The following is a 257,446-nucleotide window of genomic DNA, read 5'->3' as shown; positions in this document are numbered from 1 at the left end:
AGAGAGAGAGAGCATAAAATTATTACTACCTACCCCATTACCTTAAATGGCACAAAATGTATATATTACACCTACAGATTTATTTATTCCTGTTCAAGAATTCATCTATGATATAGAAGGAGTTCTCAAGGAGATATGATTTCAATTTATTTTTAAAAGTCTTACTGCTGTCTGTCAGATATTTTATTTCATCTGGTAATTAATCAAAAAGTTTTACAGCAGCATATTTTACCCCTTTCTGTGCCAAAGATAGGTTAAGTAGAGGATAGTGTAAGTCTTTCTTTCTTTTGGTATTATAATCAGGAATGTCCATGTTGTTTTTAAACTGGTCCATGTTGTTGAGAACAAATTTCATTACTGAGAAATGTACTGTGAGACTGCTGTAAGAATTCCTAACCTTTTAATGATATGCCTACAAGATGTGTGACTATGAGCCCCACACATTATTCTAACCACATTCTTTTGAGCAGTGAATATTTTTTGCCTAAGTGTTGAGTTACCCCAAAATATTATTCTGTATTACATCGGGGAGTGAAAGTATGCAAAGTATGTTAGCTTGCTAATTTCTACACTCCTGGAAATGGAAAAAAGAACACATTGACACCGGTGTGTCAGACCCACCATACTTGCTCCGGACACTGCGAGAGGGCTGTACAAGCAATGATCACACGCACGGCACAGCGGACACACCAGGAACCGCGGTGTTGGCCGTCGAATGGCGCTAGCTGCGCAGCATTTGTGCACCGCCGCCGTCAGTGTCAGCCAGTTTGCCGTGGCATACGGAGCTCCATCGCAGTCTTTAACACTGGTAGCATGCACGTCCACAGCGTGGACGTGAACCGTATGTGCAGTTGACGGACTTTGAGCGAGGGCGTATAGTGGGCATGCGGGAGGCCGGGTGGATGTACCGCCGAATTGCTCAACACGTGGGGCGTGAGGTCTCCACAGTACATCGATGTTGTCGCCAGTGGTCGGCGGAAGGTGCACGTGCCCGTCGACCTGGGACCAGACCACAGCGACGCACGGATGCACGCCAAGACCGTAGGATCCTACGCAGTGCCGTAGGGGACCGCACCGCCATTTCCCAGCAAATTAGGGACACTGTTGCTCCTGGGGTATCGGCGAGGACCATTCGCAACCGTCTCCATGAAGCTGGGCTACGGTCCCGCACGCCGTTAGGCCGTCTTCCGCTCACGCCCCAACATCGTGCAGCCCGCCTCCAGTGGTGTCGCGACAGGCGTGAATGGAGGGACGAATGGAGACGTGTCGTCTTCAGCGATGAGAGTCGCTTCTGCCTTGGTGCCAATGATGGTCGTATCCGTGTTTGGCGCCGTGCAGGTGAGCGCCACAATCAGGACTGCATACGACCGAGGCACACAGGGCCAACACCCGGCATCATGGTGTGGGGAGCGATCTCCTACACTGGCCGTACACCACTGGTGATCGTCGAGGGGACACTGAATAGTGCACGGTACATCCAAACCGTCATCGAACCCATCGTTCTACCATTCCTAGACCGGCAAGGGAACTTGCTGTTCCAACAGGACAATGCACGTCCGCATGTATCCCGTGCCACCGAACGTGCTCTAGAAGGTGTAAGTCAACTACCCTGGCCAGCAAGATCTCCGGATCTGTCCCCCATTGAGCATGTTTGGGACTGGATGAAGCGTCGTCTCACGCGGTCTGCACGTCCAGCACGAACGCTGGTCCAACTGAGGCGCCAGGTGGAAATGGCATGGCAAGCCGTTCCACAGGACTACATCCAGCGTCTCTACGATCGTCTCCATGGGAGAATAGCAGCCTGCATTGCTGCGAAAGGTGGATATACACTGTACTAGTGCCGACATTGTGCATGCTCTGTTGCCTGTGTCTATGTGCCTGTGGTTCTGTCAGTGTGATCATGTGATGTATCTGACCCCAGGAATGTGTCAATAAAGTTTCCCCTTCCTGGGACAATGAATTCACGGTGTTCTTATTTCAATTTCCAGGAGTGTATATCCCAAAATTAGCAATTATTCTGATTGCAAAAGTAGCTGAACTTAATCACTTTAGGAGGTCCAAAATATAAATTTTCCAATTAAGATTCTCATCTATATGTACACCCAAAAACTTAGTATGCTCTACCCTGGCTACTGACTTCATTCTTGAGTTATATTTACTGAAGGAACTGTACTCCTTGCAGTAGAAAAAAACGGGATGATTTTTTTTTTTTTTTTTTTTTTCCAAAGTTCAGAGCAAGCCCACTCACAGAAAACCGATCAATAACTTTTCCAAAGACATTATTTGTACTTATTGGAGTTTCTTTTACTGGATTAATAATGATGCTTGTATCATCAGCAAAGTGTCAGTTTAGATTCTTGTTTCAGATAAGAGAGGAGGTCATTCACAAATATCAAGAACAGATGGGGACCCATGATTGAACTCTCTGGAAAACCTAACTTAATTTCACCCCAGTTCGATGAAGTGAGAAACTTCCTTAAATCATTTAAACCATATAAAGAAACTTTTGGCTTCATGTTCTGTAGGTATGACTTAAACCACTCATATGCTGTTCCATTTATACCACATTGTTGTTGTGGTCTTGAGTCCAGATACTGGTTTGATGCAGCTCTCCATGCTACTCTCTCCTGTGCAAGCTTCTTCATCTCCAAGTACCTACTGCAACCTACATCCTTCTGAATCTGCTTAGTGTATTCATCTCTTGGTCTCCCTCTACGATTTTTACCCTCCATGCTGCCCTCCAATACTAAACTGATGATCCCTTGATGCCTCGGAAAATTTATACCATAGAATAATTTCTGTAACATAATGTTACAATTCACTCAATCAAAGTCTTTGGACAAGTCACAAAAAATCTCTGTTGGTGTCATTTTACTATTTAAAGACTGTTATGTGGCCAGTGAAATAGTATATTGCTGTCTCAGTGGAACAGCATTTTTGAAATCCAAAGTGTGATTTACTAAGTATCCCATTACTGCTGCCATGGCTATCCACTCTTGAGTACATTACTTGTTCAACAGTTTTTGAAAATGCTGTGAGCAAGGATACTGGCCAGTAATTATTGACATCTGTGGTGTCCCCTTTTTTGTAGAGGGGCTTGACAATGGCATATTTTAACCTGTCTTGGAAAATACCTTGTGTTAGTGATGCATTACAGATGTGACTCAGCACATCAGCCGTAACTGCTCCACATTGTTTTAATATCTTGTTAGAGATGCCATCTACTCCAACAGAACGTTTATTTTTTAAAGATTTCATGATTTTTCCTTATTTCATAATAGGTTCTTAGATGAAAATTAATCTGACTAGGATTTCTCAAAACTGACTCTTCCATGTACTGATTGGCTTTCACCTACACTTAAGAAATGGTTGTTAAATACATTAGCTACTTGTGTACTGCTGGTTAAGATAGTCTCATTCTCTTTAATAGTAATACTATCTACCCCAGTGGTTACTTTTCCTGTCTCTCTTCAAACGACATTCCATACTGGTTTGATTTTATTGCCTAGTTGTTAAGTTCATCTCTAATATACATATTTTTTGATTTTATGACTACTTTCTCAGTATGTTGCAATAACGTTTATAGTGTAAAATTACTTCTAGGTCTTTACTAATTCTTTCTGCCTCATACAATTTTCTTTTCCTTTCCTGTAGTGATCCAAGGTTTCTTTGAAAACTGTTTGGTGTTACATGTAGGGTGATTCATGAAGATATGCAAATATTGTAATATGTTATTCTACAAGTAAAACTAGACAAAAAAGTTCTTATAAACATAGGTCCACAAATGTTTAGATACACAGTTATGGCTAATAAAAGATTTTGCCTGAAATTTAGTAACTTCGCTGGTGTGAAGCCATCGCAAAACAGTACGAGGTTAAAGTAAAGCATTTATTTTGTGGTGAATCTAATAAAACATGTCCCAGATGTGTATCTACAGTAGTTTTCAGAACATCCAGAGAAGCAAAGACATACTTTCGTAAAATTTTTAATTTATTAACTACTTGGCCTGATTTGCTATTTAAATTCCAGACAGTTGCACAAAGTTTTCAACAGAATTTGAAATGCATCCCTATTTCATAAATAATCTACAAACTACAACAGTTACTATGTGGTTTCACTTAAATACACTGTTGTTACTATGTTCTTTCACTGAACAATTCAGAAAAATAACTCGTTTTAAGGTTAGGAAATGAAACAGCTCACTAACGATTGCCAATAATGACATAAACATTTCTACATTCTTAATGGAAAGTAAAAAAATTCAGTTGTATAATAATCTTTGTTTCTCTGAATGTTATGGAAAACTACTACAGATACACATCTGGGACATATTTTATTAGATTCACCAGACCAATAACAACAAAATAAATGGAAATAGTGCTTTAGATTAACCTCGTACAGTTTTGTGATGGATTCATATTAGTGAAGTTGCTGAATTTCAGGCAAAATCTTTTATTAGCTCTAACTCCATAATTAAACATTTGTGGACCTATGTTTATACGAATTTTTTTTTATAGTTTTACTTGTAGAATAACATATTAAAATATTTGCATATCTTCATGAATCACCCTGCAGATACCGGGTTGACCAGCCTTACACTTATACTTAATGGTTTCTGAACTGTACACCCTGCTCAGTTTGTAAGTTAATCAGTTGTGCATCATGGACTGATAATCCATTTATCACAGGGTAGGCATGTGTTAGTTGTACACCTTCTAGCCGCACAAATACATTATCTATTGGAGTGCTACTGTGCCAGCCTGAGTGGCTGTGCAGTTCTAGGCGCTACAGTCTGGAGCCGAGCGACCGCTATGGTCGCAGGTTCGAATCCTGCCTCAGGCATGGATGTGTGTGATGTCCTTAGGTTAGTTAGGTTCAATTAGTTCTAAGTTCTAAGCGACTGATGACTTCAGAAGCTAAGTCACATAGTGCTCAGAGCCATTTGAGTGCTACTGTCTTCAGCTATACATGGAGAGAAATTGATCACTGATACTAATTTATATGCCATTAATAACACCTCTAGTTCACTTTTCCTATATCATGATTGCTTAGAAAGTTTCCATTGAGATCACCACTTCTTCTTTTTGTTTGACAGACAGCATAATATGGAGTCAAATTTTTTTATGAATAGTTCCCAATTCCCTAATGGGGACCTGTACACTATTGCTAATATCAGCACTACGTTATCTAGCTGTAGTTCACATGCACAATCTTCAAAGTTCTGATTAATGCAAAATTTGCTTACTTCTACGGTTTTATATTTATACCATTGTTTTGTGTAAAGGGCAACTCCTTTATCCATACTAGATCTGCAAGTGTAAGATGCTACATTATACCCATGTATACTGACACTTCCCATCCCCACAGTTACATGGTGTTCAGACAGACAAAGAATATCAATCTCATTCTTATTTTTCAGTTCATCTACACAAACTAACAGCTCATCTACTTTTTTTATTCTCCTGATATTCTGACAAAGTAAATTGATACTACCCTTAGCTTTATCCATATTTACTCTACATGAAGCTTCCTTTATTCTATTTTTCTTGATTATTGTCTGTCTGGACTTAGGCTTTGACCTAAAAAAACCTCTCTGCCTGGTCCCATTAACCACAGGGGCCATCCCTTGTGTGACTGTGGCCCCCTGCTAATAGAGAAGCTAACTTATCTTTCCCTTTCCTATTTAGGTGCAGGCCATGAGTATTGTATCCCGCGTACCAGTAGCATCAACTGGAACAACACTCATGTGAGATTTTGCTGGTGTCTGCAGCATCCTGTTCAGCTCAGTGTTAACATGCCATTCCTGTCAATCGTTCCCTAATTCTCTCCCTGAAACTCTTTACAACCTCTGGTTCTTTAAGTTTATCCAGGTACCATCTCCTTAAATTCCCACCTTTTTGCAGTTTCTTCAGTTTTGATATACAATTCATAACCAATAGATTGTGGTCAGAGTCCACATCTGCCCCTGGAAATATCTTACAATTTAAAACCTGGTTCCAAATTTTCTGTCCTACCACTATATAATCTATCTGAAACCTTCCAGTATCTCCAGGTAACCGGCCGCAGTGGCCGAGCGGTTCTAGGTGCTTCAGTCCGGAACCGTGCGACTGCTACGGTCACAGGTTCGAATCCTGCCTCGGGCATGGATGTGAGTGATGTCCTTAGGTTAGTTAGGATTAAGTAGTTTTAAGTTCTAGGGGACTGATGACCTCAGATGTTAAGTCCCATAGTGCTCAGAGCCATTTGAACCATTTTTTGACCTCAGATGTTAAGTCCCATAGTGCTCAGAGCCATTTGAACAATTTATCTCCAGGTGTCTTCCATGTATACAACCTTTTCTCATAATTCTTGAACCAAGTGTTAGCTTTGATTAGGTTTTGTTCTGTGCAAAATTCTACCAGGGCTTCCTCTTTCATTTCTTACCATCATTCCATATTCACCTACTACGTTTCCTTCTCTTCCTTTTCCAAGTATCGAATTCCAGTCACCCATGACTATTAAATTTTCATCTCCCTTCACTATATGAATAATTTCTTTTATCTCATCATACATTTCATCAATCTCTTCGTCATCTGCGGAGCTAGTTGGCATATGAACTACAAGGGCGATGTACTTGAGGACAATATTAGGGAAATGGAAGAGGATGTAGATGAAGATGAATATGATACTGTGTGAAGAGTTTGACAGAGCACTGAAAGACCTAAGTCGAAACAAGGCCCCAGGAGTAGACAACATTCCATTAGAACTACGGACAGCCTTGGGAGAGCCAGTCCTGACAAAACTCTACCATCTGGTGAACAAGATGTATGAGGCAGGCGAAATACCCTCGGACTTCAAGAAGAATATAATAATTCCAATCACAAAGAAAGCAGGTGTTGACAGATGTGAAAATTACCGAACTATCAGTTTAATAAGTCACAGCTGCAAAATACTAACGCAAATTCTTTAGAGACGAATGGAAAAACTGGTAGAAGCCGACCTGGGGAAGATCAGTTTGGATTCCGTAGAAATGTTGGAACACGTGAGGCAATACTGACCTTACAACTTATCTTAGAAGCTAGATTAAGGAAAGGCAAACCTACGTTTCGAGGATTTGTAGACTTAGAGGAAGCTTTTGACAATGTTGACTGGAATACTCTCTTTCAAATTCTGAAGATGGCAGGGGTAAAATACAGGGAACAAAAGGCTATTTACAATTTGTACAGAAACCAGATGCAGGTAAAAGAGTCGAGGGACATGAAAGGGAAGCAGTGGTTGGAAATGGAGTGAGACAGGGTTGTAGCCTCTCCCTGATGTTATTCAATCTGTATATTGAGCAAGCAGTGAAGGAAACAAAGGAAAAGTTCGGAGTCGGTTTTAAAATCCATGGAGAAGAAATAAAAACTTTGAGGTTTGCCAATGACATTGTAATTCTGTCAGAGACAGCAAAGGACTTGGAAGAGCAGTTGAACGGAATGGATAGTGTCTTGAAAGGAGGATATAAGATGAACATCAACAAAAGCAAAACGAGGATAATGGAATGTAGCCGAATTAAGTCGGGTGATGCTGAGGGAATTAGATTAGGAAATAAGACACTTAAAGTAGTAAAGGAGTTTTGCTATTTGGGGAGAAAAATTACTGATGAAGGTCGAAGTAGAGAGGATATAAAATGTAGACTGGCAATGGCAAGGAAAGCGTTTCTGAAGAAGAGAAATTTGTTAGCATCAAGTATAGATTTAAGTGTCAGGAAGTCGTTTCTGAAAGTATTTGTATGAACTGTAGCCATGTATGGAAGTGAAACATGGACGATAAATAGTTTGGAGAAGAAGAGAATAGAATCTTTCGAAATGTGGTGCTACAGAAGAATGCTGAAGACTAGATGGGTAGATCACATAACTAATGAGGAGGTACTGAATAGAACTGGGGAGAAGAGGAGTTTGTGGCACAACTTGACTAGAAGAAGGGATCAGTTGGTAGGACATGTTCTGAGGCATCAAGGGATCACCAATTTAGTATTGGAGGGCAGCGTCGAGGGTAAAGATCGTAGAGGGAGACCAAGAGATGAATACACTAAGCATATTCAGAGGGATGTATGTTGCAGTAGGTACTGGGAGATGAAGAAGCTTGCACAGGATAGAGTAGCATGGAGAGCTGCATCAAACCAGTCTCAGGACTGAAGACCACAACAACAACAACATCTAACTATAACCTATCCATTCCCCTTTTTAAATTTTCTAACCTACCTGCCGGATTAATGGATCTGACATTCCACACTCCGATCTAAAGAATGCCAGTTTTCGTTCTCCTGATAACGACGTCCTCCTGAGTAGTCCCCTCCTGGAGATCCGAATGAGGGAATATCTTACCTTCGGAGTATTTTACCCAAGAGGTAATGCCCTTGGGAAAAATTGCGGCTGTAGTTTCCCCTTGCTTTCAGCCCTTCGCAGTACCAGCACAGCAAGGCCGTTTTGGTTGGTGTTACAAGGCCAGATCAGTCAATCATCCAGACTGTTGCCCCTGCAACTACTGAAAAGGCTGCTGCCCATCTTCAGGAACCACACGTTTGCCTGGCCTCTGAACAGATACCCCTCCATTGTGGTTTCACCTACGGTACGGCTATCTGTGTCGCTGAGGCACACAAGACTCCCCACCAACTGGAAGGCATATGGCATATGGCATATGGCATATGGAATTATTTTCTGGGGAAATCAACCTCTTGCAAAGAAAATATTCATTGCTCAGAAGCGTGTTGTAAGAGTGATGTCTGGTGTAGATCCTAGATGCAGCTGCAGAAGCCTATTCCGGAATCTGGGAATTCTTACAACTACTTCTCAATATATATACTCACTTATGTGTTTCATAAGTAAAAACACTGATTTATACAAATGTAACAGTGAATACCATCAGTATAACACAAGGAGGAAACATGATTTCCACACTGAAGGTAAAAATTTGAAGATTGTGCAGAAGGGTGTACAGTCCTCTGGTATAAAGATATTTAATGCTCTTCCTCCAGAAATCAAATGTGAAATTGCCAACAAATCTACATTTAAAGAGCTTCTGAGGCAATTTCTTTTAGCCATGTCATTTTACAGTTTGGAAGAGTTTATGAAACACAGTGAGAAACGGCCTTAAAATAAGATGTATTATCATATAAATTGAACATTAAGCTGAACATTCTTGTCACGTATGTAACTCTTTTAGTGTTAACTGCTTATATTTAACAGTCTGGGTTATATGACCTTTTCAGGTTTAATTTACTTTGTTTTATACCTGTAATCTGTAGGTCTAAGGATTCTCATTCCATTATATTGTGTTATGGATCATTGTAGTGGTTAAGTAACTTTATATTCTTTACCTGTAAACATAGTGTACAAGTACTTGTCATTGACAATGTAAAAATTGACACACACTACATCCATGTGAAATTGTCACAGTTGGATCCATGGTGTAAGAAATAAATAAATAAATAAATAAATATGGTTCATGGGGGGGGGGGGGAGGTCCATTTCATATCTTTACAAATCATTAGGTCCAGATATTCGTATGGTTGACTGGTTTCAGTTGGGACTCACTGGCATGTTGTCATAGGATACTACGTTTTTTTCGTTTTTTGAGGTGCAGAATTATACATTTCTGCACATTTATACCAAGTTGCTAGTCTTTGCACCACTTGAAATTTTTTCAAGACCTGACTGAATATTTGTGCAGTTTTTTTTCCAGATATTATTTCATTATACACTCCTGGAAATGGAAAAAAGAACACATTGACACCGGTGTGTCAGACCCACCATACTTGCTCCGGACACTGCGAGAGGGCTGTACAAGCAATGATCACACGCACGGCACAGCGGACACACCAGGAACCGCGGTGTTGGCCGTCGAATGGCGCTAGCTGCGCAGCATTTGTGCACCGCCGCCGTCAGTGTCAGCCAGTTTGCCGTGGCATACGGAGCTCCATCGCAGTCTTTAACACTGGTAGCATGCCGCGACAGCGTGGACGTGAACCGTATGTGCAGTTGACGGACTTTGAGCGAGGGCGTATAGTGGGCATGCGGGAGGCCGGGTGGACGTACCGCCGAATTGCTCAACACGTGGGGCGTGAGGTCTCCACAGTACATCGATGTTGTCGCCAGTGGTCGGCGGAAGGTGCACGTGCCCGTCGACCTGGGACCGGACCGCAGCGACGCACGGATGCACGCCAAGACCGTAGGATCCTACGCACTGCCGTAGGGGACCGCACCGCCACTTCCCAGCAAATTAGGGACACTGTTGCTCCTGGGGTATCGGCGAGGACCATTCGCAACCGTCTCCATGAAGCTGGGCTACGGTCCCGCACACCGTTAGGCCGTCTTCCGCTCACGCCCCAACATCGTGCAGCCCGCCTCCAGTGGTGTCGCGACAGGCGTGAATGGAGGGACGAATGGAGACGTGTCGTCTTCAGCGATGAGAGTCGCTTCTGCCTTGGTGCCAATGATGGTCGTATCCGTGTTTGGCGCCGTGCAGGTGAGCGCCACAATCAGGACTGCATACGACCGAGGCACACAGGGCCAACACCCGGCATCATGGTGTGGGGAGCGATCTCCTACACTGGCCGTACACCACTGGTGATCGTCGAGGGGACACTGAGTAGTGCACGGTACATCCAAACCGTCATCGAACCCATCGTTCTACCATTCCTAGACCGGCAAGGGAACTTGCTGTTCCAACAGGACAATGCACGTCCGCATGTATCCCGCACCACCCAACGTGCTCTAGAAGGTGTAAGTCAACTACCCTGGCCAGCAAGATCTCCGGATCTGTCCCCCATTGAGCATGTTTGGGACTGGATGAAGCGTCGTCTCACGCGGTCTGCACGTCCAGCACGAACGCTGGTCCAACTGAGGCGCCAGGTGGAAATGGCATGGCAAGCCGTTCCACAGGACTACATCCAGCATCTCTACGATCGTCTCCATGGGAGAATAGCAGCCTGCATTGCTGCGAAAGGTGGATATACACTGTACTAGTGCCGAAATTGTGCATGCTCTGTTGCCTGTGTCTATGTGCCTGTGGTTCTGTCAGTGTGATCATGTGATGTATCTGACCCCAGGAATGTGTCAATAAAGTTTCCCCTTCCTGGGACAATGAATTCACGGTGTTCTTATTTCAATTTCCAGGAGTGTAGATAACTTCGTCATCTGCAAAAAGTATGCGGTTACTATTAACATTGCCTCCAAGATCATTAATGTACAACATGAAAACCGAGGTGTAACATACCAGGCGTCAGTGTCGTGTCACGTTACAGCTTTGACAGCCACGACGCCGCGTCGTCTTATGTAATACTCCTAAAACAGATTGCCCGGCCATGCAGGTGAGCGCGGAGCGACAGGATGTTGCCGGGAATTTCCGACAAGGGGAGAGTGGTGGAACCAGTGAACTGCCAGCGCACACGGAAAAAAATCGCAAGTTGTCTGACAGAAACGAAAGTTGGTAGGCGCGTTTCTACATCTGCAAGATGGTGTACACTCAAGTTTAGAGCCAGTTGCGTAAGAGTAGCGCTATTAGCGCCACTACGAGGACGCAAATCAGGTTTGCTTTAAATACACGCTGTAACGGTCGCGAACGCTAGTTACCTTTGAGACTGGACGTGGTCGGTTGATGTTAAAGAATGCCTTTGGCGCAAAAAGATGCCATTATAAACAACGATGTCGTCTAATAGGGGTACGGATAGCCGGTTGTTCCTTCTGAGATGTCGCATAAAGTTTTAGTAGGAATGCCGCCACTGTACATGACTGCTGGGAACGACGGCCACGAGAATGTACGGCCGCAAGAGGACTGGGCTCCGGAGGGTGACGTGGCACTACCGAGAGGCAAGACCACCGTAGTCGGCATATGGCACTGGCGTATCGTTCTGCATCTGCAGCAGCAATCTGAGGAGCAATTGGCAGCACAAAAAAAAAAAAAAAAAAAAAAAAAAAAAAAAATAAAATAAAAAGTGGTTCAAATAGCTCTGAGCACTATGGGATTTAACTGCTGAGGTCATCAGTCCCCTAGAACTTAGAACTACTTAAACCTAACTAACCTAAGAACATCACACACATCCATGCCCGAGGCAGGATTCGAACCTGCGACCGCAGCGGTCCCGCCGTTCCAGACTGTAGTGCCTAGAACCGCTCGGCCACTCCAGCCACTCGGCCACTCCAGCCGGCTCAGTTGGCACCACGGTGACAAATCGGTTACTTGAAGGACAACTCCGAGTCAGACGTCCTGTAGCGTGCATCCGTTGACCCCAAACATCCGCCATTTGCGACTGCAGTGGTGCCACTCGTGAGCTCAGTGAAGGACAGGGTGGAGGTCTGACGTGTTTTATGATGAATGCTGGTTCTGCCTCGGTGCCAGTGCTGGCCGTGTTTTGGTTAGGAGCAGGCCACTTGAGGGTCTATTATCAACCTTTCTGCGTGCTGGATACACTGTAACCTAGACTTACAGTCTGGGGTGCGATTTCTTACTACAGCAGGACCACTCCCATTGTTATCCCATGTACACTGACTGCAAATTTCTACACCAGTCTGTTGTGCTGCCATTCATGAACAGCTTTCCGGGTGGTGTTTTCCGACAGCATAACGCTCGCTCACATACTGCTGGTGTAACCCAACATGCTCTACAGAACGTTGACCGGTTGCGTTGGCCTGTTCGATTACCAGATCTGTCTCCAGTGAGCACATGTGGGTCACGATAGGATTACAACTCCAGGGTCATCCACAACCAGCATTAATTTTCCGTCTATTGACTGACCAAGTGCAATAGGTGTGTAGCTGTGTCCCATGAACTGACATCCGGCACCTGAACAACACAATACATACACGTTTGCAAACCTGCATTCAACATTCTGGCGGTTACACCGTTTATTAGTGTACCTACCTGTCACATTTGGAATGGCTTATCTCTCGCGTACGTTACCTAGTGATCTTGCAAAGTTAACAACTTAAATATGTTACCTGGACGAGTGTTTTCCAGGTACTTCCTTACTCTTTTGCTGTCGCCATTTTTTCGTCAGTGTATTTATTGAAGGAGATTTGATTGAATTAGTAAGGCGCTAGGAATCTATGCAGTCTAACTGAATTTCTTTCCACTACACGACCCTTTTGATAAATGATAGGCATTCTGCAACTGCTCTCCTCCCTCTGATAGAACAATTATTTCTGATTTCATCTGTAATATTGTGGGTAGTAGTATCCTGTGTAGATAGGCGTCCACAAAAGCCGGGTCAGTGGGGGCACATGCAAGGGTGCCCTTGTGGTGGTTTGTAGCGGGGGTGGGGCTAGACTGGGGGATATTTTGGAAGACTTAGTATTTAGGAAGACTAATGGCAGCTTGTGATTGCGCCAATGGCATCTCAGATGCGTTGTTGCAATGTCACAATATCAGGAAATGCTGTTTTCTACACAGTATCTTTCACATATCCCAAAAGAAAGGGAGCCATGGAATTGGACCGTCTCTGCCAATCCACCTGTTGGGGAAGATTTCATTTAGAAAATCGCGGACTTATAGAGGCCTGTGAGGGAGAGCGCCGTCTTGCTGAAAGATGATAGTGTCTTGCATATCCTCTATCAGGAGAACGGCGTAATTCATCAAGGTAAACATACCCACTTACAATGCTTTCAAGGAAGAAAAATGGGCCAATCACTCGAACACACATTAATCCAAACCACACATTAACCTTGGGACTGTCCCAACGACATAAGGATTTTCTGATCCCCGGGATACAGATATTATAGCGGTTAACTGAGCTACAAACATGAAATGTAGCCTCATAGGAAGAACAAACACCCGTCAAGAAATCGTCCTCATCCAAAAGGCTCAGCATGCCCACTGCAAATTGTTCATGTTTCGGGTGATCTTCTGGTTGTAGTGCGTTAACAATTTGGACCTTTAAGGCGTACAATTTACGATATTCGCGAACCATTTTATGCACAGTACTTTTCGGAAATTGAAGCTCCCACATAGCTTGTCTAATCTATTTCTGTTTCGACCTCGTAAATGCGATTTGAGCTGTCTGCACAGTATCCTTCGAAGCCTGCTTATGTTCGTCCGTTTCTGAAGCGACCTAGTTCCTAAAAAAGTTTTCATTCATATTCTGATTAAATTGACATAAGATGCTTTCTTTCCATAATGGGACACAAACTTTCACTCCACAGTAATCAGTGATTTGGTTTCTAATAGCCACACAACACGCTGAGGTTTCTCTTGGGAGGAAGCCATTTTTACTAGTATATAGCTCACAGCGCTCCTTGTTATGAATGTATTGAATGAGAGACAGCTGTACAGAAACTTCATGGGTTCGCTTGTAGACCTGTAACAAAAAGCACTCATTACAATCATAGATAATTAATATTTAATCTTGAAATCAGGGTAAACTTTTACGGACACCCTGTGTTATAATTCTTTACTGAAATTTGCGCATTATTTGTGTCGTTGCTATCGTGGTATAGTTTCTTCGCGCTCCAGCATGTTCACACACTTAGAGCCAGTGAGCTACAATTTGCATACATGTATTATATACCTTAGGTATTATCGCAGGTATTATTGCATTGACTGAGTATTGGAAAATTCAGCATCTGCGAATGGAATATTTTTTATTCTATATGTTCATCACCCACCGTTAGGAACGGCCTGGCCCGAAACAAGAATAACGAATTAGCGGCCGCGCGGGGTAGCCGTGTAGTCTGGGGCGCCTTGAAACGGTTTGCGCGGATTCCCCCGTCGGAGGTTCGAGTGCTCCCTCGGGCATGGGTGTGTGTGTTGTTCTTGGTGTAAGTTTAAGTTAGATTAAGTAGTGTCTAAGCCCAGGGACCGATGACCTCAGCAGTGTAGTTCAAAATGGCTCTGAGCGCTATGGGACTTAACTTCTGAGGTCATCAGTCCCCTAGAACTTAAAACTACTTAAACCTAACTAACCTAAGACCATCACACACGTCAATGCCCGAGGCAGGATTCGAACCTGCGACCGTAGGGGTCGCGCGGCTCCAGACTGTAGCGCCTAGAACCGCTCGGACACTACGGCCGGCAGCAGTTTAGTCCCATAGGAACTTACCACATGTATAGCCAATAGCATTTCACGACATATGGGTCGGGTAAGTGACGTTCCTCGCTTGCTACTTTGGAGACTTCATATGGGATTACATTGCATTTGTTGTTTCTATAAGTTGGTTGTTATGACAGTAAGCTGTTTCATGCCAATGGTGCATTGAAGATTTATCACAAACGGCACTCATTGTACGATTAGTCACAATTAAATGTCAGTTAATAACACATCAGCGGTAAAAAGCCTTTAGGAAATCCTCGGATGAATGATACTACCGCAGGGAATTGTGGTTGGAGACAGGTAGTTACGGTGTAGGAGGAAGGACGTTTGCATCCTGCTACGTGCTAATATTTTTACCGATTTTCGCGTTTGTAACAGATTCTGCTTCATTCTTATAGAAGCATGTTCTGCAATATTCGGTGTTATTTACATGGAAGAGCGTGCTCTCTCAGGAATAAGTTTCTTCGATTTTGTGACTTCAGACTGATTAAAAAACGAAAGATGAAAGTCCTGCAAACGAAACTACCAGCAATGATATTTGTATTGTGGCCTGTTGCGAATACTTTGCTGTTCATTCCGAATAAGTCAAAATTTCCAAGGATAGGCATGAAACTGAGAGGACAGCTTAAATTGCTGCGAGTCAGATAAGCGGCAGTGACATTTATACTCTTCCTTGTCACAAATATTTAGCTGCGATAGAATTTTATCAGCAACAATTTCGTAAACTCTTCAGTGAAGACAAATATCGCACCACACAGTGTGTGGTAATGAACTTTGTGCAAAATAGAGAACGGACATTGTAGTTATCATGTCTGGTAGTGATTTGTGTCATAACTTTTATACTTCACATTTTACGTCTCGCTAAATGATCATTTAATGGCAAACAACACTATTCACCAAGACAACTATAAAACACACTGACTGCTAAAAATTACAAACAAAAGTTTTCGTTGAATACTTACAGTATGTGAACTTTCCAGAAGCACAACCCAGAAACACGAGCACTAAGATATTACAAATATGGTTCAAATTTTATTTCGCTACCTCTTTTCACAAAAATTTCTGCAGTGACAAAAATACCGTATTCCATGAATGATACGCTGACACATTGTTCCCGTAACGTTTCATAGAAAAACATTTTGCTTTTTTTAGTGTCCGCCAGAGCGCCCACAGGGCACCAAAGGTGGACCGCACACTCACTCATCTGAAACGAAGCAATGCTGTTGGCTGTCGCTACCCTCAAATGCTATTGGTTTGGGCTGAGCTGTGGCTAACGAAAAGTAGTTTTTTTCTGAAAAATGCTAGGAGGTAAAAATCATTACAACAGTGAAAATGTAACACAAACAAGGTGGAAGATGCTTCTGAGCACTGTAAAAGTACTTGCGAGAACTTCGTGCAATTACAAGTTCTTTGTAATGATTTAAACGCTGAGGAAGATCGTGGCATTTTCTGAAAGAATTGCAATTCAAGATTCCGAATATAACGCCCCCCCCACCCCCCACCCCCCCCACCCAAAAAAAACTAGAAATTTAATTATATTGCCATTTACTTAGTGGCCCGATTTAGGGGGATTTCAAATGCAACACAGGGGAAAATTGATATTTATGTATAAGTTAACGAAAGGTACTGTGGCTTCGCTCCTTTCAAAGATATATAGTATGGATTTCTCGTAGGCATTCGTATGTGTCTTTGTTGTCGAGGTATCGTCGCCATTCTTGCAGACGAATTAAAACAGCAGCCTATTATATTTTCAGCTGGTAGATTCGTTTCAGGTTCGAAAGTCATTACTTTCTTTTCATCATTTGACTGTGTATCCCTGAGAACTACGTGTTCGTTACTTGCATAACGGTTTGGAATACGTCTCCCAATACTAAATCAGTGTGCTGTTGGTGTGGTGCACTTGTCTGCTCTACTTTATACAAAAATTGAAATTCACTGATGTTTTTCCTTTGAACTCGAAAGTAACTGAAACATCGATAATAAAATCAGTAGCAACATTCCTGTAACAGTACCAAAATATATTTCATCTGCAGATCTATTTGAATTGGAGACGTTTTTGTTTGAAAAATAAGTCTCTTAAAATAGCTAACTTGTAATTTTCCTTTAATGCTTTAGAGCTGAGACGAAGTCATCTTTTAATGTCATGTATCAGTCTTTTCTATATTTTTATGCTGAGTTGTAGTTGATTTTTACCAAATAGTCAACGTGTTTTGAGTATTTCCTTGTTTCATACATAATGTGTTCATGATTGACAATGACGACTCACTTCTGGGAGAGAGAGAGAGAGAGAGAGCTCTGTTATGTGTACATAACATCGAATATTGGACAACATAATGCTGTTAAATTAATAAGGAAAATCCCACAATCTTTCAGAAACGCAAAGGCGAAAAAATAAAATTTTTGCTGATGGTAAGACGTGATCTAGAGTTTCCTAATTTGTAACTCCACGTCTATGCCAACTACTCCACTTTTTTCCAAGCTCTTATTTTCCTAAAATACAATGAATTAAAGTGATTAAAGGAACAAAGCAAATAAGGAACAATAACAATACTTTGAAAAAGAATGACTTTAACAGCAGCCACAGAATTCGTCACGTAATACACTTTTTAATGGTTGCTATTATCTTATACCCATTCATTCAAAACCAGTTTTAAGCTTGTTTCCAGACTTCCATTTGTGGTCTGAGTACTTGATAATTTTATGTAATTCACACTTGAGGTTACATGTGGAATGAACTTATGTCGTCATCTCCCAAATCGCTAATGGCTCACATTCTGTCCTATTAACCAATGAATGGCATTATTTTTTAGCCTGTGGCCTGCAGAGCAATGTTGGTACAAAACGGTTTGTCAAAGATCTTGTAAGAAAGCTAGCTGTTCTATATGACATTTCCAGTTATGTGTCTTGCCAGCACATGTAAATCTACGAGGGGCATTGATTAAATAATGCAAAACTTTTTTTTCTCGGCCAATTTCGGCTGAAAAAAAAAAACATGGAATTTGTTGTAGGAGGTCGTGGAATTCCCCGCGTTAGCCCGTATAGTTTCACGAAGAACCGACAGGAGCGGCGCTATACGTAGTCTTCAAAATGTCGTCTACAACGGGGGAGGTGCGTTCCAAGATGAGAGCTGTCATTCATTTTGTTTTGACGGAAAAGCACAGCATCGCAGATACAGATAAGTACTTGCAGAATGTCTTCCGATATTTGGCTGTGAACAAAAGCATGCCGAGTCGTTGGACGAGGTATCTGTCACCGTCGCAAGAAGGTCACTGAAACATGCCCGATATCCCACGTGCCGTCCGGTCGGACGTACCTGTGACTCCTTCAATGTTGAAACGAGCGGACACTCCCGTTCGAGGTGACCGACGGATCACAAACACCTAGCTGGACGTCTCTGTTCGTAGAGCTGACACACTCTTCCATCAGTTAAGGTACTCAGTGTTATGTGCCTGCTGGGTTCTTCGCAGCCTACAGAAGACCATTAAGAGCAACGAAGGACCATCTGTACGGAATTGCTTACGCATTACCAAGCTGTTCGTGAAGTCATTGATGCAACAAGACGTTGGTTCCGACGTCTATCAGTACAGTGGTACCATGTGAGCATACGGGCACTCCCAGTAAAGTAGTTGGTTCATATAATCTTCCGGACTATAACTTCGGGTAATGGTAACAGTTGCGCCGTGCAGGAAGCTCTCGAGAGAATACGGTTGATAATTAATGTAGTGGTTGAAAAATAAACCAACCTGTTGCAAAACAAAGATCTGTTAGCCCTTGACCTAGATAGATTTCGATATTTTTAAAAATATCTTCTCCAGGAGGAGTTGGCCTTGTTGCTTCACTGGATGGTACCTTAGATTACTTGAAGCCGAGCATGATGTACACGTGACTCCTGTAACAATTTTATGTTGATGAGAGCTTTTACCTGAGGGCATTTACTAGTGAGCACTCATTGTGAAGTACGATATGTGTAATCTGGGTGCTATGTAAAGCCATGGCTTGGGATAATGCTTGTTTTATCAATTCTTTATATATGACAAGAGCCGCTCGATTCTAATCTAAGGTGAAAAAGCCATGTAAAGGACTCTAGCTTTTGTACAACTGATGTCGAAAATACACTCCTGGAAATGGAAAAAAGAACACATTGACACCGGTGTGTCAGACCCACCATACTTGCTCCGGACACTGCGAGAGGGCTGTACAAGCAATGATCACACGCACGGCACAGCGGACACACCAGGAACCGCGGTGTTGGCCGTCGAATGGCGCTAGCTGCGCAGCATTTGTGCACCGCCGCCGTCAGTGTCAGCCAGTTTGCCGTGGCATACGGAGCTCCATCGCAGTCTTTAACACTGGTAGCATGCCGCGACAGCGTGGACGTGAACCGTATGTGCAGTTGACGGACTTTGAGCGAGGGCGTATAGTGGGCATGCGGGAGGCCGGGTGGACGTACCGCCGAATTGCTCAACACGTGGGGCGTGAGGTCTCCACAGTACATCGATGTTGTCGCCAGTGGTCGGCGGAAGGTGCACGTGCCCGTCGACCTGGGACCGGACCGCAGCGACGCACGGATGCACGCCAAGACCGTAGGATCCTACGCACTGCCGTAGGGGACCGCACCGCCACTTCCCAGCAAATTAGGGACACTGTTGCTCCTGGGGTATCGGCGAGGACCATTCGCAACCGTCTCCATGAAGCTGGGCTACGGTCCCGCACACCGTTAGGCCGTCTTCCGCTCACGCCCCAACATCGTGCAGCCCGCCTCCAGTGGTGTCGCGACAGGCGTGAATGGAGGGACGAATGGAGACGTGTCGTCTTCAGCGATGAGAGTCGCTTCTGCCTTGGTGCCAATGATGGTCGTATGCGTGTTTGGCGCCGTGCAGGTGAGCGCCACAATCAGGACTGCATACGACCGAGGCACACAGGGCCAACACCCGGCATCATGGTGTGGGGAGCGATCTCCTACACTGGCCGTACACCACTGGTGATCGTCGAGGGGACACTGAATAGTGCACGGTACATCCAAACCGTCATCGAACCCATCGTTCTACCATTCCTAGACCGGCAAGGGCACCTGCTGTTACAACAGGACAATGCACGTCCGCATGTATCCCGTGCCACCGAACGTGCTCTAGAAGGTGTAAGTCAACTACCCTGGCCAGCAAGATCTCCGGATCTGTCCCCCATTGAGCATGTTTGGGACTGGATGAAGCGTCGTCTCACGCGGTCTGCACGTCCAGCACGAACGCTGGTCCAACTGAGGCGCCAGGTGGAAATGGCATGGCAAGCCGTTCCACAGGACTACATCCAGCATCTCTACGATCGTCTCCATGGGAGAATAGCAGCCTGCATTGCTGCGAAAGGTGGATATACACTGTACTAGTGCCGACATTGTGCATGCTCTGTTGCCTGTGTCTATGTGCCTGTGGTTCTGTCAGTGTGATCATGTGATGTATCTGACCCCAGGAATGTGTCAATAAAGTTTCCCCTTCCTGGGACAATGAATTCACGGTGTTCTTATTTTAATTTCCAGGAGTGTATGTGATCAACTTTTGCATTCATTTAATTTCTGAGCAATTAGCATTATTAACTACGGTAAAACATTGTTACTGAAATAAAATCCCATATTTCGCCGAACTAGACAGTATAATTCAGTAATTATTGTTGTACTTAAAAGTCCTAGCTAAAACGACTATCCTTCCACTATTCCGCTAATCACTAATATAAATTTCTAATTGCAGTTTGTGAAAAGACAGTGAACAACAATAGCTACCTTGAGGTTTAATTATTGCAAACTTAGAGACTGCTGGAACTCATTTCAGTCAGTCTGCGGAAGTTTCTGATGCGACCAAGAGCTGTGCGCAAAATAACGGGACAATGTACAGAAGCGAGCTAGTACTAATTACAAATCGCAAAATGGACTGCGCTTTATCTAAATTTCACGTACGGGATTTTAATTAGTGATTCAGTGACTATTTGTTAATGAAGGACTATTAACTTTTAATTAACTTCATGAGCTGTGTTTATCTTTAATAATAGTCACTGTGATAACAGGGTCAAACTGTGTACTGTGTTATTTCCAACTTATACTGACTGTATACAGCCTGTTCGTTTTGATACGACTATCCGCTTGGAAGGACAGGGCAATTATTGAATGTGTTAATGATTTATATGCCACACGTGGACTTTTGTGTCATTTCTATGTTATGTTATTGCACTCGAACTGTAACGTTATAGGACATCAGCCGAGCGTAGTATGCGGCTGTGCAATAATTATGATTGAAAAGACACGATCTGACCATAAACCCTAGGTTATTTAACTCTAAAGTGCAATTACAGTATGTGAACTGTGTACTTGGTATGGACCACATCATTCAAAACAGCCTACTTTCAATTACGAACTTCTCAGCCAGTTCGACAGAGGTGCAGCTACCAAGGACATACTAGCGCGGGTAAATACGGTTACGTTACAAATCTAGTGGACGGTAAACGACAGCATCACGTGCTAACAATCAAAGAGGGCTGCTCACACAATCTCCTTAAACGTTTCTATAGGTTAGCAAATTTAAAAAGGGGAATGGGTAGGTTGAAGTTAGCTGTAATGGCGATTAGTGAAGTTCGGTGATAGAACTTATCGTCAGGTGAGTACAGGGTTATAAATACAAAAGAAAATACGGGCAATGCAGAAGTAGATCTAATAATGAATAAGGAAATAGGAATGCTGGTCAGCTTTTACGAACAGCATAGTTAATGCATTATCGCATCCGAGATAGATATAAAACCAACAACTAACACACTTGTACAATTTTATATGTCAACTAGCTCCATAGATAATGAAGAGATTGAAAGAATGTGTGATGAAATAAAGGAAATTATTGAGTCAGCTGTCAGCTAAGGGAGGGGAAAATTTAATTGTGATGAGCGGACTGGAATTCAATAATACGTAGGAAGAGGAAAGGGGGGGATGATAGGCGAATATGGACTGGGGGGAAGAAATGAAAGAGGAAGTCGACTGACAGAATTTTCCACAGAACATAATTTAATTAACGCTAACACTTGGTTTAATCTTCACGAAAGAAGACTGTATACGTGTAAGAGACCTGGAGGAATAAGGTTTCAGATCGATTATATAACGGCAAGACAGAGATTTCGGAACCAGATTTTAAACTTTAAGACGTTTGCAGGGGCAGATGCGGCATTGACACAATTCATTAGTTATGAACTGTAGACGACATCTGAAGAAATTAAAAACAAGGTGTGAAATTAAGAAGATAGGACGTGGGACGTGGATAAGCTGAGAGAAGCAGGAGTTGTTGAGATTTCAGAGGGAGCATTAGGCGGCGACTGATGTACACGGCAAAGGAATACAACTGAAGACGATTGAGTAGCTTGGAGAGAAGAGTCAAGGCAGCAGAGGTTCAAATACGTAAAGAGACAAGACAGGAGATTCTGAATTTAACTGATGAAAATTAAAATTAAAAATACAGCAAATGAAGCAGGCGAAAGGGAAAACAAAAGTAAAAAAAAAAAAAAATAATGAGATTGACTGGAAGTGAAAAATGGCTAAGTAGGTATGGCTTGAGGACAAATGCAAGGCTACTGAAGCGTCTAAGGGGAGGAGAGATACGTTTGGAGAAACGAAAAGCAGCTTTACGGATATCAAGAGTTCACATGGCAAACCAGTACTTTCTCTAGAGGGGAAAGGAGGCAATATTATAGAAAGGCAACAGGTCGTAGGTGAAGATGAGCTCACGATCCCCCACTAAACACGTTAAATCTCAGACCACAAAACTTGTGGATATACATATTCATCTTGTAGTAATGTGTCGTCCAAGGTCAGAGATCCACTACGTTTGAAAATTTTTTTTAACTTTACACGTAACAAACTAAGATCTTGCGTAATGTTTGCTTATTTCATTTTCATGGCTAAACAACAAAATAAATGAGATGCACCGAACTATCAAGCTGCATCAGTGTTGCCACCTTCACGCTAGGCAAAAGCAATACGTATACTCCATCTGAAAGTAGACACAACTGTAGCTGTCTTGGTGTCTGCTGGCTATACTCACAGCTCCAGCTGAGGTATCTGCTTCTGGCATGGTTGCTCGTGGCGTAATTGTCATGATGCCAAGTGAGTCATACGAGAGAGTCACAATGCCTCTCGATTCAGGTTATGTTTCATGTAATTTTAATTTATGAAAATGGGCAATTGTATGGATAATTCAGTGCATCCAAATGGCAATACGTGTCACCAACAAATTACATGCACATCGTGTTTGTATTATAGACCTATTTCTGAAATAAAATGTGTTTCTTAAAAGTCATTCCATGCGCGTCACTATTGTAGATGTCTTTGAACAAATAACGTATTACGTGCAAGAGTGCGTAGTAGTTATATCAAAGATATGTTACCACTTCACTATACAGAACCGTTATCAACTTTGGAATGTAATGATTGCACAAAATATGCTGTCACTTGAGCTACTCATTATATTATGAGTAAAAGTGTTGTTACAATGCATGTTTCACCATGATAACACACGTCACACGTGTAACAGAAATAGTTTTGCTCACTTGCTGAAAACCACCATAATTTTACGCTAAGTTGTGCAACTGCAGGTTCCATTGTTTCAAAACTTAGGCTGTTGTTCCTATCCTGGCTGCGTCACTGATGAGCTACCATTTACGATTGTCACCAGAAGTAGAATCCGGAAAGTTTTGAGACTAACAAACATTTTGCTGACGGGTTATGGATTGTCGATCACCCAACTTCATGGGTTCGCTAGTAGACCTATAACAAAACTCAAACATTACAATCATAGATACAATTAATATTTAATCTTGAAATCAAGGTAACCTTTTATGGACACCCTATGTTATATTTCTTTACTGAAATTTACGCATTATTTGTGTCGCTATCGTGGTATAGTTTCTTCGCGCTCCAACATGCATTATATACCTTAGGTATAATGACAGGTATTATTTCATTGACTAAATATTGGAAAATTCGGTGTAGTGCGCAACTGCTCAAGGGCACATGGTGGCTGCTGTACTGTTTACTACATTTTTTGCAGCACGTGCAAGATAAAGGGAAAAGCGCAGCTAAGAAATTTCTTACGTTCATAAAATTAAATTCATTATTGGTCCATACATGCTGCAGTGTACAAATAAACACTTGAAAAGTCTAAAACAAGTAATAAGTGAAATGTATGAAATTTTTGCTACCAGATTACTTCCGTAGCTTTTCAGATACATTTTTTCTCAGAAATAGAATGTGCAACAAGGCACATACTATGTCGCCTGTAAGAACAATATTTAAAAAGAATGGCTTTATAGTCAACACAATAGTAAATGGCAAACAAAGTACACTCCTGGAAATTGAAATAAGAACACCGTGAATTCTTTGTCCCAGGAAGGGGAAACTTTATTGACACATTCCTGGGGTCAGATACATCACATGATCACACTGACAGAACCACAGGCACATAGACACAGGCAACAGAGCATGCACAATTTCGGCACTAGTACAGTGTATATCCACCTTTCGCAGCAATGCAGGCTGCTATTCTCCCATGGAGACGATCGTAGAGATGCTGGATGTAGTCCTGTGGAACGGCTTGCCATGCCATTTCCACCTGGCGCCTCAGTTGGACCAGCGTTCGTGCCGGACGTGCAGACCGCGTGAGACGACGCTTCATCCAGTCCCAAACATGCTCAATGGGGGACAGATCCGGAGATCTTGCTGGCCAGGGTAGAGCACGTTGGGTGGCACGGGATACATGCGGACGTGCATTGTCCTGTTGTAACAGCAAGTTCCCTTGCCGGTCTAGGAATGGTAGAACGATGGGTTCGATGACGGTTTAGATGTACCTTGCACTATTCAGTGTCCCCTCGACGATCACCAGTGGTGTACGGCCAGTGTAGTAGATCGCTCCCCACACCATGATGCCGGGTGTTGGCCCTGTGTGCCTCGGTCGTATGCAGTCCTGATTGTGGCGCTCACCTGCACGGCGCCAAACACGCATACGACCATCATTGGCACCAAGGCAGAAGCGACTCTCATCGCTGAAGACGACACGTCTCCATTCGTCCCTCCATTCACGCCTGTCGCGACACCACTGGAGGCGGGCTGCACGATGTTGGGGCGTGAGCGGAAGACGGCCTAACGGTGTGCGGGACCGTAGCCCAGCTTCATGGAGACGGTTGCGAATGGTCCTCGCCGATACCCCAGGAGCAACAGTGTCCCTAATTTGCTGGGAAGTGGCGGTGCGGTCCCCTACGGCACTGCGTAGGAGCCTACTGTCTTGGCGTGCATCCGTGCGTCGCCGCGGTCCGGTCCCAGGTCGACGGGCACGTGCACCTTCCGCCGACCACTGGCGACAACATCGATGTACTGTGGAGACCTCACGCCCCACGTGTTGAGCAATTCGGCGGTACGTCCACCCAGCCTCCCGCATGCCCACTATACGCCCTCGCTCAAAGTCCGTCAACTGCACATACGGTTCACGTCCACGCTGTCGCGGCATGCTACCAGTGTTAAAGACTGCGATGGAGCTCCGTATGCCACGGCAAACTGGCTGACACTGACGGCGGCGGTGCACAAATGCTGCGCAGCTAGCGCCATTCGACGGCCAACACCGCGGTTCCTGGTGTGTCCGCTGTGCCGTGCGTGTGATCATTGCTTGTACAGCCCTCTCGCAGTGTCCGGAGCAAGTATGGTGGGTCTGACACACCGGTGTCAATGTGTTCTTTTTTCCATTTCCAGGAGTGTGTTTAACAGGACAAAATACCTGGATGAAAAGAAAAAAAATTAGGAAACTTGGACATTCATAAAACATAAAACATAATAGCCGGCTGCTGTGGCCGAGTCGTTCTAGGCGCTTCAGACCGGAACCGCCTGCTGCTACGGTCGCAGGTTCGAATCCTGCCTCGGGCATGGATGTGTGATGTTCTTAGGTTAGTTAGGTTTAAGTAGTTCTAAGTCCAGGGGACTGATGACCTCAGATGTTAAGTCCCATAGTGCTTAGATCTATTTGAACCTTTTTTTTTATGAAAACATGATAAACATGTTTTTGTCATATAATAAAGTACCGCAACAATTAAACATTGCTTAGAAGAGCGACATACTCATTAAATAATATTTTCATTTTATCATCTATGTATTTCTACTGTAAATTTGCCTTCAGATGTTCAACAGATAAAAATTGATTACCAATGTTCTCCACATTTTTCCTTAAACTAAAGCTTACAGATGATGTTCAAGTATAAATCAAGGTGGGTAATAACCCAGCTTGATTTCTACTTGGTTCGCAGTTCACCAGATGAATTAATTCAGTCGCTCGTGTCCAGGGTATATGTTTATTTTAGATACGTATTGCTTACATTGTTTCTAAAAATAATTTTTCAGGGAACTGCAGTTACACATTTAATTGTTTGAACGTAGGTTTGGTGCATGACCGTAATTATTAAAATAAATCATCTGCCTTTCTCTGAACTGGGAAAATTGTGTGGTCTGAGAGAAGTAATGAATGTGAAAATCTAATTAGTTACGTAATGTTATTTACAGAAAGCTGGTTGTTTTTTCTAAACGCTATTTCGTCACTTCTTCTCAAAAGCAAGTCAGAAAGTAAATTGTGGTAAATTTGGAAGTTTGTGGTAAGGTCGGATGGGACCAAACTGCTGAGGTCATCGGTTCCTAATCTTACGCTAAGGACAACACACACACCCATGCCCGAGGGAGGACTCGAACCTCCGACGGAAAGTAAATTCTTTTATGACAAACTAGTTAACTAAGAACTCTTTACAAACAGTTTGAGGATGTTCGGAAAGTATTTGACGAAATTTCTCAAAATAACAAGGCGTAAATTCGGCTATTTTTTCCGTTAGAAATTTAGTTGTTTTTGCCACTTTTACCCAAAGCAGTACTCTTTTCAGTGAGTGACATCGTTATGGGTTACAAGCATTCAGATCATCTTTGTACGGAGAATTTAGACATTTTGTGGGGTTAGATTCCTGAATAGGAAGTTAGTAAAAATCACAACAAAAGAAGCATAAAATATCATCTGTAACGTGATAGTCACAGCGGTTGAGTAACGTGCCAAAATATCCAGGAAAAAAATTGCAATTTGAGTGTGGCTTTTTCTGGTAACCATTTGAAAGTAACCAAAAAATGCCTGTTGAGCAGCTGTGACAGGTTAACAAGACTCATTTAGTGACACACTATCTGGTTGATCGATGGAGAAAAAACGTGTTGGACATCCGCGGCTGCTAAAGGAATATGATTCTTTAAGATATACGTTTATGATCGCACTTTATGTATACTGAACTTTATATTCCAATAAATTAAAGAACATAAGAGACAATAGGCAATTGATGTTTTTCAGATGCTAGTAACATCTCTCAAATAATGTTGCAGAATCTCAACGCTACAATGAAACATAAGATGCTACAACATCGACGAGAACCAAAATGAGACACATGGCCGTCTATATCCACGCCTGTACCCCGCAGCTAAATTAGAGCGTGTGGCGGAGGGCACCTTTGCCGGCAGCATTTTTTATTCCTTCTCCCTATTCCATCCACACACGGATGGCGGTTGGGAAGCATGAGTGTCGGGTGTCGCTAAGGTTTCGTATAGGATCTGATTTCATCTTCGTTATCATTTCCTGGAACGTATTTTGGAGGAAGTAATATGTTTCCCGGCTCCTCTTCTGATGCTCGGCGCCTCTCTTGTACTGTCTGCCACTAGTTTCCCCGAGTGAACGATCTCGTTACGAAATGCGCCGCTCTTCTTTGAATCATATCTGTTTGTCTCCTCTATTAATCATGTTTGGTAAAGGTTCCAGATTGATGAAGATTAGTCAAGAATCGGGAGAACTAGTGTTTTTAAGCCACTTTTTGACAGGTCAATTACATTTCCTTAAAATTCACTACGAATCTCAGTCTGGCACCTACTTTCCCTACTATTTGTTAAATGTGCTCATTCCCCTTTAGGCCACTGCGGACGGTTATTCATATAGGGGTTGGGAAAAGGTAAGGAAAAACAGGGAAATGAATGATTGAACATAAATGCAGGTGTTTGATAATCTTGCAGATATTGCTGTAGTATTTGACAACGTACGGCACCTGTTTAAAGTCCGCAATACGTTGCAAAGTGTCAGTTGTGGCCTGAAGAGTGTTCTGTGTTGTTGCGAGTGCGTCACGTCGGAGTTAAGTGAATTCGAAAGTGGACAGATCGTCGCAGCCCGTGTGGTGGACGCTTCCGTAACCAAGGCAGTCGAAGTGTTTGTGGTATAAACTTTCGATACGATGCCTCTTCAAAGAACATTTAGGGAAAGCGAGGGAAAACACCATCCGGCAAGTCACAACGCGGACGAAACTGCGTGTTGAGTGAGCGGGCGGGATGGTCGTCGAAGAGCATTGTGACGGGAAACAAGAAGACAACACCGTAAAAGTCACTGCAGAACTGAATGTTGCAACCGCAAACCCCTGTCAGTTGGCAGGGCGAGCTGGAACTGCAAAACATTTCACCGATGATGGAAATGCCCATACGGAAAACGTGGTGCCGAAGCCGTGAAATGAGGACTGTAGAGCGACGGAATGATTTCATCTGGCGCACGTCGACTCAAGCCTACAATGCAGACAGATTGCTGCGAAGAGTGGAATACGGTGGGAGTTCAGTGGTGATTTGGGCAGCTATACCGTGATATTGCACGGGCCATGGGTTACACTGCAAGGTCGCATTACAGCCAATGATTATATGACGATTTTGGCTGGTCAGGTCCACCCCGTGCCACCATGTTTGTCGCGCAGTGGTGATGCTGTGTTCCGAGACGACAGGGGCCCTGCACACACGGCTAGCGTCGTCGAGGACTGGTTTTGTAAGCACAACGATGAATTGTCTCATTTCCTCTGGGCACTACAGTCACCAGATCTCAATGTTATTGAGCCTTTTCGGTCTGCTTTGAGGAGAATGATGCGTGATTGCTGTTCACCATCATTGTTAACTGAATTTTCTACTATTTTGCAGGAAGAACAATGTAATATCTCCTTGAAATGCTTACAGGACCCATATTTATCCATTACCTGCTGTAAGCTGTTTTGAATGACAAAGTGTTTCTTACACCGTATTAAGTAACGTAATGTGTTGTGGTTTTGTCCATCCCCTCTAGATATTTTGCGATGGTTACGTTTCCAGTGATTCGTGATAATAAAATCGAGCAGTAGAAGATCTCTTTACCTGCTAACGCGGAATACATTTCACTTATTTAAATTATATGCCAACAGCCAGTCCCTGCAAAAATCTTAGATCCTGTGCAAGTCTTCTCTCATTTCGCTGCTGCCTTACGGCGTTGTCGTCCGCCAAGAATGTGACGCAGCTTTCAACCTTATCCACTGGGTCTGTTGCGACCAGACGAAACTACTTTCGCCCAACTACAACTGTGGAGTCTTTGATTGCTCTGGGAGAAGGCTCATCATACTACAGGGTGATTCAAAAAGAATACCACAACTTTAAAAATGTGTATTTAATGAAAGAAACATAATATAACCTTCTGTTGTACATCATTACAAAGAGTATTTAAAAAGGTTTTTTTTCACTCAAAACAAGTTCAGAGATGTTCAATATGGCCCCCTCCAGACACTCGAGCAATATCAACCCGATACTCCAACTCGTTCCACACTCTCTGTAGCATATCAGGCGTAACAGTTTGGATAGCTGCTGTTATTTCTCGTTTCAAATCACCAATGGTGGCTGGGAGAGGTGGCCGAAACACCATATCCTTAACATACCCCCATAAGAAAAAATCGCAGGGGGTAAGATCAGGGCTTCTTGGAGGCCAGTGATGAAGTGCTCTGTCACGGGCTGCCTGGCGGCCGATCCATCGCCTCGGGTAGTTGACGTTCAGGTAGTTACGGACAGATAAGTGCCAATGTGGTGGCGCTCCATCCTGCTGAAATATGAATTGTTGTGCTTCTTGTTCGAGCTGAGGGAACAGCCAATTCTCTAACATCTCCAGATACTGTAGTCCAGTTACAGTAGCATCTTCGAAGAAAAAGGAACCAAAAACTTTATTGGCTGAAATGGCACAGAAAACGTTCACCTTAGGCGAGTCACGTTCATACTGAGTTGTTTCCCGCGGATTCTCAGTGCCCCATATACAGACATTGCGACGGTTGACTTTCCCGTTAGTGTGGAAAGTTGCTTCATCACTAAACACAATCTTTGAAACGAAAGATTCATCTGTTTCCATTTGAGCCTAGTCAACAGCGCCTCAAGCGAACAAATGTACAACTAAATGAAACTTTATAGCTCCCTTAATTCGCCGACAGATAGTGCTTAGCTCTGCCTTTTGTCGTTGCAGAGTTTTAAATTCCTAATGTTGTGGTATTCTTTTTGAATCACCCTGTATAATACATTAAATATTAGTTCACTTTATTACATAAATAAATAAAAGATTAACTTACCTTCGACACACTTCTTTGCCATTGAACTTCTGCATAATTCACAACTGTCATGCACTAGCAAAGCGGCAGTTGATGCACTAATCAACAAACTGTTCTCTTGTGGTGCAATGTTCAGCATTAAAAGCACTGCAGATTCATCTGAAACTACTCCTTGGTCCTAGACGATGGTGTTAACTGCTGTAGCTGAGGTCTGTTAGTGGGGCAAAGCTTGTTAGCTCGGCACTATATTGAGCTCATCGTGGGGCGCTGCTATACTGAGAAGGGAGGCAAGGTGTTGAGGAGTGCCTCCCATACATCGCTCCTGGTTGCAGCGAGCCCCCTCTAATGTCTGTGTCTACATCCACATCTACATCTACATGGTGTCGCTTTGGATCTGAGGAAATTCTCTCTGGATTCCAGCGGCTATCTGATTGGTGAAGGCTGCCGGTCTTGCTTACGAGATGAAGGCAGAGCTCACCATCTGCAGCATCGTTGACAGAACCGACTGCGGACCTTTGGTGCAGAGCCGGGTGGAGGGTCTGAATCAGAGGCTCAGACGGTTTTGCGACCGTGTTGGCTGCAGATTCCTTGACTTGCGCCATAGGGTGGTGGGGTTTCGGGTTCCGCTGAATAGGTCAGGAGTTCACTACACTCAGCTGGCGGCTACACGGGTAGCGGAGGCTGTGTGGCGTGGACTGGGCAGTTTTTTAGGTTAGAAGGCCTCGGGAAAGTACGGGGTGGGCTGCAATCTCAAAGGGTGCATGGCAAATACAGGACGTGCTTGGATCAAGGAACAGTCGGAACTGTAGTTGTAAATTGTTGTAGTTGTGCTGGAAAAGTCCCTGAGCTTCAAGCGCTAATAGAAAGCACAGAAGCTGAAATCGTTATAGGTACGGAAAGCTGGCTAAAGCCTGAAATAAGCTCTGCAGAAATTTTTACGAAGTCTCAGACGGTGTTCAGGACAGATAGATTAGGCAGAATTGGTGGTGGAGTGTTTGTGTCTGTCAGTAGTGGTTCATCTTGTAGTGAAGTCGATGCAGATACTCCGTGCGAATTGGTATGTGTGGAGGTTATACTTAACAGCCGAACTAAATAATTGACTCCTTCTACCGACCCCCAAACTCCGATGATATAGTTGCTGAACAGTTCAGAGAAAATTTGAGTCTCGTAACAAATAAATACCCCACTCATACGATTGTAGTTGGTGGGGACTTAAACCTTCCCTCGATATGTTGGCAAAAATACTTGTTCAAAACCGGTGGTAGGCAGAAAACGTCTTCCGAGATTGTCCTAAATGCTTTCTCCGAAAATTATTTCGAGCAGTTCGTCCACGAGCCCACGCGAATTGTAAATGGTTGCGAAAACACACTTGGCCTCTTAGCCACAAACAATCCAGAGCTAATAGAGAGCATCATGACTGATACAGGGAGTAGAGATCACAAGGTCGTTGTAGCTAGGCTCAATACCGTTTCTTCCAAATCCACCAGAAACAAACGAAAAATAATTTTATTTAAAAAAGCGGATAAAGTGTCACTAGAAGCCTTCCTAAGAGACCATTCCTTCCGAACTGACTATGCAAATGTAGACGAGATGTGGCTCAAATTCAAAGATATAGTAGCAACAGCAATTGAGAGATTCATACCTCATAAATTGGTAAGAGATGGAACTGATCCCCCATGATACACAAAACAGGTCCGAACGCTGTTGCAGAGGCAACGGAAAAAGCATGCGAAGTTCAGAAGAACGCGAAATCCCGAAGATTGGCTAAAATTTACAGGCGCGCGAAATTTGGCACGGACTTCAATGCGAGATACCTTTAATAGGTTCCACAACGAAACATTGTCTCGAAATTTGGTAGAAAATCCGAAGAAATTCTGGTCGTATGTAAAGTACACAAGCGGCAAGACGCAGTCAATACCTTCGCTGCGCAGTGCCGATGGTACTGTTACCGACGTCTGTGCCGCTAAAGCGGAGTTATTGAACGCAGTTTTCCGAAATTCCTTCACCAGGGAAGACGAATGGAATACTCCAGAATTTGAAACACGAACACCTGCTAGCATGAGTTTCTTAGAAGTAGATACCTTAGGGGTTGCGAAGCAACTCAAATCGCTTGATATGGGCAAGTCTTCAGGTCCAGATTGTATACCGATTAGGTTCCTTTCAGATTACGCTCATACAATAGCTCCCTACTTAGCAATCATATACAACCGTTCGCTCACCGATAGATCTGTACCTACAGATTGGAAAATTACGCAGGTCGCACCAGTGTTTAAGAAGGGTAGTAGGAGTAATCCATCGAACTACAGACCTATATCATTGACGTCGGTTTGCAGTAGGGTTTTGGAGCATGTACTGTATTCAAACATTATGAATCACCTCGAAGGGAACGATCTATTGATACGTAATCAGCATGGTTTCAGAAAACATCTTTCTTGCGCAACGCAGCTAGCTGTTTATTCGCACGAAGTAATGGCCGCTATCGACAGGGGATCTCAAGTTGATTCCGTATTTCTAGATTTCCGGAAAGCTTTTGACACCGTTCCTCACAATGACTTCTAATCAAGTTGCGGGCCTATGGGGTATCGTCTCAGTTGTGTGACTGGATTCGTGATTTCCTGTCAGGAAGGTCGCAGTTCTTAGTAATAGACGGCAAATCATCGAGTAAAACTGAAGTGGTATCAGGTGTTACCCAGGGAAGCGTCCTGGGACCTCTGCTGTTCCTGATCTATATAAATGACCTGGGTGACAATCTGAGCAGTTCTCTTAAGTTGTTCGCAGATGATGCTGTAATTTACCGTCTAATAAGGTCATCCGAAGACCAGTATCAGTTGCAAAGCGATTTTGAAAAGATTGCTGTATGGTGTGGCAGTTGACGCTAAATAACGAAAAGTGTGAGGTGATCCACATGAGTTCCAAAACAAATCCGTTGGAATTCGATTATTCGATAAATAGTACAATTCTCAAGGCTGTCAATTCAACTAAGTACCTGGGTGTTAAAATAACGAACAACTTCAGTTGGAAAGACCACATAGATAATATTGTGGGGAAGGCGAGCCAAAGGTTGCGTTTCATTGGCAGGACACTTAGAAGATGCAACAAGTCCACTAAAGAGACAGCTTACACTACACTCGTTCGTCCTCTGTTAGAATATTGCTGCGCGGTGTGGGATTCTTACCAGTTGGGTTTGACGGAGAACATCGAAAGGATGCAAAAAAGGGCAGCTCGTTTTGTATTATCACGTAATAGGGGAGAAAGTGTGGCATATATGATACGCGAGTTGGGATGGAAGTCATTAAAGCAAAGACGTTTAACGTCGCGGCGAGATCTATTTACGAAATTTCAGTCACCAACTTTCTTTTCCGAATGCGAAAATATTTTGTTGAGCCCAACCTACATAGGTAGGAATGATCATCAAAATAAAATAAGAGAAATCAGAGCTCGAACAGAAAGGTTTAGGTGTTCGTTTTTCCCGCGCGCTGTTCAGGAGTGGAATGGTAGGGAGATAGTATGATTGTGGTTCGATGAACCCTCTGCCAAGCACTTAAATGTCAATTGCAGAGTAATCATGTAGGTGTAGATGAATTCACACTTAAGTGCCTGGCAGAGGTTTCATCGATTCGCGTTGCCAGCTCTACATTAACATGAATTTTCAATAGCGGTGGACCCTTGAACACTCCATTGGGTATTCCCAAAATCACATTTGTCGGTTTTATTCCTGTGTTTACGATGTGTTGTGTCCTTCCGCAAGGAAGTTCGCGTCACTTACCTGACCCGATACTCTGATACCTCGTATTTCGTCCTCTAAACAATAATATGGAACTTCATCGAATGCCATCCTGAAGTAAAGGAACGCGGCGCATCGATCTGAGAGCCTTTGAGTCGAAAACGAGGCTGTGCTTCTCTACTGATGACTGGGTCTTGTCCACTAGGACACAATGTGTTGTGCACACGTTGACGGGTAACGGGTAGTTTAAGACGCATTTTACCAGGAAATCTCAAATGGTTTAAAAGTAGATAGCACTAACCCAGAAAGAAACATTGGTCCACGTGGTGACCAAAATTTATTACCTAACGTGTGCACGATTGTGGGTCGACGACCGAAAAGAGTAAGCTTTTTCCGATCTCACAGCTCCGCCACCGAGAGAAACAGGAGTCATTTTGGAGGACCAAGTCTCATCAACTAGGCGAAACGCCAACAACCGAACCTCCTCGTAACCGCAACAAGTACTGATGTACTTGTAAACCTAAGAGCAACCCGAATCATAGACGGTTAAAGCAAAACAGACTTGACGCAGTGGGGCGCAGTGAGGGGCGCAGTGGTTATCACACAGGATTCGCATTCGGGAGGACTACGGTTCAAACTCGAGGTTCGGGCATCCTGATTTAGGTTTTCCATTATTTCCCTAAATCGCTTCAGGCAAATGCCAGAATGGTTCCTTTGAAAGGGCACGGCCGATTTTCTTCCCCATTCTTCCCTCATCCGATGGAACCAATGATCTCTCTGTTTGGTTCACTTCACCAAATCAAGCAACCAAAACAGAATTGCAAAACGACTGTAGTATTAACTCTCGTCTCATTAACCCCATTGCGAAAATTAGGTAAGCTGCGAGCGGGAGTGGAGTAGACACTGTGGTATGTGGACGTTTGAATCAGTCCTGGAAGCGTGCACATAGGTCCGAGTGGTTAGGGCGACCGCCCGTAATATGCAGAAAATCCGGATTCGAGACCCAGTCCAGCACAAATTTTCATGTTTCACCAATAGGTCTGAGTTACATACGTAATACAGCTAATAAAAGGTCCGCATTTCCGCAAAAAAAAAAAAAGAAATTCGGTAATAACCTTTTTTAATGGACTTTGTGAGTGCTCATATGGCTCAGCTGTATTATGGCCAGGGAAATGCAATTTAAACTTATGGTCTGGGACCTCCTTCACAGCAGCTGTACACAACAGAACCAAATTATTAAACTAATTAAATTATCAGTCGATACATTCCGTTTCTGGGTAGATGAATGTTTATAACAGCTGTAAACTTTTTTTATTTTCTCAGACGGACAGGTATTATAGGCTGAAAATGCGGTAAAGTAGGAGTCTCGCAACCAACTGTTGTCCAAAAGTTCGGAAACTAAGTACGGGAAAATCACGAGTTCCTCAACTGAAATACTTACGCGTAATCATTCAAGAGATTGGAGTGGAAAAGACTAACTTCGAAATTCGTTGCCAAAAAATGGAAAAAGTCTTCATTCTTACGGAATACAGTTGTAAAGAAATACATCTCGAAATACACTGAAGTGAGACAGTACAACCCAGTTAGCTAAGCAATGTGCCACTGCGCCGGCTGAAACACTCGTTTTAAATGGAAAGAGAGGGATTGAGGAAATCACAAAGAAAGAACGATAAGTGATAGGAAGAATATCAGGTCACTTTTATATTTAACAAGGAACAAACAAAGAACAAATAAAGACATTTAGAACTGTAACACCAATGTTTAAGATGCGAAAAAACGCAGACTATAATTTTGTGGATTTATTAAAAGAGTGGTTGTAAACAGATTAAGCGGTCAGTGTGTAGACTTCACCGAAAGGTTAAAACTGCGGTAATAAATAGGTGCAGAGAGAGACAAAATGAACGCAGAAGGAATAATATCAACGTCATACAGCGGACAGGTAAGTTTTAAGCCAGAAGATATGCGACTGCACATTTTCTAGGGGGAAAGCTCAAATGGGATTGACGAGCCGAAAGAACTCATTCTAGCGATGTGAGCACATCTGAGAGCTGAAAAACAACTCCGAAAAATGCCCTTTGTTGTACGTCGCGTGGTTTAGTAGGGTCCACATGTAAATTATAAATACAGGGCGTTTCAAAATGAATATACGGGCTTTAAGGCTCTGTAGCACGTATTACATTCACCTTAGAATTATAAATAACAGACCAAATGAAAGAGCAACACTAACAGTTTTTCTTACAATTACTCAATGTGAGCGCCGTTCGTCACACATCGAGCCGATAAGCGAGTTGTTCCGAACCCTTGATCCCTTTCTCAGGAGTAACTGTTGCAATAATACTGTTTCTAAAGTGGGATAGATCAGCTGGTAGCGGAGGCACATACACATGATCCTTTATGAAACCCCAAATGTAAAAATCACTTGGCATCAGATCGTGTGTGGAAGTGGATGTCATGAATAACACGTTCTGTCATGCAGCCCCTTGTGGCCAATCCACCGGTCGGGTACAACGTCGTTTAGCCGGTCACGTGCTGAGTTATGCCAGTGAGGCGTAGGCTCCATGTATTGTTCAGCTTCTTCGCATTGAAGCACGAGCAATAGTCACTGTACAGTCGGTTAGACCGTCAGCGAGACAAGCACCGCTAGTTCCTTCTACTAATAAGGCAAGTCCACCGTTCGTTTCTTGCATATTTTTACGAGCTTCAAACAGGAGCGAATGCAGTAATGGATAGGAACTGTGATTGTTGTGTACGGATGCGAGTTGAGCTGACGACCCTTCGCTCACAGCTTCAGGCTGCGTTGGCTTCCGTCACACAGCTCGAGGCTGCTGCCAAGGGGCGCCACTGTGGGGGATCGGACGCGGGGATGCGAGGGACGTCGAGCACGTCCCACGTGTCCTCCGATCTGTCCACCGCTGTGACCTCCCCGGGTACTGCCTGCACTGAGGTTGACACCTCACCCGTGGTCGAGTGGGAGATCATTCCAAAGTCTGACAGGCAGCGAAAAATTTTCCGAGGGGCCGATCGTAGGGCCTCCCGGTTCGTTGGACGAACAAGTTTCGGGCGTTATCTGTGGCTGACGATGTCTCTGAACCGGATGCAGTCGTCCACCCTGTTCCAGAGGAAGCTTCTCGGACCGCAAGATCTGGGCATTCACAGAGGGTGGGTTTGCTCTTAGTTGAGAGCTCCAACGTTAGGCGCGTAATGGGAGTCCTTAGGAACATCGCTGCCAAGGAGGGGAAGGAAGCCAGTGTGCACTCCGTGTGCATTCCGGGGAGAGTCATTCCGGATGTTGAAAGGGTGTTTCCGGATGCCATGAAGAGTACAGGGTGCAGCCAACTGCAGTTAGTGGTTCATGTCGATACCAATGACGTGTGTCGCTTTCGATCGGAGCAGATTCTGTCTGGTTTCGGGCGGCTAGCGGAAATGGTAAAGACTGCCAGTCTTGCTTCCGAGATTAAGGCGGAGCTCACCATCTGCAGCATCGTCGATAGAACCGACTGTGGTCCTTTGGTGCAGAGCCGGGTGGAGGGTCTGGATCAGAGGCTCAGGCGGTTCTGTGACCTTGTAGGCTGCAGATTCCTTGACTTGCGCCATCCGGTGGTGGGTTTCCGGGTTTCACTTAATAGGTCAGGACTCCACTACACACAGGAGGCGGCTACACGGGTAGCGGGGGCTGTGTGGAAGGGACAGAGAGGTTTTCTAGGTTAGAGCGTCTCAGGAAACCACACACAGGGCGTCAGTCTAAAATGGGGGCAGGTAAAACACACAAAGGTAGTTGAAGAAACGATCGTTATTGTAGTTGTAAATTGTCGTAGCTGTTTTGGGAAAGAACCAAGGCTCCAAGCCGTAATAGAAAGTACTGAAGCTCAAATAGTTGTAGATACAGAGAGCTGGCTAAAGCCGGAAATAAGTTCAGCCGAAATTTTTTCAAACGATCTAACAGTATTCAGAAAGGATAGATTAAATACAGTTGGTGGTGGAGTATTTATTGCTGTCAGAGATAGTTTGCCTTGTAGTGAATTTGAAGTAGATGGTCCGTGTGAAATAGTATGGGTAGAGGTTATACTTGACAATCGGACTAAACCATTAATTAGATCGTTTTACCCCCCCCCCCCCCCCCCCCCCAACTCAGAAGACATAGTTGCTCAACAGTTCAAAGAAAACTTGAGTCTCATTTCAAATAAGTACCCCGCTCATACAATTATAGTCGGTGGTGACTTCAGTCTACCCTCGATATGCAGGAAAAATTATACGTTTAAAGCCGGCGGCAGGCATGAAACATCATCCGAAATTGTACTGGATGCTTTCTCAGAAAATTATTTTGAACAATTAGTTCATGAGCCCACTTGAAGCGTAAATGGTTGCGAAAGCATACTTGACCTCTTAGCAGCAAATAATCCTGGACAAATAATGAGTGTTGTGACGAATACAGGGATTAGCGAAGACAAGGCAGTTGCTGGTAGGCTGAATACCGTAACACCTACAACCACCAAAAAGAAACGCAAAGTATATCTATTTAAAAAAAGCCGATAAAAATGCTCTTAACGCCTTTTTAAGAGACAGTCTTCACTCCTTCCGATCTGATCATGTAAGTGTAGAAAAGTTGTGGAATGATTTCAAAGAGATAGTATCAACAGCAGTTGAGAGATATACACCACATAAATTAATAAGTGATGGTACTGATCCCCCATGGTACACAAAACGGGTCAGATCGTTGTTGCAGTCGAGAAAAGCATGCCAAATTTAAAAGAACGCAAAATGGGTATTTACAGAAGTTCTAAATATAGCGCGTACTTCAATGCGAGATGCCTTTAACAATTTCCACAACGAAATTCTGTCTCTAAATCTGGCAGAAAACCCAACGAGTTTCTGGTCATATATAAAGCACACCAGTGACAAGACAATCAATAATACCTTCACTACGCGATAACAACGGTGAAGTCACTGATGACAGTGCCACTAAAGCAGAGTTGTTAAACACGGTTTTCCGAAAGTCCTTCACCAAAGAAGACGAAGTAAATATTCCTGAATTGCAATCAAGAACAACTGCCAAGATTATAAACATAGAAGTAGATATCATCAGTGTAACAAAGCAGATTAAATCACTTAATAAAGACAAGGCCTCCGGTCCAGATTGTATACCAGTCAGGTTCCTCTCAGAGCATGCTGATAAAATAGTTCCATATTTAGCAATTATATTTAACCGCTCGCTCACAGAAAGATACGTACCTAAAGACTGGAAAATTTCTCAAGTCACACAAATACCCAAAAAGGGAAGTAGGAGTAATACGCTGAATTACAGGCCTATATCACTAACGTCGATTTGCAGTATGGTTTTAGAACATATACTGTATTCGAACATTATGAAGTACCTCGATGAAAACGATTTATTGACATGTAGTCAGCACGGATTCAGAAAATGTCGTTCTTGTGAAACACAACTAGCTCATTATACTCATGAAGTAATAAGTGCTATCGACAGGGTATGTCAAATTGATTCCATATTTTTAGATTTCCAGAAGGCTTTCGACACCGTTCCTCACAAGCGTCTTCTAATAGAACTGCGTGCCTACGGAGTAACTAATCAGTTGTGCGACTGGATTCGTGATTTACTGTCAGAAACGTCACAGTTCGTAGTAATAGACGGAAAGTCATGGAGTAAAACAGAAGTAATATATGGCGTTCCCCAATGAAGTTTTATAGGCCGTCTATCGTTCCTGATCTATATTAACGACATAGGAGACAATCTGAGTAGCCGTCTTAGATTGTTTGCAGATGATGCTGTCATTTACTGTCCTGTAAAGTCATCAGATGATCAGAACGACTTGCAAAACGATTTAGATAAGATATCTGCGTGGTGCGAAAAGTGGCAATTATGAATAAAGAAAAGTGTGATGTTATTCACATGAGTAGAAAAGAAAGCAGCAAAATTTCCATTACGCGATAAGTCACACAAATCTGAGGGCTGTAAATTCAACTAAATACTTAGGGATTACAATTACAAATAATTAAACTGGAACGATCACATAGATAATATTGTGGGTAGAGCAAACCAAAGACTGCAATTCATTGGCAGAACACTTACAAGGGAACCTACCCATTGCACCCCCCTCAGATTTAGTTATAAATTGGTACAGTGGATAGGCCTTCAAAAACTGAACACAGATCAATCGAGAAAACAGGAAGAAGTTGTGTGGAACTATGAAAAAAATAAGCAAAATATACAAACTGAGTAGTCCATGTGCAAGATAGCCAACATCAAGGGCAACCTGAGCTCAGGAAAGCCGTGGTCCCGTGGTTAGCGTGAGTAGTTGTGGGACGAAAGGGCCTTGGTTCAAGTCTTCCCTCGACTGAAAATTTTACTTTCTTTATTTTCGCAAAGTTATGATCTGTCCGTTCGTTCATTGACGTCTCTGTTCACTGTAATAAGTTTAGTTTCTGTGTTTTGCGACCGCACCGCAAAACCGTGCGATTAGTAGACGAAAGGACGTGCCTCTCCAATGGGAACCGAAAACATTTGATCACAAGGTCATAGGTCAACCGATTCCTCCACAGGAAAACACGTCTGATATATTCTATACGACACTGGTGACGGCATGTGCGTCACATGACAGGAATATGTTGTCGACCCACCTAACTTGCACACTTAGCGAATGGGTAAAGAGATTCTTCTACCTTGCCCGATTTAGGTTTTCTTGTGGATGTAATAATCACTCCCAAAAAAGTGATGAAAACATAAGAGTTCGTCACATAAACTGAAAATAAAAAATTCAACTTTTCACTCGAGAGAAGAATTGAACCTATGACCTCTCGTTCTGTAGCTGCTCTCGCTAACGACGGGACCACAGTGCTCTTGAACTCTCATTGTCCTTGATGTTGCCTATCTTCGCATGGACTACTCAGTTTGTATATTTTACTTATTTTTTTCATAGTTCCACACAACTTCTTCCTGTTTTCTCGATTGATCTGTGTTAACTTTTTCAAGGCCTATCCACTGTGCCAACTTATAACTAAATCTGAGGGGGGTGCGATGGGGAGGTTTCCTTGTTAGAAGGTGCAACAGGTCTACCAAAGAGACTGCTTACACCATGCTTGTCCGCCCTATTCTGGAGTATTGCTGTGCGGTGTGGGATTCGCATCAGGTGGGATTAACGGATAACATCGAAAAAGTACAAAGAAGTGCAGCTCGTTTTGTATTATCGCGGAATAAGGGAGATAGTGTTACAGACATGATACGTGAATTGGAGGGGCAATCATGAAAACAAAGGCGTTTTTCGTTGCGACGGGATCGTCTCACGAAATTTCAATCACCATTTTTCTCCTCCGATTGCGAAAACATTCTGTTGGCACCCACCTGCATAGGGAGAATTGATCATCACGATAAAATAAAGTAAATCAGGGCTCGTACAGAAAAATTTAAGTGCTCGTTTTTCCCGTGTGCCGTTAGAGAGTGGAACGGTAGAGAGACAGCTTGAAGGTGGTTCATTGAACCCTCAGCCAGGCGCTTTATTGTGAATAGCAGAGTAACCACGAAGATGTAGATGTAGATGTAGATGTATACCAAAATAAGAAACACCAGTTACAGATGCTTCACCGAAAAAGAAGGCCCATAAATTTTCTACGGGGATATGGGACATTCAGTTTAGGGGAGTCTCGTTGCAACTGTATTATCTGGGCATTTGCTGATCTTCATATGCGCGCATTATGTGTGTTGACATTTCCACTGACTTGAAATGTCGATTCATCACTGAAGACGACACGATCGAGAAAAATCTAAGTTATCATGCAGCGACATTTTGTTAGCATGTTGGCACACATAAACCGTAGTCTTAGAACTTGTAACAACAGCGAACGATAAGGATGTAATTGGAAGTCTCCACACAGACGCCACTGGAATTGCTAATTCACGACTAGCCTTCCGAATTGGTTTCTTGGGGCTACGCGTGAAGTACTCTCACTCATTCAACACGTTCTCCAGTTAACCTTGGTCGTTCCATATTCTGCGCACAGGTATACAAACGAAACTTTTTGAGTTGTTCTTTCATTTGATTTCTTATTTATGACTGTACGTTGAACGTAATAAATGTCGCCGGCCGCGGTGGCCGTGCGGTTCTGGCGCTGCAGTCCGGAACCGCGGGACTGCTACGGTCGCAGGTTCGAATCCTGCCTCGGGCATGGGTATGTGTGATGTCCTTAGGTTAGTTAGGTTTAAGTAGTTCTTTCTAGGGGACTTATGCCCTAAGATGTTGAGTCCCATAGTGCTCAGAGCCACTTGCACCATTAATAAATGTCACAAAGCCTTAAAATCCATATATTCATTTTGAACACCCTGTATATTTCACGTGTCTATGCAGCGGCAGAGAATAAATACCACCAGGGTAAGCTAAACGTGGTGTCAAAGATCTGGCTCAAATAACAACAATGTAATTTCACACAGTAGCAGCGAACAGCTTAAATTCGTTGTTTGTCCCATGCCGTTGTAAATAAGAAAGTGCATTGAATGAAAGGTGGAGTAATGAGCTGAATAGGCTATACCAGCGATACAGATACATTCACTGACGGCAGTAAGCAATTCGAATAAAGTCAGAACAGAACTAGAGCTGTCACAGGGATTTTTCGAAAAATGGCAACAATGTCAATTTTTAGAAAGTAGATGCCAGAGGCCAACAAAAGGAATCAAGCCTTGGCTAATGGGCGCTTCTTAAGATTCGGGTGGTCTGTACTCAGCATTAGTTCAGCAACACGTTCTGATCAAGTTAATATGAGTCGCGTGATTAAGATCTTCACAATTTCTCCCTGCACTGAAAATGGTATCCTAGATTTACCGTCCCATTTATCTATAATGACATCTCTAAAGCAAAACTTTACATTTGGGCTTTAGGAGAATGACCATGCAAGAGTGTCAGCATCGTGAACACTTTTTCCTTCCATTCTACACAGAAGTGTTCACAATAACGCGAATCCAGGAAAAAAATCTAGAAAGAAATTCGTGATATGTCAGAAGTTGTGGTGTGTTTCTTCCTATCCTATAGATTTGAATTAAATATGCCGCTTCTTACACCGACATCTACGTTAACCTCTACATCCATCCTCTGCAAAACCTTGAAGTTCATGGCAGAGGGTTCTTCCTGCCAAGAGCGACAATACGACATTTTGTAGGGGCGATGGAGGGCTAGACCTAAGGGTATTCGGAAGACGAATGGCGACTTATAAGAAGCCATAAAAAGTTCCAGTTCCAACCCTGGTAAAAATCTACTTAATATCAACTTTAATTCCTTCAGGTATGGAGAGGGAGAGGAATGACTGCTTATACGTCCTCGTGTGTGTTGTAGTTAGTCTAATCTTGTCGTCGAGGTAAACGGAACCATGAACAATAGTGTATACTATAGTTACCATAGTTACAGTCATTTGAAATATTTTTCACTACCGTAACATAAACATACATTTTCTGATATTTTTTAGTATTAACAGATTTTACACAACCACTACCTTCTGTAGACTGAATATTCATTTATTTATTTATACTTCTAAATCAATCTGTTGCCAAGAAAAAAGCATGTCACGATATAGCTAATAAATATATGCTTTCCCTCTGTAGTACTTTCCACACTGAGACAAAACAGTGCTTCATAGAGAACTTGACCATCCAGCCTGTCTACTTTTCATTGGTATCTCGTCATGTTATCCACTTAAGCCAAACCCATAACAAGTTTTAGGTACCTTCTAGAGACTTTTACTTTTGCGCGCCTCTTTTCCACACGATTTCAGTGTACTCAGTACTACAATTTGTGTATGTTCTCTACTGTCTTTCTCTGTATACAGAGTACACCCAATTCGTCTCACACCCGACCAAAGCATCAGCTGAGATAGCAAAATAGTGAAATACTGGACATTATTTTGATAGCAGCTGCCTTCCAATGAAAAGATAACAAACCAGTTATAGGTTTTCTGTGATTTGTTCAAGTCACTTCAAACACACACCGACATTGTGTCTTCCAACAAACCTGTAGTCTGTCACCTAAGCAGTTATGATATTTCTAAAAGGAAAGAGTCTAGGAAGCTTATTACCATCGATTGTATTCTACAAAAACACGTGTCAATCCTTCAATGATTAATAAAAAGGACCTCAGCTGTATCGTTACACATTTCTTGAGTTAAGACCGTTTTCGTTCGTTGAATATTTTCAGGTTTTCGGGCTATACTTACGTCATGACAAATGGTTTGTGTGCCATACGTAATGTTGAAGATCAAATCTAGAAGCAATGGTGGCAGACATTCTGCCGACCGCCTACTACTACTATTCCAGTCGTAATACAAATGTGTAATAATACAACTTAGGTGGTTTTTATTGAAGTTAGTGTCAGCTGTGGTGCTCAATATGATCAAGATTATTTATGCATAAATCCGCCAACCATACACATAGTAAAATGAACATATACATACATTTTCCACAAACGTCTAGGGGGGATAGATCTCTTCATGCCTTGTGTTGGAGTTAAAACGATGACACTTCTCAATGACGCTAGGCCTCCTCTAGTATTCACCAGTCCTTGGACGACGGGATTTCATGGGACTAGCAGGGACTGCTAACAGGGTGTACAACCCAAGTAAACTGATAGAGAAGTAAACCATATGCTGTCTGAACGGAGAAAGGTATATGAAAAGTGAATCAGAAATTTTTCTGGGCATGCATGGCAGACAGGTCGATGATAGGCAACACACACTTCATATGAGCGCAGCAGAATGCCTACGCCCTGCTGCCTCTCAGGGGCCTAACCAGTCTCAAATGACATAGCATCGTCATGAACCATCAGTGAACATTTTGTCCCTAACAAAAGCTCTTCCCTATGACGTCATCTGTCACCCCTAGCCATTTGTTCTAAGGACTTTGAAACATCCTGTGTATATATGACCAACTACAATTTACAATGATTTGTCTGATCAGTAAACACACCACCCAAATCGTCATCATGTCAAGATTTATACTTGTTTTTCTCCATTTCAGTTTTTTTATACAAATCAATTCCTGTGGGGTAGTCATAACGTGACAGAGTAAATTATTTTTTTGGAGGTACATGCCTGAAGTTGTTGCACACACTGAAATGCCCTGCACTACACTACCACAGCACACCACTAGAAGTGCCAGGACAAAATGACTCATGTTATACCCCCTTCATCGGTGAACTGTGCCATCTTGTCTTCGTTGCTCTTCCGGAATGCTACGGTACCACTGTGTGGGCATTTCATTTTAAGTCGGGACTACAGAATTGGATGCGTGAACAAACAAAAAATATTTACATAACTTTATTTTCTCTCGATACAGTAATTAGCTGTTTTAGTCAGAACCACAAACAGCTCAAATGCAACTAACCTCCCACGTGTCAGGTCAGCACTTCTCACGAATAGGGAATGCCAGGTTAAACATACAAGATGATGGAAAGTAATTGTACGCACCTCGTCGGCGTAACGTATGCACCAAAATAAGAGTAAAATGTTAAATAATGTTTTCTCTGAAACTGCGTTATTTCCGAGTTATGACACATACTTCATTTATGGTAGGCATTACATCAGTCTTTCCCATCCTTTCTGAGGCCCTTAACCTGAATCCAATCACATATGACCTAGTACTAAGGATTATGCTTAGCTGGCGGCTGTGTCCGAGCGGTTCTAGGCGCTTCAGTCCGGAACCGCGTGACTGTTTCGGTTGCAGGTTCGAATCCTGCCTCGGGCATGGATTTGTGTAATGTCTTTAGGTTATTTAGGTTTAAGTAGTTCTAAGTCTATGAGACTAATGACCTCAGATGATAAGTCCCATAGTGCTTAGAGGCATTTGAACCATTTGATTATGGTTATTTCCAACAACTTTTCTTTATAGAATGATGAAATACTTCCTCAGAAAAGAAAGCTAACTATCCAGATTGAGGATAGACACTTCTTACAAAATGTGATTCCCCTGCACCACTCCTCTCCCTAGTGGCTCTTGCTTCACGCACACTCTGCATCTCCATTTAAAGGCAATCGAATTAAAATACGTGCGCTATACTCACTGTTTGCAAATTGCCTCATTGCTGGACTGCTTAATTCTTAACAGGTCGAAATTGGAAGTTCTTTGGCTGCCAAAACATTATATCTGACAATTACTACTAATAATAAATAACACTGTGAATGCCTTGCAGCGATTTAGTAACCTTTACGTAGTTACTGTCATGCTGTGCCGTCGCGGTGTTTCTGTTGCCAAATGATTAATGAATCAATTTGTGGTCCATTGCAGGATCTATTACTACTTAGAAAATGCATTTTGATCAGATATTAAAGCGTATGTGATGTATACATCTCAGTTTTACTGTCGTAGATGCATGGCACAGAGCAAAAAGTTTGGGTGTAAAAAGTGGACTGTGAGCAGATGATGTTCTTACATTCGTTTCATAAGTTTTAATCTCAACCAAATTGTGTCGCAGTTTAATGCTAGTGTTTGATCAAAAGATAATCGTTGGTAACTTAGTAATCAGTAGTACAGTCTTAGGAAATAGTGATAATAATAATGATCGTTAAAAAATAATTTATTTTCGTAACCGTAACACAACTGAATTCATTTGTTTTTCCTTCTTAAAAAATTTCGTTTCACCCGTCAGAAAGTAATTACCTCTAGCCTAGGAACCATTGCATTCCATCACGGGCCAGTACAGGCTTTCGGCGTGTCGTGTTTGCCTGCATATTGACTATCCTCTACACTGCCCATTTGAATCTGACTCAAAATGCGGTTGTCTACTTGACTTCTGTGCGGTCCGTTGTACTCAATGGCGCCGTTGTGGTGTAGCGACACCAGATGTACTACGTAAATTCACTCTGTCGGTAGTCCATAGAACGCAGTCATCGTGTACAGTATGATGACGTACTCAGACTGTGAACATGCAGATATGCACCTCCTCTACGGCGCAATAGAAGGCAATCTACCAGCAGTAAAACGACGAAATATGAAAATGTTTCCAAAAGTGAGAGTGCCAAACCATCAGGATTTCAGAGCTGTGGGCAGGCGGTTAAGGGAACATGATATTAGTGGTGCGTCTCAGATATGTAGGAATCAGCTGAATGGAGTCTGTGTTGAGAACATCCTGGAAATGGTAGATGAAGTCCGACCACAAGTATCAACCATATAAGTGCCACTGTAGGACTTAATCAACTGCATGGTGCCTGCTTCGGAGACAGCAATTCCACCCATTAGAGGAGCTGACATTTGTAGGCTACCCTAGCCATCAGAATTCTTGTCAGTGGTTACTGGAGCGCTATGCTGCTGATCCACTGTTCGGTTGAAATGGCTCCGAGCACTATGGGACTTAACTTCTGAGGTCATCAGTCTCCTAGAACTTAGAACTAATTAAACCTAACTAATCTAAGGACATCATTCACATCCATGCCCGAGGCAGGATTCGAACCTGCGACCGTAGCGGTCGCTCGGCTCCAGACTGTAACGCCTAGAACCGCACGGCCACTCCGGCCGGCCACTGTTCGGTAGATGGGTGTTGTTTACAGATGAGAGCCTCTTTGCCCGAGCGGGTATCGTAAACACTGATAATACGCACTCGCGTGCGTATGGGTACCCTAGCCAAACTACGATATGACGGTGTCAAGATCGATTTGCAGTAAGCGTCTGGTGTGGTAGAATGGAAAATCAGTTACTCTGACCGCATGTTGCTGCACAGCACCTGACTGGCAGAGGTTATCGACAACTTTTGGAATTGGGCGCTGTGCTTCATTTTGTCCCACTTGCTACACGAAACAACACGCTCATGCGCGACAGTGCCCCTGCACATTTCAATGGGGAGCCAAGACAGTATCTTATAGTTGCTTACCCTGATGAGCGGACGGTTTGTGTAGGAAATTTGGTTGGTCCAACATCTGGACGTCACCTCTGGGGCCGTCTCAAGAAGCTATTACAAGAAGGTGTTGCAGTGGAGAATGTAGCACGACTACAGCAGCGAAGTGAAAATGGCTGTGCAGCTTTCCAGAATGGGATGAATGGAGCCTGCAACATTGTGAGAGTGATAAAACGTCGAACACCCCACTGTCTTCACCTAAATGAAGATCATTTTCTGCATGTTCTGGGGTAAATGTACAGTATGTAGCTGTGTTAAAACTCGGATCTCTTCGTTACGTTGCTTTCTGAGAAGAATAAATTTTTTGTTGGAGTCATGATCCCCAATATACTGCGTGACTCTGAAAGAAAGCGATTTCACGCAAAACTTTATTTCACTTTTTACTCTTATATTGATGCATGCACCCAAGAAGTGTGTACAGTTACTTTTAAATTACGCTGTCTATTTCTCCCACGCTCTTCGTGCAGAACTTAAGTTTATATCGACCCACACCTTGAAGAGCAGCGGCTCGTCGGACCCACGCAGGAGCTCTCAGCAGATGAGGCGCAGCTGAGGGCAGCGGCGCCGGGAGCTCGGGTAGGCCAGGAGACTGCTGGCCAGGACCAGCTCCTCGAGGTCCGGCAGCGCGTCTGAGCGTCTGGCAGGTCGCTCGCGGTCACGGCGGCGCCGACCTCACGGTGTGAGCGGACGTCGATGTCGGCGGGCAGGCCCAGGTGCTTCAGCCACAGCTGCTGACCGGCTGGCGACACCGCCACCAAAGCGTCCAGCACGCAGTGGTGGTGACGCAGAGCTACCGCAGCTGGCCGCAGTGGCGCAGGAGGGACAGGTCCCGGTTGAAGTCACAGCAGGTCAGCTGCATTGACTCGACAGACCGCAGAGCCACGGCAGCCGTCACCAGGTGGCCTTCCACGAACCTGCTATTAGTCAGCCGATGCCTACGCAGGTTTCCCGCACTCCTCTGACGGGAGGCTGGCACAGCCTACCAGTTGCAGCTCCTCCAGCTTACCTGAGCGCTGCCTCTGAAACTGCAGTTCCTCCAAGTCGGGGCACTATTTCGAGCATTCGCAAACAAGCGATGCCCTCCAATGCGTCAAAGTAAGCCCAACGACAGGAATTCTGTGAGGTTTGGGGATAGCACCAGTGCCCTTGCCGCCGGTCCCAGACTTGACCTGGCGTGCTGCTGCGTGCAAGCAATGGCACGAAATTATCACAGGTTCACCCATCTGTGGAAGGGGGAAGAAGTACGTCAGCAACAGAAATCCGAGATGATCTGGTGAGACGCACGCCAACCTGCGCACCCTGCCACCGCTCCAGGAAGTAATCATCGAGGTGGCCGATGAGTTTTCAGTGGGCATCTTCTACCTGTTATTGCTTCCTTCGCACACTGTGTAGTTCTTTAGTGGATACTGGAGCGAAGAACGGATGCTGTCCATGAACAGAGAATTCAGATAGTAATTTATTCTACACCTCATATCAAATAGCAAAAATACTACACAACTTTATTGCTGCAGTTGCAGCGTCAGTTTCTGACGGTAGATCTGAATGCAGAAATATATGCAGATACAAAAGAACCATGGACCTTGCCGTTGTTGGGGAGCCTTGCGTGCCTCAGCGATACAGATGGCCGTACCGTACGTGCAACCACAACGGAGTGGTATCTGTTGACAGGCCAGACAAACGTGTGGTTCCTGAAGAGGGGCAGCAGCCTTTTCAGTAGTTGCAGGGGCAACAGTCTGGATCATTGACTGATCTGGCCTTGTAACACTAACAAAAACGGCCTTGCTGTGCTGGTACTGCGAAAGGCTGAAAGCAAGGGGGAACAACGGCCGTAATTTTTCCCAAGGGCATGCAGCTTTACTGTATGGTTAAATGATGATGGCGACCTCTTGGGTAAGATATTCCGGAGGTAAAATAGTCCCCCATTCGGATCTGCGGGAGGGAACTACTCAAGAGGACGTCGTTATCAGGAGAAAGAAAACTGGCGTTCTTCGGATCGGAGCGTGGAATATCAGATCCCTTAATCGGGCAGGTAAGTTAGAAAATTTAAAAAGGGGAATGGATAGGTTAAAGTTAGATATAGTGGGAATTAGTGAAGTTCGGTCGCACGAGGAACAAGACATCTGGTCAGCTGAATACAGGATTATATATACAAAATCAAATAGAGGTAATGCAGGAGTAGGTTTAATAATGAATAAAAAAATAGGAGTGCGGGTAAGCTACTACAAACAACATAGTGGACGCATTATTGTGGCCACGATAGACACGAAGCCCATGCCTACTACAGTAGTACAAGTTTATATGCCAACTAGCTCTGCAGATGATGAAGAAATTGATGAAATGTATGACGAGATAAAAGATATTATTTAGGTAGTGAAGGGAGACGAAAATTAAATAATCATGGGTGACTGGAATTCGAAAGTAGGAAAAGGGAGAGAAGGAAACATAGTAGGTGAATATGGATTGGGGCTAAGAAATGAAAGAGGAAGCCGCATGGTAGAATTTTGCGCAGAGCACAACTTAATCATAGCTAACACTTGGTCTAAAAATCATGAAAGAAGGTTGCATACATGGAAGAATCCTGGAGATACTAAAAGGCATCAGATAGATTATATAATGGTGAGGCAGAGATTTAGGAACCACGTTTTACATTGTAAGACATTTCCAGGGGCAGATATGGACTCTGACGACAATCTGTTGCTTATGAACTGTAGATTAAAACTGAAGAAACTGCAAAAATGTTGGAATTTAAAGCGATGGGACCCGGATAAACTGACTAAACCTGAGGTTGTACTGAGTTTCAGGGAGAGCATAAGGGAACAATTGACAGGAATAGGGGAAAGAAATACAGTAGAAGAAGAATGGGTAGCTCTGAGGGATGAAGTAGTGAAGGCAGCAGAGGATCAAGTAGGTAAAAAGACGAGGGCTAATAGAAATCCTTGGGTAACAGAAGAAATATTGAATTTAATTGATGAAAGGAGAAAATATAAAAACGCAGTAAATGAAGCAGGCAAAAAGGAATACAAACGTCTCAAAAATGAGATCGACAAGAAGTGCAAAATGGCTAAGCAGAGTTGGGTAGAGAACAAATGTAAGGATGTAGAGGCATGTATCGCTAGGGGTAAGATAGATATTGCTTGCAGGAAAATTAAAGGGACCTTTGAAGAGAAGAGAACCACTTGTCTGAATATCAAGAGCTCAGATGGAAACCCAATTCTAAGCAAAGAAGCGAAAGCGGAAAGGTGGAAGGAGTATATAGAGTGTCTATACAAGGGCGATGTACTTGAGGACAATATTATGGAAATGGAAGAGGATGTAGATGATGAAATGGGAGATACGATACTGCGTGAAGAGTTTGATGGAGGACTGAAAGACCTAAGTCGAAACAAGGCCCTGGAAGTAGACAACATTCCATTAGAACTACTGACGGCCTTGGGAGAGCCAGTCCTGACAAAACTCTACCATCTGGTGAGCAAGATGTATGAGACAGGCGAAATACCCTCAGACTTCAAGAAGAATATGATAATTCCAATCTCAAAGAAAGCAGGTGTTGACAGATGTGAAAATTTCCGAACTATTAGTTTAATAAGTCACAGCTGCAAAATACTAAAGCGTATTCTTTACAGACGAATGGAAAAACTGGTAGAAGCCGACCTGGGGAAGATCAGTTTGGATTCCGTAGAAATGTTGGAACACGTGAGGCAATACTGACATTACGACTTATCTTAGAAGAAAGATTAAGGAAAGGCAAACACGTTTCTAGCATTTGTAGACTTAGAGAAAGCGTTTGACAATGTTGATTGTAATACTCTCTTTCAAATTCTAAAGGTGGCAGGGGTAAAATACAAGGAGCGAAAGGGTATTTACAATTTGTACAGAAACCAGATGGCAGTTATAAGAGTCGAGGGACATGAAAGGGAAGCAGTGGTTGGGATGGGGGTGAGACGGGATTGTAGCCTATCCCCGATGTTATTCAATCTGTATATTGAGCAAGCAGTAAAGGAAACAAAAGAAAAGTTTGGAGTAGGTATTAAAATCAAGGCAGAAGAAATAAAAGCGTTGAGGTTCGCCGATGACATTGTAATTCTGTCAGAGACAGCAAAGGACTTGGAAGAGCAGTTGAACGGAATGGATAGTGTCTTGAAGGGAGGATATAAGATGAACATCAACAAAAGCAAAACGAGGATAATGGAATGTAGTCGAATTAAGTCGGGTGATGCTGAGGGAATTAGATTAGGAAATGAGACAATTAAAATAGTAAAGGAGTTTTGCTATTTGGGGAGCAAAATAACTGATGATAGTCGAAGTAGAGAGGATATAAAATGTAGACTGGCAATGGCAAGGAAAGCGTTTCTGAAGAAGAAAAATTTGTTAACATCGAGTATTGATTTAAATATCAGGAAGTCGTTTCTGAAAGTATTTGTATGGAGTGTAGCCATGTATGGAAGTGAAACATGGACGATAAATAGTTCGAACAAAAAGAGAATAGAGTCTTTCGATATACGGTGCTACAGAAGAATGCTCAAGATTAGGTGGGTAGATCACATAACTAATGAGGATTGGGGAGAAGAGGAGTTTGAGGCACAACTTGACTAGAAGAAGGGACCGATTGGTAGGACATGTTCTGAGGCATCAAGGGATGACAAATTTAGCATTGGAGGGCAGCGTGGAAGGTAAAAATTGTAGAGGGAGATCAAGAGATGAATACACTAAGCAGATTCACAAGGATGTAGGTTGCAGTAGGTACTGGGAGATGAAGAAGCTTGCACAGGATAGAGTAGCATGGAGAGCTGCATCAAACCAGTCTCAGGCTGAAGACCTCAACAACAACAACAAGAAAAGAGTTATAAATCTGTCACTGTTCAGTACAATGTCTATTCAGAAGATGTTGAGCCCTGGGCATTATGAAAGTCTGTAAATGTTACTCGACTGACAAGCATAAAAATGGCTCAGCGCATGAATTTTCGAACTTAAGTACACCCACCGCTAGAGCTTCGGAAAGGGGATGCTTGCATCTCATTGGCAGTGGCCTAATCGTTCGTGGCCTCGCCCCCGTGGCGCGGTGTCCGCTGTAGGAACCGCGGCGGCGTAAACTGACGGCGCACGTGTTTCAAGCAGCGACCGACAGGATAACAGCCGATATCGCTCTGCTCGTGCGTAGTTTTGTCAGTAATAGACGTAGGAGCCATGCAGAACTGTCCAAGATTGAGGTGCCAGTATTTGTCGACGATATCAACATCGCAGGGGACATGTTGCGCGCTCGACCTACTAACGATTATTCCATTCTCCAAAAACTATCGATCGTGAGGACACCATATGCTCACAATCCACATCTTCCAAAGGGCCGCGAAATCAATAGTCGATCGAGCAGACAGGTCTTGCCGACAAAAAATTCCACCTCGGCGACTGACTTTTCTGATGTTGAGAGCCCAAAAGGAACGATCTGTTTTATCTGATAAGAGCTTTCCAAAGCCAATAACGCATAATTTTTTTTAATTTACAACAATCAGTTTCGACAGACTTTGCTGTCATCTTCAGGTCTTCAAAAATTTCCACCTTAGTCACTGACGGTCCTGCACGGCTCCTATGTGAATCACTGACAGACACAGTCGTGTGTAGAGAATACCCACCGCAAACTCGTTTGTCGCTTTGATGGAAACTTCCTGGAACGGCGGCGGGTCGTGAAAGACAGCACGCGGCTCGGCAGATTCGTTCGGCCTTCTGTTACCGACGTACCTCTTCCCTTCCACAGATGGGTGAACCCTGTTTCAGTTTCGTACCACTGTTCGCACAGAACAGCACACAGGACCAAGTCTGGGACTAGCAGGAAGGCAAAGATGGGAAGTAGCACGTCGTTCTGTAGGTTATAGATCCCAGCCAGCGATCTAGATGCCATTTCTGTGATCAGAAGTAAATTTACTAGTTACACATCAGAAGAAGTTTCACTACAGATTTTAAGGGTGCCTGTTTAATTTATAGTATAGATGTGAATGTTGAGCAGTAGTACATTAAGGCTACACCGAAGATTAGTTTGCTTCATCTCTCATTACGTGTCTATCCAGCGAAAGTTATTTTTTTCTATGTTGCGACCTTAGAGCATTTTAGTATTTTAATTACATGTCAGATCATAAAGAAAAAAGGCTGAAAACCGCTCCATAAACGAGCCAGAAAGTTGTACATCCCAGGCTGAGAAGGCCGCCTGGATATTTAGAAAAGACGACGCGTCCCGATGCACGTGGAAACTAGCTATCGCTAAAACGTTGGTCAATATGGCAGCTTAAGCATAACACATGCCACTTCGCTAAAGGAGCCGAGGGTCGAGCTCAAACGCGTGATGGAAAGAAACCGGAATTGAATATGAAACGTTAATCTAAAGTTAGGGCGATCACATGTAGATGGAATGTTCCAGAAAGGTAATGAAGGAGGTCGTGTGCAATCAGAAACAATATAAAAGAATGACCCATCAACAGATTCGAGGGCGAACAGTCAATTGCAGGATTGAGTACCTCGTGGGCAGTGATGCCCGGCAATAGATACTGGAGGAGATATAGAAGCGTCAGTCACGGGAAGATGGCAATAGACTTCATTGGACACCACTGCACCAGTGAGATAACAAGCATTTTACAATTTCAGTGGTGTGGTGTTGAACAGAGACTGCCTATCTTTGCCTCAGTTACAACTGAGGATTTCAGTAAATGTCAGGAACAAGTCACGGCTTCATGCCTGTCTGCTTTTTTAAACCAAGCGACCAGTAGTTCACAGAACGAGAGGCAGTAACAGCATTTGTTTCTGATAGGAATTATAATAGTGGATGCTGACAGAATCCTGAGAAGGTATTCTGGTGAAGTACCCAATAAACCGTGTCATAACAAGGGGTAGGGGTCCGGCGCTTCATCTATCTGTGTGTTTAAGACACCACCATATTTGTATAAAGAATAAACAACAGCTACTTCGGCAGACCATTGCTGCCGATTTAGAAACTCCTTGTCATCATTATTCAAAGCAGTCCTCAGCAACCAGGGAAATTGCCTCTTCATGTCCGGTATAAAGGTTGATTAAAGTAATCGAAACAACACCTCAGACTGTCACAGCCGTCGACATTCCGTCTGCGCCACGTAGGCCGCACCACCTCTTTGTTGGTGGAGTGTACCCGTACCGTCCCACTGCCCCTCTCTAGCAGGGTGTCCGAGAAACCCTGCATCCCACTTCACTTTGTACAATTGTGGAAATGAATAGTTGTTTGATTCGTATCTCTGCTTTCAACCTGATGAAAAGTTTCATATTCTTTCATGTCAATGCTGCACTATACTAATTTCGAAGTCGTGGCTCTTCTGAGTGGACAAAGTTACAATATAGAGGGGCGATTAGTAGAGCATGCTTGAGCGCAGGGACGTCCACAGGCAGACGACACAGTGACAGAGAGATTGACAGCGTTTTCAGGCCGCTTTGACAGCCCTGCATTTGTACCAGGCAGTGACAAAGACACACTGTGCTCGTGAGGTTACGCAAGAGGAAACTCGTTCTGCCGTCGCCCAGTTGACTGAGCAGGCTGTAGTGAAATCCACTGGCAAGAGGTCACCTGAACCCGAGGTACCGCGGCCAACAATCCATGACCATATTAAAAAAGATTTTAAAATTAAGTTAAACATACTATTTAGGCAAATATCAGTGACTGAATTATTACCTGACAACGTGGAGCAGTGATTTTCTGTCTGCCGTTCTTTGTTGACAGTTATTAAATTAGTAAAAGTGTAACTTCAAAGGCAACGAGAAGTAGCCACATACACAAGATATTGAGCACTATGGCGGGGTTTCCTCCAACTAGAATGTGTTAGAATCTCAAACATAATTCGGCAGCCTGTCTGTCATTTGTGATTCTGTTGTATTTACAGGAAGAACTTTCAAACTTAATCTTCTGTATTTACAAGAAGACATTTCAAACTTAATCTTCTGTATAAGTACATGCCTCTAGCCTGGTTGAATACCTTTGAAAGTCTACCACATACAAATGACACTTTTAGCTATGTAATACGAGCACTTAATTTGTCTCTGTACTCCTCAGGTACACATATTATTCTTTTGTTTCCATACTTTTAAAAATGTAACTGTATCGGCTAGCAACAAGGTTTTAATTGCCTTAGGATTTCTGGTAGTCGTTAATCTTTACATAACAAGTTCTCGTTTTCCCGGAATAAATGATTTTAAGTTTTCTCACATGTTGTCCTTTCTTTCTGCATACATTTCTTATGTGCTCAATTACTGACAGAGAATGTACACTACTGGTCATTAAAATTGCTACACCACGAAGATGACGTGCTACAGACGCGAAATTTAACCGACAGGAAGAAGATGCTGTGATATGCAAATGATTAGCTTTTCAGAGCATTCACACAAGGCTGGCGCCGGTGGCGACACCTACAACGTGCTGACATGAGGAAAGTTTCCAACTGATTTCTCATACACAAACAGCAGTTGACCGGCGTTGTCTGGTGAAACGTTGTTGTGATGCCTCGTGTAAGGAGGAGAAATGCGTACCATCACGTTTCTGACTTTGATAAAGGTCGCATTGTAACCTATCGCGACTGCTGTTTATCGTATCGCGACATTGCTGCTCGCTTTGGTAGAGATCCAATGACTGTTAGCAGAATACAGAATCGGTGGGTTCAGGAGGGTAATACGGAACGCCGTGCTGGATTCCAACGGCCTCGTATCACTAGCAGTGGAGATGACAGGCATCTTATACGCATGGCTGTAACGGATCGTGCAGCCACGTCTCGATCCCTGAGCCAACAGATGGGACGTTTGCAAGACAACAACCATCTGCCGAACAGTTCGACGACGTTTGCAGGAGCATGGACCATCAGCTCGGAGACCATGGCTCTGGTTACCCTTGACGCTGCATCAGAGACAGGAGCGCCTGCGATGGTGTACTCAACGACGAACCTGGGTGCACGAATGGCAAAACGTCATTTATTCGGATGAATCCAGGTTCTGTTTACAGCATCATGATGGTCGCATCCATGTTTGGCGACATCACCGTGAACGCACATTGAAGCGTGTATTCGTCATCGCCATACTGGCGCATCACCCGGCGTGATGGTATGGGGTGCCATTGGTTACACGTGTCGATCACCTCTTGTTCGTATTGACGGCACTTTGAACAGTGGGCGTTACATTTCAGGTGTGTTACGACCCGTGGCTCTACCCTTCATTCGATCCCTGCGAAACCCTGCATTTCAGCAGGATAATGTACGACCGCCTGTTGCAGGTCTTGTACTAGCCTTTCTGGATACAGAAAATGTTCGACTGCTGGCCTGGACAGCACATTCTCCACATCTCTCACCAATTGAAAATGTCTGGTCAATGGAGGCGGAGCAACTGGTTCGTCACAATACGCCAGTTACTACTCTTGATGAACTGTGGTATCGTGTTGAAGCTGCATAGGCAGCTGTACCTATACACGCCATCCAAGCTCTGTTTGACTCAATTCCCAGGCGTATCAACGCCGTTATTACGTCCAGAGTTGGTTGTTCTGGGTACTGATTTCTCAGGATCTATGCACCCAAACTGCGTGAAAATGTAATCACATGTCAGTTCTAGTATAATATATTTGTCCAATGAATACCCGTTTATCATCTGCATATTTTCTGGGTGTAGCAATTTTAATGGCCAGTAGTGTAGTTACCCTGCATTATAATCCACCGATGTGGCTGTGTAACAAGATGGCACAACTTTGTCAATAACACATATTAATACATTTGTGGTCATATAAATTACTGTTATTCTCCAAATTATTATTTTTTTCCTCACGCAGTAATGATATAGACAATACAAAAATGTCACTACCAAACTGTGCAAAAAATAAAAATAATAAAACAAACAAGATACAACGCACAAAACCGTGAAATCCGCCACTAGGGAGCATTCCTAGCACCAGAACGCATTGCTAGCAGAAAAGGGTCATTTACTATTAGTCCTGCTATCAGGCCTCAGATGCTGTGGGTGAGAGAAGCCAACCTTTAAGGAGCATGTTTACACACAGCACGATTGCCATTCTGCAGTTATGCGTTCCAGTCCTATAGGGTTGGCTAACAAGCTGTTCATGGCTAGATACGAGGGGAAAAAGTAACAGTGACAATGAACGGGCATTGGCTGAAAGAGTAACGGAGTACTATATGTCCACACATGACAGACGAGGCTCAGTAACTGAAAATTCAAGATCAGAATCAGTAGCAGAATAGTCAATAATTCATGATAGTCTCACCAATGTAAGAATTCAGGAAACAGATGCAAACACCACGGAACTAGTAGAGTTATTGCCACAGGAGGAACAATAGGTACAACAGTTTCTGACAATTGTGTTTGCCACATTCAAGTGAAATCATACAGTTGGAATATAATTGCAAAGTGAAACCTCACATTTCTATACAAAGCTGTATCTGACCCCACTCGCAAAGGAAGCGGTAGTGGATACGAAAGACCAACGTGTGATGGATGGAGGCGTCACAGAGCTGGCAGTAAATCATTACAACAACATGATGGTGGCTATCTCCAAGGAAGATGTAATGGTGTGGTCAGTTCTTGATGATTGCAAGTTAAATCACATCCCGGCAGAGAGATCGGCTAGAATTAACTCTATGGGCTATGATCTTACATATAGTTACTAGCAGGTTCAATAAACACCAGGTTACTAATGTTGTTGTTGTTGTCCTGGTCTTCAGTCCTGAGACTGGTTTGACGCAGCTCTCCACGATACTCTATCCTGTGCAAGCTTCTTCATCTCCCAGTACCTACTGCTACCTACATCCTTCTGAATCTGCTTAGTGTATTCATCTTTTGGTCTCCCTCACCGATTTTTACCCTCCACGCTGCCCTCCAATACTAAAATGGTTATCCCTCGATGTCTCAGAACATGTCCTACCAACCGATCCCTTCTTCTAGTCAAGTTGTGCCACAAGCTCCTCTTCTCCCCAATTATATTCAACAGCTCCTCATTAGTTATGTGATCTACCCATCTAATCTTCAGCATTCTTCTGTAGCACCACATTTCGAAAGCTTCTTTTCTCTTCTTGTCTGAACTATTTATCGTCCAAGTTTCACTTCCATACATGGCTACACTCCATACAAATACTTTCAGAAACGACTTCCTGATATTTAAATCAATACTCGATGTTAACAAATTTTTCTTCTTCAGAAACGCTTTCCTTGCCATTGCCAGTCTACATTTTATATCCCCACTACTTCGACTATCATCAGTTATTTTGCTCCCCAAATAGCAAAACTCCTTTACTATTTTAATTGTCTCATTTCCCAATCTAATTCCCTCAGCATCACCCGACTTAATTCGACTACATTCCATTATCCTCGTTTTGCTTTTGTTGATGTTCATCTTATATCCTCCCTTCAAGACACTATCCATTCCGTTCAACTGCTCTTCCAAGTCCTTTGCTGTCTCTGACAGAATTACAATGTCTTCGGCGAACCTCAACGCTTTTATTTCTTCTCCCTTGATTTTAATACCTACTCCAAACTTTTCTTTTGTTTCCTTTACTGCTTGCTCAATATACAGATTGAATAACATCAGGGAGAGGCTACAACCCTGTCTCACTCCCTTCCCAACCACTGCTTCCCTTTCATGCCGCTCGACTCTTATAACTGCCATCTGGTTTCTGTACAAACTGTAAATAGTTTTTCGGTCCCTGTATTTTACCCCTGCCACCTTCAGAATTTGAAAGAGAGTATTCCAGTCAACATTGTCAAACGCTTTCTCTAAGTCTACAAATGCTAGAAACGTAGGTGTGCCTTTCCTTAATCTAGCTTCTAAGATAAGTCGTAGGGTCAGTATTGCCTCACGTGTTCCGATATTTCTACGGAATCCAAACTGATCTTCCCCGAGGTCGGCTTCTACTAGTTTTTCCATTCGTCTGTAAAGAATTCGCGTTAGTATTTTGCAGCCGTGACTTATTAAACTGATAGTTCGGTAATTTTCACATCTGTCAACACCTGCTTTCTTTGGGATTTGAATTATTATATTCTTCTTGAAGTCTGAGGGTATTTCGCCTGTCTCATACATCTTGCTCACCAGATGGTAGAGTTTTGTCAGGACTAGCTCTCCCAAGGCTGTCAGTAGTTCTAATGGAATGTTGTCTACTCCCGGAGCTTTGTTTCGACTCAGGTCTTTCAGTGCTCTGCCAAACTCTTCACGCAGTATCATATCTCCCATTTCATCTTCATCTACATCCTCTTCCATTTCCATAATATTGTCCTCAAGTACGTCGCCCTTGTATAGACACTCTATATACTCCTTCCACCTTTCTGCTTTCCCTTCTTTGCTTAGAACTGGGTTTCCATCTGAGCTCTTGATATTCATACAAGTGGTTCTCTTTTCTCCAAAGGTCTCTTTAATTTTCCTGTAGGCAGTATCTATCATACCCCTAGTGAGATAAGCCTCTACATCCTTACATTTGTCCTCTAGCCATCCCTGCTTAGCCATTTTGCACTTCCTGTCGATCTCACTTTTGAGATGTTTGTATTCCTTTTTGCATGCATCATTTACTGCATTTTTATATTTTCTCCTTTCATCAATTAAATTCAATATTTCTTCTGTTACCCGAGGATTTTACTAGCCCTCGTCTTTTTACTTACTTGATCTTCCGCTGCCTTCACTACTTCATCCCTCAAAGCTCCCCATTCTTCTTCTGCTGTATTTCTTTCCCCCATTCTTGTCAATTGTTCCCTTATGCTCTCCCTGAAACTCTGTACAACCTCTGGTTTAGTCAGTTTATCCAGGTTCCATCTCCTTAAATTCCCACCTTTTTGCAGTTTCTTCAGTTTTAATCTACAGTTCATAACCAATAGATTGTGGCCAGAGTCCATATCTGCCCCTGGGAATGTCTTACAATTTAAAACATGGTTCCTAAATCTCTGTCTTACCATTATATAATGTATCTGAAACCCGTCAGTATCTTCAGGCTTCTTCCATATATACAATCTTCTTTTATGATTCTTGAAGCAAGTGTTAGCTATGATTAAGTTGTGCTCTGTGCAAAATTCTACCAGGCAGCTTCCTCTTTCGTTTCTTACCCCCAATGCATGTTCACCTACTACGTTTCCTTCTCTCCCTTTTCCTACTGACGAATTCCATTCACCCATGACTATTAAATTTTCGTCTCCCTTCACTATCTGAATAATTTCTTTTATTTCATCATACATTTCTTGAATTTCTTCGTCATCTGCAGTGCTAGTAGGCATATAAACTTGTACTATTGTGGTAGGCATGGGCTTCGTATCTATCTTGGCCACAATAATGCGTTTACTATGCTGTTTGCAGTAGCTTACCCGTATTCCTATTTTCTTATTCATTATTAAACCTACTCCTGCATCACCCCTATTTGATTTTGTGTTTATAACCCTGCATTCACCTGATCACAAGTCTTGTTCCTCCTGCCACCGAACTTCACTAATTCCCACTATATCTAACTTTAACCTATCCATTTCCCTTTTTAAATTTTTTTGACCTACCTGCCCGATCAAGGGATCTGACATTCCACGCTCCGATCCGTAGAACGCCAGTTTTCTTTCTCTTCATAACGACATCCTCTTGAGTAGTCCCCGCCCGGAGATCCGAATGGGGGACTATTTTACCTCCGGAATGTTTTACCCAAGAGGACGCCATTATCATTTAACCATACAGGAAAGCTGCATGCCTTCGGGAATAATTACGGCCGTAGTTTCCCCTTGCTTTCAGCCGTTCGCAGTACCAGCACAGCAAGGCCGTTTTGGTTAGTGTTACAAGGCCAGATCAGTCAATCATCCAGACTGTTGCCTCTGCAACTACTGAAAAGGCTGCTGCCCCTCTTCAGGAACCACACGTTTGTCTGGCCGCTCAACAGATACCCCTCCACTGTGGTTGCACCTACGGTACGGCTATCTGTATCACTGAGTCACGCAAGCCTCCCCACCAACGGCAAGGTCCATGGTTCATGGGGGAGGGGGGGGGGGAGAGTTACTAATAATACAGAGATTTTCTGAAGGGGAGAAGTCTTATCAGTTAACGACGTTACCTTTTCGGCTTAAAGCGTCTGCTGCAGTGTTTCTAAAGGCTCTTTGTGACATGTTGGGTCACTCCTTAAAAATGAGGTCCCGAGCTACATAAAATAATTTCAGCCAAAATGCGTGGGAGCTTTACTAGGACAGGTATTGCAAGCTTTAGGAGAAAGAGGAACGACTGTGAACTTAATAGAGTTTGCATTTGGTTGAAGTCAAATTAATCAGTCAGGAGGGAATAATGTGCTCATTGCAAACTCATTGCAATACGAGATGTGCCTATTGAAACCAGCGCACGGCAAGTATGAGCTTCTACAACACTAGTGGGATTGTACAGGAAGTCAGTCAGCCACAAACCTGAAGTTTGCTGCATCTTGAACAGGAGTTCCATAGAATCAAGGAACTACTGGGCAATGCTAGGCTTTTAACTCATGCTAATCATACAGAGCCATCATCTTGTGATGGACAGTTGTTAACTGGGGAGTTAGTGTTGGCCGTAACATCGTAGTGAAAGATGCAAATGGACAGGAACACAGGACAACAGCATTCGTATATCCGAGCCTGAATAAGTGAAAGAAGAATTAGTCTGTAAAAGGTTTTGAAATATTCGTTGTCGTCTGGGCGTTTCTAAAGTTCTGGTTTTTCTTGATAGATCGGCACACAGGTCTGGACAGACACTAAGGCACTGGGATTCCTGATGGAGGCCAAGCTCATACATGGACACCTACTGCGATTCGTGCTGGCCTAGGAGCTTAACTTTTCGTTCTATTTACCAGACAAAGAGGATGTGCAAATAGAGTGAATATTTTGTCCTGTTTGGTTTGTCGTGAATCGGTAGATGAGGACAAGCCTTTCATACCGTATAGCAACGACTAGGAAGAAAGGAAGTACGCTGAAGAGACATACACTGAAACCAACGTTCTGACACCTCTCCAACATACGAAATGTTGAACCACGTTAAAGACAAAATCGAACTCTAGGCGCGTACTGTGTCTCCTGTGATTATGGTGGCATTTCCATAGGAAAAACTGTTTGCATTGTTGCTGAGCGATGTACGGGGCGTTCACGACATACTAAACAAGGGAAATTTGAGAAGTCGGTTGTGGATGAACATAGCCTAGAAAACGGACATAAAGTACAATTTGAAGAGACAAGTGTTTTGGCTCACAATACCATCATATTGATACTCTGCTACAGAAGAAGGGGCCGAAATCGGAATAAACAGCAACCATTTTAAAGGAGGCCAGGGGTACACACGTAGTAGGGGGCATGGAGGGGGCTTTGGGCACCGAGCGAAAGCAAAGACAGAGACTGGATGCTTATAGGGAGGCGGGAGCAGCAGTTTCAAACGTGGCGCTACCCCTTACGCCTCCTAACATCACTCTGTGATGGGACGGAGCTGCCACAGATGCATGTGTCAGTTGGGCCCTCTAGGTAGGTTCCAGACGCCGCTATTGCTTCTACACTACTGGCCATTAAAATTGCTACACCCAGAAGATATGCAGATGATAAACGGGTATTCACTGGACAAATATATTATACTAGAACTGACATGTGATTACATTTTCACGCAATTTGGGTGCTTAGATTCTGAGAAATCAGTACCCAGAATAACCAGCTCTGGACGTAATAACGGCCTTGATACGCCTGGGCATTAAGTCAAACAGAGCTTGGATGGCGTGTACAGGTACAGGTACAGCTGCCCACGCAGCTTCAACACGATACCACATTTCATCGAGAGTAGTGACTGGCGTATTGTGACGAGCCAGTTGCCCGGCCACCATTGACCAGACGTTTTCAGTTGGTGAGAGATGTGGATAATGTGCTGGCCAGGCCAGCAGTCGAACATTTTCTGTATCCAGAAAGGCCCGTACAGGACCTGCAACATGCGGTCGTGCATTATCCTGCTGAAATGTAAGGTTTCGCAGAGATCGAATGAAGGGTAGAGCCACGGATCGGAACACATCTGCAATGTAACGTCCACTGTTCAAAGTGCCGTCAATGCGAACGACAGGTGACCGAGACGTGTAACCAATGGCATCCCATACCATCACGCCGGGTGATGCGCCAGTAAGGCGATGACGAATACACGCTTCCAATGTGCGTTTACCGTGATGTCGCTAAACATGGATGCGACCATCATGATGCTGTAAACAGAACCTGGATTCATCCGAAAAAATGAAGTTTTGCCATTCGTGCACCCAGGTTCGTCGTTGAGTACACCATCGCAGGCGCTCCTGTCTCTGATGCAGCGTCAAGGGTAACCGGAGCCATGGTCTCCGAGCTGATGGTCCATGCTGCTGCAAACGTCGTCGAACTGTTCGTGCAGATGGTTGTTGTCTTGCAAACGTCCCCATCTGTTGACTCAGGGATCGAGACGGCTGCACGATCCGTTACAGCCATGCGGAGAGGATGCTTGTCATCTCGACTGCTAGTGATACGAGGCCGTTGGGATCCAGCACGGCGTTCCGTATTACCCTCCTGAACCAAGCGATTCCATATTCTGCTAACAGTCATTGGATCTCGACCAACGCGAGCAGCAATGTCGCGATACGATAAACCGCAACCGTGATAGGTTACAATCCGACCTTTATCAAAGTCAGAAACGTGATGGTACGCATTTCTCCTCCTTACACGAGGCATCACAACAACGTTTCACCAGGCAACGCCGGTCAACTGTTGTTTGTGTATGAGAAATCGGTTGGAAACTTTCCTCATATCAGTAGGTTGTAGGTTTCGCCACCGGCGCCAGCCTTGTGCGAATGCTCTGAAAAGCTAATCATTTGCATATCACAGCATCTTCTCCCTGTCGGTTAAATTTCGCGTCTGTAGCACGTCATCTTCGTGGTGTAGCAGTTTTAATGGCCAGTAGTGTACATTAGCAAAACACCATGCCAGCCCCGACAGTCAATGACTAAAGCCTAATGATGATGGTGAGAACAGCTATTGAAAGCTCAAAAGTTTTATTCGAAGTGAGGTTAAGTGTAATCCGAGAAGACTTGATCGAAGGGCAGTGTTATGTTCCTGCGAGACATATCAAGGAATTAAAGCTCGGATAGTGCCTATTAGATTGCGAATGTACACTCTTTGACATAAAACTTGACCGGCGGCCGGCCGCTTCAGAGGCTAAGTCCGCGCCGATCGCGACATGGGACAAAAAAACTGGCCAACTCGCTAATTCTCTAAGTCCGGTTATCTGCACAATCTGGCAACACTGTAGACTGCGGCACTTCCTGGAGGAAAACTTGTCCCATGATAGAGAAACTCTAGGCTGAATACGCCTGTGGTCTAGCGGTAGCGTGCGTGGTTTCTGTTCATAATGTAAGTGGATCGAGAGCAGCTGGCATAAAATATTTTTATAGCCTCTTCTGTCTGAATGCTGAAGACGTGAATGTAATGGTAGCGCAGATTCAATCTATTTCGCTTTGTGACACACCGATATCAAAATTTTATCCAGTAACGATTTTGCGGCAGCTTTCCTGCAGACTGTCCTCCTCTGGACGCCGTATGCGGCAAAGCTCCGGGATCCATTTGCTGGCTACTGGCAGCGGCCGTGGCGACAGCAGCGGCGCTGCACTCCCCCGTTCTTTATCGAAAGCGCCTGCTACCGCTCATCGCTTTTGATGATTTAAAACGCTTTATTATTAAATGTTGCTCCACAGAAAATTTCTACAATTTCCATTCACGCTCAAAAGCAACGGAGACAGACGCCCTGATTAGGAGGCGGGTATTATATTACATTAATCGGCAAGAGCTGAGTATGGCCCGAAATTAATTTTATAGACTGGGACGAAATTAAACCACCTCACTACATTCGATGAATTTATAAATGCTTCATACCTCGTTTCTTTTCCTTTCAAACTCAATTATTTGTGCAACTTTTGGTCAATGTTTGGATGTTTTCGTCAAGCCAGAGTGAGCGTCTGTGGTGTAAAGTGTATTACAGTTCTTGTTTCATTCCTTATGGTAAGTCTATGCGATAAACTGTGTGAATACCTTGCAATGCATGCTCTGTAGCAGTGCAGGAACATTGCACATTTGGAGTTCCATGTATGGATTCATGAAGTATTTATTGTTGATCGGAAGTGATAGTTAAGGTCATCAGATTTAAACCAGAAAAATTTGTCGTTTTGAAGGTTTCAGAGAACGGAAAGGAATTGCTAACACCGGTGTTAGAAAACGTCTACAGTTAAATGCTATTGCAAAAATTTAGAAGAAGGGAACTATATTAATGAACATGTGCACTTCATAAACAACTTTCTGACATGTTAGACCTATATGACGAACAAAGCTCAAATTTATATCGTTGACAGTCGGTTTGAATCTTTTCAGGGTCTATTTTACAGTGAAGCACCTTGGAATTTGCAAAGCAGAAATCCATGATATTAACTTAATTTACTAAGTCGAAATCGGACGAAGATTGATGTTTAAAAGGCATTCTTCAGATTTCGCATAAGAAATTTTTACTAGCAGTTTACAACTCCATTAATTAAAATGGAAAATAAAAGGTTGTAGTCAGCGGCTTCTACCGTGATTCGAACTGCTATGTCTTATAGTACAAGCACTGCAACGCACAAGGGAACCTCTGAGCTAACGACACACTGGCGGCCAGAGGCGGAATATAGTCACTGCGATGTTGCCTGAGCCTCAAAACGCAACCTTAAACACACGAACAGAGGAGGTGGAGATTACTGTTTTAACGTACCGTCGACAACGATGTCATTAGAGACGGAGCACAAGCTCGGATTAGGGAAGGATGGGGAAGGAAATCGGCCGTGCCCTTCCTAAGGAACCATCCCGGCATTTGCCTGAAGCGATTTAGGGAAATAATTGAAAACCTAAATCAGGATGGCCGGGCGCGGGATTGCACCGTCGTCCTCCCGAATGCACACACAAACAGGTGTTACTTATGTGAAGAACGCCGTTCTTGGAGTCCAGAAATTAAATATACTTTCTAATTGTGTCATCTTGCAGTGGATTATATCGTACGAGTCTTCGATGTGGAAAACGAATGTCAAGTGAATTTAGCGAGGTAACGCCGACCTACACCCGGAAGTAAATGCACTATCAGAGTGTTGACAAATACTTGCTACGACGCTGCCATTTCTAGGCTCTCTGACGAGGCAGCTCTTCAGCGAAATGCTTGCCGTGATTCTCCGATACGGTTCTTCAGAGTGGAGACGCGCGCGCACGTTTGGTTTTTATGCGGCGTTCTCCCCTGATGGTTTCTGACGTCGCCTTGTGGGCTATGTATACATATGAGACATTCAATTATCATTAATCCAGAATGATACAAGTTTCAGCTTCCGGCATGGAAGAAGGCTGTTGACGACGACATTATATCAATTCAACGTAGGGAAAGCAAAACGGATCATTCAATGTTTCTCATTCAACATAAAGCATGTGAGATAATTTTCCGTAACGTTCATAATCATCTAAAAATACAAACGAAGTAAAAATACACCGGAAGCTTATTCGAATTGAATATAACGCTTTGCACCTCGATGTCGAATTTGTCCACTTGCAATCTTTTGCAGCATACACATAGAATGTCATGATTACCACGAGAATGAAGAAATATGTTGGTAAGGATGGAAGCAAGAAGAGACGCAGTCAACAAATATTCTATTCCTCATGGCATTCATTTCATTTGACACGTAAGAAGAGGTAAAACGGGAGTTTACTTTCGTTAACACGAAAGATATGCCGCACATATTGATAACGAGGAAGTCTGCGTCTTCATACGTTTCCTCCTTGAAATCTGTATGCTCTATTATATACTAAGTAGCCCGATCATTGTTTCAGTAATGTTACCCTCTTGTTTGACCCCGTAACGATGAACAGATTCCAAATGCATGTCTCCCTTCCTGGGTTGTTTTTTGTGTTTTATTGCTTGGAATTCCTGAAGCAGACCACTGTGCCTTCCCCCCTCGTGGGTTAGGTCTCAAAACTAAACCGCTTTGTATCCAATGGCATAATTTATTCAGACAGCATCAGCATAAGACTATCAAACAAAGCCTTCCATTTACAGTTGCAGCACTCTAACCAGCACTGACCAAAGTGTAATCCACGGTCATGGTCCTAAATTACCAGCTGTCTGCTACTGTGGCAAAGTCCGTACTACACTTTCGATTCCGCAGCACCATTTTATCTGGTAACACTGTGTAGTTGCACAGTTGTGCTACCAGGTCTGTCCTCACACTGTCAACTTTATGTATCTCACTTCTCCTGTAGCGTAGATCACGAGGAGCCGAAGTAAATGAGTGTATTCTGCATGACGTAACATTCAGTATTCCCTTCTTTCATAGCCACTCTTCATGTGCATCGATACCAAATAGGAATGCGAAAACTCTTGCGAGTGAGAGAATGACAATAACAATCGTAACAAGAACAAGCAAATAATGAATGATGTTTATTCCAACGCAGAACGAGAATGGCTTTAAATATAAAAATCTGTATCTATATCTATATCCATATCTATTGATCTTTGAGTTGGCACAATGCAAATATATTCTTAGCATTTAGTTACTGAATTTAGTTCTGGATGTTTGCAGAGAAAAGGAAAAGTCGGTACTTCTCGCTAGTGTAATATAATGTGAACCAGCAACTACCCTTTCCTTAGAACACGACTCAAGCAGGTCCTCAAGTAGGTAGCAAGGCACTGCTGCATTCTGTGCCCTGACATTGCTCTGATGACGGTTAATGCAGATAGTTCCGATTATGAAATACAAAACGTATTGCAGGTTAGTTCCTAGGATAGTAACATTAAATTTGCGTTGTAGACGGCACATGAACGTGACGACTATCCATATTACTCATCAATATAAAAAGACAATATTTTGGGAATTTAGCAGGATTACTCAAAATGAATTCTGAAATTGGGTGACTGACTGCACAGGTGCTAAACGTCGTCAAGAGTATACAATGTCCTAATCGCATTAGGAATATGAAGATCGTCTTCGACAGCTCACAACTTTCACATTGCTATCTCCACCCTACTCCAGACAGCCCTCGGTGGAGTTGCACTACTTTGCCGATGTTATGGAAGGCCTTCAAACCGACAACAGACCACATATTGAAAAATACAAGCGAATTCTCTTGCAGCGTAAGCTTATTTGAACTAATCTAAAAATTATTGGAGAGGAACATTGTCCTATTCAAAAAAAGTAAAATGTTACACACTGTTGACGTCAAACGGACATTATCTATGTCCAGTCTTGTGTCCTACTCATCTATAATATCAAGTGTACAATGAAAATGATTATATATAATGGATGATAGGGTAATGCATTGATACCAGATGGTGGGGGCCGGCCGGTGTGGCCGTGCGGTTCTAGGCGCTTCAGTCTGGAACCGCGTGACCGCTACGGTCGCAGGTTCGAATCCTGCCTCGGGCATGGATGTGAGTGATGTCCTTAGGTTAGTTAGGTTTAAGTAGTTCTAAGTTCTAGGGGACTGATGACCTTAGAAGTTAAGTCCCATAGTGCTCAGAGCCATTTGAACCATTTGAACTATTTAACACAAAATGACATTAAAAATTAAAGTTATTCACGAGTAGCTAGTTGAGAATATGTATGAACATTAAATGACACGACGAACTGAAATAATATGACGAAGAGTTCAGCGCTCACTGGGAATAGAGCCCCACACATATCGTTGTTGACTACACACAAAGAGACGTCAGCTACCGAATTTTTCTCCACCAGCTGCTCAGAATAGCATCTTGAACTTACAGTCATCTCGCAAATAGTTCTGTGTCTCACTGGGAGTTAAAAACGTCAGATATCGTTAGTGTTGACAACGAATGAAAATACATTAAAAATCAAAATTATTATCCACCAGCGGATAGGTGTTCTCATGATAGAGCTTGATAATACATAATTAAATCTTTAGTGCCGGGCCAGGATTCGATCCCATTCACGCGTAATATGTCAAGGTGTTGAGGAATCTGCAGTTTTGAACAAACAACAAATTGTAGCCGAGCTGTATTGCCACGAAGGGATCAAATTCCGCGTTAAGGGCGGTCTGAGTTGCATTCCCAGTTTAGAACCAATTTTATCGACATACAGAAGCTCAAATAAAAGATGGAATAACTGTCCTGTGACCATACATAGCGTTTGTGTCGTCACTTGAAATAAATAACTGGTATAAGAAAGGTTACTGGTGATAGAGTTTCTACATGTCGCCACTCCAAACTTTATTGTGGTTCAACCTACCGCCTACTTGGTAAAGAAGGACTATCATCTTTAATGTGAATTTTCAGACCACGCAGCCATTATATCTCCTTCACTTGGTGTAGCCAGGAGAGAATGGAATCTGTCTCTCCCTATCTAAAATCATTGACGGAAGTGGGAATCGAACCCAGACCATAGGTATAACAACCTACATCCGTCCAACAGACCACGAAATCCTCTTCTCTGCGAGTCATTTTTCTATCGTAACGCAGTTGCGCCACACTGGATGAGAATTCTGACACGCAGGCTCCCTGTAGTAATTTGCAGCATGTTCAGTAAATTCATTTACTTGGTTGACCGAATCACCATGAACTAGCTGCCTCGGCTACCCAGTGCATACATTCGACTATTTTGTAATCACAGAAATAAAATCACGTAACTGCCACCTACACACAACTGCCAACAGTGTAGGATGCAGAAGTTTAAATAGGAAGTGTTCCTTTCCACTTGAGCTATTCTATTGCGCTATCTGTTACTAGAAAACGTCGTTCAGTCCAAAAGAAAAACTGTAACTGTTTGTCTCTCAGAAGTCAAGACCTGGCCATATGCATAATCTCACAGTGCTGTGGAATCCAAAAGTTCTGGAGGAATAGTTGCCGAGCTCTGGAGCTGCTGTAGCTACGTGTCAGCTTGTAGCATAGATAAGATGTCGCGAGTTCGAATACATTCAGTGCTACATTTTTTAAAACGCAATTCTGCTCTCTGCTGAAGGTATCAATCTAATGGAACTTTGAACATAATTCCCTTCACTTCTCAACCCAAAGTAGTCGCATGTGGAAAAAGGGCTAACTACTGTGACATTTTGTTCTATTCAGGTTTAATAGACAGCAGGCAGCAGATGCATCTCGAAGATGTGCAGGGAGAGCGCATCGTGCCATAATATGTCAGAAAAGTATTTTCTACATTAGCCGTCGTGTGGTGGTGATATTTTATTCTTCTTCAAACTTTGTTTGACAGCTTTAACTCAGAACAAGTTTTCTACATGCATGTAATCAATAAACTGCATGTGCATTGTCAGACTGTCATAGGTAACATCAGAGAATTCGCATATATCGTTGATGATTAATTTCTCTCTCATGTTTACTATTGTTTTAACAACACTAAAGGAAACCTTACGAAAATTGTGCACTGTATTATAAGAAATGAAATAAAACTAACCATGATAACCTTACGACGAAAGTATCTGTACACAAGCATGCCTCTATCGACACGAATTAGTAGATTTTGATTGGGTCTGTGTTTAATTGGTATGCTGTGTCATACTCAAGAGGTATGCAAATGTGGCATTTCATAAATATAGTTACGTATTCCTAGAAACCCAAAATTCGCTTGTCAGCAGCGGAAAGAGGCCTTATCTGTTGTGCAGCATTGTAAGTTTTTCAACATTGCACTATGAGCTGAAAGCATTTTCTTGCGATTTCCTTATTGATGTTTGATCTGACTGCTTGTAGCTCTTTCACAGAAGGGATAAAAACGTTACAGTCAGTGAGACTGGAACTGCGAACCGTAACAGACGCTTTTTCACAGGTCAGCACGTTACCACAGAGCTGGCGAGGAGGTATGGGTCTTAGCTTCCTATTACGAGGGCAATAGTAACTAGAACTCGTAAACCGCTATTTGAAGGTCGAGATTAGTTGCGGTTTCCACCTGCAACGACTTTCCTGGGCTGAAAACCGTAAATTTTCAATCTTTTGTTACCCTTCAAGCGATAATAACTCAGATTATTCAATGGAAATGACAGGTAAAATCAAGTGAACTTTGAGGCTTAATTCCGTGCACACCAGGAAGTAACTCGTCGATCACAGAGTTGCCAAACATACGTTGCCTTGTTGCCAAATCTCAGTTACAGTACCAGCAGGAAGAAGACGAACCGATGTGATCCTACAGCGGTCTGGGAAGTGACCATAGCTGGTGTCTCCAAGTCGCGGCTGCTACGGCCTGGAATACGTAATGCGTCTGATTCGCTTTCTGTAACTAGGTTTAGGGACTGGAGCGTAGTTACTAATAATACTCAGAACTGACTGCAAACTGAGCATCATAAATCAGTAACTCTCATTGTTGTTTTTATATTTCTTTCGTAAGTGTACTCAAAACTAAGAAAGTCATTCACAGGCGTTTTCGTGCCTCGCCGATAGTCGAGCACAACATACAAATAAAAATAAAAAAGAATGTGTGTGTGTGTGTGTGTGTGTTTGTGAGAGAGAGAGAGAGAGAGAGAGAGAGAGAGAGAGAGAGAGAGAGAGAGAGATAAATAAAAAGCAATGAGAGAGAGTGTAAAAAATTGTTGTAAAGAAATTGAATCATGGTATTTAAAGAAATCTTTCATTAAAATGACACGTTCCACATCATTACGAAATGTCGTATTCATGATCTATGGAACAAGAGTTAATCTAATGTAATCTAATCTAATCTAATCACATCATATTGATGATTAGCCATGAAGAGTCATGAATTACCGAAATTTTGGCCAATACCAGTAACCAAATCTAAACTTGAAAATAAAAGACGACAATTTTTGTAATAAACCGTGACTTCTATCAAGACCCTTTCGTCCCTGTTATCTAACCACGAAAGATGTCTGATATACCTCCATTCTGAAGTAACAAAGTGTGCATGCATTTAAAGATGAAGTGCATGATGTGAAGTTCTGTGACGGAGATACGAACCCAACACGTAATCCGATTGTTAACTAAGAAAAATCAAATGTTACGTATCGGTTTTTCTTACGAGCCGCTAGGTGTCTGAATCTAAAATAAGGATACAAACTTTTGTGCCTAAGCGACAATCGAACTGCACACCTACCGTGCATCCACGAATATAGCTTAAGTATCAGTTGCTTACTCATGAACAGTAAGATGTGTGAGTGTTTGACCAGAAATAACGACACCTGTTGCGATTGTTGGAAACACATGAACAGACATTGAAATTGCGCGTTAATTTTCACTAGCAGGTGGGTGTGCACTTGATAAAGCTAGAAATGAAATTATGAATATTTTTGTACTGGATCAGGTTTCAGACCCACATACTTACCTTTGGAGGAGACCTAGAGAAGACTGCAGTCTTGGGAAAAGGAACGAAATGACTGAACTATACTGTTCCGAGAGATTCAGATCCTCGAAAGAGGAGATACGAATTCGAATCACAGTCCAGCACCAAATTTTTAAACGTCTCTAGTTCAATCAAGTACAAGTAAAATAAGAGCCCTGTCCCTTTAAATGGCTATCGGTTCATCAAATAAAATAAAATTTTCTAATGTAAGTAAGCTTACTGGCGACTGTATTTCTGTTTACCATGACTTCCGCTGTGTCATTTCCCAACGTAAACCGGCTCTGCCCAGTTGGTAATGAAGGAACGTGATGTTTAATGCGGATTCTGGATTATAACGTCTTTCTCTTGAGGTTACCAGAGGTAAAATAAATCTGTTTGTGCCTCTTAAAAGTAAATGCCTGAACCCACGCATTGCACCTGTGATAGCTCGTTCCACCATACCATTGTGGCCACATTACCCAGCCCCAAGAGTGTGCTGTAACGGATGATGTGCTTAGCTTACAAAATTAGTCACGGTGGAAAAAATGCGAGTCTATTAAATGGTCAAGTAGAAGCAAGCTTCTGACGCAGAGATTATGCTGTTCTCATGTCAGCAGGATGTAAAGACTCTTCTAGGCATCATAGGCTGGATGTGAAGCCATTTTGATTTTTCACAAATTCAGCAAATTTCTTAGTTCGAGAAAATCCACTGTGAAGTGTGAAGTTGCCTGATAATTCGATTATTACTGTTATTATTAATATCATTTTATTCATACCGCTGCTGGAACACAACCGTAGTCTTCAGGTAAAACGCGAGACCAGCTAATATAACGTCTGGCGACCGAAAGCACATATCGACAAAATTTTTATCGCCCCTTTCCTCTCGGTGCTGAAGCTATGAGTGTAATTCAAGCGAATCTACAATATCATATTAGCTGGTCTCGCGTTTTACCTCAAGACTACGGTCGTAGTCAAGAGTAATGTACTAAGACTGGAGTCAAGACTTCCTCTGGGAAGTGCCGCAGTCTACATGTTGCTAGATCGAGCATATTGCCAGACATAGAATTCTGAGAGGAGCACGACTGTATTGTCCACCTTACGTGAACGACTCGGTGGTCAATTTTTTGGTCTGAGACTGTATCTACAACACATATTGCACGCTGAAGACCCAGAAGAATTTTTAAAAAAAAGTAGTTTATGAGAGCAACGTTAACCATAGCGTTCGAAGTATTCATAGTATTGTATACGTGTGTGTAAACGCCTTCCAATGACCACTCAAGAAAGACAAGAATACACAGTCTAGCTCCAATATTATAAATACGCCTCAGTTTGTGGATGAACTCAGACTTAGGTTGATAATAATTGTGAAAATTTAGCAGCACTGTACCCATTGGTGTTAAACTCGTTTTCAACCAATGATTCCCACAGCTACAGGGATACTACTTGTGATACCTCTTAGACAAAATGCTTAAGCAGTGTTATCAGACGAAAAGATCAACCTGACACAAACTGTGGGAAGTTTGTTTTACAACCTTCTTAGCTGGATATTCAGCTTTTTCCTATTTGAGATATCTGTGAACGTTGCTGCTTAAGACGATTTAAGCAGAAACTAAATTCCCTCAGCTTCGACAATGTTTAAAGAAATCGTCTTTTTGGCACTAAATCGTGGTTTGTGAATTGTTTACCGGCCGTACTCTGCCGTATTTTGCCGGTTGGAAGGCAAAAGCTTACTGACAAATTTCACACAGAAATTACTGTTACAGTGTACTTATGGAGCCAAATGAGTGAATTGCGTATTTTCCGGTGAGAAAGAGCACTGGCAAACAGTCTTCGCTACATTAGGTTATTTAAACTGGTGTCACTCGGAGCTAGAATTTATGGTCAGCGACTAAGTGTAAGGTCAACGTTTCGGATGCGAGTTTTGCGACTGTGAAATACTTTCCTACATTATAGAAGCGAATATTAAATTTGAACTAATATTGCGAAAATTTTGTACTTGGACAGCTTAGAATGAAAATACTTCTGCTTATTTCAAAGGGAAACAATAGATTTTCTAAAACACTGTCTGTCATACACAACTTGAAACAGGTCATGTCGACCAAATCATGTGGAAGAACTAACACCAACGTATATCGGAAGGCAGTAAGATCTCTTGCCTTTTGGTTTGTCAGTACTCGATAGCCATTTCTAGGCGAAAGTAAATGAAGAAAGGCAGTGCGTTTTTGTTACCAAGTAACGTCTTCGTCAATTACTTTAGTTTTAAAGTAATCTACGAGTAATTGCTGGTGTTTGATAGTAACATGAAAAGGATTCCGTAGACAGGGAAAGAACCTGTTCTTGGGAAACTACATCTATAGTGACCAAAAGGCATTAAATGACGTTCAAGCACTTGTGTTACAGCAGCGGTATGAATAAAATGATATTAATAATAACAGTAATAATCGAATTATCCGGCAACTTCACACTTCACAGTGGATTTTCTCGAACTAAGAAATTTGCTGAATTTGTGAAAAATCAAAATGGCTTCACATCCAGCCTATGATGCCTAGAAGAGTCTTTACATCCTGCTGACATGAGAATAGCATAATCTCTGCGTCAGAAGCTTGCTTCTACTTGACCATTTAATAGACTCGCATTTTTTCCACCGTGACTAATTTTGTAAGCTAAGCACATCATCCGTTACAGCACACTCTTGGGGCTGGGTAATGTGGCCACAATGGTATGGTGGAACGAGCTATCACAGGTGCAATGCGTGGGTTCAGGCATTTACTTTTAAGAGGCACAAACAGATTTATTTTACCTCTGGTAACCTCAAGAGAAAGACGTTATAATCCAGAATCCGCATTAAACATCACGTTCCTTCATTACCAACTGGGCAGAGCCGGTTTACGTTGGGAAATGACACAGCGGAAGTCATGGTAAACAGAAATACAGTCGCCAGTAAGCTTACTTACATTAGAAAATTTTATTTTATTTGATGAACCGATAGCCATTTAAAGGGACAGGGCTCTTATTTTACTTGTACTTGATTGAACTAGAGACGTTTAAAAATTTGGTGCTGGACTGTGATTCGAATTCGTATCTCCTCTTTCGAGGATCTGAATCTCTCGGAACAGTATAGTTCAGTCATTTCGTTCCTTTTCCCAAGACTGCAGTCTTCTCTAGGTCTCCTCCAAAGGTAAGTATGTGGGTCTGAAACCTGATCCAGTACAAAAATATTCATAATTTCATTTCTAGCTTTATCAAGTGCACACCCACCTGCTAGTGAAAATTAACGCGCAATTTCAATGTCTGTTCATGTGTTTCCAACAATCGCAACAGGTGTCGTTATTTCTGGTCAAACACTCACACATCTTACTGTTCATGAGTAAGCAACTGATACTTAAGCTATATTCGTGGATGCACGGTAGGTGTGCAGTTCGATTGTCGCTTAGGCACAAAAGTTTGTATCCTTATTTTAGATTCAGACACCTAGCGGCTCGTAAGAAAAACCGATACGTAACATTTGATTTTTCTTAGTTAACAATCGGATTACGTGTTGGGTTCGTATCTCCGTCACAGAACTTCACATCATGCACTTCATCTTTAAATGCATGCACACTTTGTTACTTCAGAATGGAGGTATATCAGACATCTTTCGTGGTTAGATAACAGGGACGAAAGGGTCTTGATAGAAGTCACGGTTTATTACAAAAATTGTCGTCTTTTATTTTCAAGTTTAGATTTGGTTACTGGTATTGGCCAAAATTTCGGTAATTCATGACTCTTCATGGCTAATCATCAATATGATGTGATTAGATTAGATTAGATTACATTAGATTAACTCTTGTTCCATAGATCATGAATACGACATTTCGTAATGATGTGGAACGTGTCATTTTAATGAAAGATTTCTTTAAATACCATGATTCAATTTCTTTACAACAATTTTTTACACTCTCTCTCATTGCTTTTTATTTATCTCTCTCTCTCTCTCTCTCTCTCTCTCTCTCTCTCTCTCTCTCTCTCTCACAAACACACACACACACACACACACATTCTTTTTTATTTTTATTTGTATGTTGTGCTCGACTATCGGCGAGGCACGAAAACGCCTGTGAATGACTTTCTTAGTTTTGAGTACACTTACGAAAGAAATATAAAAACAACAATGAGAGTTACTGATTTATGATGCTCAGTTTGCAGTCAGTTCTGAGTATTATTAGTAACTACGCTCCAGTCCCTAAACCTAGTTACAGAAAGCGAATCAGACGCATTACGTATTCCAGGCCGTAGCAGCCGCGACTTGGAGACACCAGCTATGGTCACTTCCCAGACCGCTGTAGGATCACATCGGTTCGTCTTCTTCCTGCTGGTACTGTAACTGAGATTTGGCAACAAGGCAACGTATGTTTGGCAACTCTGTGATCGACGAGTTACTTCCTGGTGTGCACGGAATTAAGCCTCAAAGTTCACTTGATTTTACCTGTCATTTCCATTGAATAATCTGAGTTATTATCGCTTGAAGGGTAACAAAAGATTGAAAATTTACGGTTTTCAGCCCAGGAAAGTCGTTGCAGGTGGAAACCGCAACTAATCTCGACCTTCAAATAGCGGTTTACGAGTTCTAGTTACTATTGCCCTCGTAATAGGAAGCTAAGACCCATACCTCCTCGCCAGCTCTGTGGTAACGTGCTGACCTGTGAAAAAGCGTCTGTTACGGTTCGCAGTTCCAGTCTCACTGACTGTAACGTTTTTATCCCTTCTGTGAAAGAGCTACAAGCAGTCAGATCAAACATCAATAAGGAAATCGCAAGAAAATGCTTTCAGCTCATAGTGCAATGTTGAAAAACTTACAATGCTGCACAACAGATAAGGCCTCTTTCCGCTGCTGACAAGCGAATTTTGGGTTTCTAGGAATACGTAACTATATTTATGAAATGCCACATTTGCATACCTCTTGAGTATGACACAGCATACCAATTAAACACAGACCCAATCAAAATCTACTAATTCGTGTCGATAGAGGCATGCTTGTGTACAGATACTTTCGTCGTAAGGTTATCATGGTTAGTTTTATTTCATTTCTTATAATACAGTGCACAATTTTCGTAAGGTTTCCTTTAGTGTTGTTAAAACAATAGTAAACATGAGAGAGAAATTAATCATCAACGATATATGCGAATTCTCTGATGTTACCTATGACAGTCTGACAATGCACATGCAGTTTATTGATTACATGCATGTAGAAAACTTGTTCTGAGTTAAAGCTGTCAAACAAAGTTTGAAGAAGAATAAAATATCACCACCACACGACGGCTAATGTAGAAAATACTTTTCTGACATATTATGGCACGATGCGCTCTCCCTGCACATCTTCGAGATGCATCTGCTGCCTGCTGTCTATTAAACCTGAATAGAACAAAATGTCACAGTAGTTAGCCCTTTTTCCACATGCGACTACTTTGGGTTGAGAAGTGAAGGGAATTATGTTCAAAGTTCCATTAGATTGATACCTTCAGCAGAGAGCAGAATTGCGTTTTAAAAAATGTAGCACTGAATGTATTCGAACTCGCGACATCTTATCTATGCTACAAGCTGACACGTAGCTACAGCAGCTCCAGAGCTCGGCAACTATTCCTCCAGAACTTTTGGATTCCACAGCACTGTGAGATTATGCATATGGCCAGGTCTTGACTTCTGAGAGACAAACAGTTACAGTTTTTCTTTTGGACTGAACGACGTTTTCTAGTAACAGATAGCGCAATAGAATAGCTCAAGTGGAAAGGAACACTTCCTATTTAAACTTCTGCATCCTACACTGTTGGCAGTTGTGTGTAGGTGGCAGTTACGTGATTTTATTTCTGTGATTACAAAATAGTCGAATGTATGCACTGGGTAGCCGAGGCAGCTAGTTCATGGTGATTCGGTCAACCAAGTAAATGAATTTACTGAACATGCTGCAAATTACTACAGGGAGCCTGTGTGTCAGAATTCTCATCCAGTGTGGCGCAACTGCGTTACGATAGAAAAATGACTCGCAGAGAAGAGGATTTCGTGGTCTGTTGGACGGATGTAGGTTGTTATACCTATGGTCTGGGTTCGATTCCCACTTCCGTCAATGATTTTAGATAGGGAGAGACAGATTCCATTCTCTCCTGGCTACACCAAGTGAAGGAGATATAATGGCTGCGTGGTCTGAAAATTCACATTAAAGATGATAGTCCTTCGTTACCAAGTAGACGGTAGGTTGAACCACAATAAAGTTTGGAGTGGCGACATGTAGAAACTCTATCACCAGTAACCTTTCTTATACTAGTTATTTATTTCAAGTGACGACACAAACGCTATGTATGGTCACAGGACAGTTATTCCATCTTTTATTTGAGCTTCTGTATGTCGATAAAATTGGTTCTAAACTGGGAATGCAACTCAGACCGCCCTTAACGCGGAATTTGATCCCTTCGTGGCAATACAGCTCGGCTACAATTTGTTGTTTGTTCAAAACTGCAGATTCCTCAACACCTTGACATATTACGCGTGAATGGGATCGAATCCTGGCCCGGCACTAAAGATTTAATTATGTATTATCAAGCTCTATCATGAGAACACCTATCCGCTGGTGGATAATAATTTTGATTTTTAATGTATTTTCATTCGTTGTCAACACTAACGATATCTGACGTTTTTAACTCCCAGTGAGACACAGAACTATTTGCGAGATGACTGTAAGTTCAAGATGCTATTCTGAGCAGCTGGTGGAGAAAAATTCGGTAGCTGACGTCTCTTTGTGTGTAGTCAACAACGATATGTGTGGGGCTCTATTCCCAGTGAGCGCTGAACTCTTCGTCATATTATTTCAGTTCGTCGTGTCATTTAATGTTCATACATATTCTCAACTAGCTACTCGTGAATAACTTTAATTTTTAATGTCATTTTGTGTTAAATAGTTCAAATGGTTCAAATGGCTCTGAGCACTATGGGACTTAACTTCTAAGGTCATCAGTCCCCTAGAACTTAGAACTACTTAAACCTAACTAACCTAAGGACATCACTCACATCCATGCCCGAGGCAGGATTCGAACCTGCGACCGTAGCGGTCACGCGGTTCCAGACTGAAGCGCCTAGAACCGCACGGCCACACCGGCCGGCCCCCACCATCTGGTATCAATGCATTACCCTATCATCCATTATATATAATCATTTTCATTGTACACTTGATATTATAGATGAGTAGGACACAAGACTGGACATAGATAATGTCCGTTTGACGTCAACAGTGTGTAACATTTTACTTTTTTTGAATAGGACAATGTTCCTCTCCAATAATTTTTAGATTAGTTCAAATAAGCTTACGCTGCAAGAGAATTCGCTTGTATTTTTCAATATGTGGTCTGTTGTCGGTTTGAAGGCCTTCCATAACATCGGCAAAGTAGTGCAACTCCACCGAGGGCTGTCTGGAGTAGGGTGGAGATAGCAATGTGAAAGTTGTGAGCTGTCGAAGACGATCTTCATATTCCTAATGCGATTAGGACATTGTATACTCTTGACGACGTTTAGCACCTGTGCAGTCAGTCACCCAATTTCAGAATTCATTTTGAGTAATCCTGCTAAATTCCCAAAATATTGTCTTTTTATATTGATGAGTAATATGGATAGTCGTCACGTTCATGTGCCGTCTACAACGCAAATTTAATGTTACTATCCTAGGAACTAACCTGCAATACGTTTTGTATTTCATAATCGGAACTATCTGCATTAACCGTCATCAGAGCAATGTCAGGGCACAGAATGCAGCAGTGCCTTGCTACCTACTTGAGGACCTGCTTGAGTCGTGTTCTAAGGAAAGGGTAGTTGCTGGTTCACATTATATTACACTAGCGAGAAGTACCGACTTTTCCTTTTCTCTGCAAACATCCAGAACTAAATTCAGTAACTAAATGCTAAGAATATATTTGCATTGTGCCAACTCAAAGATCAATAGATATGGATATAGATATAGATACAGATTTTTATATTTAAAGCCATTCTCGTTCTGCGTTGGAATAAACATCATTCATTATTTGCTTGTTCTTGTTACGATTGTTATTGTCATTCTCTCACTCGCAAGAGTTTTCGCATTCCTATTTGGTATCGATGCACATGAAGAGTGGCTATGAAAGAAGGGAATACTGAATGTTACGTCATGCAGAATACACTCATTTACTTCGGCTCCTCGTGATCTACGCTACAGGAGAAGTGAGATACATAAAGTTGACAGTGTGAGGACAGACCTGGTAGCACAACTGTGCAACTACACAGTGTTACCAGATAAAATGGTGCTGCGGAATCGAAAGTGTAGTACGGACTTTGCCACAGTAGCAGACAGCTGGTAATTTAGGACCATGACCGTGGATTACACTTTGGTCAGTGCTGGTTAGAGTGCTGCAACTGTAAATGGAAGGCTTTGTTTGATAGTCTTATGCTGATGCTGTCTGAATAAATTATGCCATTGGATACAAAGCGGTTTAGTTTTGAGACCTAACCCACGAGGGGGGAAGGCACAGTGGTCTGCTTCAGGAATTCCAAGCAATAAAACACAAAAAACAACCCAGGAAGGGAGACATGCATTTGGAATCTGTTCATCGTTACGGGGTCAAACAAGAGGGTAACATTACTGAAACAATGATCGGGCTACTTAGTATATAATAGAGCATACAGATTTCAAGGAGGAAACGTATGAAGACGCAGACTTCCTCGTTATCAATATGTGCGGCATATCTTTCGTGTTAACGAAAGTAAACTCCCGTTTTACCTCTTCTTACGTGTCAAATGAAATGAATGCCATGAGGAATAGAATATTTGTTGACTGCGTCTCTTCTTGCTTCCATCCTTACCAACATATTTCTTCATTCTCGTGGTAATCATGACATTCTATGTGTATGCTGCAAAAGATTGCAAGTGGACAAATTCGACATCGAGGTGCAAAGCGTTATATTCAATTCGAATAAGCTTCCGGTGTATTTTTACTTCGTTTGTATTTTTAGATGATTATGAACGTTACGGAAAATTATCTCACATGCTTTATGTTGAATGAGAAACATTGAATGATCCGTTTTGCTTTCCCTACGTTGAATTGATATAATGTCGTCGTCAACAGCCTTCTTCCATGCCGGAAGCTGAAACTTGTATCATTCTGGATTAATGATAATTGAATGTCTCATATGTATACATAGCCCACAAGGCGACGTCAGAAACCATCAGGGGAGAACGCCGCATAAAAACCAAACGTGCGCGCGCGTCTCCACTCTGAAGAACCGTATCGGAGAATCACGGCAAGCATTTCGCTGAAGAGCTGCCTCGTCAGAGAGCCTAGAAATGGCAGCGTCGTAGCAAGTATTTGTCAACACTCTGATAGTGCATTTACTTCCGGGTGTAGGTCGGCGTTACCTCGCTAAATTCACTTGACATTCGTTTTCCACATCGAAGACTCGTACGATATAATCCACTGCAAGATGACACAATTAGAAAGTATATTTAATTTCTGGACTCCAAGAACGGCGTTCTTCACATAAGTAACACCTGTTTGTGTGTGCATTCGGGAGGACGACGGTGCAATCCCGCGCCCGGCCATCCTGATTTAGGTTTTCAATTATTTCCCTAAATCGCTTCAGGCAAATGCCGGGATGGTTCCTTAGGAAGGGCACGGCCGATTTCCTTCCCCATCCTTCCCTAATCCGAGCTTGTGCTCCGTCTCTAATGACATCGTTGTCGACGGTACGTTAAAACAGTAATCTCCACCTCCTCTGTTCGTGTGTTTAAGGTTGCGTTTTGAGGCTCAGGCAACATCGCAGTGACTATATTCCGCCTCTGGCCGCCAGTGTGTCGTTAGCTCAGAGGTTCCCTTGTGCGTTGCAGTGCTTGTACTATAAGACATAGCAGTTCGAATCACGGTAGAAGCCGCTGACTACAACCTTTTATTTTCCATTTTAATTAATGGAGTTGTAAACTGCTAGTAAAAATTTCTTATGCGAAATCTGAAGAATGCCTTTTAAACATCAATCTTCGTCCGATTTCGACTTAGTAAATTAAGTTAATATCATGGATTTCTGCTTTGCAAATTCCAAGGTGCTTCACTGTAAAATAGACCCTGAAAAGATTCAAACCGACTGTCAACGATATAAATTTGAGCTTTGTTCGTCATATAGGTCTAACATGTCAGAAAGTTGTTTATGAAGTGCACATGTTCATTAATATAGTTCCCTTCTTCTAAATTTTTGCAATAGCATTTAACTGTAGACGTTTTCTAACACCGGCGTTAGCAATTCCTTTCCGTTCTCTGAAACCTTCAAAACGACAAATTTTTCTGGTTTAAATCTGATGACCTTAACTATCACTTCCGATCAACAATAAATACTTCATGAATCCATACATGGAACTCCAAATGTGCAATGTTCCTGCACTGCTACAGAGCATGCATTGCAAGGTATTCACACAGTTTATCGCATAGACTTACCATAAGGAATGAAACAAGAACTGTAATACACTTTACACCACAGACGCTCACTCTGGCTTGACGAAAACATCCAAACATTGACCAAAAGTTGCACAAATAATTGAGTTTGAAAGGAAAAGAAACGAGGTATGAAGCATTTATAAATTCATCGAATGTAGTGAGGTGGTTTAATTTCGTCCCAGTCTATAAAATTAATTTCGGGCCATACTCAGCTCTTGCCGATTAATGTAATATAATACCCGCCTCCTAATCAGGGCGTCTGTCTCCGTTGCTTTTGAGCGTGAATGGAAATTGTAGAAATTTTCTGTGGAGCAACATTTAATAATAAAGCGTTTTAAATCATCAAAAGCGATGAGCGGTAGCAGGCGCTTTCGATAAAGAACGGGGGAGTGCAGCGCCGCTGCTGTCGCCACGGCCGCTGCCAGTAGCCAGCAAATGGATCCCGGAGCTTTGCCGCATACGGCGTCCAGAGGACAGTCTGCAGGAAAGCTGCCGCAAAATCGTTACTGGATAAAATTTTGATATCGGTGTGTCACAAAGCGAAATAGATTGAATCTGCGCTACCATTACATTCACGTCTTCAGCATTCAGACAGAAGAGGCTATAAAAATATTTTATGCCAGCTGCTCTCGATCCACTGACATTATGAACAGAAACCACGCACGCTACCGCTAGACCACAGGCGTAATCAGCCTAGAGTTTCTCTATCATGGGACAAGTTTTCCTCCAGGAAGTGCCGCAGTCTACAGTGTTGCCAGATTGTGCAGATAACCGGACTTAGAGAATTAGCGAGTTGGCCAGTTTTTTTGTCCCATGTCGCGATCGGCGCGGACTTAGCCCCTGAAGCGGCCGGCCGCCGGTCAAGTTTTATGTCAAAGAGTGTACATTCAGACATAAAACCTGGGCGCCATCTATGATGTGAAAGTGTGTGGAGGAAGTTCTCATGTTATTACAGTGCAGTGATCTACAAACGTTACGCATTGAAGACACAAAGTCACGAGATGGAGTCCACTCCTTCACGTATTTTTTAAACCGCTAAACTGATCGGTCCTATGGAACAGCGAAGAAAAACTTCAAGAATCATTTATAATTCTATTAAATAAATGTCTCTAGGAAGGGGAGAGACCAGAGTGAAAGAAAAATGCAGAAGTCATCGGGTTCTTCAAAAAAAGTGACTACAAGAACATCGAGCAGTACCGATCTATTAGTCTTTTTACCCATTTACAAGCTGGTAAGAAATATCATTATGTACCGCCTGAGAAAGAAATTATAATTTCACCAGCCAGTCGAACATCAGGGAAACAGAAACAGGATCAGAACTACTGACCTCCTCGAAGCAGTAGCCATACTGACAGAGAAATGTTCGGATTATAGTGAAAAAGGTCTTGCAGCCGTCGTGGTCTGTCAGAATGCATTCTACACGGTCTAAACCTGGGCATCAATGAGGACGATGGACAGAGCCCGCGTAGAATATAGGTATACTAAACTGATCCGACACATTTTCGTCAATTTCACTCTGCATGTGAAAATAAAGGACGACTAAATCATTCGAAAGTCTGCCATGAGAAGAGGAGTCAGACAAGAAGACACAAGGCTTACGCAAGTCATTCATGTTGGCTTTGGAGGATGCGTTAAAGTGTCTAGGCTGGGGTCAGAGGTATCAACATGTAACACTTCTCAACCGTCTTTGTTTTGCAGAAGATATCATCCCTTTCAGCTGCAATACAAACTGACAACAATGATCAGAATACTGAAAGATGTTTCCCACGCTGTATACCTCAAAGTTAACCTTCAAAAAACGATAATCATAAGCCCTGTCGATATTATGGTATCCATAAAATATTATGCTCTGATTATATTAATTGAATACATTTATTTGGAGTGTAAAATCCAGCTTGGGAAAGATGATCAACCAGCATAGACCACACAACGGATTGACGTCACCTGCAGCCGGCCGCGGTGGTCTAGCGGTTCTGGCGCTGCAGTCCGGAACCGTGGGACTGCTACGGTCGCAGGTTCGAATCCTGCCTCGGGCATGGGTGTGTGTGATGTCCTTAGGTTAGTTAGGTTTAAGTAGTTCTAAGTTCTAGGGGACTTATGACCTAAGATGTTGAGTCCCATAGTGCTCAGAGCCATTTGAACCATTTGACGTCACCTGCACGACATTCAGGAAACTTTGTTACCTTCTCCGTAAACAGACTAACCCTAGAAATTTGTAAAGGAAGGTTTATGACGCATGCACCCTGCCAGTAATAACATATGGGCTGGAAAGCAACACAAATCGACTCTGCATCTGTAGAAGGACAATGGAGAGAGCGTTACTTGGAGTGAGTCAGAAGAAATGGCTCTGAGCACTATGGGACAACTTCTGAGGTCATCAGTCCCCTAGAACTACGTAAACCTAACTAACATAAGGACATCACACACAACCATGCCCGAGGCCGGATTCGAACCTGCGACCGTAGCGGTCGCGCGGCTCCAGACTGTAGCGCCTAGAACCGCTCGGCCACAAAGGCCGGCGGAGTCAGTCAGAGACAGAATGAAGAACGAAGAGGTAAAGAGCAGAACGGGCGTCTATGACAGTGGAAAGCAGATACCGAGGCTTAAGTGGCGTTAGACAGGCCGCGTGGCCAGGAACAAATTCAAATTGACTGAAATAATGAAGCGGTCGTATCGCAGAATCACGGTGGACAAGGTCCATAGATTACTGGGTATTGGCGTGGGCACCGCCCACACCATAATGTGATAACAAGTGAACTTTCGAAACATCTGTGCGCATTGGGTTCCCCACTCACTGACCGCCGAACAGCGCAATACACGAATGGCGCTGTCCCTGAGGAATACGGCTTTCTGTCGCCTACTGTCACAGGTGACGAAACATGGTGTCACCATTTTGAACCGGAAAGCAGGCGTCAGAGCAAGCAGTGGAAACATGCGACTTCACAACCTCCAAATAAATCAAAGGCCGTGCACACCAGTTCTGGTAAGGTCATTATGTCCTTATTTGACCACAAAAGCCCGCTGCTTGTCGAGTTCCTGAAACGGGGAACCGCCATCAATGCCCTGCGTTATCAAGCCACTTTAGAGAACCTTAGACGAGCCATCAAGTCGAAACGCCGAGCCATGTTGTCCAGTGGCGTTACCCTGCCCGCCCACACACGGCCAATGCGGTGAAGACGACATGGCATCATTGTGGGTGGGAAACGCTGGAACTCCCACCGTACAGTCCTGATCTTTCACCGTGTGATTTTCATGTCGTTGGACCTCTAAAACAAGCTATTCGCGGACATCGATTGGCAACGGACGACGAAGTGTGTGATTGGGTCCAGGCCTGGATCCGACAGCAGCCTACTAGCTTCTTCAAAGATGGAATCGACCGGCTAGTGTCACAATGGCATAAATGTGCCACCGTGTAAACGTAGGCTTCCGCGGCCGTTATCACAATTAAAATTCCGACGTTTCGGTGACTGTTGCAAGGCGCCTTCCTCAGGATGTATTACTAACTGCACAATACACCCTGAGGAAGGCGCCTTGCAACGTCGGAATTTTACGGATGACAATGCGGCCTCAAACCCAGAAGAATTTTACTAAATGTGCCAACAGTTTTGGAGACTATTTTGAGTATGTGTACTGTGTATAACTACATTTTTGAGTTAGTAAAACCGTTATCGTTACTTTACAATAGTGACGGAGTTTCGTTCGAAAGCCTCATAGATACGCAGACAGTAGTATAGTATCTAAAAAAGGCACACCAAACTAAACGTGGAGAGGAGCATGTAGAGGAACTGTGGCTCAGATTTAAAAGAAAAACTTATCATGCATTTGATCTATCGGAAAAGTTCACGACGGGAGGAGCCCTCCATGTCTTTCTAAAGCAACTTCTAAAGACAGACAGACTACTGCATAATATGTGTAAAAGAAAGCATGGGGGCTACAAGCATGGAGACGCTGAATGAAACGCGTTTGGTTGTCAAGAGAGTAGCGCATGAAGCCTTCAACGACTATCGTAGTGGAATATTACTGACATATGTCTCATAAAACCCAGAGAAAGATTGTATGTAAAGGCTGTTCGTCGTACCAAAATTAGTTCCCAGACACTAATGAACGCGACAGGGACTGAACTGAGGGAAACAACGTAATAGCAGATAGGCTGATCTCTGTTTTCAAATGTTCCTTTATAAATGTAAAATATTAATATTGCTTCAATTTAATTATGTTACCACTTGTAACAACACCAGGGAAATTTTCGCTCTTCCAAAACGACTCCCGATGCCAATCTCTCTGCTAATGAAACGCTCGGCACCACTTGTTATTTGCGTAACTCTCGCTCTTTTTGTGGGATGCTACCATTTATTGTATTAATTCAGTATTTCAGTTTCTTTATGCTATTGGATAGTTATCAAAATAGTCAGTGTGTGCATTCTCAAAAATTAATCATCCAGGTAATTTTTCGTTCAGCTTGAATAAAATCAGATAAAAACGTTTATTAATGTCAATATTTTACAATAATATATGAAACTTTTCTTCTAATGTACAAAATTAATATCACGAAATCGATCAATATATATTCTTTGCAAGAATCATCTCCTATGTAGGTCTGTCTTTGGTTGTAACCATGCAGTTAGCTTATGTGTTTTGATTATGCTGCAACCCTGTTTAGCTTCCTCTCTCTTGAGAAGTAATATTGGATCTTAAACATATGAATCTGATTTCCATTAACTATTTGAAGAAAATTTTAACAACTCTTATGTTTGGGTTCTAGAAAGCTGCAGAAGCAAATCAGACACAGTGAAAGAAAATTAGTGTTTCAGTCATTTTGTAAAAAACCCGAACGTCTTTTACGGAATATCTCAATGGAATTTAGCTGCCTGTAGACACAAAAGTCAAAGCAAGATAGAATCAATTAATCTTCTGTTTCTACCACCACTACTGTTCTAATTTTCAGGCCATTGCAAGAAATGATGCTTCATCTTTATTTAAGTACAGATATATTTTCGACAATTGGTTCCTTGCCACCTACAATTGTCCGACTTGTATCTGTTTAGTCACCAGCAAATAATTTTTTTTGTATTTATACAGTGATCTCCAGCAATATAAAGATGTACATGAATGTATAAACACCTGAGGATGGGCGCAAGCCCGAAACCGGTCCTGTGACAAATAAATAACCTTTTATTGTGACTGGTAGCGAAAATTTTTCGACACCCTTTAAAGGAACAGTCAAGGACTTCAACAGCATCCATTATGGATAAAATTCATTCAATAAATGTGTCTTACATATAATACGAAATGCTGTTAACAATTGGTTACAGTTTTTTATTAGTAGTTACTCTACAGTAGTGTCAGCTGAAGACACCACAAAGAGAGCTACAAACAATATGAGAGAGAATTCCGACAAACTTTCAGAGTTTGCTCAGGGATACCTTTTGAGTATTTTGGTTCAAGAGATCCATCCTCTGTCTCCGGTGGCTCTTTACAGAGTAATAATGTGGTTATGATTTGTATTGCATTGTACTGAGCTGGGGACCTAGAAACGATGGAGAGGCTTCGTCCCCGCCGTAGCCCCCCTCAGTGGTTCGCAACCCCACAACAGGCTGCAGCAGTCCACGTACACCACTGCCGCCCCACACCGAACCCAGGGCTATTGTGCGGTTCGGCCCCCAGTGGACCACCCTGGAAACGTCTCACACCAGACGAGTGTAACACCAACGTTTACGTGGTACAGTAATTATGGTGTACGCGTACCTGGAGACAGTGTTTGCGCAGCAATCGCCGACATAGTGTAACTGAGGCGGAATAAGAGGAAACAGCCCGCATTCGCCGAGGCCGATGGAAAACCCCTTTAAAAACCATCCACAGACTGGTCGACACACCGGACCTCGACACTAATCCACCGGGCGGATGCGTGCCGGGGACCGGCACGTTTTCCCATCCGGAAAGCAGTGCGTTAGACGGCAGGGCTAACCGGGCGGGCTTCATTATGATTTACTCGATTTGCTATGGGAAACGCGCTTGTTTCTATGAAAATACTTCCACCACAGTCAAGCAGCCTGTAATTTACAATAAGCACAAAGTACGACACAGAAAAGTAATGCAACAGCCCTCAAACAAAACATGCACACTTATCTCAGTGCGTACAGTCTGTTCTGTCAGTCTATAGCAGAGGACCACAAATGCACAACTGTTGCCTTGCAGATATTGTTCAAAATTTCGACTACCATGTTCACAGCATTATGCACAGCGACGCACCATCAGCTGTCTTACGGGCTACAAAATTCCTAGAGTTTGGCGTACTACTTCGGCTGCTGCTATAATGCTAGCTACAACGTTTGTGCTAATATTGACAGAAGTCTCTTGAATTAGACTCTTCATATCCTCCACCAAAGTACTAGTGCATTAGTCTGGTGTCTAATGATAAAGCTATTTTCTGCACATTACAGACAGAAGGCTCATAGGGCCAAGGAAACAAATGAAATGCAATAACTCTATATCGAGTCGTCAGTGATCGGGGGCCCCGTATGCCAAAGTACTCAGAAGGTATCCCTGAAGAATCTCTGAAAGTTTGGGGCTCTGGTTCACCGTGTAGGTATTACTGTCACTTTTGTTGGGAAACGTCTGAAGTCGCTGAAATAAAACAAAGCTCCAGGATCTGATGGATTCCTTATCAGATTCTGTATTGAAAATCCTTAGAAGAAAATCCCTGTCCAGTAGCTGGAAGAAAGCACAGGTGACATCTGTCTACAAGAAGGGTAGGTACTAAAACTATCGTCCAATATAAGGGAAATGAGATATCTCCACCAGAATGACATACGCTTTTGTATACAGCATGGATCCAAAATTATCTATCACGTGAAACCCAACTCGTGCTATTCTCACACGACATCCTGAAATCCATGCATCAGGACAGTCAGGTAGATGCCGTTTTTCTGGACTTCCTAAAAGCGTTTGACTCAGTGCAACACTTGCCTTTCTTATCAACAGTACTGTTACACTGAAGAATAACAATTAAGTGAGAAATAAAGTTTTGTTGAAACTGACTGCTGCGATGTTGAGTGGAGCATGGCTATCGAATATGTAATGATGACACAACCAACATCAACATTTGGAACAGCCAAAGCACAAACACGTAGGGAGATCATTGTCTCAGACTGTGGGAGAGGGCGTCACCAACACCTGATTTAACACTTTGACAACAGTGCAATGCAGACAACGCTATTTTGTCAACAGAGCTGCGTGTAGTAACTGCACCTATGGACGCCGCAGCAACGCCTTTCAGGCTGCAAACTTTGCACAAAAGAATGCTCTGAAGCTCTGAAACTAAGTATTAGGCCTGACATGTAGACACGCTTACGAAATGGGAGCACATTCGGTTACCAGTACAAGGACATCGTGTCAATGATAGCTATAAAACCCTCGCCTTCCTTCCACTCACTCTCAGTGTCTGGTCACTCCATCTGCATCACCGATACCGATGAAAGACCTGCACTATTAGTTGCAGGATGACCCAATGAATACTACGAAATGTTAGCAGCCACTGCCAAGTTCGAGTCTACTCCTGAAAGTCTTCAACGGACTGGCAGTGGAGGGAACTTTAACTTCGCAAGTTGAATTTCTAACAGTCAACCCATTACCACTCGAAGATGAGGACTGGGCTTATCTTCCATCAAACAAGAACTGTTCTGCCCATCTATGAGCTGCTAAACTTGGCTTCAGGGACTGTGTCACCACTCCTGGTAAATACAAGTATTGCCTTGATGGCTGGAGGCTCCTCTGCGTCACTATCACGACAATCGACAACAGGGATATCTGGGGACACGCCTAAGTGCAGTTACACTCAACGAGAGCGCTGAGGCTTTGACAGACATCCACAGCCATACCAGGCTGCACAACCGCACCTACCTGTGACACGGCCATGACACTGTCTACACCAGGGGCTGCGTCTGCTGATTCCTCGTCGGGGACTGACGCGCTACCCTGCACCTTTGGTCGACACTGGCACAGCACGTCCGCTGCTGGGCTGCACTGGGAAGAAAAGAGAGTAACTGTAAAATTCTCGGAAATAAATGACTGCCGCCGTCAAGGAGCCAAACTTGCCGACCGACAGCCATTGGCATCTATCGTTAAGCAGTGTAGTGAGTAACCAATTTTTGTTGGCTTGTTTTCTTGTGTGAATGTCCGAAGGAACAGTGCATCGACCATTACATACACTGTCAAATACAGGCACTACACTAACCTGACAAGAAAACGAAATAAAACACAAATCAATTAGAGACATAGGGTGAGTGTGGACATTGACGTAAATCAACGTGGAAAGCTGAAGATTTGTAACAGACTGGGCTTCGAACCTGAGTCTCCTGCTTACTAGGCAGAGGTTCTGACCCCTACGACATTCCATTAGAGTTCGTCCAGTGGCCTCTTCAGTATTGTCTCTTCAGTGAAGATGCACACCGGGTTCGAAATCTTGCAGGAATTGTCGAAATTCTGCAAATAATGAGGATGTTGGGCAAGGAGCACTACATTTGTGTGGGGATAAGTTGAGAAATTGGGTCTGACGGGAGGCGTGCTAGGGTAGTCCATGCAGTTGCGACGACCCTTGTGCCCTTGTGTCCACATAGCTTTCTGGTCACAGCAACTGTCTAGTACACAGGAAACCACGTTCGAATACTGATCCAGCACAAATTTTCAACTTTCCCCGTTCTTTTACATCAATGGCCACTTGCAGCCAATGTCTGTAATTCAGTTGTTTCTTAATTCATAGTGGCTGCTGGATCAAAAATGGTGTCAGTTCTGTCGGAAAGAACAGACACAGCGTGTATAAAACTAAACAACTCCCTCTCTATGCAGAATTCACATCTTTGTGCGAGTACTACAGGAAGAAGGCAATGGGACGTACGGGAGTTTAGATCTCTCTGTGAAGCAAGCTCGGATAGCATAAGTACCTACACGACTGCTTGCACAAAGCAGAAAATTCTGGTTCGAGTACATGTCGTTTGTTTTCAGTAAATTTCATAGCTGTGTTTTTTTAACCCATTAAAGAAACACAGGATGTTATAAAGGAAAACTTCACAACTAAAATTGTAAAAGGTCTGTCTTGGAAGGGTACATGAAACTGATAGAGCTGTTTGAATTTAACTTTTTTATTCAATGATAAATTTGATAAAGAGAAGGCCGTTATAGTGATTTGAAAGAGTGTTTTATGGTTATTAACTGAAAATCTTATCACAGAATTCGAAAGCAAACTCTTTGCTAATTATTCTCGTATCACATGGAGAAACATATTATAAAATGTAAATCAATGACTCGATCATCCACTTAAATAATGGAAGCAAGACATTGAGCACCTAGCAACCAAATTAAACGAACGTCCAAAAATTACCTTCGCAGGTCAACGTTAGCAAAATAAAGCTATAAATTATTCTAAAAATAATGGGCTGGAGTGTGGTACCGTACCCACCTACTCCATCGTTCCCTCTGACAGACTAATCTGTAGAGTTGTTCAAGGTCTAGAGTAGGTACAAGGTTGAGAGTTCGCGAAGCTATCGAATGCCAAAGCCAAATAAAAGTTGTGATGAAAGACTCACCTGTAGCGTAGCCTATTGTTAACGTTTGTGGCGTATTTAACCCTCGAACACTTAAGGTGAGTCTGAAACTCATTACGTTACATTTTATTTTTTATTAATTTTTTTTTAATTTTTGAAGAAAGTATTAAAATATTCTAAAAAACCTTTTTGCTAGCCGCATTAACTGATAAGTTCCTTTATTACAGGATCACACGTAACCGGCTTCGTGATAATTTAATCGCATCGTCAGGTGTATACATATAACTGATTTAACGTTGATTCGTTAAAATACGCGGTCTCCCAACGATCGGATGGCGTTCAAATGGCCAGAACGGCCTAAATTGGATGGCTGCAACAAGTCGAAACAACAATAATTTCAGTGGGTAACTGGCGAAGGCGGTGTACGTGAGCACTGCGAGCTCATGTACACATGTTTCATCTTGTAACCACCCAATTTAGGCGGTTTTCACCCTTCGGATGCCATCCGAACGTTGGGAGACAGTGAATTTTTACGAACCAACGGTATATCAGTTATATGAATTCACGTGAAGATCGATTAAATTATCGCGAAACCCGTTGTGTGTGCTCCTGTAATAAAGGAAATGCTAACAGCTACTCCGGTTATCAAAAAGTTTTTGTAGAAGGTTTTAATGCTTTTTAAAAAATCTTAAAAAATATTTTATCATGTTCCTAAGCTGTGGACGCCCAAATCGAAAATCGTATGTTCTTTTTCGAGAAATGGGAATTTGTGGTAAGTTCTATGGGACCAAACTGCTGAGGTCATCGGTCCCTAGGCTTACACACTACTTAATCTAACATGCTAGGACAACACACACACACACACACACACACACATGCCCAAGGGAGGACTCGAACCTCTGACGCGGGCAGCCGCGCCAACCGTGGCAAGGCGCCTCGAACCGCACGGCTGCCCACGTGGCTATGTTCTTTTTATTACGCTTAAATGTTTGTACAGGAATATCATTTACCTCTTCTCCTAGCATCGTGTTTCACTCTTATAACTGATAAGCACTAATATTTTGTATTGTTTTTATACCTAAAACTATTCATGCATTAATACATGAACCGAGCCTCTAAGATTCCTTTCTTACTTTTTTTTATTTCCTTGCTTGACTTATAGTTCACTGTTGACTACATTTCCGCAATGTATGCTCCAATGTTGAATTATATCTGGTAGCTGCAAAACGTATTAGCTGTTAGTCTTACATGTCTAAGAGAAAATTGACAGATGAAGAAATTCTTCAAGTACTGGAAGAAGCTGATGATATCAGCGATTATCAGTGATGAATTGTCTGAAGAGAGAAAGATTACGACATTCAGAGACATTTGGCAGGACATTGTCGTAACCTTGAGAAATGTTATCTACCAAACGAAATCTGAGGATCGATAAACAGTCACTTCCATTCAATGGACGGTGTGTGTTTAGGCGGTATATGAGTTCGAAACCTGATAAGGGGCCACCCATAAATTATGTCGTGCGTTAAGGAGGAGGGAAGGTGTAAGTAAGTGTGACATCGTGTGACAAGGGGAGGGGGCGGTAGGGGGCGAGGGTCGACTCATAAACTTCGTGAGGTTGCATGTATAAATCTGAGGCACCAGACAGAAAAGCGTTCCTTTAATAGCCCAAAAAAGGCGATCATAGCTTGCGCAGAGTTAGTGACATAAAAGAAGGGGACTTGCTTTTCAACTTATCTCCAGCTCCAAAGACATTTAAATCAGAACATCCTGACTTTTTGTGCTCTTTATTTGTTTGTATTAGTATCCATATCATGTAGTACAATACAATGCACCCTGTCAAGTACACGATAAAGGCCATGATGTTATCCAACATGACATTTGTCACGTTGGGCAATGGATACATAAAATTTTCCTCTTCAGCCATATGATATTATTTACTACAGCTGGCAAATTACCTGGATTTTGAGCACAGGATTGAGGGTTTTGGCCTATAAATTGCAATATGCGGATATGCCAACACCTTGCAGCTAAGAGACACAAAACTTTGAACATAGCTGCTAAGGTTCAGTGACCGTGTCAGAATTATATTAGAACAAATAAGTCCTCGGTCACAAATATTAAGTCAAAATTGACCAGGTTTCGACACAGAATTATATTAGAACAAATAAGTCCTCGGTCACAAATATTAAGTCAAAATTGACCAGGTTTCGACGCTACTATGAGCGTCGTCTTCAGAATTAGACTAACTGTTCTAAAACATATTAGGTATATAATACATTAATAAAATTAAAGTTTGAACTGACTGGAAAAGATGCAGTACTTACAAGTCACATATTAAAAAAGATCTAAGCCGGAAAGGCGACGTCATGAATAGTTGTGAGATGGCGAGCCGCTAAGGCGTGCTCGTACTGTGAACAAGGGTGACTTGTAAGTACTGAATCTTTTCCAGTCAGTACAAACTTTAATTTTATTAATGTATTATGTTCATGGAGCCTTTCTGTAACAATTCTGAGCGTGTGAGGTGTCTCATTGTCCTGCTGGAGTTACCCAAGTTCGTCGGAAAGCACAATGGAGATGGGTGGATGCAGATGATCAGATAGGATGCTTACGTACGTTTCACCTGTCAGAGTCGTATCTAGACGTATCAGGGGTGCCATATCACTCCAACTGTACACGCCCCACACCATTGCAGAGCCTCCAGCTTAAACAGTCCCCTGTTGACATGCAGGATCCATGGATTCATGAGGTTGTCTCCATACCCGTACACGTCCATGCGCTAGATTCAGTTTGAAACGAGACTCGTCCGACCAGGCAAAATGTTTCGAGTCATCAACAGTCGAATGTTGGTGTTGACGCGCACAGGCGAGGCCTAAAGCTTTGTGTCGTGCAGTCATCAAGGGTAAATGAGCGGGCCATCGCCTCCGAAAGCCCCGATCGATGACGTTTCGTTGAATGGTTCGCAAGCTCACACTTACTGATGGCCCAGCACTGAAATCTACAGCAATTTGCGGAAGGGTTGCACTTCTGTCACGCTGAACGATCCTCTTCAGCTGTCGTTGGTCTCGTTCTTGCAGAATCCTTTTCCGGCCGCAACGATGTCGGAGATTTGAGGTTTTACCGGATTCCTGATATACACAGTACACTCATGAAAGGGCCGTACGGTATAATCTCCACGTCATCGCTACCCCGGAGATGGTATGCCCCATCGCTTGTGAGCCGGCTGTAACACCACGTTCAAACTCACTTAAATCTTGACAGCCTGCTACTGTAGCGGCAGTGACCGATCTAGCAACTGCGCCAGACACTTGGTGCATTATATAGGCGTTGTCGACCGCAGCGTCGTATCCTCTCTTTTTACATAATTCTGTATTTGAATACGCATGCCTATACTAGCTTCTTTCGCGCTTCAGTGTAATTGCAGGAAGAAATCAGACACGACACTCCAGAAGACACTGAAGATATTAATATGCAATCAAGTGGAAAAAAAATGGTTCTGAGCACTATGGGACTTAACATCTGTGGTCATCAGTCCCCTAGAACTTAGAACTACTTAAACCTAGCTAACCTAAGGACATCACACACATCCATGCCCGAGGCAGGATTCGAACCTGCGACCGTAGCAATCAAGTGGAATCCACTTACGTGAAACAGTACCTAAAACAAAGCCTAGTCTCAGCACTTCTACAAATAAAATTGTAGTACTAGAATATGAGCCGAAGGCTTGCAGCTTGCAGCGAGCCAGTAATTTTATCCTTTCGACGTCCTCTATGGAGTGACACGGCGTTAATCATCGGAAGAGCAGACAGTTGCCAGCGACTGTCTTTTTTATCGTTACAACAGTCAGCTACAGTTTATCGGTCACATCCCATGGGAAGGGAAAAAACGTCAACGACTTCACGATGTGTTTTGTGTTATGGCGTATGTTTACACGTTGGGCGACGCCGAGGGCAGAAAGCTAGTCTAAAAAGGAACTAATTTTGTGAACGGAAAGAAAAGTTTCGGAGAACCAGACTCCTATACATTGCTCGTGATTCTACGTATGTGAAACATGACTTTGAATCGTACTGAACTGTTTGTATGTTTATGTGCGACATTTACCATTTTATTTTATTTGTGTTACATACTTGATATTTGACGTGTTCTCAATTCACAACTTTTATGTAGTTCTTTAGGCTCTCAGCGCGTGTTTGCTGATCGAACAGTGCACAGGTGTAGCGCCGGTTCGTTGAGTCCAATAATGGTCACAATGTTTCGGAGATCAGAAACGGTACCATCCTCAGTTCCGACGATTTAACTGACCTCCTGGAGGGCGCACGGCCGTCTTACATCCCCTCTCACCCCCCCCCCTTCCACCGCTGTTATTGCGCTCCCTCCCCCCCCCCCCCTTTCGCCCACGAGTCGCTCTTGTTGCCTGCAAATTTCACGCTTTTAGTCATTCGATGACTAGTCTCGTTCCGGTACGCATTTTCGAACCATGATTTTTGAATTTTCCCGAAACACCATTTTTGAATACGTTACGATGATTTGAAACGGTTCCGGTCCGAAACCAGTCATCGAGTGAATAAAAAAAGTGAAATTTGCAAGTTTGGTTGGTTTTTCACTGTACTGATAAAGATTAGTTGCTAACCTACAGCTATTCCACCAAGCTGGAAGTTCGGAAGTGCGTATTGCACCGCATGAGTCTTAGTTAAATGGTTCAAATGGCTCTAAGCACTATGGGACTTAACATCTGCAGCCACGTGGTGCCGAACTGAAAGTCGAGTGTGTCACTTGTGTACTAGCGCGGACTGTATTCTTCTGCGTTTGCTGGAGTTTCATTAGATTCCGCTTTCATTAGATTCCGCTTCACGCGAAACGGAAGCGAAGTTTTCTCGAATACAGTCAAGTACGATAGTATAGTTAAGACGTAAAAAGAGACAAGAATAGAAACAATAAAGCTTAGAACGTTATTTGACTTCCACACGGAGGACAAGACGGGAAATAACATAGTCTCATTTTTAGCTAACATATTATTGTAATTAAAGACAAGAGTGACGAAAATTAGTACCTGAAACACAAGGTAGTTTTCCTACCCAAGCTATGTATGATGTTCCAGGGTACGCAGGGTACTGTGTAGTAAAATACCGAAGCCGCTGAAGGTATAACTTACAGTTAGTCGTCCGGTAATTTCTGAACTCCTTCCACATCAGAATCCGAGGAATACATTTCATCTCTGTAAGTCTCATCTGCTATTTTGATAACGAATTGATGAACGACAGAAGTCATTCAAGCGCCATATTTTCTCTTCTTTGTCCTTGACGTGGTGTTCTGCATCCCGCCAGCGTTCGGTTCAAATGGCTCTGAGCACTATGGGACTCAAGTGCTGTGGTCATAAGTCCCCTAGAACTTAGAACTACTTAAACCTAACTAACCTAATGACAGCACACAACACCCAGCCATCACGAGGCAGAGAAAATCCCTGACCCCGCCGGGAATCGAACCCGGGAACCCGGGCGTGGGAAGCGAGAACGCTACCGCACAACCACGAGATGCGGGCCCAGCGTTCGGCAGAGACGGCCGGGTGACAAAGCTTCGTGCATTGATTCCGGGACGTCTGGCCGCTTGTATGACTTGTAATTTCTCGTGATAGAACCCTTAAATTGGCTCCAGATCAGTTCTGTCGGGTTCATATTGTAGTGGAACGGTGGTAACCTAACGACAATATAACCTGCAGACTTAGCAGCTTCATCAATAATGTACTGATCTACAGTACAACGTTCAGCTTGTTGCAGCAATTCAACCTTACATATGGTAGGATCAATAGTGGCTTCATTTTCTACTAGCCGGTTTACAGTGTCTTGCTTTTTCCAAGAACTTTTACGATGTAAGAAACGAACTGTCCATTACACTGATGCCGTAGAGTCCCAGTTTATGCATCATTTCTCTGAACCACATAACAAACACTACACCATTCTTCGTGACAATCTCCATTGCTCTTTGCTTCAGAAACTAGATTACCACCTTGCACAAAATAACATTTGTTACGTATGTGCACAATAATTAACCCTTTTCTCTCCCCATCGGGTTTTTTATCACCTGGATAGACGTGCAACAAAGCTTACTTCCTATCAGCAACTGTTGTGTCAGCCGATACTTTTTGTGTGACATGCCCCGCTTCATCCAAGGCTTGTCAAAGCAATAAATACTACGTTGCTCTTGCCTAAATTCACGAATCTGATGAAAATAATACCTCCTGCACAAAGAAAAGGGTCATCTCTGTCTGTTATTATACTATTTCGCGTCCTGGAAACTAATGTCTCTCATTAGCTTGTAAAATGTTTTCCTTGTAATAGCGGGCAAGTGAACATCGTCGTTTCCAATTTTAAGTGCCTTACATATTGTGAACATTGTTCTCGGACACACGATTGATGTTTTTGCGTCTTTCCTTGGTGGAAAGTTTGCGGCATTCTGTTTCTCTCTTTGCGCGCACCCCATATACTCGACACACAAATACAGTAAACTCAGTTGTCATTTCTGCAGTATGCGGTATCGCTAATGAAGAATATTTCTCTGTGAACTTGTGACAAAGAACAACCTGTTTCTCACCATTTTTAAAGATGTTCCTCCCGCGTGTTTTATTACGGACAAAAAAGCAGCGTCAGACATTTTCACAGTACGTTATTCACAGTGAGATGATTCGATCATTTTTGAAATAAAAACTACGTATTTAAATTATGATTAAAAGATTGTTAGCTGTTAAGGGGACGTATGTTGATATTTCAACCAGCACACTAAAAATTCGCAGGTGGCTGATAATTTGTTTCATGACATACATTTGTAAGTAGGCTGTTTATGTTTTCTTATGGGCAACGTTACATAGCGCTCTGTATGAAAATCACTGGCTGTGCTGTGTGCAGTCTGTGGCCAGTTTGCATTGTTGTCTGCCATTGTAGTGTTGGGCAGTTGGTTGTTAACAGCGCGTAGCGCTGTGCAGTTGGAGGTGAGCCGCCAGCAGTGGTGGATGTGGGGAGAGAGATGGCGGAGTTTTGAAATTTGTAATACTGGATATCATGAACTGCTATGTATATTATGATTTTTCAACACTATTAAGGGGCTCCGGAAAGGCTCAAAATCATGAAAAGTTCAATTTTTACTTTTTTGCGTTTTCTGAATCTGCAGACTAGTACCTTTTAATAGATATATAATTTATTCAATTCTGAAGACTACAACTATTTTTAAATTTTTTTTGAAATGCGTTCTACATGGGCATGACCCACTGTGGCGCTGTTAAACTGCTGTCAAATGGTGTTATTATTAACGTCCGTGTTCATCAGGCACATTTTAGTGATGTGAGATAAAGTATGTGTTGTGGCTAACCTGTGATGGTTCAATATATATCGCTGGTGTGATTGTCGATTGTTTCATGTTTATTTACTCTGTCGTTATCTCGAAAATATTCGTAATTAATTCTGTTTCTTGAGTTTCTGTTTTGTTGAAGTATAACAATGAGTAAAAGTAAAGTTATTAGAAATCCTCTGAAGGCTTTTAAGAAAAGGAGAAATGTTGGAAAGCCAAAGGTATGTGTTATTACTCTAAACAATAAAGACGATAACCAAGTGAGTGAACCTAACCTCTCAAGTACACCTGCCCATAGCAGTCAAAGTGGGAAAGAAAATACTTCACAGAAGAAGCTTGGTTCAATGAGTGAAAACTATGAATGTTTTATGGGCGAATCGGATGTGAATGAAATATTTGATATGTCGGTTCTCAAAGGAATTTTTTCAAACTGTGTAAGATGTATTCATTGTAGTGAAGTTGGTCTGGAACTCTCCATAATAAAGCACGTAGGACATGCTAGTGAAATACAACTGAAATGTGATAAGTGTTCATACATGACCACCTTTTGGAACAGTGTTGCAGTAACTGCAACTGAAGAAAATGGTAGCAGAATCTACGAACACAACATTAGATTTGTTTATTCCTTGCGTTCAGTTGGTAAGGGTGCTACTGCAGGTGCAATTTTCTGTGGCATCATGAATCTTCCAAATCCCCCAACCAAGTTTACGACCTAAATAAATTAATAGGGTCTAAAGTAGAAGATGTCTCTATAAAATCTATGAAGAACGCTGTGGAAGAGGCAGTAATGGAAAACAATGGTAACAGAGATTTGACTGCAGCGTTCGATGGTACCTGGCATAAACGGGGACACACATCTCTTCATGGTGTGGTATCTGCCACCAGTATGTATACAGGGAAAGTTTTAGATGTAGCAGTAATATCAAAGTATTGTAGATGTCCACAAAAATATAAAGGTACACATGAAAATAATTGCAAAGCTAACTATAGTGGCAGTAGTGGAGGAATGGAAGTGGCTGGTGTTGCCAGTATATTCCAGCGTTCTGAGGCGTGTGATAAAGTGCGATATGTTAATTACCTTGGTGACGGTGATTCTAAAAGTTTCAAACATGTTCAAGGACTGAAGCCCTATGGTGATGATGTTGTAGTGCAGAAACTTGAGTGTATTGGACACGTACATAAGCGAATGGGAACAAGACATCGGCGACTGAAAGCTTCGTACAAAAAACAAAAACTCAGTGATGGTAAAGGGTTGGATGGGAAGGGAAGGTTAACTGACAGTGTAATTGACAAAATACAGAACTATTATGGAATGGCTATTAGGCAAAATACTCAAAGTGTCGACGAAATGAAGAAGGCTGTTTGGGCTCTTTTTTTTCATACTTCTTCAACCGATGAAAATCCCCAACATAGCTTGTGTCCCAAAGAAGAAGACAGTTGGTGTAAATATAACAAAGGATTGCTAACTGGTGAAGTGTACACTCATAAGCATAGTCTGCCTCATGCAATAATGGAGGTGATAAAACCTATTTTCAGAGACTTAGCAGCACCTGAACTGTTGAAAAAGTGTATTCACGGAAAAACTCAAAACCCCAATGAAAGTGTAAGTAGTGTTATATGGTCGAGAATCCCCAAGACTGTATTTGTTGGAATAGAAACACTTCACTTTGGTGTGAATGATGCTGTTGCGACTTTCAATGATGGCAACATTGTAAGGTGCAAGGTATTTAGAAATATGGGAATGAAGATAGGTTCTAACATGGTACGAGCGATGCTTGCTTTAGACAAGGAACACCTTCGGGCTGCAGACAGGGCTGTAAAGAGTCTAGAAATACAAGCAAGAGTAAACAGGAGGAGGAACAAGAGGAAGCTGGAGGAGGAGTTTGCAGAGGATGAAGATAATTCATCCTATGGACCTGGAATGCACTAAAAAGTTAATCCAATCTTTGTCGCTCGATTCCCAAAACTTTTATTTTCTCATACTAATTACATGTTTTCTAAGGATCTTCCAAACATATTTGTTTCAAACTTTCAGTAAATGTTACACAGTACCTTCTTCATAATTTAACACAGCCTTTTTCCAAAAAACTGTATATTTTTGAATATATAAATAAAAAATTGCAAAAAATGTTGTGAATTTTCATTACAATTGAAAAAAAATCATCTTTAATAACTGAACTAAAATTTTGTAAAATCCCTGTGTCAAGTTGTAGCCCATATTCCAATAAATAACCTGTAAAAAGTTTAACTTCCTACCTCAAATACTTTGTGAGGAAAGATGTAATTTATAAGCGTTATTTTAACATTGCAAGTATAGGGCGTTCCGGAGCCCCTTAAGGTAAATACAGTGTTTGTTCTCTATCAAAATCTTTAATTTGCTAACTATGCCTATCAGTAGTTAGTGCCTTCAGTAGTTTGAATCTTTTATTTAGCTGGCAGTAGTGGCGCTCGCTGTATTGCAGTAGTTCGAGTAGTGAAGATTTTTGTGAGGTAAGTGATTTGTGAAAGGTATAGGTTAATGTTAGTCAGGGCCATTCTTTTGTAGGGATTATTGAAAGTCAGATTGCGTTGCGCTAAAAATATTGTGTGTCAGTTTAAACACTGTCATGTATAATTTTTCTAAGGGGACGTTTCATATGCCGACCCTTAGCCGAGGATACCTCACTGGAATCTTCTGATTTTTTCTTGTAGTTTGTGTAATTAGTGCAGCCTTTGTTTATTGCTAGCGCGTAATTGTAGAGAGAATTTACTTTGTACTTGTAGTTTTTCATTCTTGTACAGTAAAACAGTTGTGGCATGCATTTAGATTTGCACCAAGTATTTCGCAGCTGCGCTTGGAATTAACGAGATATTATTTTCAATGCTATGTTAATGTGTTTTCTTATTTTGCTCTTCAAATTGTGCTTTTCTGTGTTGTTGTGTGAAATATTGTGACAATAATGGCATGTGAAAAACGTAACACTAGGCTCCAAAGTAAACTGAAAAATGACAGTGAAGACGAAAGCAGTGTGTTAGCGCCGCCGAGTAATGAATTACTATTTGGTAATTGTGCATAGGGAAATGGAGCGGGCTGCAAATAATGGTGTAGGTAGTGAAACAATTAGTGAACAGGGAAGCATTATCAATCGATCGGTCGGCAACAGTTTGCCTCAGGAATCCGAAATGACAGGACACAATCTTGCAAATACTGTAGATTCAGGTTTCGCGTCCTCACCGTTTTCTCAAATAAGTCAAGACAAATTTTCCGCTTGTCAAAATATGAATGTTGTCGGTGCAAATGCACTGCCAAAAAGAATAGAGGATCAGATTCCAGACACTAATACATTATTATTGCAATTAATGCAACAAATGAAACAAAATCAGAGACAAACACAATAACAGTTAGACACAATGGAAAAAAATGAGAGACAAACACAGCAAAAGCTTCAAAAGTTAGACACAATGGAACAAAATCAGAGACAAACACAGCAAAAGCTTCAAAAGTTAGACACAGTGGAACAAAATCTTCGGAAGTTAGACACCACCTTGAACAAACACGTGAAGATTTAACTACTGAGTTACATAACATTGAATCGAAATGTCAAAAAGTCTGTAATGTAAAAACACAAATTTGTGAGCATTTTCTACCTATTTTTTCGCGGCATGAAAATGCATTACAGAATCACGAAGCAGCCACAAAAGAACTGCAAATTATTGTTCATGAAAATCATGAGACCTTTCAAGCTAAAATTGACATAGTTGCATCTACCGATTCGGTTACGCAACTTGCAAAACTCAGGAAAACTTAAAGGACACAGTAGAAAGACACATGGAGGAAATTAGTTCATTATCAGAGAAAGTAGTTGAACTTTCGGATCAGCTAAATAATTTATCTACAAAGGTAGATGATAATCTGAATGACACAAAACCGGTAGTCTTTAATGACACAGAAGAGTGCAAACAAATTAGGAAATTCAAACAAAATCAGAATCAAATTAATACGCAACACCAAAGAGAAATCCGTGAAGTACAAGATCAGCTGACACAGGTAATACAAGAATTACTTATTTCAGAGGACACTCGCGGCACAATACGGGAAGAGGGACTTAGAAATACGGAACAACCACAAAATAATAACACAGGACACTTCGGAAATTATGAAAGAAATTGGCAAGGCACACCGAATTTTGAGATGGAACCGCCGAAACGACGTAACAATGACCGACATGTGACTCGCCGACATGATGATTTTGACTATAAGCTGTTCATTACTACACGTAAATTCAAAACATTTAAGAATTCTGGCAACAGCATTCATCCACAAGCATGGCTCCATCAATTCTCTCATTGTTTTCCTCCCAACTGGTCATTAGAGCACAGATTAGAATTTATGTGTGGCTACTTAGAGAATGAACCAGCTGTAAGAATGTGATCGGTCATTCACGATTGTCACAGTGAAGGAGAATTTTACCATGCCTTCCTCTCAGCATATTGGTCTCAAGCTACGCAAGACCGAGTAAAACATAGCATCATGATGATGAAACACTTTGAACAATCTGAGTTTTCCAGTCTTGTCATATATTTTGAAGACATGTTGCATAAGAATCAATATCTTTCAAACCCATACAGCCCTTCAGAACTCATCCGCATTTGCTTAATGAAATTGCCTGAACATTTAAGAAATATTATTTTGGCAGGACGTTGCAAAGACGACATTGGAGCTTTTCAGGGACTCTTACAAGAATTAGAAATTGACACAGACAGTCGCGAGATGCGAAAACGGGATAACAATCACTACAGGTCACATCCGTCACAATTCCGTGACGACAGAAACAATAACTGGACGCGACAAGTCTATTCTTACTACGCAAATCGTGACCAAAACAGACACCACCCATATGACAACCACTGGCAGAGTAATAATAGTTACAGAGAAAGCTCGCATTTCCGTAGTAATGAATATGACAGAGATTACCATAGAAACAGACAATATGGGAACAAAAACGATTATTATCAAGGGAGACAGAATAACTTCAGACGCAACAGTTCAGTGCGCAGTTACGATTCCGGGAGAAATTCTCCACCACAAGAAACTATGTAAACTACCGACAAAACGACAGACCTGAATTCCATCAGAACTGGCGGGATTCAAACAGAGCAGGGCACTCTCGACAAGGTGAATTTGTAGAAGTTAGGTCTCCTAATCCCAATAACGATGCGCGCCAACAAAGAGACAGACAATGAGTCACACCGCAGGCAGCCACGTGCGCTGGCTGGCTCAGAGAAAAATAACATAGACGCTAACCTTGAGAAAAATTCCAGTATTCTTTACTGACGTATACCGCATGATAATTGCATTCAAATCAAACTGTGAGTACTATGAAGAGTAAAGGATTGCACCACATTTCACATGTAAAACCGTTTATTGAAAGATAATCTGCTTTTTAACTTAGTCTTTGCCATAAAATTTTTCACTTCACATTTATAGTATGCTTTGTCAGACTTAAGAAACTGTTAACATGCAACAATGTTTGAAGTTAAATATCCAGTCAAGAACAAAGAGAACTGATTTAAACAGAAAATTACGAATGCTTTGTTATAGTGAACAGACGTCACAGTGTTATTGTGTGTGTACATTCTTGCTTGTTAGCTGCACGATTAAGTAACGACTATAAGGCTTACATACTTAGAACATATACTGGTACTGCTAATGAGATTTTAATGCAACATTTTGGTTTACTTGAAAATACATTCTGGATTTAAAGTACTTTCTGTGAGATACCAGATGACGCAGTGGTTAGTTTATGTGACAGCTACACGATTTTATCATGACTCAACTAATGAGTGACAATTTACAATGTCGCTTTTGCGGTGTTTCTGTTTTATGTCTGCACAGTTTTATGTATTATTCTGGAAAGTAAAACATGTTTTATTAGTAACTTTTGTGGTATAGCTACAATGAGACAGCCTTTTTCGTAGCACAACAATAAGTTACATTATAGTACTTTCTTGATCACGGTAAGGTACGTAATAACTACGGTATCTATACGCAAAGCATTTCACTTTCGTTTATGATGAGGTAAGTACATTGACTTCAGCATAACATTGCTTACAGAGGACGATAACTACGACAGTTTGTAGGGAAGCAGCCTACTCACGCTGCAGTAAATTCACATCAGTTTCCATTGTGTGCCAGCCAGTCTGCTGTAACTAGCTCTGACGTCATAAATGTTGCGCAATACCTTAAAAATCAAGCAAATAACCTAAAACTTTTCTGGCATGTCAGAAGTAACAATAAATTAATATGTGTTAAATATCAGTTCGATAACTTCAGCCATTTCCGAAATTTGGACGTTTTTCTGTAAAAATCATTGGCGCAACAGAAAAGAGCTAGAGACTTCAAAATTTATATTTAGATTCATCTTTCATAATGATTTAATAAAAACAGTACTTTGGATTTCTCAAATTAAGATTTTAGTGGAAATTCATGATTTTGTGGTTTTCGTCTCAAAACTGAAGGAAGCAAGATAGATTAAGTAGGCTAATAAATAAGGCTAGGATGTTTAGATTTAAATAGGTTGGAGGTCCGCTATGACTATGAAGATGTGAAAAGTTCCTTTTGAATACCTATAAAATTATAGTGATAGTGGATCTCAAAAGGGCCAGTTCAGAGCTGATCTACTGCGTGCAGGGCAATTAAATTAATTCTCTCGCCCAAAATACTTAACTTAGCCACGTCAAAATTTTATTATCAATACTTACCTGCGTGCTGAATGCACATTTAAATTAAGAGCTTCATCGGCCATCAGCAAAAGAAGCTATAATTTATTATGTAACTTGAAATGGTGCGTTACTAGCCCAGCGGCTAGTCGGGAGAGCCGATTTGATCAGGCGTTCCCTTAGCCGTCCGCACCGCGGCTTTATATATAAGAACGCTGCGCGAGGAAACAAGGCCCCAGTTCCCTCCAGATGCTGAATAACACGCCATCTGTGTCGGGAGTCGCGTCGCATCGGTATCACTGCGACAAACAGCCTCGGGTGCCGCATTAAGTTATTAGAGATACGCGTAACCATGAAATCATTTTCGAGTGAAGTGTTAATTCTGGGATGATTTTCACTATTTAGTCTCAGTGTGCGTATTGTCGTATTTTCACGTGCCGTCGCGGGACAGACATTATACCAAATATTTAGCGTGGCGTTTGATGAAATATTTTCATCAAATTATGGCGAGCATTCTTTTTAACATTTAATTCGGACATTTATAGTTGCATCAGCGCATTAGACTCTCTGCTCTGTTAGTTAGGTTGTAGGGATACTTGTGGTTTTTATCAGTGACTTTCAGAATATACTCAACTATTTTGGAATATCGTTTTTGATTATAAATCCCGGACAATCTCCTAATTCATCAGAGCTATAAGCTGCAGCTATAAGTGTATTCTCAGATAAAGTGGGCACTAGGAACTCTTAATTACAGGCTTCACGTTTTGTTAAATCACTTTCTGGGGGCTAAAAAAGTAAATAGAGCGCCAGTGTTGAGAACGGCGAAAGACAGCATTAACAACATTCTAAAAGCCAGAAACTGAATCAACATTCAAACAATTGTACAGCAAACGATTACTTTTCAATTCAAACTCGCCGCCCCACATATGGTGCATCGGCCGGGAAATACTGAAGTGAAAGTGATTTTTAACTATTCGGATTCGCGAGTGGAATGCGACACGCAGCTGAGTAATAGAACAGTGAAAGTGTTACGTGTGCATGTGGACGACGCAATTGGATTAACAACGCATCTGGATTGACGGAGCTGGCACTGAGTCTAGCGGTGCTGCCGGCATCGCGAGAAGCCAGTTTTGCCGTACCGCAGTCATCCGCTGCAGCAGCCAGAGCCGCGCCTGCAGCTACGGGCCACGCAAACACACAACAGCCGTCGGAGTGCCGTCTGCAGTTCAACGTGCCACGTCGCCTCAGTAATCCTGGTACGCCGCGCCGACAACGTCGTGCAGAAGGAACTAAGTTAAGTGAAAAGCTGTTAAAAATTTTACGAACCTGCACTAAAAGACTGTCGGCGATGGAACCGCCAAAAGAAACTGAGTTTAAACTTAAATTAGAACCTATGTCTGTTGAGGGAACTGTAAATTCAGACAACGTTTCAAGTATAAACATGCATGAAAGTAGTAATGTTAAAGTGAAATATGAAGTATTGTCTCCTGACAGTAGTGTGCAAAGGGGCAATGATTCAATAATAGAGACCCCTGTAGTAAAGCAGAAAGCAGAAATTGTAAATTTATTGGATGATAGTTTCTCTGATGAATTAAAAATGAAACAGTCATCAGAGATGGTAGAGTTTAAGAAGGATAAGTTAGATATGACTAATCAATCAGAAGTTTCATTTAGTTTTGATGATTCTGGTGTTGGAGCTAGTTTTTCGTCACCTGAGTGTGATAAAAAGCCAGCTAGTGAGCAACCCAAAGATGCTGGGGCTGTTGATTTAAATGTTATATTACAAGCAATAGCTGCCAGTCAAACAAATTTTAATATGAGGTTTGAGGCAATGGGCAATAAATTAGAATCCAATAAAGCTGAATTAGAAAATTCTTTCAAGGCTAGTTGCAATAAGTTGAAAGAGGATCTAGACAGTTTGAATTGTAAAATTGATTACAATCATGAGGATATTAAGAAAAAGGTTCCTCAACAGTTATCTGAAATGTATAAAACAGTTAAATCCGAAGTTGCTGAGGTTCGCAAAGACTTCCAAATGGAAGATGCGAAGCTGGAGCGCAAGTTAACAGAAAAGATCGAGGCGGAATCTGAACTGTGCTCAGATAGATTTAAAGATGTTAATATAAAAGTAAATATATGTCAAGCAGACATATATGCAATCAAAACTGATACTACTCATATTGTACAAAGAGTAGATAATGTTGAAATGAAAGTAGAAAATATCAGTACTAACATTGCTAACATTGAGAGTAAAGTAGCTTCAGTAACTTCTGGTAATGGTAGTATACAACAAGTTGTAGCTGCAAACGCCGCTTTTATCGGGTGTCGGCAGTTCTTGCGGTTCGATCCAGATAAAAATATCCACCCGCTAGATTTCTGGAACGATTTTGAAGATGTAATTCCACCAACTTGGTCTGAACGAGAGAAAATCTCATTTATTAGAAGCCATTTAGCAGGTGACGCCATGCGTTGGTCAGCTGATGTTATGTTAAAATGTAAAACATTAGCAGAGTTTAAAACAGCTTTTATTAATGAGTATTGGTCTAGTAATAAGCAGAATGAAGTGTTGAGAGAATTCTGGAGTGGAAAACGCTTCAATGCAGGCAAGGAATCCATTAAAGAGTTTGCTAGGTCATGGATCTCACGTTTGTAACATTTGGACGAAAAGCTGAAACCGGAAATGATTATACTAGGTCTGGAAGCCAAACTGCCATGATATTGGCAAACTAGAATTATATCTGCCCCTAGAGACAATCTGGATCGTTTCATTGAATATTTGGAACGTGTAGAACGTGTTGCTGCCAATGAGGAGCAAGCACGTAATAACAGAAATGCTAATAACAATAATAGTAATTTTAGGAACGAGCAAAATGGCAATGTAAACATCAGAACAGTAGGTGTTCGCCATCCTAGGAGAGGTAGGAATTGGGGAAATAATTATCAGAACCAACAATGGCATCCAAATGACAGTAATGTTGTTCCAAACAAAATTATGCACGTAAACAACAGTGCGGAAGGCAATGCTGTGCCAGTTAATTATAATGGAAATAGAGTAAACTGTAGTAGGCCGAGGCAGGAAAACTAGTTCCCGTCTATGAGGACACTGGCGCTCACCAGGCGGTTACTCTTCCTAAGCCAGTAGTTAAGGGAATTGGTAAGACAGATCAGAATATTCAAACTGAACATGTGGATGAAGAGTCGGTAGCACCTAAGGATACAACAGAAATATTAGATCACTCACAGTATGTGATAGATACCGTGTGAGAGACGCTTTCTAAGTGGTAAGAGAAAGAGAAGGCGCAGCAGTGTAATGGTAGGGAAGAGCTACAAAATACTGAATTGTCAGGTGAAGAAGCAGAAGAAATTCATGCTTATATTTACGATGAAGATGATGTGCTCTTACCTAAAGTGCCTGTGCAGGATGTTGATACTGTACTAATAGATTTAGGACAGGAGATAAGTGAGAATGTAGAGGGTAAGCTGTTGGGGGTCGATGAACCCAGTAGCTGTGACCAGTTGTCACTTGAGAAGGAAACTGACGATAATGGTGAAAGTGGTTTAGCTGTAACTAGTGTTATGCCCGGTCTGGAGGCGCAGAATCGCTCAGACTGCAGTAATTTGGGTCATGTTCAGCAAACTAAATGTAATGAAGTCGTGCGGTGTTTCGATTTAAAATTAATAGACCGACTGGAAAAGGCAGCTAAAAATGTAATTCAGGAAACCCCTACACACTGTGACCTAAACGTAATGAAGACAGATGTCGATCACTTTAGTTGGAGACAAATCCAAAAGGAACTATTAGATGAATTTGAGGAACCACCTGTACAACCTAGAATAAGCCACCCTATAATAATAGTGAATATATTGGGTACCAATGTACGTTGTCTCTTAGACAGTGGAAGTGAGGTGAGTGCGATATCACAGTCCTTCTTTGATGCATTACCAGGTAAAGACAAGCTTACAGTAATGAGGGTATCAGGACTAAGAATAATTGGTGCAACTGGCAAGGTGTCAAAAACAGTAAAGCAAGAAGCTTTACTGCCCTTTAACATTAATGGTAATTTAATTGATCATCCATGTTTAATTGTAAACAATCTCAGTATTGAGGTTTTAATTGGCATAGATTTCTTGTCAAAATATCAGAGTGTTGTTGACTTTGAAAGAAGCCAGTTAAAAATGGTCTTGCCAATAACCGGAGTAATTACAGTACCTTTTAGTGATAACCATGTAGTAACTAATGATGAAACTTGGGAGCTGCCTATACGAGTTCTGAAAAATAGGAGGTATTGGGACGAAGGTGTTAATCTTAGTACAAGTAAGCTAAACACAGAAAAAGAAGAAGAAGCAATTATTTTAGACAAGATAGAAGCTAAATTGCAGGAAATCGATAAGATTTCAGACAATCAAAAGAAAGAACTGAGACAGGTTCTAAAAAGGCATCATAAGGTATTTTCAGATCGACCTGGCATAGTAAAAGGATATGAATGTCAATTAAAGGTGAAACCCGGCCAAGTGTTTTTCAGGAAGCCATACCAAATACATGTAGCTAGGAAGGAGGCGGTTCGAAAGGAGATACAGAGAATGCTGGAGTGGGGTGTGATTGAAAAAGCGGTCAGTGAGTACAATAGTCCTCTTGTAGTTGTACCAAAAAGAGACGGGAGTGTCAGATTGGTCTTGGACGCTCGTTGGTTGAACGAAATAGTGGTTAGGGAAAGTGATAGACCGCAGAACATGGACGAGTTATTGCAAAAATTCCGGGGAGTAAAATTCTTAACTTCTATGGGCATCACGTGTGGATATTGGAATTTGACACTGGCGGAAAGTTCAAGGAAGTACACAGCTTTCTTGTACGAAGGAGTTTGTTACCAATACCGTGTGGTACCTTTAGGACTTAATATCTCTGTTTGTGCCTTCGTATGTGTGATGTGCCATGTTCTAGGACCAGCCTTAAGTAATAAAATAACAGTCTACGTAGATGATCTGTTAATAGCAACTCCTACCTGGGGAAAACACATAGCTTTATTAGAGGAAGTGTTAGAGGCTATTGAGAGAGGTGGCATGAAACTAAAGATTGAAAAGACAGAGTGCGTTAAAGAGGAAATAGGTTTCTTGGGATATAGGATAAGTGGAAAAGGTATTCTGCCTGACCCAGGCAAGCTAGCAGTCATTGAAAAATTTGAGGCTCCCAGAAACAAGAAGCAGTTGAGATCGATGTTCGGTCTTTTCGGCTTCTATAGGCGTTTTGTTAGTGATCAGGCTTTTAATGCGCCCTGTCTTCACCTCCTACTGAAAAAGAATACCCCTTGGGTTTGGACAGCAGAATGTCAGCAGGCGTTTGAGGTGCTTAAATATTCTTTAATTAATAGTCCTATTTTGCATCATCCTGATTTTGAAAAACCATTCTGCATGTCTGTTGATGCTAGTGGCTATGGTATAGCTATGGAGATATTCCAAGTAGAAATAAAGAACGAACAAGAAGTGCAAAAGACTATAGCTTTCGCAAGTCGATCCTTACAGGCAGCAGAGAGAAATTATGGCATCTCAGAACTAGAAGCATTGGCAATTGTATTTGGGGTACAGAAGTTTGAGCAGTATCTATTAGGTCACAAGATAATTGTTTACAGTGACCATAAGGCGTTGACCTTTTTAAAGACCTGTAAGTTGAGGAATTCCCGTTTGGTAAGATGGTCATTGTATCTCCAGCAGTTTGACCTTGAGGTTAGATATATTCAAGGGAAAGACAATCTGGTAGCTGATGGGTTATCTAGAAGTGCGGAGCTCTGTGATGACGCAGGAATTACAGCAACAGACCTAAACGAAGTTCGAATGTTTGAATTGCACGAAGTAAAGGAAGAAAGTGCATTAAAGAGAGTGATTAAGAACTTGAGACGTGAGCAGAATGCAGATGACCAACTGAAATTAGTAAAGAGCTGTTTAGGAAATGCGAACTATCCTAAGGTTTCGCAATACTATTGTTTGCATAAAGGTATTCTGTTTAGGAGGAAAAAGGTAGGTGTTTCTGAATGGAAGCTGTGCTTTCCCTCACAACATGTAGACTTACTAATCGACTATGTACACCTGAGGTATGGGCACTACGGTGCAAAGAAGTGCATTGCAAAATTAAAAGAGAAGGTTGTGTTTGACAACATGTACCGCCGGGTGGCTAAGCGTCTAGCATCTTGTGTAGTGTGCCAGAAAGTCCGTGCTGCTAACACCAGAATACAAGGGGATATGCATTCAGTAGAGCCAACTGAAACCCTAGAATTACTGGCTTGTGATTTGTTTGGCCCTCTTCCTGTTTCGAGAGGTGGTTGCACCCATGTTTTTGTTGTTGTGGATGGATTCAGTAAATATGTTAAGCTATACCCAATTAAAAGAGCAAATGCAAAAACATTGGTTGAAAAGTTGGAAAAAGATTTCTTCGTGAACGTTGGCGTTCCGAAGAATTTGCTGTCAGACAATGGGCCTCAATTTACTTCTGATAGATTTAAGGAATGTCTAGATAAGGCCGGCGTGAAACATCTGAAAATATCTGCGTATTTCCCCCAAGGAAATATGAGTGAACGTATTATGAGAGAATTGAATACGCTTTGCAGAACTTATTGTGCTCGGAAACATTCGAGTTGGGCAGAGCACATTAAGTATTTTGAGAATGTAATTAACAACTTAAGACATGATGCAACTGGTTTTCCACCTTGCAAATTGATGTTTGGCCAAGAACCGCACAATGTGATTGCAGATGTGGTAGAATTCCCTATTCTAACGCAAATATCCACAGACGAGAAGAAACTAAAGGCTAGGGCAAATATAAGAAAAAGAGCGTTAGAAAGGAAGAAGCGTCATGACGCAAAAGCTGTGCCTACTAGCTTTGAAATAGGTCAGTTAGTCCTTGTCAAAACCAAGGAAAAATCAAAGAAAGTAAATGCAGAAACAAAGAAATTCATGTTCGTATACCAAGGACCTTTCAGGATTATAGGAAAACCACATGCCAATGCATATAGGCTAGAGTATCCTAAAAGTAAAAAGCTATTAGGTCTCAGGAACGTGATAGACCTAAAGAAATTCATAGGTAGTGAATGAATGCTGTAGGGAGGAGGTTGTTCTGTAACCTCTACACAGTGTGGCAGCTGTGCAGTCCCAGCTGTGTGAGATCTTCTTTCCCATTTCAGATCTCACTCATTCTTCATCTTTCCTATCCACAAAAATTTCGACCTCTTCTTTCCAACACAAAAATTTTCCGTCATGGCTATCCAGCCATGTGTTCTGTAACTATTCTATCCACCGATAAGTGAAGAAAAATACCTGATGTGACAAACCTAGTAGTGACAAACAATAGAGAAGTATGACGTAATTAAGATAAAATGTATTTGAGTAACAAGTATGTATAGAACCTTGGTAATATTATAAGTACAAAGTGTTGTTTTATTGGAAATGGTCCCACAATAATATTTTAAAAAGATGTACAAATTCATGTACAATCAGGATCTGAAGTGGTAGTGAAACCTAGTGTATGCATTAGAGCTAACTAAGAAATAGTAAGAGAGAGTGCTTAGTGTTATGAAAAATATGCAGACAAATTGTAAGAATAAACTCACCTTGTGTAGCAAGGAATGGCAGTGAAATAGAATTGAGCAGTGTTTGTGGTTGAGACGTGAAGGACACGTCCCTGAAGTATTTATAAGGTTGGAGCTGGCTATTATTTTGGTGTAGTGTGTGAAAGGATACACCTACACGTATTGAGGTTATGAGTTGGAGGCGTGAATGCGACCATAGGTACCCTTATGTTAGATGAGACAGAGCAGCTCATGGTGTCCTATAGGTTTAAGGAAATTAGCATTACGCTCGTCCATAATTACTTGATGCACTTTAGTGGTAGGTCTGAGAGAGACTACCTGTGGTTTCAGCGTCCGATCGAGTGGAAATGGATTGCCACGTGAGCAAACTGATCAGCTGCAATACACTAAAGATATGAAATAAATGTGCTATCCTATGCTTTAAATATTAATAGAGTGAGTGTTAAATAAGTACATACACTAGCAAAGTAAATAAATAACATACTGACAGACGTGAAACATTATTTTAGCTCAGCATAAATACACTTCAAAGTAAGTAAGTACCTAATTGCAGATGTGGAACTGACAACAGCAGAGGACCAATAAGTGGATTTAGTAGTCAACTAAACGTAGTGTGTTTTGAACACTCACAACTGTACTATTACCAAAAGTTACTCACAGGTACAAAGAAGCTGAGAAAACAACCACTGATCATACTCATACTATCTCTAAGAATAAGGTAATCAAAGATGAGTCAGTTAAGTGCTTAAAATACAAATGTATCAGGAATGTACCGAGCATTGGTTCAGTGTTCCGGCCCAGAAATAATAAATTCAGATTAAATATGATTTATGACTGTATGCCTTAGGAGCATAAATTTTCTCTAGTACGTGACTAACGACGTTTTGAGCCATTTGTTTAACGATTTTATGACAATTAAGTAACCGCGAGAGTAACACTGAAAAAGTTCTGTTAACTTTGTTCCAGCAACATATTAAAGGATAAAATGTATATATCCCCATTTCATTGTGACCCACCCATAGATATTAAGTGAACAGAGTCTGAGGCACTCTTTTTGTTTGTTCTACAGGACAAACCAGATAATGGTAGCCTGGTAGCTGCGTGAAAGCGTGGAGTGACTTGGACACAACTCACAGTGACCCCTCCCCTTTCCCCATGTAATTTAGAGAGAACGTGAAGGACGCACACCATAGCAACTTCCCTCCTGTACCCTTGTGAATGGAAGTGTAGAACGCCAGCCAAAGCGGCTACAACCACGTGTGTAAAAATTATTTGTGAACTTTTCTTTCAGGTTTAGAAAAGACTGCTAAGAGATAATCATCTGTTTATGTATCATGTTATTTTCTTTGAATTTGTGTATGTAAAAATGTATTTAATGTATTTCATGGATCTAAGATTTTCATAATTTTTCAATTTGTATGTGTTTGTTTGTCTAAGGCAATATGTATGCCAAAATATTTCATTGACTTTGCTTAAAATTTGAGTAATGTGGTTTAAGAGGCAGTGAAATGCCCACAATTTAAATAATTAATGTAGGTAATCAGTTTTCTTTTAATGTTTCTACATGTTTACGTTTCAATTTTGATTTTTCATAGGGAGTTAAACTGTACTCTTGCTTCCCTTTTGTAATAAAATTTTTTTAAATTCATTAACATTCATAAACGAAAAATTTAAGTAGAGGGTGATGTAGGAAAGCAGCCTACTCACGCTGTAGTAAATTCACATCAGTTTCCATTGTGTGCCAGCCAGTCTGCTGTAACTAGCTCTGACGTCATAAATGTTGCGCAATACCTTAAAAATCAAGCAAATAACCTAAAACTTTTCTGGCATGTCAGAAGTAATAATAAATTAATATGTGTTAAATATCAGTTCGATAACTTCAGCCATTTCCGAAATTTGGACGTTTTTCTGTAAAAATCATTGGCGCAACAGAAAAGAGCTAGAGACTTCAAAATTTATATTTAGATTCATCTTTCATAATGATTTAATAAAAACAGTACTTTGGATTTCTCAAATTAAGATTTTAGTGGAAATTCATGATTTTGTGGTTTTTGTCTCAAAACTGAAGGAAGCAAGATAGATTAAGTAGGCTAATAAATAAGGCTAGGATGTTTAGATTTAAATATGTCGGAGGTCCGCTATGACTATGAAGATGTGAAAAGTTTCTTTTGAATACCTATAAAATTATAGCGATAGCGGATCTCAAAAGGGCCAGTTCAGAGCTGATCTACTGCGTGCAGGGCAATTAAATTAATTCTCTCGCCCAAAATACTTAACTTAGCCACGTCAAAATTTTATTATCAATACTTACCTGCGTGCTGAATGCACATTTAAATTAAGAGCTTCATCGGCCATCAGCAAAAGAAGCTATAATTTATTATGTAACTTGAAGTGGTGCGTTACCAGCCCAGCGGCTAGTCGGGAGAGCCGATTTGATCAGGCGTTCCCTTATCCGTCCGCACCGCGGCTTTATATATAAGAACGCTGCGCAAGGAAGCAAGGCCCCAGTTCCCTCCAGACGCTGAATAACACGCCATCTGTGTCGGGAGTCGCGTCGCATCGGTATCACTGCGACAAACAGCCTCGGGTGCCGCATTAAGTTACTAGAGATACGCGTAACCATGAAATCATTTCAAGTGAAGTGTTAATTCTGGGATGATTTTCACTATCTAGCCTCAGTGTGCTTATTGTCGTATTTTCACGTGCCGTCGCGGGACAGACATTCTACCAAATATTTAGCGTGGCGTTTGATGAAATATTTTCATCAAATTATGGCGAGCATTCTTTTTAACATTTAATTCAGACATTTATAGTTGCATCAGCGCATTAGACTCTGAACTGCTCTGTTAGTTAGGTTGTAGGGATACTTGTGGTTTTTATCAGTGACTTTCAGAATATACTCAACTATTTTGGAATATCGTTTTTGATTATAAATCCCGGAAAATCTCCTAATTCATCAGAGCTATAAGCTGCAGCTATAATTGTATTCTCAGATAAAGTGGGCACTAGGAACTCTAATTACAGGCTTCACGTTTTGTTAAATCACTTTCTGGGGGCTAAAAAAGTAAATAGAGCGCCAGTGTTGAGAACGGCGAAAGACAGCATTAACAACATTCTAAAAGCCAGAAACTGAATCAACATTCAAACAATTGTACAGCAAACGATTACTTTTCAATTCAAACTCGCCGCCCCACAAGTTCCACAGAATTATCTTACAGCAAGACGCACAATTAGCGCTACAGGACACGCATTTGAGTGATTAATTTTATACTTATAACATTTATTTTTAAAGATTTTTGAATTACAAAGAAAGTTTTCCGTGATACATTTCATTCCATTGCTGTAATCTGTAAGACCTGAGGGTATTATACATTAATCCTCAGGGGGGTACATGCCTACTTTGTGTATCACGTGTTTGGCAAGCACAAGAAGCCCTAGCTAATATGATATTTGCTTATACAACTTTACACATCGGTACCATATTCCTCTAACACATAAATTACACAGCTATCTGATCATTTAACTGAGAGGAAAGCTTTTTTTACTACATCAGTGACACATGTTTACACAATTACACAGTTGGATAACTTCACACTTATGAAACTGTATTTTGTCTGTACTGTGTGAACTGTTCATATTTTTTCGGAACCATTGTGATACTATGAGAGCTTTGAATGATGTATTTGGTATGAGATCATGATTTTTAAAGTACATTTGAGGTAGATGACACTATTGAAATGAGCAGAGAATTTTCTTTAGCAGAAAGCTACGACGTTTTTGAGATTTGACTGAGGTGTTATGATGTTATTATTACGACGACGACGATGTATTATGCTGCTGAGGTATGTTTACGATTAATAAGCTGATGCTATATGAGTTATTTGATTATGCTACGTATCTGTTATGTGGAAATATTGAAGAAGTGTCGACGAATATGTATATGTGTAAAAAGGTAAGGAATAATGAGTAGTGGTTAGGCACTCTTTTTTGTGAAAAAGGTTGTTGGAAACCAAGAATCGTACTTTAAGAGTTATGAAATGTATGTAAATGCGTGAATGTATTACAATGCCGACGAAAATTTTGGATACTGTTATATCAATAGGATTTTGTTTCTACACATTTGTAACGCAAATTCTCAACCTGTGGAATTTTTTTATATGAGACTGCCACTGTAGCAGAAACTGCTGTCATAAATATTTCCGTAAGAAAGTTAAGTGACCACCTGCATGTAATGCGTCGTGGGCACCCAGCTGTGTCAGACGCCTGGAGAAAAAGCCATTAGTGTGTGCCTTTTCAGAGGCACAGGTAGAAAAAAAAAGAGAGGCCATTATCCTCGCTATTGACATTCCTTTGTAGAAAGCATCGCAAATACTTGAAATACTTGAAAACATACGATTATACTGTGGAGCTCTTAATTTATGATATTTACTAAAATGCCTAATGAAACGATGAGAAACATTTCACGGCTATTGTCTTGCTAGTTGAGAGAAATGCCATATGGCTTGCTTTATTTACTCATTTTGTTTAATATCTAGTTTCTAGCTGCACTGCAGCATTGGTTATTATAAAATTTAATAGATGTACTAATATCACTATTTTCTGTCAACAGACCCAGGAAAGAATACATTTATGATGTACTTTCTTAGAAAAGAGAGCACAAATAGACATTTCCCTTCACAGGAACTGCATAAATAATTTTTTAAACGATTTGGTAACTTGTCTGCTACAGTAACTTATCGTGATGCATCACTTTAGTATTAAGATGTGACATAGGTATTAGACATGGCCATCTTTAGTGTAATATTTTTTCTGCTTGAGCTTTGTCATGTTTAGATATAAGTTATTGTATTTGCTGCTGCTGTTTGCCAGGCATACTGCTACTAAATTTCACTTTGTATTACTCTGTTAAGCCAGTTTACTACTGATTTATTTTTCTTGTTTGCTGCTCATTGCCTTATATTAGTTGTAATATTGTTGCTTACTTTGCCAATTTGTATTTTTTTGTCCTTGCTGTTTGTGTTAATTTGTTATGTGGTGCTGCATTCCCTCGTCCCTTGCTATATATATCTGAGCTCAGTAGATTTAAGTTAGCTTAAGAGGAGGTAGACTATATAAGAAACTAACTATGATGAATTGGAAGAAATGCATTGAGAAGCTATAAGAAAATGGTTTGGCCAAAAAAGTAGTTCACAGTGGAGAAAAACTATTTTTGAAAGAGGATGTGAACAGAATGCAGAAAGCATGCTTGGATAGGATTCTTTTTTTGGCTGGAGCAAATGTTGAAATAAGAGGGACGATATATGGAATGAAGTTTTGGGTTGGACTGCAGTACCAAATGTTATACTGAAAACGAACCCGGTCCTTTCCATTGTGTTATTCCCCTATGTGTTTGTGTACTCTTGTATATTTGTGTTTTTCCTGTCTTTATGTGTTTAGCTAATAAGAGTTATGTTGTAGAATTTTTCTGATAATATGTTATTTTCTTTGTAAAAATGTTTAGACATTATGTATTCTGTTCTGTTTTAATGCTCATGTGTGAAGTTGATGTTTTGAAAGTTATTCTGATCTTTTATGTATGTACGCATGTCATAATTCCTGTAACACTGATGTATATGTTATTTCGATTCTTTTGTAAAGCCGGTACTACAAATGTTATCTGTATTGTTATGTTCTTTAATGATGTATTTTGTACCTTTGTAATTGTATTCTTATGTTATAAAATTGTAATTGACACCAGTTCATCAAATTAAGTAATTTGTAAGTTACATTTCACTGCACACGTTTCTGTTGGTTATAGTATATGGACAATATGTGAGAAGTACGGACTCTTAGTGTTTGAACGTGTGTTAATAATTCACCAAGGGACTGGATAACAGCATTGCTGGTTCTAATGACAATTACAAAACCTTTGTGAGTGCACAGTGGTGGTTGATGGACTTGCTATATTCTCCGCAAGACTCTTCGGTGGTGATTGTGCACCTGCACAGTCGCAACAGATGGCTGCTGGCCGTCTCTACAAGGACTACAGTGGGTCTGCACCTTTGATGACCTACCAGTACCATTATTTCTATAAGGACTGCAGTGGGTCTGCACCTCTGGTGGCCCACCAATACCATGCTCTCTACCAGGACTACAGTGGGTCTACTCTGTGATGACCTACCTACCAATAGTCTTCAAAACTTCGAATGACTCTGTTGTGGGTTTGCTCTGTTGTGGACCATTACCTGCCTGCATGTCAAGAGTCAGCACTGTCTTTTCGTTGGAAGGACAACACTACTTCTTCAAGACTGCATGGAAATCCACTACTTCCGTGTGCATTTTCTTCTACTGCTCAGACTTTGAGAAAAACACTGCTATTTTACTGTGATGAACGATCAGGACTGTCTTTATGGACTGTGAGAACATTTTAGTTTTTGACCAACATTGTATTGATAAGTGTGTGCATTTGATTTCTTTGTTATTGTAATTATGAAAAATTTTATCATATCACTATTGGCCACTGCCCAAAACAATTTGTAAATTTTTTTGTGGGGAGCATGGGGGCTATGTAACTAGGCTGTTTATGTTTTCTTATTGGCAACGTTACATAGCGCTCTGTATGAAAATCACTGGCTGTGCTGTGTGCAGTCTGTGGCCAGTTTGCGTTGTTGTCTGCCATTGTAGTGTTGGGCAGTTGGTTGTTAACAGCGCGTAGCGCTGTGCAGTTGGAGGTGAGCCGCCAGCAGTGGTGGATGTGGGGAGAGAGATGGCGGAGTTTTGAAATTTGTAATACTGGATATCATGAACTGCTCTGTATATTATGATTTTTCAACACTATTAAGGTAAATACATTGTTTGTTCTCTATCAAAATCTTTAATTTGCTAACAAGCCTATCAGTAGTTAGTGCCTTCAGTAGTTTGAATCTTTTATTTAGCTGGCAGTAGTGGCGCTCGCTGTATTGCAGTAGTTCGAGTAATGAAGATTTTTGTGAGGTAAGTGATTTGTGAAAGGTATAGGTTAATGTTAGTCAGGGCCATTCTTTTGTAGGGATTATTGAAAGTCAGATTGCGTTGCGCTAAAAATATTGTGTGTCAGTTTAAGCCCAGTCACGTGTATAATTTTTCAAAAGGGGACGTTTCACATTATGTGATCAAAAGTATCCGGACGCCCCCAAAAACATACGTTTTGCATATTAGGTGCATTGTGCTGCCACCTATTGCCAGGTACTCCATATCAGCGACCTCAGTAGTTAATAGACATCGTGAGAGAGCTGAATGGGGTGCTCTGCGGAACTCACGGACTTCGAACGCGGTCAGGTGATTGGGTGTCACTTGTGTCATACGTCTGTACACAAGATTACCACACTCCTAAACATCTCTAGGTCCGCTGTTTATGATGTGATATTTTTTAAGGATGGGGACCCTCCACGCCCACACCAACGTGGTGACCAAACCAAAAGTTCTACTGTCACCTCCGTAAACATGTTAGTTTTTGAATCAGGCGTCACAGGATGCAGGCTGTGATGTTATCCATGCGTCTGGGTAAGACTACTCATTAACATGGTCCATGAGGAGATAGAAGTGGTCGTAAACGTTCGAAGGGTAGCGGTTGTAAGGGCAGAGGATAAAAAGTGCCAAGGCCAGCGCCAAGGGAAAAAAACCTCTGCGACAGTAGGACGGGTAGTAAGGGCAGTAGCGGCTTGCTAGCTGCGACAGAGCATGCAAGATGAGGGAAGGTTAGCGTGAGGTATCGTGCATCGTTACCTATGTGCTGCGTGGTCGTTAGCTGGGTCAGTCCGGTGCTGCGGCTGGGCTCGCCTGTAGTCTCCTGGGCCGGCCGCAGTGGCTTCCTCCCTGTAACATAAGAGTTCGGCGCGGCAACTCATGCGTTGCTGTTAGGCCCTCTGCTACGCCTTGTCGTCGGTGACTTGGTGCAGCTTCATCAGGCTGGTGCAGAACGGCAGCGATCGGCTACCGTTCAGCGTCCTCCTCTACTGCACGCCGCAGCCCTTCCGTAATGTAGCTTCCATGAGCTCCGGAGAGCTGCGCCAGTTCAGCGTCGGAGGAAGTATTAGCGTTCGCTCGCGCTTGTGCAATAAAGGCTGCCCTTTTGGCTTCTCGATCCCTTGCGGGGCCCGCTCCCGCAGCAGTCGGCGTTGCCACCGGTTCAGCTGGGGCGGCGGTTTTCCTCTTTGCACCTTTCACCTGCGGTGCTGCTGGGGCAACCGCTGGGACAGGCGCGCGAACGTCCTTCTGCGAGGTCGCAGGAGTGTTCGCAGGTACTACTGCGCTGGCGCCTTGGGCGAAGACTGCTCGCAGTTGCCTCAAGGCCTCTTGCTTCTCTGCAGCCACGGCGGCTGCGAAGGCAGCCCTCTCTGCCGCAATGACGGCTTTGAGGGCTGCAGTGGCCTCCATCACGGCGATGCCGAGTTCGAGGTCACATCTCGAGAGCGCGGGCTGCGTCCTGGCTGCCCGTTTCCGAGCGGTCGTCCCTGCCCCTGGAAGGTGGAGCTGCTGCTGCGCCGTCCCTCTGCTGCGCCGGGCTGTTCTGCGCCCTACGCCGTTTCCGACGTCGTCTTCGCTTCTGCCGCTGCGTCGGTACGGCCGCGGCCGCCTCGCCGCCCCCGGCACGGCTGCGGCTTGAGAAAGCTGCACAACCGCGCTAACTGGCGACGTTTGGGCCGACACACCGGACACGTCGGCAGAGCGTTGCTGCCGCGGTCGCAGGCGCGGCTGTCGTGCTCCCCTGAGCACTTGACGCACCGCGCCGCGTTGCGGCAATACTTCGCAACGTGGCCCTCGCCCTGGCACCTGAAGCGCTGGGGCTGGGGGTCCATGGCGCTCGGGAGAGCCTCTGTCGTCACCGGGAAGCCCAGCAGCTTCCGCAATTCGAAGATGTCGCTCCCGCCGTCGACCGTTTGCACGGTCACGGCATATTGAAGTGGAAACGTGAAGGGATATGTACAACACAAAAGCACACAGACTGACTTCGTATGTTGACTGACAGAGACCGCCGGCAGTCGAAGAGTGTCGTAATGTGTAATAGGATACATCTATCCAGACCATCACAAAGGAATTCCAAACTGCATCAGGATCCACTGCAAGTACTGTGACAGTTAGGTGGGAGGTAAGAAAACTTGGTTTTCATGGTCGAGCGGCTGCTCATAAGCCGCACATTACGCTGATAAATGCCAAACGACACCTCACTTGGTGCAATGAGCGTAAACAATGGACGATTGAACAGTGGAAAAACGTTGTATGGAGTGACGAATCACGGTACACAATGTGGCGATCCGATGGCAGGATGTGGGTATGGCAAATGCCCAATGAATGTCATCTGCCAGTGTGTGTAGTGCCAACAGTAAAATTTGGAGGAGGTGGTGTCATGGTGTGGTCGTGTTTTTCATGGATGGGGCTTGCACCCCTTGTTGTTTTGCGTGGCACTATCATAGCATCGGTCTAAATTGATGTTTTAAGCACCTTCTTGCTTCCCACTGTTGAAGAGCAATTCGGGGATGGCAACTGCATCTTTCAACACGATTGAGCACCTGTTCACAATGGGCAGTCTGTGGCGGAGTTGTTACACGGCCATAATATCCTTGTAATGGACTGTCCTGCACAGAGTCTTGGCCTAAATCCTGTAGAACATCTTTGGGATGTTTTGGGACGCCGACTTCGTGCCAGGCCTCACCGACCGACATCGATACCTCTTCTCAGTGCAGCACTCCGTGAAGAGTGGGCTGCCATTCCCAAAGAAACCTTCCACGACCTGACTGAACGTATGCCTGCGAAAGTGGGAACTTTCATCAAGGCGCCAGCATTACGGATGCAGGGCGCCACGAAATTGTAAGTCGTATTCAACCAAGTGTCCGGATACTTATGATCACATAGTGTATCTTGGTATGCTGAATTCAGTGGATAAATCCCAATTGCTTGATAATTTTTTCCATTACTTTTGATTTTTTGTGTTTTGAAAAATTGTTATTTTATTAAAGCCATACGTGTAGTTGCGATTGTAATGGAATACATTCACAAAAAAGTGAGTCAAAAATGTTTAAAATTGATGGAGGAACAGCATTTTTTAATTGTGGCTATTTTGATTTTTTCATAGAGATTGAAGTGTAGTTAGCTTTATATCAAATGGTTCAAATGGCTCTAAGCACGATGGGACTTAACATTTGAGGTCATAAGTCCCGTAGACTTAGAACCACATAAACCTATCTAACCTAAGGACATCACACGCATTCATGTCCGAGGCAGGATTCGAACTTGTGACCATAGCACAGGGCGATTCCGGACTGAAGCGCCTAGAATCGCTCTGTCATATCGGCCGGCTAGCTTTATATCACTAGACAGATGTGTACAGCGGATAAATTTAATGGAAACAGTAATTTTTTATATGAATATGTGCGTATATGTGCACAAACTGTACTTACACCCGTAATCGTTTATGTATAGGTGCCTAATCTATATATACATCCGAAAGCAACGTAAATAAATAAGTGTAACTATAATAAAAACTATTTTTGCTGCTGTTCCAGACATGTGGATCTACGTTTACGGTGGACTCAGTTGTGAACTGGAAAAAGTAAATATTTATAAAGATGTCTGGTCCCGGATGAGTGGCTGCTTGTAGTGAGGTTCTTAGGGCGAACAGGTGATTAGCATTCGAACACAGTCCACTTACTTTACATAATGTTATTCATTCCACGATACACACATAGACTCCAGCGGCCTCCAGACTTTCCCGTGACGAGGACACCCAATGAGGGAATGGCAATTGAATCTCAATGTAGACAAGTGTAATGTGCTGCGAATACATAGTTCCCTTATCATTTAGCTACAAAATAGCAGGTCAGCAACTGGAAGCAGTTAATTCCATAAATTATCTGGGAGTACGCATTAGGAGTGATTTAAAATGGAATGATCATATAAAGTTGATCGTCGGTAAAGCAGATGCCAGACTGAGATTCATTGGAAGAATCCTAAGGAAATGCAATCCGAAAACAAAGGAAGTAGGTTACAGTATGCTTGTTCGCCCACTGCTTGAATACTGCTCAGGGGTGTGGGATCCGTACCAGATAGGGTTGATAGAAGAGATAGAGAAGATCCAACGGAGAGCACTGCGCTTCGTTACAGGATCATTTAGTAATCGCGAAAGCGTTACGGAGATGATAGATAAACTCCAGTGGAAGACTCTGCAGGAGAGACGCTCAGTAACTCGGTACGGGCTTTTCTTAAAGTTTCGAGAACATACCTTCACCGAAGAGTCAAGCAGTATATTGCTCCCTCCTACGTATATCTCGCGAAGAGACCATGAGGATAAAATCAGAGAGATTAGAGCCCACACGGAAGCATACAGACAATCCTTCTTTCCACGAACAATACGAGACTGGAATAGAAGGGAGAACCGATAGAGGTACTCAGGGTACCCTCCGCCACACACCGTCAGGTGGCTTGCGGAGTATGGATGTAGATGTAGAATGAGTGGTGGCAGCATGACGCCTGGCGGCCAGAAAAGACCCACTTTTATTCCTCGAGGCCAGTTATACCTGCGACCGACGATGCGTCCATGCTGACGCAGCGGAGAGAGTAATCGTTATGTAATATGTAAACTGAAAATAAAGAGCACAAGCTTATTAAGACGTCTTTTATTTATTTGTCCCTGATACTGGGCAAACATTATACAATGTCGTAGTAATTCTATTTTAAGCTAAAGTCTTGGCACCCATGTAAAGAAATAACTTTTTTAATTGATTTGCACTTTTCGCATGTATATAACGTTGAAAAGGAAACTATAGTTTAATTTCTTTGAAAAATCAAAATAGCCAAAACAAAAATTACTACTTCTCTGTCAATTTTAAAAACTTTAGCCTCAGAACATTTTCGTGAATACATTTCGTGATAACCAACAACTCCACCTATGGGATTGAAAAAATAACGTTTTTTTTAAATTAAAAAATTCTAAAGCGTTGAAAAGATTTTTGTTTAGCAGACTGGATTTACCCCTGTATTAAGCATACCAAGATATGTTATGAAACAAATTTTCAGCCTCCACCGGCACCTCCCCTTAATGGAGTAGACTGTCTTAAAGTTTCATTTACAGTAACATAGTAATAAGATATCCAACACATGAGTGGGACCTATTTCCAAGAGGATAACACCAGCGTACATGTGCGATGGGTGCTGATCAATCATCCCGTCTGTGTTTGTTTCTTCTTTCAGTAAATCCGTCCTCAGATAGGCATCAGCTGGACGTCCTCCTTACCTCTCTGTTCTTAGAATCCTCCTTCATTTTCTTGTAGCTTCTTCCTCTCTCCGCATCTGTTATGTTTCCAAACACTCTTTTTCCTCTCCCCTTTATTTCCCTCCACTTTGTCATCCATGATAGTCTGTAGAAGACAGTTGCTACGCAGCATATGTCCCACCCACGATAATCTACTACTCTGTATCATTCTTATGACATTCCTCTCCTCTCCTCTCCTATCCTGCTCAGCATCTCCACATTTCTCATTCCGTCAATCCATTTCACTCTCACCATTATTCTTCATAATCACATTTTGAAACTTTGTAAATATATTTGTTCTTTCTGTCTGACTGTCCATGTTTCAGAACCATTAAACACCACGTTCCAAAGAGTTGGAGAACCTCGTCCTAAGTGTGATGGGGATGCACTTTCCCAACAGCTCTCTTCCCCGTGGAGACTCTCGGACTCACTTCTTCTGTATAATTTCCACTGGAAGTTATCAAGCATGCCAAATATTGGAATGAATGAACGAACTTCTTCTACGCCATTCCATGCAGTGATATATTAATCGTGTTTGATTTTTCGGTTTTCATTACTTTGGTCTTGCCAATGTATCGTTCGAAACCCTTTTCACACATGTACAACCTGGAGCTCTTCTTCTATTTCTGCTAGCGTAGTCATATCATCAGTATACGTGATAGTTTTTATTTTTTCTCCTCCCACTGTAAATCCTTTTGATTTTTCCAAAGCCTTATTGATTAGCTTTTCAGCATACAAATTGAAAAGTGCAGATGACGTACAGCAACCCAGTCTTACAACTCTTCTAATACCCACCTCCCCAGTTTCATCGTTTTGTACTCGGGCTACCACTCTCTATCCCATATATAGTTACTTTATCAACCTTCTATTCGTTCAGTGTACACCAGTGTTTTCCAGAACCTTCAACAGCATGTACCAGTCAGTTCTATCAAATGGTTTTTCCCATTCGACAAAAAATAGATTTCTCTATTCACTCTCAAAACTTTTTCTGCTATCATCCTTAAACCTCCGATTCCATCACTGGTCTTTCTTCCTTTTCTAAATCCGAACTCATCTCCTCCTACATTATCTTTATTTTCTACTCTGTTCTTCTCAGCACTATTCTGATCACGGCCTTGGCAACATCGCATTTAACACTAACTGTCCTATAATGTTTAGATTGATTGTCATTGGATTTCTTTAGTAAAGGAACCACAGTGGTCTCAAGCAGATCTTCAAGCCAAATAACTGTGTCTTATATTTTGTAGGTCAGATTTGTAATTATAGCCATAGCATAATGCCATAAGGCGTTCATTGTCTCTGGCGGTATTTGATAAACGAAATGTAGCGTTTTTAGTACCCCATTCCTAAGTGCAGGGTGGTGGCAGCTGTCTGCGTGCAAGTACAGCTCAGTGTGCGTTTTGTTCCGATACAGACCGTGGCCCAAGGTGCCATCAGCTCTTCCCTTGAGCACAACGTCACGCATTTGTAGTCTTCTTTCTGCCTCGGTCTCCACAGTGATTTTGATGATGTGATGAATATAGTTCAGTAGTGCGAGGAAGCCTCGTAGTTTGTCTCTTCCATGAGCCGACATGACGAGCTTGTTGTCCACAAAACGGAAGCAGCAAGTGGGTTTTCATTTGGATGACTTCAGGACGTCTTTCTCGAAGTGTTCCATATACAAATTTGGATCCGTAGCGAGAGTAGGTTCCCCGCTACGACTCCCTCCCTTTGTTCGGTGTATTCTCCATTAAACAGATAATATTTGGAGGTCACGTCAGTGGTCTTGCTGCCATATTTATGACTTACGAATTCATGTGGCTGTCGTAGGGGCACGGTGGTGAGAAGCTTATCAGGATGTCTGAGCCCTTCAGCCTGACATTGCTGCAGTGTTTAAAAAAATCCACAGAATTGGTGCCTGCGTGAGACGTCCAAGGAAGAGTGTCATGTTTGGCAATGCGTGTTTGCTGCTGGCTTTTTACTTTTGACACTGCCTAATGGTATAGTAATTTTAAGCACTTGATGACAGAATTACTTAGGTCCTGAAACAGCTTGTGGTAAATATATCGCACTCTCGACTATTGGTACATAGCATTCTCGGTACGGAAACGTTCGCTACAATAAGTATTTTAGTAGCTGGGAAGTGCACTAAGGCTTAGCAATGTGGTGACATTGACAAAGCATTGTGGGTGACCTCGTCCTGCGCTATCTTATCACAGAGCGGAGCGTTGGGCAGTCGTCTAATGAGCAGGTACGGGCAGGTGAGTGTCTGTAAGTATGTGTCTACATGTGGGCAGTCTGCCGTCGTGTTACTGGAAGCCTGGCACTCACGTACTAGCGGCAGACAGTCTGCCAAGGAGCGTGCGAGCGCCAGCATGAGTGGCGCCATGCTCTTCTTCATCGTCGTTATCGGCTGGGTCGTGCTGCTCTTCATGATGTTCAGTTCAGGTGTTTCCTTCATTCGGATCACCACCTACGTACGTAAGAGAAATTACAAACACCTTGCATGAGAAACAGTAGTTTGGTAGTAGTTTATTTCTAAGATTAACTCTTTCATGGCTATAATTCCTGTTTCACATACACTGCCTGGCAAGAAAACTGAAGCACCAAGAAGGGAAAGAGTAACAGAAATAAAACTTCACAGATTCAGAGGGTATCTGATGTTATTTCAGTGATTACTAATTCGAGTGAAATGTAATAATAACGTAGCAGCATGAGCCAGCTTGTCAGTAGTTGCACTCCCTCTGGCCTGGATGCACGTACTGATTCGATTGCATAGGGTCTCATAAAGCCTTTATATCCACTGCTGAAGCAAGGTGGCCCATAACTGTTGTAAATGGTTCGTGATATTTTGGATACTATCACAGGAACAGAGCAGACGTCCGAGCTGGTGCGACACATGTTGTATTGGAGACAGAACTGAGAATCTTGCTGGCCGCTGCAGTACCTCAACACATCACACGCAGTTCATAGAGAAACGGGCCATTTGTTGACGTGCATTGTCCTGTTGAAAAAGGCACCAACGCTTTGTTGCATGAGGCATTTGAGGAGTCAGGATGTCAGTGACGCACCGTTGTGCCATCAACGTTCCCTCAGGCGCTACCGGCCGTGACCTGACGTCATATGAGATGCCTGCCCCCCCCCCCCCCCACCACGACGCCAGGAATAACACCGCTGTGCCTCTCCAAAACATTGAAAGAATGGGACCTGTCTTCATGTCGCCACCATACTTGAAGACAATGTTCATCCAGCTGTGCAGTTCTTCGGTTCAACGCTGAACACAGTGCGACGCTGTTGATCAGCACTCCATGCTTCCCAGTCACGGCACTATTCCAAAAGCAGTCGTTGTGACCTTGGCGGCAGTCTACGCATGGTACAATAATTACCTATTCCATCTAGCTACTACTAGTCTCCTGCCATTGGTGTAGAATGACACATAATGTGTCAGAGAGCCTATCACTTGTTCTCTGATGGCAGGTGCAGATGTGAATGCAGAGATGCCACCACGTGGTGGTGAGTCGTGGTAGATTGGAATGCCTGCGCTCACGTTCCCATTCAGTCCAACATCGGGCCACTGTCACATCCGAATGGCCCACCAATCTGGATCTTGCACTATTACATCAGCCGGCCGAATGGAGATCCCCTGTGACGCCCCTTTCAAACTGTCAGGTTGTATATGCGAGAACGCTACATCTCCGTTTCCTCCACAGTGACCACTCAGCATCTGACGCTATTCACGCCCACTCACATACCCTACCATGCGTAGTAACAACACTGGATGCGAACAACATTAATGCACTCCGGTGACCATTGTACCTGTCACAGAGCACTGCATCTCTAATGGTTCCCGCCACGTAACCACCAACGTTGTGTACGTATACGAAATTACATCGACATCCGACATTATCTTCTGGGTGCTTTTTTCAAAGAAGTTCTTCGTAACGACACTGTAAATGTAGTGTGCAGACAGGCAATAGTATGCAGACCTTTTACAATTCTGCCAACCCTTGAAAGATGCAAAATAACCTCCACTGCCCTTGATCTACGATTGTGAAAAGACGTCTGCACTCTTCACCAACATCAGCCATGTAAATAAACAGTTCGTAGTGAGAGATTGTCTGGACTACGAGGTTACTCGCAGAGTTACTATTGGATATCACAGACTCAAGCTCAATGTTATCGGGATTCTAATTTTGTTCGTAACTATCCGAATTGCAACACAAATCCATTTTGTGATGAGATGATTTTCTACGTAGGGACTGATAATTTTATTTGGAACTATTATGACGACAGGTGGACAGAGACAGCCACTACTTAGAGTAAATGTTCAACGAATGACCACTGGGATTAGCTTTGGGGGAAAGAGTCATCGTAGTTAGAGGCCAACTACTGAGAAGATCTAGCTTTGTGACATCATTGATTAATGTTAGGGCATAAAATGGCTTTGGTGACTTAGTGATGTCTTTTTCTTTTTTTTAACTGAAAATAATTAAACTTTTGTTTAGCTGCATATCGTTGACTATAACTATGAAGAATCAATAAATCGCTGCAAAGGCGGATGTGTCAAAACTGAATTCCTGTTAAGACATTCATTTGGTAGTTGCGCAGTAAGTGAGAGAAGGATATAGCGTCGACAGTATTACTATTAGAGAAAGTACAAGTAAAGAGAATACGACAATATTTTAGGTATAAATAAAGAAGCTGTAGCTAGAGTGAAAAGTGAGGATATTAAAGACAACGATCACAAGTTAGTAATCATGAACTTGGTATGACTTTTGTGGAGAATAAAATTTAGTAGCGAAAAAAAGGAGGCAGAGTAGCTACAATTTACAGCTCTATCAAAGACCATTAATTGTGGAGAAACTTTTTGCAATATAAACATTACTTTATTAGCGAGAAGTGCAGTACCTTGTAAAAATTCATATAGATACTGTCATTATTTTGACAACTGGTATAATATCGCTGATAGTTGTCAGCAGTGGTCTATGATCAAACGTAACTTTATAAATGAGACAACAGAACAAAGCTTGTGCACGCATTTCGCAGCGTAAAATTTTGAAAGAACTCGAAAGTAAATATTGATGAAACGGTTTTGCAAGATCCTCTGAGACCTGAATGACGAATTAGGGTAAGATAAAGGTTTGCTTCTTTGAAATTTACTGTGAGGAATATACGAAACTACTGTCGACTGTTAAGCTGTGTTTTTTTGTCCTGTAAAATAACAATATTTACCTTGATTGATTATCCTAATTTATCATTTATAAGTCCATGTGTGTCAAATTTAGAAAAAAAAGATGTTATAGAAGCCACTGTGTGTATAATTCATGTTGGAGTGACATACTGAACCATACGTCTTGCTAGTGTTGATGACTTTGTGGTATCTTAAAATAAATAAAAATAAAAAAATAAAAATAAATAAAATATAGTAATTCCACAAAAAATAATCCCACCCACCAGTATCATAATAAGGATTTTTTCCCCTGACGAGTAAATGATGAGTAACTTCAGTACTGTTTCCGAACCTTTCACCTTAGAAAGAACTAATTCTTTGTGGCCAGATTACGTTTAATGACTGTGCTCTAGTCACGTTTTCTTTCGTTTGTAATGAATTGTTATCTGACTTGCAATATTACTAGCGTTTACATCAATGTAACCTGTGGTCTGTCAGTAACATGCACCTACCAGTTGCATACTGGAAGGGAAGTAATAATGCCTATCTGCCTAATCCGCACTGATGTCTAGTGAAACATCGAACGAACGCTTGGTGAGTGATGATTGATATCATTAACTGATCTTAATCTGTGCAAGTCGTCCTAATCGGATTCAGATTCTCAAGTGATTTCAGTTAGTTAGGTAACTCTTTAACCTTTGGTTTTGGTACCGATCCGAATACATACGTTGCTCACTTGATACAAAAGTCGTCCTGTGTATCTAACCAGGTTTGGATTCTCAAGTGATGTCAGTTAGTTAACCCATAAACCTTTGGTATTGGTACCGATCGGAGTACATAAGTTGTTCACTTCATATAATAGTCACGACTTACTCAGTGAATTGGTTGTCTGACGAACCGTGGGTCACCCGTCAGTTAGTGTCACCCACCCTGGCACAGTACTACTGGCAGGCGTTGACCTGTTAGCTTCATGGTGTGCCGTGTTCATCCCAAAGCTCAGCCATGGTATCGATCGTGCCCACTGAGACTGTGCACTGGAATGGAACATAATCAATGTTGACTCCAAGTTATTATTCACGCTTTCTGCAAATGACGGCTGGGGATGATATGGTACCTTAATGGCGGATGGCACTGCCGAAGCAGAAGTTCTGGAATGTCCTGGATGAAGTGGTGGGGACGTACTAGAAGCAGCAAAGAATGAGAAAACACGTGATAAATGGTGGATAGTAATCTTCGTAGTACCTGATATATTGGAAACTAGCCACATGAATCTGGATAACACAGGCCGGCCGGAGTGGACGAGCGGTTCTAGGCGCTACAGTCTGGAACCGCGCCACCGCTACGGTCGCAGGTTCGAATCCTGCCTCGGGCATGGATGTGTGTGATGTCCTTAGGTTAGTTAGGTTTAAGTACTAATTTCTAGGGGAGTGATGACCTCAGAAATTAAGTCCCGTAGTGCTCAGAGCCATTTGAACCATTTTTCTTTTTTGATACCACATCCAAAACAACCAAAAGTGCCTGTTCTCTTTGTTATTACGCAGAAGAGGGCCTAAGTAAGCAATTAAGATCTTTTCCGTGATGTGTGCTCTGACCAATCCGAATTTACTTCCACCCTCTTACAAGGGTACTCCTCATCGCCACATCGTCGACGTACCGCTCTTCTCTAAGCGTGGGTGCCGTGGATGACACCCAAAGGTGCCCTGCTATGAAATGAAAGAGCACACCAGACCATCACTCCTGGGTGTTGGGCCGTATGGCGGGGGAGAGTCACGTTGATATCTCACAGCTGTTCGGGGCATCTCCAGACACGTGTTCCGCCTGAAATCTCATTGACTGAAGTCTAATTGTCTTCAGTGATGAGTCACGCTTCGAATAGCACCGATGACCAGCGAAGATGTGTCTGGAGCCGTCCCGGATACCAACCTGACTGGCGTCTCCCATACGGCCAGACAGGCAGGAGTGATGGTCTGGAGTACTGAATTTTTTTTCAAAGCAGGATCCATTTGGTTACCACCCGTGGCAACCTTGCATCACAGCGTATGTCGACGATATTCTACCCTCCAGTTTGTTGTCCTCCATGGCAAGCCGTCCTGGGCTTACATTTCAGCAAGATAGTGCCCACCCACACACGGCGAGAGTTTCTACTGCTTGTCTTCGAGGTTGCCAATTCCTACGTTGGCCAGCTAGGTCGCCGTATATCTCCCCAACTGAGAACGTTCGGAGCATAATGGGCTCGGCCCTCTAGCCGTCTCCGGATTTTGACGATCTAACGCGCCATTTGGACAGAATTTGGCACGATATCGTTCAGGAGGATATTCAGCAACTCTGTCAGTCAATGCCAAGCCGTATAACTGCCTGCATAAAGGCCAGAGGTGGGCCAACACGTTATTGACTTGCTCTATTTGTGAAGCTTTTTCTATCGAATAAATCATGCTGTTTTTTCTGGAATTGTAATCATTTGTTTCTCTGTAGATGTACATCAAATCTACACATTTCAGTCCCATGCTGATAATTTCTTCGTGGTGCGGAGTTTTATTTTTTTGTCAGAGCAGTGTATTTGTCACATCAGCTACAGAGAACTCTAAACTCAGTGCCGTTATTGTTACGTGTTCATTTCCAGTACACTGGGCTAATTTCTCAGAAACACCCTGGATACGATAAACGTAGCTGTTTACAAGTCCATACCGACATCGCTCTGACAAATGTCTTTTCAACAACCTTTCCTGACAGTAGCTCGAAGATAACCTTCGTGATTTTTCTTCTGAATTCCAAATGGTTCAACTGGCTCTGAGCATTATGGGACTTAATGATGTGTTGGTGAATGTGCCAACACCTTGTAGATAGAGGAGGCCGAAATGCACGCTATCTAACGCAGACGGGCGTGAATTCTGGAACAGGATAAGTAGTGAATTCTAATAAGAAAAGTATGCAGCTCCTCTAATACTTAACTTTTATTTATCCTTGTTGTGAATACAGCATTCTTGATGAGACATTTCATACGATAACTATCAAACTATGTAAGGCTAATGGCGCCTTGCTAAGTCGTAGCCATTAACTTAGCTGAAGGCTATTCTGTCTCTCGGCAAATGAGAGCAAAGGCTTCGTCCGTATAGTTGCTAGCAACGTCGTCGTACAACTGGGGCGAGTTCTCGTACGTCTCTCGAGACCTGCCGTGTGGTGGCGCTAGGTCTACGATCACACAGTGGCGACACGCGGGTCCGACATGTACTAATGGACCGCGGCCGATTTAAGCTACCACCTAGCAAGTGTGGTGTCTGGCAGTGACACCACACTTAACATCTCAGGTCATCAGTCCCCTAGAACTTAGAACTACTTAATCATAACTAACTTAAGAACATCACACACATCCATGCCCGAGGCAGGATTGGAACCTGCGGCCATAGCAGCAGCGCGGTTCAGGACTGAAGCGCCTAGAACCGCTCGGCCACCGCGGCCGGCTCTTCTGAATTTCCCGACGGCGGGGGGCATTTAAATACACCCACGTCCAAAAATCCAAAAAACCACACCCATAATTTTCAACTGCTCTGTGAACCACTTTTTCATTGGAATCTATCGCTAAGCTAGAAACACTCAGCAACACTGACACAACCTACTGCACAACTGCTACAACACTCTGCCTATTCAGACTTTCATCAGTCTGCTCAGGGACCTCAGACCCATCACAACATACGCTAACCTAACAACTTAGTAAATACATTTCTAATGCAAGTTCCTTATTTTATCCCGCTAGTGGTGAATGACACATTTCTGCTTGGGGTGCGTACTTCGTACATCTCAGTCTTGAATCCGGTTGACTGAATGATTCTCTTGAAACGCATTCACTCGGCTGAACATGCTTCCTCGCAATAACACTGTACTAGCCTGCACACTATCAACAAGGTCGCTCCAACAGTAACAGCCACCACTCACCTTGCCTACGGTTTCCTCGTTGATAACAAGGCTGCCGCCCAGCACTCCGCGCATCCGCTGTCCTAGTTGCTCAATGCAGGTTTCAAGTCGTTCACCGCGTATAGAAAGCTCATAACAAGCAAATCCTTGTTTAAATCAAGATAACCACATAACATTGCTTGTTTCTGTGACACATCCTGGTATTGACCTGCAATCAGTACAACCATGCACCAATCAGTACACAAGTTATTTACACATCCTAACCTAGCCCTACCACCGCATGGGATCAGAACCTTACCACTCTCTCGTAACTATGCTCTGCTACCATTGCAGTGGCAGGGAGCGGACAAGCAGTGGTGACGTGTTGGGCTCAAATTAAATGGTTCATTTTGACAACCCAATAAAGAAATTATGAAAACTGGTCAGATGATAGCTTTAAACATATGCCTAAAACAATTAAAGACTCTGTTCAAACCACTGACCGGAATATTCAAGTTATTTTCTTTACAAAGTAAAAAAAAAAATGGCTCTGAGCACTATGGGACTCAACTGCTGTGGTCATAAGTCCCCTAGAACTTAGAACTACTTAAACCTAACTAACCTAAGAACAGCACACAACACCCAGCCATCACGAGGCAGAGAAAATCCCTGACCCCGCCGGGAATCGAACCCGGGAACCCGGGCGTGGGAAGCGAGAACGCTACCGCACGACCACGAGATGCGGGCTACAAAGTAAAAGTTCGATACTCTATTATGAAGTAAGTTAACTTTTAAGAACGTAAATTAAAAATGTCAATTTAATGAGGCCAGTCACAAAGTGGTACCAGAGACCACAACACGGAAAACTAATGAAGCATAAAAAATATTTTTCGTACAGCTGTTAACAGCATTGATATATATGAACTACTTGCAACCTGCGTCCTCATTATTTGCTGGATTATTCCAGCTTCTGTCTTCCTCTACAATTTGTATCTCTACAACTCCCTCTAGTTTCGTAGAAGCTATTTTCGGATGTCGTAACTGATGTCCTGTAGTCCTGTCCCTTCTTCTTGTCTGTGTTTCCCACATATTCCTTTCCTCTCCGATTCTCCGCAGAACCTTCTCATTCCTTATATTATCAGTCCTCCTAATTTTCAACATTCGTCTGTAGCACCTCATCTCAAATGCTTTGACTCTCTTCTTTTCCGGTTTTCCCATAGTCCATGTTTCGCTACCATTCAATGCTGCGCTCCAAATGTACTTTCTCAGAAACGTTTTCCTCAAATATATATATTTTTGATAATATTATACTTGTATTGGCCAGGAATGCCAATTTTACAAGTGCTTGTCTGCTTTTTATGTCCTACTCGCTCTGTCCACCATGGGTTATTCTGATGCCGAGGTAGTAGAATTCCTTAACTTCATCAACTTTCGGATCACCAAACCTAACGTTTACTTTTTCACTGTTCTCATTTCTGCTACTTGTCATCACTTTCGCCTTTCTTCGATTTACACTCACTTCATATTTCGTACTCATTGGATTTCTGCTACTTATCATCACTTTCACCTTTCTTCGATTTACATTCATTTCATATTTTGTACTCATTGGACTGTTCATTCCATTCAGCAGAAGCTGTAACTCTTTTTCATTTTCACTGAGGATAGCCATGTCATCAGCAAATGTTATCATTGATATCCTTTCACACTGAATTTTAATTCCTCTCTTGAACCTTTCTATTATTTCTGTCATTGCTTCTCCGATGTATAACGTTGGACTATAGGGGTGAAAGACTACATCTCTGTCTTACACTCTTATTTCTCCCTTTGGTTCTTGTACATATTGTATTTTACCCGTCTTTCCGTACAGCTTACCCCTGTTTTTCTCAGAATTTCGAACATCTTGTTCTATTTGACTTTCCAGGTCGATAAACCCTATGAACGTGTTTCGATTTTTTCCTTAGTCTTGCTTCCATTATCATCCGCAACGTCAGAATTGCCCCTATTGTGTGTATTTTTTTTTTTTTTTGTCTTTACCTTTCCTAAAGAGAAACTGATCGTTCTGTAACACATCCTAAATTCTTCTGTATATTATTCTCGTCAGCAACTTGAATGCTGTCTTTCAGTATATTTACCCACTACTGGTTTCGATCATGGATCGTCTTGGTAGTGGAATAATATGTGTTGCGGCATGTATGGCATGTGAAATTGTTACAATAGATGTTTAGATGTTGCTCCACTGTGAAGATGGAGTAGGACCGAAACCGGTAGTGAATACATGTATTTTAAGACGGAAAACAGTGATAATCATATAGTTTTCCAAGTGATGAAGCATCAATACCATCATAAATTCAATTAAAACAGAAATATGTTTCAATGAAACCAATTTTAGTTAACGTTAACTGTAGTTACGTGAAATTTCTAGATTTTACAATTTTTAAGAAAAGCCTGAACAAGTAATAACACAAGAACGTGCTGTTCAACTGTAGCAAATTTTAAATTTCCGCCCTTGGCTTAAACCTCAGTAACATATTCTGATAGTAACACACAGCAACTTATAGAGCCTGTAACAAATGTGTGCTTTCCGAAGCCTATTCTTAATGCTTAAAGATAATATCGAGACTCAAGCTCACAGCAGACAGAAAATAGTTACTGACCAGAATTACGTAATTATAAGTGAGACAAATCGGAAGAGAGGAACTGAAGTTAACAACAAATCACTCAGTTTACGCAGATGGTGTCACATTCTGCCATCAGTAGTACGAGAATCACTCTCAGTCAAAGCGACCACCATAACTTGAGTCCTCCACTTGCTGTAGCTCAGGCTGAATTTGCAAAATGTTGCACAGATCGCAGCATGTATATAACAGATTCCTGTAACATGAACCGATTACTACAACCAGCTAACCATACACAAAAACACCCAAGGTAGTTTAAAACGGACTCTTTAGTTATCTGTAGTTCTGCATTCACAACAAATCAAATGGTTCAAATGGCTCTGAGCACTATGCGACTTAACTGCTGAGGTCATCAGTCCCCTAGAACTTAGGACTACTTAAACCTAACTAAGGACATCACACACATCCATGCCCGAGGCAGGATTCGAACCTGCGACCGTAGCATTCACAACAGTTCAGTTTATACTAGAGGACCAAATAACGTGCCCGGCAGTCGGGTCACTGTAAAGTTAAGCACTACTTAGAATACTGCAAGCTTCGTATGTATTTAATGAACCTTTCTGAGGTTTCACATAAATAAACACTCTTTAACCAGGGCAGTAAGAACTAGTCTATCGTCACAGAACAATTCCTCGCCACTTTTTGGTAGATTCGAATATTGCGGAAGACGGTTAGAATGTTTCAGTTTGCTTTGACAGTGACTATAGCAGCATTGTGGCGACAGACTACCGTAGCCATGAAGTACGACCTCGACTCCCGCGTTTACCCTATCACATTGTGTCACAGCACAGGCGAGAATTCAGCTCTGACGTACATTCCAGTTGGATGGCTGGTCCGCACATATGCACCTCCCTGCACTGACAGGACACCACCAAGATACACCCCCCTACTTTCACGAGAGGAGACTGCCCCGCTATCACAACAACTTACACCCACAGGCACCGCCCTTTACTTGACACACACACGGCGGCCGACAGTAAAAGCACCTGTAGCCAACTTGAGGCTGTACGTGAATAAGTGTAAAAAAATCGACTTTTTAAATTTTTTCTTTTGTGGACTGGCAAGTCAGCCAATCCAGTAGGACGGGAGGCCAAAGGGCACGCGTTTAAACTCACGCAGGCTGGCGTGAGGTCTGGAACAGTTAAAGGAGTTGAGTCTAGTAAAAAAAGTACGTAGCTTCTTGAATACTTAACTTTAATCCATAATTGGTGAACATCGGTCTGACGGTAAATGCATCACAAGATAAATAGCAACTGATAATGGCGCCTTGCTAGGTCGTAGCAAATGACGTAGCTGAAGGCTGTGCTAAACTATCGTCTCGGCAAATGAGAGCGTAATTTGTCAGTGAACCATCGCTAGCAAAGTCTGCTGTACAACTGGCTACCACCTAGCAAGTGTGGTGTCTGGCGGTGACACCACATTTTCCTCAAAAAATTCTCTGTAGTTCGACGAAATTGCACTAAAAAACCTCCAAAATCAGAGGAATTGAGAAGTGCCGGCACACATGACGACGCGCCCCACGTCGGGTAGATAGCTGTGTCAAAAACAGAATTTTCTTGTCGCTTGTTTCTTTCTTTAGATATTTTCAGTCTCTAAAGTGTTACTGACACAAGATTATTAGCGACGTAATTAGATGGCGGGACACATAACCGAAACAGAGTTCTAGCAACTTTATATGGAAGTGGATGCCAAAAACTGTTCTGGTTGGACTAATATACTTTGAAAACAGGTGTGCTGAATGCTGTACTGTGTTTCATTGATGGTCCAGCGTCAAGGCTTAAGGTTTTGGATCTGATGGGAATGCCTGGTTGACTAAATAGGCAAATAAATTTAATTGTCACTGACCGCAGAAAACTCTTTGAAGCAGAGAAATTAGTGTTGGAACCCACCAGAGAAGCAACAACAAGAAGAAGAACTCTGAAGAAGAAAAGCGAGGGAGAATAGCACCAGAAACGAGATGAATATGGACGTGGGATGGATTAATTTTAGGGAGGGTACGTAGAGAAACTTTAACTTGAATTTCCCGGAACTTAAATTTTCCTGATTTCCTGGTACACATTAGTTAAAATTTTGTATACTGAAATTTTGTATACTGTCTTAAAACAAAATTAAATAAAAAGTAAACTAGTTTTATGCTTTAAATTTTCGAAATTAAAGACATTTTTAAAGTAAAGTCAAGTACCGAAGTTTTGTTAATAGTTATTTATATTTTTTTACCATGATTTATAACATCAACGTCTTTATAAAAGATTATTTTAAACATTTTCGTGTAAAGAACTTCCAGGAAACATGCCTAATAATTTGTTGCTCTTTCGCGATATGTGTACCCACACTATAAATAAATAATTCTTCTTATTGTTGTAGTCTTCGGTCCAAAGAATAGTTTGATGCAGCTCTATATGCTACTGTATTGTGTGCAAGCCTTCTTATCTCTGAATAACTACTGCAATCATGCTACTCTATACCGTGCAAGCCGTCGTCAGTTATTTTGCTGCTTAAATACCAAAACCTATCTGCCACTTTAAATGTCTCGTTTCCTGATCTAATTCATCATCTGATTTAATTTATTTTCCCGGAACATTAATTCCTACTCCAAATTTTTCTTTGGTTTCCTTTGCTGTTTGCCCAGTTTACAGATTGAATAACATCGGGGATAGGCTGCAACCTTGTCTCACTCCCTCCTCAACCACTGCTTGCCTTTCATTCCCCTTGACTCTTATAGCTGCCGTCTGGTTTCTCCACAAGTTGTAAATAGCCTATCGTTTCCTATTTTTTACCCCATATCTTCAGAATTTGGAGAGTATTCCAGTGAATATTGTCAAAAGCTTTCTCTAAGTCTACAAATACTATAAACGTAGGTTTTCCTTTCCTTAGTATGTCTTAATCTATCTATCCGTCTAAAACTGGGCAGGTAAAACACAGTAAGGTAGTTGTAGAAACGATTGGTATTGTAGTTGTCAATTGTCGTAGCTGTGTTGGGAAAGAAACAGAGCTCCAAGCCCTAATAGAAAGCACTGAAGCTGAAGTAGTTGTAGGTACAGGGTGCTGGCCAAACCCGGAAATAAGTTCAGCCGAAATTATTTCAAACGATCTAACAGTGTTCAGAAAGGATAGATTAAATACAATTGGTGGTGGAGTATTTATTGCTGTCAGAGGTAGTTTGCCTTGTAGCGAAATTGAAGTTGATAGTTGGTGTGAAATAGTATGGGTAGAGATTATACCTTACAATCGGAGTAAACTATTAATTGGATCGTTTTAACGATCCCCCGACTCAGAAGATGTGGTTGCTGAACAGTTCAAACAAAACTTGAGTCTCATTTCAAGTAAGTACCACGTTCACACAATTATAATCGGTGGTGACTTCAATCTACCCTCGGTATGCTGGAAAAATTATACGTTTAAAGCCGGCGGCAGGCAAAAAACGTCATGCGAAATTGTACGGAATGCTTTCTCAGAAAATTATTTTGAACAATTAGTTCATGAGGCCACTCGAAGCGTAAATGGTTGCGAAAGCATACTTGACCTTTTAGCAAGAAATAATCCTGGACAAATATTGAGTATTGTGACGAATACAGGGATCAGCGACGACAAGGCAGTTGCTGCTAGGCTGAATACCGTAACGCCTACAACTATCAAAAAGTTGATAAAAATGCTCTTAACGCCTTCTTAAGAGACAGTCTTCACTCTTCCCGATCTCATCACGTATGTGTAGAAAAGTTGTGGAGTTTTCAATGAGATAGTATCGACAGCAATTGAGAGTCATATAGCACATAAATTAATAAGTGATAGCACTGATACCCCATGGTACACAAAACGGGTCAGATTGTTGTTGCAGAAGCAACGAAAAAAGCATGCCAAATTCAAAAGAACGCAAAATCCCCAAGATTGGGAAAGTTGTACGGAAGTTCGAAATATGGCGCGTACTTCAATGCGAGATGCTTTCAATAATTTCCACAACGAAATTCTGTCTCGAAATCTGGCAGGAAACCAAATTAGATTCTGGTCATACATAAAGCACACCAGTGGCAAGGCACAATCAATACATTCACTGCGCGATAACAATGGTGAAGTCACTGATGACAGTGCCACTAAAGCAGAGTTATTAAACACGGTTTTCCGGTAGTTCCTCACCAAAGAAGACGAAGTAAATATTCCTGAATTCCAATCAAGAACAACTACCAAGATGAGAAACATAGAAGTAGATATACTCGGTGTAACAAAGCAGCTTAAATCACTTAATAAAGGCAAGGCCTCCGGTCTCAGAGTATTCTGATAAAACAGCTCCATATTTAGCAATTATATACAACCACTCGCTCACAGAATGCTATCGAGAGAGTGCTATCTACAGGCGCTTCTAACCAAACTGTGAGCCTACAGAGTATCGCCTCAGTTGTGCGTCTGGATTCGTGATTTACTGTCAGAAAGGCAGAGTCCGTAGTAATAGACGGAAAGTGATCGAGTAAAACAGAAGTAATATCCGGCGTTCCCCAAGGAAGTGTTATAGACCCTCTATTGTTCCTGATCTATATTAACGACTTAGGAGACAATCTGAGTAGCCGTCTTAGATTGTTTGCAGATGATGCTGTCATTTACCGTCTTGTAAAGTCACCAGATGATCAAAACGACTTGCAAAATGATTTATATATCTGTATGGTGCGAAAAGTGGCAATTGATCCTGAGTAAAGAAAAGTGTGAAGTTATCCACATGAGTACTAAAAGAAATCAGCTAAATTTCGATTACGCTATAAGTCACACAAATCTGAAGGGTTACAACTGCAAATAACCTAAATTGGAACGATCACATATATAATACTGTGGGTAGATGTAAGGGGTCCGCAGGCCCTTACTACTAAGTTTGCATCGTCGCAGGTCGACAGGGCAACTATCGATTAGTGTGTCGGGTCGTGAGAGCGAGAGTAGAGTTCAGTGTGTGTTGTAGGTTCCCGCGAGGCGGGCAGAGCTGTGCAGAAGCCAGCAGTAGTTGATTCATGAATTACCGACAAAGGGAGTGGCCATCGCCGCGGTTTAACCTCTTTGTGTTAGTATTATACGGGAAAGTGAAGAAGTTTAATTACAAGTGTGATCAGTGATATATGTGTGCCGTTATTGAGATTCCGCGTCTACCGCGCCGGCATTATTTGGATTACAGTGTTGGATTACAGTGATTGGATTTTGCGTGTGACGATTATGAATAACGAAGAAACCTGTGCTGAGATTAGCCGTTATTAACAGTGTATGACGAAGGCAGTGGCTGTCTCCCTATTTTTGTGTTTTTGATAAGAATATAGGTCTTGATTAGTGAAGCTGCGTTTGTTGTTCTTCTTGCCACCAGACGGTTCATTATTACAGCATTTGAGAGAGACAGAATGGAATGTAACAACTCCGTAGCAGTCCAATCCGATTGCCAGCCCCATTAGGTACACGGTCATATTAATTAATTATTTATTTGGGCTGCTATTCAGATCCCGAACGAACGGGCTATAATAGAAATATAAGGGAGTGTTACACCCTTGGCTTACCATGAAAGGACAAGTGCAGTTTTCGGACGAATCGTAATGAACAATAGGTAATTTTACCTTGCTTAACGCGAGAAAATATTTTTCAACGTTGGATCGGGACAGTGCATGAACTTTAAAATCGCGACAAGGAACAGTGCATTTTGAACAATACGAAGTAATAATATCTTACGATTGTGACTAAACTTTTTTCTTGCCATATTAAATAAGAACAATAGTGTCAATAAACTGTGTTATAATGTGCAAATGCGTAAATCCGCGCGAAAAGCTGTGAAAAGTGGACACTAAAGAAAGACACGTGTGAACAGTAAAATAGCAAAACGAGCCAAGAATTCGTTAAGAAAGTTTCTTAAGAAGTGTTTAGTGGTAGTATTTTGACTGAAATTGCCTTTTGAACAGTGAAAATCGGACCGTTTTATGTGGACCTATAAACTGTTATGCGGACGACAATGTATTGTGGCGACGCAATTATTGAGTGACGTTACACAGACCCGTGTAGCAGTTGCACCAAAGAGCTTCAATCCGCGAGGTGATGTCACACGACATCCCACTACGGCGAGTGACGCGACTTCGAGACACCGAGCGCAGTCCCGGCATCTAGCAGCCGAACTACAAACTACGCCCGCCTGCAGCGCCACGGAGCGGCCGAACTACAAACTACGCCCGCCTGCAGCGCCACGGAGCGGCCGACGGAGAACTACGACGACTCGGCAGCGCAACTTCACGCAGCTCCAGCGGCAGTACTGCGCCACGCCCACTTCAAACGTCAAAACATCGCGACTCGTGGTAACGTCAGTTGGTGAGTGAAGACGACTGGTTGACATAACATTGAATTGCAGTGTGCAGTCTTCACGATAAATAAACAGTTTTTAACTGAATTTCACATTAGGAAAAGTGCCCAATTACAGTAATTTCAGAAAAGTTTGCGAAACATACTTTGAAATATTGCATACTTATTTATGCACACTGCACTGTCTAAATGGTAATTATACAGATATGCTTATTGTTTTTGGGGATTTTACAGTTATAGATTTTATGAGTGTTGTGATTTATCTTGTTTAGAACATTTTACATAAACTGTGTATGTGGAAGTTGTTATTTGAAATTATTAGGTTTTGAGGGTTGTTATGCAGTACTCATGCATGTTGTATCAATTTTGGGATTAACTGAAAAGACTGCAGGTACTGTTTGAATAGTTTCATGGTAATTAGGAGTGTTTTGGGTTACTAGAGGTTATTTTGTATTACTTGCCTGTGCATTAAAAATAAACCAAACATGTCTACTGAAGATAAGCAGGTTTGTGAGGCAGTAATTGAAGGGAAAGGGATAGGACAGGAAGACAGAAACGATTCAGGAACCAGTGATTATGGATTGTCATTAGGAAGCCCATCAGCACATTCAACTAATTATCCCGAGACACCGGGACAAACGACGAGAGCTAGGCTAGTTTCAGAGGATGCTGATAGGTGGTCGATGTTGATAGACTTGATAAAGAAGACTAACGAATCAGTAGAGAAGCGTTTACAAGAAACTAACGCGTCGTTAGAGAAGAATTCACAAGAAACAAGAGAATCATTAGAGAAGCGTTTACAAGAAACTATCGCATCGTTAGAGAAGAATTCAAAAGAAACAAGAGAATCGTTAGAGAAGAGTTCACAAGAAGCTAGGGAAAGGGAAGAAATATTCCGCAAATCATTAAAGGAAGATTTACAAGAAACCAAAGAAAGCCTGGAGTCATTTAAGGAAACTATAGCACAAGAGATCCAAACATCGCAAATGAAAATAGAATATAATCTGAAGAAGGAGATGCAGGAGTTACAAGAACGACTGAAGATGGACATCGACGAGAGAGAGAGGAAGCTACAGAAGAACGTAGACCAAATCCAGGGAGAAATGGAGAAGATGGAAGGAAAGTTGACAAAAAAGATAGAAGACGATATTGAAGAAACGAAAGCCGATTTGGGAGAAAGAATCAACGAAGTGGAAACAAGTTGCAATCATCGAATTGCCGAGGTGACGCAGATGCAGAAACAATGCAATGATGCGGTTAAGGGGATAGGAGATAGGCAAACCCAACTGGCTGTCAATCTGAAAAATGCTATAGCCGTGCAACGAGAAGAAGATAACAAGAGGGTTGAAATGGAGGTCAGGCAATTACAACAGGGAGTGCAGCAATTAGAGAGCAAGACAGAAGAAATTGATAAACGAATTAACAATGCCACTTTAACCGTTGGGGGAGGTAAGGTCGTTACCTTGATGAGCACTGATAATCGGTACGTCCAAAATAATACAGGGCAGAAATTTAGACCGAAAGGAGGGTTGCACCCAATGATATTTATGAAATGGCTAAAAGGAGTTTTCCCAGCACATCTTAAGGACTCAGACAAGATTCAATTTGCAATAGATAGAATGGAAGGTGAGGCCTTCACTTGGGGAGTCAGGAAGAAGGAAGGGACTACTAGTTTTGACCAGTTTGAAGAGGAATTCTTGAAGAAATACTGGTCCAAAAGTCATCAGTGTGCAGCAATTGAGGACCTACTCCACCGCAAGTCACTTAGTACATGGAGAGGAACGTTTGAGAGAGTTTGCCGAACATTGTGGGAATTGAACGAGACCTTGGAACAACCCCTGAGTGATGACATAATGATATCTGCGATAAAAAGAAGACTGAATCAGAAAATGCAAGAAACTGTATCTGGGAGCCTAATTAAAAATAGGGAGGCCTTGATGGAAATACTGGAACAGTTGGAATCTGTTCGATCACAGGGACACAATAAAGCTAACGATCAAAACCGAGGGGGAGGTAATGACCCAAGGAATCATTTTGGTAATTCGTCTAATTATAGAGGAAGAGGTGGTGGTCATAGGTACAGGAACCATGGTGGTGAACGTCAATGGAGAAATGATTGGAGAAGGAGTGAAGAACCAAGAGATCATGAGAGAAGATGGGATAGGCGAATGAATGACACGGTGCATATAGAAGAGGTGGAGAGACCGGAAAACTGAATGACACTCCAGATGAGGTCCGATCGGGAGTAAGAGCTACGAGGACCAGGGTAAACCTACTAAGACACGACAATGGTGGAGACCTAAGAGAAGATCTACTGGAGGAAAGAAGTGGGATTCCCAAAGAACCCATGCTACCCATGATAGGGATCAAGTTATGTGGACTGAATATCGAGGCATTAGTCGATACAGGAAGTGAAGCATGTGCAGTATCCAAAAGGTTATATGAACAGATACTAAAAGCAAATATTAGCTTGCCTAGTTTCCCAGTGAGTGGAGTGAGAATTGTGAACGTGTTGGGTGCAAGGAGTAAACCTATTAAAGAACAAGTGTTGATTACCTTCGAGATAGAGGGAGAAGAATACGAAGCAACATTTTTGGTGGTGGCCGGATTAAACACATCAATTATTTTAGGGATAGATTGGTTGAATGAAGTTGATGCAGTAGTGAGTTTTGATGAAGGTACTATCAAGGTCAAAGGAAGAAAGGGAGAAGAGAAGAGGTTAAAGTTTGCTGAGGGGAGTGTAATCGAAGAAGAAGAAGAATTCAGAAGAATAAATTTGTGTCATGAAGAGGAACCCACCATGGGATACGGGGAAGAGGAACTAGGAGAAGAAGTGTTGATATACCCTGAGGGACTAGCACGAGAGGATAGACATAAAGAGGATAAGATCAGGAAAAAGTTGGAGGAGATGACACACCTAGATGAGAGGACTAAGAAGAAATTAGCCACAGTATTATACAGGCGTTGTAAAGTATTTTCTCTGCGGCCAGGTATCATGAAAGGGGTGGAGTGTAAGCTAAAGATAAAGAACCATAAACCGTTCAATATAAAACAGTATTCCATTCCCCAGGCGAAACGAAGAGCAGTAGATGAAGAAATACAGAGGATGATGGACCTTGGTGTTATAGAAAGGGCCAACAGTCAATATAACAACCCCCTATTTGTTGTTGATAAGAAGGATGGAAAGGTGAGGATAGTTTTGGATGCACGAACAGTGAACAAAATCATCGAACCGGAGCGGGACAAACCAGAGACTATAGAAGAACTGATTCAAAAATTCCGAGGAGCAAAGGTGCTTAGTAGTCTCGACTTAACTGCTGGTTACTGCCAAATACCATTAGCCACAGAGTCCCGCCAGTATACAGCATTTACTTATGGAGGAAGGTGCTATCAATTTAGAGTGCTGCCATTTGGGCTTAATGTGTCAGTGTCTGAATTTATAAGAGCGATGGATAAGATACTAGGCGAGAAGTTACTTAACAAGGTCACCGTCTACGTGGATGACCTCTTGATAGCAAGCGAATCATGGGAAGAACATTTGAATAGATTGGATGCAATCTTGACAGCTTTTGAAACCGCAGGGGTAACTGTAAACCTGGACAAGTCGGAATTTGGCAAATCAAAGATAAAATTTCTGGGCCATATAATATCCGAGGAGGGTATCTATCCTGATCCTAGTAAAATGGAGGCGATTAGAAATTTTCCGACTCCCCATAGTAAGAAGCAGTTACGAGCATTCTTTGGGGTTTGTGAGTTTTATAGAAAATTTGTCAAAGGATTTGTACTTAATGCTCCGAGTATGAGGGAACTGACCAAGGCGAGGATGCCGTGGCATTGGAGTGCAGAGTGCCAAACCGAGTTTGAGAATATCAAGGAAGCACTATACAATGCAGATATATTGTACCACCCGGATTTTTCCAAGGATTTTTATTTAGGAGCAGACAGCTCTGACTATGGACTAGGAATTCATTTGTACCAAATAGAGAGGAGCGGAAGTGGTGAGAGTATAAGAACAATAGCGTTCGGTAGCAGAAGTTTAAATGCTTGGGAGAGGAAATATTCGATTACTGAAAGGGAAGCATTGGCAATTGTGTGGGGGTTTAAGCGTTTCCGGTATTATTTGGCCGGGAGGCATGTGAAAGTCGTGACTGACCATAAGGCCCTTACATTTCTGACTACAAGCAAGTTGAGGCATAGCAGACTAACGCGATGGGCCCTGGCATTACAGGACTATGACTTCGAGATAATTTATGAACCAGGAGCAACACACATAATACCTGATGCTTTGTCAAGATTACCAGCTGACTCAAGAGGAATGTTGGTGGACAGACCGGAAGGAGAAGGAGTTAGAATTAACCTGATGAGGGGAGTACAGTATGAGGAATTCATAAGGAAGTTCCTAAAGAATGTGCGCAGGGAACAGAACGAGGACGAGAAATTAAAGACAATTAAAAACAAATACAGGTGTGCGGAAGAGGAAAGAATTCGCACATTTTATTATATTCACAATGGGATACTTTATAAAAGGAACAAGGAGAGTGAGGAGAACTGGAAACTCTGTGTGCCTGAGCATGTAGTAGAAAAATTAATTTGGTATACGCACTATAGTAATGCGCATTATGGACCGAAGAAGTGTCTGGAGAAGTTGAAGTTAGATTGTGCATTCAACAACATGGGAAGGCGTATACGTTAAGTACTGAGTACATGTGACACCTGTCAAAAATCTAAAACGACTACGGTACAGCACAAAGGATATATGCATCCAATTGTACCAACAGCAATTAAGGACATAGTGGCAGTGGATCTTTTTGGACCACTTCCTGCCTCACGAGGGAATTACACACAAATCTTAGTAGTGGAAGAACTGGTTTCCAAGTACATAAAATTTTACCCATTGAAGAAAGCTACTAGTAGAGCCATCATTAACCATTTTGAGAAAGACTATTTTCAAACGGTGTGTATTCCTAAGCGAATTTTGAGTGATAATGGGTCACAATTCAGGTCCAAGGAGTGGACAGAGATGCTAAATGAGCACAGTATAGAGCAAATTGCCATTTCTAGGTATAGGCCAGCTTCTAACCCAGCAGAACGAACAATGAAGGAATTGAACCGTTTGTGCCGAACCTACTGTCATAGGAAGCATGGTTCATGGAAAGAATATCTGGAAGAATTTGAGCGGGTTAGGAATCACCTCCCACATGATTCTACAGGGTTTGCACCATGTGAAGTATTGCTCAATCAAGAACCCGATAGTATTTTTCGTGAGTTGGTAGTCTACCCACCAGGAAGTTCAGTGACCTGGGAAAGGAAATTGGAGCTAGTGGAATTAAGTATGAAGGAGAAGGCTAGGAAAAGACAGGAAAGACACGACAAGCTAGTGAAACCGATAACTTACCGAGTGGGAGACCTGGTATTAGTAAAGGTTCATGCTAAATCAAAGAAAATAAACTCTGAAATACATAAGTTTAACCACGTTTATAAGGGACCGTACAGGATTATAAAAATTGGTCATCCTAACACTGTGGAGTTGGAATATGCTCGGACAAAGAGAGTGCATGGTAAGGAACATGTGGAAAACATAAAAAGGTACTACTCACACGAGAGCGGGGATAACCCAGATGAGGAAGAGAAACTTGATTAGGGTAAATGTCTGAACTGAGAGTGTCCAAGCTCCTTGATGTAGTTGGGTAAGATATATTTAGGACATTTAGTTATTAAAAGGACATTTGAAAAAGGGAAAGGTTTATTTACATTGTGTTTTGTGATGTATTACAATTAGAATTGCATATTTCATATCGATAATTGTCTGAGAATGGGTATAAAATCTGTAACAACTATTTTGTAGTGTAGTGATCCATATGTCATGTGTTTAAGTAATAATTTTTGAGTGTATATGTTGTGTGTTTCATTCAATATTGGACTAGAGAGGACTATTGCTGCTTGATAAAAAATTGTAATTTGGACCATGCCATGTTTATGAGATGTATAACCTTTTGTAGAAATTATTGTGGAGGCAGCCCACTACCGGAGTCGAGGGATTATTTTGATGAATTGTAATTTCATTAATTATTTACACTGTGTGTTTTGTTCAAATGTAGTAATGTTTAATTTCCCTTGCCGATTCTTTTTCGCCTGCGGCTCTAAAGAAGTTTTCGAGGGCGGGGATGTAAGGGGTCCGCAGGCCCTTACTACTAAGTTTGCATCGGCACAGGTCGACAGGGCAACTATCGATTAGTGTGTCGGGTCGCGAGAGCGAGAGTAGAGTTCAGTGTGTGTTGTAGGTTCCCGCGAGGCGGGCAGAGCTGTGCAAATGTTAATGCTAAATGTCTTGTTCTAGTAAAGATGTAAGGGAATAATCCTATGAAATTGTTAAATAATATTATAATAAAGATTGAAATGAAGATGCCAAGCCAGCAGTAGTTGATTCATGAATTACCGACAAAGGGAGTGGCCATCGCCGCGGTTTAACCCCTTTGTGTTAGTATTATACGGGAAAGTGAAGAAGTTTAATTACAAGTGTGATCAGTGATATATGTGTGCCGTTATTAAGATTCCGCGTCTACCACGCCGGCATTATTTGGATTACAGTGTTGGATTACAGTGATTGGATTTTGCGTGTGACGATTATGAATAACGAAGAAACCTGTGCTGAGATTAGCCGTTATTAACAGTGTATGACGAAGGCAATGGCTGTCTCCCTATTTTTGTGTTTTTGATAAGAATATAGGTCTTGATTAGTGAAGCTGCGTTTGTTGTTCTTCTTGCCACCAGACGGTTCATTATTACAGCATTTGGGAATGAAAGAATGGAATGTAACAACTCCGTAGCAGTCCAATCCGATTGCCAGCCCCATTAGGTACACGGTCATATTAATTAATTATTTATTTGGGCTGCTATTCAGATCCCGAACGAACGGGCTATAATAGAAATATAAGGGAGTGTTACATAGAGCAAACCAAAGACTGCAATTCATTGGCAGAACACTTAGAAAGTGCAACAGATCTACTAAAGAGACTGCTTACACCACACTTGTGCGCCCTACTCTGGAGTATTGCTGTGCGGCATGGGATCCACATCAAGTGGGAGTGACGGATGACATTGATAAAGTACAAAGAAGGGCAGCTCGTTTTGTATTATTGCGAAATAGGGGAGATAGTGTCACCGACATGATACGTGAATTGGAGTGACAATCATTAAAACAATGGCGTTCTTCGTTGCGACGGGATCTTCTCATGAAATTTCAATCACCAGTTTTCTCCTCCGATTGCGAAAACATTCTGTTGGCACCCACCTACATAGGGAGAAATGATCATCACGATAAAATAAGAGAAATCAGGGCTCGCACAGAAAATTTAAGTGTTCGTTTTTCCTACGTGCCGTTCGAGAGTGGAACGGTAGAGAGACAGCTTGAAGGTGGTTCATTGAACCCTCAGCCAGGCACTTTATTGTGAAGAGCAGAGTAATCACGTAGATGTAGATGTAGATCTTCCAACATAAGTCGTATGATCATTACTGCCTCGCGTGTCCCTACATTTCCCGAAATATAAACAGATCTTCCCCGTCTTCTTTTCCATTCTTCTGTAAAGAATTCGCGTTAGTATTTTGCAACCATGACAAATTAAGCTGTTAGTTCGGTAATTTTCACGCCTGACACAAATTACTTTCTTTGGAATTTGGAATTATTGCCTTCTTCTTTAAGTGTGAAGGTATTTCTCTTGTCTCATACATCTCGAACACCAAATGCAAGAGATTCGTCATGACTGGCTCTTCCAAGTAGTTTTGACGGAATGTACTTTATTCCAGTGGCCGTGTTTCTAATTAGGTCTTTCAGCGCTCAGTCAAATTCTTCTAGCAGTATCGTATCTCCCATTTCATCTTCATCTGTGTCCTGTTCTATTTCCATAATATTCTATGCCGACGACCTCCAGCTCTACCTAAGCGTCAGACCTGAAGATGTAAACACTGCAATCGCTCAGATGAATGATGATCTGTCTTCAGTAGTGACATGGGCGAAAAACATGGGGCTTAAACTAAATGCAAAAAAGACGCAAGTAATCTTAATAGCCCATCAGAAATTAATAAGTTCAGATTTCCGCGAACGGCTACCTCCTATTCTGCTCGACGGTACTCCAATACCATATCAGAAAACAGTGAAGAATTTGGGTGTAACTTTGGATGAGCATCTCAACTGGGCGGAGAATACAGTCGCAGTGTGCCGAAAGACGTCTGCTTGTATCTATGCTCTCAAAAAGTTTCGGAACATATTTCCACAGGACTTGAAACGCCAGCTCGTGCAAGCACTCGTTCTACCGAACCTCCACTATTGTGATGTGATTCAACAAGGCATGAGTAGTGAAAACAAAAGACGGCTAGAGCTAACCATGAATGCCTGTGTGCGTTACACCTGCAACATTCGCCGATATGATCATGTTAGTGCTTCATACTCCGAGCTAGGGTGGCTGCGGCCGGACAAATTGCGTGACTACCACACACTATGTGTACTCCACCGACTCCTCGTCGCGCAAGCACCCCAGTACCTTGCTTCAGAGATTAAAAACCTGTCATGTCATCATAATCGAAACACGAGGTCACTCTTATTTGGTATCCTAACTGTGCCCACTCACAAAACAAAAACTTTTGCAAACTCCTTCTCAGTTGCCGCTGTCCGCCTCTGGAACAAACTGCCCCTTACCTTGCGCAAAATTCAATCTCCTGCTGCTTTTAAGAAGAAGTTGAAGCATTTCCTACTATCATCCTCATAAAGTTCTCCACAAAATTAATGTACAAGGACAATCCCCTCATCTGTCAAATAGCAAAGCTAGCGTCTCCTATGTTGCTCCTGAGATGCCTTCCTCTTCATCTATCTCTATTAGCCACACAATCTTCTTTTCCTTTATATTTCCTTAATTATGTTTCATCATGTCTCTATTCCTCTCCTCCCTTCACCATGAGTCTCCCTCATACTCCCTGCTGCCAGCACTCCTATCTAAAATCTGTCTCTTCAATAACGTCTAATTGTAGCAGTACTTATGATCTACGAATATAAACTCTATATGTATGTATTTTTCCAGGTGTACCTTTCTAATTGTTTATTTCACTTTTTGTACTAGATGTAGTTTAACATGCCTACTAAAACATATGAATGTAAAATAAGTAGAATGCCTGGTTAGATGTAAGAGACGGCCTGATGGCCCTAATCTTGCCAGGTTAAATAAATAAAAAAAATAAATAAAAAAATAATATTGCCTTCAAGTTATCTCGCCTGTATAGGCCGTCTATATACTCCTTCCGTCTTTCATCTTTCCGTTCTTTGCTTAGGACTTGTTTTCATCTGATCTCTTGATATTCACACAGCTGTTTCTCTTTTCTCCAGTGGTCTCTTTCATTTTCCTGTAGGCGATATATATCTTTCCGCTAATGAAATATGCTTCTAAATCCTTTCATTTGTGCTCGAGCCATTCCTGATTAGCCATTTTGCACTTCTTGACAATCTCATATTTTAGACTTTTGGATTCCCTTCCTCCTGCTTCATTTGCTGCATTTTTATATTTTCACCTTTCATCAATTAAATCAATATCTGCTATCTTACCCAAGGGTTTCTACTAGGACCTGTGTTTTTACCTTAAAGGTATCCATTCGTCTTCTACTGCATTCCATTTCCCTGTTCTAGTCAGTCGTTGCCATTGCTCCCTATGAAACTTGTAACTAACTCTGGTTCTTGCAACTTATCCAGGACCCATCTCCTTAATTTCTTATCTTTTTCAGTTTCTTTGGTTTTAATATGAAGTTCATAAGCAATTAATCGTGGCCAGAATCCACATCTGCCCTTGGAAATGTCTTAATTTAAAAAGTCTTAATTTAAAATCCGGTTTTATAATCTCTGTCTTACCACTATATATTCCAGTTATATAACATTCTTTCATGATTCTTAAACCACGTGCTAGCGATGACACTCTATGCAGAATTCTCGCAGGCGGCTTCCTCTTTCTTTCCTTTCCCACAGCCCATATTCACCTACAATTTTGCTTCTCTTGCTTTTCCTATTTCGAATTCCAGTTTCCTCTCACAATTAAATTTTTGTCACACTTATCTACCTGAATAATTTGTTTTGTCTCTTCATACATTTCTTCATTCTCTTCATCGTCTGTGGAGCTAGTTGGGATATAAACTTCTAGTACCGTGGTAGGTGTGGCTTTCGTGTGTCTCTTGGACATAATAATCCTTTCACTATACTGTTCATAGTAGCTTACCGCATTCGTATTTTTCTTACTCATTATTAAACTCACTCCTTCATTACCTCTTTGTGACTTTGTATTTATAACACTGTATTCACCTGACCAGAAGTTCTGTTCCTCCTACCACCGAACTTCACTAACCCTCACTATGTCTAACTTCAAGCCATCGATTTCTCTTTTTAAACTTTCTAAACTACCTGCCTAACATGCTCTATTTAGCTTGAAGCACAAAATACTATTTAGAAAAAAGTGTGAGACGGAAAGATGTGGTTCATACTTCAAAATTTTCCCAAAAGATCTGTTGAAAGGTGCTAAGCATCACATGGGCTTACAACCCTTATTCTTTGAACTGCACTGTTTGGAAAACTGACAAATGTTTCAAGATTTCGCCTTTGTGTACACGACCTAGTCCCGTTAAGCGCCAGAAGCAGCCCGCAGCCCCACTGGTTAACTGACTCTTTAACAATCCACTCGATCTCCGGCCTCACGACGCACACGCCTGAATAGCACCTCTCTGTCCTCACTACACTCTGGAGAGAAAACTGCTGGCCACAGTCGATCAAACCAAAGAGGCAGCAAGGCGATGCACTATCGACAAGGATCACTGGAGGCAAAGATTGCTTATTCATTGCTGAACCACCTTGTAGAGCACGGCAGAGGATATTTCCCCTGGTGCCACTTATTGGAGTTTTTTCCCATTCTATTCGCGTTTGGAGTGGAGATAGAGTGAAATTTAAATACTCTGTGCGCGTATTAATTAGTCCGATCTTGTCTTCGCGGCCCCTACGTGACTGATACGCAGGGAGCCGTAGTACATTTCTAGATCCCTCACTTGATGCTGGTCCTTGGACGAAAATAAACGGAGGTTCGAGGAACAGTTAATATCTGCTTTCAAGTGTCCTGCTATTTCAGATTTTTTTTCTGCATGTCCGTGACTTTCATCCTTGGATCAAACAAATCCGTGACCATACGTGATGCCTGTCTTCAATATTATCTATCAGTTCTGTTTTGAATGGGTCCTAAACACTTGGGCAGTATTCTAGGATGGGTTGGTTGTACAAAATTTTCTGAAAGCACCCGTTGTAGACTTAGTGCATTTTCCCATCACGTTATCAATGAAATGAAGTCTGCCACCGGCTTTACCTTTGAATGAGCCTATGAGGTGATTGCATTTCATTTCATATCCCTACAATTTTTTTACACCTAAGTATTTGTATAAGTTGACTTACTATATTTCTGGTTCAATGAAAATGAGTGGGAAACTACCGTTTCTACGTTTTGATCAGTGCACAGTTTTACAGTTCCGTGGTTGTTTATCAAGTGATTACCTTTTTCTTTTCGCTACAGCACTTTAACTTTATTATAAAAAGAAAACATACGGAGTAAATGCATGAATCATAAAAATGGAGAGTCAGGTACGGTATGTCTTTAAATATCAATTACAAGGTCGATGTTACAACCAGCATCCTCAACGTTAGATTTATAAATGGCTTCAGTCTCCGTTCTGAGATACACTATGTGATCAAAAGTATCCGGACACCTGGCTGAACATGACTTACAAGTTCGTGGCGCCCTCCATCGGTTATACTGGAATTCAATATGGTGTTGGCCCACCCTAAGAATTGATGATAACTTCCAATCTCACAGGCATACGTTCAGTCAGCTGCTGGAAGGTTTTATGGGGAATGGCAGCCCGTTATTCACGGAGTGCTACACTGGGGAGAGGTATCAATGTCGCTCGGTGAGGCGTGGCATGAAGTCGGCTTTCCAAAACATCCCAAAGGTGTTTTACAGGATTCAGGTCAGGACTCTGCGCAGGCCAGTCAATTACAGGGACGTTATTGTCGTGTAATCACTGCGCCACAGGCCGTGCATTATGGTGCTCGATCGTGTTGAAAGATACATTCGCCATCCCCAAATTGCTCTTCAACAGTGGTAAGCAAAAAGGTGCTTAAAACATCAATGTAGGTCTGTGTCGTGATAGTGCCGTGCAAAACAACAAGGGATGCAAGCCCCCTCCATAATAAACATGACCACACCATAACACCACCGCCCCGAATTTTACTGTTGGCACTACACGCGTTGGCAGATGATGTTCACCGGGCATTCGCCATACCCACAACCTGCCATCGAATCACCACATTGTGTACCGTGATTCGTGACTCCACACAACGCTTTTCTACCGTTCAGTCGCCCAATGTTTACGCTCCTTACACCAAGCGAGGCGTCGTTTGGCATTTAGCGGCGTGATATATGGCTTGTGAGCAGCCGCTCGACTATGAAATCCAAATTTTCTCACATCCCGCCTAACTGTCATAGTGCTTGCAGTGGATCCTGATGCAGCTTGGAATTTCTGTGCGATGGTCTGGATAATGTCTGCCTATTACATATGATGACTCTCTTTAACTGTCAGCGGTCTCTTTCAGTCAACACACGGCCTGTACATTTTTGTGCTGTACGTGTCCCTTCATGTTTCCACTTCACTATCACATCGGAAACAGTGGACCTAGGGATGTTTAAGAGTATGGAAATCTCGCGTACAGACTAGGACACAAGTGACAGCCAATCACCTGACCACGTTCGAAGTCCATGAGTAACGCAGAGCGCCCCATTCTGCTCTCTCACTATGTCTAAAGACTGGGTCGCTGATATGGAGAACCTGGCAGTAGGTGGCAGCACAATGCACCTAGTATGAAAAACGTATGTTTCTGGGGGTGTCTGGATACGTTAGATCACATACTGTATCTACAGACCATGTGATTCACAAGATGTTCAAAATTTTACTACAAACATAAGATCAACGTATCTGAGTTTTTAATTGATGTGCCATAAAGACTACATCCCGCAGAACCAAGAATTCTGCTTTCCCCTTTTCCGGCCTAATTTTTCTTCTGTAGCTATTTCAGTGAAAGAATATTTCACATGCATTCTATACTCAAGATTGTAAAATGAGAATTCTGTAATGCATACTTTTCAAGAGCCAGAACCTTTACACTGTTGCGCAAAGTTTTATTGTTTACCTTCTTTCATTCATAATCATTTATTTCTTCTGTCTTTGCTCTTCTTCCGTTATCAAAATCAGTATGTACGTCAACTCTAACATTCGGTAAATAAGTCTTACGGTTCCAGTAGCAAAACAACAGAAATTACAAGAATGAAAGTACGTAGTCTGTGTTTGTATCGGCTCTTCTTTTACTCAAATGATGACAGATTAGAATCTGCATTCTAGCAGAGAAAAACAAAAACACAATGGTCTGTAAGCTCACCGCAGATGGAGCGAGCGTACACCGTCCGTCCAAAAACGTTCTGAGACTGATTTCGCTCCTGGTGTACAAGTGACGTCGCACCAGTACCTATGGAGCGGCTTTAACAAACAACTGTAAACAACGGCCAGTTATGTGCAGGTAGTGTTACGTAGTTGACGTGCTGCCGTAGTGTGTCAACGTTCTTGTGTCACGAATCACCGTGGAGTGTCATCTCTAAGCCAAAATTTTTCTGAAGAGAAAAAAGTTTGTGTACACTTTGTCCTCCATGCCCTGTATGCCGAACAAAAAACACCGACGTAAATGCCATCCGCGACTTGACTCAAACACAAAACGCGGGCAATCTTTCCTGGAAAAAATCACCGCGGTGACTTGGTGTTCTCAATACAAACACAGCAAAAAGAAAAAGGCAAAGTGCAGATATTAACATGAACGGTCAATGCTTTGAGGACCTAACCGACATCCAAGCCAATGTGACCTACGAGTTTAACGACATCCTAAAGAAGGACTTCTGTGACAGCTTCACGTGGTTATAGCAACGTTCTGTGCGTTGTACGCAAATGAGATGATACTATGAAGAGCACTTGGAAAGCTGAAGCCACCTTTACATTTACCCATTTTTAAGTCCGGAAATTTTTTGGAAACATGGGGTAGATGCTGTATATGACGTGTGTGCGTGTGCGTTGTGTGTGTGTGTAACTCATTTTCGACCCACGATTGGGATGACTTCTTCTTCCAATAAGACACAAATTTACTATTAGCTTTTGTTCCCCTGGTACGCCAAATCATATGCTTGCCAAAGGAGCACTCCGAGTAACTTTTAATTTACCAATATCTGAAAGCATCGTGCTCTGTAGAGGTGTGTAATCCTGGAAGATCCTTTAGATCGCATCTCATCTGCACGTTAGTATTGAGGAATTGACGACCATGCCAACCTTGGACCCTGCGGCATCTGCAATGGCTTGTGACTGGGAAGAAGTCCTGTGATGTAATCGTCCAATGATGTGCTTGCATTCTCCCCTACCTTTTCATACAGACATTCTACAGTGACTAGTAAGATCTCTTCTTATAAACTGACTGTTCAAAAAAGTTCATGGATTTAATATTTCTTTTGTAATATGTAAACAGGCAAAATAATTGTGCATTTTTCTCTCTGGCATCTGATTTGACCAGCGCAAATGGACGAACTCAGAAGAGACACCTCACAATCAAATGTTCCACTTGATGGAAATACATTTCCCAGAAACACTGATAAGCCTTCCGGCGATGAAATACGAGGGCTGGTGTGCCAGCTAGCCTGGATGTGGTTTTTAGGCGGTTTCCCACATCCGACTAGTGAATACTGAGCTGGTACCCATTCCGAAGCCTCAGTTACACGATGTACAACAAGTTGTCACACTTTCACATGGGACAACACTGCATGTAAACAGATGGGTTAAAAAATTCTATCCAGCAAATTCTATCCAGGACTAGCAGGACGTGGGGGGGGGGGGGGTTAGGGGGGGGGGGGGTGACGACAGGGAGGGCATTTGGCGACCCTGCACCATTAATACTGACAAATCCAGACGAACATGACGACCCCATGTAGATATGGGATAAAGGGCAGGGGAAAAGAAAAAGAATGCAATACCTTTCGGCGGTTTTAAGATGTCTTTTCTGATGCATTGGTGTCAGTTTTCTTAGAAACTGGCCTGTCGTAATAAAAAAAGTACTTGTCCCAGAGATAAAATTATGATTTACATTTCAGGAATCAAGAAGTGTACCTGAAGAGAAGAAGCGGGAGGTGATTCCTGTAGATGTGGCTGTCTACTACGAAACGCTGTGCCCTTATTCCAGGGAATTCATAACCAGCAAGCTGCTGCCGGCCTACCTCAGAGCCCCGGAGCTGATGAACCTTTCGCTAGTACCGTACGGTAATGCAGAGGTGAGTCATTGCTTACTTCGCAAGTGAGAATGGATTATAAAGAAATTCAGGTCATGTACTCTCAGTTCTGCTAGTGGCTGGTTGACATTGCAAAGGAAGTATTGTATTGATACTATAGTATTTACCACCCAACACTGGTCTGCTGCAGCTGTATACGCTAGTCTGTCTTGTTGAAACATTTTCATATCTATGTAACTATTGCACCACACATCCATTATAACATCATTGTTGTTTGTTATGATCTTCAGTCTGTAGGCAGTTTGTAATATTTCTACAAGAATTTGCTATATTGAAAATATTGTTAAGACGAGACGTTATAATCACACAAGCATTCGCATTTAAGATTGATCTTAGAGTTACTGACCAACACGTGGTTCCACTTTACTCACAAAGTAGTAACAAAGCAACTCCCGGAAAATAATATGAACTTCACACGAGAATTACACTACGCTGCAATTTAAAATAACCTTAGATATTTTAGAGCTAACCCGAAATAAACGAGATTAAATTCTCAGTTAGGCTGAACTTAACAAATCCATTGTCCTACGGACTTAGCAGACACGTGCTTAGCCGGAGATCTTACCATTTCAGACGCTCGCACCGCCAGACTGCAACTGCCTACTGCTAGACTGCAACTGCCACTACCCAGCGTGCTCCCGAGAGTCGCTCACAAAGACAAAACGGAAGGGGCCAGAGGGGCAGCTTCCTATACCAACATGACAAGGGACGGACCGGACCATACTAAGAATAGAAACCTCTCTGCTTTTAGGAACCGTAGCTACCTGTTCCGACGTTGGTCCTACTGTTCTCTAGCAGACAGCCTTGTCTGCTACCCTCAAGCATGCAACTACAAACACATTTGATCATTCATCCTCTCACACAGAAGGGAAGGGGGATGACAGTATCTTATCATATACAGTATATAACAGAAAGCGGATGTAGGTTCCGTATGAGACTGTGTGACATGAATTACATATGAGAATTACATATAAACTTTGTTTTAAAGTGTAGTAGTGTGACAGATCGTTCTTGTTTGTGTGTAAAAGTAACACGTTCCATTACTCAGTCTCCTCCCAGATAGAAACGCCACAGTAAATTTAGAAGAGGAATTTATTCCATAAATGACATCAGATTTAAGAAATTAAACATGAAAGGAATCCAACAGAGACCTTTCATAACCCCAACGCTCCGGCAAAAGACTGTGCAGGGAATTTTCTGGCCATGCTAGGACATTCCCAAGCAGGCTTCTCACACCCTACTTAAACCAAAAGTGTAAAGAAAAGGCAAAAGGTCACCAGCTACTTGCTAAAACACAATAATTTCAAACATCTTTACAATCTACCAATTTCAAAGAGAGAGAGAAAAAAAACACACAATCTGTGACACCTACTTAAAAGATCGTGTAGACCTAAATCGGTCAGCAAGTAAAAACAATGGTTCCTGTGTCATTAATATGAAAACAATTTCTGGTTGTTACCCTTATGGAGTTCACCAGTATTTGCTCATTGCAAGAGCCAACTGATCACAGGCAAATTTATGACTGTTTATTAACCAGCAAAATTTATGAAAATAGCAAAGGTGCCACAGCAATTAAAAAAGAACATGAAATAACATCAGTATTATAAAGCAGGACTTAACAATGCACAGTTCGCAAAAGCAAAAAATTGACAAAAAAAACATGTTTTACAAAGTGGTTATCGCAAAAAAATTCTATATCTTATAAAACTAATAATTTGTAGAATTAAAATAACTATGTGGCACTAATTTAATCACTCTACTATATTTCAATTAGCTAGCAAACAATGAGCACTGTGTCATTATACTGAGACTACAATAATTATGTGATTGTTACCCTTATGGGGTTCCTCACTATAAATATGCCCCATGCAAAGGCTAATCGATCACAGTCCAATGAGAATGAAAAGCTATCTGACTGATAAAGGAAGCAGTGCCACAGCAATGAATTTACGAAACAAAATATCACAAATCTAATACATCACACAAGAACAAACATTGATCAATAAAACAGTACAATAGTCAACATCTAAAACAAAACACCAATAAATAAAACACCTGCAAAATACAAGAGTCAAAGTTTCAAAACAAATATAGAACACCTGCAAAATACAAGAGTCAAGAGTTTAATACACACCAATAAATCGAATCCCTGCAAAACACACGAGTCAAAGTTTCTGTGACAGAAACACACGTATATGCATTGAACTAAGAACCGTATAATCACTGTTCACTGATACACTCACTAGTTCCACTGTTCCGTGGCACAATATAAGGTGAGGGGGAGGGGGTTCGTCGCCGCAGCTGTCAGTAGGGATTTTTGTCCATCTGTTGCGTGCGATCCCGCCGTCTCTGCCCTCTCATGAAGTTTCTCTTGGTGGTCTGTGTCACGTACATCTCGATTTGGTTCCATGTTTGTGTTGTCAAATTCGTGCGGTATCCTCGATTGACACGCCAGGTTGATATTCTTGGGCAAGGATGACACTTAATGGCTCTTCTTTGTGTCACCCTTAGCGACCAGAGAACATCGAACCATGATTTACTGTCGCTTGACAGTAGGCATCCGTCAGGAAATGTCGATAGGCGTCGTTGACGTCTGCAAGTTTCTTTGGACAGTACCTGTCAAAAGGCTCCACGCCCTTTCATCCCCTGTCTTTTGTCGTTTCACCGCGGCCGTCTCGTCACGGTCGCGTGCGTGTGGTGCGTTGCCAGGAGATGGATTTCCGCGCGGTGGACCGCTCGCCCATCTCAGGTCAACGTCTTCACGAAGGGTCCCGCGGGGCGGCCGCCCATTAGCAGCAGGTACAAGGGAAAGTGTTTGCGGCCACCCTTCTTTTGTGGTTGACCGCGCTCCCGAAGTGGCCCGGTTGACAGCGTCCCGCTGGGAAACCCGCCAGTTTACAACTAGTCTGGCTGCTCCCGCTGTCTCTTACGAGTTTTGCCGGTTCGCTTTCATGTTCTCAACTGCATTCACAGAAATTTTTTATCATCCTTATGTGATTACACAGTGTTATACATAATACCACTTAGTATTGTCTTTCACCATTTTTAAGAACAAAGTGAAACTTAATTAATTATTTTTTTTAAATAAAAGAATTAGATGAATCGACAATATAAAATAAAATTTAAATGACTTGACAATGTAAAAAAATAAAAGTGAAATGACTTTACAATGTAAAAAAAAAATTAAATGAACTGACAACATAATATTTAAATCCACATCACTAATGTGGTTCACTTACGTTTTAATAAATCAAGTGCTACTTATTAATTCACTAAAATGAATAGGATTATCCTTGTGCAAGTATAGGTCAGTACAGCATAGGGTTCACATGTTATTTACACACACATACATACACACCTGTTGTCTATTCTACAAACTAACTACCCATAAACATGCATTACTCAAAATTCTACTTCTATCCACTACTAATTAATCCCACAAGCCACTTCAATGCTACTTCAACAAAGTGTTTACACCACTACAGCAATGTTCTAATTCGCCCTCTTCTTGACGCTCGCGGCATACGTTTTGTCACATGATAAATGGAGAAACTTTCCTTAAACATACACAGTAAAAAGAACAATGGTTATTTACACGCAAAAACATTTATACCAGTTCACACGCCTGAAAAGAGACTCGCAATTATACATTTATCATACTCATATATTCACACATAAAACAGTAAGAAAATTTCATCTAAAATTACGTTATTACAAGAATTAATCACACAGATGGCTCTGAGAAGGTAAAGATGTCTGCACTATACAGGTTATACTACATTTTCTTACCCATTTTGCTGCGATTTCGTTCCTTCTTTAAGTTACCTTTCGCTTCCAAATCAGTTATTTCGCCTGTGGTGGTTATTCTGGATTCATTTCTCATGAATGGCAAAATTGTGGTCACCTCTATTCTGTAAAACAGTATCATCTAAACATATTGAACTTACAACAGACACAAAATATTCGAATCCTCCTGTAGTTTAAATGACAAATGTTTTGCTTCATCCTCATTACCTTAAACCAAGCTTTCCTTCGTTCCCATAAACAAAATTATTTAATCATCCTCTACCTTCAAGAGGGAAATTTCCTCAGTACAAATCCTATAGGCTGCAGTGCATCCCGCACCAGCGAAAACAGTAGGCTGTAATGCTCACAGCATCAGCAAAACACATAAACGTCGCTTTTCTAGGACAAGTATTAACGCAGAATAAGTTTTCCAGGCTTTGGCTCAACATCAATCAAGACTACAAAAAGGATCCATATTTCCGTTCCATTCTCCATTTGCTGAAAAACTGCTCGTATTTGACTACCACAATAATATTTCAGAACCACGTAAATTACACAAACCACAATTCTTCTTTCACCTTGAAGGGAATCAATCTACTTACGCAATCCACAGGCAGCACTTTACGTACTCAGCTATAAAGAACAAAAAAAAAAAACATATATCATCAATATTAACATATCATCGCATATTGGGAAGCCATTGGTTAAACAATCGTATTATCGCATCCTGTTTTCAAGATTCCAAACTTACTCATTCCTTTCTCAGAGTTCTCCTATATTAAAATATTCATACAGCACGCATACTATAGTAAGAGATTCTCATTTATACCGACAGATATAGAATAGTAATAGATAGATAGTAGCACTGAAAGCAGAAAATCGGAAACAAGGCTACTAACAGCTAGGGACCTGGGTTTGCCAGACCCATAATACCCACAGATCGGATATTCCCCTGAGTTCTTGCACTAATTCAGCAACGATCTTGCTTTCCTCAGGAGCGACTCTTTTCAATTTACACACAAAAAAACAGCATTTCACTCGTTCACAAAGAAACCTTTTATCTTCACATTTGGAACCAACCTAAATCCTAATTGCACAAGGAGAAAAAAAATTAAAACATCACTTCAATCAATCACATAAAAACATCTTTATCATTAATTTTTACCAACATATTATTCAAAATGCATGTCACAAATTTAAACTAATCAATTGTTTCTCTTCACTGTCCTCTCTATTCCTCACTGTCCTTTCTACTCATTTGCCATGTCGCTCTCATTTGTTCCGATTGGGCGCCTTCTGGGCTGATCATTTGTCATTGCCAGTTTCGTTCATTTCCATTTACTGGATTATGTCTAGGGTTGGCCGGCCGAATTTCAACATCATGTGGTGCTCCGCCTACAATCCTATTTCCACCGTGTTCATCGTAGTAACGATTCTGGTTGCCGTACCTGTAGCGTTCACGATTCTGTCCACGTCCTCGATCATTTCTGTTGTTCCACCTGTGCTCGCGAGTGTTACCCCTGTTTCTATACGGCCGGTCCCGCTTATTGTTCCGTTCGCGTCGCAACGACCAGTCACGCCGTTGATTAGTACTACGGCCACGACTGCGATCACGCTGCTGTGCCCCGTAATAACTTTGTGCCTGATTAGGCAGGCATTCTGCTGTATTGTATTCCAACTCTTGGAGAAGTGTTTTAAACGTTTCCACGTCCTCTTTGCATCGTCCCGCAAGAATGACGTGCCGCAAGTGCATCGGCAATTTGGTGATGCATATCCTAATTAGTTCCGCAGGCCCCTATGGGTCGTATAAAAATTGATTTGCCTGCAGCATGTGGTCGAATAGGCGTGCAGGGCTGCCGAAACCAGGCTGGTTCAGCTCGTGAATCGCTAAACTGTTGTCCGCTATTGTGTTGCTAACGGACGTGGGACAATGCGTTTCCGCCTCCTGGACCCTCTGCTGGTGTTCTCTTTGGCATTCTTCTCTCAGCGGTTGGAAATTCCTAAGTAGCCGTTCTTCGCTTTCTTTAGATTCGGCCTCGCGACTCAGCTTGCTCTGTTCTACGGCTTGCAGACGGTCATCGATTTGTTCAAATGTACGGCCTAATTCTTGGATCGATTTTTCTGATTTCTGCATCATTTGTTCGCCTGGCTCTCGGATCGATTTTTCAAATGTATGCGTCATTTGTTCGCCTAGCTCGCGGATCGATTTTTCAAATGATTCTTCTTGTTCTCGGAACGATTTTTCTAATTTTTGCGTCATTTGTTCGCCTAGCTCGCGGATCGATTTTTCAAATTTCTGTGCGTTTTCTTTACTTTGTTGCATAAAGGCTTTCATGAATTCTGCCAAATCAATTTGGTTAGTTGGGGGCAAACTAATTTCTGGCTCTGATGTGAGCCCGTTCATGCTGTTTTGCATTTCGTCTGAAGTATTTCCCATTGTATTTCCGGAACTGTCCGACGCATTAACATTCGAAATCAAATTATCCCCTTGGTCCATGTTGCTTAAGTTGTCGGAACGCTTACTTTTAGCTTGGTTATGTGTCAGCATTAGTGCAATTTACACCCAGTACGCAACACACTAATCACAATAAATGTGTCCCCCAAAAATTACGACAGTCACACGAAAGATACCCAACCTAGTACGCACTTTTTCACATGCAAAACAAATTTTTATCTTTGATCGAAACAGTGCAATGTACAAGCGGAAACAAAAAACACACACACATATAAAACACACAAATATAGAAAACAAAACAACAAGACAAACAACACAACGCCGCTCAACAACGCCGTGAATCTTTTGAACGTCTGCTCGGAAACAACGCAAAAGTTGTTTGAGCGCTGTAGGGAAAAAAAATTAAGATTATAACACGCTCGCAATCTAACGTATCAGAGATTCCAGAGTCTAGCGGAATCACAGAACAGGGTCGCCATGTGTAACGTTTTTACATGAATTTGCTATGCTGGATAACGGTACTGATGGTCAATGAAAGCTGGTTAAAAGCCGTGAGCTGTCTGGGGAAGTTAATCTTGCATTACTAAGCAACTGTTTCACGACTGGGTATCTAGTCTAGGTTTACCACATTACCAATCAGACTAACATTGATTATAATCTTTTACAGTCATACAACAACCGGTAATATATATATTTATAAAAGGGAGAATTTAAATAAAAAGAAAGAATTCAGTTTATATTTGCAAATTTATTTTAAAGATTGTTCATTGAAATTTCAGCATATTATACGTGAGTTATAACTGAGCTGGTGCCTTATTTACGATTGTGAAAATGTGAGATTGGAATCTTACTGAACACATAAAATATGGAGTCAAGATTGGGAGACTGGATACAACACTGCATTCATAAAACAACACACAAAGAACATTGAAACACATGCAAGAGAAAGTTAATCACTACAAACAGATTCAAATTTTTACCCAAAGAATTTACGTTCGTAGCATAATCCTGTCCGTCATGTAATTACCACACACTGGTATACTAAATTCATATTAACTCTTTGTGAAATCTTCCCAAGAAGAATAGCTGAGGGCTACTTTGATGATTACCACATGCTTCACGTGGTCAACTTGGTTTACACAAAGCGTATAACTCCACAATAATTTAGATAATAAAAATAAATTAGATCCAAAAGCAATTGACAAAAGAAAAACCTTGAACTGGTTACTAACGTCTTACTATTAACCTGATGGGTCAAACAGTTATATAACCACGTGGTACTGGTCTCACAAAGTACACCCCACGTGGGTTGAACATAAAGAAAAGTTGCTATATTGAAAATATTGTTAAGACGAGACGTTATAATCACACAAGCATTCGCATTTAAGATTGATCTTAGTTAGAGTTACTGACCAACACGTGGTTCCACTTTACTCACAAAGTAGTAACAAAGCAACTCCCGGAAAATAATATGAACTTCACACGAGAATTACACTACGCTGCAATTTAAAATAACCTTAGATATTTTAGAGCTAACCCGAAATAAACGAGATTAAATTCTCAGTTAGGCTGAACTTAACAAATCCATTGTCCTACGGACTTAGCAGACACGTGCTTAGCCGGAGATCTTACCATTTCAGACGCTCGCACCGCCAGACTGCAACTGCCTACTGCTAGACTGCAACTGCCACTACCCAGCGTGCTCCCGAGAGTCGCTCACAAAGACAAAACGGAAGGGGCCAGAGGGGCAGCTTCCTATACCAACATGACAAGGGACGGACCGGACCATACTAAGAATAGAAACCTCTCTGCTTTTAGGAACCGTAGCTACCTGTTCCGACGTTGGTCCTACTGTTCTCTAGCAGACAGCCTTGTCTGCTACCCTCAAGCATGCAACTACAAACACATTTGATCATTCATCCTCTCACACAGAAGGGAAGGGGGATGACAGTATCTTATCATATACAGTATATAACAGAAAGCGGATGTAGGTTCCGTATGAGACTGTGTGACATGAATTACATATAAGAATTACATATAAACTTTGTTTCAAAGTGTAGTAGTGTGACAGATCGTTCTTGTTTGTGTGTAAAAGTAACACGTTCCATTACTCAGTCTCCTCCCAGATAGTCAGAAACGCCACAGTAGATTTAGACGAGGAATTTATTCCATAAATGACATCAGATTTAAGAAATTAAACATGAAAGGAATCCAACAGAGACCTTTCAAGTTTCGATGCAGCTTCTCCACGCTAGTCTATCCCTACAAGTCTATTCATATTTAGATAATTAGTTTGAATGTTTTGGTTCTGATCTATTTCCATATCTGCCCTGGGCAGGTAACCTGAAACCTTAGCAATTAATTCATTCAACGTACGCAAACGTTTTATTCTCTCTGATGAAGACTGTGTTTGTTCTGCTGCTGTATCTCCTTTATTTCTAAGCCAAGAACGTTTTAAGATAGGTCATTGCTTTATGGAATTACTATAAAAAGTTTGCGTTGTTGTACGTCTGTAATTGCTTTGTACAGATAACATACGCATTTTGTAATTAATTCTTTCGGCTTGCTAAGGATTTTATTTTCTTTGATGAAGTTTATGTTTTATTCTGTTGAATGTTCACTTGTTATTCCAGTTGCCCTCACTGATTTGTTCTGTTGGGTAGTTTTATGCATGCAGCATAGCTTGTTACTATGTTGTTATTGTTGTGGTTTTCAGTCCTCAGACTGGTTTGATGCAGCTCTCTATGCTACTCTATCCTGTGCAAGCTTCTTCATCTCCCAGTACCTACTGCAACCTACATCCTTCTGAATCCGCTTAGTGCATTCATCTCTTGGTCTCCCTCTACGATTTTTACCCTCCACGCTGCCCTCCAATACTAAAATGGTGATCCATTGATGCCTCCGAACATGTCCTACCAACCGATCCCTTCTTCTAGTCAAGTTGTGCCACAAACTTCTCTTCTCCCCAATCCTATTCAATACTTCCTCATTAGTTATGTGATGTACCCATCTAATTTTCAGCATTCTTCTGTAGCACCACATTTCAAAAGCTTCTATTCTCGTCTTGTCCAAACTATTTATCGTCCATGTTTCACTTCCATACATGGCTACACTCCATACAAATACTTTCAAAAATGACTTCCTGACGCTTAAATCTATACTCGATGTTAACAAATTTCTCTTCTTCAGAAACGCTTTCCTTGCCATTGCCAGTCTACATTTTATATCCTCTTTACTTCGACTGTCGTCAGTTATTTTGCTCCCCAAATAGCAAAACTACGAAGAAGAAATGATGGTGGATCTCTGAGTGTTCGCTAAAACTCGAATTTCTACGTTTTCACTCTTTACTATATTTGGATTGGCTGGGCTAAGGATCTTCAGAGTATCAACCAGTAAAAATGTTCCTCAGAAAATGCTGCTTCCCTTCTCTGAGCTATTCTTTAGGCAGTTAACCAATAACGCATGTCCTACCACTTAACACCAAAAACGGCGTCTCACTCTCTTTCTGTCTGTCTCCGTGACCAATGAGGTGGGTCCTCAGCACTATAGCCAAGTTTCTGCGTCTAACCTTCAATTAGTCAATGTTGGCAGTTCTTATGTTGCGTAAACATTTGATTTTTGTGAATTCAGTGTTCAGCGGCATCTCAGACATTCAAAGCATCCAAAAACTGTGGGTCCCGACTCAATTTTTGCGAGGGTATGAATAGCATGTGGCACTTTCCAGAAAACACGTGACTTTCTATGAATTGTGCACAATAGTGCCTTCTTGGGCTTCACTAAAACAGCGTTCCATCTCATTCCACTTGTGGCTGTAAACAAGGTCGTGGCTGGGGGCGTTAAGCCACCGGAGAACCGATCTGTGTTCGTCAGTGGGGCTTCAGTCGCCCAACAGCGGCACTACAGTACATTATCTGTTGTTCTGTGAGCTATTGACCTACAAGCCCCCCCCCCCCCCCCCCAGCAGTTATTGGACTACCCATCCAATGTTTAACATTCTTCCCTGTTGCACCAGATTTCAAAAGCTTCTATTCTCTTCTTGTATGAACTTTTTATCGTCTATATTCCTGAAAAATATCTTCAGAAAATACTGCCTAATTCTTATATTTATATTACAAACCAATTAGAAATTCTTTTCTTCCCACAGCAAAACTCATCCACTACTTCTACTGTCTCCATTTCCTAAACCACTTTCTTCAGCTTCACCTGACTTAATTAAACTGTAGTAAATTACAATTTTTTCACTGTTCTTAATGGTCATTTTATAACCTATTTTCATGATACTATCCTTATTGATTTCTAATATTTAATTCCCTCTACAATTTTTACCTGACATACTTCACTCCACAACAAACTGACAGTCCGTTGATGCTTCAGGTTGTGTCCGATCAACCGATCCCTTCTTTTAATCAAATAGTGCAATAAATTCCTCTCTCTATTTCTATTCATCACCTCTTTAATCGGTTATTTGATCTACTCACCTAATTTGAAGTATTTATATTAAAAAAAAATGGTTCAAATGGCTCTGAGCACTATGGGACTTAACTGCTGTGGTCATCAGTCCTCTAGAACTTAGAACTACTTAAACCTAACTAACCTAAGGACATCACACACACCCATGCCCGAGGCAGGACTCGAACCTGCGACTGTACCTGTCACGCGGTTCCAGACTGTAGCGCCTAGAACCGCACGGCCACTCCGGCCGGAATTTATATTTCGAAAGCTAGTAAAATATATATTTCAAAAGCTTCTATTCACTTCTTGTATACATTTTTCATCATCCAATTTTCACATTCATACAGTCATACAATATAAACAAATATTGACATAAACATTTTATAACACATATCTCTATGAGGGCGTGCTGAAAGAAATCCCCCTGAATTTTTTATCTGAAATTTCTTAAAGGTTTTTAAATAAAACAAACGTTGGTAACATTCATGTCTACATATTTTCTGCACCCTGTGTTAGAGGACTCCAAATTACAGCATGTAAGATGGTTGTGCGTGACGTAATTATGTCGGTGCGCGAGAAACAGCGTGCTGTAATCGAGTTTGGAATTTGAAGAGTTTGTCCACACATGGAGCACCGTCTCTTTCAGCATGACAATGGCATATCACACATGAGGACTGCAACACCTGCAACCATCTAACGCCTTGGCTTCACTGTAATCGATCATCTGCCATACAGTGCCTGACTTGTCCGATTTTCATTTGTTTCCAATACAACTTTCACGTTGATAGTGACGAAGTGGTGCAACGAGAGGTAAGGTTATGGCTCCATCAACAAAGTCAAACATTCTGCCGTAAAGATATCAACAAACCGACTTCCCACTAGGAGAAATATGTTTGACTCCAGTGTGAGTACACTGAGTAATAAATATGTAGTCATGAAGAATAAACGTGTAGAATGTTATTACCAGTGGTGCTTTTGGTGATACGTTCCTATGGCGCCAAACTGTTGAGGTCATCCGTCCGTAGGCTTACACACTACTTAATCTAACTTACGCTAAGGACAACACACATACGCATGCCCGATGGAGGGCTCAAAGCTCTCACGGGGCGAGCCAAGCGAACCGTGGCAAGGCACCTGAGACCGCGCGACTACCCCGCGCGGCTGCTGTATAACGTGATTAACGTTAGGTTTCTTTAAGGAGCATTTAGAAATCTTGCTTGAAAATTTTTGTAATATTACCTTTCAGCTCACCTTCGTATATCATATAATGTAGGCTATCACTGCCAGTGTTTTTTTCGGTGAGAACTTTCAGACTTAAATGTGGCGATCCAGTTAGAAATCCATTCCCTGACGTTTTGTTTCTGACTGTGAGGCACAGGTTTGGACATGTTGCCATTGCGTTTTCACTCCAAACATGTCGCCTACATTCGCTGATAAGATATCAGCGAATAAACTGGAGATTTATCTTACAAGGGAACCTCCCCATCGCACCCCCCTCAGATTTAGTTATAAGTTGGCACAGTGGATAGGCCTTTAAAAACTGAACACAGATCAATCGAGAAAACAGGAAGAAGTTGAATGGAACTATGAAAAAAATAAGCAAAATATAAAAACTGAGTAGTCCATGTGGAAGATAGGCAACATCAAGGATAGTGTGAGCTCCGGAGCGCCGTATTCCCGTGGCTAGCGTGAGCAAGTGTGGAACGACAGGTCCTTGGTTCAAGTCTTCCCTCGAGTGAGAAGTTTACGTTCTTTATTTTCGCAAAGTTATGATCTGTCCATTCGTTCATTGACGTCTCTGTTCACTGTAATATGTTTAGTGTCTATGTTTTGCGACCGCACCGCAAAACCGTGCGATTAGTAGACGAAAGGACGTGCCTTTCCAATGGGAACCGAAAACATTTGATCGCAAGGCCATAAGTCAACCGATTCCTCCACAGGAAAACACGTCCGATATATTCTATACGACACTGGTGACGGCATGTGCGTCCTATGACAAAAATATGTTGTCGACCCACCTAACTTGTATACTTGGCGAATGGATAAAAAGATTATTCTGTCTTGCCCGATTTAGGTTTTCTTGTGGATGTGATAATCACTCCCAAAAAAGTGATGAAAACACAAGAGTTTGTCACATAAACTGCAACAAATGAATACAACAGTTTCACAGTCGCACAGTTTTCCCTGTGCTCTGTCAAAACATGTTTTTAACGTTTTCAAATTTTTCCGTGTGTAGACCGTCAAATCCTGCATATGTCCAAGCAAATCTGAACATGTCCTGGAATTTTGGAGAGCGAAGTTGATTATGTGTGAGTGCCTGAACTTTGGTACTTGTCTGAAAATAAAAAAAAAATTAAGCTTTTCACTCGAAGTAAGACTTGAACCAAGGACCTCTCGTTTCGCAATTGCTCACGCTAGCCACGGGACTACGGCGCTCCTCAGCTCATACTATCCTTGATGTTGCCTATCTTCCGCGTGGACTACTCAGTTTGTATATTTTGCTTATTTTTTTCATAGTTCCATTCAACTTCTTTCTGTTTTCTCGATTGATCTGTGTTCAGTTTTTAAAGGCCTATCCACTGTGCCAACTTATAACTAAATCTGAGGGGGGGGGGGGGGGGTGCGATGGGGAGGTTCCCTTGTAACCAACAGTCTTCTGGCTGTACGTGGACGATACCTTTGTAGTGTGGCCTCACGGTGAAGAAGAGCTTTCACGGTTTTTACAACATCTGAATTCCATCCACACAAACATTCAGTTTACGATGGAAGTTGAAAAGGATGGTTCCCTACCATTTCTGGACGTCATGGTTAAACGCAGGGTGGATGGGTCATTGGGGCATTCTGTCTATCGAAAACCCACGCATACAGATCTGTACCTACAGGCGTCAAGCTGTCATCACCCGTCACAAACTATGGGTGTTCTTCGAACGTTGGTGCATAGGGCACATGTCGTGTCTGATAAAGACAGCCTTGCAGACGAATTAGAGCACTTGAAATCGGTATTTCAACATAATGGATATTCTGCACATCAGGTCAGTACTGCTTTAAGGAGGAAAAATCGTGACCACTCACAAGATCAAGAGGATAAGGAGGTGTTTAAGTCCAGAGCATTTCTCCCATATGTCGGGAACATTTCATCGAAAGTAGGCAGAATTTTAAAGAAACATCGTGTGAAAGCAATCTTCCGGCCACCTACAAAGACTCGTGCTCTTCTGGGCTCAGCCAAGGATGATCTGGGATTACGGAAGGCTGGAATTTATAAAATACCTTGCGAGTGTGGGAAAGCCTACATTGGTCAAACCACACGCACAGTACACGACCGCTGCGTTGAACATGAGCGCCACACTCGCCTTTTACAGCCCAGTAAGTCGACCATAGCCGAACATTGTATATCCACAGGACATACTATGGAGTATTCGGCCACGAAAATCTTGGCCCCATCGAGATCCTTCTGGGATTCAGTTGTGAAGGAATCCGTCGAAATACGTTTAGCGGAAAATCTCATTAATCGTGATGGCGGCTTTTTATTGAATAAGGCCTGGGACCCGTTGATTTCTTTAATTTCAACCAAAAGAAAACTTTTTATGGCTTCTGACATGTCGAGCGACAAGTAATTTTAAATTTAATATTGAAATTTTCCTTTTAATGTTTTGGACACATCTGTGTGCATGTTTTAATTTTTTCATGCATTCGTTGGCGCTCCATAGATGCAGTAATATTGTTGAGGGCCTTGGAATCGACAGGTGGCGCGCATGCTACGGTAACTTGCGCATGCGCGCCTGCGGCATTTTTAAGTATAAATAGAGCGACTTGCACTAGCAATCTCCAGTGTCAAACACTCGCCTGAAGATGGCTGTAAGGTTGGCAGCCGAAATATCGTGGAAAGAAGTCGATGAGATCCGGCTGCAATCCCGAAATCTTATGGAATAGAGGAAATGTATTTGCAATTCTGAATACGGTGAAACTCCTGCTGAACAATCTGTTAGTGACAAACTTTGTGCCAGACTGGGACTCGGAACCAGATCTCCCGCTTTACAAGAGTGGTCACCTTATCTGCCTCGGCCATCCTAACATGCCTCCAGGACCAATCAAAAGTTCCATAAGTTATTGAGCCTCTACGTCCCATGCTCACATAAATTCTGTGATTCACGCCCAGGAAGAGACGTATCTATTGAGGTCTTTGTTTCAGGCAAGGAACGACATACTACTGTGCCTGTGTTGATCCGATGTACGATGCAGTGTTCTACAGACATGCATGCACGGCTATGATTTACAGCTGCATGATACAGAATATACGTATTCGCACCAACTGTATACAGTGTATTGGTAACAATGAAAATTTGTGTGCCAGATCGGAACTCAAACTCAGATTTTCCACTTTAGGTAAACAGTCACTTTAACCCCTTTTATTTTCGTCGAAGTATCTACTTGTCTAACTAAATTTAATCTTAATAAAAAAATGAAACATAAATCATAGCTACCCCTTCTTGGCACTGTCACTTTTACCCTACCAAAAGATGAACTATTCCTCTTCAGGTTTTGCCTCTAATTTTTCCCGAAAATTCTCCCAAGATGATAGGATCCACGTTTCCATACTAGTAAATCTATAAAATGAAAATGCTGTAAAGCATAATGTTACCAAAAAAAATTATTCAAAGGATAAATAAAAATAAAATTTTGTATATTACTTGTGCAATTTCCCCGTGTGGAGTTGATAGTCTCCCATCGGGCGCCTCCCCAGGTGGCGGATAGGGGAATGCTCTCCAGATATGGAGGGTACCGGGGAAATAAAATACCCGGGGTGGACCAAAACTATCAACCGAAATCCACTAACGTCTGCCTGGTATCCAGCGGTTAGGGGTCAGCGTCTGTTCGCCTAGATGGTGCGGCTGCAGCAACCTTCTTGATCTCAACAATCAAGTCGTATTCCTCGTGATCTTTCCTCGGAAGGACCACCACCAAGTTAGTTTTCAACTTGAAAACCAAACATGATGATAACACAAGGAATGAATCCACTACCCCGGGCACCAGTCGCAAGGCTGGCTTTACCTGGTCATCGGATTCCGGGGGACCAGGAGCATCATGTTACGCCTAAGGTTGAGAACCAGACGACGTCCAAATTATTACACACAAAACAAAGACACTTCATCGGTACACTTAATACTAATACTCTCTTCAAACTGGGCAAGATCAAACAACTTACAGACGTGCTGCAAAAATTCCAGATCAAAATCCTTGCAATCCAGGAAACACGATTTACGGATGAAAACCATTTTGATACGGACAACTACAGGATCTACAAAGGAAAACCAGCAGTTAAAACTAATGAGAAAGGACTCAAACAGTTTGGCACAGCATTTGCAGTCCACAAATCTATCAGAGACTCTGTCATTGACTTCCAGTCTGCCTCAGAACGTATATCAACGCTCTCCGTCAAATCGGCCAACAAAGCATATACCTTGATCAACGCACACGCACCCACAAATAACTATAACAAGAAGAACCGCCAGAAAGTGGATGACTTCTGGAATGACCTTGAAGAGACGACAAACAAAATTGCCAAACACCATGTAATAATCTTGTTAGGCGACTTTAACGCACAATTAGGTAAAGAGAAAAAATACAGGAAAATCACCGGAATCCATACAGCTCACAAGAGAACTAACAAGAATGGGGAAAGATTGATAAACTTTTGCGAAAATTTCGGCCTCATAATTATGTCAACACAATTCAAAAAACCCAACAAGAAACTGTATACTTGGAAGTCGCCCAACACAATGTTGGGTGAATTCCAGATAGATCATGTGGCCATCTCCAAGAGTAACACAGCAGAAATTCTGAATGTGAAAACGAGAAGAGGATTTTTTGACTCAGACCACCATCTCCTACAGATAAAGACCAGATTACAACCCAATAGAAAAAAGCCAAAACTAAACAAAGTGCTGAGACCAGACCCCGAATACATAAAACTCAACAAGGAAAACATCTTACAGGAAATTAGTCAGACAAACACCACAAACTGGACAGAACTTGTGGACGTCCTCAAATCCACGATGAAATTGGGTCAACCCCCGAGAAGGAGAAAACACAGGTGGTGGAATTTAATATGTGACCAAGCAATAGAAGAAAGGACCAATGCCTGGAAAAACTTCAATAGTCACAAAACATCAGAAAAATGGCAACAATTTCTAGTAATCCGAAAACAAACATCGAAAACTATTCGGAGGGAAAAAAGAAATTATGACAAACGGCGACTAGATGAGATAGAACAAGATTTTAAGAAGAACAACACCAGGAATTTTTATAAGACGTTTAAAGAACATATTGCAGGATACCAGCCACCCAATCTTTGTTTCAAGAAACCGGATGGTTCACTAGAAACTAACACAAAGAATAACTGCCAAATCCTCGCAGACTATTTCAACAAACTTCTCAACTGCGAAAGACCTACAGAGGAAATTCACTACGAGACGTCTACGCCAAATCCTGACGCTAAACCGCCAACCATCAACGAAATAGTAGAAATTATCAAGACCCTGAAAAACAATAGAGCCCCAGGAGAAGATGGAATTATTGCAGAACTATGGAAACTAAATGACGAAAGATTAACAGGAAAAATTCACAAAATCATATTAAACATTTGGGAAACAGAACAGATCCCTTCTGAATGGAAATGCGCACTCATCCATCCACTCCACAAAAAAGGGGACAAAACTGAACCAAATAATTACAGGGGTATCTCACTCGTACCGGTCACATATAAAATCCTATCAAAAGTTCTCATGAATAGATTAGAAGAACAAGCTGACCCACAAATAGGAGAATACCAGGCTGGTTTTCGCAAGGGACGATCATGCATAGAGCAGATCTGGAATCTGAAAATGATTCTCCAGATGAGAAACACCCGAAACACAGTGGTTACTTTTGTAGATTTTAAAAAGGCCTACGACTCAATAGACAGAGTAGCGCTCTGCAAGACGCTGGAGGAATTCAGCATTGACAGAAAGACAAGAGCAATCATTCGGGAAACATTAACTGACACAATCTCCAAGGTTAAATTTATGGGGGATATCTCGGAACCATTTGAAATCCAAACTGGAGTGCGACAGGGTGACGGACTTTCACCATTACTCTTTAATATCATTCTTGAAAAAATTATCAGGACATGGGAAAAAGAAGTCAAAGGAATCCAAATTGGCATTAGAAAAGATAATAGATTCAATGTGAAGTGTTTAGCTTTTGCAGATGACCTTGCAATCCTCACAAATAATAGAAAAGAAGCTACTAACGCCATAGAGAAATTACACGAAATTGCACAAAGAACCGGCCTGCAAATCTCATATGAGAAAACCCAGTACATAGAAAGAGTGCCACAAGACAAATTGCCTATTGTGACAACCCATGGGAAAATTTTACAAGTACCACATTTTAAGTACCTGGGAGAAATCATCCAGCCATCAGGGATCAACCTAAAGGCCAATGAGGAAAGAATAAAAAAACTACAGAAAGCATATAAACTCACGTGGAACTATTATAACAAAAAGTCCATATCCATTAACGCAAAATTGAGGCACTACAACACCGTCGTACTTCCGGAGGCACTGTATGCATCTGAAACAACACAAATAGGTGGGCAAACTAAAATCAAAGAAATAGAGAAACAAGAAAGGAAAATTCTCAGGAAAATTTTTGGCCCGATACAAGAGCAAGGAATCTGGAAGAAGAGACCAACATCAGAATTATATAAATACACAGACAAGATTACAGATACAATAAGGAAAAGAAGAATGCAGTTCTACGGACATATCCACAGGATGAAGGAAAACAGAATTTCAAAGCGAATTCTTAAAGTCATCAACTCAGGCAGGGGAAAAACAAAATGGATAAAAGAAGTTGAAGAGGACCTCAGACAAGCACACATAACAGTAAATTATGCAGAAAATAGAACTGAATTCAGGAACATCATCAAAAAACATAAATTTGACACCACAACACAGAAGAGAACAGGATGCAAATGGACAGCGGAGCGAAAGAAACAACACAGTGAACACATGAAGAAAATTTGGGCTCAGAAAAAACATAAACAATCATCATAAAGGAATTCAAGTTCAAACGCTCTCTTAAATGGGAATAATCGAAAATAATAAATAACTTGTGCAATTTCAGCTAAAAAGATCGTCCTTCAAGAAATGGTGCAACTGGATTTCTTTTTGTCCTCTGCCATTGGCGTTTTCTACCTCCAAAAATGTATTATAAAAATATCTACATCAGACTCATTCTGCTTTGCTCGTGTTTCATTGAATGTAATCTCTTTCCTTCCTCACTTTTTGCAGTTCAGGACTTTCTGTCTTCAATGTGATTTCGTATACAACGTCGAACTGATCTGGCACTGCCCAGCTACGTCGGGTGTTAACGAAAATACTGCATAAATAACTTGTGAAGGGCATATGGTACCTTAGTGTGCATTTGAGGTCTTTGCAGGCATTTTGCAGGTACCACCAGTAATCAAGTTCCCCTTTCTGCCTTCGTCAAAGATATTCTCTTGAACCATTTAAGCGCATGATATTTTGCAAGGAGAAAGTAATACTAATTTCGACAGAGACGGGCTTAATGTTCAATCATGTAGCTGTGACACACAGGTAACAAGCTGAGATCTTTTGTGTCATTCGTCAAAAGCTGGATGGTGAGACACACGTGAAGCAATGTTTATTAGGGTCCAGAAGGTGATAGTCAGGACATAGGAGATAGTCCATTAATCTGTGAACGTGTCTTGTCACACATTTTTTGTTGGTGACTTGATACCTGTCATGCACATGTGGTGGTCAGAAAGTGGTGGCGTATCATTTTCCATGCTCGTGGCCAATGGACAGTGGGGTACTTGGTTTCTAGCATGTTACACAAAACTGCCTAGAGAAGGATGTTGTATAAATCCTTTGTCTTCAGCGGGTGTGTTGTAGGGAGATCTGAGGTCGCATAGCTGTATTCAAGAATGAATATCGATACATGGGAGAGAGATGTCGCAACATGTACCACCGACACCAGTGGGATGTGAGAGACCAACCTCCAACAGATGACCTGTGAGAGAGGCGTGTTGACTGGTCCATTGTTTCCATATATTGTTCATACAGAGGGCAGCTGCCCATTCCCAGATGATAACCAGTCCCAGCCATCCGTCACGAGAGGGAGGAGGGGTGAGATTTCCATAATGAACTTTGAATACGTGTCCTGTGGACAGGTAATAACCAGTGGTTGAAGTCTGCATCCTATCACCGCTGATGGGAGGGGGACCTGTGCCACATGATTGAAACACCACATAGAGGTTCAGGTGTTCCACATATTTCAGCTGCTTCAAGACCCAGAGCAGGTTCCGGTGCACCATCACACATAAGATCCATACCAACTGTCAATAGTTTGTTGTGGCTGTTCTGTGTACATTCTTCGTAAATGTGACTCCCAGATATCTCAGGTCAGTAACTGGTGGGAGGAGGTGGCAGTACATGGTCCAAGACCGCGCCTGATATCCAAGGCCACCAATTGTTGATGTTCAGAAGACTGGCCATGGCTTTTCTGTGTCACCCGATCCAGTTTATACGCTGTGGATTTCATTGGTGGAATGAACCAGCAGCAGCAGGCCATCAGCGTACAGTCTATACTGGAATGTGATGTCCCGCTTGGTGAGGCCAGATAGTGTGCAATTGAGATCCATGAGGAGTGGCTCAAGTATAACTGCGTAAAGGTAGGTTAGAATTGGGGCAACCTTGTGTTAGAGATCTCTCAATGGGTACTGGACCCATTACCTATCCGTTGACTAGGTCTGAGAGCTGGCTGCCGCCAAAAGGTGCTGCAGGGTACGTTGAGGCTCAGGGGAAATCCCATATGGTCCATTACATGTAGGAGGCAGTTACGGTGCACTCTATCAAGCACCCAATGAAATCGACGGAGACGATTACCACCTTCAGGCGACACACGAAGGGATAGCTATTAAGTCCATGCAGTTGCCAGTGGGTATTTTCATATTGGATCCTCCCAATTGATGTCTCTTCTGGGATGAGAATCATTGGAAATATCGTCTTATTGCGGCCTGCCAAACGCCTGGCGAAGATCTTGAAGACAGTATTAAACACTGTAAGTGGGTGATAGTCATTGACTGGTCGCCCTCCTGCTGGCTTGTGTACCACTTTAAGAAGTTCTTCGACAACGGTAGGTTGTATAGCGTACTCTGGGGACATTAGATTGTGGAACATTGTAACCGAGTGGGGCATCATGAAGTCACGGAAGTTCATTACTCCCTGGAGATTTATTGACCACAGCCTTGTCAAAGATGTCCCTCACCTCTTCACGTGAGACTTCCTCCATTAATGCCATCACCGCTGCCATACAGATAATGTTCATCACCTGCTGTGCAGTTCTGCAGTGGCCTTGTTATCTACAGTTCTTTCCTGGTAAAGATGACGAAAATGGTTCTCTATCGCTTTAGCTATGGTTGCCTGGGATGTGCAGGAGTGCCTGTCTCATGTCGTAGGGCATATGGGTAACTGTTGGCAACGTCGGCGCGTGTCAGCCACGATGTGATGCATGGTGGGTACCTCTGTGGCCATTCATTTGCGCCATCGTGTGCGTAATACTGTGCTTTCTAATCACCGCTTCGTCGATGACAGTAGGTGAGCCATGATTTGGTACATTTTAGTTGTTTGTACCTTGAAGGGGGTAGAACATAAGGGTCCCTGAGCGCCAAATAGTAAAAATCCAGATCTGCCAGTGCCACACAGAAGTGTCTAGTGCATTTCTGGTTAGGCGTAAAGGAGCCACCATTCCGAAGTCGGGCAGCATAGCATACGCAGGTATAGGCACAGTGATCGATGAAGGCAAGAATCTATTGTTCGGTGGTCGCCACTCCCTGTGTAAGACCTCATGACACATATATATATATATATAATATACAGTCAGATCACTGAATAACTGGTAAGATGCATGTATCTACAGCTGTCACCGTATACTTTTCCCCATGTGTCGCACATGTAAAGATTCTGAGTAACCATACCAAGTTCAGGACAATGTGTGCAGTGCAGGATTTGATTCTTAAGGATGAAGAACGTAATTACAACCACTGGCAAAGTCGCTCAGTTTATACCTTCCTAAGAGAAAAGGTTCAGTTTCCATGGTGTAGAACCCTCCACATTCACAGTGTGTGATGGTGCCTAACAGTACATAAACATTAATGAAGTGGGTGTTGAGTGCTGCGACCACTGAGCGTCGAGTGGAGGCGAGATATATGATATCAGTGCCTTCGATACCATCACACTCTAAAGTCGTCACGCCTGAGATTCTGGGCCACCAGAAATCATCTGTACTGCGTAACCATAAAGGTCTGGGAGAGCGTTCATTCACACCCCTTGCGAGAATGTGAAGTCGACTCCTGTTGCTCATACTGTTTCTCTCAGGAGTTGGATCTGACAGGGGAGGTAACCATGTTGATATCCATAATGGCCAAGCAGTAGGCCTGACGATGTAGTGGTTCGACAAGATAATCAATGGTGACAGTGGAGAGAAGCAGAGGCTACAAGTGACGTCTCACCCCACCTACTGTGGCACTCACTGTGTTGTACAGGCTGGATAGTCTGACGACACCGCAGCGGGGCTCCCCATCAGAGTCTTGCCTGGTCTCAATGCCATAACATGTTACATGAAGTCTGTTCATGAACCATAAGGTCATAGAGGTTGATAGGAGGGGCTTTGCATCCTGCAGTGGAGCCTTCCTGCTGATCACTGTTCACTGCAGCAGTCTGGTGTCTCACGGTGTCCAGCTGTCTGTCCCACAGGGGCAGAGTCAGTGGAAATGGTGTCAGCCTCGTGGTTGGCATCCTGCGGGGTCAGTTCTTCTTTCACCACTGAGTGAAGGCTGCCGTGTTCCAGCACTAATGCTTTGGTTGGTACGATTAGCTAATCGATTGCCACCCCACTATTGGTGGTGCCTGCAATGTTCAGTGATATCGATGGCATCATACATACAGCCAATGGCCATGCTGACTAACCGGCCAGGCATTGGTTCATGGAGGGCGGTTATGGTGCAGCAACATTGGTTCATTGTTTCTGGACAGGCAGAGATGTTATGAGCGCCATGTGTACATCATTGGGAGCATCATCAGCGTCGGAATTGTCTGGAAGACTTCATCTCAATTTCCCTGTTTTCTCATTTCTGCAGTGTCAAAATTGCGTTGTGAAACTAAACGTAGTAGATTGTGTTGGAAACGCCGAGCGCCGATTGCTTCAGCATTTCCTCTCACACGTCTCCGTCCACCACAAACCACTCTTGTCATACAGAATTTTGCTCGTCATTTTCAGCAACTGTTTTTCAAGAATGCCGGTATGAAGAAGTGCCACTCTGGTTCTGTTAACAACTGTTTTTAACGCACCTACTGTGTTATTTCCTCACATCGATATTTTTGTTATTCCATTCACAAACAGTGAAAAAAAAGTAATATAAAATAAAAATATCGGCACGTGATATTGCCAATTTGATATCGATATATTGTCTAGAAAAACATCGCCCACATGCATCGACGTTCTTTGATTGAGCATCGATATACTGATGTTTTATCAGCAGACCTAGTTCTTGGTGGAGACACCTGAAATACGCTGGTCGTGGATTCGTCAGCCTCAGGATCTGGAAGAATGGCTGCTAAGGTGTACAGTGATGTCAAGTCCTGCAGCAGTTAGTGACCGAATAATAGCGCGCAAGTTTTATTTAAGGGGTTTCATTTTTGTTTGTGGCAGAAATTTTAGCCTCAAGTCTGACTTACAGCAAATGCTACATAGTAGCTATGAGCATTCTTGAAATAATTCTTTGATTTCTCTTTAATTGTTCTATCATTTAAAGTCAGTCTTTGATGCAGTACGTTCAAAAATAAACTTTGTTTTAACTTCGGCAAACTAACTTTTCCTTTATGGCAACACGTGTGAATATAGTTATATTGCAGTAAAGTAACTCAGATCTGAAATGATTAGCTTTACGAAATATGCAGTGTAAATTCATCAGACTGCAATTATAACTCTTAAAACTATTTAGAATTACGTTCAGTGCGTATTTAAATATATTTTTCAAAACAACAATAGAATTATCATTATCAATGAGAACATTACTCCTATTTCTCTATGCAAAAACTGGGTCTCTCTAGCTCTTCGCCTTTCAGTCCGACCCGTTAGCATTCTTCTTCAACACATAACCTCAAACAAATACAGTTTCCATATAATAAGGGAAGACATAGCTGTGGTGGTCACTTCACCCTAATCAGCCAATTGCTGTAGAACGTGAGGGCCGGGCCACATAAGCAACGTTCCCAGTTTATAACAACACTTTTATCAAACTTTTCTTGGCAAAATAAAATTTTATGTTTAAAATTTTTGTGGTAAGGTAAGTTAGCAAAAAATCCTTACAAGCACGGGCAACCGCCTTATTCAAACAACAACATTAATCTTTAAGCAAGCATTAAGTGACTCGCAAGTTAATTAAATACTTTATACAGGTAAGCTCCCAAAAGGAGACTACAATTATGAGATAAACTTTAACCAATAATGAATATCACAATTTTTTTAACAGAAAATAAAATACAAACAGATATGCCCCTGCGTGACACATTTTCAAAACAGGTGACGTCACACAGGCACGGGATAATTCAAGTACCAGAAGGGGGGGCCCACTGGACCCAGACCAGAGGCGGCTGGACCAAGACAGAACCCACAGCAAGCGGGCGAGCTGGACAGGGTGCCGGACACAATACACTATAACACACAGATCTTTTATTAAATCCTTTACAGATCCAAATCAGGGCCGCAAGACTCGATTCGGGTAATGTGGCAGAGTCCAGTTCCCACACTACAAGTCAGGTTCGGTCTTGCAAACGTGTCAAACACACCACAACCTCTGCGTCGTGCCCCGGCCTGCTCAGCCACGCCCCCCTTGATTCCCTAGCGCCGCGCGGCTCTCCGGCTGTCCCTCTGTAGCGCCACACGCCCGTCGCGGCCAAAAACCACGTCAAAGGGTCGAGCCCAAAGATCACAACATGCCGACCCGATCGATCAATCGATACGAACCGGCACGGCTCAATAGCCATCAAAATGAAGAAACTGAAAATTAGGAACACTTCAAAGTTTGTGGTGATGGCGACTAAACAACACAAACTTAGTTCCGTTTACTCTTAGACAAAAATAAGTGAAAAAGACGTAATAAACAACGTTTGTTGCTCCCGACCGCTTCGCTGTTATGTTTCGTTTTCCACGCTCATATCAGCGACGTAACAGTTGTGGTATCGTAGCTGCCCGGTCAGCTTATGTTACTGCAAATGAACTAACTGCATCATTTAACCATGAGCGTTCATAGAAAACTTATTCACGAAACGTTGCTACTTCACGTGTCATTTCTACCGTGGCACCTGATCAGTACATAGGGCGGAAACTGCTAGCACTTCAATTTTCGTTGTTCATGTATTGGAGACTTTAATGCATGACAGAGAAGGTGTCGTCAGAGTTATGAATATGAAGGCATTTGCGTATTTTGGAACTCTTAGCGGCTACGTACACACATGATTTTTTTCCTTGTGCACATCTATGGCAAAGTAGCTTTCAAATTATATAAGTCTCATTGATCTCCGTGTGTAATTAATATTGAAAATCGGTACTTCAATTTTCGTGTTCACGTATTAATATTATGATGGCTATCTGAGCATGCCTCCAGGACCAGTCCAAACAGCGATACGTCGCACTGTGTCTACGTCCTGTTCTCGCACAAAATCTACGATTCCCGCCCAGAGAGAGAGAGGTATTTAATAAAGTCGTGACCTTTGTTTTAGACATGAAATAGTATACAGCAGAGCTTCTTGTGTTGGGCCTTTGTACGATTTAATGTCCTTCAGAAGGAAATATGCTAGAAATGAAAGCTGTTCCGGAAAATATTTACAACAAGACTGACGCCAAACTGACCCTTGTTTACGAACGTGACAGATTTTATTCACTACAGATCCCCTTTTGTGCTAGTTTGGCACTAACTTTTGCATTCCAGACTTTCTTGGAGGTTTTGCCAAAACATGTCCAGTGTTAAACTCTTGCGCAGACAATTCCGCACACGTTTTGTTCGAAATCTGCGCCGCATAATACTCGACAATAAACTCACTGTGTTTTATCGTGGACGCAATTTTGTGGTGCGTGTATGAGACGCGATTGTGCGTATATGTCACAGAAACGGGTTGGTGCATCGAAATTACGGCTCCCGGCGTTTTAGAATTGTCAGCTCCGCGTCAGTCTTACAAGTATTTTACGGACCATTTTTGTTTTGCTCAGATCGTACACTGAGCAGCACCTTTCAACGTGGATTTTATAAATGAAGTGAAATTTCGATTTATGTGTTACATTACCATTCTTTTGCGTATAAACTTTTCTTTCTACTGTCGGTCAGAATTTAGTACCTTGCCTTCCTCAGGCACAGTTATTATGCTGCCAAACGGCCACACTCGTCAACTACCTTCAGCAATAAATATCAGACCATAAGAATACAAGAACAATGACTGCACAGAGGTGCACAGGTACGTGCACCTACACTGAAGAATGTCATTGGTTTATCCAGAATGAGATTTTCACTCTGCAGCGGAGTGTGCGCTGATATGAAACTTCCTGGCAGATTAAAACTGTGTGCCGGACCGAGACTCGAACTCGGGACCTTTGCCTTTCGCGGGCAAGTGCTCTACCAACTGAGCTACCCAAGCACGACTCTCGTCCCGTCCTCACAGCTTTACTTCTGCCAGTATCTCGTGTCCTACCTTCCAAACTTTACAGAAGCTCTCCTGCGAACCTTGCAGAACTAGCACTCCTGAAAGAAAGGATATTGCGGAGACATGACTTAGCAACAGCCTGGGGGATGTTTCCAGAATGCGATTTTCACTCTGCAGCGGAGTGTGCGCTGATATGTAACTTCCTGGCAGATTAAAACTGTGTGCCGGACCGAGACTCGGGACCTTTGCCTTTCGCGGGCAAGTGCTTGGGTAGCTCAGTTGGTAGAGTACTAGAGCCCGCGAAAGGCAAAGGTCCCGAGTCCGAGTCTCGGGCCGGCACACAGTTTTAATCTGCCAGGAAGTTTCATTGGTTTATACTCGTACGTATGGAACACTTCGTTCTGACCTGATTTTGTATGTTACTTTCCGAGAGCTGAGTTTTCTGATAACAGTCACCTCATGGAAATCCAGATCACAGCATTTTTCAGCTTTAATTATTATAATAAATAGGGAACAGAGGCAGGACCTGACGATACCATTTTAAGTGAAATGAGCTAAGGATAGCTCATTTGAAATAGGTATAAGCCAAACACCAGTGGCCAGATCAAAACCATAATCACTAACGTAACAAGAGAAAATGAAAAAGCTAAGTAACTTAACCCTTTCTCATATGATAACATTCCTCTTACGTGCAGCGTTTCAACCAACCTGAAATCCTGAGAAGTATTGAATCAGTCGATAATGCAATCAGTGAAAGAGAGGAATAGAAACCGACTGGGAAGTACAAATCTCAATACGCTGAGGATACTTACGCGTTGAATAGACAGGAGGGGGATTTCACATGAAGCTTCACGAGGGCATCGCGCTATTCTGACTTAACAAATGTAAGCTTGTAGAAGCAGCTCATCCCTACGAAACTGGGATTATACACTGACGAAAAAAAGATCACACCACGTACGAGGGGTTGTGCGACATAAACGAAAGTTGGTAGGCGTATTTCTACATACGAAAGATGTTGTTTATTCAAATTTCGCGCCAGTGTGGTGATAGTAGCGCCACTATGGGGATGCAAGTCACGTTTGCTTTAAATACACCACTATAACGGTTGTGAGCGTTATTACCTTCTATATTGGACGTGGTGAATTGATGCTAGGCACGAATGCCTTTAAGGCAAGAAATACGCCGTTGTCAACACCTCACTGAGCTTGAATGTGGTGGTGTAATACCGTTACTAGAGGCTGGGTGTTTCTTCAGCGATATTGAAGAAAGACTTGACAGGAATGTAGTCACTGTACATGATTGCTGGCAGCAGTGGTCACGGGAATGTAGGGTCGCAAGAAGTCCGGGCTCCCGACGGCCACGTGGTGCTACCGAGAGAGAATAGCTCTGGCACACTGTACTGCACCTGCAGCAGCTAGCTGAGCAGCGGTTCGCACCTCAGCGACACGACGAACTGCCTAAAATCGGTTATTCCAAGGACAACTCCGACGCAGACGCCCTGTAGCGTGCATTCCGTGGCGGACAGGGTGGAAGTCTATTGTGCTTTCTGATGAAAGCTGGTCCTACCTCAGTGCCAATGATGGCTGCGTGTTCGTTAGAAGGAGGCGAGTTGAGTGCCTGCAACCAGCGTGCCTGCGTGCTAAACGCAATGGACCTATACCTGGAGTCATCGTCTGGAGTGCTATGTCGTATGACACCACGAGCACTCTTGTGCTTATCCCAAGAAGCCTGATTGAAAATTTGTACGCCAGTCTGGTGATTCGAACTGCTGTGCTGCCATTCATGAACAGTGTTCCACGGTGTGTTTTCCAGCAGGATAACGCTGGCACGCATGCCGCTGTTGTAACCCAACATGTTCTACAGAATATCGACATGTTCCCTTGACCTGCTCGATCACCAGATCTGTCTCCAATCGAAGACATATGGCACATCGTCGGACTGTTACCAGCGTCATCTACAAACAGCATTAACCGTCCCTGTACTGACCGACCAAGTGCAACATGCAACTAATTATCTTGGTTAAATTACTGTTTAATTAATTTTGATCTACTGATTATTATTTATTATCTATGCCTGTTTCTTCATTTATTTATACTTCTCACGTTTGAGTTCTCAGCGGCCTGCGTTAGACGAATTCCGGGTATTAAGAAATACCATTCACTTTTGTTAAAAACTTGAATACAATAATACGAGGGTTGGAACTTAAACAGTGGCAACCATTTATTCACAACTGATACAAAAGAGTTACGTGTTTGCACCTGTTCATGTTCAAAGCAGTTACCAGCGTTGTGTAGAATTTGTTTCAAGTGATATGGAAGGCTTAGTATACCGTTAGCAGAGCGTGTTCTGTTGATGGTGCGAATGGAGCGGTCTACTGCCTGTCGAATCTCTGGAACAATTCTGAAGTGAGTGCCACGAAGTGGTTCCTTCATCTTCGGAATCAAATCAAAGTCACAAGGACTTAAGACTGGGGAGTATGGTGGATGGTACAGTACTTCCCAGTCCAATCGACCGAACAGAGCAGTCACAGCTTGTGCTGCATGCGCCCGCGCATTGTCTTCGAAAATGATGGGTGGGTCTGCACAGAAAGTGTCGCCGCTTCTTTCGCAAAGCTGGTCGCAGGCGATGCTCCAAAAACGAGCAGTAATACTGTGCATTGACGCTCTGCCGTGGAGGAACGTAATGCGTTACGATAACACCATCACAGTCGTACACGAGAATCGGCATAACTTTCACCATACTGAGGCTCTGACGCAGATTCGACTTTCGCGGCGACCCAAAATGACGCCATTTGTTGGATTGGCGTTTCAGTTTTGGCTTCGCGGCATTCTGTTCAGAACTGTTCCAGCAGACCGCTCCATTCGCACCGTCAACGGAACAGGCTCTGCTAACGGTATACTACGTCTTCCACATCCCTGGCAACCCACTGTACAGAACGCTGGTGACTACTTTGAACATGAACAGGTGCAAACATGTAGGGGGGGCTTACGGGCAAACATGTAACTCTTTTTTATCGGTTGTGAATAAACAGTTGCCACCGCTTAAGTTCCAACCCTCGTATTACTGTGGAACATCAATACCGTGTATTCAGGTTTTTAATATGCCTATGTTTCTCCAAATACCGACGGAATACTCCATAATTATCCGTACATATTTACTTTTGTAGCTGTATCTCCAAACTGAATTCATTCTTAGCTCTCAGACACACTTTATCATAAGCTTTAATTACTTGGCAGTAGGTGTCTGTAGTTCTGTAAATATAATTTAAGTAACTTATTATCGGAAAAAAAGTTTAAAAAGAAGTTGTACTTGGAAATTAATGTAGAAGAGTCGGGAAAAATGGAATATTATTGTAAAAATGCAGATAACCATATACAAGCATACGGACTATGTCTCAGGTATGGAGTGGCTAGCAGACTACTTAAATAACGAAACTCAATATGTTATCCCCGAGCCGGCATTTGGGGCCGAGCGGTTCTAGGCGCTTCAGTCTGGAACCGCGCGACCGCTACGGTCGCAGGTTTGAATCCTGCCTCGGGCATGGATGTGTGTGACGTCCTTAGGTTAGTTAGGTTTAAGTAGTTCTAAGTTCTAGGGGACTGATGTCCTCAGATGTTAAGTCCCATAGAGCTCAGAGCCATTTGAACCATTTGTTATCCCCGACGGCGAGTGTTCATCAGAGACAAGGGTATCGGCAGGATTGCCCCAGGAAGTGTGATAAGACCGCTATTATTCTCCATACACGCAAATGATACGGCGGATGTGGTTGGCAGCAGTTTGCAGCCGTTTGTTGATGATGCATGCTGCGGTGTATGGGAAGGTGTCGTCGCCGAGTGACTGTAGATACGTATAAGACGACGTGGACAAAGGTTCTGGTTGGTGTGATGAGTGACAGTAAGCTCTAAATGTAGAAAAATGTGAGTTAAGGCAGGTAATTGGGAAAAAAAAAACCATAACGTTCGAATGCAGTATTAGCAGTGCGCTGCTTGACTCACGTCTGTTAGATATCTGCGCGTAATGTTGCAAGGCAGTATGAAGTGGAATGAGCACCTAAAGGACTGTACTGGGGAAGGCGAACGGTCGACTTCAGTTTACTGGCAGAATCTTGGGAAAGCGTGGTTCATCGGTAAAGGCGACCGCGTACAGGGCACTAGTGCGACCCTTTGTTGAGTACTGTTGGCGTGTTTGGGATCCGCACCAGCTCAGATTAAGGGAAGACACTGAGGCAGTTCAGATGCGACGTGCTAGATCTGTTACCGGTAGGTTCGAACAACAGACAAGTATTATGGAGATGCTTCGGAAACTCAGAATCACAATCACTGGAGGGAAGGCGAAAGTCTTTTCGAGGAGCCCCACTGAGAAAACTTAGAGATCTGGCATTTGAGGCTGATTGCAAAACTGTTCTTCTGCCGCCAAAGCACGTTTCGCGTACAGATCATGGAGATAAGATTAGAGAGATTACGGCTCGTACGGAGGCATATAAAGTCGTTTCTCCCTCGATCTACACGCGTGTGGAAAAGAGGAAGAAATGACGGGTAGTGGTACAAATGATTCAAATGGCTCTGAGCACTATGGGACTTAGCATCTGAGGTCATCAGTCCCCTAGAACTTAGAACTACTTTAACCTAACTGACCGAAGGACATCACACACATTCACGCCCGAGGCAGGATTCGAACCTGCGACCGTAGCGGTCGCGCGGTGCCAGACTGAAGCGCCTAGAACCGCTCGGCCACACCGGCCGGCAGTAGTGGTGCAGCGTGCCCTCGTCAACGCACCATACAATTGCTTGACTAGCATGTGTATAGATGTATACGTAAATTTGGCAAAAAATATACCTTATGTACATAAAATACATTCTACGGGCCCGGGTTCGATTCCCGGCTGGGTCGGAGATTTTTCTCCGCTCAGGGACTGGGTATTGTGTTGCCTTCATCATCATTTCATCCCCAACCGGCGTCCAATGTGGCGTCGAATGTAATAAGACCTGCACCAAGGCGGCCGGACCTGCCCCGTAAGGGGCCTTCCGGCCAATGACGCCAAACGCTCGTTTCATTTCCATTACTAAATCTTACGTTTATTAACTTCAAGACAAAATTCTGAAGCGTTACGGGTGATCCGATTTCTATTTACTTATTTGTATAAATCACAAATCTAATCTTCGTTTCAGCATCTGCACGATGTAGGAGTGTCTTATGATATAGCTAGTATGACGTATTGCCCGACATGCCATCTTGGAGTTCGCAACCATACCGACAGAGCTGATTGTATCCATACCGAAAAAGGGAGCAGTACATAACGATTTACTGCTAATTTACTTAATAAGTAGCACAGTTTTAGTCGTTAATCTTCATTTTCGGTAATTATTACATGTTTGTGAAAAGTTACTTCCAAAAATTTTGTCGAACTACGAAAACAGTTTTTCTGCGACGAAACACACACGATAACTGGAGACGAAGTGGGCTCGTTGCAGTGCATCACGAGATCATTATGCTCGGGGGAATCACTCGACCAGTGAGAAATCACGGTTGTCCATATCGCCAGACTGTTTCATTACACCCGAAGTTCATCCACATTTCACAAAGTACGATTTGGCTATAATTTTTTTCTTCTTTGTATCCCTACTCTTGATATCTACTGGCTGCTCTTTGCTAGAGGCCATTTTGTCCGACAACGTGAGCCACAGATTCTTTGACTGTTTCTACTAGTCTGCTTTTAAGTACACTTTACACAAGAGCGTAAAATCCATTATCTATTTGACTTAGACGAAGGTGACTGCCGAGGGGTACGAATTTAGTTGCCAGCATGGACCGGGGGAGTGCCAGGGGAACAAGATTCACTCGTGTGCCGTGGAGCTGCTGGAGGACCCGACGTCGCAGCTGCAGTACGTGGCCTGCACGATGCGCGGGCAGGACGATCCGGTGGAGAGCGGCGGCGAGGTGAGTCAAGTCAGCGGTCGTACTGCTGCACCATCTGCTTCGAAAAATTCTGTAAAATGTTCTGTGAAATGATTGGAAGTAAGAAAAAAAGTAGGTTACAGACCCACTTGATGTGAATGTTTTTCTTCAATTTTTTTCTTATTTTCTTAAGCTCTTCAGTCCATGTGATAAAATAAGTATAGAGAAATGTCTTCATCGTTGTTACACATATTTATATTCTAAATCACATTGTCTTAATTTTTTATCTATTCTAAAATGTTTGAGGTACAGATATGTGTTCTTACGCCTAAACCAGTAGAAAAATTTTAAAAAGCAGTTTTTTTAAGTACACAAAAATACATATTTCATATCTTGTCCACGGTTTTTGTACGTTCACAGGTACATTTAGAGGTATTTTTCGCCATTCTGCTGTCATGTCTTTAAAAATCGTAAGTGGAACCGCAAGCGGAGTACGGTGCGACCTGGCGACAAAAGTGAAACTACGCGATCTACAGGAGCATCTGATACAGCTCTTGCGTTGATAAAAACGTATATTGTTAATTTTACGACGTGAATTGTCGGAGACCATATATGTGTACCCACGGACTGAAGAAGTAAAATATAACATATTTAAATATCGATTTGTATTCTATATATTGCTAAGAGTATATAGATCCAGAGAAAGCACCGTAATTTCTATTTATGCTGTAACTTTATTTAATTTTTTCAACATGAAAGGAAGTATTCCACAAGTTTTACATCAATGCAACGTTTTACGCGCAAAGTAGGCCTTTAAGAAATCGACCTTCCTATACTTCATATACATATGTATGCCGTATGTGAAATATGCTTTCTCTGAAATGACTAATTAAAATTTTCTTAATTAATCTGGCAACTTTCAAATAATTAAAAATTATTTTGCAAAATTTTACCCCACTCTGGTAATTTTAATACACCAATCTTTCATTTTGCATTCTTTGTTTCACTGTGAAACTTCAGAAAAGAAACCATTGTGCAACTTTCCATCGGTTCACTAAGCTTTTCTTAACTGCCGTGATTATGTTCAAGTAATTGACTTTTTTTCCAGAACTAGACCTCATACTCGTCAGTTTCTCCATTTTCCGCTCTTCGTTTGGTTGTGAAAACGTGGTCAAAAATTTTCCCTCGAAGCACAGGAGATTAAATCTTATGCTGCAAAACTTGACCTACCGTTTGTCTGCTTCATACCCATAAATCCGTTTCTCCCTCTTCATTTGGCTGCGAACGTTTGGATGAAAATGCGTTGTGTAATTTCGACTGTGTAATTACATTTAACCAGAAAGTGTTAGTGTTGTGTCAAATGAAGGACCACACACTCAGAAACAGTCCATTCTCTTGATTATGTTATCGCGTCTCAGTCGGGCAGGGTTAGTAAGATTTAAGCTGACGGGAGCGGGGGAGTACTAATGCATATCGGGCACTGTGGTTGCTCAGCTAGATGACGACAGTCCCATATTGTACAGGATGATTAATCCTTTACGGAACTAGTGGTGAGTGTATTTCAACACCGCAATGAGGTCTTTGTTCGTGAGTGCTTTTCCTTACACAAGCAGCACTTGCTTGTTAGGCGACGCGGCACGGCGTAGTGAGCGAAAGTGTTTCAAGTGAAATGGCGACACACATGTATTCTATTCGCCAAAGACTATTCATGTATGAGGGTTGCCCAGAAAGTAATGCACCGCATGTTTTTTTTTTTTTTTTTTTTTTGGTCAGCAGAAAACAATTCTACGAATGTGAAATGTTACGTACGTATTATTTTAACTCTCCTAAGTGAGCGCGCCAAGTTTCTGTCACTTAGGACAGACAGCCCAGCTGCCAGGACAGTTTCAAAATGGCGTCTGTAGGTGTTGTACGTTACAAGCAACGTACTGTCATTGAATTTCTCACTACAGAGAAACTAACTGTGGGGAATATTCACAAATGCTTGTCCAAAGTCTATGGAGCATCTGTTGTCGACAGAAGCAGATTTAGTCGCTAGGCACAGAGAGTGAGGTCATCAGAATGCGGTTCGGCGGAGCTCCACGATTTGCAGCGGCTGGAGAGACCATCCACGGCTGACACACCTGACACACTTGACCTAGCCCCCTCATACTTCAACTTGCTTGGGCCATTAAAGGAGGCCATTCGTGGAAGACATTTTGAGGACGATGAGGTGATTTACACAGTGAAGCACTGGCTTCACCTCCAGGACAATAGGGCATACACAACCTCGTTTTGCACTAGACGAAGGCCACAGAACGGGATGGAGAGTACATGCAAATATAGGGTGTGTAGATAAAACACAGTTCTTTCGTGTGTGTAATTCTCATTATGTTCAATAAAGAACTGTTGAAGAGAAAGAATACATTGCTTTACTTTCTGGCCAACCCTCGTATGGTTGATACGAGGGCATAGAACCAGCACATGCAGTAAGTAGATTATTTCAAGAATAACTTCCTGATGTTCAGGTTCCTAATTGGAGTACGATTCGTCGATTAATAAATACATTCCGTGAAACGGGAAGTGTTCTTGTCAGGAAACATAGGCAAGCACATACAGTACTCACAGGAAAAACTCTGGATGACATTGGGCATGCTCTGGAAGGTTTCCTAGAAAATCAATTCAACCGTTTTCAAAAGGAAATTTCCTGTGCCTGTGTTCGAAAGGCTACAATGTTACTGAAGTTAGAGCCTTATAAAAGAACTGCAGGGCAAGAAGATAAACAAGGTGACACTGGAGAAAGGTCCAGGTTTTGTGAATGGATTTTGAATAGGGTACATTGTAAGGTGTCAGGCAAATCCAACACCTTCCATGAAAACCCTGACATGATAAGCAAATCCAGTAGTATGTCACATAGCTCCGAATAAATCGTGACATTAAATTAACCATAGCAATACGAGTAACGAGTGAGCAAATGGAATACCACAGACTAACACAAGAATGCCTAAATGCATATCATACCTTCCCACCGTAAGACAGACGCAGTTCCGAGGGGAGAAACGAGAACAGAAGCTGAGAGCAGAACCGTGTTAAGCTGAAGGCCCTACGATAAGGGACGGACACCCACGTAGCCAGCTAATCGCTAGGACCACACCCCAGCCGCAAGTTTTAGTGTGAGACTTTTTCGCGTCTCTATTACGTCAGGACCACCCCCCAGCCCATGTTAAAGGGTAGAGCCCTCCAGATGAACACTATAGATCTTACGATAACATTAAAAGGACCACACCAGCTGCAAGTTTTAGCGTGAGACTTTTTCGCGTCTCTGTTACGTTGCAAACTTTAAAAACATTGCCCCACCAGGAAAAGTATAACGTTTCTCATTGCTAGACAGAATTTTTGGTAGGCGGAGCTTAAGGTTACCATTGAGACCCTGATTGGTCAGATGTAAACACAGCCAGATAGTTTTTTTAAACCAACTTCGGTAAACTGTAGTAAGGAGAAGTTAAAGATAGTTGCTTCCGAGACAGCGAGGTGAGTGGAGCTGTGCTCGCGCCGCCCCCTGACGAACACCGACAAGGTAATGAACACACGCGATGCCGCATAACAGCGCATAAAGCTTCACTCAGAACTGCAGAAGTCTCATCTGTTACACCCCCTTTTTGCGTAATACTAGTGTCGATCATCAATTAAAGCTCATGGTGTTCACATTTGCCACTTGAAGTAAAAATCTGAAACGCGATGTTTCTTCTGTTATATAGTTATTGAGAAGCCACATCAGCCACTGTAATTTACGACAAGTTAGATAATTAAAGATAATTGAGGGTCACTGTAGACCATTTTGATAGTTTTCTCTCTTGTGAAACTTAATTTAAACCTAGATTATAGATGTGATATGGCATAGGTCATCCTTCGATCCATTGTAGAACTTGGAAACCCACTCAGGGAATATTCGTTCACATTTTTGTTGAACGCAGTTGGTTTTTACCATCCTGTATTAAAACATTTCCTTTTATCAATAGTGCAATTTATAAACAATGTTTTGTGACCAGAATAAAATTTCCAATGGTAAACTTAACTGCTTTTTCGACGTTATTTTACCAGCTAACTAAAAATAGGAAAGCCTTGAACCCCTTCCTCTAAATTTAGTTAGTATTGAGATTCTTCTACAGGGAGTTCAGTGGAGCTGACGCTGAAATCATTAAGTATTTGGTTGTATCATCGCTAGTCTCACTGAACTCGTCTGAATTCTACATGTCATGTGTGGTCTGGCGTCTCCTTACCAGCAACAGGTCCCAGGTTCAAACTAGTCAATTCCCTAAAAAAAAAACACGCTCAGAGCGTCGTTGCGCGAAAGTGGTAGGGAGACACGATATAGAACAAACAGACACCACGCAGAATGTTAGAACATGACGGAGAAATTTCTTTCCGCACGTTTCTAGTTCCACCCAAGTGGATGCGTTAATTCACAGAATAACCGAGACTGGAGTTTTGAACGGCTTAACGTAATACACGACGAACTCCTGCATAATCAGAAAAAAAACAGGAGTGTTAGTGCTATTGGCGGTGAGCGAATAACAGGCCCTATTTTTTCCCAGGTAACAATTAACAATTAGAAATACAGGATGACAATTATTGAACTATATGAAATAAAATAGTCATCACTTCTGAACTGTTTGTGTTGGGACGTTCAAACTGCACGGTTGGCTGCGGGGCATCATGGGAATTAGTATGTGCATTGTTATTTGGTTTAGCGACGAAACCCACTTTCATTTGGATGGCAGTGTCAGTGAGGAAAATTGGCGCTTTTGGGGACTGAGAATCCGCATTTCGTGATCGGGAAGTCTCTTGACCCTCAAAGGCTGACTGTATGGAGTGCAATGTCCAGTCACGGAATAATCCGTGCGATATTCCTTGATGTGACTACCGAACGGTACGTGAAGGTTTTGAAAGATGATTCCATGACCACTGGCCAAAGTGACTCGGATTTCAAGATGTGACTCATGCAAGACGGAGTTCGACTCCATCGAAGCAGAAGAGTGTTTGATGTCCTGGAGAGCATTCTGGCTCTGGGGCACCCAGAGACCACTGACATAGCCCTCGACTGGCCGCCACATTCTCATGACGTGAACACATGCGACTCTTTTTTGTGGGGCTATGTTAAAAACAAGGTGTACAGCAATAACCCCAAAACCACTGCTGAGCCAAAAACAGCCATTCAGCAGGTCATCGACAGCATCGATGTTACGACAGTTCAGCGGGTTGTAGCGATACAAGGGGTACCAAATTTGTCATAAAAGTCCGCACATTACTCAACTGATAGTATTTTGCGGTACAGGTAGTTAGTTCATTCCAAGCAAGTATCAATTCGTGACGTCATCGGCCAGACGTGAGTTGACAGTAATCTCAATCCATTTTAACAGACTAATAGTTTCTTTCACGGAATAAAATTTTATAGATTATGAAATACAAGTTGTTGAAGTTTATTTAGAATAGGAAATGTTTAATTAGTAATTGTATGCCATAATTTATCCGTTTAATATAAAGGTTTTTGATTTTTGTATGCATGTTAAAAGTGTGAATTTATGTGCGGCTTTTACTCTTAGACGAGTTACCACTTGGAGTGCTAAAAGTGTGCGTGTACAGTTCGCTGACCTGTGCGGTGAATTTCATTTGGTTATTTTGAGCCGAACAGAGACAAATCCAATTTCATTTACACTTTACGTGAGATAGACACATCACGTTATTGCAAAAAGTCATTTAGCCCATCAGGGAAAATTGAAACCTGCGCGCTCGATTTGAAACACGTTACACGCCAATGCGTGATTGAGCTTTCCATTAAATCGCGTATAATATTTGCAAACGTGCTTGAATTTAATCCACGAAGTTTGAAATTACTTTTCGAGACAAATACTGATTTTCGATAAAAACGATCCGAAAATTTATTCAAAATGTCGAGGTTCTGTTTTAATTAGGACATCTGTCACCTTGTTGATCACGTTGCTTAGCAACACTGTAATGCGAATCAATTCATTCATTAGAACGACTTACGACGTAATAAGTCCCATTACAAATACAAACTGTTACACGGAATTTGCTGATCGAATGAGAGTATAAGAGTGTTCTTTTCCAGAAATGCCAATAAACCAACGGATTCAAAAGTTAAACCACCAAATGTTGTGAAACTTCATTGATATTGCATTTCACTGACGAACACTATTCTTATTGATAAATTAACATTAATTTCAAGTAGATTTTGAATACTCACCAACACTGCCAAGCAGCAGTTCACATCACAACCAGTAATAAATGCCAATATATCTGGCCGGGCATTACTTCATTAAAACAGAGCAATCACTTTCCAGTTCTAGGATGAACTGTACCAGGTGGAATTATTAAAATCTGGTGGAAGTGTAATAAGGTTTATCTGAACACTTCTATCATACATCATTATTTTAAAAAAAAAAGTGGTTCAAAAGGGCCTCAGCACTATGGGACTTAACTTCTGAGGTCATCAGTCCCCTAGAACCTAGAACTACTTAAACCTAACTAACCTAAGGACAACACAAACGTCCATGCCCGAGGCAGGATTCGAACCTGCCACCGTAGTGGTCGCACGGTGCCAGACTGTAGTGCCTAGAACCGCTCGGCAACCCCGGCCGGCCATTATTTCACATTAACTGGACAGATTATTAGTCGGAAACGAATTCACCCACAACAGATTGTCCCACGCCACTACGAAACTTTTATCGTGACTCTTCACAAGAGATCCCAAGAAACCGGGATCAAGAAACAAGAAAAGAAGAGACACCGGTTTAGGGTCATGCAAAATTTCGCTATTCGTCTGCGCCGCATCATAGCCAATGATGACAGGCATATCGAACATGTCATAGCCTAAATCCGAATGTCTGTAGTGACGTTTACCTGTTGAATAAAGTGTTTGCACGCCGTAGTTTGTAACTAATTTGCGTTTTTTTGATGTAATTCAATAACTGTCACACTGTATGTCGAAAAAAGTTTGCGACCTTTTTGGCGTATTGACTAAGAGAGAACGTGCTTTCGCGACCTTTCGGCAGGATTCTGAGACGTTACGTACAGCTAACATTAAAGGAAATTAATCACGCGTTTGAAGATAACTCTATCACTAACAACATATGGCCTCCATATTCTTCCACTTAACCCCCCCCCCCCCGACTTTTTACGGGTATCTACGGGGGAAATTAAAAGAGAAAGTGTACAAATCTAATCAATACACTCTAAATGAGCTTAGAACTAACATTTGTTAAGAAATTGCTGCCATTTCTGAGAGAAAACTACAGTGTGTAACGAGCAGTTTCCTAAGCAGGTGTCAGGAATGTCTGAACAACGGAGGGAGGCAGTTAGAGCATTCCCTCGTTTAATATACGTGAGTAATTTACTTTTCTTTTTACATGTTTTATGTTATGTGTGTCATAAATAACTTACATGACAAACTATGGTGTATTTACTGCGGACCTCCTGTGGTCCATACCACAGCTTCGGCCGCCAGCCATGGCCGCGTTAACTATTGGTCACTTTGTATACGCTCTTCTTTTATTCTCCTTTGCTGGAATCGTTCAGTAACGATTACGGGTGTGCCGATATTTTCTCTCAATAAACAACATACCAGCCCTAAAAGGTAGTCAACTAATTAAAACATTGTTACAACATGATCACGAACAGATGTGTGTCTGTACGCAACTCGCCAGGACTGGAAGTCCTTTACAATTTCGGTCTATTAGCCGTGGAGAATCCGTTTGCTTTGTTGTTCTGGTTGACCACTAGCTGCCTCAATATTGTCTAGAACTTTCAATATATTTGCAAGAGAGGTTGATGTAACCACGTGATAACGTCTTAAATAACGCCTGCGGAGGCTGAAGTCCACTCAGTTTACATTTGTAAATTTCACAGTTAATTGCCACACATTCTGCACTAGCGACAATCTTCTGGCAGCCCCACAGAATCTGTTTTACTGCTGTACGAATTACAGCTAATGTGAAGATCACAGCTCCGCCAAAGATGGTGGTTGAACCAAAGCATGCGGCTAGTACGTCACTGTGAATCAAGTAGCAACTTGTAACCTTTTCCTCTTCAGTTGTCTACGCAAACGACCGTGATTGCGAGAACATAAACTTAATCGTCTCCGAAGTTATAACTGATTAATGAAGTAAGTGTACAAGAAATTATTTAACTAATAACTTACACGACGCTTTTCTCACATAACTGGTGAATTATCATTAAAAAGTAATGCAAACCACACACAGTAGAGACGGCGTAAAGTATCACGAGAATTTGAGTAACACACACAGAAAATCAGTGGAAGTACTTCTAAATTCGGTCACCAGTCCAGTTGGACAAACTCTGTTCGAAAATCCTTTGATTATCAGAACAGTAATTGAGCCGTGCGTGGCTCGGGTTCCCTCCATCATGTATTTTACACCCTGTTTTTAACGCACTTCCACCTCACTACGTTAATTTAAATTACTACTGTCACTGAGTTGCTGCTTTTCCTGATTGTGAGTATCTTTGCTTGACTGCTATTACTTCCCGGTCGTTGTCTGCCGTAAGCGGTGAGTTCGGGTTGCGAGTTTGGGTCGGGAGTTCGGATCTGCCTGTCACTCGGAACGTGCGAGGAGGAGAGTTCATGGGGCCTGGAAGTCAGTGGCAACGCGTCTGGAGCGCAGCCCGGGCCAGCCAGTCGCCGACTTGCAGCAGCAGTGAGCCCTTCGTGGACATCGCCCGCCCGACCATTGCCGCCACGCATCACTTAAGCCGGGCCTGACCTTTGGTGGGTTGTCGGTCGGTCGGTCGGTCCGAGGACATCTCCGAGCGGCGTGGTGTACTGGGCCGCTGGCGGTCTCTGCACAGTGTCGGGGTCTGTCTGGAGCTGGCCGATCGGTACGAGCATCGGCGCTCGCCGACCCAGGACGTGAATGTTAAGTGGTCTTGAGCATTACGTTGTTGGTTCCGGCGTTGCTGTTGTGGAGGCTTTCCTGTAAGCAACGACGAGTGAAGTGTTCGACATAGCCGCCGTCAGGTGGAACTGATCAAATTACTTTTTTTTTTTTTTTTTGGTCATCAGTCTACTGACTGGTTTGATGCGGCCCGCCACGAATTCCTTTCCTGTGCTAACCTCTTCATCTCAGAGTAGCACTTGCAACCTACGTCCTCAATTATTTGCTTGACGTATTCCAATCTCTGTCTTCCTCTACAGTTTTTGCCCTCCACAGCTCCCTCTAGTACCATGGAAGTCATTCCCTCATGTGTTAGCAGATGTCCTATCATCCTGTCCCTTCTCCTTATCAGTGTTTTCCACATATTCCTTTCCTCTCCGATTCTGCGTAGAACCTCCTCATTCCTTACCTTATCAGTCCACCTAATTTTCAACATTCGTCTATAGCACCACATCTCAAATGCTTCGATTCTCTTCTGTTCCGGTTTTCCCACAGTCCATGTTTCACTACCATACAATGCTGTACTCCAGACGGACATCCTCAGAAATTTCTTCCTCAAATTAAGGCCGGTATTTCATATTAGTAGACTTCTCTTGGCCAGAAATGCCTTTTTTTGCCATAGCGAGTCTGCTTTTGATGTCCTCCTTGCTCCGTCCGTCATTGGTTATTTGACTGCCTAGGTAGCAGAATTCCTTAACTTCATTGACTTCGTGACCATCAATCCTGATGTCAAGTTTCTCGCTGTTCTCATTTCTACTACTTCTCATTACCTTCGTCTTTCTCCGATTTACTCTCAAACCATACTGTGTACTCATTAGACTGTTCATTCCGCTCAGCAGATCATTTAACTCTTCTTCACTTTCACTCAGGATAGCAATGTCATCAGCGAATCGTATCATTGATATCCTTTCACCTTGTATTTTAATTCCACTCCTGAACCTTTCTTTTATTTCCATCATTTCTTCCTCGATGTACAGACTGAAGAGTAGGGGCGAAAGGCTACAGCCTTGTCTTACACCCTTCTTAATACGAGCACTTCGTGCTTGATTGTCCACTCTTATTATTCCCTCTTGGTTGTTGTACATATTGTGTATGACCCGTCTCTCCCTATAGCTTACCCCTACTTTTTTCAGAATCTCGAACAGCTTGCACCATTTTATATTGTCGAACGCTTTTTCCAGGTCGACAAATCCTATGAAAGTGTCTTGATTTTTCTTTAGCCTTGCTTCCATTATTAGCCGTAACGTCAGAATTGCCTCTCTCGTCCCTTTACTTTTCCTAAAGCCAAACTGATTGTCACCTCAATTCTCTTTTCCATTCTTCCGTATATTATTCTTGTAAGCAGCTTCGATGCATGAGCTGTTAAGCTGATTGTGCGATAATTCTCGCACTTGTCAGCTCTTACCGTCTTCGGAATTGTGTGGATGATGCTTTTCCGAAAGTCAGATGGTATGACGCCAGACTCATGTATTCTACACACCAACGTGAATAGTCGTTTTGCTGCCACTTCCCCCAATGATTTTAGAAATTCTGATGGAATGTTATCTACCGCTTCTGCCTTATTTGACCGTAAGTCCTCCAAAGCTGTTTTAAATTCCGATTCTAATACTGGATCCCCTATCTCTTCTAAATCGACTCCTGTTTGTAACACCATAGCTCTAATGATCTACTGATTTATTTTGCTTTTATTTATTTAATGTTACTTCTGTAAATGTGTGTGATTGAATGGGTAACACATAACTGTATATTTCTTTAATATGTGTAAATGTTCTGTGTTATCCAATGCGTTTGTTTGTTGTTATGTAAACTGCTGATCCTCACTTAGGAATCTTAGCAATTATTGCACCATAAGGTGTAGTGGTTCCCCACGGGAACGGTATTGCATCAGAATGCGCAAATTGTGTTTGGCCTTGCGGAAAAAGGTGGGACTGGTAGCCACCGGTCGGAGACGGACACGGAAGTAGACGAGGAAGTCAGTCGGAAAGCACACGGAGACGGAGACGGAAGCCGTCGGAGACGAGCCACCAGACGGACACGAGTTACGAGTCCGTGCTATTCCATGGGAAAGACGCATATTGTGCTGATTTCCAAGAGAGGATTTTCATGCTTCTCTCCAAGGGCTCGAATAGTTGGAAATATTCTGGAATTTGTCTCTATCATCGCCATCAAGAAATCGGCCTGCAATTCCACCTACCTGCATGCAGTTGCCACCACATTGCGCAATCATTGCTTCATAATGACATTATGATGTACGGTGAAGGATCAGCTTAAAGGATGTGCTAATGTGCTGAAATATAAGGTAATTTAAATCTGAATTTGTGTATCTACCTTGACTTTTCTCCTCATCATAACCTCTTAGGATCCTCACCGTTTGGACTATACTGATTACCGAGTGTCCTTACTGAAAGTACATTGGAGCCTAGAGTGATTTTATTAATTAAAGCCTCTTGAACTGAAAAATAATTTTCCTAGTGAAAACTGCTTATTAACGTGTTGTTGCCAACTTCAAGTAAAAGTTCTTAAGACTGAGGCTTATAATGTTTCTTGCTTAGTAAATGATTACATTACTGCTTATTATTGCAAATCGCAGAAGGTGAGTCAGTGTCTTGCATATATGTTAATTTTGTGTCTCACTGCAGTAAAAGTGGAAAACTGCAATAGTAGGAAATTATATATTCAGGTTTACTCTCTCTCTCTCTCTTGTGTATTAGAAGTGCATATTAATAATAACGTTATAAAGACAAGTCACTTTGTGTAAAGTAATAGTGTGTTTTGGTAGCTGTTATAATTTTGCAAATTGCTTCTGCTGCTCTAGTTGTTGGTTTCAACCTTATCATATGTATATATATGTATCAGAGTTAATTGCACTCGCTTGTGGTCAAGTATAGGTTGTGTTTATCTGTTAAAATTATTAATTACTATTTTCTTCAACGAGAATGTTGATCATTCTTTTGCCTAGTTAGGCTGGCGGCCGTTTTACCATTATCAGTTTAACAGTGCAGGAAGGCAATTTCTTCGTTAGTCACTGTTTAATTAGTTACGTAATTCTGACTTTCATTTCCGATAAGCCACTTCCGTTAGGTACAACAGGGTCAAACAACAAAATTCCTCTCAGAGGGTAACACTGTTCTGATTGCGTAATACCATATTTATTATAACAAAATAATTTTGTTTTGTAAACTGACTCCTACTTTGGGGTTATGGTGTAATAGTAGCAGAGTGTAGTGTTATATGTGGCTTTTCTTTGACAGGATTACTTGTTCTGTTGGGACATAATAAGTAATATACCAAACTTGGTATTTGATTACGCAAGCTACGTAAACATTGCGCCACCACGCAGTCCTAGTAGTGATATATGTGGCGCCGCGTGACAGGACGTTGTTCAGTCTGCACCTACAGACGAAAAAAATTATAAGTAGTTAGCCTTTTACAAACATAGAGTGAACATAAAACGTCCAGCGGCACGAACCTGTGCATTATTTGAGAGACCGGATAGTGAAAGTTCAGTTTAAATCGAAAATAAAAGGTATCAGTACTGAACAGTAATTAAAATGGACAGGAAACTAGAAATGAATCTAGATACGCGAGATCAGAATGTAACCGAAAGCAGTTCAGGCAGCACACCAACAGATGCCACTACACGCGAGTTAAATTACGTACGTTCTCACGCAGACGTCAATAAACAGATCGAAGCTATGTGTGTCGCGCGTTCTAAGCAAGACAGTATGAGCGACGTTGTGGAAGACAGTGGCTATGCTAATGAATCGCGGGATATGTTTGAATCACCAAAAGCTGAAAGGAAAGTAGATCTTGAACACGAAAATGTAGCAGAACCTAAAAGTGAAAAGAATTCAGATATGATAGAATTGTTAAAAATGTTGTCTGCACAAATGGCAGAACAAAGACAACTAATGGCAACACAGGGACAGCTAATTGCAGCACAGGGACAGCAAAATGCTGCGCAAAATGACAATATTAGTAAACAAATGCAAGAGCAAGGAAAGAATCTTAGTAAACAGATTGAGAAGGTTGATGTAAAGGTAGACATTGTGAGTAATGAAATTAAAAACCTTAAAAGCGAAATTACTGTCATCAATGGCAATATTGCCAATGTACAAGGACAAATTGATGACATTAACGAAACATTTGACACTGAAGTAATTAAAATACAAGATCAAATAGAACCCTTAGTCATCACTAAAGTGGACGAAAAGGTATTCGGTATTAAATCCGAAATACAAACTGAATGTAACGTGGAATTTGCGCAGATTAAACAGTCTGTAACAGAAACAAGTAGAGAATTAACCAAACAGGTTGTTACTTGCGAAAAGAAGTGTGAACATAACACTTCACAAATCCAAGGCAAAATGCATGACTTGGAAATAAAAATACAAACAGGACCTACACATTTTACTGAAAAAATGCCTTTCAGTAAAATATTAGAGGGCGAGGAAAAATTCGACCCTGCAAAGAGATATATCGGTTGGCACCCTCTTGATTTTGTAAAGAATTGCGAAAGAAATTTTCCTGAATATTTGACTGACCAGGAAAAAATTAATGTTGTAATCAGTGCATTAACAGGAGAAGCAAAATGGTGGGGGTTGAATCTGGATACAAACCAGATGTCTTTTGAAAGCTTTAAACAAAAATTTATTGACGAGTACTGGTCAGAACGAAAACAAGACCAGTTGTGGCGTGAGTTCCTAATGGCCAGGGTGTATGATACCAGGGGTAGACAAACTATGAAAGAGTTTTGCGAATCGTGGTACAGAAAACTGATACATTTGAAAGCAAGAAGGACTGAAGCCGAGATCGTTTGGGTTCTTTGGCAGAAACTACCTGAGGATTCTAAACGGTATGTTGGGAGTACCCACAGTAGTTTTTCTGTATTTCTGGAAAGGGTAGAAGATGAAGATCACTGGCGAAGAAATCGCGATTCCCGTCCACGTAATAACAACAATTATTCGCGAGAAAGTAATGACCAAGCTGAACGACACGAAAATGATAAATTTCGTGTAAATACGGTTCAAAGAGGTCGCGCGAGAGGTAGAGGAAATTATACGATGCGTGGCAGAGGGTACATGACGCGGAATTTCCAAACTAGAGACGAAATGGAAAACTGAAAACCGCGTGTGTTACGGGTCGGATTCACGCGGAAACCGGTTTTGGACCCAAAGAAAAGATGTCAAATATTAGATTCGAGAAGGAAAGATGTAAACTACGGGGCAGGAAGTTTAAGGGCGCGCCTATAGCAGACGGGCGCGGAGTGTTACGTAGTGGCATTCCCAGTGCGCAGTTGCGTGACCGTTCGTCCTCGGGCCAGCGGTTGCCGGAGCAGCGTACATTGTATTTGGCAGCAGACACAAACAGCAGACGTCAGAACAAGATGCCTGCCGTAGAGAGAAACAGGAGAGGCGGGATCGGACACTTCCGATGGCCGGTTTCAGTAGTAGATGAGTGTAAAAATGAAAATAAAGTTAATATGTCATATAATAAGGATAACTTAGTATCGGAATCGTGCGAAAAGACTTTATTAAAGAATGAAAGGGAGGTAGAAAAGGCGAGTAAAAAGGGAAATATTGGCACTGCTATTGATGTGTGTGAGGTAAAAGACGTAGATATGAGGGAAGTTATGATGAATAAAGAGGCAAGGGAGGTAGAATATGCCACGCAAAAGACGTGTGCACAACGAAAAATAGGTGAAAATGATGTAAAGGAGGACGTTAGTGAACATGACATTATAAGCAGTGCAGACGAAATTGTTGTTGATGGAAAGGTATTTTGTGATTCTGAGGTAGAAGGGTGTGGTAATTTCGCACGATTGCCTGAAACTGATAGCATGGAAGAAAATGAAATGAAAGTTATCGAAATATATGACGATTATACTAAATATGAAGTTAAGGCTGAAATCGTTCAAAGTGATATAACCGAAGTGTCTGACTGTCCAAATGATGTCCATTATGTAGAAAATGAGTCGAAAAACGAAGTGGTTGAAACATCTAGTGATAATCTGCCTCACTGTTTAAAAGTTGCTTTCCTACTAGAATCTGATAACGAAAATGAAATCAGTGATAGTTCAGATGATAAAGGGTATATGAATATAGATCAAAATGAATATACTAACTTTCTCTATTGTTCAAAAGTTGGGTACTTAAGTGAATCTGATGGTGAGGAAGGGAGTAGTGATGACTCCAGTGAAGATGAATTTTCAGGTGTAAATGAAAGTGAATATACTTTTACTGAAAGAGGGTATGAGAAAATTAGTGACATTTTTCCAAAGCAAGATATAGAAAGTAGAACTGGGTCAAAACCGAATGAATTATTCAATAATGTAACACAGGGGCATAATTTACAGGAACCCCCAGATGATACTATACTGGGGCAAGCTTTAATAAATGTTTTAACTGAGTGTGAATTACAGGAACAAAAAGGACCACCTGATAAAATAATAGCAGAGCAGGAGATGTTGTACCTTGCTAAAGACTTTGAAATTCCAAAACCCAAAAAGCCACCTGATATACAACTGAAATCAGTAGGTAATATTTCCTGGAAAGACATTATGGTTGAGCAGGATTTGTTATGGGAAGAACAGGAGGAAAAGGAACAGAGGATGATTAAACAAACTATAATACCTGTAAATGTTTGTAACACTGAACTGCAAGTACTTTTAGACACAGGATCCCAAATCAGTGCCATATCAGAATCATTCTTTGATCATATTTCATGTAAACCAGGGTTAGTAATAATGTCTGTTAGTGGAGTGAAAATTATAGGAGCTACTGGTAGGTCCAGCAAACCTATTCAAAAACAAGTATTGATGGACTTTGAAATAGGAAGCCAAAACTTTGAACATGATTTTTTAGTGATCCCTGAATTAAGTGCTGAAATGATTCTAGGTATTGATTGGCTAGACAAGGAGAACGTAATTTTAGATTGCGGTAGTGGAACTGTTAAGATAAATAGGGAAACCAAAACAATAGAAATTAAATTTGAAGGTGACAACCAGGTCCAAGCTGTGAATGTAGAACCCATTTTGTTAAAAATAGAATCTGAAAATGATGGTTTATCCCAACTATATGAAATATACCATGTGAGAGGATTATTGCAGGATGATCAAAAAACTGACAGCTTTAGGGAAATTGTTGATGTTATCCAAGGAATATCATGTGAACAGAAAGGTGATTTATTTAATATCTTGAATAATAATAAGAAAGTTTTCTCTGATAAACCAGGTGTCGTAACTAACTTTGAATACCGTATGGATATCCTAGAACATGAACCATTCTTTGTCAGACCATATCCAATACCTATAGCTAAGAAAGAAGCAGTACAAGCTGAGATTGATAAAATGTTGGAATGGGGGGTAATAGAAAGAAGCAATAGCGAATACAATAGTCCACTTATAATAGTCAATAAAAAGGATGGAGGTGTAAGAGTAGTTGTTGATGCACGAACTTTGAATAAAATTGTCAGGAAGGAAGTAGACAGGCCTGAAAATTTAGATGATTTATTACAAAAGTTCCATAATGTAAAATATCTAACCAGTTTAGACCTTACTGCTGGATATTGGCAGATCCCATTACACAAAGATTCTAGGAAATATACAGCTTTTTTGTTTGCAGGAAAATGTTACCAATACAAAGTTGTACCCTTTGGTTTGAATACTTCTGTTTCTGTTTTCATTAGGGCTTTGGATTCTGTATTAGGAAAAGAACTTTGTGCCAGATTGACTGTATATGTAGATGACCTATTGATTGCTACTGATAACTGGGAGGAGCATTGTGACCTGTTAAACAAAACCCTTATTGCTCTTCAAGCAGGGGGCATGACTTTAAAGTTTAAAAAGTGTGAATTTGTGAGACAAGAAATTAAGTTTTTAGGGCACATAGTAACCACATCTGGGATTACCAAGGAGCCAGAAAAGCTTAATGCTATTGAAAAGTGCCCTCCTCCAAAGAATAAGAAACAGTTGAAAGCGTTTTTAGGTCTTTGTGGGTTTTACCGCAAATTTGCGAAGGGGCAAGCTTTCAACAGCCCACATTTGAATAGCTTGTTGAAGAAAAATAGTGTATATATTTGGACATCTGAATGTCAGAAAGATTTTGAAAATTTGAAAACTGAGTTAGTAAGGGAAAACATTTTATATCACCCAGTTTTAAGTGAGCCATTCCACATCATTACAGACAGTAGTGCTTATGGTATTGGTGTTGAATTATTTCAGGAAAACACAGAAACTGGGGAAACAGAACATAAGACTATTGCTTTTGCTAGTAGGACTTTAACTAAATATGAGAAAAACTATACTATTTCAGAGAAAGAGGCCTTAGCAATCATTTGGGGATTAAAGAAATTTAGGATTTATTTATGGGGGCATAAAACCATAATTCATACAGACCACAAGGCATTAACCTTTTTAAAAAACTGTCGACTGTTTACCGGCAGGTTGAGTCGATGGGCCCTGTACTTACAACAGTTTGATTATGAGATATTATACATTAAAGGTAGTCACAATTATGTAGCTGATGCTCTATCACGATTGCCTGAGGGTATGAACAACTTACCAAGGGAATGTAATGAAGATGGCAAATTTTATATAAGATATATTAAGGAGGTCCCAGGTAGGAAAAGAATTGAGCAAATTTGTAAAAGTATGAGGTTCCACCAGAATGAAGATGAAATTTGGAAATCAGTGAAAGTTAATTTTAGTAACCCTAAATTCCCACAAATAAATAAATTTTACAAGATATTTAATGGAGTTTTGTACAGGAGAAAGAATACCAGTACAGAAGAATGGAAAGTGTGTTGGCCTAGGCAATTTGAGACTGAAGTGATTGATTATTTTCATCTTGCCTTAGGGCATTGTGGTCCCAAGAAGTGTATTGAAAAGTTGACTGATGTGGTTATAATTAATGTAGGTGCTACTAAGAAAATTACTGAGAGAATAAGATCTTGTGATGTATGTCAGAGGGCAAAAGTGACAAATAAAGTAAATCAAGGTTTCATGCAGAATACAGTACCAGAGGACACATTAGAATTGCTGTCAGTGGATTTGTATGGTCCTTTACCTAAAACGTCAGGTAATTGGTCTTACATTGTTGTAGTGTTGGAAGTTTTCTCCAAATTTGTTAAATTATATCCAATTAGGAAAGCCACTGCTAAAGCAGTCTTTGGCAAAATGATTGAGTATTTTAACACCATTGGTAAACCTAAAGCTGTTTTGTCTGATAATGGACCACAGTTTATTTCAAAAATCTGGAAAGAAGGCATGAAGCAACATGATGTTCAAGTTAAATATATTTCAGCTTACCACCCGGCTAGTAACCCTGTCGAAAGGTATATGCGTGAATTAGGAAGGTTAGGTAGAACCTACTGTCACCATAACCATAAGGCTTGGGGCAGATTTGTAAATGACTTTGAAAAGACCATGAACACCTTATACCATGAAACCACCGGTTTTACCCCTGAAGAAGTTCTGTTGGACCGTAAAAGTAAAAGTATTATTGAAGAGATCTTGCAATTCCCACCTATTGTAGGAATTAACCTGCATGATAAAAAAGAGTTAGTTAAGAAAAGAATGAAAGATAAAGCGACCGCTAGATCTAAAAGGCATGATAATAATCTCAAAACAACTAAATTTAAGCTTGGAGATTATGTTTTAGTGAAGACACATGAAAAATCTAGCGAAATTAATAATGAAATTTCTAAATTCAAATACGTTTACAACGGGCCTTTTGAAGTGCAAGGAACTCCACATGCAAATGCTTATTTTCTTGTGTACCCTAGGTCAAGGAAGCCTTTAGGAGTTAGAAATATAGTCGACCTGAAATTGTATGTACACAGAAACCAATGATGAATAAAATGTAGTAACCCTCAGGGGACATGCATTCTTTGCATTGTCAGGTGCCTGACGAGCACCAGGGACCCGAGTTATTGCCAGCACTACTTCCGTTTCTTTTCGTGCTGCCAATCTTCCTCTTCATCATTCAGAACTTTTACTATCTTCTTTCCTTCTTCTCTATCAGAGTAAAATGAAAAGTGTAGAAATAATGTAACATACTGTGTATTGTTTTGTGAACAAATAGAAATGGATAAATAATATGGGTACACTAGAAAATGACCAAGAATAATGAAAGTATAGTGAGTATTGTAAAAGAAAAAAAATGTAATGGAAAAGTAATTAAAAGGAAAAATATGGATGAGAAATGGTAAGAATACTGAAAACAAGGTAAATAAATGCCACAATATGACTAAATGCAAATGTTTTGAAAAATGTTGTGTCAAAATTGAGGAGAGAAACCTGATTAATTTGTGTAAAGCAGATATGAGATATATGTGTCTAGTGCCACAAAGAGTAGGCAGAAGTCACTTACAGAAGGACGTAAAGTTACTGTTCTGATCTTGACATATTTGATAACCTAAATGTGTAATTATACTGAGTACTGACTTTGGAAGAAATATTGATGAGTAAGAAAGAGGGGAGAAAAACTATAAATCAGGGACTTAAATAACCCCTGAACATTGTCATTATGTCAAAAATGTCATTTAAAATTTTCTTGACCAATGTATATATTTTCTGAAGTTGTCATTTGAAAAGAAATGGTTTTGTTGCCAGTGTCTAATAACTGTTTCAAAGTTGCAGGTATCATGTTTTATACCATTAATGCAATTTGTACCAAAAGTGTGACAGAATGATGAAAAACATGAAGATGATGATAATGAACTGCTCAAAAATATGTTGTTGAGCAATGAAACAAGATAAATGAATAAAAATGCTGTGGTCCTGAAATTAAGGACTACCAAATATGCTGTGTTGAGCAGTAGCCAAAGGACTTGCCATTGTGGGGCAAGGAGCTGATACGTGGGCATGAACTGCCAAACCTAAAGTGTGTTTTTGTGCCTAAATGTTTATAAAGACTGCCAAAACAATAATGGGCAGAATGTGTATAACTTGGACTGCTAGTGCTGAGGCAAGCAGTGAAGTAAGTTAGGTTTTTTGCTCAATGAGCTATGAACTGACTATTCTTTCTGCAGTCAGTGAGAACTTATTATAAAATAAAAATGGATTATAATTCAAATGGACGTAGATGTTTGTTTTGGACTGCCTTGTTTTAAAATTACAGCAGTGATGATTAAAGATAGGATCTGAATAGGTTAATGTGTTTATGTGCAACAAACATTTTGGACTGCTATTAATGAAGAGCAGCTTTAAAGTTAACTATTTTGAGAAAACCTTGAAAAAGTACTATAATCATTAACATGCTTGTGTGTTTGAATATTTACATTCCTTTAAAAATATTGAATGATGAATTTCTGCTTTGTTAAGTAAAAATGTTCTGTGCTATTGTATGTGTGTTTATTTTTTTTGAAAGCTATACCTATTCTACTAATGTATAGATTATTTTGTGTACTGTTTGTTTTTTATTTAAACTATATGTGTGTGAAATGAACATGCTTAAAGGTATCCTGTGTGATGATGAAAATTAATTTCCTTAAACCAGTCTGTGGATGAAAATTAGTGTAAATGTCTCAATTTTTCTTAATGTATATGCTGTATGTCTGTAATATGTATTTTTTTTTCTTCCCAACTGAAGTTGGATGATATAATTTCTTTTCTGTAGCCACCACCACTTAGGTGTTATGGATGTTTCCTTGAAGTGTCCCTTACAGGAAACTTCAACGAAACATGGGGCATGTGTAACACCATAGCTCTAATGATCTACTGATTTATTTTGCTTTTATTTATTTAATGTTACTTCTGTAAATGTGTGTGATTGAATGGGTAACACATAACTGTATATTTCTTTAATATGTGTAAATGTTCTGTGTTATCCAATGCGTTTGTTTGTTGTTATGTAAACTGCTGATCCTCACTTAGGAATCTTAGCAATTATTGCACCATAAGGTGTAGTGGTTCCCCACGGGAACGGTATTGCATCAGAATGCGCAAATTGTGTTTGGCCTTGCGGAAAAAGGTGGGACTGGTAGCCACCGGTCGGAGACGGACACGGAAGTAGACGAGGAAGTCAGTCGGAAAGCACACGGAGACGGAGACGGAAGCCGTCGGAGACGAGCCACCAGACGGACACGAGTTACGAGTCCGTGCTATTCCATGGGAAAGACGCATATTGTGCTGATTTCCAAGAGAGGATTTTCATGCTTCTCTCCAAGGGCTCGAATAGTTGGAAATATTCTGGAATTTGTCTCTATCATCGCCATCAAGAAATCGGCCTGCAATTCCACCTACCTGCATGCAGTTGCCACCACATTGCGCAATCATTGCTTCATAATGACATTATGATGTACGGTGAAGGATCAGCTTAAAGGATGTGCTAATGTGCTGAAATATAAGGTAATTTAAATCTGAATTTGTGTATCTACCTTGACTTTTCTCCTCATCATAACCTCTTAGGATCCTCACCGTTTGGACTATACTGATTACCGAGTGTCCTTACTGAAAGTACATTGGAGCCTAGAGTGATTTTATTAATTAAAGCCTCTTGAACTGAAAAATAATTTTCCTAGTGAAAACTGCTTATTAACGTGTTGTTGCCAACTTCAAGTAAAAGTTCTTAAGACTGAGGCTTATAATGTTTCTTGCTTAGTAAATGATTACATTACTGCTTATTATTGCAAATCGCAGAAGGTGAGTCAGTGTCTTGCATATATGTTAATTTTGTGTCTCACTGCAGTAAAAGTGGAAAACTGCAATAGTAGGAAATTATATATTCAGGTTTACTCTCTCTCTCTCTCTTGTGTATTAGAAGTGCATATTAATAATAACGTTATAAAGACAAGTCACTTTGTGTAAAGTAATAGTGTGTTTTGGTAGCTGTTATAATTTTGCAAATTGCTTCTGCTGCTCTAGTTGTTGGTTTCAACCTTATCATATGTATATATATGTATCAGAGTTAATTGCACTCGCTTGTGGTCAAGTATAGGTTGTGTTTATCTGTTAAAATTATTAATTACTATTTTCTTCAACGAGAATGTTGATCATTCTTTTGCCTAGTTAGGCTGGCGGCCGTTTTACCATTATCAGTTTAACAGTGCAGGAAGGCAATTTCTTCGTTAGTCACTGTTTAATTAGTTACGTAATTCTGACTTTCATTTCCGATAAGCCACTTCCGTTAGGTACAACATGGTCAAACAACAAAATTCCTCTCAGAGGGTAACACTGTTCTGATTGCGTAATACCTTATTTATTATAACAAAATAATTTTGTTTTGTAAACTGACTCCTACTTTGGGGTTATGGTGTAATAGTAGCAGAGTGTAGTGTTATATGTGGCTTTTCTTTGACAGGATTACTTGTTCTGTTGGGACATAATAAGTAATATACCAAACTTGGTATTTGATTACGCAAGCTACGTAAACATTGCGCCACCACGCAGTCCTAGTAGTGTTATATGTTTCTTCTTCTATCACATCAGACAAATCTTCACCCTCATAGAGGCTTTCAATGTATTCTTTCCACCTATCTGCTCTCTCCTCTGCATTTAACAGTGGAATTCCCGTTGCACTCTTAATGTTACCACCGTAGCTTTTAATGTCACCAGAGGTTGTTTTGACCTTCCTGTATGCTGAGTCTGTCCTTCCGACAATCATATCTTTTTCGATGTCTTCACATTTTTCCTGCAGCCATTTCGTCTTAGCTTCCTTGCACTTCCTATTTATTTCATTCCTCAGCGACTTGTACTTCTGTATTCCTGATTTTCCCGGAACATGTTTGTACTTCCTCCTTTCATCAATCAGCTGAAGTATTTCTTCTGTTACCCATGGTTTCTTCGCCGCTACATTCTTTGTACCTATGCTTTCCTTCCGAACTTCTGTGATGGCCCTTTTTAGAGATGTCCATTCCTCTTCAACTGTACTGCCTACTGCGCTATTCCTTATTGCTGTATCTATAGCGTTAGAGAACTTCAAACGTATCTCGTCATTCCTTAGTACTTTCGTATCCCACTTCTTTGCATAATGATTCTTCCTGACTATTGTCTTGAACTTCAGCCTACTCTTCATCACTACTGTATTGTGATCTGAGTCTATATCTGCTCCTGGGTACGCCTTACAATCCAGTATCTGATTTCGGAATCTCTGTCTGACCATGATGTAATCTAATTGAAATCTTCCCTTATCTCCCGGCCTTTTCCAAGTATACCTCCTCCTCTTGTGATTCTTGAACAGGGTATTCGCTATTACTAGCTGAAACTTGTTACAGAACTCAATTAGTCTTTCTCCTCTTTCATTCGTTGTCCCAAGTCCATATTCTCCTGTAACCTTTTCTTCCACTCCTTCCCCTACAACTGCATTCCAGTCGCCCATGACTATTAGATTTTCGTCCCCCTTTACATACTGCATTACCCTTTCAATATCCTCATACACTCTCTCTATCTGTTCATCTTCAGCTTGCGACGTTGGCGTGTATACCTGAACTATCGTTGTCGGTGTTGGTCTGCTGTCGATTCTGATTAGAACAACCCGGTCACTGAACTGTTCACAGTAACACACCCTCTGCCCTACCTTCCTATTCATAACGAATCCTACACCTGTTATACCATTTTCTGCTGCTGTTGATATTACCCGATACTCATCCAGCAATCCTTGTCTTCCTTCCACTTCACTTCACTGACCCCTACTATATCTAGATTGAGCCTTTGCATTTCCCTTTTCATATTTTCTAGTTCAAGTTCAAGCTTCTGATATTCCACGCCCCGACTCGTAGAATGTTATCCTTTCGTAGATTATTCAATATTTTTCTCATGGTAACCTCCCCCTTGGCAGTCCCCTCCCGGAGATCCGAATGGGGGACTATTCCGGAATCTTTTGCCAATGGAGAGATCATCATGACACTTCTTCAATTACAGGCCACATGTCCTGTGGATACACGTTACGTGTCTTTAATGCAGTGGTTTCTATTGCCTTCTGCATCCTCATGTCGTTGATCATTGCTGATTCTTCCGCCTTTAGGGGCAATTTCCCACCTCTAGGACAAGAGAGTGCTCTAAACCTCTATCCGCTCCTCCGCCCTCTTTGACAAGGCCGTTGGCAGAATGAGGCTGACTTCTTATGCCGGAAGGCTTCGGCCGCCTATGCTGATTATTCATCAAAATTTAGGCAGTGGCGTGGATCGAACCCGGGACCGAAGACGTTTTGATTATGAATCAAAGACGCTACCCCCCCCCTTTTTTTTTTAAATTCATTTTGTTCGTTAGTGTTCGTTTCAATTGTTCGTGGCGGACGTCACCTGATGCCCGTTAAAATTCGTTATTGATCCATTCACTCAGTTTTTTTATTACAGAGGGCAGCTAACCCTTTGACCAAACACGCTGAGCTACCGTGCCGGCCGACCCGGCATCTTATAAGTGCTCTGCTAATAAAAGGAGTCTTTGTTTCGCCTTCCCATGATATTTTGTTGCCGGGCGTGCTGTCCGAGCGGTTCTAGGCGCTTTAGTCCGAAACCGCGCGACTGCTACGATCGCAGGTTCGAATCCTGCCTCGGGCATGGATGTGTGTGATGTTCTTAGGTTAGTTAGGTTTAAGTAGTTCTAAGTTCTATGGGACTGATGACCTGAGCTGTTAAGTCCCATAGTGCTAAGAGCCATTGAACCATTTGATATTTTGTTGTAAGTGATGCTTCTAATTTAAATGTTCGTACATGTAATCCCTGGGTGTTTAGTTTAGTCGACAGCCGTAATCTTTCTGTTACTTATCGTGTAACCGGAATTTGATGGTTTCCTCTTAGTACTTTTGTTCCCACACCAGCATCGGCCCAATGTCACATCCAGATGTCCCTCGAATTTGACTAGTGCTTGATACGACCAGCCCCTGGCCAAATTGGGCCGCAAAACGAGATCGTTTTAAACTACGTCAGTTGCTGGTAATGCTATCTTTCGTCTCTGTGTTCTTCAGTGTTCTTCACAGTGAAACGCTCAACATTCGTCATTTTTTCCTGCATCCTTAAGGGATTGAGAAAAATGCTTGAGAGCTTGTAGATACTCTATTCAGCCAATTGGAGTATTAGTGTACAGTTTTATTCTTTTCGCCCTTTGTGGGGCTTACAAGTGTTGGTGGACTTTCTCTCAATTGGAAATACTGAACGATTTCAGGACAACTCTGACATTCATCTTATGGTCAAGGGAAATCCCTGAAAACCCTGGCGGGAGTTGCTCGTTTTTACCACCTATTACGTCGTCTTTCTACGTTGGCGTTTTTCGTCTTCTGATCCCAATGGGTCTTCTCCTACGACCTTTGTCGTCTGTAACGCTCTGTTGACGACCATTTTTGGGCAGAGCTTCGGCTTATACACCCGGATCGTCTACGTCTACGATCACAGTTGCCACGTTGTGCTAATATCCGTTTGTGAAGATGTTGTCACGTTCCTGTATGCACTGGTGTGTACCGCCCATGGTTCACTCTGTAACCACCTATGATTGACCTGCAACGGCTGGTGGCAGGCAGCTTTCATCTCGATATGGAGCGACATCCTGAACCTGGTCTCTGCCTCTTCCAAGGCGGCATCAAACATGATGTGCGAGTCGTCTGCTGCTAAGCAGGATTGTTTCCGCTTTGTCTCCTGCCATTCACGACGGGCCAGCGCTGGCTGCCTCTGCTCTGCGACACACAGCCAGTCTCCCTCCTCGCCTGAAATACTCGTGGGGCAGGGTAGCCAGCCGTACGGGAGGTGAGGACGTTGCCGTCTAGCTTGCGATCTGATCCGGCGGCGAGGCTGTGGTGTTACCATTGACGTCTCCCCTCGGCTTTCCTGGCTGCTGCCAAGCTCGTCCGGTTCGTCGTCTTTTTTTGATTTGTTCCTGTAGCATTCCAGTGACCTCTTAATGCTGAGTAGCCGCGCCAGTTTGCGAAGTGTGGCCCACCAGAGCAAGCACGCATCGACACTTCTGTTCTGCCCCTGCCACAGGTGCCAATGTTCGTCAGAGCATTTCACACAGTTAATAACTTAATGCTTCGCCACGTGGTCTTCACATTGGCACCAGAAGCACTGAGGCCTACAGTCGAGTCTGGGCGGCAGCCACTGTGATGGGAAAGCCTAAGAGCTTCTGCACGATATGCCACGATATGCAAACTCACCTGCCATTTGGATGGCAAAGATGGTCGTCACCTACATCGTACTCCCTGTCCCTATCAAGACTATTCACAGCTCCACCCACAGTCTTTATCTGATCCTCTTTCATAAACATGGTGTAACGTCAGCGTGGCGCCCGCCCATGTCCTGCAAGTCCAGCCGGCTCAGCAGACTCCTGCTATGCCGACGCCGCTGCTGCCGTCATCGAGGCCGCCCGCCGATGGAAGTCGGCCGCCGCTCTCCCGGTCGCCGCCAGCCGGTGCGTTGCGACTTGCCGCTGCCCGCGATTCCGGAGGCTGCTGCAGCCAGTTCCTGGTCCTCGCCACTCTCCGCCCCGTGTGGCCTGCTCTGTCCGACTGTGGGACCAAGGTGGACGTACTGGTCAAGGGCCGTCGCTGCTCCCAGGACAGGACCGGAATCGAGCCCGCGCCCTCCTCGACGCTGTGCCGCAACTTGCCGCTAGTGGTGCTTGCCGGATGGCAACACCCGCCACCATCTATGGTGCTGTGGCAGTGCTGCTGCTCCTGTCGCAGCGTACGCCTCGCCCGGACCCCGATACGCCATGTGGGAAGCGAACGTGGCCCATAGACTGGGGTGGAACCGAGCCCCTCCTGGACCCACTGCAGATCGCTGTAACTGCCCTCTTTCAGGCAGACTGTGCGATCTCCAAGTTCCAGGCTGCCGTTCTGTCCCGCCCCGGTGTTGTGTCCCCTGAGTTCGAATACACTCCGAACAAGTACATACAAATAAAGTACAGGTTTATGATGATTACTTATAACATTGCTGCCAGACTGGCCCCTATAAGCGTAGACCAGCGCCGGTCCATCCCGACGCTCGACTGACCTGGCACCCCCTGTCGAACTAAAATTGCCCGTCTACTTACATTGGTTTCTCCTTCGCTTCTGATGTAGTGTCATGGAGAGACAGAAACTATTGCAGGCATCAATTCACACACATCAGCCATTTACAAATCGCCACTCCAGGCTCTGGCCGAATGCCCCGCCTCATACATTGCAATAATTTAAAGCAACGCTGCAGTTTCCTGCCTCGTTGTTTCTCCACTGAAAACAAATCGTGCATGCAATACCCCCGTCACAGCTCCACTCCCGCGAGTGCCATGTTTACCTTGTTAGCCCTGCTGGCTGTCGTCTGTTACCACACTCTGCCAGCGGCCCCAGATTTTATCGCCCAACAGTGCCTTCATTGAATGTTGATAAAGTTTCCCTTTCCCTCGATTAGGACTGACACCAGCGCGGCAGAGCCACGTGGCCGTGCAGACCGAGTGGACTTCATGTGATAGTACATTATCGTGACCACCGCTGCCAACAGTCGTAAACAGTGGTTACATTCCTGCCACAGTTTCGCAGAAGGAACATCCAGCTTCTCGCAGACCTGTTACACGACCTCATTCAAACTCAATGAGGTGTTGATATCGGCGTCTTTGTCGCCTTAAAGGCATTCTTGGCTGACATCAACTCACCACGTCCAATCTCAAAGGTAACTAATGCTCACAGCCGCTATAGCGTGCATTTATAGCAAACATGATTTTCATCCTCATACTATCGCTACTAGCGCCATTCTTACGCCACTGGTGCGAAATCTGAATAGACTTCATCTTTCAGATGTAGAAACACGCCTAACAACTTTCGTTTACGAGATTTGTTAAAAAAATTCCGGAACTTTGTCCATAAATTTTTTCTGCCGTCACCTTTTACTTTTTTGTATGGTCTCCTTCGAAATAGTTTCCTTCACTATTGATACATCGCTCCCAACGCCATTTCCAGTTCCAGAAGAAGTCTTGATACGCTTCTTGATGGATCATGCGAAGCACCGTCTTCTAATTTTCTTTTATATCGTCTTTCGTTGCAAATTTCGTACTTTCAGCGGGGTTTTCAACGTTGGAAATAAAAAAAAATGTCCGCCGGGGCCTGGTCTCAAGAGTACGGAGGGAGAGGCAGTACAGCGATATGGCTTTTTGCGTAATAGGCCTCCAGTCACGAACCAACAGGGATGAATGTGCCGGCGCGCTGTCGGGATGTAATAGCCATGAAATCTCGCGCTACATTTCAGGCCCTTTCCTTCTCATATTTTCTCGCAGGCGTCACAACACGTCGTAGTACCATAGATTAACAGTTTGTCCCTGTGGCAAGAATTCTTGTGAACTAATTCTTCGAAGTCAAAGAAAACTCTGAGCATGGCTTTGATATTTGACCTGACCTGAACAGCTTTTTTTGGTCTTCGAGAACCTTTCTCGACCGATTGTGAAGATGGAACATTGGTCTCAAGATCATAAACGTAGACCCAAGTCTCATCACCAGTTACGATTCCCTTAAGGGATATCTCGCTCTCATTTGCGCGATCCAAATATGCAAGGCGAGGCGAACGTTTTTCTGTCTCGACCCATGAGTCGTGGGACGAACGTGACGACAACACGATGCATTTCAAGATGCTGTGTCAGGATTTCATGACATGATCCAAGTGAAATGTTACGTTCTTCTGCAATCTCTCGGACAGTCATTCTTCGATTCGTTGACGTTCCTGACATAAGCGTGGTCGGTAGACGCTGAAGTGAGTTCTGAAGGAGGGTCATCTTTAACTTCCGTCCGGTCATTTTTAAGCCACGTGAAGCATTTGTAACAGCGAGGAATGCTTAAGCACTCATCATCGTAGGCTTGGTGTGTGTGTGTGTGTGTGTGTGTGTAGGCGTTTTCTCGAGTTTCTCACAAAATGTAATGGAGGCATGTTGCTCCTCTAATTCTGCCACATCGAAATTGGTAAACTGTGAGACAAAACGTTCTACTCAATAGAGCACGGATTAACAACTAACACGGGCGTGTGCAGGGATGCCGATCTGATTTCGCTCCACCACACCATTGGCGCGAAATTACGAATTCTCTGAAATTCTTTTAACAGACCTCGTATGTCGCACAACTCCTTGGTGTTACGATTTTTTTCTGTCATTGTATTAATTTTGTGCATGTTGGATCTATGACTTCCTAACCGAGTTTGTAATTAGTAGTCGGTGTTCAGGTCGTTTCTCCGGCGCAGATTCTAACTGGTAAGTGAGTTTTTCTGTTACTGGAAGGACAACATTATTCTGCTCCAGAATGCAATTGGTATTTCTGTATACCGTTGGCCAGTTTCAGGTTTATGTCATTGCCAAACACCAAGTAATGTGCGAGTGGGCAGTACCGCAGCTAATAGCAAAACAGAAATGGCATTTACAGTCTTGGGTGGAAAGGAATCATGCAGTTCTTCGAGTATTCTCTCTCTCTCTCTCTCTCTCTCTCTCTCTCTCTCTCTGTGTGTGTGTGTGTGTGTGTGTGTGTGTGTATTTTTGATATATGGTATATGGTGTTCACTGCACTCACAACACCACCGCAGTGTGCACGCAGTATGTACATTGTATGGGAGCCGATTATGGAGTGTGCGGAAGGACCAGTTGGGAACGAATTGCTCTACGCCAACGGCGTGAGGACGAGGTCTGTGAGGCCCGAGCTGAAGGGGGTGCCAACCATCACGCTCAACGGGGTGAGTAGAGAGTAGACAACACCCAGTAACTCTGTACTTAACACCCCGTAGCCTAGTACATTACACCACGTTTCCCAGTACACAACATCGTGTAGCCTCGTACTTTGCACCACGTCGCCCTCTACACCACTCACTGTAGCCCTGTACATAACACCTGTAGCTCTGTACGTAACACCCTGTACTCAATACCCTGCACATAACAGCCTTGCACCCTGTACACAGCAGCACCTGCACGCTGTACATCACGCTCCACACACCTTCTACATACTACTTTGTAACCCTGCTGCACTCTGGGGAACCCCAAAGTCTGGACGGGTGTAGGGTGTGGCAGTTTTAAGAATCACCTCGAAATAATGAGGCTGCGACTATGAAACTAGTCGATGCTTGGTCCTTCTCTACATATTCACCCTTCAATACGACACTAGGTTTTCATAGACTTACGATGTGTCAGAGACCTTAGTTCTGTAAGTCTATATTTTGAGTGTTCATGAAAGGTTGCACCTTGAAAATGACGTTGTCATGAGTACAGAAATGCCTTTGACACAATGATTTCTTCATCTGAGAAAAGAAGACGAAGACACTGCATGCCATACCAGGACATTACAGGGTAGAGGGGGCAGTAGAGGAGTTAAAATTCTATACCCAAAGAAGCAGTATGCGTGCCTGTGTTCTCTGCAGAACCAGTTGGGGCGTTTTGGAACAAAGACATCAGTAGTAGAGAGATGTGGTCTTCACTCGACTTTTGATATCAAATTGATACGCAAATTAATTAAATTGATCGATTAATCACCCCCGCCCCCAGGAAACCCCCACCCCCTGATCAGGCGAACCCCTGTCCCCCCGAATGACGTCAAGTGTTTTTCTCAGTCCCTCCCCTTCCACCACCCCTCCCCCACCCTCCTCCAACCTCCCTATTTGCGGAAATTTTGAATTTTGGCAGGAATTTTGAATTTTCGTGCGAATTTCTATGTCCCAGGTCTGTGCTGTCCCACGCCACACCCCTCCAAGAAAATGGCGGGAAATTAAAATTGACGATGTCCTTTTCAGGACTCGAAGCCTGCTCCTCCTGGATGGAAAGCCCAAGTGCACCCCGTAAAACATGGAAATGTCCAGATGCGGGAGAGGAAGGTTACATCAGTGTACTTTATTTATTTTGGTCGTAATTAATCATAAAGATCGGGCCTAATTACACAACCACATGCTTAGCGCTACACAAAGAGACCATAAAATCGCATTACAACTCAAAAATTGTCTATGCCATGCGACTGGTGTTATCTTGCTGGGAAAAAATTTCGTCAATACCACTCTAGTGACAGACCCACACAAAAATACCCTACATCTACCAGCTGGCGCGAGAAAGCAGGGGCGTAAGGTACTATCTTATTCTTTTTGGTGGGAAATATGTTCAACTGACGAGATGCTGGTGTTGGACAGAGAATAGTTTAAAAAGTGTATTACTATAAGCATACAGTATCTATCGTTATTTGACGTCAGAGTTCGCTACAGACACCTACTCGAAAGGCACCCTACAACCCAGCTAATCAAAGTCAATACACGCTATCACAACCAATAGAAAAACGCGTCACAGTTATAATTACGCTTTGAAATTGTCGTGAAAAAAAACCAGCACTCGTAATAAAGGGATCATAATACTACACATGTAACTTACTGGTTACTACAGAACGCCTCGTCACCTCGAAACAGTCATTGGAGTAAAGAAAAAGCAAGAATATAAACTCCAAACAGAAATAGGTATATTAAGTAATTTCTTGCAACTTGTTGAACAAATTGCACTACCTAAGAGCGTATCTCGCATTCAGTGTCTGTGAATAAACTGTCAGTCACATGCGTATTAAAACATTTCAGACTATCTTTCACGCCATGGGCTAATATGTTTGAAGAAGAAACACATTCATTTAAGTTCGACAACAACAATGTATAATTCAAGAGAACCTAGTTTCTTGTACACTGTGAGAGGTCCCCTTTTACCAGCGCGATCCTACATCACACCAGCGTTTACGAAACAAATAGTGAGAGTCTGTCTCGCCCTGTGTAGGTGGGAGATTAAAATTTTGTTAAAAAATATCGCCACAACAGAAAAAAAAGAAACGCCTGTCAAGAATCATTCCGTGGTGCCCTAGCCACCAACTAGCACGTCATTGATATCAGTTTGGTAGGTTAAGTAATTAAATTTGGAAGATTCGACATCATGCATGGCGAGTAATTTTTTTTTCGAGTAGTAGGATTAGACACACCTGGTGGGTCAAATGGGAATCCGTGGAGGGAAGATGATATTCTTTCTGAGGAACGCTGTTGAGCACCAATATTTGAAGCACACCGCAGAGGGATTCTGCAGCCCACACCATACATTTGGCGTAATATCTGCGCTATTAAAGACATGACCGTAACGACTATGTTACCGCTACCCTGCACAAAAAGCGGTCTCGAGTCTACAGGCACATACACGAGTAGCTGATGGTTTACGCTTTCGGGTAGAAATGCTGTCTGCGATTAGGAATCGTCTATCCATTCTACCACGTACTTGAGTTGAATCCTGTAGAGAGGTCTTTTAATGATTACAGTCGCTGGTGAATCATATTCGTACCACTTTCATATCTCGAAACGAGTCACCTTTTCCGAACCTATCTGCTAAGGATCCCATACAGCAAAAAGTACAGCGCTAGTTTTTAGACAGTCCCTCTGCATCTTGGTCGTGATCAAAGACGCTTCCACAGACTGGTGTATAGTTTCATCACCTGTTCCATAGGATGACCATATCCAACAGACTATCAATCAAATGAGAAGGTTGCTGTATTGTTCCTCCATAAGCAGTTTAATACATTGTTTTTTCGGTTGTAACACACGCAGTAAGTGACACACCGTAATTTTTTTTCTATCATGACTTAGAGATACGTGTCAGCTCCTGCTAAACCAACATTAAGACGTTTCCATCCTTTGGCTCTCACAGAAAGCTGAACATCACATAGCATGAACTGTACAGCTACCACAACACAGGCTGGTAGAAAGAAAACACAGAGACTTTGTTTCTTATTGACAAAAATGTGGAAGACATCGCAACATATGGAAACTGGAAGAGTTTGCGGTACTGTAGAGCGCTTCCAACAGCTGTTCGTAGGTGATCACCTGTACAGTTAATCCTATCTTCCCCATCGACAGGGTAGTTGATGTCTCGGAGTTTCCTTTCGAAAAGCATTGTTCCTTCACTTTGCAGTGATATATATGATAACTGTTCTGGTGTTGACCATCGTCAGAAGGTGCTGTTCACAAAATGCATGGGGTAGTACAAATAAAAAGAGGTACTGTCACTTTATTGATGAAAAAAATGTGGAGGGCATCGCAGCATATGGAAATAGGACCAGTCTGTAGCATTGAGGAATGCTACCATACATTTGTATGCAGATCCACAACACGTCACATCTGGGATAGGGCTCAAAGTTGGACCAGTCACGTGTTACGTCTGGAGATGCGTTCTGTGTTTGAAGTTGGATCCACCAGCGGGAAGAGCACGCCATGGCAGCCTACCGTGACACATGCACAGACACAGACATACAGATAACAGAGCAAACATCTGCAATTGTAGAGAATACATTCAAGTACAGTGCTACACTATGCCACCCGCCGAGAAAAATAGTGCATTTGCGCTAGGTGTTGGCAGCTGTACTACATTTACAAGCAAGTTTACAACGCGTAACGAGAAATGAAATCGTGATCGCTTGGTTAGAAGTGACATAAAATCGATAAAATGACGGAAAATACATATAAATTGAGAGAAAATACGCCGAAATGCGGGAGGGGGGGTTCTTTCGTGTCTTCTGATTGTTGCACAACAATTCTTGTACATGGGAACGAGTATACAATAGCTAGAGAAATATGAGAAAGCAGTGAGGTGGAAGCACCGGGAACAGTGGAAACATTCTTTTATTTTTCGTCGAGGCAACATTCTACTGTATGTCTATTGAGGTAATAATGACACACGCGAGTTGACTGCTGTTATTGGTGCTTTCCTGGAATAAAGAGAACCCTCTGCCTCTAAACTTACTTGAATATGCGTTAGAGGATGGCAGAGAGTGGATCCAGTGATCGGTTGAGATGGAGCTGTAACGAGGTAGGATTTAATGTTGGACCGATGATGCAGTCTAGAGAGAGAGGGACATGTTGCTGCGTTGTTCTGTCTGGATGCATCAATTGTGTGACATAACCTGCATTCGACTCGCATACAACTGCGTGTTCTGTGCGTGACTTAGAACACTTTCTACTTGCGATCGTCAACAGCAGATCTCTCGGCCAACAGGGGACTTCCATCCTGTTTCGACACATTCACTAGACGAACCAAGATTTATGCCACGTACTCCAGTCTCCTGCCGCATCTTGGTCATAAAATGGAGTCTTCAGTTTCATAACTACGGTGATTCTAAGTTAGCCGACAGGTGTTTGTGAGGTACTACAATCCTCGTGTATACATCTGCTTGACCAATGTCCTGTTTGCGGAGTTAGTGGCGACATGTCGTGTAATTTCACGTGTCAAACACCGCTGCTATGCGTTTGTTTATTTCTTTATAAGAGGCATTCTCCGTTACTAACGATCATTTTACATAGGACCGATGCGAGCATAGTATAATTTCTGAACCGTGATCGGATGTGAATAGTGGGGACTATACACCTCTGGAATGCTATATTCTACATGTATCACAAGGAAGCGATGTTGTAAGGAAGTAGTTTCTGATTTTACATTTTATCACCATAGTTTATCGTAGAGAAACCTGCAAGGAGAATGTTTGTCGTGTTCTGGAAATATATTTCTTACATTGGGATAGTAACAGCATTGGATGACGTACAACTAAGGGGTCGGAAACCACAACGATCTAACATTATAGCGTGTTTTAGGTTCAGAACCTTGTAGCCTTAGGAGTGCATGTGTTGATGTCCTATCTTCCCAGTTCCTTCTTGGTAATGATCCCAGACACAAGAACAATACTTTAGAATTGATAGCGCAGTTGATTTACGCAAAACGCAGCAAACTCCATCCATCTGGAGCTCGATCATGCTTAAAAACCAACCGTTTCTTGTTATGTCATCAGAATAGACACATCTCTACTATACACCGGTAATGCACCTCCTCCACATTCGCGCGTCTGGAGACGCCTTGTGCTCTTGGATGGGTGCAGGGCAGTAGTTGCAGCCTCGGTTCGCACTGTTCCTACACGAAACGTGCAATGTAGCGGTCTACTTCTGGCCAGCTGCAGATTAAATCTGTGCCAGTGTTACAGGGAGCGTTGGTCTTAAGAATGCGGAAATGCCCTGTGACTCCCATCCACATGGAGAAAGTTCGTAAGTTACACACTATGCTCTAAGTGCTAGAGATATGTAGGTCGCTGTCTGGTATACTTTGGTTTATATGTTCGAGAATTAACAGTGACTGAACGTACTGCACAGCCACCTACGTACATTCGCGATGGTACTCGCAAAGTAGTGAAGGGGCTGTTTAGCGATGATACAGAAATTGGTGAGCACGCTGCCACATCATTGGTCGGTGTTGAAATTACCATAAAATTGCTAAAATTGCACGCACTATCAACTATGATGCTTATTATTACAGTACATCGACGGTTTCTATTCCATCCCAACAGTCCACTGATATGCAGGTGATTACCACGTAATGACTGAATGACATCGCTTGTTTGATATGGATAAAGAGTCTCGGTGGAGGAGGCAAGACTTTCCGGGGATGGCTAACACAGTGATAGCGTGCATGGCAGCAATACTAGGAATCAATCAAGCGGAACACAGCGCCATCAGCTATCCCGTCACTATGATTGTCAAGTTTAAATGTAGAGGTCATCAATCACCTTTGGACAGCAGTTTAGAAACGCTCCACAATGCCTCAAAACTCTTCCAGTTTCCTTATGATGTGACTGTCTCTTATTTCAATCACCTAGTGTGTGGGTGTGTTGTGGGGTGAGCAGCACCAACATGATTTACGCCATGTGATATCTAGTTTTCTGGGGGAGCCAATGGACCAAAACGTGTTAATGTCAGTTTAGAACCTGACACAGACTTCGAAGTCGTGGCGGAAAGAAAACAAAATGTATGGCAGTGTACAAAGCGTGTTACAGCCGAAAAAGCAGTCTCTCACACAACGAAACAAGGAGCCTCCCCTGCAACTGATAATCTGTGAGAGATGGTTCTCGTACGGTACTGGCGTTGAAACTTTACACCGGTCTCTGTAAGCGACGTAGATCACAGGCCGCCTGCTCCAATGGACAAATACCTGTATATTTAATAGAATCACCGCATATGCTGGATGCCAGCACGTAGATGGTATTTGTTTTCGGTATATTGGAAGAGAGAGATGCAGTAAAAATCTATCAGATGAAGTTAGCGAAGCATTTATAGTACGTAATTTTTCTCTGTTGGATGGTACAGTACAACACGAATCTCTAAGTCATGGTAGAAAAAACAAACTGTACAGCGGTGTACAGTGAATGAGTGTGTTACAACAAAAAAAAAAAAGTATTAAACTGCTTATGAAGCAACAACAGAGGAACCTTCTCGTGTGATTGATGGTAAGATATGGTCATCCTACAGTACAGGTGATGGAACTTTACACCAGTCGGTTCAAATGGTTCAAATGTCTCAAAGCACTGTGGGACTTAACATCTGAGGTCATCAGTCCTCTAGACAGAACGACTTAAACCTAAACTAAGGACATCACACACATCCATGCCCGAGGGAGGATTCGAACCTGCGACCGTAGCGGTCGCGCGGTTTCAGACTGAAGCGCCCATAACCATTCGGCCACAACGGCCGGCCACACCAGTCTGTGAAAGCGATTTTGATGACGACCAAGATGCAGAGGGCCTATCTAAATATTAGCGCTGGAGTTTTTGCTGTATGGGATCCTTAGCAGGTAGGTTCGAAAAAGGTGGCTCGTTTCTAGATATGAGAGTGGTACAAATGTGATTCACCAGTGACTGTAATCATTAAAAGACGTCTCTACAGGATACAATCCAAGTACATAGTAGAACGGATAGACTTGATTACAAATCGCAGACAACATTCCTACCCGAAATCGTAAACTATCAGCTACTCGTGTGTGTGCATGTGGACTCAAGACCGCTTTTTGTGCTGGGTGACGGTAACATAGTCGCTACGATCATGCTTTTAATAGCGAAGATATTACGCGAAATGTATGGTCTGGGCTGCAGAATCCCTTTGTGGTGAGCTTCAAATATCGGTTCTCAGTAGCGTTCCTCAAAAAGAATATCGTCTTCCCCGCACAGATTCACAGATTCCCGTTTGACCTAAGTGGTGAGTGTAATCGGACTACTAAAAAAAAAAAAAATAAAAAATAAAGATTACTCGCCGTGAAAACTGCTCTCATGACCAATTTAATTACTTAGCCTATCAAACTGATATCAATGACGTGCCGCCTGGTGGGTGGAGGAGACTCCTAGGGATGATTCTTGACAAATGTTTCTTTTCCTTTCGTTGCGGCAATATCTTGTGATGAATTTTCAAATTCCCACCAACACAGGACGAGACGGGCTCTCAAGATTTGTTTCGTAAACGCTAGTATGATACAGCATTGCACTGGTAAAAGCGGGGCTTCCACAGTGTACAAGACAACTACGTTCTCTTGGATTATAGATATAGATTGTTGTTGTCGAAAGTAAAAGGAATGTTTTTTTTCCCAACATGTTATGCCAATGGCGTGAAAGATTGTCTGTAATGTGTGTAATATACATTTGGAGGACGGTTTATTCACAGACACTGAACATGAGAAACGCTCTCAGGTAATGAAGTTTGTTCAACAATCTGAAAGAAATTGCTTAATATAGATTTCTTTTCTTTACTCCGATGACTGTTTCGAGATAACGATGACGTTCTGTGGTGATTAGTAATTTTCACTTCGTTGGACGTCACAAAATAACGACATGCAGATTGTATCCTGCAGTCGAACTTAAAGCCTATACCGATCTTGCTCATAAAAGGAAATGGACTTCATCTATTTTCGTGGAAAGAGGACATTTATTATCGTCGCAATTGTTTTCCTTTTTTTTTAACAGATTACAGGAAAGAGCTGTTGACGTTAAATAAAAATGTTTTTCCGCCACAGAAGGAGAGGCTTATTGGAGGCGTTGAGTGCCTGCCTAGGTCGCTGCCGCAGGGGCGCCCCCGAACCATTAGGGCAGCTGTGTCACTATAGACGAACAAGCTACACTTGGGACAGCTGTCCTTTTATCTCCTATTGCTTAGTTAACTATACCTGCTTTTGTATCAATGAAGGACCATCACCTCAAGCTGGACAGCGGACAGCACATGCGACGAGGCGGAGTAGCTGGCATTTGAAAATGCCTTTGTCCTTAACATAGGTGGATGGAGGGAGGGATGAGGGAAGAGAGTCTCGTTTTTCGGCCGTTCGTGATTGTACAACGAGGTGAACGCACGTTCAACAACCGCCCCCTCTGCAGTCTTGTAGGACGACGATATTCCCCAATACATGTGTTGCATTATGATCCATTTATTACAAGTGCTGTTAATTTTCACCACAATTTCGTAGTGCAGTGAGAACTGTGAGACGTTTTTTCCATTAGTTAAGATAGCATGTGTTGGCTTCGACTAGCTGGGCTATAGGGTGGGTTTAGAGTAGGTGGCTGTAACGAGCTCTGACTTCAAAGAACGACAGATACTGCATGCTTACAGGTAATACACTTTTTAATCTCCTCTCTGTCCAACACCAGCGTCTCGTCAGTTGAACGTATTTTCCACGAAAAAGAATAAAGGTAGTTCCTTACACCCCCCGCCTTTTTCTCACCAGCTTGTAGGGGTAGGGTAAAGTTTGAGTGTGTCTGTCACTAGTTTTGTGTAACTAGGCCCAATCCTTATGACGAATTACGTAATTAATTTCGATCTTTGCGTCAGTTTCCCGAACAAAATGAATGAAGTACACTAACCTAAATTTCCTCTCCCGCATTCGGACAGTTTCAGTGTGTTGGGGGGTGCACTTGGACTTTCCATCCAGTAGCACCAGGGTTCGAGTCCCAGAAACCTCACCGCCATTTTTAATTTCCCGTCAGTTCCAAGCGCCTCTGGTGGTATAATTGTGTTGAGGTGCCGGCCGAAGTGGCCGTGCGGTTCTAGGCGCTACAGTCTGGAACCGCGAGGCCGCTACGGTCGCAGGTTCGAATCCTGCCTCGGGCATGGATGCGTGTGATATACTTAGGTTAGTTAGGTTAACTAGTTCTAAGTTCTAGGGGACTAATGACCTCAGAAGTTGAGTCCCATAGTGCTCAGAGCCATTTGAATTTGTGTTGGGGTGGTGCACTTGGGCTTTCCATCCAGGAGGACCAGTGTTCGAGTCCCAGAAACGGCATTGCCATTTTTAATTTCCCTTCATTCCAAATGCCTCTGGTGGTACAGATGTGTTAGGCAGATGCAGTTGGGCTTTCCATGCAGGAGGGCCAGGGTTCGAGTACTGGAAACGGTACCGCCATTTCCCATCCATTCCAAGCGTCTCTAGTGGTACAATTGTGTTACGGGGACTGCACTTCGACTTTTCATCCAGGAGGACCGGCGTTCGAGTCCCAGGAACAACACCGCTGATTTTAATTTGTCGCCAGTTCCTGGGCGGGGTGGGACTTCAGCACGGCCCTGGGACAAAGAAATTACCACCAAATTTCGAAATTTCCGCCGAAATTTAAAATTTCTGCCTATAGGGTAGGTTGGGGAGGGGGTGGGAGAGAGGTAGCGGGACGGGGAGGGCCTGGGGCCCACGTTCAGGCTTAGAAAAACACGTCATCCGGGTGGTGGGGGTGGGCGTGGTCAGGGGTGGGGGTGGGCGGGGTGGAGGTGACAAAGTGATCAATTTAATTAATTTTCATATCAATTTGATATCAATAGTTTACGATCCCATCCCTACCACTAACGTCCCATTGGTCTGCCCCAGGCGACAATGTTTCGAGAGCCTCCCATAACTCAGTCAGGAGACACTGATAGTTTTCCCCTGGGGTGGTTTGCCTCTTAAAAATATAATCCGTTAGCAAGCAGTCCCATTGAAGGGACAGCGTTATTGCGCATGGTGATGGTTTGGTCCTGGACCTCTTCCGCATAGGCGAGTGCACGTGTTTCCACAGTTTACTGTGCTGGGGCTTACAACGTGTAATGTGATCAGGCGTCCAAAAAAGTTGGAAGGTGTACATATTAGGAGAAATGGTTATGAAAGATGTATATAACATGAGAAGTGTCAGATTATTTGGTGTATTTGACAGTTTATTTTTAAAGTTTATCACTTTGAACATCTTGGCATAGTGAACATGTGAGTGATACATATTCTTTGGCTACCAGACTTTGTTCTATAATTGAGTAGAGCTCAAGTGAGTGCAGGAGTCAGAGGGAGTTGTCAGGCAGAGAGCGAGAGCGAATGTTCTGTCATGGCAGAGTGAGGAGCTTGGATGGTGGATGTGGCGCATAGAGATTTTTGTTTAAGAAGATATACTTGAGAATTGAGCATAGAGTATGATTTGATATGACTGTAAAGAGAGGTGGCGTATTAGGAAGAAGGTAAGTGCACTGAGTTTGTTTTGTTGCAAGTGCTAGTTTAGCAATCATTGTAGTTCAAATATTTCATCATGTACTGTATTCTAATTGCTTTCTCCCACCAAAATTAACTTAAAAGGTATTTAATTAGGAACCTAAAAGATCAAATGTGATTTAAAAAAGAATCCATTAAAAGTGATCAGTATGGTGTATGGCAATGCTGAGAAAGATAATGTCGAGAATGAGTTATATAGCATGGTAGGTCGAGTTTTCCTGTGCTGTTAAATGATTTCAATGTAACTGCAAAATACTCTCTTACTTATTTACGAAACATTTTGTAGAAGCTTATGCTCAATGGTTATATGAAAAACGTGCTTGGTAGAAAGATACACTGTTACGTCTTGCACCATTAGTATTTTTGGAAGAGGACGGAAAAAGCCATTTGCTACAGCAGCTTAACTAATAAGATAAGAAGGCATGGTGGTTTTTTATAGCTCATCATTCAGTTGATAATTTTTGCAGTGCAGATAGGGCACAGCTGAGTTATCCATTGCCAAGGTAACAAACAATTGTAGGGCGTAAACAAACCTTTTGTGGGAATATTAGGAGCAGATTTCATTTAGACAATTTCATATAAATTTAACACATGCGTTTTTCTACTGGGGCACAGTTTTCGTTACGCAAACGTTAGCCACTGTCTCTGACTTTTTCATCAGGAAGTCCATTTAGAGATAGTGAGATGTTGGTTAGATTAATTGGTATCACACACATCAAACTTAATTTGCACGGTATAAGTTCGTGTTTAAAAGTAGAGTAGGAAATGCTGTTTAAGATCAGGCTCTGTACTCGGAATTTAATTGCTTCCAGATTGCTACAAAAAAGGTTTTGTCACACAGGTTTTGGCAGTTACTAAAATAATGTTAGTTTCAAAGTGTCTTGGACTGTTTCGACACAGCTGCAACACTTCCACTACTGCCACACTCTGGCACGATTTATGAATGGGTGTGAGAAGTCGCGTAATCCAGTGGGCGGCGACCTCTGTCACGTTAAAATGTGAAAATGTTAAAAACTGGTTACTGACCGACTTTCGCTTTTCCCAGTATCGCCTTGGTTGTGACTCAGGTGTCTAGTAGCACCAGGGACTCCACTTCTGTTATGATTCCAGTTTCTTCACAGAGAGGGTCTGATGCTTCGTTTTCATCATTCAGATTTTTTTGACCACACTGGAAGCTGGTGAGGCTTACGCTCTGTTGCAGCGCTGTTCTATTTAACATAGAAAATGAATAATCACTTGATATTTAACTTCATCAAGGCAGGACCAAGGAGAAGAGTAAGGCCAAACCTAATATGGAAAGACAAGGTAGCAGGGGAGAAAGAATGGCTCAGAGAAGAAGCACTCGATAGGCATTTATGGCAGAAAGGATCCAGCAGAGCAACACCGACCCCACATGATGTCGGAAAAGGCTGAGATGATGATGATGATTTAACTTAATCAATGATCAGCGCCGTATTGTCCTGACTCCTCTAGCATTCTGCTATAGTACTGTGACATGTGGATTTTAATGTGTAGCAGGTCTACAGACATGCTTGCTAACAACAAAAACATTGAATATATAACTACACTCCTGGAAATTGAAATAAGAACACCGTGAATTCATTGTCCCAGGAAGGGGAAACTTTATTGACACATTCCTGGGGTCAGATACATCACATGATCACACTGACAGAACCACAGGCACATAGACACAGGCAACAGAGCATGCACAATGTCGGCACTAGTACAGTGTGTATCCACCTTTCGCAGCAATGCAGGCTGCTATTCTCCCATGGAGACGATCGTAGAGATGCTGGATGTAGTCCTGTGGAACGGCTTGCCATGCCATTTCCACCTGGCGCCTCAGTTGGAGCAGCGTTCGTGCTGGACGTGCAGACCGCGTGAGACGGCGCTTCATCCAGTCCCAAACATGCTCAATGGGGGACAGATCCGGAGATCTTGCTGGCCAGGGTAGTTGACTTACACCTTCTAGAGCACGTTGGGTGGCACGGGATACATGCGGACGTGCATTGTCCTGTTGGAACAGCAAGTTCCCTTGCCGGTCTAGGAATGGTAGAACGATGGGTTCGATGACGGTTTGGATGTACCGTGCACTATTCAGTGTCCCCTCGACGATCACCAGTGGTGTACGGCCAGTGTAGGAGATCGCTCCCCACACCATGATGCCGGGTGTTGGCCCTGTGTGCCTCGGTCGTATGCAGTCCTGATTGTGGCGCTCACCTGCACGGCGCCAAACACGCATACGACCATCATTGGCACCAAGGCAGAAGCGACTCTCATCGCTGAAGACGACACGTCTCCATTCGTCCCTCCATTCACGCCTGTCGCGACACCACTGGAGGCGGGCTGCACGATGTTGGGGCGTGAGCGGAAGACGGCCTAACGGTGTGCGGGACCGTAGCCCAGCTTCATGGAGACGGTTGCGAATGGTCCTCGCCGATACCCCAGGAGCAACAGTGTCCCTAATTTGCTGGGAAGTGGCGGTGTGGTCCCCTACGGCACTGCGTAGGATCCTACGGTCTTGGCGTGCATCCGTGCGTCGCTGCGGTCCGGTCCCAGGTCGACGGGCACGTGCACCTTCCGCCGACCACTGGCGACAACATCGATGTACTGTGGAGACCTCACGCCCCACGTGTTGAGCAATTCGGCGGTACGTCCACCCGGCCTCCCGCATGCCCACTATACACCCTCGCTCAAAGTCCGTCAACTGCACATACGGTTCACGTCCACGCTGTCGCGGCATGCTACCAGTGTTAAAGACTGCGATGGAGCTCCGTATGCCACGGCAAACTGGCTGACACTGACGGCGGCGGTGCACAAATGCTGCGCAGCTAGCGCCATTCGACGGCCAACACCGCGGTTCCTGGTGTGTCCGCTGTGCCGTGCGTGTGATCATTGCTTGTACAGCCCTCTCGCAGTGTCCGGAGCAAGTGTGGTGGGTCTGACACACCGGTGTCAATGTGTTCTTTTTTCCATTTCCAGGAGTGTATATTTTACAGATGCATATTAAAATTTTATGACTAAATCTTGTATACACACTCTCTGATAAAAAGTAGCCAGACACCCATATGTAATGCGGAATCGACCACCAGATGTCACAAGAGGCCAACCTACCAGTACAAAAGAAGGTGGAGAGTATTGTGATATTAGAAGAGAATCATTAACATCAGAATAGCTCAGTCACGAGACTACAGCGACACAACACGGATTAATCATTGGATGCCACCTGAGTAGCTACTCCATCAGGGGAGTTTCAACCACTCTAAAACTGCCCAAATCGGCTATTGGTGATGTCACTGAGAAGTGGAAATGGTAAGTAACAACCGCTGCTAAACCAAGATCAGGCAGATCTTACATAGAGATGGACACGGTCTATCGAGGATGGTTGTAAAAAATGCATAAACCTGTGGAAGGATTCGCTTATGAGCTCCAAAGTACTACCAGCAGACCAGATTGCACAGTGACTGTGGGTATGGCGTCAAAGACAATGTGGTAAAGCCCCATCAAATGAATTCGCAACTGCGAATAAGGAATATCATAGGAATGGCGACAATGACAATTTGTGCCGGATCGGGACTCGACCTCATATTTCCTGCTTAACATGAGCAGTCGCCGTACCAGTTGGCTGTCCGTGCAGGATCCACTGCTAGACCCAAACTTCCATGTGTCGTCAACCATGCCTCTACGACCTGTACTCGGACATTCATTATGGATAATCCCATACAGGTCAGATGCTGTAGTTGAAAGTCACTTGCCTGGTATCAGCAGATAAATACGATATTGCAATACCTGTGTTATTCTGATTACGATACAAAGTTCCTTCGGACATGCATAAATAATATCGTATGTGGTACAATGGTCGAGCAGATCCTCATATGCTACAGATTTCTATAGTCAGTGCTAAACGATGCTTGAGGTGGTGTAAAGAGCGCGTCACCTGGACAGGGATGACTGAAAACGCGTGATTTGAAGTGATGAATGGCATTATACTCTGTGGCAATCTGGTGTCTCGTGCCAACAGCAAAGTACAATGGAGATGGTACTACGATACAGAGGTGCTTTTCGTGGTGGTGGTGTGGTTCCCTTATTGCGCTTTGGAAAACGCGAAATGCAGAAGGATATGAAAACACTGAACAGCATTGTGTACTGCATATAGCAGGGGAAAAATATAGAGATTGCGAGGTGCCGGGGCTATCAGTGAATTTTAACACTAAATTCTAGAATCTACATATATAAATGATGCTCTAAGCCCCCCCTATTCTAACTCCGACTTTTGCTGTTGCACAAGGATTAAAAAGAAACGCGAACTGACTGTAATAGACCCTGCAAGTGGAGTAGAAAAGAGTTTGTCACCTGCAATAATTTAATTTGATAAATAAGTTAAATAAACGAAGGTTTCATTACGTAGAGAGAAATGATGGGTTGCTCTACCGATTAATAGAATGAAAGTTCTGTCCGAAATAACAATATGATTTATTAAGACTAACACAAAATAATAAACAAAAACACATCAAACATTTATAACACATCAAATTGGCTCCAATTGGAGACTCATACAAACACTGTAAAGGTGAAGTTGTCCCTGAACTAGATTGTGAGGTTTAAGACGAAGTGGTATGTGGAGCCAATTCCTTGCCACTCAAATCTTATGAGAGACACACAGCTAACCTAACATTAATTGCTGCTACTCAAGACAGAACAAAGTTAGAAAAAGACGAACAGGCGCGCTCTGCTGAGCTCTGATTATCACCTAGGAAAATCCCTATCTGCCGGTGCTGCGGACATACATTACCACACTGTCTTCTTAACTGCCAGAACACGATCTGGCGTACCGCAGGCGAGGGCTGGTTGCTTCGACGTCCTCGACCGAAAGGCGACTGCTGACTCCCCACAAGAGCACCCGTACAGGCCGAACACAGAACATTCCCGCCCCCACGACAGTGGCCGTGGTTAAACGTTCCAATCAGCAACTCGAAAACCGGCGGAAATTCCACTCCATTGCCGGAGCACTACCATTCCACCAATGGAGATTCTTGGCGCCAATTTCTGTGCTGATTTTGCTATGTCACGGCGCTATGCCCTGAGCAAACCAATCACCGTTACTATTTTGCAGAAAGTGCGGGAATTTTCCCGCCACAACTGCCAGGGTACACAAGTCATTCCCACGCCTCGCTGGTAGCCCGCCAGAAAGTGTTTTCGCTAAGTTTCTCCGAAGTAACGGAACCTCTAGCCCAGCCGCTACTTCACACCCCAGCGGGCGTGTCTCTTGACAATGTCGGCGTCTGCAAAGCATTCACTCGACTGCCTCACACACGTCGGCTTAACCCGCCTGTCACCGGACCACCCGGGTGACGAGAGACGCTGCGTGGGAAGTCCGCGTGTGAAGGAATAGCAACTTCCCACCGCATGCAATTAGAGAGGAGAATCGTAAGATAGAAATATGAGAGGGGGCTCATACCACCTCTCAAGATGATTGTTTATACTGAATGACATTTTATCTTGTCATAAGGCAGCGCCTGTGAGGCATTGGTCTGTGGACAGTACTACTCCTGAAATGGACTGGCCTGCCCAGACTCCAAACTGGACCTAATGGATCACGTTCGGGATGAGTTACAACGTTGAGTTTGCCCCAGCTTGTAGTGTCCAACACTTCTCTGCTTCAGCCCTTGAGGAAGAATGGTCTATAATTTCTACAAAGACATTCAGAGACCTCATTGAAAGTATCCCCGGCAGAGTTCAAAACAGCATAAAAGCAACAGATGGGCACATCCCATACTGATGTTCACTGACAGGTGTCTGGGTACTTTTGATCTGATTGTTTAAATGCTCCACAATGCATCCATCGTGAAATCGTTTTGAAATGTATTTCATAAGCGTCTGATGTGACACATATTTCTCTTTCGATTTCACAGCCGCTATGGATTATGGTAGTAGCAGACCTTCAGGCTGAGCTAGTAGCTTGGTGCTCACTAAGGTGGTCACACATGCTCACGTAATTCGCGTTTATAAAACGTGGCATCTGTTTAACTAACTATGTTCAGATGCCCCTTCTCACAGCAATGTCTTATGCTTTTGTTTTTCTCTGTAAAAATAAGATTTCTTATTTTTTTGAAGTGATAGCTTCAGCTTTGCTTGTTTCAGATTCGACAAAAGTCAACTGTGGTGTGGAATGATTTGCTGGGGGAAGTCTGTAAGCTGTTTGTGGTGAGTTCACTCTTCTCAACGCTAAAATATTACGCTGTCAGCGATACTCAGGAAACTTGACTTGGTCTCAACCTTTTGATTTTCATCTAGTGTCAGACATTGCCTTACCAGTCCCAGATACACTGTACGCCCTCTTCCCAAGCAGTCTTATAAAGCAAGGAAAAAGAAGTCCTGATCCATGTTAAATGTAGTTAAGATGTGAAATTAGTTAGAGGTCAGTACTTACAGTCACTGCAGTTCAATTTTCTGTTCTAAGCTGTTACTGTAATTTTCTGCCTCCTCCTTATCCTCTTAAGCGTATCCAGTTCTCATATTAAATGAAAAGAAATGCAGCAGATTGCTTTCCACTTTTCATAACGTCCCCCTAACATCAAAATAAGCGCCAGAGGTGAGCCTCCTAAGTTGAGGAGCAGCAACAAGCAAAATTTGCACCGGATTCAGGGAGAACATCAAGTTAGCCTAAGGAACAACTAACATCAATAGCTGTCGAGAGTGTACTACAAGCAAACAAGCAACGTTGACAACAACGACATGTAGATACGGATAAGGTTAGAAACAAAAATAAAGACATACATCCTCAAGTACGCCACTCTGACCTCCACTTAATGCTGGATTGAATGCTTAAGTCAAATTATTGATAAATTAATGAATGTATAAAGAACAAATAAGGACTGTATTACCAATTGATTAAAAAAATATGCTCTGTACCAAGGTCAGAGTCAAAATTATATTATAAAATTGTATCTGCTATTTTGACTTACATCAAGTGTTACATGACAGGATAAGATATCAGTGAGAGAAGGTACTCTCATACCAAAAACCATACAATATATTAATATACTATTATTGACGAGTATATGGGAAGTGCATACCATCTGCAGATATATGTTCTGATTATGATACAAATCTTGTTTTTGAAAATACTCGAACATCCTACAGATATAATCGTAGACAAATCAACAAGAGATTCATGTGAAAATATTGTATGGTTGTAGACCATGATACATAGAACAAGATAGCTAACATTGAAAAAACACAAAAACGAACATATAAATCCAACTATGTGCTGATAGTTAGCCACGTTTTCTGATACACGAGAAGTGTTAGTTTCTTATCAAAAGCAATTCTGAATACTACTTTGGATAAAGAATGTTTCACCTTACTTAAATAATTTGTCTGTGATAAACAAGATGCCTGTACTAAGTCTAATGTGAGAATGGCAACAAGGAATCTAATCTTTAATGTGTCACTGTGTTGTTAATAATGAGCATGTGGATATTTGGTAACTCAAATTTAATTAGCAGGACATATAACAGTTATGAATTGTTCATAATACATATGAACATAATATATAGCAAAATACATGATGAAAACAAACAGAACATAGTTATTAAACGTAACATTCAAAAGAGCACATAATGGCACTGAATGTGTATCTAACCTGAGGGTGATACCACTTCATATTCTCACATTAGCACTGTCAGCTTCACTTTGACATGTGGTTATAGTGGGAGCTTGATTTAGGCACAATGTACCGTGGAAGAGCGGTGGATCAGTTCATAGCACCTTAATCTGCTTGTCACTTGCAGTGTAGGTGTGACCCATCTGGTGTTCACACCAACTGCAGTGGATAGTGGGTAGACCATCTTCTACTTCATCCAGGCATAATCAGGAGAGGGTGTCAGTGATGCTATGTGAGACATCATATGCACAACGATGACAAGGCTTGCCTTTACCACAGTATCAACTCTATGGCAACACGTGTGTGGAACCAGGAACAAAACAGTCTGTGGTACTTCCCAAAGATCAATGTACTGTTAGTGCTGCTGGTCGTTCATATATTATGATAGTGTGTTACTAACTCACTCCCTCGAGCTGAACAGTAACTCATTGTGTAGCAATTTGGACAGTAAGTCTTCGCTACCTAAAGGTGATATTTGAAAAGCGGTACCATGATCAATACCGAATGTGATGATAGATAGCATCTGGGTATTCTCACTAAAAGAACAGAAATATGGTGACAGGTCATGGTTATTTAGCACAGTAATGTGTCGGAGTACAGACTGATCAATGAATCAGATCATACATAATGAAAAAACGCGAGTTTAGACCTTAGTAATGTGGACGCTTTACGTGACAGATTCCTGAAAGTAAATGTTAATTTTCATTAATATTGCACCAGCATGACCAGCAATTAGGGTACTAGCAGTTCATATGGTTCCCTTGTTTATACCAATAGCTCTGTGGTCCTGGGCTGTGGCATGACGATATTGTGACAACAGATCTAGCTGTGTTGCCTTCTGCCTCTCGTCCCTGAAGGTTGCTACTGAGTCTCCAAACCCGCCAGTCTGCCATTCATTTTTGCATCGACATTGGAAATGATCTGTACATCGTAACTGTGTGACCTTGGAGGTGGCTGCCTCCAACTGAGGTGGCTGCTTCTCGCTCGCTTCCCCTGGTGCACCCTGCTGCGGAATATGGCAGTGTAGGCCCCCCACTTCTTGCGTTTGCACAGTGCCTCAAGACCAGATTCCGTACAAACATTATACTATTACAATGCTAACACAAGCTACGATTGTATCTCCATAATAACGACGTTGCAAGTACGAAGTGACTCTAATAGTAAAAAATGAATTTAAAAGTCTGTAAGATGAGTCCCAAGTATGATGATAATCCAGAAAAAAAACCAGAATCTAAATAATTACTAGGTCTTTACAAAAGTTCTCTGTTTAATCGTGATTACTAATAATGTTCTTTGTATTGTTAATGTTATATTTACAATCTAATTGGCAATTAGTGCCTCTTATGACAACAAAAATATTCTATCTCTTGTACAGCACGAATATAAATCGTCGCAGCTGTTGGAGTTAGTACAAGATTATTGGGTTACGTCAGTTGATTAGTATTAGTCCATATCTTGTGCTCATGCCATGCATTATGTGCACCAGTCTTAACAATTTGCAAGCTCTTAGAAACCAGTTCGCTCAGTAAAACGTGCAATTAAACTAAAAGATAGAGTTATTAATAATTATATCATTTATGATCATGGTACACAAACTGAGGTGTCTGTGCTTGGTGGTACTGTACTTTTGTATCCAGATATCATCCTTGTTCAGTTATTCTTTCTACAATATCCACTTTAGCAGAGCTTTATATGCTGAAAAGTTTACCTGTCAAAAAAATCTCACAACATGGAAAACAATATTTTCTACATATTATGCACATTAAGTCATTATACCTTTCAAAATCGCATGTGAAGACGAGTGAATGAGTAAAGTGCTCTCTATATTACTTTGTAAACTACGTGAATTACATACCTTTATATAAGTGTAAGTACTTAAATTCTTACAGTTACACCATTCTTCTCGTTATGTTTGGTAATCCAGTATGCTCAGAAATGTGTCTCTGTCATCCCTCTGTTTCATGTTATTTACCATCTCTGGTGCCGCATGACTCTGCTGTATGGTGTTCAACAAAAGAACGGAAAACGTTAGTAACCAATAAACTCCATGTCCAATAATATTCCATTGCTGAACATGGGACTGAATGTGCTACAGCAGAACTCGTATCCCCGTAATCGTGAATCGCCCTTGTTGTCCCTCCTAAGCCAACCGACCTTGCTTACCTCTCCGGACTTAAACCATATGTGCTTCCATAAAAACAAAACTGTTTTTATTGAGCGTTCACTCCGTTCATGAGTTCTCTGATATTGAACAACTATAATCTCATAAACTTCCGTCAAAATCAGTGTCCACTCGCTTGCAACTTTGGCGAGGACCTGAGTGCATTTATATCAAATAGTCGCTTCCAACGTGCTGATGACATGGACGAAATACTGGACATGTAACTTAACTCTGTCTACTAGTTAAAGGACAATCATAATAATCTTGTAAATACGACACGCTTATAAAAGATAACTATCCATTTCCTCACACTAAAGTCACCTGGAATAAGGTGCAAATCCAGTTCCTAATGCACCTCAACATTGCTACGTGAATATGCCTCTGTGATACTCATAAGGCCATGCACGCCAGATGTTGGGGCTTCTCATCAAACATCCATACCTTTCTCTCCGCACGTTGCTCTTTCGCTCTAACAGCATTAGCACTCAAAGGTGTGACATATTTACAGAAGCATTTTTTGGGATTCACAGTGAGACATATTAATGTTGCTTTCATTTCTGTTCGAGCTCATACATTCACATTAATGTGACCACCACCTATGCGCGAGGCCAACTTGCTACAACCACTCACAGACAGCAGGTGGCAGTACTAGCAGTGCAATAAGGTGCAGCCGTTGTCCTAATGCGAAAACTGAGAGATATATCTGGCGTCCAGAATGTCATGATTGTTGACTTTCGGTACAAGGGTGGAAGCATTTCCTAAACGGTCACGTTTCTACACTGTTAGCGCGCTACTGCCCTTAAAGTCTACTGTGCTTGACAAAATGGCTCTATCTAAAGCCAGCACTGAGGCAACTGGAGTACACTACAGGGAACAGTTGACAGGTGTGAATGATGGTTGCAGAGATGTGTACAGGGGAATAGACATGCAACTGTTGAGATTCCCTTATGGAAAAAGGAGCTACCAATGGTATCTTCTCAACGACTGTACGTAGAACACTGCTGTGTATGGGCCTCTGTAACAGGTGCCTGGTTCATGCATCCATGCTTACCGCTGTTCATCAGCTATAAAGGCTGCACTTTTCACGCCATTACCACAGCTGAACATCCACTGAGAGGTGACAGATGACCTTTACAGACGAATCACGTTTTATGTTCCATGTGGCAGATGGCCGTTAGCGTAAATGGTGTGAAACTCTGAAAGAACATACCTCGCATGCGTTAAGGTCTGGGGATTATTTTCGCGGCATTGCCTGGATAATCTCGTCGTTCTGGAAGTCACAGAGGACCAACACAAGTATGCATCTATCCTGAGGCACCATGTCCACCCATTACATGCAGTTTGTGTTTCCTCAGCCTAATGGCGTCTTCCAGCAGGACAATGCAATGTGTCACACAGCTCACAGTATACGTGCATAGTTCAAAGAGCTCCAGGATGGGCTTACACTCTTCCACTGACTACCAAACTCCCTGTATTTAACTCCGCTCGAGAATCTGTAGGACCACCTTGATCGAACTGTTTGCACCACAGACCCTCGTCCAAGAAAATCTAGTGCAGCTGGCCACTGAACAGGAGTCAGCTGGGTCCACATGCCTGTCAGTACTTTCCAGAGCCTCGCTGACGCTCTTCCTGCATGTCTTACAGTGGTCTGGGCTGCAAAAGGTGGCTACTGAGGTGGTCACATTAAGCTGACTGCACAGTGTAGGAGAACAGTAGCCTGTTCCAAATTTTCCGTTGCATTAGCTGCTTCATCTGCTTTTATATCTTCTTTTACGGCTTATTCCGAGGAAGCTTTGATGTGACTGATGTGGAGCACACAACTGATCTCTTTCATATTATGTAGTATGAAGGTGGAGAGGGAGAAAGGAAAGGAAAGGGAAGGAACTAATGATATAAACTGCATCGGGACATTATGCATAATCAGAGGCGACGAGTGAAAATGTGTGTCGGACTGGGACTTGAACCCAAGATTTTCTGTTTGCTATGCAGTTGGTTTAAATCTTGTGCCACCCGGACACAGTGTTCATAGTAAACGCGGGAGCTATCATGGCACGCTACCCAGCCGACTCACTTCCGCACTTAGCGCCACCTACCCACAGTCTCCTTCGATGTCCTCCATGCTCGCTAATTTTAGATCACCGCTAGAAGTGGAACATAAATAAGCGTCCGTGCTCAAGGTTGTGGATCACTGCCCATCGAGGTGAATCTATTACATATGTCTGCGTGATGTCTGTTCTTTTGCACATGGCTTAAAGGACCGACACCACACATTCATATAGATGATCTCTTTCACTTGATGGTCTCTAATTCAAATGCGTTCACATTCGCTATTCTTCTTAGTCTTAGCACCCCATTGCCACTGTACACTGAAAACAATGTGTGGCACAATTTCTTCTGCTTATTCGAAAATCGGAAGGCTTTTACGACAACTTTCTGCACCACCCGGTACTCTCTTACCTTCGCCTTCTTTTCGAACCTTCCGTTTCTCTTTCTCCCTGCATCACGTATTCTGTGCAGCGCTCAACTCCCCAATCCATGATGCTGCACTCTCGACCACTTCTCTGAACCTCTCTGGTGGCGTCCAAGTCTTCAGGATAGCTAAATGTGGCACCAGTATCGAACTGTGTGGGATCTCATTTATAACATCTTGGAATTCGCTCAAATATATGTTCGAAACAGCATGTTGTTTGTGCCAGTAAGCTCGGGTGGTACACTGAAATGCATGTAGGCTGGACCCTGTGTATCCCGGAATAGCTCTCCAACGTTCTGATTTGAAATATGGCCTCTTATCGATGAAGATCTTGTCAATGTGACCTACATGCCTCAGGAAATCTTCGCACAGAGCCTTATGTACTGTCAATGTCATAACTCTGTGCACTGGTCTCGCGGTCTGAAGCTACGACGTCAGTTCCACTACCACCAACATGTTGGTTGGTTGGTTGGTTTTGGGGAAGGAGACCAGACAGCGAGGTCATCGGTCTCATCGGATTAGGGAAGGACGGGGAAGGAATTCGGCCGTGCCCTTTGAAAGGAACTATCCCGGCATTTGCCTGGAGCGATTTAGGGAAATCACCCACCAACATGTAATGAAAACCATGGCGTGTTAACTGAGAGGACCTTTTAAAGCCGGCCGTTGTGGACGAGCGGTTCCAGGCGCGTCAGTCTGGAACCGCGTGACCGCTACGGTCGCAGGTTCGAATCCTGCCTCGGGCATGGATGTGTGTGATGTCCTTAGGTTAGTTAGGTTTAAGTAGTTCTAAGTTCTAGGGGACTGATGACCACAGATGTTGAGTCCCATAGTGCTCAGAGCCATTTTTGACCTTTTAAATCAGCTGCTGCAAGTTGTCGCAGTTTCATAGGCGCAGTCGGGTAGAGAAGAACGTCTTATCCAGCACTTCATATTGTTGAAATGATATAAATTATTCAGTTTTGGGAAACATTTCTTCAGATCAGAATCAGTGTACATGAAGTGGGTGTACCAAATAAGCTTGTTTATTAATTCCTTGGTATACACAGTGAGTCGGTAGCACTTCTGCGATCGCAAAGAATTCCCTTTCACACTCAGTAAAACTGCCTAATTGTTGCTTGACCCCTCTTTCCATGCGTCTTTCACCTGCCTGAGAGCCTGATCCTTTTTCTGTTACTTTTTCGGTCTCGCACATTGAAATGATAATGCAATTTTAGAAGACCACATATCTCAGACAAAATAAGCTGAAGAGGCTATCCTCGATGTCTTCAGTTATTTCTTCTTCTAATCCCATCGGTGAAAGGGACAGACATCTGCTATTGCATTCGTTTCGCCTGATTGAGAAGTCCAATCCTCGAAGGAATAGGTTTCAGTACCCATCTAGTCAATCTGCCGTGAATAGGAACGTAAGCGCCCAGCAGTCTGTATAAACTCTTGTTTTGCGTCCGAGTAGGAAGTACTGAACTGCCTTAAAGCCGCTACTATGGTTAAAGCTTTGAGCCGCATCGTGGAATAATTCCTCTTACTTTTAGAAAGAACGTGGCTTCCAAATGCTATCTCCTCTACACATGCTGCATTCTCTTCAACTTCATGCATAATCATAACTCTTATTCCTGTCTTGGGACAGCAAGTGGCCATACAAAAATATGCTGAAAAGTCAGGATGTGACAGTGTAGCAGCTGTTACCAGCGCATTCTTTAATGCCTGAAATTCGCTCTCAGCGGTCGCGACCCACACCCACAGGGTTTTCCTGCCTGTCAGCGCACATAGTCGTGGTGCTGCCAGTGAATCACTCCTGACGAATCTTCTACAGAGGTTTATAATACCTAAAAATCCCCACAAACTTTTCTCGGTTTGTGGTGTTGGAAACTGTGCGATGGTCTTTATCTTATTGGGATTTGGTGATATTTCCTTCGCTGTTATAACACGTCCTAGGAATTCCACCTTGCTTGTGCCAAAATAAGATGTATCCAGTATCCCCCATACTCCTTCAATGAGTAACACATCTCTATTATGGTCTTCCCACATTTCATTGTCAATGAAGAAATTATCGACGTAATAATGTTATCTACTGTTCTACAGAGGGGCAACGGCCGTGCCGCAGTGGATACACCAGGTCCCGTCAGATTACCGAAGTTAAGCGTTGTCTGGCGTGGCCGGCACAAGCGCTGTCAGGCGTGGCCGGCACTTCGATGGGTGACCATCCAGGCCGCCATGCGCTGTTGCCATTTTTCGGGGTGCACTCAGCCTCGTGATGTCAATTGAGGAGCTACTCGACCGAATAGTAGCGGCTCCGGTCACAGAAATCCATCATAACGACCGGGAGAGCGGTGTGCTGACCACACGCCCCTCCTATCCGCATCCTCATATGAGGATGACACGGCGGTCGGGTGGTCCCGATGGGCCACTTGTGGCCTGACGACGGAGTGCTGCTGCTGCTGCTGTTCTACAGAGCCTTCTAGTATCCCACTTATCCCACAAATGAATGCAGCCAACGGTATTTTCCGTCCGAATGGTAGGCAGCAAAACTGAAAACATCAACCAAGTGCAAGGGCGGTAGAGTGTTTACACCACGAAGGATGCAGTTCTCTTTGCCAGAAATTTGGTCTTAACTCTGTCAAGAGAAAAGTTTCGCCCTATGGAATCTTTGCAGCAACTCTTCAAGTTTCTCCAGCCTGTCTATCTGCGCATTATCACAGCGATCATTTTTCTTGAATTCAGTACAGGGTGTATTGACCCATCTTTCTTCGCGATAACCCTCAATAGACTATTATAAGTAACAACTGCATGTTGTATCGCTTCATCAATTAAAATTCTCCCTGCCTCTTGGATCACTTTGTGTCAGTATACAAATGGAATAGTCTGTAGAGGTACGAATAATTTGCAGCGGTCCTTCAGCTTAAATGCATACTGGAAATTTCTAATAGCGCCTGGTTTCAGTAGAAATACTTCTAAGTAGTACTTTTTGCAATTATACTCTGTCGTTGGAAGCGATGTTATTAAGCTGCTCAACTCGTTCATTCATGGACTGACAGATCTTCATTTTCACATACCCTTTCTTAATTCCTCTCCCAGCTCACAGACATATCTAAGCAGTATTGTCATTCAATGCAGAGTTTCAAGCAACTTGCTGGGATTTGTGCACAAACGGGTTGCTGTTCAATGTGGATGTGGATCTTCCTTACAATGAATGACTTTCCCTTGTTCAACATCTAATACCGTATGGTAGTTACACAGGAAGTCCATGCCGATAACCAAATCAGTGGTTAGTTTTGTAAATTTCCTAACAGAGTAGGCCCTTGATAAACGAGGTGAAGCCTCAGCTGATGGTTTACTGCAGGAACTTTGCCCATTGTGGCTACTTTTACTTTTGTTTTTCTTGGTGATAATATTGGCCAACCGAAATGCTCTGTGCAACTCTTAAATGCTGTCTCAGCTATCGCTGAAATATGGCTCCCAATATTCATAATTACTCTTAATTTTATATCGACTATCGTGATTTTAACTGCAGGATGGATGTCTTTTGTATTCGTTGCCTCCTTCTCTTCTAATCGCATTTCCGATAAGTCTTCATACTTTAGTATGTTTATTTGGCTGTTTGCAACGTGCGCGTGAGTGTAAACTCTGCCTCTCCCACATCTTCATTCGGTCATCGTCCCGATGGGCTGTACCCATGCTGGTCAATTTGCGGCTTTGGCGGCCCAAGTTCGATAATCTCTGGCCGTTCTCTCTTTCAATTGCCAGCTGCTCCATTTTGAGTGAATCACAGCCTACTATAACGGTCTCATCTCTGCAGTCCATAATTGCACACATAAGCTCCTCCTAATATACAATGGAACTGATTACCACCTCCCAAAGATCCATTCCTGTTATTTTAATTATTATTCTAGTGGCAATGTAGAGGTCTGTTGAAGTTACTCTCCTGCCTTCATCTTCTCTCCCTAATATTGTGTTCATGGAATGTACACTCCAGTTCCTGAAGTGTTTATAGAAGTTTGTGTATTTTAGTTGCATCTCCACACCAGAACGTATAGGTAATCTGACGATAATTTCACTGAACAGTATAGGAAAATGTCCCCTGGATTGCATGGAACATCTAAAAATCAATTCTTCATCAATATGGCATTTAAGAATTTATCTGGGTTTTTGAAACTGGACCCAGCGTAATCTTTACATATTATCATCTTATGTCCGCCCCCAGTAGCAGAATGTCAATCCTAAGGGCCCGGGTGCGCTTCCCGACTGGATCGGAGATTTTGTCCGCTCAGGGATTCAATGTTTTATCTTATGTTTTATCCTTTCTTGTGTCTCACAGAAATAATAATTCGACAAGAACGCATCTCTAAACTCCTTGTAGGATGAGTAATTAGCAGCATGTCCTCTAATCTTTTTTGGCCACAGTTCCTAGAGGTATCTGCACACAAACTCTGATTTGTATACTAACTGCCACGATGGTGGTAATGACCTGTCAAATTTTTAAGTCCAAGTCTTGGGATGAATCATGTTGTCATTGTCTTTACAATTCTGAAACTTCCATACTTGTATAGAGTGCTTCAAACTAAAAGGCTCCTCTCCACTTACGCATACCCTGACTTTCTATTACATTATTTTTTCTTCTTACCATTCGACCTCGCCATGAGAATTTCCACTGATGCTATGTCCATAGTGGTATTCACTACCACTATAAGTGTGACTTCTGCCTTTTTTTTGAGTCATCAATCTTCTGGCAGGTTGGATGTAGCTCATCACGAATTCCTGTTCTGTGCAATCTCTTCATCTCTGTTATCTGATGGATGTATTGCAATCTCTATCTTCCTCTAAAAGTTTTGCCCTCCACAGCTCCCTCTACTACCATGGAAATTATTCCCTGATGTCTTAACAGATGTTCTACTCTCCTCTCTGTTATTCTCGTTAGTTTGTTCCATATATTCCTTTCCTCATCGATTCTGTGGAGAACCCATTCCAGACCATATTAGTCCACCTGATTTTCAACATTCTTCTGTAGCACCACATCTTAAATACTTCGAGTCTCTTCTTTTCCAATTTTCCCGCTGTCCATGTTTCACTACCATACAATTCTGTGCTCCAAATGTACATTCGCAGAAAGTTCTTCCTCAAATTAAGGTCTATGATAGTAGCAGACTTCTCTTCACCAGGAATGACCTTAATGCAAGTTCTCCTCTGCTTTTTATGTCCTGCTTGCTCCATGTATCTTAAATTATTTTGATGCGTAGGTGGCAGAATTCCTTAACTTCATCTACTTCATGATCACTAACCCTGATGTTCAATTTTTCACTGTTCGAATTTTTGCTGCTTCTCATCACTTTCATCTTTCTGTGATTTTATCTTAATTCATGTTTTGTATTCATAGACTGTTCAGTGCTGTCAGCAGACCCTGTAATTCTTCTTCACTTCCACTGAGGATAGCAATGTCATCAGCGAATCTTATCACTGATATCCTTTCAGCTTGAATTTAAATTCCGTTCTTGAACCTTTTTTTGATTTACGTTATTGCTTCTTCGGTGTATAGATTGAACAGCAGGTGCAAAAGACTACAGCCCTGTGTTACACCCTTTTTAATCTAAACACTTTGTACTTGATGTTCTACTCTTATTGTTCCCTCCTGATTCTTTTACATATTGTATATTACCTGTATTTCCCTATAACTTAGCCCTATTTCCCTCAAAATTTCGAACATCTTGCATTATTTTACATTGTCAGACGTTTTTTTCAGCTCGACAAATTCTATGAATGTGGCTTGATTTGATTTCTGCTTAGTGGCACACAACTGCTTGGTTCACTTGGACCTGGTTCTTAAAACTCTGACTTTGCATTCGAGACTGCTATAATTTTTATTTACCTCTTTGATTCTCTTCTGCTAACATGCGTTGATAATTTCTTGAATATGTCTCTACCTCTTCCATTTACGCAGTTGGTATCAGGGTTGTCATATCAAATCCAGCACCAAGTTTCCAAAAATTTCATTTGTTTTTAACGATTCAGAACTTTTAACAGATTTGTTGCTCCCTGCGTCCTTTTGTTGACGGTAATCAAGTTTTCCAATGTGTTCCTCCATCTTATCAACCCGTTTCTCTACATTTCCTTGACCCTCCTTAAATTTCGACTGACTCTGCTATACATCCCTAAGATAACCCCAGTTTTCAACTCGGTTGGATATTTTCTTCGTCGTCTCATGACTTTCCTTTACTGTCTGCCTGCATTCTTCTTTCACTTCTATTGCTACCTTCTCGGCGTTTTGTGCTTTGGTCTCTGGCTCCTGAGCTAGGTTATTAGCATCTTAAGCCAGTTCCTAATTTCCTTCATCTTTCCCTATACATCTCGATGTCGTCTCGTATATTTTCTCCCACATCTCTGGTTTCTTTCTTGGCTTCTTGTGCTTCTTTTCTCATTTTTTATATCTGGCATCTTTCCTCATTTGCTTGGAAAAATCTATGATGCCTAAACCATCATCACCCATCTCAGTACACCTGTCTGGTGAAAACGCTCGTGAACCCAGTGAAGAGTCTGTAATCACTGTCGTCACTGTCGTCATAGCCTCTTGCTCTCGTTTTCTTTGCAACTGCATATTGTTAGTCCATTTCTACATTTCATGGCAAGGCCCCGTACTTTCCTTTAATGTGTCTACTACTCTCTTTATTTTCGTTCTTTTGCAGCCATGTGCTCTCCATCAAATTACTGTTACTATCACCACTAATCGGAGTTGATTGTTCCGTGGGAAAAACCAGCTATTCCTCTCCTGAATGAACATCGCCTGTAATTTGCTCCTGGTCCATGAAGCTTATTGTTTTCCTTTTAGCCTGCTCAATTCAAGTCGCATCTTACTTCTTGTCCTCATTAGAACTGTGCATTGGCTACAATGCAAAGCCTAATAAACTGAATCTTATTATAACTAATACCTTTCCTTATCACAATCTATCACAACTCACAGCAATAAAACACATAACCCATCCAAAATATTACAACACTGAATTAACTATGCCGATAATCAATCAGACATCGAACATAATCCAAGAATCAATAGTCATGAAGTTGAAAATAGAATATATGAGTAATTTATGTGTGCTTGCAATGAACTTCAAACAATTGCAATTGAAAGTACATTTGCCAAAACTATTTACAATAAATAAGAAAGACGATGCCTGACTGCATCACAGAATACCCGGTGTTTGTATGTTCTTGGCAAGGTCCTCCAATTTGTGTGCTTCAATTGTTAGCCTGACACAGAAAATTAATTAGGAGACAGACACTACTTTATGACCCAAGATGAATTACTGTGTGTAAACGGATTAACTAACGTGATGGAAAAACAAGGCCATAGCTGTGGATCCTACAGTGAAGAGCTGCATGATGCTGAAATGTGATTACTTGACAGTGTCAACAATAATAATTTCAAATCAACATACTAATTTATTTAAACAAAACGCAAATGTGAAACACATCTGACAAATTAAAGGTAAAATTATAAAAATTCACAGTATGGTTTACACCTAGTGATCCTGGTGTGCACAGAGTTACTTGAAAGGTTTGAGAACATGCCCTATAGATGCAACTGATGTTTTGAAATGACATCAGAGTTTCTAACTAAATGAACACAGGACTTTTTGCCTGACTGGCAGAGAAATGCATGCATCCACCAATGCATTGGTGGTGGTGGTGGTGGTGGTGGTGGTGGTGGTGGTGGCTGTGTGTGTGTGTGTGTGTGTGTGTGTGTGTGTGTGTGTGTGTGTGTGTGTGTGTGTGTGTGTGTGTGTGTGTGTGTGTGTGGCTGTGTGTGTGTGTGTGTGGTTGTGGTGTGTGTGTGGTTGTGGTGTGTGTGTGGTTGTGGTGTGTGTGTGGTTGTGGTGTGTGTGTGGTTGTGGTGTGTGTGTGTGGTTGTGGTGTGTGTGTGTGTGTGTGTGTGTGTGTGTGTGTGTGTGTGTGTGTGTGTGTGTGTGTGTGTGTGTGTGTGTGTGTGTGTGTGTGTGTGGTTGTGGTGTGTGTGTGTGTGTGTGGTTGTGGTGTGTGTGTGTGTGTGGTTGTGGTGTGTGTGTGTGTGGTTGTGGTGTGTGTGTGTGGTTGTGGTGTGTGTGTGTGTGTGTGGTTGTGGTGTGTGTGTGTGGTTGTGGTGTATGTGTGTGGTTGTGGTGTGTGTGTGTGTGTGTGTGTGTGTGTGGTTGTGGTGTGTGTGTGTGTGTGTGTGTGTGTGTGTGTGTGTGGTGTGTGGTGTGTGTGGTAATAATGTGCTGGTAATAATGTTAACCATAAATTACCAGTGTCGGTTGTGTAGTGTTACCATTGTGTTTGACTTTCAGAAGTCGAGGTTGACAGCCATGCTGCTGGCAGTATGAGCTGCTAGAGTGGAGGCCACAGCCTACACAGGTCTGTTCAGCGCCAAGGCCAGCGATGAACTCCTTAATTTTCTATCTGAATCGAACAGTCTGCTTATTCCTTCCCACCAAGCAAGACATGAGTGATAGTCGTTGATTGAGAACTCTCAGTCCAGCAGTGGTGTAATTGTTTCTTCTGCGGAAATCCCGCCAAGAGAACTGTTACGTTAAATCTCAGATGATTTTCGATCTACTGGTCTTCTCCAAAAAACACTTCTCACCATAATCTGCCCTGCCAACGACACAAGCCATTTCATCTACTGCGTGTCTTTGCTCCCAGCAGCTCGTCTTGCATCACAGGCCTAAGAAAGCAAAATACTGCACTTGAGGCTGTGTCCTTATTTTGCAGCTTCCCATGTTTCTTCAGGAAAGCACGAGTTTGTTATCTGCTGAAGGCTCTATTCTGAATAGGTTCAGCATGTGTCCTGTGTCCTGTGATATAGCCATCCATACCACGTTCACCTGGTTCCAAAGTTCGTCTGTGGTGACTGACAGTGGGTCACAGCATTACACCTGTCGTTTCACCATATCCCACATATTTTTCGATTGGCAAGTGTGGTGATATGGGGAGCCATGGCAAAAGGCTGATATCCCACGACACAAGGAAGGCATATGTTCGTGCAGCAGCATGTGGTCATGAATTGCCTTGCTCAAAAATGGCGTCTGGGGTGTTGTGCAGGAAGGGTATGCCTACAGGTTGCAGGATGTCATTCATGTATGTTACACTGGTTACAGTGACTTAGATTTATGGTTGTACCTAATAGTACCCCACACCATAATGCCTTGAGTTAGCGCTGTATGCCGTATGTGGATATAGTCCACTATGATGCCGCTCCCCATGTCTGTGGGGAACCAAAATGTGGCCATCATTTCCAAACAAACAGAACCTGGATTCATCCGAAAATACTGCCTCATGCCATTCCTGTCGTGAGTGACGTCGTTCCGTACACCATTGCCACTTAGCGTATTTCTGCACATTCATCAGAGGTAGGTGGAGAAGTGCACGACGCGCACGTAACCCATGCCATAATAAACAGCGACGGATTGTCAACTCAGAAATACTTCATCCCACACGAGCAGCAATTTACCAGATGGATGCCAATAATCCACCATCTTTCAAACTTACTGATTTGATGGCATGGTTCGTGCATACATCTGCGAGGCATCCTGCACATCTTCTCAAGTCAAATTGATTCATTACCTTCTGTTTATAGCGATAACGAGAGCTGCAGGCACATTTTACCGGTAGGTGGTGTTGCGCCGCGATATCTATGTTGACCTTGAACCACAGGCTGACAAGGTTCAAATGCTGATCATTTCTGCAGAATATACTAATTTACATCTTCTGTCAATGTGAACGTCTTATCTCTAATCGTTCAAGGTCTTCTGTTTTTTCTGAGCATAAGTATGCTAGTCACAGGATTTCACATAAGAGCAACAAGTCCATCACAGATATTTCAACGATTCTAAAGCTGTCCAAGTAGACAGTTGGTGATGCGATTCTGAAGTGGAAACGTGAAGGAACAATGACTGATAAACCCAAGACCAGACTGATCTTGAATACTGTCAGACTGAGATCGTAGAGAATTACGGAGGATGGTTGAGAAACATCGTATGAAACCAGTGGAAGTAATCACTTACGAGTTGCAAAGTACTACCAGCAATCCAGCCAGCACAGTGGCTGCATGTAGGGAGTTAAAGAGAATCTGCTACTATGGTCGAGCAGTTCCTCATAAGCCACATATTTGTGTAGTTAATGCTAAGCGGCTCCTGAGGTGGACAGTGGATGACCGAAAACGAGTGATTTGGAGTGATGAATCACAGTACGCTTCGTGACAATCTAATGCGTTTGCCGAATGCCTCCATGGCAGCGCCAACAGTGAAGTACAGAGGAGGTGGTGTTAAGATACTGGGCTGTTTCTCATGGTTAGAGCGTGGTCCCCCTACTGTGCTTAAGAAAATACTAAAAACCACTATGTACTGCGTGTGGCAGACTAACAGTTCGTCGACCATGACTGTTCGTATCAGCAAGGCGACACAGCATTTCAAACAGTAGCATCTGTACAGCAGTACGGCAGTGGCTTGTGGGCAATATCATTTTCTGAAATTGACTGGTGCGTCCATAGTCGCGACCTGAGCCTAGTAGAGCACCTTTGGCTCGACCTCGCTTCGGACTTCAGTGTCCATGATGACTATCTTCTCTGGTTTCGACTCTTGAGGAAGAATGGCCTGCCAGTCATGCACAGACATCCAGGCACTTCACTGAAAGTATACCCAGCAGAGTTCTGTGTGTCGTAATGCCGAAGGGTTGACACACCCCATGTTGATGTACACTCATAGGTTTCAGGGCACTTCTGAACAGATCGTGTATGCGATGCATTAATTATGTGTTTCATGTGTTATTTTTCTGTTAGCAGTACCGTGTTGTGAAATATTCAGCACTTTTACGAACAGTACCTTGTATGAACGTTCATGAGTTGCCTGTATTTGCTTTAACGGGGAGGGAGTTGACATTTACTATTTTTTACAGGATCCCAAGCCCGAAGAGTGCCTCAGGAGACCAATACATGACGTCAAGAATGCTACTAGTGGCGTCTACTGATGTAGGGGCCACGACACGTTCTCAGCTTCTCCAGCGAACTCAACACATTTGTCGCAATCTGACTGAGAGGTCGCATATAATTAGTCAGACTGCAGAGACTAACAACATAAATGAATACATCAATTATGATATTGAATGTAAAAGTCAGAAGAGTGAAATAAAAGTTGTTGGTACAATATTAAGAATATGCTTGTTGTTGCACAGACATTCAGAAGGAATGTGACTGCTTTACGATATAAGATCGCCAATGGGGCACGACCAATTGGAGTAGCGTTGGTGTGCATTTAAAATGAAGAACACTTATTTAAGTCGCACTTACACATGTAGCAAATGGAACAGAAAATTACGATAAATGGCAGTACCATCAACAGTAGTACAGAACACGTGTCATACTGTGCAACTCCCTGAGACATACTTGGCCCAGTCACGTTAACATTACAACAAAATATATTAGATATCAACATGCAATAACCACTCAACGACGGCAGGTGGCAGCACTAGCAGTGGAGGGTATTTAAAACATATTGGGGGAGATGCGGAAATCAGTGCAGTCGTTGTCATACTGTGGTAACGAAGTAATTTACCTCACGGTCCAAAAGGGCATGATGATTGGCTTCAGGGCCAAGGGTGGAGGAATTTCCGAAATGGCTAAGTTTGTATGGTGTTTCTTTGCCACTGTTGTTAAAATATACCGTGCATGGTAAAATGGCGCTATACAAAAACGACACAGAGGCACTTGTTGTACATCATAAGCCGTAGGTGACAGGGGTTAACGACGGCTAGGGGTTGTGTACAGGCGAATAGATGTGGAACTGTTGAGCAACAGACTACCCGGATGAAGCAAGGGGCTGTCAACTGTCTATCCTTAACAACTGTTCAGTGAACATTACTGTCCGGCGGTGGTGGCCGAGCGG

General features: G+C 42.3%; 1 protein-coding gene across 2 annotated transcripts; it reads left to right on the top strand.

The window, feature by feature from the left end:
- The first annotated feature begins 129,538 nt into the window (after window positions 1-129,538).
- LOC126234819 (gamma-interferon-inducible lysosomal thiol reductase-like) lies at window positions 129,539-256,710 on the top strand. Of its 2 annotated transcripts, XM_049943564.1 has the most exons (6): window positions 129,539-129,728; window positions 160,536-160,712; window positions 192,948-193,121; window positions 222,491-222,637; window positions 239,391-239,453; window positions 256,461-256,710. In XM_049943564.1, exons 1-6 carry the CDS (start codon window positions 129,627-129,629, stop codon window positions 256,530-256,532), a joined length of 735 nt encoding a protein of 244 aa, XP_049799521.1. In that variant the 5' UTR covers window positions 129,539-129,626; the 3' UTR covers window positions 256,533-256,710. The 2 variants fall into 2 exon arrangements, with proteins under 2 accessions (XP_049799521.1, XP_049799522.1); XM_049943565.1 differs by lacking the exon at window positions 222,491-222,637.
- Window positions 256,711-257,446: the final 736 nt, after the last annotated feature.

Source organism: Schistocerca nitens, chromosome 2 (assembly GCF_023898315.1).
Source record: "Schistocerca nitens isolate TAMUIC-IGC-003100 chromosome 2, iqSchNite1.1, whole genome shotgun sequence".
Taxonomy (NCBI): domain Eukaryota; kingdom Metazoa; phylum Arthropoda; class Insecta; order Orthoptera; family Acrididae; genus Schistocerca; species Schistocerca nitens.
Note: the sequence above shows the minus strand (reverse complement) of the source record. Positions and strands in the feature narration are given on the sequence as shown.

Bases quoted from the DNA above. Each gene is read 5' to 3' on its own strand.
- LOC126234819 (XM_049943564.1), top strand. From the start codon at position 129,627: ATGAGTGGCGCCATGCTCTTCTTCATCGTCGTTATCGGCTGGGTCGTG. The intron at 129,729-160,535 runs GTACGTAAGAGA...TTTACATTTCAG, and splicing joins TCATTCGGATCACCACCTAC to GAATCAAGAAGTGTACCTGA. The intron at 160,713-192,947 runs GTGAGTCATTGC...TATTTGACTTAG, and splicing joins TACCGTACGGTAATGCAGAG to ACGAAGGTGACTGCCGAGGG.